We start from the raw sequence: 288,358 nt of genomic DNA on the forward strand, positions 1-288,358 counted from the left end.
GGTCTTCCATTTGATTCTATTGATACACCATTCTGTTTCTATACAGTAACATGCAGTTTTTATTAGTGTGCTATAGTTCATCTTGAGATCAGGGATGGAGATACCTCCAGATGATCTGTTATTATACAGGATTGTTTTAGCAATTCTGGTTTTTTTTCCATATGAGATTGAGAATTGTTCTTTCAAGATTTGTAAAGAATTGTGTTGGTATTTTGAAGGGAATTGCATTGACTCTGTACATTGCTCTTGGCAGGATAGTCATCTTTACCATGTTAATCCTAACAGTCCTTGAGCATGGGAAATCTTTCCATCTTCTGATATCGTCATCTATTTCTTTCTTCAAAGACTTCAAATTATTTTTTTCATGGAAGTCTTTCACACACTCTGATTCTGTAGAAATTTAGAAAAAAAAACGCAGAAATTTGTCTCATGTATGATCTTTCCTATTAATTTTTTGTATGTTCTGTTACTGTTATTATCCTAATGAAAATATTGTAAATTAACCACATTTAAGAGCATCAGCTGCTTTTCCAGAGAAGCAGTGTTCAATTCCCCACATCCACATTACAGCTCACAACCATCTGCAACTCATTTTAGGGGATTTGGCCCACTCACACAGATATACATGGACAGAAAACACCAATGTATATAAAATATATATAACAATAAATCCTTTAAAATTAACCATATAATTAGATTATTTTTTGAGCTTCATTACCTTATACTTTTATTCAGCTATTAATAGTAATTTCTTTTTTTATTTTTTTATCAGTTAAATTTTATTAACTCTGTATCCCAGCCATGTCCCGATCCCTCATTCCCTCCCAGTCCCTCCCTCCCTCCCTCATCTCCACTGTGCCCCTTTCCAAGTCCACTGATAAGGGGGGACATCCTCCCCATTCATCTGATCCTGTTTTATAAGATATCTTTAGGACTGGCTGCAAAGCCCTCCTCTGTGGCCTAACAGGACTGCTCCTCCCTTTGGGGGTGGGGAGGCCAAAGAGTCAGTCATTGAGTTCCTGTTAGAAATAGTCCTTGTTCCCCTCACTATGGGAAACCAATTGATTACTGAGCTACCACAGGCTACATCTGAGTGAAGGTTCTAGGTTATATCCATACATGGTCTTTGGTTGAATGTCAGTCTCAGAAAAGACCCTGTGCCCAGATATATTTGGTCCTTGTGGAGCTTCTATCCTTTCCCAATCAGACTAACTCCCCTTCTTTCTTGTGATTCCCTGTACTCTGCCAAAGGTTTGGTCTTGAGTCTTTGCTTTGAAAACACTGCTAGTTAGAGTCTTTCAGATGTGCTCAGTAGACTCCTGTCATACATTCAATGCACATCCCATCTGTCTTTCTAAACGAGGATTGATCATCTTGCCCCATGTCTGCTCAATTGATTATATTTTTTAGGTGTATAGATTTCATTATGTTTATCATATCTTATAGGTCTATATAAGTGAGTATATCCCATGTTGTCTTTCTCCTTCTGGGATATTTCACTCAGAATGATCTTTTCTAGATCCCACCATTTGCCTGCAAATTTCATGATTTCCTCCTTTTTGATTGCTGAGTAGTATTCCATTGTATAAAAATACCACAATTTCTGTACCCATTCCTCCATTGATGGGCATCTGGGTTGTTTCCAGGTTCTGGCTATTACAAATAGAGCTGCTATAAACATGGTTGAGCAAGTATCCCTTTTGTGTACTTGAACGAACTTTGGGTATATACCTAGCAGTGGTATAGCTGGGTCTTGAGGAAGCACTATTCCTAATTGTCTTAGAAAGCACCAGATAGCTTTCCAGAGTGGTTGTACCAGTTTACATTCCCACTAGCAGTGGAGGAGGGTTCCCCTTTCTCCACAACCTCTCCAGCATGTGTTGTCGCTTGAGTTTTTCATCTTGGCCATTCTGATGGGTGTAAGGTGATATCTCAGGGTCGTTTTGATTTGCATTTCCCTGATGGTTAATGAGGATGAGCATTTCTTTAAGTGTTTTTCTGCCATTCGATATTCCTCTGTCGAGCATTCTCTGTTTAGCTCTGTTCCCCATTTTTTAATTGGATTACTTGGATTGCTGCTTTTCAGCTTCTTTAGTTCTTTGTATATACTGGATATTAGTCCTCTGTCAGATAAAGGGTTAGTGAAGATTCTTTCCCAATCTGTAGGCAGTCGTTTTGTTTTGATGACGGTATCCTTTGCTTTACAGAAACTTTTCAGTTTCATGAGGTCCCATTTATTGATTGTTGCTCTTAGAGCCTGTGCTGTTGGTGTTCTGTTCAGGAAGTTGTCTCCTGTGCCAATGATTTCTAGGCTGTTCCCCACTTTTTTTCCAAGTGATTTAGGGTATCTGGTTTTATGTTGAGGTCCTTGATCCACTTTGACTTTAGTTTTGTGCAGGGTGATAAATATGGATCTATTTTCATTTTTCTGCATGTAGACATCCAGTTGGTCCAGCACCATTTGTTGAAGATGCTGTCTTTTTTCCATTGAATGGAATTGGCTTCTTTGTCAAATATCGAGTATTCATAGGTGTGTGGATTTATTTCTGGGTCTTCTATGCGGTTCCATTGATCCTCCTTTCTGTTTCTATGCCAATACCAAGCAGTTTTTATTACTGTTGCCCTGTAGTACAGCTTGAGATCAGGAATGGAGATACCTCCAGATGATCTGTTGTCGTACAGGATCGTTTTGGAGATTCTGGGTTTTTTGTTTCTCCATATGAAGCTGAGAATCTTTTTTTCAAGGTCTGTAAAGAATTGAGTTGGTATTTTGATGGGAATTGCATTGAATCTGTAGATTGCTTTTGGCAATATGGCCATTTTCACAATGTTAATCCTACCAATCCATGAGCATGGGAGATCTTTCCATCTTCTGATATCTTCTTCGATTTCTTTCTTCAGAGACTTGAAGATTTTCTCAAACAGGTCTTTCACTTGCTTGGTTAGAGTCACACCAAGGTACTTTATGTTATTAGTGGCTATTGTGAAGGGTGTTGTTTTCCTAATTTCTTTCTCAGCCTTTTTGTCTTTGGTATATAGGAGGGCTTCTGATTTTTTTGAGTTGATTTTGTATCTTGCCACTTTGCTGAAGATGTTTATCAGCTGAAGGAGTTCTCTGGTTGAATTTTTGGGGTCGCTCATGTATACTATCATATCATCTGCAAATAGTGACACTTTGACCTCTTCCTTTCCAATTTGTATACCCTTGATCTCCTTTAGTTGTCTTATTGCTCTGGCTAGGACTTCAAGTACTATGTTGAAGTGATATGGGGACAATGGACAGCCTTGTCTTGTCCCTGATTTCAGTGGGATTGATTTAAGTTTCTCTCCATTGAGTTTGATGTTAGCTATAGGCTTGCTATATATTGCCTTTACTATGTTTAGGTATGTGCCTTGTATCCCTGATCTCTCCAAGACTTTAAACATGAATGGGTTTTGGGCTTTGTCAAATGCTTTTTCTGCATCTAAGGAGATGATCATGTGGTTTTTCTCCTTCAGTTTGTTTATGTAGTGGATTACATTGATGGATTTCCATATGTTGAACCACCCTTGCATGCCTGGGATGAAGCCTACTTGGTCATGGTGGATGATATCTTTGATGTGTTCTTGGATTCGGTTTGCAAGTATTTTATTGAGTATTTTTGCGTCAATGTTCATAAGAGAGATAGGCCTAAAGTTCTCTTTTTTTGTTGGGTCTTTGTGTGGTTTAGGTGTTAAGGTGACTGTGGCTTCATAGAATGAGTTTGGTAGTGTTCCTTCTGTTTCTATTTTGTGGAATAGCTTGAGGAGAATTGGAGTTAGCACTTCTTTGAAGGTCTTGTAGAATTCTGTGCTGAAGCCATCTGGTCCAGGGCTTTTTTTCGAGGGGAGACTGTTAATGACTGCTTCGATTTCCTTGGGAGATATAGGGCTATTCAGTCTTTCTACCTGGTCTTGACTTAGTTTTGGTAGATGGAATCTTTCAAGAAAATCATCCATTTCATTTAGATTCTCAAGTTTTGTGGCATATAGGCTTTTGTAGTATGACCTAATAATTGTTTGGATTTCCTCAATGTCTGTGATTATGTCCCCATTTTCATTTCTGATTTTGCTGATCTGGATAGTTTCTCTCTGCTTTTTAGTTAGTTTGCCTAAGGGTTTGTCTATCTTGTTGATTTTCTCAAAGAACCAGCTTTTTGTTTCATTGATTCTTTGGATAGTTTTATTTGTTTCTAGTTGATTGATTACAGCCCTCAGTTTGATTATTTCCAGCCGTCTGCTCCTCTTGGGTGTATCTGCTTCTTTTTTTTTCTAGGGTTTTCAGTTGGGCCATTAAGTTGTTTGTATGTGATGTTACGAATTTCTTCTTGCAGGCACTTAGTGCTATAAGTTTTCCTCCGAGTACTGCTTTCAATGTGTCCCATGAATTTGGGTATGTTGTGCCTTCCTTTTCATTGAATTCTAGGAAGTCTTTAATTTCTTTCTTTATTTCTTCCTTAACCCAGCTGTCATTGAGTAGTAAGTTGTTCAGTTTCCATGTGCGTGTCGGCTTTTTGTTGTTTCTGTTGTTGATGGCTAGCGTTAGTCCATGGTGGTCAGATAGTATACAAGTGATTATTTCAATCTTTTTGTGTCTATTGAGGCTTGCTTTATTACCAACTATATGGTCTATTTTGGAGAAGGTTCCATGCGGTGCTGAAAAGATGGTATACTCTTTTGAGTTTGGGTGAAAAGATCTGTAGATGTCTATTAGGTCCATTTGATTTAGGGATTCTGTGAGTGCTTTTATTTCCCTATTTGGTGTCTGTCTAGTTGATCTGTCCCTTGGTGAGAGTGGAGTGTTGAAGTCTCCCACTATTAAGGTATTAGGATCAATGTATGATTTAAGCTTTAATAATGTTTCATTTACGAATGTCGGAACTCTTTTATTTGGGGCATAGATATTCAAGATTGTGATGTCCTCTTGGTGGATTTTTTTCTTTGATGAGAATATAGAGGCCCTCTTTATCTTTTTTTATTAACTTTGGATGAAATTCTATTTTTTTAGATATTAGGATGGCTACTCCAGCTTGTTTTTCTGGAACCATTTGCTTGAAAAACATTTTTCCAGCCCTTTACTCTGAGGTAGTGTTTATCTTTGTTGCATAGGTGTGTTTCTTGGATGCAACAGAATGTTGGATCCTGTTTCTGTAACCATTCTGTTAGCCTGTGTCTTTTTATTGGTGAGTTGAGTCCATTGATATTGATAGATAATAGTGACCAATGTATGTTAGTTCCTTTTGTAATGGAGTGGGTGATCATACCCTGTTTCATTGCTTGTTTTCTTTTCAGTTTTGTTGGGATATTATCTGTATGCCCTGTTTTCTTGGGTGAATTCATTTTTGATGGATTGGAGTTTTCCTTCTAGTATCTTCTGTAGGGTTGGTTTGCTGTGTAGATATTGCGTAAATTTAGTTTTGTCATGGAATATTTGTTTTCTCCATCCATGTTGATTGAAAGCTTTGCAGGGTATAGTAGTCTGGGTTGACATTTGTGATCTCTTAGAGTCTCCATGATACTTGCCCAGGCCCTTCTGGCTTTCATAGTTTCTGATGAGAAGTTTGGTGTGATTCTGATAGATCTACCTTCATATGTTACTTGGCCTTTTTCCCTTGCTGCTTTTAATATCTTTTCTTTGTTCTGTAGATTTAGTGTTTTGACTATGATGTGACGTGATGTGTATCTTTTCTGGTCTAGTCTATTTGGAGTTCTGTAGGCCTCTTGTATATTTATGGACATCTCTTTCTTTAAGTTGGGAAAATTTTCTTCTATGATTTTCTTGAAAATATTTTCTGGACCTTGGAGTCTGGAGTCTTCTTTCTCATGAATTCCTATTATTCTTAGATTTTGTCTTTTCATAGCATCCTTGATTTCTTGGATATTTTGTGATTGGAACTTTTCTGATTTTACTTTTTCTTTGAGAGAGAAGTATCCATTTCTGCAAGTGTATCTTCAGCTCCAGAGATTCTTTCTTCCATCTCTTGTATTCTGTTGGTGATGCTTACTTTTGTGGTCCCTGATCTTTTCTCCAAGTTCTCCAGCTCAAGGGTTTTCTCATTTTGTGTTTTCTTTATTGATTCTAATTCTGTTTTCATGCCTTGCACCATTTCTTTCATGTGTTTGAATTTGGGTTCCTGTCTCTCTACAATGGCCTCTATTTCTTTGTTCATTTCCTTTTTATATGCCACTAATTTTTCCTCTACTTGTGTATCTATTTGTTTGGCTATGTTTGCCTGTTTTTCTTTAAGGATTTTGTCTATTTCTTCTTTCTTTACCTCCAATTGACTGGCCAACTCTTTGATTTATTCATTTCCTCCTTATGAGCCTCAAATAATTGGGCAAGCATGGCTTTAAAATCATTTTCCTGTGCTTCTGCTGAATTGGAGTATCCATTGATTTTGGGGTTTGCTGGTGAAGTCATGATGTCCTGATTTATGTTGGAAGTGTTCTTTCGCCTACCCCTGGCCATTGGCTTATCTGAAACCTTCCCTGTTTGTTTTTGGATTCTGCAGATCAGACTGGTACTGTCTCTCTCTAGCGTCTGGAGAGTTCTTCAGGAAGCTGAGAAATCTCAGCATGTACTGAGGACTAGCTGTACCTGTGGGAGGAAAGTACACAGGTGCAAACGGGGCAAATCCAAGCTTGCACGCGTGGGCGTGTGTTTGTGTGTGTGTGTGTAAGTGTGCGTGGACCTGTGTCTCGAGGGACAGAGTGATGGCTAATGTTGAACCCTTGAGTGTGTGGGAGGGGCTCTGCACTGTAGATGTTGCAGGTGCTAGTGATGATCGCAGTGCAATTTCTGGCATTAACTGCCTTAACTCCTCAATTAGACCCACAGAGCAGGAACTTCACTATCCCTAGTGCCCCTCTGTTTCCCAAAGTGGGTATGTGGGTGGGAGGGGGTTTGATGCCTGGCTTCTGTTTTAGAAGGACCCAGGATCTGGAGATCTGCAGATTCTCAAGGGTGCACTCACTTACAGGCAGGTCACTTGGCAGAGATAGTGGTATCTGGGCTCTCTGCTCTCTGGTTTGGCCCTGCTTCTTTGATGTGCTCCGCCAGTTCTGTGCTGCTGTTACTGCCAGGTTCTGAGGTCTTGCTGCAGCTGGAGATTTCAGGGTGGTCACATCAGCAGGGATGGGGTACCCAGGCTCTCTGTTCTCTGGTTTGGCCCTGGTTAGTCTTAAACTGGAGGGCTGTTGTGCCCCGCCAACTCAGTGCTGCTCTGCCGCCAGGTTAGAAAGTCCCTCTGTAACTGGAGACTGGGTTGCTAGTCCCTATGCTTTCTGGGAAGTCCTGGGGTCTCTTCACTGTGCTCTCCAATCTTGGGAGGCCCAGCACCTGGTGTGTCTAGGTTGTATTACATTTCTGCCTGGTTTTGGTGAGTATATAGCGTATTCTCTGTCACTGTGGGATTGGGCGGGCCGTACCGTCAGTGATGGCGATCCTGCGGAGCTAGTATGGTGTCTAGCAGATTCGTGCCCAGGGAGGATGGTGCAGCCACCACGGGAATATGGGACTCTGAGACACATACTGCTGGCCTTTGCCTGCGCTAAAGGGCTTGGAGCTCCGCCTCAGCTGCTGTATACTCCAGGCAGTTAGGTCTTCACTGAGAAAGACCAGCCTGCTGTGCCAAGGAGGGGGATGGTCTGGGGGAGGGGAGTGCCGCGAGATCAAAGGATAGCTTCTCTCCTTCCCCAAACATGTCCCAGGTGACCCGAGACCAAAGTTTTCACCTCCTGTGATGTTCCCTGTTGTTTTCCTGGGTTAGAGGTCCTTCCATTCATCAACTCAGAAGCTTAGGTATTCCACCGCTCAGAAATTGTGTGTGCTAGTCACCATCTTGGCTCCCTGAATAACTTCTTAAGGGATAACCCATACAAAGATTAAATTCAACTACAAAACTATAGTAGTAAGTAACAGCATGGTATTGGCAGAGTAACAAACCCTTTGGTCAATGATGAGATTGAGGACCCAGCCAGAAATCCACATACTTATGGGACATGATTTTTTTGAAATAAGAATTCCAGAAATAAACACCGAAAAAAAAAAGCATCTTCAATATATTGTGGTGGTCAAACTGGATGTATGCATGTAAGATATTTCAAGTAGATCCCTATTTATCACTCTGCACAAAATTCACCACCAAAATGGATTAAAGAGCTCACTAAAATCAAGAAACAGGGAATCAGATGAATGCCAAAGTAAGGAATAGCTTTGAACTCACTTGCTGAGAAAAAAAAAAAAAAAAAGACTTGCTAAACACAGTGGCATTTCTTCTACTCTTGAGAGTTTCTTTTTCATATTTTGGACTGTGTTGGTGAGGCTTATCAATTGAGGTTATTTTTTTTACCTCTTTTATTTCTAGGTTTATCTCATCTTTAATGTTTAATTTTTTATTAATTACAGTTTATTCACTTTGTATACACCCATAAGCCCCTCCCACCTTCCCTCTTGATTCCACCTTCCCTCTCCCTTTTTCACACATGCCCCTCCCCAAGTTCACTGAGAGGGGATGTCCTACTCTCCTTCCTTCTGATCTTAGTCTATCAGATCACATCAGGTGTGGCTGCAGTGTCATATACTGTGGCCTGATAAGGCTGCTCCCCCCTTGGGGGAGGTGATCAAAGAGCAGACCAATCAGACTTTTTTTAAAAATTTATTTTATATTACACTTTATTTACTTTGTATCCACCCTCTAGTTTCCTCCCTCCTACCCTCACAACCCCTCCCTTCTTCCCCCTTTTCCACACATGCCCCTCCCCAAGTCCACTGGTAGTAGAGGGTTCCTTTTTCTTCCTTCTGATTCTAGTCTGTTAGGTCTCACCAGGAGTAGCTGTATTGTCTTTCTCTATGGCCTGGAAATGCTGCTACCCCCTCAGCGGGAGGTGATCAAAGAGCAGGCCAATCAGTTCATATCAGAAGCAGTCCTTGTTCCCATTACTATGGAACCCATTTGGACACTGAACTGCCAAGGGCTATATCTGTGCATGGGTTCCAGGTTCTCTCCACATATGGTACTTGGTTTGAGTATGAGTCGCTGGAAAGACCCCTGTGTTCAAATTTTTTGGTTCTGTTGCTCTCCTTGTGGACCTCCTGTCCTCTCCAGATCTTACTATTTCCCACTTCTTTCATAAGATACCCTGCATTCTACCCAAAGTTTTGTCATAAGTCTCAACATCTACTTTGATAGTCAGCAGGGCAGAGCCTTTCAGAGGCCCTCCATGGGAGGCTCCTAACTTGTTTCCTGTTTTCTTCTTCCTCTGATGTCCATCCTCTTTGCATTTTACAATGGGGATTGAGCAATTTAGTGAGAGTCCTCCCTCTAGATTAGTTTCTTAAGGTGTACAGATTGTAGTATGTTTATCCTATATTATATGTCTATATGAGTGAGTATATACCGAGTGTGTCTTTCTGATTCTGGGACAGATCACTCAGGATGATCCTTTCCAGTTCCCACCATTTACCTGCAAGTTTCATGATTTCCTTGTTTTTCATTGCTGAATAATATTCCATTGTGTAGATGTACCACAATTATGGTATCCATTCTTCAGTTGAGGAGCATCTGGGTTGTTTCCAGGTTCTCGCTATTACAAATAAAGCTGCTACAAACATGGTTGATCAAATGTCCTGATTGTGTACTTGAGCCTCTTTTGGATATATACCTAGGAGTGGAATAGGTGGATCTTGAGGAAGCGCTATTCCTAGTTGTCTGAGAAAGCACCAGAATGGTTTCCAGAGTGGTACAAGTTTACATTCCCACCAGCAATGGAGGACGGTTCCGCTTTTTCCACATCCTCTCCAGCATGTGTTGTCACTTGAGTTTTTGATCTTACCCATTCTGATGGGTGTAAGGTGAAATCTCAGGGTCGTTTGGATTTGCATTTCCCTAATGGCCAATGATGTTGAGCATTTCTTTAAGTGTTTCTCTGCCATTCGATATTCCTCTATAGAGAATTCTCTGTTTAGCTGTTCACCATTTTTTAATTGGATTACTTGGTTTGCTGCTTTTCAGCTTTTTTAGTTCTTTGTATATACTGGATATTAGCCCTCTGTCAGATAAAGGTTTGGAGAAGATTCTTTCCCAATCGGCAGGCAGTTGTTTTGTTTTAATGATGATGTCCTTTGCTTTACAGAAGCTTTTCCGTTTCGTGAGGTCCCATTTATTGATTGTTGCTCTTAGAGCCTCTGCTGTTAAGAGTTCTGTTTAGGAAGTTGTCTCCTGTGCCAATGAGTTCAAGGGTATTCCCTACCCTTTTTTCTAACTGATTTAATGTGTCTGGTTTTACGTTGAGGTCTTTGATCCATTTGGACTTTAGTTTTGTGCAGGGTGATAATTATGGATCTATTTGCATTTTTCTACATGTAGTCATCCAGTTAGACCAGCACCATTTGTTGAAGATGCTATCTTTTTTTTTCCATTGTATGGTTTTGGCATCTTTGTCAAAGATCGGGTGTCCATAAGTGTGTGGGTTTATTTCTGGGTCCTCTGTTCGGTTCAGTTGATCCACCATTCTGTTTCTTTGCCAGTACCATGCAGTTTTTATAACTGTTGCTCTGTAGTACAGCTTAATATCAGGGATGGAGATACCTCCAGAATATCTTTTACTGTAGAGGTTGTTTTAGCAATTCTGGGTTTCTTGTTATTCCATATGAAGTTGAGAATTTTTCTTTCCAGGTCTGTAAAAAATTGTGTTGGTAATTTGATGGGAATTATATTGAGTCTGTAGATTGCTTTTGGTAAGATGGCCATTTTTACTATGTTAATCCTGCCAAGCCATGAGCATGGGAGATCTTTCCATCTTCTGATATCTTCTTCTAATTCTTTCTTCAGAGACATGAAGTTTTTTTCATACAAGTCTTTGATTTCCTTGGTTAGGGTTACTCCGAGGTACCTTATGTCATTTGTGGCTATTGTGAAGGGTGTTGTTTCCCTAATTTCTTTCTCAGCCCTTTTGTCTTTTGTATACAGGAGGGCTACTGTTTTTTTGTGTTAATTTTGTATCTGGCCACTTTGCTGAAGGTGTTTATCAGCTGTAGGAGTTCCCTGGTAGAGTTTTTGGGGTCACTCACGTATACTATCATATCATCTGCAAATAGTGATAATTTGACTTCTTCCTTTCCAATTTGTATCCCCTTGATCTCCTTCAACTGTCCTATTGCTCTAGCAAGGACTTCCAGAACTATGTAGAAGAGATATGGAGAGAGTGGGCAGCCTTGTCTTGTCCCTGATTTCAGTGGGATTGCTTTAAGTTTCTCTCCGTTCAGTTTGATGTTGGCTATAGGTTTGCTGTATATTGCCTTTACTATGTTTAGAGATGTGCCTTGTATCCCTGATCTCTCCAATACTTTAAACATGAATGGATGTTGGATTTTGTCAAATGCTTTTTCAGCATCTAGGGAGATTATCATGTGTTTTTTTTTTCTTTCAATTTGTTAATATGGTGGATCGCATTGATGGATTTCCATATATTGAACCATCCCTGCATACCTGGGATGAATCCTACTTGGTCATGGTGGATGATATCTTTGATGTGTTCTTGTATTCGGTTTGCGAGTATTTTGTTGAGTATTTTTGCATCAATGTTCATAAGGGAGATTGGCCTGAAGTTCTCTTTTTTGGTTGGGTCTTTGTGAAGTTTTTTACCTGGTCCTGATTTAGCTTTGGTAAGTGGAATCGATCAAGAAAATTGTCCATTTCATTTAAATTTTCAAATTTTGTTGCGTATAGACTTTTGAAGTAAGTCCTAATGATTGCTTGGATTTCCTCAGTGTCTGTAGTTATGTCCCCCTTTTCATTTCTGATTTTGTTGATTTGGATGGTGTCTCGCTGCCTTTTAGTTAGCTTGGCTAAGGGTTTGTCTATCTTGTTGATTTTCTCAAAGAACCAGCTCTTGGTTTCATTGATTCTTTGAATTGTTTTATTTGTTTCTAATTGATTGATTTCATCCCTGAGTTTGATTATTTCCAGCCATCTGCTCCTTCTTGGTGTGTCTGCTTCTTCTTTTTCTAGGGTTTTTAAGTGAGCCATTAAGTTGCTTGAATGCGCTCTCTCAAATTTCTTCTTGAAGCCATTTAGTGCTATGAACTTTCCTCTTAACACTGCTTTCATTGTGTCCCACAGTTTGGGTATGTTGTGTCTTCATTTTCATTGAGTTCTAGGAAGATTTTAATTTCTTTCTTCATTTCTTCCCTGACCCAGCTGTCTTTCAGTAGCAAGTTGTTCAGTTTTCATGTATGTGTAGGCTTTTTGCTATTTCTGTTGTTACTGAGGTCCAGCTTTATTCCATGGTGATCAGACAGGATACAAGGGATTATTTCAATCTTCTCATATCTGTTGAGGCTTGCTTTGTGACCAACTATGTGGTCTATTTTGGAGAAGGTTCCATGAGGTGCTGAGAAGAAGGTAAATTCTTTTGTGTTTGGGTGTAAGGTTCTGTAAATGTCTGTTAGGTCCATTTGATTCATGACCTCTGTTAGAGATATTGTTTCTTTGTTTAATTTCTGTTTTGTTGACCTGTCCTTTGTTGAGAGTGGGGTGTTGAAGTCTCCCACTATTAGTGTGTGGGGATCTATGTGTGGTTTAAGTTTTATCAATGTTTCTTTCACAAATGTGGATGCCCTTGTATTTGAGGCATAGATGTTCAGGATTGTGATGTCTTCTTGGTGGAATTTTCCCTTGATGAGTATGAAGTGTCCTTCCCCATCTCTTTTGATTAATTTTGGTTGAAAGAGTATTTTATCAGATATTAGAATGGCTACTCCTGCTTGCTTCTTTCGTCCATTTGCTTGAAAAGCTGTCTTCCATCCCTTTACCCTCAGGTAATGTCTATCGTTGTGACTTAGGTGTGTTTCTTGTATACAACAGATTTCTGGATTTTGTTTACGCATCCATTCTGTTAGTCTGTGTCTTTTTATTGGAGAATTAAGTCCATTGATATTGAGAGAGAGTAATGACCAGTGGCTATTAGATCCTTTGAATTTGATGTTGGCTGTGGTCATACGGTTGTGTGCTTGGTTGCTTTTTGTTTTACTGTAGTGGGGTTATTTATTTCCTGTGTTTTCTTGAATGTAGCTAGCTTTCTTGGGTTGTATTTTCCCTTCCAGTGTCTTCTGTAATGCTGGATTTGTTTGTAGGTATTGTTGAAATTTGTTTTTGTCATTGAATATCTTGTTTTCTCCATCTATGAGGACTGAGAGTTTTGCTGGTATAGTAGCCTGGGCTGACATCTATGTTCTCTTAGGGTCTGCATGATATCCGTCCAGGCCCTTCTGGCTTTCATAGTCTAATGGGTTTGCCATTATATGTTACTTGGCCTTTTTCTCTTGCAGCTTTTAGTATTTTTTCTTTGTTCTGTATACTTACGGTTTTGATTATTATGTGGCGGGAGGATTTTCTTTTCTGGACAAATTTATTGGGTGTTCTATAGGCCTCTTGTATTGTTATTGGCCTCTCCTTTAAGTTGGGGAAATTTTCTTCAATGATTTTGTTGAAAATATTTTCTGGGCCTTGGTGCAGGGAATCTTCTTTTTCCTCTATTCCTATTATTCTTAGGTTTTGTCTTTTTGTTGTCTTGAATTTCTTGGACGGTCAGTGTCAGGAATTTTTTAGATTTAACATTTTCTTTGACAGATACATCTATTTCTTCCATTGTATCTTCCACACCTGAGATTCTTTCTTCCATTTCTTGTAGCCTATTGGTTATGCTAACCTCTGTAGTTCCTGCTTTCTTCCTAAGTTCTTTCTCTACACAGTTTCTTCCATTTGTGTTTTTTTTTTTCTTAATTTTTCCAATTCTATCTTCAGGTCTTGAGCTATTTTGTTGGTTTCCTTCCCCTGACTGACTGTATTTTCATGTTTTTCCATCAATTCCTTCAGCTGTTTGTTTGAGCAATCCACTGTTTCTTTTATTTCATTCAGTGATTTAAGCATTTCCTTTCTAAAGGTCACAAACTGGCTGCAGCTTCCTCTATTTCTTTTCATATTTTATTTGTTTCCTCTGTTATCTTCTTCATGAGCATAGATGTTAGGTCATCTCCTCGAATTTCTGTTATGCTCGGGTGTCTAAGGCTATTTGCTCCTGGATAACTGGGTTCTGGAGATGCCATATTGCTCTGACTTTTGGGCTATCTTAGGTGTTTGAAGTTAGTTTCTGGTTGTTCCTGGACTCCTGTAGTGGAGAGAATCCCTTTGGCAGGAAGATGGTTTTTCCTGAAGGAAGCCTTCTCAGCTTTTTGTGTATAGTCACTGGATGGCCAGTGTTTTTCAGGAGTTACTACAGCTCACTTCAGGCATAGAGACCTGGGTGGTAGCTGTGGTCCTGATTAGTCAATAGGGCTCTCCTCTTACCGGGAGAAATCCTGGAGACAGCTGCCCTCCTTCTGGGTTTCTTGCTGTAAATTTAGTGATAAGCTGCTGTAACTTGTGTGTCTCGTGGTTTGGTCGGTTTTGTTAGGAATAACTGGTTGCTCCTTGGAGCAGTATCTGGGGGTTGATCTCAGGGTTCCTGGTCTTTTGTAGGTCTGAGGTTGGGGCTCTGTGCCCCAGAACCCAAGAGGTAATCTGTGGCAGGTGAGTACTGCTCTCTTGGTAACAGCAGGCTATCTGGAGCACAGCAGTTCCCTGGGTTGGACCAGTCTGTGGGACCTTTTCCGGGGATATACTGGGTTGCCTAAGTCCGTTCTCTTTGCTTTGTTCCTTGTTCCTTGTGAGGGTTTCTCCAGACAGTGTCTCTAAGACTCTGGTGTCTTGGGGCCCACAGTTCTGTCTGTAAGGAGTAGTTGGTACAAAGCAGGCCTCTGGGCTGGCGGAGCATGTGCTCGCCTGCTACCCTGCAGGAGCTGGGTCCCCAATACTTCTGTGCTCCCTGCTTGGGCCCAGATCTGTGATGGCTGGGCGTACTCCCCTGTTTGCTATCTGTGGTCTGCTAGACTTTTCCCAGGCAATGCCTAGGTGACCCCAGCAGCACGGTTTCTTCCTTTCCTGTGGGGCCCTCTCTGGACAGGGATTCCCAATCTCTTTTGCACTGGAGCAAGCAGCTTGTCTGTACTGGTGAGCTGGGCGCGCGCAGCAGCTCTCTGCATGGCGGGAGCTCAGTTCATATAAGTTGTTTAGCCTAAATAATTTTAAACAAATGTGCAATATTATGACGTTTTTCTGTGTTGCCTTCAGACTCCTCAATCTGTTTGTGCACAAAGCTGTGGTCCAGGATTCTGGAAAGTTCTACAAGAAGAAATACCCGTCTGCTGTTTTTCTTGTGTATTTTGTCCAGAACAGCACATTACCAACCAGACAGGTAAAAAACTAATACCTTTCCTCACACTGCTTGGGAATGTACATGGGGAAAGTTAAAAAGTGAGCTTGGTGTCATAATCAGTGCTGTTCCCTATGGGTCTTTCACTCATCCATGAATTCATTAGTAACCACTGCTGATTTCACACAATATTTGAATGGGAGTTCTCATGCTATTGTGTCATATGCACTCAAAATTTAAAAACCTACCTTTGTGCTTAGAATGGCCATCTCAGCTCTTGCAATGATCCATGCTAAAGGTTGGCCATTGTAGGTGAGTTTGCCAGTTTTCCAGGATTGATTTGTATTTCTGTAATTAGAAAAACTTAATGATTCTTGCCTGAAAATAACTCCAGGAAAAGTGCATTTGTGGATGTTTCTTGAATGCACAAGAAATGGAACTGTATTTACAACACTTACAGTTACCATTTTCAGTATTTACATTAGTAGAAAAAGCATGTCTTTGTAAATTAAAATATAGTTGCCTGTTTAGGGTTGTGTTCAACCATGTGATAACATATACAAGTAACATCATATGGAACGAGCAGGTTGCATTTTGAATACAAACACACACATACACAAAGATACAAACACAATATTTATTGAAAAAAGGGCATGAATTTGAGAGAGAATGAATATAAGGTGGGTCCAGGAGCCACCAAACAAGAAAAGGCATAGTGAAGTAATTATGTTATTTTTAAAATGAAAATTTTTACAAAAAAATGAAGTCAGAAATACATTATAATGATGAGAATCTATAGTTATTTTATTCAAAATGGCCAACCCTTAGACAACTGCATAACAAACGGAAATTTTTATGTTTTATTGCAAACAAGCAAATGTGGAAAAATTAAATATTCTTTATATTCTTAGATCTATAGGTTAAATTCCTTGCAGTGTTCTTTATAACTTCAAGTCCTATGTTGAAGAGATATGGAGAGATCAGGCAGCCTTGCTTTGTCCCATCTTGATTTCAGTGGAATTGATTTGAGTTTCTGTTTAATTTTATGTTGGCTATAGGCTTGTTGTATATTGTCTTTACTATGTTTAGGTTTGTGCCTTATATCCCTGATCTCTCCAAAACGTTAAACATGAATAGGTGTTGAATTTTTAGAAATGATCATGTGATTATTTTCCTTCTTTTTATGTGGTGAATTACATTGATGGATTTCCATAGAATGAGCCACCTCTACATTCCTCGGGTAAAGTCTATGTGCTTATGGTGGATAATATATTTTATGTGTTCTTGGATTTGGTTTGAACGTATTTTACTGAGTATTTTTGCATCAATGTTCATAAGATAATTCGTCTGAAGTTAATTCTTTTTCTTGGGTCTTTGAGAAGTTTAGGTATCAAAGTGACTGTGGCTTCATAGAATGAGTTTGGTAATGTTCCTTCTGTTTCTATTTTATGTAATAGTTTGAAGAGTATTGGTATTAGCTCTTCTTTGAAGGTTTGGTAGAATTCTGAGCTGAAACCATCTGGCCCTAGACTTTTTTAAATGAGACTTTTGATGACTACTTCTGTTTCCTTGGGGGAGTTACAAATTTTCCATTTATTTACCTGTTCTTGATTTAATTTTGGTAAGGGTAATTTATCAAGAAAATTGTCCATTTCATATACATTTTGAAATTTTGTGATGTATAGGCCTTTGAAGACCTATTCCTTAGCTTCTGTCCTTATATCTTCCTTTATTGTTGTTGTTAATTTGGATAGTGTCTTTCTGCCTTTTAGTTACCTTGGCTAAACATTTGTTTATCTGTTTGATTTTCCAAAAGAATTGCCTCTTGGGTTCTTGTTTTTTTTTTTTTTTTTTTTTTTTGTCGTTATTTTTTGTTTTTTTTTTTGTTTGTTTTTTGTTTTTTTTTTTTGCTTTTTTTTTTTGTTCTTTGAATCACTTACTTTTTATTATAATGATTTTAGCACTGAATTTCATTATTTCGAGCTGTCTACTCCTCTTGGTCCTGTCAACATCTTGTGTTTTTTTGTTGTTGTTGTTTTGTTTTTGTTTTTTTCTGGGTCTTTCAGGTGTGTCATTAAATTGCTTGTATGAGACATCTCAAATTTCTATATGAAGGCACTGAGTTCTATGTACTTTCCTCTTAGAAATGCTTTCATTGTATACCACAAGTGTGGGCATGTTCTGCCTTCATTTTCATTGAATGCTATGAAGTCTTTAATTAGTTTTTTTTATTTCTTCCCTCACATACCTGTCATTGAATAGAGTTGTTTGGGTTCCATCTGTGTGTGTAGGCATTGTGCTTTCTGTCATTGTTGAAGTCCAGCTTTAGAACATGGTGGTATAATTGGATACAAGGGATTATTTCAATCATCTTATGTCTGTTTATACTTGCTTTGTGTCTGACTAAATGTTCAGTTTTGGAGAGGGTTCCGTGATGTGCAGAGAAGAAGGTATATTTGTGCCTGGGAGAAAAGTTCTGTAGACATCAATTAGGTATTTTACTCATGACCTCGGTAAGCTTCATTATTTCACTATTTAGCTTCTTTCCCAATGATCTGTCACTTGGTGAGAGTGAGGTGTTGAAGTCTCTCACTATTACTGTGCTGAGACTGATGTATGATTTAAGCTTTAATAATGTTTCTTTTACAAATGCAGGTGCCCTTGTGTTTGGGGCATAGGTGTGATATTGTTGTCCTCATGATGGAATTTTCTTTGATGCAGATTAAAAATATCTTTCACCATCTCTTTGGTGGAAGATTATTTAATTAGATATTAGGATGGTACTTCCACTTTTTCTATGGGTCCATTTGATTGGAAAACCTTCTTCCAACACTTTACTCCTAGGTGGTGTCTGTCTTTATGGCTGAAGTGTGTTTATTGTATGCAGCAGAATGTTGGATCTTGTTTCTGTAACTATTCTGCTAGCCTTAGTCTTTTTGAGTTTATTGATGTTGATAGTCATTAGTCACCAATGAATTTTAGTTCCTTTTATTTAGAAGTTGGTGCGGATAATGTGTTTGTGTGCTTTTTTCCTTTTGATTATTTTGTTCTTGAGTTATCTATATCCTGTGTTTCATGGGTGTAGTTCTCATTGGGTTGTGGTTTTCCTTCTATAAGTTTACATAGGTCCAGAATGGTGCATTAACATTGTTCAAATTTAGCTTTGTTATGGAATATCTTGTTTCCTCCATCTCTGTTGATTGTAAATTTTGTTGGGTACAGAAATCTGGGTTGGCATATGTGGTCTCTTATTGTCTGAATGACATCCTCTGAGGCTCTCCTTGCTTTCATAGACTTTGTTGGAAAGTCTTGTGTGATTCTGATAGGTCTGCCTTCATATGTTACTTGATCATTTTTCCTTACTGTTTTTAATATTTTTTCTTTGTTGTGTAGATTTATTGTTTTGATTATTATGTGGCAAGAGGATTTTTCTTTTCTGGTTTAGTCTATTTGGTGTACTGTAATCCTTTTGTATGTTTAAAATTATCTCTTTCTTAAGGTTGGGAAAATTTTTGTTTTATGGTTTTATTAAAGATATATTCTGCATCTTGGAGCCTGGAATCATGTAATATATTCCTTAGTATGCTTACATTTCATCATTTCATGGAGTCATTGAACTTTTCCTTTTAATGTTTTCTTTGAGATTTGAATCAGTTTCTTCAATTGTATCTTCAATGCCTGAGATTCTCTCCTCCATCTCTTATATTCTGTTGGTGATGCTTATCTCTGTGGTCCTTGATCTCTTCTCTTAAGTATGACATCTCTTGGTTTTTCTCTGTGTTTTCTTTCTTGATTTTCTAATTCTGTATTCTAGACTTGAACAATTTTAATCATTTCCTTCACCTTTTGATTGTGGTTTCTAGTCTAAGATGGTCTCTCTTTGTTTGCTTTGTATTTCCCTGTATTTTTTGAGAGGTTTGTTCTTTTCCTCTTAATATGCTTCTAATAACTGCATACACATTGATTTAAAGTCTTTTTTTTCTGTTTTTTAGCTGCATTAGAATATCCATTGTTTGACATCATGGTGGAGCCATGATGTCCTGGTTTTTGTTGACTCTGTTTTTAGGCTGGCCTTTAGCCATCTGGTTTTCTGTAGCCTTAGCTGTTTGTTCTTGAAACCCACACCAAAGACTGGATCCACCTGTCTTTGGAATGTAGTGTTCAGGAAAAAGTCAAATGTGCAGTAACTCAAGAATGGATGCTGGCAATTAAGATGCCAGTGTCTTGAAAGGCAGGGCAGAGGGCAGTGTGTGGGCAAACAAATATGCTGAGGCTGGTGAACCAAAAGTCAGAGGTCATGGATATACTAGAACCCTGAATTTTGGGGTGCTGGTGTTGGTCATAAGCCTTTTGGGTGTAAGTGACTCAAAAGGCTCCATGCCCAAGTGGCATCTGTGGGATTCCTCAGAAGAAAGTTGGACTGCAACTTACAGGGCTGCCCAAAACTTTACTCCCAGTACTCAGATTTCTCTGAGCTCTGCCATCTTGTATCAAGGAACCATAAGATTCTATTATTCACCTGGTGTCCACAGGGTGACCAACAGAACTGTGGCTTGGTAGCTGGGATGCTGTCCTAGGAATCATGATGCTGCCCTCAGGGTAATGGGAGGGATCTGGAGTCTGGCTGCGACAGCTGAGAGGCCATGAATCTGGGGATCCAAACTCACTGGAATATGTGGAAGGACAGGTGGCCCACAGTTTGCTACTCCTGGACCAGTGAGATGTTCAGTGGGGACCTGGATCACATAGATCCCAATTCTGAATGTCTTTTTCAGAACAGGAAGCATCAAAATTGATGCACTAGACATAGCCACCTATTCACTCACTAGTCTCAGATTCTCTGATCCTCTGCTCCTCAGGTATGGTGAACACTGTTCTCCACAATCTTGGATTCTCCTTTTTTTGATCTTTCATCCTTCCTTTCTCTTTTGTGACTTTTTGAATTTCCTCATAAGGCAGTTTAGGTCTATCTAGATTGTTGTATTATTGTTGAATTCATGTTTGAATCATGGTTGCTAAGGCAAATCTAAAACTTATCCATCTCTTTTACATTGTTGTACTTTTTATATTAATTAAAGTTTATTCATTTTGTATCCCAGCTGTAGCCCCCTCCATAATTCTCTCCCAATCCCACCCACCCTTCCTCATATCCTCCCATACCCCTCTCCAAGTCCACTGATAGGAGAGGACCTCCCCCTTTATCTAAACATAACATATCCAGTCTCATCAGGACTGGATGCACTGTTTTCCTTGGTGGCCTGATAAGGCTACTCCCACATCAGGGGGGAGGTGATCAAAGAGACAGTCCCTATTTCCCTTAAAATGTAGCCAGTCCTGATGACACCTGATAGGCTAGAGTCAGATAATAGGGGAAGAGGAACTCCCTATCAGAGGAGTTAGAGAGTGGCATGGGTGGACATAAGGGTGGGAGGGTGAGATTGACAAGCAATGAGCAAGGAGGCTACTGTTGAGATACAAAATAAATGAGCTGTAATTTAAAAAAATATGCCTAATTAAAAAAAAGACTCAGAAATAATTTTTCTGTAGAGAGAAATTGAATCATAGTGCAGAAAATACCCAGTAATGCAATACAGAGAAAAAAAGAATCCAAAAGTTAGAGACAAAAGAACAATGATTTTTAACAATCTTCTCAGTTTTGCTTGAATTGCATCAAGCAGCTGTGCTGGCTTAATGACTCTTACCAATTTCACTAAAAATGGCTGTGACAATCCCCTTTCTGATTTAATATTTTAAAGATTTATGGTACTATTGTATGACATGTAGGTCATTTTTTAGTCTTCAGAAAATGACTGGAAGAACAAGAGTGAAAATTAGAACAATTCCCAGTATTATCCTAGAATTAATAATGAAAGACAAAGAGTCCTATACTGGGTCAAAGGATGTCAAAGACTGTAAAAATTTATTTGAAACTTCTACAGCTGAGATAGGTAATGGTTGGTCTGAGCTTAAAGCTGGAGTTTGTTGATGCAAGTATTGGATATTTAACTGCCAAATCAGAATTATTCCATAAGCCATGGAGATGGGATCTATCTAACTTATAGACATAGTACTACAGAAAAATTACATAGAAGAGGGGTAACAAATATCCACTGAAAATGTGAGTAACAAGAAAAATGAGAAAAACTCATGATGATAGAAAGGAAGTGTATTTTTATACACTGATGTCATTAAAATACAATGTATACATACCTAGAAACTCAAAGTAATTTTAAAAAGCATTTGAAGGATTACTTGACAGTTTTACTTTATTTCAAAGTGAGTAAGATATATTTCACTGCCCTTAAGAAACAGTGATAAACTGTTGAACAGAAAGCTTATTGTTAATTAAACAAGATGAACAGTGGAATTGGGAATAATAAAGAGTTCATGTTCTTGGCAGTGTCAGGATGCAGATTATGCTGGGATACACACATCATTGGAAAGCATTATCATGAATTAAATGTGCAATGACCAAATGACTGTAAAAGCAGAAATGTTGAATCACTTTGTCCACACAGATGAGCACAAGTGCATCCCTTGCCTAAGTCAAGAGTACCCAAACCCTGAGAGAAACCAGTGCCTGCCCAAGGCAGTGACCTTCCTGTCCTTTGAAGATCCTCTGGGTATGGCTCTGGCTTCCACAGCTCTGTGCTTATATGTCAGCACAACCGCAGTTTTGGGGATCTTTCTCAAACACCGAGGATCAGCCATTGTTAAGGCCAATAACCAGACTCTCAGCTACATCCTGTTTATCTCCATCCTCCTCTGCTTCCTCTGTTCCTTTCTCTTCATTGGCCACCCAAACACAATCTCCTGCATACTACAACAAATAACCTTTGCAGTTGTGTTCACCTTGGCTATTTCCACTGTTTTGGCAAAAACTATAACTGTAATTCTGGCCTTTAGTCATGAAACCAGGGAGAACAATGAGAAGGTTGTTTGTCTCAGGCATCTATAATGCTGTCATCCCCATCTGTGTCCTGATTCAACTTATTCTCTGTGGAGTCTGGCTGGGAACCTCACCTCCCTATATTGACACAGATGAACACTCTGAACATACTCATATCATCATTTTATGCAACAAGGGCTCAGTCACTGCCTTCTACTGTGTGCTGGCTTACTTAGGTACCCTGGCCTTACGGAGCTTCACTGTGGCTTTCCTGGTGAGGAATCTGCCTGATACATTCAATGAGGCCAAGTTTCTGACATTCAGCATGCTGATGTTCTGCAGTGTCTGGGTCACCTTCATCCCTGTCTACCAGAGCACCAAGGGCAAAGCCATGGTGGCTGTGGAAGTCTTCTCCATTCTGGCCTCCAGTGCAGGGCTGCTGGGGTGCATCTTTTTTCCAAAGTGCTACATTATTCTCTTAAGACCTGATAAAAACTCTTTGAGATGTTTGAAAAACAAAAAAAAAATATCATACAAAAACTGATCATTTTGATGTATTGGTTTATCTAATAAAACCTATTAGTATACTAAAAATAAATTACTTACCTACTTTTCAGAAATTTTTCTGAAATGTATATTTAAACAAAAATAAGAGCCCCTCACTTTGTCTCACAATCACAGACATTTTATTTCAGAAGAGAAGCTGCTGCCAAAATTTTAGTATATTATTCATGTTACTTATGAATTCAATTCATAGACAATATAAATATTCCAAATGTAATTACATGACAGTAACTGAGATAAGTAGTAAAAGAACTAAATACTTCTTCTCTTTGTTATTTTGGGGGGTATAACAAGGCATTGGGTGGTATTTGAGAGTCTCTTTATAACAGGCAAAAAAAGTCGATCTCTGCAAAGGGGACGGACTTTTAAACAGGTTGAGTCATTCCAGATATCAGTATAGAGAATTGTGTAAAAGATATAAATAAATCTACTGAATGAAACTGTTCTCTTTTCCTTTACATATGTAAAAATGACTAGATATCTCACTTAGAAATACTTGCTAAGTCATGTTCATTATTATTCTATCCACAATAGGTAAGAAATGGAAACCCATAAATATCTTTAACACGATAAATCGATAAGAAAAATATCACACATAAATATATGTAAGAGAAAAATTATAATTAAGGTAACCCATATTCAGAAGACAAATATCTCCCATTCTATACTCTGGGGCATCTAGCTCCAAATATTCAGATGTGAGTATTCACCACGGAATAACTGTAGAAACAAGAAAACATACAATGGCAGGGTATAATTGATCTGACTTGGATAATGTGGGGGAGGGACTCTAAATATGAAGATGGATAAATATATAAAAGAAGGAAGTCAGTGCGATAATAGTAAATATTTGCGAGAGTTTTAAGCAACCATTCTCTGAATTATCTACATAAATCCCTACAATACATGTAAGTCCATTCATGAATATAAACACCATAACCTAAATATTTTTAATAATGCACACAGATAAGTAAAGTTCTCAGATAAGTAAAGTTTCATCAGTTCATGACTGATGAAAGAAGCTTTTCTTTACACCAACAATCATAACTGAAAAGCACAACCAATCATAAGGCAGAATCCTGGAGAACACTCACACATATCTACAAAACAATTACCAGATCTAAGCCTCAGAGATCATGCAGCACAGCTGATGAAAAAAGTTTATAAAAAGAAAATCAGAGTAGGTTCTTGTAGTGTGTCTCCTAATAATACCAGAAGCCACAGCCATAAGACTTACCAATATAACAAATAAAGAAAAAAAAACAACACTTACCAATATACCTGCATAAACATGGACTGAAAGTTGAAAAATATAAGACATGTGAATGTGCTCCAGAAAGAAACCACTGGCCTCAATCATATGCAAAAATCTACAGGGAACTGATAAAGGCTGAGAGTGGGATAAATATTCTTCCCAGGAAAGAGCGTACAATCAGTTATCCAACACCAAACAATCAGCCCTGAAAACATCCATGGAAGCCACATTATTAAACTGAGCAACTAATGTTAAGAGTATAATACCAATTAACGAAAAAAAAAAACATGAATTTAAGAGAGAAACAGGAGAGGTATATGGGAAAGTTTGGAGGGAAGAAAAGAGAAGGCACAAAATGATATAATTATATTATAGCCTGAAAAACGAACTAAATATTACCTCTTTAGCTCATGATTTTAAAATGAATTGCTATTGAGTAGTATAAAAATTTTGCAGGCAAAGTGATAGAACTAGAAAAAAAAATCATGTTATATGAGGTAATGTGAACACAGACAGACAAACTTCACATATTCTCTCCTCTAAGGTTCCTAGCTTTAATCTGAGTATGTATGTACTCAGATGTGAGACCATATCTGGCAGTAATTGAAATAACAAGGAATGACAAAAAGAGCATTTCCCAGATGAGAATGGAGTTGTTGTGGGAGCAGCAAAAAGTAGAGGATTTTAAGTGATTTGAAAGAGGAAAGGGGGAAAACATGAGGGGGTTATAATAATCAGGAGGTGAGAATGAGAGAAATACAAAAGGAAGGAAGGTAAAAATAACAGTAAGGATGCCTGAAAAAGTAACACAGAATCATACTAGTAACTATCTACCTAAGATATGTATAATCCATATAAGTTGTATAAAACGAAAATTTAGTTTAAATGAAACGTTGTCCCTGTGATGACAATGGTCCTTCCATCTAACAAGAACTCCAACACCAGGCATGAGAAGTCAACTTTTGAGTTTTAGGTAAGGGATTTCTAAGACAATCCTCAAAAATTATATGCTATTACCTATCTGATGTGAAAACTACAGTCCATTTCTAGCCCAAAAAGATGCTTTCTGTTCGGTCTGAAATACCTGAAAATAACAGGATACAGAATGATTCCAGAACTAGGAAATCGAAGAGGTGCCCTGCTACCTCTTGAACTTTGAATTCCCACCGACTGTCAGGTTCTTGGAATATTATAACCTTAAATTTTTCCTCATGTGCCTGCTTTTTCAACATTACATACGACATTGAAAACATGGCATGTATGCTTGTGGGTCCTCGCGTTCCACTTAACATTCTCCACAGTCCTGGTCCAATCGCCCCTGTGTTAGGAGCCTTCCAGGTCCTGAATCTATCTTCTGCATTTCAGCCCCACATCTAGCCACTCACGTTGTATTATAGGTGTCACTTAGAGAAAAATTATCTGTTTTATCTTGTACGACAGTGAACATCCTTATGACAGAGCACTGAACTACTGATGAAATGTCCCAGACATGGAGGTGAACGGTGGACCTGCAGAATTCCTATAGCAGAGCACTCCTTAGCCAGGGAACAACAAACAATCCCAGAGTGCATTGTGCAGGCCGCAAGCCTCTGTGAGAACTACAAACATGGCGGGCCTCGGGGCAAGGCCTTCTGGGATTGTTTGTAGTCACATATGCAGGTCTCATCCTGTCTTCTGGCTTACCGAGTCGCAGACGCGGAAATACAATTTCCAGAATGCTGTGCGCACTGCTCCCACGCCACCCTCGGTATCCTTGCTTTGCCAGGACCCAGAAGTACTTCCCGAAGCCCTTTACCGTCGCCACAGCGCACACAGCATTTTCCCTGGTTCCCGAGGATCTGTAAATGTCCCTCCCCTGCGGTCCTCGCCATCTTCAGTATCACAAGCCTTTTGGTGCCGATTCGTGACGTCATCGCCACGCCCCCAGGATCGGAATTAAACGTGCTGGGCTGCTAGAAGCTGCTTGCGTGCAGTGAAAATGTTCAGTTAGAATTCTCCTGATTAGACATAGTCTAGCCGGTCCCTGGTCCTTGGAGAAGGAATCCTGGGGTACCTACCCACTTTTATTAGTCATTCCGACTCTCCCAGTCAAACCAGAGCTGTTCTAAGAAAGAAGAAATGCGCTCACACAGAAAATAATTATTATTATTTTTTTTTATTTTTAAAGCTGGAGGCTGGAGAGATGTCTCAGAGGTTAACAACACTGCCTGCTCTTCCAAAGGTCCTGAGTTCAATTCCCAGCAACCCCACTGTGGCTCACGACTATCTATAATACGATCTGCTGCTCTCCTCTGGTGCACGGGCAGAATGCTGTAGAAGAGAGGGAGGGAGGGGGGAGAGAGGGAGGGAGAGACAGACGGACGGACGGACGGATGGATCTAAAAAAAGAAAAAAAAAGGTGGACTCAGTGGCTCACGCCTGTCATCCAAACTGCCAGGGCTCAGTGACACAGAAACCACATCTCTTCCAAGGTGCCTGGTTCCATCCCCAGTGACCACACGGTGGCGCTCGACCCATCTCTCAAGGGATCCTTGCCCTCTGGTGGCATACAGGTGTCACTTTATAGAGGTGATATGCTTAATTTAATACTATGTATTTATTTCAATTTAATAAGAACACACAAAGGAGTGTCTTGAGAGCCGGCCTCCTCCGAGTCCTGTGGGGTCAGGACGCGGGAGGAGTCTGTGCTAGATCAAAGCAGGGCCCAGGGCCACCCAACCTGTGTCCATCCTCTCATGCTCTCCTCAACCTGATAGTAAGATTCTGGTGCTAAGAACAACACTTCCGCAAGTCATTAGACACAGAGAATCCCAGCTGGCGCCTACCTAGAACCTTCACCCCGTATGGACTACTGTTCATGATACTGGAACATATGCTGCGTGCCACCGGAAAAGAAAAGTACACACCAGCCCAGCCATACACCCTTCACTCTCCAATGGTAACCTGCCTAAATTTTTGCTGGTGGGCTTGTGGCACAAATGTCATGAAAGTGACCAACTAATATCTGCTTGGGTTTCAGGAGGCCCACTCCATGAGAAGGAACCTTTATCCAACACTGCTTGGGTCGCCAGGAGCCTGAGTCTGCACAGGCCAGGGACATAAGAGAAATCTGAATGCTACAGCGGCCCAAGCTTTGAACCCCAGCATTCAGAAGGCTGACACAGGAGGATCACATGTTCAAGGCTGGCCTCCCCATGAAAAGGTGCAATTTACTCATCCATCCAGTTAGCTCAGGTAAGGCAGCATACAGCCTCCCTGTGGTCATGAGTAAGAAACATCCTGAAAACACAATGATAAATTTCATTCACCACATGGTGACATAAACTGTCAAGATATACTCGACAGTATTCATTCAAACTTATGTGTGACCATAGTAAAGAATCATTAAGACATTTGTTAATAATCTTTTCATTTTCTTCCTTGAAAAACAATGCCTCATTCTACAGATGTTCATAACACATTCATTTATATTTTAGAAAATTTAAGTAACATGAAGTAAAGAAAAGTGGGACCAGGGCTAGAGAGGTAGCTCAGATGTTAAGAGCATTGGCTGTTCTTGTAAAGGTCCTAAGTTTGATTCCCAGAAACCACATGGTGGCTCACAACCATCTATAGTAAGATCTCATGCCCTCGTATGGCTTGCAGTGGTACATGCAGGCAGAACACTGTAAAATAAATAAATGAATAAACCAATAAATCAATAAATTAGAATAAAGAAAGAAGGAAAGAAAAGACCACGAACAAATTAATACCTTAAATTCCTTCTTAATATTCTTGGATAAGGCTGAAGTGGTGGCTCAGAGGTTAAGGGCACTACTCGCTATCCTTCCAAAGGTTATGAGTTCAATTTCCAGCAACCACATGGTAGCTCACAACCATCTATACTGAGATCTAATGTGCAGGCAGAATGTTGTATAAATAATAAATAACAAATAATTCTTTAAAAAGTTTTGGAAACATGATCCTCCTGTATAGACTAGGATCAAAGGGAATGGGAGGAGGACCTCCTTTATCAGTGGGTTGGGGAGGGGTACTGGTAGGGGAAGAGGGAGGGACGGTGGGATTGGGAGGGAGGGTGGGAGGGAGGGCGCTACAAGGGGGATACAAAGTGAATATACTGTAATTAATAAAAATAAAAAAACATGTAGCCTTGTAAGATAAATGCTACTTAACAGACATAAAGAGGGGGAGACAAGTAAACAGATAACTGTGCTTAGCCCACCTCAGAGAAATTGTATGAACAGTTCCTAAATATAAAAACAATAGGCAAGCTAAGTGTATTTTATCATGCCTTTAATTCCAAACAACCCTCAGGAGGCAGAGGTAGGTATATCTCATAGAGCTAGATGGTAGCCTGGTCTATGCAATGAGTTCCATAATAGTCAGGGGCACAGAATACTCTGCAAAAATTAATCAAACAAACAATAGATAGAAAGAACTGACAGCTCTTTGCTCAAGTTTCTACACAGAGCTATTCATTCCCTCTAGTTATGTACATATCTTCTAGAAACTTGAAGTGCCTCACTTTAAATTGTAACATTGATATGATCTTCCTAAAATGAAATCTATATTTAAACAGTTACAAATAACAGATGAAAGCATCAGCACTGTAAATATTGGTCAAAAATAGGCAACATAGGGTGTGAGAGTTGGCTCAGCAGTGAAGCGGTTTCACTGGTCTTGCAAATAACTAGTCCTGATTGCCAGTACTTACATAAATATGGAAATCAGGAACCACGAGGAACTGGAATGAGTGGCAACAGAGCCCACGGAGAATCCTGGGAATCAAACACCAGAGACAAGACTGAAAGGAGCAGATCTAACTTTATTATCCATTGTAACAGCCTGAAAAGACTGAAAGCCCAATCAGAACCTCCTATGCTATCCTCAAGTACCAGGAACAATCAATGCAGTTGGTTCAACTATAAGGAAAAGTGGGAGTTGAGTGGAGAGACAAGGTCATTTTAGGAGACAGATTGGGAAAGAATCTTCCCCAACCCTTTATCTGACGGAGGGCTAATATCCAGTATATATAAAGAACTAAAGAAGCTGAAAAGCAGCAAACCAAGTAATCCAATTAAAAAATGGGGAACAGAGCTAAACAGAGAATTCTCTGTAGAGGAATAGCAAATGGCAGAGAAACACTTAAAAAAATGTTCAACATCATTAGCCATTAGGGAAATGCAAATAAAAATGGCCCTGAAATTTCACCTTACACCCATCATAATGGCAAAGATGAAAAACTCAAGTGACAACACATGCTGGAGAGGTTGTGGAGAAAGGGGAACCCTCCTCCACTGCTGGTGGGAATGTAAACTTGTACAACCACTCTGGAAATCAATCTGGCGCTTTCTCAGACAACTAGGAATAGGGCTTCCTCAAGATCCAGCCATACCACTCCTAGGTATATATCCAAAAGAGGCTCAAGTACACAATAAGGACATTTGCTCAACCATGTTTGTAGCAGCTTTATTTGTAATAGCCAGAAGCTGGAAACAGCCCAGATGCCTGTCAACTGAAGAATGGATGCAGAAATTGTGGTACATTTACACAATGGAGTATTACTCTACAATGAAAAATAAGGAAATCATGAAATTTGCAGGTAAAGGGTAGGACTTGGAAAGGATCATCCTGAGTGTGCTGTTCCAGAGGCAGAAAGACACACATGGTATATACTTACTCATATAGACATATAACATAGGATAAACCTATTAAAATCTGTACATCTAAAGAAACTAATGAGGAGAAAACCCTGACTAAAATCCTCAATCCCCATCCCAAAAGACAAAGAGACTGTACATCAGAAGAAGGAAACAGGAAACAACCTAGAAACCTGCCACAGAGGGCATCTGAAAGGCTCTGTCCTACAGACTATCAAAGCAGATGCTGAGACTTATGGCCAACTGTTGGGCAGAGTGCATGGTATCTTATGTAAGAAGTGGGAAATAGTAAGATCTGGAGAGGACAGGAACTCCACAAAGAGAGCAACAGAACCAGAAAATTTGAACACAGGGGTCTCCCCAGAGATTCATACTCCAACCAAGGACTATTCATGGAGATAACCTAGAACCCCTGCACAGATGTAGCCCATGGTAGTTCAGTGTCCAAATGGGTTACATAGTAATGGGAAGAGGGACTGCCTCTGATATGAACTTCTCTTTGATCACCTCCCACTGAGGGGGGAGCAGCCTTACCAGGCCACGGAAAATGACACTGCAGCCACTCCTGATGTGATCTTATAGACTAAGATCAGAAGGAAGGAGAGGAGGACCTCCTTTATCAATGGACTTGGGGAAAGGCATGTGTGAAGAAAGGGGAGGGAGGATGGGATTGGGAGGGAAGGTGGGAGGGGCTTACGGGGGGATAGAAAGTGAATAAAGTGTAAGAAAAATAAAAGAAAAAGAAAATACCCACACAAAAAATGGGAGGTCACAGGAAGGAGACTTTACAGTCTCCTCCTTATCTGTACATTGCATATAAGTAGATCATCTGTACATTCAACCAAAAAGTTCTTCAATAACTGCTTCTCTCAATGATGCCCTCAATTGGTTACATATGACACTGAAAAACATTCCTTCACTATCTATGTCCCTGGATCCTGATAACCCATCCTGTCACCTTGTACCTGTTTTGCCAGCAAGAAACTGAAAACTCAGATTTATAGTGCTTTAAACATATAATGATATAATGTTATTATTTATCAATGTTAAAAACAAAACACAACAAAGAAAAACAAAACACAAAGCAGCTATCTAGATCTGCTATGGCAACCCTACTGTCAGTCATTAGTTATCCAGGATCTTTCTAGCTCTTTGCTCTGTTACTCCCTACCCAAGATGGCTGCTACATCTCCAGTCCTTTGCTTGCTTGCTTGCTTGCTTGCTTGCTTTTGTTTGCTTGGATTGGGTTTGTCTGTGTAGGTTTCCTGGATGTCCTGGAACTAGATCTATAGACCAGGATGGCCTTTAATGCAGAGATCCAAATGCGTCTGCCTTGCCTCCCAAATTCTGGGATTAAAGGTGAGCCACCACCTCCCATCTGATCTCCAGTCTCAGCTAGAGAAAGGCTGGGAATACACACCATTACCTACTTAGAACAATTTTGAAACATTATATTCATCATTCCATTTATTTTCAACTAATGTAGACATAGTCACATGATTATATCTGTTAAAAATTTAAAGACAGCTGGAGATGATTCAGTGATTAAAGAGTACTGACTGCTCATCAAGTGGTGCAAGCCCTTAATGCCAGTGCTTGGGTGGCAGACGCAGGTGGATCTCTGTGAGTCTTAGGCAGAGTTCCAGAACAGCCTGGATACACACACAGAGATACCATGTCTTGACAATCTCTTCCCCCACAAAAAAAGAAGGAAAAAAAGAAAAAATAAATCTAAAAAAATGTTTTAATTTGAAAACAATCTCTTTTGTACAGCCATGTAACTAGACAAAAATTATGGCTCATATCACCTACAATAAAAGTAATATCTATTAGGGAGAGCTGAATATCTATTCCAAGTTCACCAAATGTATTTTCTGCTCCTCTTCTTTCATCCCCTAAGCAATGGTGTACCCCAAAGCCTGGGCCCTTGTCAATTATTCATATCTCTGCTATGCTTGTAGACAGGAGACCAACATAACTGTCATCTGAGAGGCTTCATCCAGCAAATAATGGAAACAGTTGCACAGATGCACAGTCAAAAAAAACATTAGGCAGAACTCTGGGAATCTTGTGGAAGAGTTACAGGACGGATTGGAGAGGTAGGAGACCATAAGAAAACCTACATAGTCAGCTCACCTAGGACTATGGGGCCTCAAAGAATCTGAACCACCAACAAAAGAACATGCCTGGCCTAGCCCTGGGCCTCTTACACATATGAAACTGATGGGTTGCTTGTCCTCAAGTCAGTCCCCTAGCAACTATAGCAGGAGCTGTCTCTGACTTGGACTCTGTTGCCTCCCTTTGGATCCCATATTCCTATCCAGGGCTGCCTTGTCTTGCTGCAGTGAAAGAGGAGGTACTTAATCCTGATATAACTTGATGTGCCTGGGTGGGTTGGTTGGGGGACATACAGGGAAAGTGTTTGGGAGTTTGGAACTGGCAGGAGATGAGGGAGTAGGGTTGTGAGTGGGCTGTAAAATGAACAAATAAATAAATGAAGAAAAATATAACTGACCTATAATCATCAAAGTGACAAGATCATGAAAAAGTTGAGGGAACTGTTCCATACTGAAAGAAACTAAAGAGATAAAAAAAGAAACACTTAAATATACCAGCTTCTTTTGACATTTTTGTGAGTAATAACATAGTCAATAAAACCCACATTAAATGGAATATTATGTCAGCGTGAATTTCCTATTTTGATAGCTGCATTGTCATTATGTAGGACAACATTCTTGTTTGCATAAAATTGACACTAAACCATTCAGAGTGACAGGGCATAAGGTCAACAGCTTCCTCTCAAAATGTCCAAAGTAAAACAGCACTTAACTGTGTACCATACTTGGAACTTTTTTCAAGCTTGTTATTGTTTTAAAATTGTTGTGGGGGAAGCTGGGCATGGTCTTTAACCCCAGCAATTGGAAGGAAGAGGAAGGTGGATCTCTGTAGGTTCAAGACCAGCCTCTACTACATAGGGAATCCCAGAACAGCCAGCCAGGGTTCTGTAGAGAGAATTCTCAAAAAAACCCTAAATAAAATTATTTTAGGGGGAAGAACAATGTAACTGAAAACTGAACAAGATTAAAAACAAAACTGAATCTCCACGCTAGCAGTCTGGGTAAGATTATGTCTGTAAGAAACTGACAAGAGATGGAAGAAAGAATCTCTGGAGCTGAAGACACACTTGCAGAAATGGATACTTCTCTCTCAAAGAAAAAGTAAAATCAGAAAAGTTCTAATCACAAAATATCCAAGAAATCAAGGATGCTATGAAAAGACAAAATCTAAGAATAATAGGAATTCATGAGAAAGAAGACTCCAGACTCCAAGGTCCAGAAAATATTTTCAAGAAAATCATAGAAGAAAATTTTCCCAACTTAAAGAAAGAGATGTCCATAAATATACAAGAGGCCTACAGAACTCCAAATAGACTAGACCAGAAAAGATACACATCACGTCACATCATAGTCAAAACACTAAATCTACAGAACAAAGAAAAGATATTAAAAGCAGCAAGGGAAAAAGGCCAAGTAACATATGAAGGTAGACCTATCAGAATCACGCCGGACTTCTCATCAGAAACTATGAAAGCCAGAAGGGCCTGGGCAAGTATCATGGAGACTCTAAGAGATCACAAATGTCAACCCAGACTACTATACCCTGCAAAGCTTTCAATCAACATAGATGGAGAAAACAAAATATTCCATGACAAAACTAAATTTATACAATATCTACACAGCAAACCATCCCTACAGAAGATACTAGAAGGAAAACTCCAATCCAATGAAAACAAATTCACCCAAGAAAACAGGGCATACAGATAATGTCCCAACAAAATGAAAAGAAAACAAGCAATGAAACAGGGTTAGATCATCGACTCCATTACAAAAGGAACTAACATGCATTGGTCACTATTATCTATCAATATCAATGGACTCAACTCACCAATAAAAAGACACAGGCTAACAGAATGGTTAAGGAAACAGGATCCAACATTCTGTTGCATCCAAGAAACACACCTATGCAACAAAGACAAACACTACCTCAGAGTAAAGGGCTGGAAAACTGTTTTTCAAGCAAACGGTTCCAGAAAACAAGCTGGAGTAGCCATCCTAATATCTAATAAAATAGACTTTCAACCCAAGTTAATAAAAAAAGATAAGGAGGGCCACTATATTCTCATCAAAGGAAAAATCCACCAAGAGGACATCACAATCTTGAATATCTATGCCCCAAATACAAGAGCACCGACATTCGTAAATGAAACATTATTAAAGCTTAAATCATACATTGATCCTAATACCTTAATAGTCGGAGACTTCAACACTCCACTCTCACCAAGGGACAGATCAACTAGACAGACACCAAATAGGGAAATAAAAGCACTCACAGAATCCCTAAATCAAATGGACCTAATAGACGTCTACAGATCATTTCACCCAAACTCAAAAGAGTACACCTTCTTTTCAGCACCGCATGGAACCTTTTCCAAAGTAGACCATATAGTGGGCCACAAAGCAAGCCTCAACAGATACAAAAGGATTGAAATAATCCCTTGTATACTATCTGACCACCATGGACTAAAGCTCGACCTCAACAACAACAGAAACAACAAAAAGCCGACACGCACATGGAAACTGAACAACTTACTACTCAATGACAGCTGGGTTAAGGAAGAAATAAAGAAAGAAATTAAAGACTTCCTAGAATTCAATGGAAAGGAAGGCACAACATACCCAAATTTATGGGACACATTGAAAGCAGTACTCAGAGGAAAATTTATAGCACTAAGTGCCTGCAAGAAGAAATTCGTAACATCACATACAAACAACTTAATGGCCCAACTGAAAACCCTAGAAAAAAAAGAAGCAGATACACCCAAGAGGAGCAGACGGCTGGGAATAATCAAACTAAGGGCTGAAATCAATCAACTAGAAACAAATAAAACTATCCAAAGAATCAATGAAACAAAAAGCTGGTTCTTTGAGAAAATCAACAAGATAGACAAACCCTTAGCCAAACTAACTAAAAAGCAGAGAGAAACTATCCAGATCAGCAAAATCAGAAATGAAAATGGGGACATAACCACAGACATTGAGGAAATCCAAACAATTATTAGGTCATACTACAAAAGCCTATATGCCACAAAATTTGAGAATCTGAATGAAATGGATAATTTTCTTGAAAGATTCCATCTACCAAAACTAAGTCAAGATCAGGTAGAAAGACGGAATAGCCCTATATCTCCCAAGGAAATTGAAGCAGTTATTAACAGTCTCCCCTCCAAAAAAAGCCCTGGACCAGATGGCTTCAGCACAGAATTCTACAAGACCTTCAAAGAAGTGCTAACTCCAATTCTCCTCAAGCTATTCCACAAAATAGAAACAGAAGGAACACTACCAAACTCATTCTATGAAGCCACAGTCACCTTAATACCTAAACCACACAAAGACCCAACAAAAAAAGAGAACTTTAGGCCTATCTCTCTTATGAACATTGACGCAAAAATACTTAATAAAATACTTGCAAACCGAATCCAAGAACACATCAAAGATATCATCCACCATGACCAAGTAGGCTTCATCCCAGGCATGCAAGGGTGGTTCAACATACGGAAATCCATCAATGTAATCCACCACATAAACAAACTGAAGGAGAAAAACCACATGATCATCTCCTTAGACGCCGAAAAAGCATTTGACAAAGTCCAACACCCATTCATGTTTAAAGTCTTGGAGAGATCAGGGATACAAGGCACATACCTAAACATAGTAAAGGCAATATATAGCAAGCCTATAGCTAACATCAAACTCAATGGAGAGAAACTTAAATCAATCCCACTGAAATCAGGGACAAGACAAGGCTGTCCATTGTCCCCATATCTCTTCAACATAGTACTTGAAGTCCTAGCCAGAGCAATAAGACAACTAAAGGAGATCAAGGGGATACAAATCGGAAAGGAAGAGGTCAAAGTGTCACTATTTGCAGATGATATGATAGTATACATGAGCGACCCCAAAAATTCAACCAGAGAACTCCTTCAGCTGATAAACACTTTCAGCAAAGTGGCAGGATACAAAATCAACTCAAAAAAATCAGAAGCCCTCCTATATACTAAAGACAAAAAGGCTGAGAAAGAAATTAGGGAAACAACACCCTTCACAATAGCCACTAATAACATAAAGTACCTTGGTGTGACTCTAACCAAGCAAGTGAAAGACCTGTTTGAGAAAAACTTCAAGTCTCTGAAGAAAGAAATCGAAGAAGATATCAGAAGATGGAAAGATCTCCCGTGCTCATGGATTGGTAGGATTAACATTGTGAAAATGGCCATACTGCCAAAAGCAATCTACAGATTCAATGCAATTCCCATCAAAATACCAACTCAATTCTTTACAGACCTTGAAAAAAAGATTCTCAGCTTCATATGGAGAAACAAAAAACCCAGAATCTCCAAAACGATCCTGTACAACAACAGATCATCTGGAGGTATCTCCATTCCTGATCTCAAGCTGTACTACAGGGCAACAGTAATAAAAACTGCATGGTATTGGCATAGAAACAGAAAGGAGGATCAATGGAACTGCATAGAAGACCCAGAACTAAATCCACACACCTATGAATGCTCGATATTCGACAAAGAAGCCAATTCCATTCAATGGAAAAAAGACAGCATCTTCAACAAATGGTGCTGGACCAACTGGATGTCTACATGCAGAAAAATGAAAATAGATCCATATTTATAACCCTGCACAAAACTAAAGTCAAAGTGGATCAAAGACCTCAACATAAAACCAGATACCCTAAATCAATTGGAAAAAAAAAGTGGGGAACAGCCTAGAACTCATTGGCACAGGAGACAACTTCCTGAACAGAACACCAACAGCACAGGCTCTAAGAGCAACAATCAATAAATGGGACCTCATGAAACTGAAAAGTTTCTGTAAAGCAAAGGATACCATCATCAAAACAAAACGACTGCCTACAGATTGGGAAAGAATCTTCACTAACCCTTTATCTGACAGAGGACTAATATCCAGTATATACAAAGAACTAAAGAAGCTGAAAAGCAGCAAACCAAGTAATCCAATTAAAAAATGGGGAACAGAACTAAACAGAGAATTCTTGACAGAGGAATATCGAATGGCAAAAAAACACTTAAAGAAATGCTCATCCTCATTAGCCATCAGGGAAATGCAAATCAAAACGACCCTGAGATATCACCTTACACCCATCAGAATGGCCAAGATGAAAAACTCAAGCGATAACACATGCTGGAGAGGATGTGGAGAAAGGGGAACCCTCCTCCACTGCTGGTGGGAATGTAAACTGGTACAACCACTCTGGAAAGATATCTGGCGCTTTCTAAGACAAATAGGAATAGTGCTTCCTCCAGACCCAGCTATACCACTGCTAGGTATATACCCAAAGTTTGTTCAAGTACACAAAAAGGACACTTGCTCAATCATGTTTATAGCAGCTCTATTTGTAATAGCCAGAACCTGGAAACAACCCAGATGTCCATCAACGCTGGAATGGGTACAGAAATTGTGGTATTTTTATACAATGGAATACTACTCAGCAATCAAAAAGGAGGAAATCATGAAATTTGCAGGCAAATGGTGGGATCTAGAAAAGATCATTCTGAGTGAAATATCCCAGAAGGAGAAAGACAAACATGGGATATACTCACTTATATAGATCTATAAGATATGATAAACATAATGAAATCTATACACCTAAAAAAGATAATCAATTGAGCGGACATGGGGTAAGATGATCAATCCTCATTTAGAAAGACAGATGGGATGTGCATTGAACGTATGACAGGAGTCTACTGAGCGCATCTGAAAGACTCTAACTAGCAGTGTTTTCAAAGCAAAGACTCATGACCAAACCTTTGGCAGAGTACAGGGAATCATAAGAAAGAAGGGGAGTTAGTCTGACGGGGAAAGGATAGGAGCTCCACAAGGACCAAATATATCTGGGCACAGGGTCTTTTCTGAGACTGACATTCAACCAAGGACCATGTATGGATATAACCTAGAACCTCCACTCAGATGTAGCCTGTGGTAGCTCAGTAACCAATTGGTTTCCCAAAGTGAGGGGAACAGGGACTATTTCTAACAGGAACTCAATGACTGGCTCTTTGGTCTCCCCACCCCCGAAGGGAGGAGCAGTCCTGTTAGGCCACAGAGGAGGGCTTTGCAGCCAGTCCTGAAGATACCTGATAAAATAGGATCAGATGAATGGGGAGGAGGTCCCCCCTATCAGTGGACTTGGAAAGGGGCACGGTGGAGATGAGGGAGGGAGGGAGGGACTGGGAGGGAATGAGGGATCGGGACATGGCTGGGATACAGAGTTAATAAAATGTAACTGATAAAAAAAATAAATAAATAAAAAATAAAAAAATAAAAAAAAGAAACTGACAAGTGAAATGACATGACATTTTGGAGCAGCAAGAATATTCTCTAAATAAAGCCCAATGTTGTCTTTGTGTGTGTGTGTTCATGATGCTGGTGAAGCATGCATACTAGGGAACACATAGGAAGGTTAGAAGACAACTCTGTGCAATCACTTCTTGCCTTCCACCTTTTCATAAATTCAGGCATCGAACTCAGGTCTCCAGGCTTGCCCAACAAGAGCTTTTATCTGCTGAGCCATCTCATCGACCTGCAAGCGGTTTTTTAAGTGACCTCAATTAGGCAGTAGTGAGAAAAAACTGGGAAGAATCCCTTCTCTGAAACAAATTCTTAGGAATGAATAAATAATAAACATTGGTACTCTAGTGCTACCAACGACTAACAATCAGCAAACACAACCTAAGCACCTCCAGAGACAAGGGGATGCAGGGCTGGTAGCTAAAATTCCTTGCAAGTGTAAAACTGGAATTGCCCTGAAATAAAAGAGCTTTCCCAAGTCTATAGTAACCTTGTTATTATGTCCTAGTTATCTATACATAACAACACAAAGAGATAAAAATAAGAAAATAAGCCTGCGTGAACCGTGTATACTCCTGGTTGTGCAAGTCCATTAAAGTATAAACAGCAGTGTATCTGCCAAACTGTTCCTTATGAAGAATTCTCAGACAAATAAAGGGAACAATCAAAACTCATGAAAGCCCAGTGAGAGAGACCACTGGCTCTCTTTACCCAAGAGTCTGGCTGTCTTTACTTAAGAAGAATCATTTCATTCTGGAATGTTGGCATATACATCCTGAAAAAAATAATGTTCCTAGAAATGTGCATGGATCCTTTAGCCTTTCCAAGTACCCTGATTTCTTTCAGCCCGGATGTGTAAGCTCCCCACCCCACGAGCTCCAGAGCAGCGGGGAGGCAGCACCGGACTCTCTGCTCTTACTTTCCAGGAGGACTGGTCCCAGAATCATTCTTCCTCAGGATGCAGGGCACAAGTGTATCCCTAGGAACTCCACACAGTGTGGTCCTGCCCTCCCAACCCAGGCGGCCCGAGGGCGTGGCTCCGGGTAGCAACAGCCTCCACAGAAGCTCATGGAGGAACTCGGGCAGGCTCTCCTGACCCGGCCAGCCCACCAGCCTCCAACTGCACAGCCCTGGCCTCCTCCACAACCGCCGTCCTGCGGGTCCCTCACATATGCCGACAGCCAGCCAGACTCAACCGCTCTGAGATGGCCGACACCCGTGGACCCGCCGCTCCTCCACCGCGGGACCCAACCGTCTCTCCTCCCCGCCTCCCAGCCAGGACGCCAGGCCCAGCACCATCTAGCCCAATGGATGGCTGCTAGGGGCGGAGGCCGAGCCCAGAGGCGGAGGAGGGGGAGGAGCCCAGGGCAGGGACAGAGCCCGAGGGGGCGGAGGCGGAGCCCGGGGCGGGGAAGGGGGAGGAGCCCGGAAGATGAGGGAGGCGGAGCCCGCAGTAGCAGAGGCGGAGCCTAGTGGAGGCGGAGGCGGAGCTCGGAGCGGAGACGGGGAGGGGCCTGGAAGCGGAGGAAGGCGGAGCCCTGGGAGGTGAAGGCGGAGCCCGGGGGAGGAGGGACGCGGAGCCCGGGGCGGAGGCAGAGCCTAGGAGGCACCCGCTCCACACCCTTACCTGGCTTCTCCTGGTCTCAGCCTACCACGATGAAGTAATCCACTAGCTGAGCCATGACCGCCGCCATCGTGCCAGGGAAGCGGGTTCCCGTTCACCAGCCCTCGCTGCCGCCGCCCACCCAGCCCAGGTAAGCTCAGCGTTTTCCCTTGAGGGTCTGTAGCCATAGCAACGACGTTTATGTCATTCTTGACAATGGAGGCGCGCACTGCGCCTGCGCTGCGCCTCGCGCAAGCCCCTCCCCCGCCCCATCCGAGAGGGCTCGGCCCTCGGGTTCCTCGCAGGCCGCTTGGACCCTCGGCTCAGGAAGTGGGCGGCTGCACTGAGGCGGAGCTCTTAGAGGCCGCCCTCTGCCTCAACGCCCCCCTCCCCTATTCTTTATTTTCCTTTATCAGGGGTCTTTCCTTCCGCCTTCTCTCTCCCTTTTGCAGTGGGGGAAGAAGGGCATGGAGGGTCGCGAGGTCACTGGAAAGCTTGCTCTTCTCTGCTGCCTGCTTGCCACTGGCCGCGCAGCAAAGATTCTCCCGCCCTCTGCTGGAAGCTTGGAATTTGCACCACCGAGGCTTTTTCTGCAGGTTTCCTGTTTATGTTGCGCGGATGGGAATTTTAGAAACAAGAAACCGAGTTGGCGGGGGAAGAAAAGACTTGTGCAATCTTCAGAGACACCTTTGGTTTCTGGGATTCCTGAGCTGGGAGCGTTCACCTTGGTCTTTTCCTCTGAGTGCCCAAGAGAGTTGGGTTCCTCCTAGGAACAGGGCATCAGGGCATCCCAGGGATCCTCCTAAAATGACCCTGTATCCTCCCCCCAGCCACGCCCACCTGACTTTCACTGCTTTTTTGTTTCAAGGCTCTGGTAGCTGAAGCAGGTGTTAACTTCCAAGTTGCTCTGCTGCAAAAGTGCAATCGAATAAATTCATGGGGCTCTTTGTCCAGTCAAGAGATTATCCTAGTCAATTGAGTTTAATTTTTATTTCTTTATTTTTATTTTTTTAATTTTCATTAGTTACAATTTATTCACTTTATATCCCCCCTGTAGCTCCCTCCTTCCTCCCCTCCCAATTCCACCCACCCTCCCCCTTCTCCACCCATGGCCCTCTGCCAGTCCACTGATAGGGGTGGTTTTCCTCCCCTTCCTTTTGATCCTAGTCTATCAGGTCTCATCAAGACTGGCTGCATTGATGAGAATGCAGGGGAAGGTGATCAAAGAGCAAGCCAATCAGTTCATGTCAGAGACAGTCCCTGTTTCCAAAATATCCACTACTAATGTTTTCAGATTTGGCGGTACAACACTTGGATGAGTTTAATTTCTCACTTCCTAATGATTATGAAGTTTTAGTAGTAGAATATGTATGCAAATTAAGACTGAAGTTTTTGGGACCTTTGGTATAGAAATTATTTTAGTGAAGACATCATTTGCTGAGGGGTTTTATCCTTAATATATTGTATATAGTAGATGCCAATGTGCTTAGCACAACACCTAAACCCTCTGCCAATGACTAGCAGAAAGCTAGTGACTAGAGCTGTGAACTCATGGAGTCCAAAGGGTCATCAGTTCAGCAGTGCCTTCAAATTTTTCTCAAGCAATTGGCACAGTGAATTCAGGTGGCACTAACCACTCTGGTGACTGCAGGGAATTTGATTCTCCTCCAGAACTCCTCTCATCCAGAAAGGGTTTGGATGAATTCCTCTGCAAAGGTTCCTGGGTGTGTCTGATCTTGGAGAGCATTTCTGGAGAAGAGAGGGGGTCTTCCTTTCCTCACCATTAGTGTCTCTCATGATCTAACTGTGTAGGCCTGACATGGGCGCATTTGCCATTTATAAAACCATGAGGGCGTGCAGTTGTGGCCTGTGGTCTCCGTAAATGCCATAATCACTATGACAGTATTCTCTCCTATTCTAATCTGATTATTATAATCCTAGAGAAACTTGGTTTTTTTCAGAGGTCCCGATGCAAACGTGAAGTTGTCATATGCAGCCGATATGGGGAACGGGGATGGGGTGGAATGGGTAGGGTGTGTCTATGCGTGCTCAATTCAAGATTTCTTTGCCTGATAAGAAACAGAGAATTCAAAAAAATCTCACCACTGGCTGGGGAAAGCAGTGGAAGTTGATTGCTTTGTTTTTAATGGCTGAGTATTATCTTTTGTGTAAATGTGCTATGGTTGCTTTATCCATTCCTGAGTTGTGGGACATCTAGGTGGTTTCCAGATTCTGTCTACTACAAATAAAACTGCTATGAATCTCATAGTTGATTAGGTGTCCTTCTCGTAGAGCCTCTTTTGGGTATATATCCATTAGTGTTATACCTAGGTCTGCCCAATTTTCTGAGAGAGCCCCAGATTGTTTTCCAAAGTGCTTATAAAAGTTTACACTCACACCAATAAGGAAAGCTTGTTCTCCTTTGTCCTCATCCTCACCAGGATGTGCTACAATTTGAGATTTTTCATCTTAGTCATTTAGACTGGTATGAGATGGAATCTCAGAGTCATTTTGATTTGCATTTCTCTGATGATGAGGGAAGGTGAGCATTTCTTTAAGTGCTTCTAAGGCATTCAAGATTTCCCTGTTGAAAATTCTTTGTTTAGTTCTGTGCCAATTATTTAATTGGGTCATTTTTACTTGGAGTTTGATTTTTTGAGTCCATTGTACAGTTTGGATATTAGCACTTTGTTGAAATTAGGATTGATGTGAAAATTTCCTAATATGTAGACTGACATTTAGTTCCATTGATAATATTTACTTCTTATAGATCTGTTGGTGTTCTGATCAGGAAGTTGCTCCTGTACCAATGAGTTCAAGGCTATTTCCAGCTTTCTTTTCTAACAAATTTAGTGTTTCTGCAGTTATATTGAGGTCTCTGACCCACTTGGATTTGAGAGTTTTTTTTTTCAGGAAGAAAATATATATCTATTTGCATTTGTTTACATGCAGAGATACAGTTAGACCAGCATGGTTTGTTGAAGATGCTGTCTTTTTTCCATTGTACGGTTTTGGCTTCCTTGTCAAAAATCAATTGACCAAAGGTATGTGGGTTTATTTCTGGGTCTTTGAATTAATTCCATTGATCAACCAACCAGTCTATCTCTATGCCAGTACCATGCAGTTTTTATTACTATTGCTGTGTGTTGTATCTTGAAGTCATGGATGGAGATAACTCCAGAAGTTCTTTTATTGTCTAAGGTTGTTTAAGCTGTTCTGTTTTTTGTTTTTTGCTTTTTTTTTAATTCTTCCATATGAAGTTTAGAATTGTTCTTTCAAGGTCTGAAAAGAATTGTGTTGGCATTTTGATTTGAATGCATTGAATCTGTAGATTGCCTTTGGCTAAATGGCCATTTTCACTATGTTAATCCTACAGATCCAGAAGATTAGATCTTTCCATTTTCTGACATCTTCTTCATTTTCTTTCTTCAGACCCCTGAAGTTCTTTTTATGCAGATCATTCACTTATTTGGTTAGAGTCACACCAAGATACATTCTAGCATTTGTAGATATTATGAATGGTGTAGTTTCTTTCTGAGCACATATGTCCTTTATGTACAGGAGGGCTACGGATTTTTTAAAATAATTAATCTTGTATCCAGCTACTTTGCTGAACCTGTTTATCAGCTGAAGGAGTTCTGGTGGAATGTTTGGGGATGCTTACATACCCTACCACCTCATCTGCCAGTAGCAATATTTTGACTTCTTCCTTGCTGATCATCCTTGATCTCCCTTAGTTGTCTTATTACTCTAGCTAGAACTTAAAGTACTATATTGAAGAGGAACAGAGAGAGTGGGCCTTCTTCTCCTGTCCTTGATTTTAATGGAATTGCTTTGAATTTTTCTACATTTATTTTCCACTATATTTCTACATTTATTTATTTTGATGCTTGCAATCAGCTTGGTGTATATAGCTTTTATTATGTTTAAATATAGACCTTGTATCTGTAATCTCTCTAAGACTTTCATCATGATGGGATGTTGGATTTCGTCAAGCATATTTTCTCCATCTAATGAGATGACCATGTGATTTTTTCTTCAAACTTTTTAATGTGGTTGATTACATTGATGACATTTTGTATGTTGAACCATCCTTGTATCCCCGGGATGATGTATATGATGACTCCTTGGATTAAGTTTGTATTTTATTGAGTTTTTTACATGGAAGTTCATGCATGAAATTGGTCTGGAATTATCTTTGTTGGGTCTTTATGTCGTTTAGGTGTCAGTGTGACTGTGGCCTCATAGAATGAATTTGGCAATGTTCCTTCTGTTTCTACTTTGTGGAACAATTTGAAGAGTATCTGTATTAGTTCTTTTTTGAATGTCTGACAGAATTTTGCACTAAAATCATCTGGATTCATCTGGATCTGGGCTTTTTTTTTTTTGGTTGGGATTTGTTTTTGATGATTCCTTCTATTTTCTTAGTGGTTATTGGAGTGTTTAAACTTTTTCCTGATCTTTATTTATCTTTGGTAGGTGAAATCTATGCAGAAAATCATTTGTTTACTTTAGATTTTTGAATTTTGTGGAATACAAGCTTTTGAAGTAAGTCCGAATGATTTTTATGGATTTCCTCATTGTCTGTAGTTATATCCCCATTTTTGTTTCTGATGTTGTTTATCTGGATACTCTCCCTCTGCCTCTCATTTAGTTTGGCTAAGGGTTTATTTATCTTGTTGATATTTTCAAAGAACCAGCTTTTGGTTTTATTGATTATTTGTATCAGTCTCTTTGTTTCCAATGTATTGATTCCAGCCCCAAGTTTGAATATTTCCCGTCAACTGCTCCATGTAGGTGTGTTTGCTTCCTTATGTTAGAGAGCTTTCAAGTGTTCTGCTAAATTACTAGTATGGGATCTCTCCCATTTCTTTATGAAGGCACTTCATTTATCAAAATTCTCTGAGCTTTTCTCTTAGCACTGCTTTCATTGTGTCTCATAAATTTGCATATGTTTTGCCTTCATTTTCATTGAAAACTAGAATGTTTTTTATTTCTTCCTTTGTTTCTTCCATGACCAAGTGGTGTTTCTCTTGTTGAAGTCTAGCTTTAATCCATGGATATCTGATAAGATTCACGGAGTTATTTCAGTCTTCTTATATCTTCGGAGGCTTGCTTTGTGACTGATTATAAGGTCAAATTTGGAGAAGGTTTCATGAGCCTCTGAGAAATGTTCTGTATATATCGGTTAGGCCCATTTGATTCAAGATGCCTGTTAGTTTCTTTATTTCCCCATTTACTTTCTGTCTTGATCTGTCTTTTGGAGAAAATCAGTGCTGAATTCTCTATTAATGTGTGAGATTCAATGTGTGAATTAAGCTTTAGTAATATTTTTTTATGAATGAGGCTGCCCTTGCATTTGCATCAGAGATGTTCATTATCGAATGTTTGCCATGGTGAGTTTTTCCTTCAGTGTGTATGAAGTGTTCTTCCCTATCTCTTTTGATTAATTTTGATTGAAAACTTATTTTTAAGACATGAAAATGGCTACTTCATCATTTTTTTGGGGGGGGTTTCTTGCTTTCAAAACCTTTTCCAGCCCTGAGGTAAGGGCTATCTTTATTTATCATTATTTTTTAGTGTAATCATCCACACCTAAGAACAGTCTCTCTCTAGTATCCCTAATGACTTATCAAGGCACACACTCAGAAGAATTCTCTACAGTACAATACACAGCCAACACCCTTTCCTAAGATCCAGAGAGAGAAACAGAAGTGAAGAAATTAAACACCATACACCTAAAATAGACAAGTCCAGATAGTCACAGCTAGAATCCCAATCATCCCAAACCCAGATAACTAGACACCAGAGCGAAATCAAAATCACTAACACCCAAGACACCAAATCACCACAACCCTACTAGGGGAGACCCTGAGAAATTCAATATAGCCACAGAACAAAACAATGATTTCAAAACATAGATAAATCAAGGATATAACAGAGGATATATATAAAACTTCAATGATTGTCTGTGAAAACAAAAAGTAAAGTAAAATACTGAAGATAGTTGAAGACATTTTATTACAAAAGGAATCGATAAAATTAAAAACTAAGATGTATCTAGAAATAAAAAAAATGCTGAAGAAGTCTAACAAAAACTCACCAACACTGTCTAAAACATGAAAAAGACATTCTCATGACTAGAAAAATACTATTCCTTAATTTCTCATCCATCAGATTCTCTGTTTCTTGATTTTTACTGAGCTCTTTAATCTGTTTTGTTCAGAGTGATACATAAGGATCTGTTGAATTATTTTATGTGCATACTTCTAGTTTGACCACAACAATGTGTTGAAGATGCTGTCTTTTTTCCAGTGTTTATTTCAAGATTTCTTATTTTAAAAATATTAACTGTCCATAGGTATTTGGATTTCTGCATGGGTCTTCCATCTCATCATTGACCAAAGTGTTTGTTACTCTGCCAATACCATCCTGTTACTACTATAGTTTTTAGTTCAATTCAATCTTTGGATGGGTGATCCCTCTCGCAGTTCTTATTTAGGATTGTTTTAGGTTTCATGGTTTGTTTGTGCTTCTATTTGAAGCTGAAAATTGTCCTTTCAACATCTGGTAAGAATTGTCTGGAATTTTGATGAGGATTGCACTGAATGATTGCAATGAGGATTGCATTTTTTTATGATGGAGAGTTTTACTGTATTAATCTTAGTTGTCAATGAGTAGGGGAGATCTTCCTAGCCCTTGCCCAGGCATAAAAATAAACCATCTTCAATATTACAGCAGATAACTGAAAATCTTCTTCATAACAAAGGACCGCCATCATTCTGAAAATGAAGAAGTGTACAAAAAGCTAAAATACGTTCACCAACTACACACCCAAATATATTCTAATATTCAAATGAATAAATAAGTCAAAAGAAAAATTAGATATCAAGAAAATATACAATACGAATAATACACAATATAATTCTAAATAAAGAATTCTTTATTACTTTTATTAATTACAGTTTATTCACTTTGTATCCCAGGTGTAGCACCCTCCCCATCCCCTCCCAATCCCACCCTTCCTCTTCTTCTCCTATGCCCCTCCCCCAGTCCAATGATATGGTAGGACTTCATTCTCTTCCATCTGACACAAGTCTATCAAGGCTCATCAGGACTGGCTTCGTTGTTTTCCTCTGTGGACTGGTAAGGCTGCTACCCCCTCACATGGAGGTGATCAAAGAGCCAGCCCATGAGTTCATGTCATGTCACAATTTGCAGATGATATATGGTAGTAGACCTGAGTGACCCCAAAAATTCTCCCAGGGAACACCTACAGCTGATAAATCTATTCAGCTAAGTGCCTGGATACAAAATCAACTCAAAAAAATTAGTAGCACTCCTGTATACAGAAGACAAAAGGGCTGAGAGAGAAATTGGGAAAATGTCACCCTTCACAATAGTCACAATGGACATAAAGTACCTTGGTGTAACTCTAACCAAGCAAGTGAAAGACTTGTAAGAAAAAAAAAAAAACAACAAAAAAAAAAACTTCAGTCCCTGAAGAAAGAAATAGAAAAAAATATCAGAAGAGAATTCTTAAAGAAATAATTCAAATGGCTGAGAAACATTTAAAGATATGTGCATGATCGATAGTCAACAGAGAAATGGAAACCAAAAGTAGTTTGAGGTATGGTCTAAAGAGAGTCACAATGGCTAAGAATATTCAGACATTGCTAGTAAGAGTACAAAAATGTTTAGCCACTAAGGACATACTTGTGGCTTTTCCTCAGCAATATAGAGAATGTTCTGCCACAAGAACCAGCTATACCACTCTTGGGCATATATCCAAAGCATGTTTTATCCTTCCATGGAGACATTTGTGCAAACATATTTATAATTGCTCTAAGCAACACTTCCAGAAATTGGATATAACCCTGACGTCCATTAACTGAAGAATAGATAAAGAAAATGTGGGCATTTACACAATAAAATATTACTCAGTCATTTTACAAAGTAAAACATAAAATTTGAAAGAATATGCATATCTGCAGGCAAACTAGAAAAAAAATCAGTCTGAGTATAGTAACACAAGTTAAAAAGTATAAATATGGCATGTATCTTCTTACATGTTAATATTACTTTTGAAGTGAATGATAAGCAATGTACAGTACATAAAACCATGTAGGATACACACAGAAAATGGGACTAGTGTTCAAGAATAAGTAACTAGATCTCCCTAGGATAGGTCAATAAAATAATTATTTATTTATGTAAGATGGGCTCATAAAGAAGACTTGGTTGGAAGTGGGGAAGAAAGAGGACATTATGGAAAGTAATATGAAGAAAGACAGTGAAGATGAAATGTCAATTGAATATTACTGTAGTAACCGTATACAGAAAAAGCTGCCTAAAATATATACATATCTGAAGGTGATCCAAATGAAATAAGATGAGAGAGTCGCATGCAACAGGATGTCACTTGTCATCAAATGAAGTATGAGTTATATCTACTTGAGGTGGTGGCCAAAGGAGTCTTATTAGAATGCCCAAACAATGCACACTTTTATCAAGATTATGACTTGCTCTCCATAAATTCACTGCAAGTGTCTATCACTGAATACAGCATTTACACAATTCACTGAACATAGAGAAATTAAGCTGCTGCCTACATAGAAATTTCACTATATAGGTATATTTATCTATATCTATATCTATATCTATTAATTATATATATTAATATATATAGAGAGAGATAAATAGATTTGTGTGTGTAATCTGTATATATATTTTTAAATTCCAGTAACCAAATTTTGCAAGATTATACATAGGAGGCATCAATTAATTATTTTGTTTATATATAAGAATTAACAGTACATCATTTTTTCACTTTCCTACATTCAAAGCCTCTTACAGTTTTAGCTGTTTTGAAATTTCATGGCTGTGTTTTCATAAATGGATTTTGCATAAGTTAGATATCAAATTTTGATTAGCATTATATTGTATATATCTTATAATAATAATAATATATATAATAAAAATACCATGAATTATATCAGTAGTAATTATGATAAACAGTATTACAGTAAAGTAGAGAAAGTATAGAGATGAAGCACTCTTCTTTTTGGTTGTTATTAAGAGATAATTGACTGAATCCAGCCATCTCAAGACTTCTGCTGCCAGGTTCAAAACTGAGTTCATATTCACAGGCTCCAAAACTTACTCCTATCCTGATTCTTAAGGTGATTAATGTTTGACTTTTAATCAGGAAAGAATGTAAAGAGGAAAGTGGCTGATAATCTAAGCTAAGCATACAAGTTCTAAATGTGTTGTCTGTCATGACTTAAATTGTCTGAGAGCAGGTTGCCCCATCTTTTGGTGCTGTATAATTTTGAATTTGGTGCCAGACGTCCAGGAGGAAATCTGAATGCAAAAGCTGAGTTGAGAACCCAGAATCCAGGTGTCCTGCATAAGGCTGAGTCACCAGTGTTTACTTTCTTGGTCAAAACCCCATGTCAAAGTATGAGTGAAATCTCTCCCACTCAAGCTCCCACCTTGATGTTCCTCCTTTAGTTCACTGATAAGGGACATCCTCCTCCTCTACTATCTTACTGTAGCCTATCAGGTCTCATCAAAACTTTCCAGAACCACTTGCCCTGTTACATAGTTTAGCCACTTTGACTGGTGGAAGTGATCAAAGAGGTAGCAAAGTGATCAAACAGTGACTGCCCTTGCTCCCCTTACTAGATGAAATCAAATGTTCAAACTACCTTTCACAACAGCAATCCAAAACAAACAAGCTGTTTTTTTTATGACCTATAGTTTTGCCTCAGACTATGGTGCTCTCCAAAGTCACTGTGTACCATGATGAAATCATACAAGTTGTAGAAGAAAGAAAGAACCAAACATGTTTTTCACCCACATGAAGGAACCAGGTGCAGAGCCCCAGGGCTCTGGAATTCCAAGAGTACATGGAAGAGAGAGAAATAGAACAATAAAAAGACAGAAAATTCAGAGCAAGTTTGGATACAGTGACAGAAATATCTGAGCACCGTGACCCTCAGTTGTCTAGACTTTGTGTGTGCGCTGGCCTGTCATGAACCTTTGGGTATGCACAGACTGACAGCCTGAAGCAACAGTAGGAAGCAGCTGTAGCATACAAAGTCTTCTCTGACATTGTTGAGGTCTCAGCCTGTTGCAGGACCTAAGCCAAGAATCTTCTTGGATCTGCCTCAATGCAGGATACTGTCTCTGTGTAGTGAAGAGCCTGACATGTACTTGCCTTTGCTTTGCCTCATCCTCCTCCTGCAACCTGTGTATACATCAGCAGAGATATTTCTGAGCAGTTGTGGTTATTATGGAAAGACCAACACCTACATGGAGGCAGATGTTAACCTCGCTACATTTATTCCCATTTCCATCCCACTTGATCTATCCCAAACTGACGAGATCTTTTTTGACAGAGAACCAAGTCTACTATGGAAGTTCGACCTGTGAGTACTTGCTTGAATGTGCTATGGTTGTTCTGGTTAAAGGTACATGACATGCTAAACACATGTGATTCCATTGAGAATAATGAACTAGATACAGAACAATGTGAAAAGCAGTTTCACATTTTTTTCTGCTTCATTGTGCCTCTGCAAACATTTCCACTATTCTTTGTTATGCTTCCAGTCAGAAAGAAATTAGGAATAGAAAAAAGAACAACTTTTGTGTCTCTCCATGTTGTGATTCCATGGTGAGACTTACATATTTTTAACACACTGACTCTAGTATAACAAGATAAGTTTCCATTCTTCTCAGGTCTATTTGGCCATCTAAATGTCTTATGCTTGAATATCTGTTTCTTTCCAGAGACTTGGAGAGTTTCTGCTGAAGTGAACTTGAGTATCCCTATGTGCTCAGTACAAATCTTAGAATCTCCAGTTTCATGTGTTCTGTCTTTAGTATCTTTAAAATATCTCAGAGTTTAGACACTGTGGTCATACTTATAATTTATTTATTTATCACTGATGTTGTAATGTAGTGTTCTGAAATGCAAGTCATTTATGCCCATATTCTGTTCTCTGTTTAGTTAGCTCTGCTGGAAACCCAATTTACTCAGATTTAATTGAGGTTTTATGATTTTAATTTGCAACATTTCTATGTGACTTTCTCCTCCCTCACAATCTCAGTTTTGTCTTATGATTTGTCTTTTATGCTACTCTGTCTTTCCTGTGTACAGTTGTTTATTCTTTCCTTCGTCTGAGTTCTCATGGAGACTCCTGATCCTTGTCTCGATGCCCAGTTGAATTCATTGCTTGGTTCTGTCTTCTTTTCTGTTGTTCATCTCTTTACTTTCTGAAATATTTATCTGCCACTTTATCTCTCTGAGAAACTGTATGGTAGGTTGTTGGTTATTTATGATAATGTGGAGGAATCATTAGGCTTTTTTAGTTGATGCTATAATTGGTACATATGTTCATTTGAACATCAGTGTTGGGAATAGGGTGGTCCCTTTCTGAAAAGTACCTTCTTGAAACTTCAATGCCTATTTCCTCTCAGAGTAGGAAACAAACATACTAGACTAAGGTCCTGGTACCTGTATTGTTATGGAGTACTTGAATAGAAAAAAAAAGGATGTCTAATTTATTCTGGAAGTAAAGAACTCTTAAGAATGCTTTCACAAGATAGAGAAACCATAGTTCAGTAGCCCACTGCAGCAAGAGAGAGAAGGAATCCCAACACAGGAGGAAGAAAAGAGCCCATCCTCAGTGATTGATAAAAGACAGAAAAGACTGAATCGTTAATTGACCGGTCTTAATCTAGATTCTGTTTAAGCTGTGATAGGTGGATCAAGTAGAAGTTTAAATCATAGTTGTTTAAAGTTTACACACAGATATACAAGTTTTAAATATATTAACATGACCACAATCCATAGTCTACACTGAAAGTCTCACTCTAGGAAAAGCAGTGAACAAGTGTCTGTAAACAGTTGGAGTAGACTAATGCTTTACAGACAAACTTGGGCACCAAAAAAGGATGGCTCTGGGCTAAAAAGAGAACAACCTTTCCTCTTTCTGAATATGTAATGACAGATAAGCTTTCAGCACAATGAGAAGCATTGAAGTATATCTTGAGCAGGAATGAAAGGACATTAAAATGTGGTTTTCATAGCACATCAAAACCCCACTAATTAATATTTTAAAACTCTGATATTTTAAACTCTTTATGTCTCATTTTCACGTACTTTAAACCACTTTCTCAGACATTTACAACTTGCATTTACATACCTTAAATCCGTTTCTTAGACATTCAAAATTTCCATCAGTTTTAAAGTGTTTGTTTCCCCCATCTATGCATTTACCCGGAGACAGATTTGTTTGATAACTGGGAGAAATGATTGACAAGCAAGTTTTTGTGTTTTTTTTTTTTTTTTGTTTTTTGTTTTTTTTTAATGAAAGAACCATAAAATGTAAACTGTTAGGTATTCGTAGCTTCAGTTTGAATCTCATTTAAATCTAATTTTGTGAGATTAGATTTTTCAGTGTGAAGCCAGCAAGGTAATGCCTTCTTTGGCAGGGAATCTAGTATCTGTAGAAAAGGACAAGGCCTGACTTTCATGTATGATATAGACTGACCATGCAGCTGCAGCCTTGTTCAGAGGAGCTGCCTAAAGTTTCATAACCTCTGCTAAACTTCTATAGTGACAACCTGCTGTGAACAGGAGAAGAGATCTGAGAGGGGTAAATTTGAGTAGGAAGTATAATCCAAATATCAGTATAATCCAAATATCAGTCAAATTGACAGAGACTTAATAGATACCTGGGCACCCAGTCTGGGGTTCCTCCATGGCATTCTCAAAGACTTTGTAGGGAGCAAGGCTTGACAGTCTTTGCATGACACACAAAACAACATTGTCTTCATCTGCCACACAAGGCATCATGACCCACCAAACATCAGACTCCTGAGGCCTGAGATGTTTTTTATGCAGCAGCAACTTGGAAACGTAACCTACCTTGGCCAGGCAGACCAGAGCACTTAACTCAACAGTGTCCAAAGGTTGGGCAGGGATTTATTGTTGGGTGAAGCATGTGGCAATTCATAGTTCAGTCGTCATCATCACAGTTGAAATATGATCAAAGGAAAGGCCATTTCTGCCTATCTTAGCTACGGACTCTAGATGTCTGGCAGAGAAATCGTTGTCATTACATCTTAAATCCATACTCAGCAGAACTCTCTGAGGGCTTTGAGGGAGAGCATCTAACTTATTGTCATATTTTTTCACTTGAATACTTTTTATTAATTAATTCCATTTACATCTTGGTCATAGGCCCATAGGCCCCACCCTCTTTTCCTCCCAATCCTACTCTCTCTCCCACACCCTCCTCCAGTATTCTGTCCCCTACCTACATGCCCCAGCCCCTGTAGTCTTATGATGACTGAGTTCATTTTCCTCCCTTGTGGTCTGTTAGGGCAGTTCCATCAGGGGAAAGTGATCAACAAACAGAAAATATAGTCCATGTCCACTCTACTAACTAGTGGGCCCGTGTGAAGCATAATCAGCACATCATCTACTTATATGTAGACTAGGTTGAGACCATGCATTGTCCTTGGTGGGTGCATCAGACTCTTTAGGACCCTTTGGGACTTGGTTGATTGGCAATGATGATCTTCTGGTGGCATTCCTGTCACACAAATATAAATGAATAAGTGTACAGATGTTACCAACTGAATCGATTCTTTAGTCTTTAGTATCACTTTTATGTGACTGGAAAAACATAAGCCCTCAGCACAAATGAAAAAAGAGAGAATTTCTTCTTGAATAAATTTGAGAGTCTAGGAAAAAATTAGGTTATCCCAAATTTCCTGATACAATATGGAAGCAGCTTTGTGAATGTTTATAGTAACAGAATAAATAAAGAAAACTATGAATCCAGTACAGTACTGGAAACCTCAGAGAAAACGTTAACAGCAAAATGGGGCAAGTTATCATACAGGCCCAAGATGGCTATGTGATGTCACTTGTCTTTTAGATTGGCAAAATCCAGGAGTGTCCTGGGTTACTATATTCTAAAATTATTTTATTCATCAGCTATAGGAAAAATAGATAGATAGATAGATAGATAGATAGATAGATAGACATATATAGATATAGTTATCATCTTAATCCTAGAGGTGTCCAAGAAATGGCTCCTTGGGGTGCTGCAGGTAGTCTGGGCTAAGGTAATGAGCCTCTCTAACTATAACATTGCAATATCTCCACATCAATGAAGTTTTCATAGGTAGTTTTTGCAGACACAGCTCCGTCCAGGAGTTCTCATTTATACATGCATACATTCCTGCAGTACAAGATTTACTATGGGATAATCCTTGGGGAAAAATAATTCTCTTTCTCTCAGTTGTTGCTCATTGCCTGCTTTTGTCCAATAGATTCTCTCTTAACAGAACATTCAGCCACAGATCCCAGATTAATGTAGTACAACCAAATGGAATTTCTTCCTGTTGATGGCAGGTCAGAAGGCAGAATCCTTCCTTCAGTAGAACCCAGTGGACTTTAGGCTAATGATTTCTGTTAAGCTCCTTCTATTAGGTGATCCAGATTCTTATCTACCACAGATTATGAAACAAGATTCTGAGGGCCCATCTGCAAGTGCTGAAGGCTTTGTGTGACACAGTTCAACTCACCTACCTGCAACAAATTTCCAGGTTCTCCCATTGTGAGCACTTTTGTACCGTCTTAATGTACTTGGGGTTTTCTTCTCTTTTATATGTTACTTTAACTTACTTTTTTCCCCTGCCTTACCCAGGAAACTCTACTCATTCATTTAATCTTCAAGCTTAGAGAAACACCTTTCCTTTACTACTTTTTTACTACCTTTTGAATTTTTGTAAAGATTTATTAATTTTTACATTATGTTTATGATTGTTTTGACAACATGTTTGTGTGTGTACCACTTGTGTACATAGTCACTTCAGAGGCCAGTGGAGGACATGGATCCCCTAGAACTAGTGTTACACACTATTAGAACCTAAAGCTGGCTACTGTGACTTGAATCAGGTTCCTCCACAAGAGCAGCAACTAGTCATAATATATCAATCATTTTTCAAACCCAAGAACACTATTTTGCACATGCTTATTTATTCTTATTTCATGTACTTGAGAACTCACCTTCTTATATATATGTGAATACCATAGGTAAGCCTGGTGACCAAAGATGCCAGAAGAGATCTTATGAACTGGAGCTACACATGTTTCCAAGGCCACCCTGTGGGCACTGAGAACTGATGCTAGCTTTTATTCAAAATGGTCTATCTATAGATATATGACCGGGCATCTGTCTATACCACAAAGAGACACTTTAACACTAGGAGTGCACAAAACTTGATAGAATTTTCATAAGTGAGTATGAAATTGAAACATTACAAAAGAAAAGGTTATGAAGCTCTTACTCATATTCCTAGTAAACAGCTTAGTGACTCTTCCATAACACAGTGCTTCCATGAACCCAAACATCATAAGCACCTATGTATTCAGTACCCATAAGATACAAACAAGTGATATTTTATGCACACAATGTACACCAAAAAATATTAGAAACAGTTAAACTTCCGTTTGATGATGTTCCTGGGTTGTGATGGGCTTATTCACACAAGATTTACATGTCACAGGAAAAGTCAAAGGCTAAGACCTCTAGGTACCTGTATTTGATAAAGATTTTTTGAGAAAAATGTACTGACAATACCCATCCTTCTGTTCCTCTGGTTTAGAGTGACTTGGAGAAACTATCAATATTTGCTTACCTTATACTTTGCCATTGAAGAGATCAATAAGGACTCAAACCTGCTTCCCAATATGACCTTGAGTTCCCACATCTACAATGCCTTTAATTCTAACAAAATAACCTTGGAGGGCCCTCTGATGTGGCTGTCTGGAAGGAGTGATTATATCCCTAACTACAAGTGCAACACTCAACACAAAGCTCTAGGAATCCTTTCAGGAAACAAGCCAGAATTTTCTGCTGCAATTGCAACACTTTCAGAGCTCTACAATGTCCCACAAGTAAGTTAGAAACATATTTTAAGCACAATCACATCTTAGACCTGACTGAAACAAAGAAAAAAATTAATTACAAAACAAACAAAAGAAAACAAAGAAGTGGATTATGTCTAGTGTAGGCAGATTTCAAATAGCAGTGAATGAATTATTTTGATATAGCAATAGTTAACAGATGACAGAGTGTGGTGAAAAGCATGGACAGCAAATTCTGGGAATTTCTAAGCAGATAATTTAGCACTATCTATGATTCTATCTCCAAAAAATGGATGATGTACTGTAGATATTCAGTCTGCATTTGATCATAAGTCAAATTCTACAGCAAAGATTCCTAACTACCCAATCTAGCATATAAACATCTCAAAATTCCTATCGTTGTCAATACTGGACATATGGAAAAAGAAAAATCCAGGACATATAACGTAAGTTTGGAACAATATTTAATGCCATCACTGTGAAAATCTTTCAAGGAATTAATGATCTCATTCAGGAAAGTAGATCTCAGAATAGCAGCCACAGAGACCAACCATTTAGCTGTATCGTTGCAATTGACTCATGCCAGACTACACTGAAGAAATGCATCTGTCAGCAGGCATTACTACAAACAGAGAAAATACTTCGTGAGCACAAGAGTCAGCAATAATCAAGATTAAAAAACCCACATGGTAACTGTCATTGTTATCATTCAGTTAAACAATTTGTTAATGTATTTTAACCTAATGTAATAAAAAGTAAAAGACAATAATTTACATCTGTCCAAGTTTCTTCTCTATCAAATCTATTGAGAGGGATGATACAATAAACCCTGACAATGAGACCCCAGGTCATCAAAACTTGCACCATTTTAACTAAGGAAACTGAATCTCTAAAAGCTTTGTTAGTTTCTTTTTGTATTTGCTTTACTAAAGGTGAAGGTTCTTGGAAACATGGTGTTATGTGACTAGAAAGTACCTGTTAATGCTTTCTGTAGTTTTCTCTACCTCAGATACTCTTTTTCATTGTTACTGCAACAAAGAGGTCTATAGTGCCTTTCAAAGCCAATGAACAGTTTATTGCTTTCTTCTTGGCTGCTTCAGGCACCTTAGTAACTTTGGAGCCTATGGTATTTGTAAAAGACTGTACTCCACCACATAATTTAGGGACAAGCTAATCTCACAGAAGACATCCTCCTTAACAACATTCAGTCCTTTAACCCTCATATTTGAATAATGAAGTCACTTCCTCACTCAGGGTGAAGATTCCAAATGTCTAAAACTCAGAATCACTATTTTTCTTTGCTTCCTCAGGTCACAAATGGACTGTTTGATTCCATGCTTAGTGACAAAGATTCATTCCCATCCCTTTATCTGATGTCTACTAAAGACAGAAGTCTAGTCCAAGGGCTGATCTCTTTATTGCTCCACTTTGGCTGGAAGTGGGTGGGGCTCATTGTGTCTGATGATCAGAGAGGCAGGGAGTTTCTCTCTGACCTGAAAGTAAAGATGGTACCAGAAGATATCTGTGTGGCTTTTACAGAAAAACTCCCAGATAAGTGGAACTATAGGGTAAAATATGATTATGGTTTGCTGAACTTGAAACAACACACACGAGTAAATGTGAATTTATTCTATGGTGATATAGATGACTTGCTGTTCTTCTGTGTAGACATTCATATATTTGTAACCAGAAAGAAGGTGTGGATCTTTGCAAAGCCACACTGGACATACTTAGAGTCTATAATAAATGAAAAGCATGTTATGATAAACCTATTCAGTGGAAGCTTCTCATTTTTAAAGAAGAGAACTATCCCTGGCTTCAAGCACTTTCTTGAGGCCCTTACACCCTCCCATTTTCCAGGAGATGTTTACTTCTATAAATTCTGGATTGACAATTTTATCTGTTCACCTCCTGCTTTGAAATGCAGAAATTATAAACCCTGTCCAGTGAATATTTCCCTAAATACTAAGGATAAAATAAATGAAGTAATGACTATTTCTGAGCCAAGCTATTCCATATGGAGTGCAGTATATGCAGTGGCCCATGCCCTACATAAAATGCTATTGAGCAAAACTGAAATGGGATCTAAAGACGACAGAAACACAGACTGACTTCTACCATGGCAGGTAAGCCTCACTCACAATCAGGGGAAGCTTAGAATCTTACATTATTAGTAAGTAATTTTCTGTGGTCTAGCAAATAAAAACATTTTCATCTTATAAATAAAAGTATAAGTTAAAATGGAAAAGGGTTTAAGTTTCTCTCCATTTAGCTTGATGTTGGCTATAGGCTTGCTGTATATTGTGTTTACTATGTTTATCGATGTGCCTTGTATCCCTGATCTCTCCATGATGTTAAACACGAATGGGTATTGGATTTTGTCAAATGCTTTTTCAGCATCTAAGAAGATGATCATATGGTTTTTCTCCTTCACTTTGTTTATATGATTGATTACAATGATGGATTTATGTATATTGAACCTGCATGCCTGGAATGAACCCTACTGGGTCATTGTGGATGATATCTTTTATGTATTCTGGGTTTTGGTTTGCCAGTATTTTATTGAGTATTTTTGCATTAATGTTCATAAGAGATATAGGTCTGAAGTTCTTTTCTTTGTTGGGTCTTTGTTAGGTTTAGATATCAAGGTGACTGTGGCTTCATAGAATGAGTTTGGTAATGTTCATTCTGCTTCTATTTTTGGAATATTTTTAAGAGAATTAGAAATAACTATTTTTGAAGGTCTGTAAAATTCTGTACTAAACCCTCTGGCCCTGGGCTTTTTTGTAAGTGATACTTTTGAGACTGCTTCTATTTCCTTGGGACATACAGGACTATTTTATCTATTTACCTGATCTTGATTTAATTTTGGTAAATGGAATCTATCAAGAATATTGTCCATTTCGTTTGTTTTCAAATTTTGCGGCATATAGGCTTTTGTAGTAAGACCTAATGATTGTTTGAATTTCCTCAATATCTGTCATTCTGATTTTGTTGATTTGGATAGTTTCTCTCTGCCTTTTAGTTAGTTTGCCTAAGGGTTTGTCTATCTTGTTGATTTTCTCAAAGAATCAGCTCTGGGTCTCATTGATTCTTTGAAGTGTTTTCTTTGTTTCTAATTCATTGAGTACAGCTCTGAGTTTGATTATTTCCAAATGTCTACTCCTATTGGGTGTGACTGCTTATTTTTTTTTCCCAGGGATTTTAGGTGTGTCATTAAGTTTTTTTTTATGAGATGTCTCAAACTTCTTTCTGGTGGCATGTTGTGCTATGAACTTCCTCTTAGCACTGCTTTCTTTTTATCCCATAAGATTTTATTACTATTTCTCTGTAGTTTCACTTGAAGTCAGGGATGGAGATACCTCCAGAAGTTCTTTTATTATATAAAAAGTTTTATCTATTCTGTTTTTTTGTTTTTGTCTTTGTACTCCATATGAAACTGAGAATTGTTTTTTCAAGGTCTGTGAAGAATTGTGTTGGTATTTGATAATAATTGCATTGAATCTGTAGATTGCTTTTAGTCAGATGGCCATTTTTAATATGTTAATTCTACCGATCCATGAGCATGGGTGATCTTTCCATCTTGTGATATCTTTTTCAGTTTCTTTTTTCAGAGATATAAAGTTCTTGTCATAGAGGTCTTTCTCTTACTTACACCAAGATATATTATATTATTTCTGGTTACTGTGAAGTATGTTGTTTTCCTAATTTTTTACAAGCCCATTTATTATTTACAGTCATGTGAACTACTGATTTTATAAGTTAAATTTATAACAGCCAGTTTCCTAAAGGTGGTTTATTAACTGTAGAATATCTCTGGTAAAATTTCGTGGGTCACTTATACATATATATATTATTATATCATCTGTGAATAGGGATATTTTGACTTCTTCCTTTCTAATACTTTTGACCCCTTGATCTTTTGTAGTTGTCTTATTGCTCTAGCTAGAACATAGAGTACTGAAAAGATATGAAGAGAGTGGACAGCCTTGTATTGTTCCTGACTTTAGTGTAATTGCTTCGAGTTTCTCCACATTTAATTTGAATTTGGCTATTGACTTGTTATATATTACCTTTATTATGTTTATGTAGGGCCTTCTATCCCAATCTTTACAGGGCTTTTATCATGAAGTGGTGTTCGATTTCATCAAAGGATTTTTTTCCATGTAATAAAATGAACATGTTTATTTATTTTTTCTTTCAGTGAATTACAGTGATAGATTTAAATATGTTGAACCTGGGATGATGCCTACTTGATCATGGTGGATGATATATTTCATGTGGTCTTGGACTGGGTTTACCAGTATCTTGTTGAGTATTTTTGCATCAAAGTTCATAAGGGAAATGGATTTGAACTTTTCTTTCTTTGTTGGGTCCTTGTGTGGTTTAGGTGCCTGTGTGACTGTGGATTCAAAAGATGGGTTTGGCAATGTCCCTTCTGTTTGATTTTGTAAATAGTTTCAGAAGTACTGGTATGAGCTCCTCTTTGAAAGTCTGGTAGAATTCCATGCTAAAGCCATCTGGTTGTGGATTATTATTATTATTTTTGGGTTGGGAGTCTTCTGATGACTGCTTCTATTTTCTTAGGAGTTATAGGACTGTTTATAACTGTTTAACCTGCTTAACTGATCTTGATTTAACTTTGCTAAGTGAAATCTATCAGGAAAATCTTCCATTTCATTTATATTTTCCAAACTTGTGAGATACAGGATTTTGAAATAAGATCTAATGATTCTTTGGACTTATTCCCCCTTTTCATTTCTGATTTTGTTCATTTGAATACTTTCCTTCTGACTTTTTGTTAGTTTGCCTAGAGGTGTCTATCTTGTTGATGTTCTCAAAAAAATATCACTTGGTGTCTCTGATTCTTTGTATTGTTTCCATTTTTTTCTATGATTCTAATTTCATCCATGAGTTTGATTATTTCCTGCTGTTAACTCCTCTTGTGTGTGTTTACTTCAGTCTGTTCTAGAGCTTTTACATGTGTTTAAATTGCTACTATGAGAATTCATTAATTATATTTAGGAAGACACTAAATTGCTACAAACGTTTTTCTTAGCACTGCTTTCATTGTGTCCCAGAGGTTTAGGTATGTTGTCCCTTCATTTTCATTGAATTCTAGAACAACCTTAATTTATTTCTTCCCTGTCTCAGTGGTTACCGAGTTGTTCTGTTTCCATGAGTTTTTTTTAGTTTTAGTCTTATTTCCATTGTTATGGAAATCTAGCTTTAATCCATGGTGGTATGATAAGATGCAAGGGGTTATTTCAACTTTCTTATACCTGTTGAGGCTTGCTTTCTGACCATGTCAATGGGCAATTCTGGAGAAGATGTGAGGTGCTGAAAAGAAGGTATATTCCTTTTTGTCTGGGTCAAAATCTGTGCAAATCCATTAAATCCATTTGATCTCTTCTTCCATTAATTGTTTCTCTACTTAGTTACTGTATTCATGACTTGTGCTTTGGTGAGTGTGGGGTCTTGAAGTCTCCCTCTATTACTGTGGTGGTATTAGTGTTATGATTTAAAGTTTAGTAATGTTACTTTTACAAATGTAGGTGCCCTTGTACATGGAGCAGAATATTCAGAATTGAGACATCATCTTGGTGGGTTTTTGCAATCATATGTATCCTCTTGCTATGATATGTGTCCTTTCCCATCTCTTTTGAATAAATTCAGTTAAAACATCATTTTATTAGATATTAGAATGCCTTTCATCTTGCTTCTTGGGTCAGTATCCTTGAAAAAGCTATTTCCAGCCATTCACTCTGAGGTAATGTCCTCTATTTTTTTTAAGATGTGTGGTTTTTTTTTTTGTATGCTACAGATTGATGAGTCCTGTTTATGCATCCATTCTGTTAGTCTGTCTTTTTATTGAGGAACTGAGTCCATTGATGTTGAGTGATATTAATGATTAATGATTGCTAGTGCCTGTTATTTTGATTTTTATGATTGTAACATTTTTTTGTGTTTCTATTCTTTTGGTTTTGCAGCAGTGGTGTTATTTATTTTCTGTGTTTCTTTGGGTGTTGTTTACTTCCTTTTGTTGGGCCTTTCCTTCTAGTACCTTCTGTACAGATGTGAAGCATAGACACTAGCATTTTCAGTTCCACAGCATGGCCTTTCACTTGCTGTGAAGTCACTACATTTAAAGCCTTAGTAACCATGTGCACTGGGTGCCACCATTTTGGATCTTATTCAAATCTACATCTTCTAAATTGAAACATTATTTTCTGGTGCTGGAGAAAAACACAGGACTTTTTCCAAATAAGGACATGATACACACTATACTGTCTTCCATCTCATAGAAGATATTTCTACTTGTGTTCAGTAGGTCTTACATTATTTCTATGGGGAATAATTTTAATCTCACTAAACAACTGGGAAGATGAATAAACAAATTAAGCAGTTACAAAAAGAAAGCCATGTTAGAGAGAAGGAAAATGAACTTCTCTTTAAAGTCAGCCAGTAATCTGTGTGGGCCACTCATATCATATGATGTCTCTCTTCAGCTGCATCCATTTCTGAGGAATATTAAATTTACAAATACTGCTGGAGATGAAATAAGCTTTGATGAGAATAAGAATATTATGGAAATGTATGATATACAAAACTTTATTGCATATAGTTTTCAAAATGCACTACTACTTAAAGTGGGAGAATTTGTCTTCAAGAGTGCACAAGATCAAAGTTTTTTCATTAATGAAGTTCTGATTCAATGGCCAAACAACTTCAAACAGGTCTGGAATTTTTTCAGTATTTAATATGAAGAGAAATATTCTTAAAGAATTATAAAAATTGATTGTGTAATGATTCTTTGAACTTTTAAAATATTTGTGAAATTTTAATTTCTTAGCTCTATTGTGACTGTGAGCTTGTGTGTGGGTGTTCATGCACATGAGAACATGTGCTTGTTAAGTCCACAGTCAACTGTGGTTATCTTCCTCAGTTGCTGTCAACTATATTTTTATCTCTGTGAAACATTTACTTTCTGATTTTCTGAACTTAGTGAACAGCATTACTTAGGTTCTCTCTCTGTCTTCATGACCCAAAGTTTGGATTACAGTCCTATCTTTCTGCACCCAACTTTTCTTCCATCTTTTCATCATGATCAAATTCACGTTTTACTCTTTATGTGGCATGCGTGTTAAATACTAAAACATCTCTTTAGTTCTGTTTGATAACTTTAAATCAGAAATGAACCAATATTTCAGAATTACATATATGTATACATACATACACATAAAAATATACATACAAATGCACACATAATGTCAGCTAATTCCTTAGCTAGAATTTGATAAATTGAATTTGAATGTTTGTGTTTGTTCATAATGCAGTGAATGAATATTTGAGAACCCTTGGTTATATAGAGGCATGTATGAGTGTTTCTATATGTAAACACACACGCACACAAAAATGTAAATTTTCATATATGTTAATTATACAGGCTAGCTGTTGATCAAGCATTCTTCCATTCACACAATTCATACTCAAGCATATCAATAATTTTACAAGGTTGTCAGGTAGCATATATAATTAATAAATTATGGATTTGGACACAAGACATTTCTGTAAACAATGTGTATAAGCTGCCCAATATGTGTGTCAGGAACTGAACTCATATTTCTGTGCAAGAGCTGTATGAACTCTTAACAGCTGATCCAGTTATCCAGAAACATATTCTGTTAGTCCATATGAAACTGAATCCAAACCAAGGCAGAAAAGAGGTTTAAGATAGAAATATTTCCTGTCCTACAAAATTTCTAACATATAACAAACTAAAATTGCATTAGAATTTTATTAGTTATGTGATGAAGAATGCAACTGGTGAAAGTCCGATTTGATGTTGTCACTAACATTTGAAAACAAAGGCATAGAACAATCCCTAGCATTGGGAGTCAAGGGTAAAAGTCACAGTAACAGATTATAATTCACCAATGGCCAAAACATTTTCATGAGAAAATTGAACTTCCTTTTGCAGCTGAATCAGAGTGCATGGGTGTTACTATAAGATTGGAAATATAAAGATAGAAATAAGTGTCCTTGGAGGCAAGTTTTATGATTGGACACTTGTCTTAAAATCCAACTGTCCCAAAATTCATACAATAAAATAAGTTCTGGCTTTCTGCCTCACAGAAGAGGATATCTTGATGTCCAACACATTTCACACAGGATAGGCAGTAATGAGTCATAGTTTGGTCACCATACAGGGATGTTGAACATTTAGTATTGGAAAGTGTGGTAAGTTGAAATCTCCATTCTACATTCCCACATTAAAACCTCAGAGTTCCTCATAAACAAATGCAATTTCCATAGGTTACGTGTATTTAGCCTAAACTATTTTAAAGTGATGTTTGATACCGTGACCAGTTTTTCTGTGTTGCTTTCAGACTCCGCAATTTGTATATACACAGAGCTGTGGTCCAGGATTTTGGAAAGTTCTACAAAAAGAAAGACCGGTCTGCTGTTTTTCTTGTGCATTTTGTCCAGAGCAGCACATTTCTAACCAGACAGGTAGAAAAATAATACTTTTACTCAAACTGCTTGGTAATGGAGACAGGGAAAGTTAAGAAGTGACCTTGGTGTCATAATGTAGTGCCATTCCCTATGTCTCTAACCCTCATCCCTGAATCCATTTTTAATCATTGCTGAAGCCACACAATGTGTGAACCTTAGAGTGGCAATTCTCATGCTATTGAGTCATATGCACCCTACTTTCAAAAACCTGCATTTGGGTGAACAGAATGGCCATCTCAGCTTTTGCAGTGTTCCATGCTATGAGCTCTCCATTAATTGTGAGTTCTCCAGTTGTCCATGATAGATTTGTATTTCTGTGATTAACAAACCTAATGATTCTTTCCTCAAAGTAACTCCAGGAAAACTACATGCTTCATTTTTTCTGAATGCACAAGAAACTGAACTGCATTTACAACAGAGTTGTTATTTTCAGTATCAACAATAAAAAAAGCAAGTCTTTGTAAATGAAAACATGGCTGCCTTTTTAGGGTTGTGGTCAACTGTGTGATAACATATATAAGTAAAATCATATGGAATGAGCAGGTTGCATTTTTATATACAAATACACACACACACACCAAGACACAAACACATTTAATGAGAAAAGAGCCTATGTATTTGAGAGTGAATAAATATAAGGTGGGTCCAGGAGAAGGTTTAGAGAAATGAAAAAGAAGAGGCATAGTGAGGTAATTATATTATTTTTAAATGAAAATTTTTACAAAAAAATAAAAAGTCAGAAGGAAAATACATTAATATAATGATGAGAATCTACTATTTATTCTATTATAAAGGCCAGTCCTTAGACAACCATAATACAAACAGAATTTTTTATGTATTATTGGAAATGATCAAATGTTGAAAATTAAATATTCTTTATATTCTAAGATCTAATGCTATCATAGGTTAAATTCCTTGCAGAGTGACACGCGACTTCAATTCCTATGTTAAAAAGATATGGAGAGAGCAGAGAGCCTTGGCTTGTCCCTGATTTCAGTGAAATAATAAAGCTTACAAAGGTCATGAATCAAATACCTAATAGAAGTCCTCAATTGGGATTGATTTGAGTTTCTCTCTGTTTAGGTTAATGTTGGCTATAGGGTTTGCTGTATATTGACTTTACTATGTTTAGGTATGTGCTTTGTGACCCTGATCTCTCCAAAATTTTATACATGAACAGGTATTGGATTTTTGGAATCTATGGAAATGATCATGGAATTATTTTTCTTTTGTTTGTTTATGTGGTGGATTAAATTGATGGATTTCTATAGACTGAACCACTCCTGCATGCCTGGGATAAAGCTTATTTGACAGTGGTGGATGATATCTTTTATGTATTCTTGTATTTGTTTTGCGAATATTTTACTGAGTTTTTTGTGTCATTGTTCATGACGGAAATTGGTCTGAAGTTCATGTCTTTCTTGGGTCTTGACTGTGATGTGACTGCGTCTTCATCGAATTAATTTGTTAATGTTCCTTCTGTTTCTATTTTGTAGGATTGTTTGAAGAGTATTTGTATTTACTCTTCTTTGAAGTCTGGTGGAATTCTGAGCTGAAACCATTTGGCCCTGGGCTTTTTTAGATAGGGACTTTTGATGACTTCCGCTATTTTCTTGGGGAAGATAGGATGTTTTATTTACCTGATCTTGATTTAACTTTGCTTAGTGGAATCTACCATGACAATTGTCCATTTTATATAGATATTAAGTTTTTGTGATGTATAGACTTTTGATGTAAGACCTAATGATTCCTTCGATTTCCATTATTTCTGTCCTTCTATCACCCTTTTCCTTTTTTATTTTGTTCATTTGGATAGTGTCTTTCTGCCTTTTAGTTACTTTGGCTAAGAGTTTGTCTCTCTGGTTGATATTCTCAAAGAATCAGCTCTTGGTTTCGATGATTCTTTGAATCATTTCATTTCTAGTATATTGATTTCAGCACTGAATTTGATTATTTCCAGCCCTCTACTCCTCTTGGCCCTGTCTACATATTGTTGTTTTATTCTAGGTCTTTCGGTTGTGTCATTAGATTGCTTGTATGAGATGTCTCAAATTCCTATATGAAGGCACTTAGTGCTATGAATTTTCCTCTTAGAACTGCTTTCATTGTGTCCCATAAGTTTGGGCATGTTGTGCCTTAATTTTCATTGAATTCTAGGACATCTTTAATTACTTTTTTATTTCTTCCACAACACCTGTTATTGAGTAGAATTGTTCAGGTTCCATGTGTATGTGTAGGCATTTTGCTCTTTCTGTCAGTGTTGAGGTCCAGATTTAGAACATGGTTGTGTAATTGGATCCAAGGTATTATTTCAGTCTTATTGTATCTGTTAAGACTTGCTTTTTGCCTGAATATGTGTTCAGTTTGGGAGAAAGTTCCGTGATTTGCAGAGAAGAAGACATATTTGTGTCCGGGTGACCATTTTTGAGGACCTCTATTAGGTATTTGATTCATGACCTATATAAGCTTCATTATTTCACTGTTTGGCTTCTGTGACAATGATCTGTCACTTGGTGAGAGTGAGGTGATGAAGTTTACCATTATTACTGTGTTGGGACTGAAGTTTTAATAATGTTTCTTTTACAAATGCAGGTGCCCTTCTATTTGGGGCATAGTTGTTCAAGATATTGTTGTCCTCATGGTGGATTTTTCTATGATGAGGACAAAGTATCCTTCACTTCTCTTTTGAATAATTTTGTTTGGAAGACTATTTTATTAGATGTTAAGTTGGTAGTTCCACTTACTCCTGGGTTCCATTTGATTGGAAAACCATTTTCAAGCACTTTACTCCAAGGTAGTGTGTATCTTTGGGGCTGAAGTGTATTTATTGTATGCAGCAGAAAGTAGGATTTTGTTTTCATTACTATTCTGTTAGCATGTGTCTTTTTATTGGATTGCTGACTCCATTGATGTTGAGAGATACTAGTCATCAATGAATTTCAGTTCCTTTTATTGTGGTGTTATTGCAGATAGTGTATTTATGTGCTTGTTTTCTTTTGATTTTTCTTCTGATCTTATCTATATCTTGTGTTTCGTGGATGTAGTTGATCTCATTGAGTTGGAGTTTTCCTTCTAGTAGCTTCTCAAGGTCAGGGATAGTGCACAGACATTGTTTTAACTTAGTTTTGTCATGGAATATCTTGTTTCCTCCATCTCTGTTGATTATAAGTTTTGTTGAGTACATTAGTCTGCTCTGGCATCTGTGGTCTCTTTGCTTCTGCATGACATCCCTCCAGGGCCTTCTGGATTTCATAGGTTCTGTCGGAAAGTCTGGTGTGGTCCTAATAGGTCTGCCTTTATATGTCACTTGATCTTTTTCCTTTGTGCTTTTGATATATTTTTTCTTCATTGTGTAGATTTATTATTTTGATTATTTTATGGCAAGAGAATTTTCTTTTCTGTTCTAGTCTATTTAGTGTACCATAAGCCTCTTGTATATTTAAGGTTATCTCTTTCTTAAGGTTGGAGAAATTTTCTTCTATGATTTTTATTAAAAATATATTCTGCACCTTGGAGCCTGGAATCATCTGTTTAGTCTATTCCTGTTCTTAGGTTTCACATTTTCATGGAGTCCTTGAACTTTTCTGATTGTATGTTTTCTTTGAGAGATAGATCAGTTTCTTCAATTGTATCTTCAATGCCTAAGATTCTCTCCTCCATTTCTTGTATTTTGTAGGTGATGCTTATCTCTGTGGTACTTGATCTCTTCTCTACGTATTCCATCTCTAGGGTGTTCTGTGTGTTTTCTTATTGATTCAAATTCCATTTCCAAGAATGAATAATTTTAATAATTTCCTTCACCTGTTTAATTGTGGTTTCTTGTATATGATGGTCTCTCTTTGTTTGCCCTCTATTTCCCTGTATTTCTTCGAGACATTTGTTCTTTTCTTCTTTATATGTCTCTAATAACTGCATAAACATAGATTTAACGTCCTTTTTCTGTGTTTCAGCTGTATTAGAATATCCATTGCTCTCATGGGTGGGTTCTGGTGGAGCCAGGATGTCCCAGTTTTTGTTGACTGTGTTTCTATGATGGCCTTTGGCCATCTGGTTCTCTGTGGACTTACATGTTTCTTCCTGGAAACTGTACCAAAGACTGGATCCTCCTGTCTTTGGAGTTTAGAGTAGTGTTCAGGAAGATGTCAAATGTACGGTTGCTCAGGAATGGATACTGGCAGTTCAGATGCCAGCATCTTGAAGGGTAGGGCACATGGCAGTGTATGGACACAAACATGTAGGGACTGGTGAATTGAAGGACAAGGATTTGCATGCACTGGTGGCACTGGAACCATAAATTTTGGAGTTCAGGTACTGGTGGTCATCATTAGCAAGGTGCAGGTGCCTCAGGTTGTGTCTCTGGGATTCCTCAGAATAAAGCTGGGCTGCCACTTACAGGCCTGTCCCAAACTGTGCTCCCTGTACTCAGATTCCTCTGAGCTCTGCCACCTTGGATCTGTGATCCCTGTAATTTCATTGTTCTTCTGGTGTCCACAGGTGACCAGTAGAACAGTGGCTTGGTGGCTGGGATGCTCTCCCATTGATTCTGAAGCTGCCGTACAGGCAGCAGGAGGGATCCAAAGTCTGGCTGCTATAGCAGCGAGTCCCTGATTATGGGGATCCAAATTCGCTGGAGTATGTGCAGGGGCAGGTGGCCCAAATTTTGCTACTCCTCATGCCATGAGATGGCCACAGAGGACCTGGATCAGATAGACTCCATTTCCTGGGTGACCTGTCCAGAACAGGAAGCAGCAATTTGATGCTCTGGATCTAGCCACCTGCCCATACACTGGTATCAGAGTTTCTGAATCTCTGCTCCTCAGATACAGTGCACACTGGTCTCCACCGTCTTGGAGTTTCTTTGTTTTGATCTTTCATCCTTTTCTTTTGGTGGGAGCTTGTTTTGATCTTTTAAATTTACACTTGGGTCTGTTTAGGTCTCTTTAGGTTGTTGAATTATTGTTGAATTCATCAATGAAAAATGGGTGTTTGGGCAAATCTATAACTTATTCATCTCATGACCATTTTTAAGCTGACTAGAATATAGTATGTTTTAAAAATGTTTCTTTAGAATATTGTGAATTTTGTTGAATTCTGTAGTAATGTTTATCTGTAATTTCTGATTCTGTTAATTTGAGTACTCTGGGTTTTTTTTTGTTCCTTAATTTAATTGAGATATGGATCTGTCAGTTTTCTTTATCTTCTGAAAAATCCAGATCTTCCTTTGGTTAATTTTATGTATTGTTTTCTTTGTTTCTCTTTCACTCATTTCTATTACAATGTTATTATTTCTTTTTATTATATTATTAATTAATTTGTGTACTATTACAGCATCTGCTCACACCTCTCCTATCAAACCCTCCCTCTCACCTCACCTCCCAAACCAATGTGCCTCTGCTCTCTTTCTTTCCAAAAACAGAAGTCCCCCATGGATATCAACCAGCCTTGGCATATAAAGTTGCAATAAGATTATGCACAACTTCTGTAATTGAGGCTACACAAGGCAATCCAATTAGGACAAAGGGAGCCAATGGCAGACAAAAGAATCAGAGACAGCTTTGGTCTTGCTGTTAGGTGTTCCCATAAGACCAAGCTGCAGAACTGTTACATTTGTACAGAGAGCCCAGATCTGTCCCATGCATGCTCTATTTTTTGGCAGTACATTCTCTGTGAGCTTGTGCCAGGAGCCTTTCTGTGGGGCAATCCTGAGCATGGAAAGTAGAGTTCTTTGCCTACAGGGTGCTCCAGAGAGCAGATGAGAAGTCAGCAATGAGAGGGAGTTAGTTAGCTGAGTTGGTCAGGGGACTCTAGTAGCTGACTTCTAAAATTCAGACCTTTCTTTGGCTCTGAATTATTATTGACAAGGCTCTTGTTTATACAAGTTTCACAGCACAAACACAGATTAATGATTATACAGGTGGTACAGGATGGGTGTTTTTTTTTTTTTTCATTACATATCCAGGGTTAAAAGCTCAGTTACAATTTAAAAAGTACACACAGAACATATTTGATTAGCATTAGTAGTACTATAACTCTACTTTAAGGAATCTAAATAGCTCCCTCTACTATATGTATCATCTTCTATTCTACAAGTAGAAAAGTTTATTTAAGTTAATCTATCTCATTTACTAAGTTTTATTCCATCAGGAGTGTACCCTCTGTGACTTTCTATCTTTAAACTACATTTTCAGGGAGCTTTATGCCTATAAAAAAGGATCTTAAATTTATACCTGAATCTCCAGGCCTCTCAGGGTTCACATATTGTCTTTGTTTACCCTGCATCAGTATACTGTTTAGGGACACATACCCTAAGAAAACTCCTCAAATAATGGCCTCATCTCTCTATCTGCTTACCTTTGCTTAATAATATCCAGGCATAAAGAATATTTGCGAACAGTGGACAGATACATTTAGTAATTTCATTAGACATGGGTCTCATCAGGACTGGCTGCATTGTCTTCCTCTATGGCCTGTTAAGGCTGCTCCCCATTCAGGGGAGGTTATCAAAGAACCAGCCACTGAGTTTATGTCAGAGAGAGTCCCTGTTCCCCTTTCAATGCAGGCAGTCCTGAAGAGACCTGATAGCCTATGGTTAAAGGGAAGGGAATGATGACTCCTTATCAGCAGACTTGGAGAGGGGCATGGGAGGAGATGAGGGTGGAAAGTGTGGAGGGACTGAGCAAGGGTACTACATCTGAGATACAAAGTGAATAAAACATAATTAATTTAAAAATTCCTTATTTTAAAAAAGACTCAGATGTATTTTTTCTGTAGAAAAACCAAACAAACAAACAGAAATTGAATCATAGTGTAAAAAGTCCCCAGTAATGCAACACACAGGAAAAAAAACCCAGAAGTTAGAGATAGAAGAATGATTGTAACAATCTGCTCAGCTTTGCTGGAATAGCACCAAGCAACTGTGCTGGCTTTGCAATTCTCAACAATTTCAAAGGATATGGCTGTGTCATTCTCCCTTTTTGATTTAATATTTTATAGATTTATGGTATTTATGACATGTAGGTCATTTTTTAGTCTTCAGGATATTACTGGAAGAACAAGAGTCTAAATTTGAACAATTCCCAGGATTATTCTGGAATCAATAATGACAAAGAGTCCTGTCCTGAGTCAAAGGATGTCGAAGAATATAGAAATTTATTTGCAACTTCTACAGCTGAGATAGGTAATGATTGTTCTGAGCTTATAGCTGGAGTTTGTTGATGGAAGTGTTGTATATTTACTGGCAAATGAGAACTGTTCCAGAGGCATGAAGATGGGACCTAATTTATTCCCACATTACCTTAGAAAAATTATATGAGTGGGATAACAAATATCCACTGAAACAGTGAGTAACAAGAAAAATGTGAAGAGCCCATGATGATGGCAACAGGGAACTGTATTTTTATACACTGATGTAATCAAAATACAATGTACACATACTGATAATCTCAAAGTATAAAAAAAGCATTTGAAGGCTTACTTGATAGTGTTACTTTATCTGAATATGAGTTAAATAGACTTCACTGCCCTAGAGAAACAGTGATAAGCTGCTGAGCAGAAAGCTTATTTTTAATTAAACAAGGTAAACAGTAGAAATGGGAATTATAAAGATTTCATGAGCTTGGCAGTAACAGGAAGCAGAATATACCAGGGTACACACATCATTGCAAAGCACTAACATGAATTAAATGTGCAAGGACTAAACAGTTGTAAAAGCTGAAATGTTGAATCACTTCCTCCACACAGATCATCAGGAGTGCATCCCTTGTGTAAATGAAGAGTACCCAAACCCTGAGAGAAACCAATGCCTGCCCAAGGCAGTTACCTTCCTTTCCTTAGAGGATCCTCTGGGCATGGATCTGGCCTGTACTGCTCTGTGCTTATCTATCACAACAACTGTAATTTTGGGGATCTTTCTCAAACACCGAGAATCAGCTATTGTTAAGGCCAATAACCGGACTCTCAGCTACATCCTGCTCATCTCCAAACTCCTCTGCTTCCTCTGCTCCTTTTTCTTCTTTGGGCACCCAAACACAGCTTCCTTCATACTGCAACAAATGGCATTTGCACTTGTGTTCACCTTGGCTATTTCCACTGTTTTGGCAAAAACTATAACTGTAATTCTGGCCTTTAGGGTCATGAAACCAGGGAGAACAATGAGAAGGTTGTTTGTCTCAGGTGTCTATAATGCTGTCATCTCCATCTGTGTCCTGATCCAACTTATTCTCTCTGCAGTCTGGCTGGGAACCTCTCCTCCCCATATTGACACAGATGCACACTCTGAACATGTTCATGTCATCATTTTATGCAACAAGGGCTCAGTTACTGCTTTCTACTCTGTGCTGGTTTACTTAGGGACCTTGGCCTTATGCAGCTTCACTGTGGCTTTCCTGGTAAGGAACCTGCCAGACACATTCAATGAGGCCAAGTTCCTGACATTTAGCATGCTGGTGTTTTGCATTGTCTGGGTTACCTTCATCCCGGTCTACCTGAGCACCAAGGGCAAAGCCATGGTGGCTGTGGAGGTCTTCTCCATCTTGGCCTCCAGTGCAGGGCTGCTGGGGTGCATCTTTTTCCCAAAGTGCTACATTATTCTCTTAAAACCTGATAAAAACTCATTGAGATGTTTGAAAAACAAAAAATAGCATACAAAAACTGACCATTTTGATGTATTGGTTTCTCTAATAAAACTCATTAGTATACTAAAAATAAACCATTTACCTACTTTTCAGAATTTTTTCTGAAATATATATTTAAGCAAAAATAAGAGCCCCTCACTTTGTCTCACAATCACAGACATTTTCTTTCAGAAGAAAAGCTGCTGCTAAAATTTTAGTATGTTATGCATGTTACTTATGAATTCAATTCATAGACAATATAAATATTCCAAATGTAATTACATGACAGTAACTGAGATAAATAGTACAAGAACTACATACTTCTCTTTGTTATTTTAGGGAGTATAACAGGGCATTGGGTGGCATTTGAGATTCTCTATATAACAGGCAAAAAAGTTGATCTCTGCAAAGGGGACAGACTTTTAAACAGGTTGATCCATTCCAGATTTCAGTATAGAGAATTTTGTAAAAGATAAAAATAAATCTACTGCATGACCCTGTTCTCTTTTCCTTTACATATATAAAAATGACTAGATATCCCACTTAGAAATATTTGCTCAGTCATGTTCATTATTATTCTATTCACAGTAGGTAAGAAATGGAAACTCATAAATATCTTTAACACGATAAATCAATAAGAAAAATATCACACATAAATATATGTAAGAAAAAAGTATAATTAAGGTAACCCATATTCAGAAGACAAATATCTCCCATCCTATACTCTGGGGCATCTAGCTCCAAATGTTCAGATGTGAGTATTCACCATGGAATAACTGTAGAAGCAAGAAAACATACAATGGCAGGGTATAATTGATCTGACTGGGATAATGTGGGGGAGGAACTCTAAATATGAAGGTGGATGAATATATAAAAGAAGAAAGTGGGTGAAATAATAGTAAATATTTGTGAAAGAGTTTTAAACAACCATTCTCTGAATTATCTACATAAAATCCCTATAATACATGTAAGTCCATTCATGAATATAAACATCGTAACCTAAATATTTTTAATAATGCACACAGATAAGTAAAGTTCACAGATAAGTAAAGTTTCATCAGCAGTTTATGACTGATGAAAGAAGCTTTTCTTTACACCAACCATGATAACTGAAAAGCACAACGAATCATAAGGCAGAATTCTGGAGAACACTCACACATATCTACAAAACAATTCCCAGATCTAAGTCTCAGAGATCATGCAGCACAGTTGATGAAAAATGTATATAAGGCAGAAGATCAGAGTAGGTTCTGGTAGTGTGTCTCCTAATAATACCAGAAGCCAGAGCCATAAGAGTTACCAATATAACAAATAAAGAAAAAAAAATACTTAACAATATACCTGCATAAACATGGACTGAAAGTTGAAAAATATAAGACATGCGAATGTGCTCCATAGAGAAACCACTGACCTCAATCATATGCAAAAATCTACAGGGAACTCATAAAGGCTGAGAGTGGGATAAATATTCTTCCCATGAAAGAGCGTACAATCAGTTATCCAATACCAAACAATCAGCCCTGAAAACATCCATGGAAGTCACATTATTAAACTGAGCAACTAATGTTAAGAGTATAATACCAATTAAAGAAAAAAAAACACATGAATTTAAGAGAGAAGCAGGAGAGGTATATGGGAAGGTTTGGAGGGAAGAAAAAAGAAGGCCCAAAATGATATAATTATATTATAGCCTGAAAAATGAACTAAATATTACCTCTTTAGCTCATGATTTTAAAATGAATTGCTATTGAGTAGTATAAAAATTTTGCAGGTAAAGAGATGGAACTAGAAAAAAAAATCATGCTATATGAGGTAATCCAAACACAGAAAGACAAACTTCACATATTCTCTCCTCTAAGTTTCCTAGCTCTAAACTGAGTATGTATATACTCAGATATGAGTCCATATCTGGCAGTAATTGCAATGACAAGGAGTAAAAAAAAAGGAGCATTTCCAAAATAAGAATGGAGTTGTTGTGGGAGCGGTAGGAAGTAGAAGGGTTTTAGTGATTTGAAAGAGGAAATGGGAAAAACATGGGGGGGGGGGATAATAATAATTAGGAGGTGAGACTGAAAGAAATACAAAAGGGAGGAAGGTAAAATAACAGTAAGGATGTGTGGAAAAGTAACACGAAATCATACTAGTAACAATCTACCTAAAATATGTATAATCCATATAAGTTGTATAAAACGAAAATTTAGTTTAAATGAATCTTTGCCCCTGTGATGACAATGGTCCTTCCATCTAACAAGAACTCCAATACCAGGCATGAGAAGTCCACTTTTGAGTTATTGGTAAGGGTTTTCTAAGAAAATCCTTAAAAAAATTATATGCTATTACCTATCTGACCTGAAAACTACAGTCCATTTCCAGCCCGAAAAGATGCTGTTTGTTCGGTTTAAAATACCTGAAAATAACAGGATATAGAATGAGGAACTAGGAAAATGAACAGGTGCCATGCTAACTCTTGAACTTTGAATTTCTACCGTCAAGTTCTTGAAACATAACCTTATAGTTTTCCTCAAGTGCCTGCTTTTTCAACAGTACAGAAGACATTGAAGACATGGCTTGTATGCTTGTGGATGTTCGCGTTCCACTTAACATTCACCACAGTCCTGTCCACCCCACGCCCCCATCACCCTCTGAGGAGCTGGCCAGGCTCTAAATCCATCTACCGCATTTCAGCCCCACATCTAGCCACTCACGTTGTATTATAGGTGTCTCATAGACAAAAAAAAAAAAAAAAAATCTCTTTTATCTAGTTCGACTGTGAACATCCTGACGACAGAACACTGAACTCATGATGAAATGTCCCAGACACGGATGTGAACCACGGACCTGGAGGATTCCTAAAGCCCAGCACTCCTTAACCAGATAACTACAAACAATCCCAGAGTGCATTGTGCCAGCTGCGAGCCTCGGTGAGGACTACAAATATGGCAGGCCTCGGGGCAAGGACTTCTGAGAGTGTTTGTAGTCACATAGCCAGGTCTCACCCTTTCTTCCACTTTACCGCGTCGTGGAAGTGGAAATACAATTCCCAGAATGCTGTGCGCTCTGCTTACAACCTCCCATGCCAGCCTTCTTCTCCTTCCTGTGATGGTAACTTTGCCTGGATCCAGTAGAATCCCCTGAAGACCTTTTCCGTCGCCTCAACACACACACAGTGTTTCCACTGTTCCCCGCTCTGCTCCTCTTGTCGTCTTCGGTATCAGAAACCGACCATGAACCAGTTTGTGACGTCTTCCCCCTGTCCCCTGGTACCGGAAGTAAACATGTCCTGATACTGGAAGCTGCTTGTGTGAAGGAAAAATAATGTGCAGTTTGAATTCTCCTAATCAGACGCAGTCCAACCGGTTCACGGTCCCTGGAGGAGGGATCCTGGGGTCCCTGTCCCTTTTAAAATTAATTTTGAGTTTCCTACTCAAAGCAGGACTAGTTTCATAAAGGCAGAAATCCGCTCACATGGATAATAAATCTTTTTTAAAGATTAAAAAAAAAATAAAACAAAACCAAAGAACAAAACCGGAGGCTGCAGAAATGGCTTACAGGTTAACAGTGCTGGCTGCTCTTCCAGAGGTCCTGAGTTCAATTCCCAGCAACCACATGGTGGCTCACAGACATCTGTAATGAGATCTGGTGCCCTACTTCTCATGCACAGGCAGAATGCTGTTCAATGAATGAATGAATGAAAGGATGGATGGATGGGTGGATGGACAACTAAGATCAGAAGGAAGGAGAGGGGGACCTTCCCTATCAGTGGACTTGGGGAAAAGGCATGCGTGAAGAAGGAGGAGGGAGGGTGGGATTGGGCAGGAAAGAGGGAGGGGTTTATGGGGGAAACAAAGTGAATAAAGTGTATTTAATAAAAGTTAAGAGAAAACAAACAAACAAACAAAAAAAAAACAAGCCAACCTTTGTCTTACACAAATAATCCCTCTTTTACCGATGTGCTGGGTTCCATCCCCAGTGACACGGTGGCGCTCGACCCATCTGTCAAGGAATCCAGTGCTCTCTGGTGGTGCGCATGTGTCACTTACTAACTGGCTTTATATAGATGATGTGCTTAATTTAATACTATGTATTTATTTCAATTTAATAAGAACACATAAAGGAGTGTCTCGAGAGCCAGCCTCCTCCCGAGTCCTGTGGGGTCAGAACGTAGGAAGACTCTATACTAGATCAAAGCAGGGCCTGGGGCCACCGAACCTTTGTCCATCCTCTCATGCTCTCCTCAACCTGATGGTAAGATTCTGTTGCTGAGGACAACACCTCCTCAAGACATTGGACATAGAGAATCCCAGTTGGCGCCTACCTAGAACCTTCACCACCTATGGGCTACAGTTCATGATACTGGAACATACTGTGCTTGCCACCGGAAGAGAAAAGTACACACCAACCCAGCCATACGCCCTTCACTCTCCAAAGATGACAAGACTAAAAGATTTGTTGGTGCCCTTGTGGCACAAACGTCATGGAAGTGACCAAATAATACCTGGTTGGGTTTCAGGAGGGCCACTTCATGAGAAGGAACCTGATCCAATACTTCTTGGGTGACCAGGATCCTGAGTCTACACAGGCCAGGTATTTTAAGAGAAAATCTAAATGCTACAGTTGTGCTAAAGTAGCACAGCCATACTCACAGATTTTTGCCTTGCTCAGCCATCATCGGAAACTTCCTCCTGCAGCAGATGGGAACAAATCCAGAGACACATGTCCAGTCAATACACAGACAGTGAGAGGCCTTGGACCATTCCACCCTAAATGAGATGTCTCAAGCAAACGCTTACCCCTTAAAGCTTAAGGTACTCTGTGTGCAGAGTGTAATCGCCAGAGAGGATGAAGGACACAAGGGTAACAAGGCCTTGTAAACACAGCAGGACAAACACACATATGAATGCATCCTGACACAACAGCTAGCTTTACTCACTTTCCCCTGTCTTGGATGCCTTCCCAGGCCAGAGGGGAAGAGGATGCGCTCAGTCCTGATGGTACTTGATATGTTGGCATTGGTTGTTGGGCACACGGGAGGGGGTGTGATCCTCTTCTCTAAGGAGCCATGTGAGGGGTGATAGGAGAAAGAGGAATGGTAGGACCGGGAGGAGAGCAGGGACGGGTCTATGACAGGGATGTAAAGTGAATAAATAAAAATTAAAAATAAAAACATAAATAAGGGGAGTGGAGAGACAGTACAGAGCTTAAGAGCACTTGCTGCTCTTCCAGAAGTCCTGAGTCCAATTCCCAGCACCCACACAAGGGCTCACAACCATCTATAGTGAGATCTGGTGCCCTCTTCTGACATGCAGGTTTATAGAATTCTGTGCATATAATAAATCTCCCCCCCCAAAAAAAATAACTACACCATGGATCATCAATAAAGTTCTCCTACTCATTAAAAGAACACTCACTAAATCATTAAATAATAATGAATTAAAAATTTAGTTTTCTCCAAGGGAGTCTAATTGGGGCAACAAACCAGACTAACGGGTGGGTCCCATGAGCAGCAACAGATGACAACAGAAAAACTCAAGGGTATATTTGTGGGTTGACAATGCTTTATATGTGTGTGTGTGTGTGTGTGTGTGTGTATATATATATATATATATATACCTTTAGCAAAACAATAGCATTTACTATGTATATATATATATATATATATATATATATATATATATAGTAAAACTTCATTTACAAAACAGCCATTTAATTGTCCACTAGTCTATCTAAGACCATAATAGAATAAATTTAGTCAAGAAGGTAATGCTCAATTCTAGGTTTGGAAAACAACTTTGATAAAGAAAAAGAACAAAATTAAACTGCAGGGTGGGAATGCAGTTTAGTATTAGTAGGAGGAAGAGTTATTACCTTGGGTTAATGTCAATATTTGCAAATAGAATTTAAACAATATGCATTTAAAGAGTAAATAGGGGCTGGGGAGACAACTAGACAGATGTATTCATTGTCCAACAGTGAGATATATTAAATGCCACTGGAGTGTATATTTAATTTTATGATATATAAGTTTTATCCCAGGAATAAAATAGATTATTTTTTTTTTAATTTTACGTGTTTCGATTTTGCATGTTCATGTTCCATATGCATGCCTGTTTCTGGAGGAGAGAAGAGGAGTATCCCATGTACCTGGTATTACAGATGGATGGTTGTGAACTGTCAAGAATTCTGGGAGTCAAATTTGGTCTTTGGAAGAGCAACACAGTGCTCTTAAGTGCATAGTCATCTCTCCAGTCCCTTATCCCTAAGTTCAAAAAATAAGTAAAATTTAGGGAAAAAACCCACACTAATAATTAAGAAAAAATAACACCCATGTGGTGCCCCACCCCTCTTGTAACTTCAGAGAACACGAGGGAGGTTACAGGGGGCCAACTTTGACTCATAAGGAAGGACTTTCTAACTAGGCTGCTAATGAGATTACTCTTTACTGAAAAGATGGAGGAAGAGCTCCCCAGGACATGACTGGGAAAATGTCTATATGAGTTATTTTGAAAACCACCCTACTCTTCATCACTTCAGTTCTGCTGACTCCTCTGTCTGACTAGCAGCCATTTACAAAGGAGGTCCTGAGTTAAAGCACCCCCTCAGTTTCAATTCTTCTAGGATGGCCCAGCCTAACCTGTTCAGACCCCTGCTGAAAAAGGCTGCCCTGTCACTGGGAATATAGCTTAATGGTAGAAGCCTTTCCTAGCATGTATGAAATCGTAAATTCAGTTACCAGCATTGAATCCGGAAGGGAAACGCTGGCCCATAAAAGAGAACTAGTCAATCAGAGCAGCTGAGCTGATGACTCTTTGGACTCTTTGACTTCACAGCTTTAGTCATGAGCTTCCTACTAATCATTGTCAGATGGTGTATGTGTTGCACTAAGTAAATTGCCATCTCCCATATACAATATATTAAGGATCAAACCCCTCAGCGAATGATGGTCTCACAAAGATAATTTCTAAACCACAGGTTCTGAAAACTTCAGTCTTAATTCGCATACATATTCTACTACTAAACTTCATGATCATTAAGCTGTGACAAAGGAAACTCATACAAGTGTTGTACCAGCCAAATTTGAAAACATCATTAGTGGATATTTTGTGAACAGGAACTTTCTGAAATGAACTGATTGGCCTGCTCTTTGATCAGCTCCCCTTGAGCGGGGAGCAGCCTTACCAGGCCACAGAGGAAGAAAATGCAGCCAGTCCTTATGAGACCTGATAGACAAGGATCAGAATGAAGGGGAGGAAAACCAGCCCTATCAGTGGACTGTCGGAGGAGCATGGGTGGAGAAGGGGGAGGGTGGATGGGATTGGGAGAGGAGGAGGGAGGGAGCTACAGGGGGGATACAAAGTGAATAAATTGTAACTAATGAAAATTTAAAAAAAAGAAATAAAAAATAAACTCAATTGACTAGGATGATCTCTAGACTGGACAAAGAGTCCCATGAATTTATCTGATTGCACGTTTGCAATAAAGCAACTTGGAAGTTAATACCTGCTTCAGCTACCAGAACTTTGAGACAAAAAAACAGTGAAATTCAGGTGGGCAGGTCTCCCTGGGGAGAGACAGGACCATTTCAGGAGGATCCCTGGGATGCCCTGATGCCCTGTTTCTAGGAGGAACCCAACTCTCTTGGGCACTCAGAGGAAAGCCCAAGCTGACCGCCCCCAGCCCAGGCAGCCCAGAAACCATAGGCGCCTCTGAAGATTGCACAAGTCTTTTCCACCCCCGCCAGCTCGGTGGCTTGTTTCTAAAATTCCCATCTGCACAACATAAACAGGAAACGTGCAGCCAGAAAGCCTTGGCGGTGCTAATTTCAAGCTTCCAGCCGAGGGCGGGAGAATCTCTGCTGCGCGGCCAGTGGCAAGCAGGCAGCAGAAAAGAGCAAACTTTCCACTGACCCCGCACCCCTCCATGCCCTTCTCCCCGCACTGCAAAAGGGAGAGAAGGCGGAAGGAAAGACCCTGCTCCAGGAAAATAAAGAATAGGGGAGGGGGGTGTTGAAGCAGATGCCCGGCCTCTAAGAGCTCCGCCTCCGTGGTGAGAATGCGCCCAGCCGCCCACTTTCTGAGCCGCGGGTCCGAGCGGCCTCGGAGGAACCCAAAGGCCGAGCCCGCTCGGGTGGGGCGGGGGAGGGGCTTGCGCGAGGCGCGGCGCAGTGCGCGCCTCCATTGTCCAGCGTGACGTAAGCGCCATTACTATGGCTACGGACGCTGAAGGGAAAACGCTGAGCTCCTCCGGGCCTGGTGGGCGGCAGCAGCGAGGGTTGGCGACGGGAACCCTGTTCCCGGGCGCGGTGGCGGTGGTCACGGCTTGACTAGTGGACTACTTCATCGTGGTAGGCTGAGACCAGGAGAAGCCAGGTAAGGCTGTGGGGCGGGCGCCGCCTGGGCTCCGCCTCCGCCCCCGGGCTCCACCTCCGCTCACCTAGGCTCCGCCTCCGTTCTCGGGCTCCTCCTCCTCCTCCGCCTCTGCGCTCCGCCTCAGCCCCCAGCAGCCATCCACTGGGCTTGGCGGTTTTGGGCCTGCCACTGCGGCTGGGAGGAAAGAGGGTTGGTTCCCGCGGTGGAGAAGCAGCGGGTTCACCGGTGTCATCCATCGCAGTGTAGCCGAGCCTGGCTGGCTGTGGGCGTGTGTGAGGGACCCGCAGGATGGCGGTCGCCGGGCCTAGCCGCGGTGTTGCAGCTGGGGGCTGGCGGGCCGGGCGGGTCGGAAGGGCCTGCCCGCATTCAGACAAGAGCTTCTGTGCAGGCTGTTGGTACCCAGGACAGCGCCCTCGTGCTGCCAGGGTTGGGAGGGCGGGAGCACACTGTGAGGAATTTCTAGGATACACTTGTGCTCTGCATCCTGAGTAAGAGTGATGCTGGGGCCAGTCCTGGAAGGGAAGCACAGACAGTCCTGTGCTGCCTCCTGCCTGCCCTGGGGTTTGGGGTGGAGGAGCTTGGACATCCCGCTGAAAAGAATGCCTAGTACTTGGAAAAGCCACAGGATCCTTGCACACTTCTAGGAATATTGTTTCCGGACTTATGTGCTTACATTCCAGAATAAAGACAGCCAGGCAAACACTCAAACACTGCAGGTTCTCTCTCTCTCTCTCTCTCTCTCTCTCTCTCTCTCTCTCTCTCTTAGCTTTCACATGATTTGATTGTTCTCTTTATTCATCAGAGAATTCTTCATAAGGAACATTTTGGCAGATACACTGTTGTTTATACTTTGATGGACTTGCACAACCAGGAGTGTACAGGGCTCACACAGGCTTATTTTATTATTTTTATCTCTTTTCGTTGTTATGTATAGAGAAACAGGACGTAATTACAAGGTTACTGTAGAGTTGGGAAAGTACTTTTATTTCAGGGTAATTCCAGTTTTACACTTGCAAGAAATTTTAGCTACCAGCCCTGCAGCCCTTTGGCTCTGGAGGTACTTAGGTTGTGTTTTGCTGATTGTTAGTCGTTGGTAGCACTAGCGTATTCCCTAAGAATTTGTTTAAGAGAAGGGATTCTTCCCAAATTTTTCTCACTACTGCCTAATTGAGGTCACTTAAGAGAACCGCTTGCAGGTCGATGAGATGGCTCAGCAGATAAAAGCTCTTGCTGGGCAAGCCTAGAGACCTGAGTTCGATCCCTAAATTTATGAAAAGGTAGAATGCAAGAAGTGATTGCACAGAGTTGTCTTCTGACAATTTCCTATGTGTTCCCTAGTATGCAAGCTTCTTAAGTGCTGTCATGAACACACACACACACACAAACACAAAATGAAGACATTGGACTATATTTAGAGAATCTTCTTGCTGCTTCAAAATGTCATGTCATTTCACTTGTCAGTCTCTTACAGACATAGTCTTACCCAGACTGCCAGTGTGGAGAATCAGTTTTGTTTTTAATCTTGTTCAGTTTTTAGTTACATTGTTCTTCCCCCTACAACAATTTTATTTAGTTGTTTTTGTTGTTGTTTTGAGACAAATTCTCTCTATAGAGCTCTGGCTGTCCTGGGCTTCCCTATGTAGACCAGGCTGGTCTTGAACCTACAGAGAGCATCCTCCCGCTGCCTTCCAAATGCTGGGATTAAAACCATGCCCAGCCTCCCCCACAACAATTTTGAAAAAAATAAAAAAGTTCCAAGTATGGTACACAGTTAATTGCTGTTTTACTTTGGACATTTTGAAAGGAAGCTGCTGACCTGATGCCCTGTCACTCAGAATGGTTTAGTGTCAACTTTTTACAAACAAGAACGTTATCCTAAATAATGACAGTGCAGTTATCAAAATAGTTCATGTTGACATGGTATTCCATTTAATTTGGATTTTGTTGACTATGTTATTACTCAAACATATGTCAAAGGAAGATGGTATATTTAAGTGTTACATTGTATCTTTATGTCTTTAGTCTTTTTCAATATGGAACATTTCCCTCATCTTTTTCATGATCTTGTCACTTTTGATGACTATGGTTCAGTTATATTTTTTCTTCATTAATTTATTTTGTTGTTCAATTTACATCCCACTCACAACCCCACTCCCTCCTCTTCTCCTCAGTCCCACCCTCCCACCCACTTTCCCTATAACCCCATAACCAACCCACCCTGGGAAATCAAGTTTCATCAGGAGTAAGTACCTTCTCTTTCACTAAGGCAAGACAAGGCAGCCCTGCTAGGGAAATGGAATCCAGAAGGGGTCAACAGAGTCCAAGGCAGAGACATTCCCTGCTTTTGTAGTTAAGAGACCCACTTGAGGACAAGCAGCCCATCAGTTTCATATGTATAGGGGGGCTACGACTAGTCCAGGCATGTTATATTGTTGGTGGTTCAGTCTCTATGAGGCCCCACTGTCCCAGGGGAGCTGGCTGCGTAGTTCTTGTGGTGTCCTACCCCTCCTACTCCTCAATCATTCCTCTGACTCTTCCACAAGACTCCCTGAGTTCTGCCTAATTATTTGGCTGTGGGTCTCTGCATCTGCTTTCGCTATCTACTGGATGAAGCCTCTCAGATGACAGATAATGCTGGTCTCCTGTCTACAAGTATAGCAGAGTAGTATTAATAGTCTCAGAAGTTGGGTCTCTCCCATGGGTTGGGTCTGAAGTTCTGCCAGTCCTTGGTTGGCCATTTCCTCAATTTCTCTTCCATCATTTATCCCTGCAAATCTTGTAGGGGTACAAATTTGCATCTAAGGTTTTGTGCGTTGGTTGGTGTCCCCCTCCATATTCTGGCTACAGGATGTATCTACTTCAGTTTTAATATCCCTGCTGTTAGGAGTCTCAGCCAGGGTCACCCCCATATCTTCCCAGGTGCCTCCAATTTTCCCTCTCCCCCAGCCATCTCACCCCCTGCCCCCTTTACCCAAACCTGATCCCCTCTCTTGTTCCTCTCTTCACCCCCCCTCCCACCCACTTCCTCTCTCCCTCCACTTCCCATGTCTGTGATGTCTATTTTATTTCCCCTTCTTAGTGGGATTCAAGGATCCTCTCTTCAACCCTCCATGTTACTTAGTTTATTTGGGTCTGTGGGTTGTACCATGGTTATCCTGTACTATATGGCTAATATCCCAGGTTAGTTATTTTTGTAGACTCTCTCTCAGCTCTCTGTGTTGTCATGGATAAATATATAAACTTGGACAAGGTTATCACACCAGTGTAACACACTGTGTCCTGTCAGATGTTACATACTTTAACTTTAATTACTTGTAATCAGTGTCTGTCAGGCTTTTCTACTACAGAGTTAATACCCTGGACTCACATGACACTGTCTTGGTCCTCATCAGAATGTTAATGCATTTGCCATACACTTACATCAATATGGATTTATGTGCCTTCTGTAGTGGACTGTACTGTTATTGTTTTGTTTTAGCTGTGGGGGTTTCTATGACAAATGATTTATAAACAAAGACTTTATTTCTCACAGTTGTCAACTCTGGAAAGTCTAATGTTACAATATGAAGTCTACTTGGGGGCATGCTTGTCTACAGTCCTGTTTTCACTTTAATCTAAGTGGCCTAAAGGGCCACATGATTTTATAGGTTATGAACCTATTTATCTATTTATAAGGACTTCACCCCCAAGACCTGAGTACTTCCCAAAGATATCATGCAGTTCTGTTACTTTGTGTCTTAGGACTTCAACATAGGAATTTTGGGAGGACATAGATATTCTAACCATTCATTTTGATGTTTAAATTGTTTTGTCATTTGACCAAGAGCTCAAATATCCAGCTTCTGTGTCTACTGGAAAAGATCATACTGAGTGAGTATTCTCAGAAGCAGAAAGAGACCCTGGGTATATACTCATAAGTGGATATTAGTCATATAATATAGGATAAACATATTAAAATCTGTATACCTAAGGAAGCTTATCAAGAAGGAGGACTCTGGCTAAAATGTTCAGTCTCTATTCAGAAAGGCAAAGAAGATGGATATTGGAGGAGGGAGAAAACAGGCAACAGGACAGAAGCCTACCACAGAGGGGCTCTGAAAGGCTCTACCCTACAGGGTATCAAGGCAGATGCTGAGACTCATAGCCAAACTTTGGGCAGAGTGCAAGGAATCTTATGAAAGAAGTGAGAGATAGTAAGACCTGGAGAGAACAGGAGCTCCACAACGAGAACAACAGATCCAAAAAGTCTGGAAAGAGGGGTGTTTTCTGAGACTGATACTCCAGCCAAGGACCACACATGGAGATGGCCTGGAACCCCTGCATGGAGGTAGCCCATGGCAGTTCAGTGTCCAAGTGGGTTCCATAGTAATGAGGACAGGGATTGTCTCTGACAGGAACTGACTGGCCTGCTCTTTGATCAGCTCACCCTGAGGGGCAAGCAGATTTCCCAGGCCACAGAGGAAGACAATGAAGCCACTCCTGATGAGAATTGATAGACTAGGGTCAGAGGTAAGGGGAGGAGGACCTCTCTTATCAGTGGACTGAGGGTGGGACATGGGTGGGGAAGAGGGAGAGAGGGTGTGGTTGAGAAGGGAGAAGAGAGTGAGCTACAGGGGGATACAAAATGAATAAATGGTAATTAATAAAATTAATTATTAAAAAGGAATTTTTATTATTTATACAGGGTTCTGCCTGCATGTATGCCTGCAGGCCTGAAAAGAGTAACAGATCTCATTATAGATGGTTGTAAGCCACCATGTGATTACTGGAAATTAAACTCAGGACCTTTAACCTCATAGCAATCTCTCTAGTCCTTTTTGTGTCTTTTTAATATGTCCCATTTCCATCATTCTTTGAGCATCATTACTTTTTGATCTAAGGTATTTCTGGCACACATGCACACCCATTTCTTCTCCTTTGTTGTGTTAATCCTCTGACATAGGGCTGCTTACACAATAGGCCAAGTGCAGCCCTGTAATCAACTATTCCTCTAGGGATCCCTGCTTTCTCCAAGTAGAGGCTAATTTCTCATCACTAGCATCATTATTACTGTTGGGTTACAAGTATCCCCAAGTTCTCTTCATGTGGAGCTAGAGGATATATTTATCCATATTTTCACATATATCTATATTTCTGTCTCTGACCATTGAAAACTGTGAACTATTTCAGTACTTCTAACTTCAGCCCAGAAATCTAGCGTTTGCATTTTTGATGTTGTAATGGTCTTCTCAAACATTGAGAAATCAGGCTTTGCACACATGCACACACACACACACACAAACACACACACACACACATCTTGTTTATTTTTTGCTGTTCTTTATAATGACTTGTTTTCTCTCCCTACTGAGGCTATTTCTTCATTTCATACCCTCCTCCCTTACTTCCAGCCCTGTTGGCACTAAGAACCCATGTTATGATGCCACCACACAGGGTTCCCCAACTTGCTTGTGGTCTGATGTGCTTGGGGTTAAGATGGTTTCTGTGGACACACTTCCCATTCTGCTCATCCTCTGACCTCCCACTTAGGCATCTTCACTCTCACTCCCTTTGTATCATAATGTTCCAGGCCAGTTTGTTCCTCCAGATTTGACCCACAATGTGTTTGGCTTTGGCCATTCTCTGATCACATGGACTCTTCCATTTCCCGAAGCTTGCTTGAGATTTTGTAGTTCCCACCTCTATCCTGTGGCTAATGTGACTACTTTTCTTCCACAGTGAACAAAGGGAAGATTTCTTTGTTTTTTTTTTTAATGAAACTCTGAATGTTGCATAAATTATAATCTGAAGTAGAAAATGTGTACTTTTTTTACATTTTTGTGTAATTTATGTAGTTTATTCAAGCATAATTTATGTGTGAAAAAAATAGGAAAACAGTTCAGTGGTTTTAAGCAATTGTATACACTAGTATAATCACTACCACAATCAATATATCAAACACTTTCTTCCCTATAAAAGTCCTCTTATAAAGCTGGGCATGGTAGTGCATGCCTGTAATCCCAGCACTCAGGGATGCAGAGGCAATTGAATCTCTGTGAATTCGGGGCCAGCCTGGTTTTCAAAGAGATGATAGCCAAGGCTACACAGAAAAATCCGGTCTTGAAAAACAAAACTTCTCTTATGCTCTTCTGCAATCTGTTTTCTCCTTAGCCACTGGTTGCAGGTCTGCTTTCTGTCTGTATGATTTTGTTGTTTGCAGAGTGGCATAAAAATCGAATCGGTTTTTTTTTTTTTTTAATGTTTGGCTTATTTTCCACTTAGATTCATACACTGATACCTATCCATTTTGTATAATTGTACCGTCACACTCTTCCCCTTTCCCTTTGTTGCTGAGTATTGAACTCAGGGACTCACTCATGCTAAGCATGTACTCTATCACTAAGCTATACTAATTGCTGTCCCTTCCATTCCCTTCCCTGCCCTCCCCTCCCTGCCTCTCCCTTCCCCTCCTTCAGTACTCTTAATCCCTAACCTATCTCCAGCTCTCTTTAAATTTTTAACAGATATAATCATGTGATTATGTCTGGATTAGTTGAATATGAATGAAATGAAGAATACAATGTTTCAAAAGTGTTCTAAGGAGGTAATGGTGTGTATTCCCAACTTTTCTTTAGCTGAGACTGGAGAACAGCTGGGTGGTGCTTGCTCAGGCTTTTAATCCCAGAGTTTGGGAGGCAAGGCAGTAGCATTTGGATCTCTGCATTAAAAGCCAGCATGGACTATAGATCTGGTTTCAGGACAGTCAGGAAACCGCCACAGAGAACCCCAATCAAAGAAAGCAAGCAAGCAAGAAAGCAAAGGACTGGAAATATAGCAGCCATCTTGGGTAGGAGTAACAGAGCAAAGAGCTAGAAAGATTCTGGATAACTAATGAATGACAGTAGGGTTGTCATAGGAGATCTAGATAGCTGCTTTGTGTTTTGTTTTTCTTTGTTTTTAACATGATAAATAATAACATTACATGTTTAAAGGACTATAAATCTGAGTTTTCAGTTTCATGCTGGCAAAACAAGTAGAAGGTGACAGGATGGGTTATCAGGATCCAGGGACATAGATAGTGAAGGAATGTTTTTCAGTGTCATGTGTAACCAATTGAGGGCATCATTGAGAGAAGCAGTTATTGAAGAACTTTGTGGTTGAATGTACAGATGATCTACTTATATGCAATGTACAGATAAGGAGGAGACTGTAAAGTCTCCCTCCTCCCAGTGACCTCCTATTTTTTTTTCCTTCACAGTATTTAACTCTATCATTGAATGGCAAATCATGAACTGCAAATTTACTCTAGTGCATGATGTACTCTTTGAGAATTTATACAGGGTTTTTTCCTTTTTTCTTTTTCTTTTTTTCTTTTGGTGTTTCTTTTTTTCATTAAGACAGAGTTACTTCTTGTAACCCTGACTATGGTGGAACTTTCTCTGTAAACAGAGACTGTTCTCAAACTCAAAGATCTGCCTGTCTCTGCCTCCTGAGCCTCGGATTAAAGGCATGTGCCATCGCTGCCTGGCATATAGAATCATTTTTAGCTCTGGATTTTCTTAGTTGATTGTTGTTTTATTAAACAAATTGCAGAATGTTGGTAGAAGAAATGATAAAAATTGGAGTTAAACACCCCCCCCATGTGAGAAATCTTATTGTGATAGGTATGAATATATGTTTGGAAAACTTTGAAAGTATTTTATTAAAACTTAAAAAGACCAGCTCCATGTACTAGTGTGGTCTGGCTTTTTTCTTTCTTTCCTTCCTTCCTTCCTTCCTTCCTTCCTTCCTTTCTTCCTTCCTTCCTTCCTTCCTTCCTTTTTTCTTTTGAGACAGGATCTCTGTAATTCAATAGGCAGTGCCACCAGGACTTGCAAACTTTACATTTTAAGAGGAAAATACAAATGAAGTAATTTTTTGAGACAGGGTTTCTCTGTGTAGCTTTGGCTGTCCTGGACTCACTTTGTAGACCAGGCTTGCCTAGAACTCACAGATATCTGCCTGCCTCCGCCTACCTGATTTGCTAAAATTATGGACTTGCACCAAGATGCCCAGCTTCTGATCTTTATTTTTTTTAATGTTTTATTTTCCTCTCTTCCAGTTTATTTTATTTTCACTTTTTGTATTTCCGAATTTTAGATAGGGTTTCTCTGTGTAGTCCTGATTGTCCTGGAACTCAGGTCTGCTGGCTTCTGCCTCCTGAATTCTGGAATTAAAGGCCATCACCACCAGGCTTAATTCCATTTCTTAAATAATGTATTACATAATAGTTACAAGTTAGTTTTCAAGCATTGGGGCTGCTATAACAAAGTATCATAAATTTGGGGGCTTAAAACAACAAGTGGTTATTCTCGCATAATTTTGGTGGGTGGCTCTGAAATTCAGGTGTCAGGAGATAACCTCCTTTGAAGGCTTCTTGGAAGAATATTCATCTCTTCTAGTTTCTGGTGGTCCCCAGTGTTCTGTCATTTATGCCACCATAATTCTATTTTTGATCCTCTCTTCATATGGTCTTCTTTGTTTGAATTGTTTTTTTTTCTTTCTTTCATAAAAATAATTTCTTTGTTTAGCCTGCTGGTACATGTCTATAATTCCAGATCTTTGGATGGCAGATGCCTGAAGATGGCAAGTTCCAGGCTTTTGTGAATTCCAGAATGAGTTCAAGGCCTGACTGGGCAACTTAATCTCAAAACAAAATTTAAAAATGGGAAAATGGCTGTGGCCATAGCTCAGTAGTGAAGCACCTGTCTAGTGAGGCCCCAGGTTCAATTCTCAGTTCTGGACGTTGTGGAGTATTAGGAGGCCTTGTTTTGCCCTCTTCTTTCCTTTCCTTTCTTCTTTTCCTCCTTTCTTCCCTTCTTTTTTCCCCTGTATAAGGGATTGTACCTAGAAAACACACAGTTTTTTCTTTCTTTTCCCTCCCTCTCTTTTCTCTCCTCCCTTCTTACCCTCCTACCTCACTGAGTTATATCTCCAAGCTTTGTGTTTTTTTGAATAGCTGTACACTATTATGATGGCTAACTCAGGTTGACTCACCTGAGGGGAAGGAATCTAAACTAAAGAATTGCTTCCATCAGATTGGCGGGGTGGGGGGTACAGGCATTTTTTAAAATTGCTAATTGATGTAGGAGGGCCCAGTCCATTGTGGATGTGCCATTCCTGCAGGTGGTCCTGGGCTGTATAAAAAAGGTAACTGAGCAAGCCAATGTGTGTTGTTCTTTCATGGTTTCTGCCTCAGTCCCTGCTTAGAGTTTTTGCCCTGTCTTCCCTCAATGGATTATAAGCCAGATATACCCTTTCCAAAGTTGCTTTGATCAGTGTTTATCATAGCATCATAGAAACAAACCAGGACAAATGTTAAACCATAGAAAAGCAGTGAATAAAGTTCCATAAGTAAAGCAGGTTTTAGTTTCATAAGGTGTACATTCTACCTTAGGAAAGGAAAGCACAGAACTTAATCTAATATTCAGTACTTTAAAAAATGGAATAATTTTTCTCTATATTCTGTAAGTAAAATTAGAAGAAATAGGTATCATGTCCACCAGAATTAGCTTTCAGGAAGCTGTAAACACTGTGTTTTAGTGTTGAAGTCTAGGGAATCACTGCTAAAGACTTTCAAAGCCTTGTCATTCCTTTTCAGCTACAAGTACTAATCAGGTAACACCTTGGGAAAATGTGGCTTTACTGGAAAACAGGTTAATGCCTTTGATTGCAGACTGGTGGCCTAGACTCCTTTTTTTCTCTCTTAGCAAGTTGTATGACCTGTTCACTGTTTTACTTGTGATAATGAGGTTTGAAGCTATTGAAGCTACTAGGTATTCATAATCTTTGGAGATGAATACAAATTTCACGATGCTTTTTTTACATTACTGTTTATTGTCATGTATTACAATATATTCAAATTGTACTGTGTCTGTGTCCCCCTCCCTCATATCCATCCAACCACACCCTCCTTCCCTCTTCTGCTCCTAAGCCCCTCCCTTAGCCTACTGATAGGAAAGGTCCTACTCCCTTTCTATTTGACCCTAGCCTATCACGATGTTTTATACAAGTATTCCTCCTATTGTTGCGCACATATTATTAGAGTTATCTAGCCTTCTCTCTAACATCTATCATCTGTTTATCATCTATATCATATATTTATTATACACACAGGAACACACACATAAGGTTGCAAAAATGTTATTTCTTCCAAAAACATGTGTTTCAAAAATTGATCAAAAAGAGTGATTTAAAGTCAAAAGTTTGAAGGAAATGAAATGCATGTGCCACTTTGTCAGTTATGGCCTGAGGCTTGGGATGTTGACATCACAGTGGTTTCTCCTCCTGACTACTACAGAATGTTTCCACTTCAGTGGTTTGTATACAGACTGCTGTAGCCATTTTTGGTTTGCACCAGTAAAGAAAAGGATAATTTCATGATCAATGAGAGTTTCTCTATTCCAGGCTTCACTGTGAAGCTATTTTAATATGACTATTATTATTCTCTTGATAGACTAGTGGTTTCAGGAAGTGTTCCATCTTGATTTCTCTAGAACATGTGAACTAATTCTTAACAGTTGCTTCATGACAACTACTCCTGTTAGAAATAATCAATACCAATACTCCCCAAAAAACAGAGTTTTCAGGTCAGAGAGGTATGCTCTGAGCTATACAAGAGAATGATATCTATGTATCTTCAAAACTATCAGCCTAAGTTATGAGAGATTATTTTCTGTTTCATCTAGTTGTTTTACCCACTATGCCAACAAAGATTTGTTGGAAACTGGTCAGATTTAAGTCCAAAGTCCAACAACACTCTGGTTTTAATCATTTATTTGTCAGTATTTTAACACTGATTCAGCTAGATAGAAATGACTTTACAGACATACACATTTAATTTCAAGTTCATCATAAAACCTAGTTGACAATATTTTATAAAATACCTTTATATTATTGCCTCTCTTTGACTCTTCTATTCACAGGTATCTTTAATCCTCCCCAAGTGAAAACTGTGGCTTTTCAGTACATATTCCTTGAATGGTGTAACATGATTTAAGCATAGTAATATTCACTTAATAAAATATGTACTTTAAATATTCAAACTTTTTTAAGCAGGGACAGAAAAGAGACCAGCAAAATAATAGCCATTCCATTATTACAGGGGATGTTTTTATTATGGGCTAGAGAGGGAAAATGTTCAGAGGCACCTGGAAGAGTTCAGAGCAGAGAGTAAAAGAAGCAGACTTGATATGACCAAGACTACCTAGAAGAGAATAGAGACTATTACGAGAAAAATAGAAATAGCTTACACAGAGACAAACTGTGCTAAATGCATAGGCTGAACCTAGGTCCCTCTACACATATGTAGCAGATGTGCAGGTTACTCAACATGTGGGTCCCCTAACAATTGGACTGAGAGCTTTCTTTGACTCCTTTGCTTGCCCTTACTTTTGTTTCCCTTAGCGGTGCTGCCTTGCCTGTCCTTAGTGAGATAGGATGTTCTTAGTCCTGCCTGATGTGATGTGTCAGGGTGGGTTGGTACATTTAGGGTGTCTCTCTGAAGAGAAATAAGGAATGGGAGAGGGGAGAATGATTGTGGGACTCTGAGGAGAGAAGGGACGGGCCTATGATGAAGATATAAAATTAATAAATTAATTAGTGGAAAAAAGATGGGGTATTTCTAGAATATTTAGGAGATTCAGATAGTGCAAAGAGAGATGAGGATGTTTGGGAAGGGACAGGAATCTAGATGTGCATTTTGAGATGTGTAACAAGTACATTTACTTTCACTTCAGGTAACCTGGAGGCCACCATGGGTGTTCATATCCAATAGGAGCCACAGGTCAATAGAGATCCTCAGGTCCCTTTTGTTGGAGCAAAGAAAATGGTTACTTTGATGGACAAGAAGTATTTCACAAATTTTTGCTGAATGCTGTTTTTTTGTATGTTTGCTTTTTGTGGCTTATTTGGTTCTAATCGCCAGAATTCCTTTGATAATGCATGTTGAGCAGGTCTAGGACTAGCATTTTTGCATATTTGCACTCCCTGGGACCTAACTAGTTTCAACTATTAGGAAGGCCTGATTACCTTCATCACACCTATTCATGTCCTTTTAAATAGTAATGGGTTTACTTATGACATACCATTACATAGATTTCCTTCTGATATGTTTTTGTTTCTAATATTAAAATGTTATTTTTTAAAATAATTTTTATTTTTTATATTAATTACATGTTGTTTACTTTGTATCCCCTCCCTCATTCCCTCCCAATCCTACCCTCCCTCCTTCATTTCCTCTTTGCCCCTCTCTAAGTCCACTGATTGAGGAGGTCTTTCTCCCCTTCCCTCTGACCCTATCTTATCAGGTCTCACCAGGACTGGCTGCAAGTCCTCCTCTGTGGCCTAGCAAGGCTGCTCCTCCCTCAGGGGTTGTGGGGGGAGGTCAAAGACTCTGCCACTGAGTTCATATCAGACACAGTCCCTGTTTTCCTTACTAGGGTACCCACTTGGATGCTGAGCTGCCATGGTCTATGTCTGAGCAGGGGTTCTAGGTTATATCTATGCATGGTTTTTGGTTGGAGAATCAAGTTTCAGAAAAGACCCCTGTGCCCAGATACATTTGGTCCTTGTGGCGCTCCCATTCTCTCCAGGTCTTACTAACTCCCCCTTCTTTCATATGATTCCCTACACTCTTCTCAAAGCTTGGTTATGGCCCCAATGTCCCTCATAGCATGAATGGATACAGAAACTGTTAACATTTACACGATGGAATACTACTCAGCAATTAAAAACAAGGCAATTGTGAAATTTGAAGGCAAATGGTGGAATATAGAAAAGATCATCCTGAGTGACGTATCCCAGCAGCAGAAAGACACGCACAGTAAATACTCATAAGTGGCTGCTAGACCTATAAGTTAGGATAAACATACTAAAATCTGCATACCTAAAGAAGCTAAACAGGAAGAGGTTCTGGAGTAAGATGATCAGTCCTCACTTAGCAAGACAAATGGGATGGACATGTTAAGTAGGAGAAAACAAGAAACAGGACAGGAGCCTATCAGAGAGGGCCTTGGAAAGACTCTACCCAGCAGTGTATCAAAGCAGATGCTGAGGCACATAACCAAATGTCATAATTTGAATATCACTATTTTTCAGCAGAATATATTAATGAGGAACTTTACAGTCTGGTGGAATTTTGTTATCTTAATTAGAACTGTATAATGACATGTATTAATGAAATTAAACACTTTGCAAGAGCTAAAAATTTTTACTGTTACCAAAATACAATCATTTTAAAGACAGGCATTCTAATTTTGAATAATTTGCCCATGATTATTATATGTTTAATGTATACTGCATATTTTATTATGAAATTGATAGAGTATCTCTTCAGTCAAAATTCTTTGTGGCTCTAGGATTAATATATAAAATTTACTATATATTAATAAGCATGTGCAGTCCTCTCCACTTTTCGAAACGTTCTGACTTCTCTGTGCATGAAACTTTCTGACTATATCTCAGTACAGTGCATTTATCTTTAAAATCTGCTGTGATTTTTGCATGTCTTATACTCTAAGGTTCTTAATGATTTTGAATGCTGCCTTTTTTCACATAGACCTTTAACATTTTAAAAGAATTAGGAATTAATAACCTTTGGAGATGAATATAAAATTCATGATGCTTTTTTACATTACTGTTTATTATTATCATTTATTAAAATTTATTCAAATTGGACTGTGGCTGTGCCCCCCTCCCTCATCTCCATCTGCTCACATCCTCCTTCCCTCTTCTGTGCCTAAGACCCTCCCATAGTCCACTGATAGGCAAGGTCCTATTCCCCTTCTATTTGACCCTAGCCTATCACGATGTTTTATACAAGTATCCTTCCTACTGTTGCACACATATTATTACAGTTATCTAGCCATCTATCTCACATCTATCATCTATCATCTTTGTCATATGTCTATTACACATACATATTGTTGTGAAAATCTGTCATTTCTTCCAGAGAAACGTGGTTCAAAAATTGTTCAAAAACAATGTTTTAAATCAAAAGTAATGTAATAAAAATGGGGACAGAGCTAAACAGAATTTTCTGTAGAGGAATATCTCTGAGAAACACTTAAAAATGCTCAATGCACTTAGTTATCAGACAGATGCAAATCAAAATGACCCTGAGATTTCACCTTACACCCATCAGAATGGCTAAGATCAAAAGCTCAAAAGACTATTCAGGCTTGTGGTCATCCTCAGCTACAGACCGAGATTTAGGGCAGCAAGGGTATATGAGATCCCACCTCAAGAAAGGAAAAAAAAAGAGTGAACTAGTGTGCAGTGATGAACAGAGAAAGTAGCAGAAGATTTGATGGACTTGGCAGTAGGGTTAGCAGGAGCTGAAGCAGGTAGATGTGCACAGCAGCTTGGCAGGCACAGTGAGGGGTCTTAGGCATAATAGTAGTCTCCAGTGCAGGGCAAGCTCATGCTGTGTCCACCTGTCCATCTCTCTCTGTCTTTCATTCTCAGTTTTTAAGTAGATTTATTTTATTTATCTGTGTGCATGTGGGTATACATGCCTGGCAAAGGCTAGAAGAGGGTAAGAGATGCCCAAAAGCTAGAGGTCATTGTGAGCCACCTGATATAGTGGCGGGGAGCCCAACCCAGCCCTCTGCAAGAGCAACATGTGTCTTAACTACTGAGCCATCTCTTCATCCCAATTCTCTGGGTTTTGGTGGGACAAAAAGTTGGAAACATGAAGCCCAAGTTGGTCTGGAACTCATCATCCTCCCTCAGCTTCTTGTCCTCTAATTACAAGTCTGCACCTTCATGCCTGCCAGTTTTTTCTTGAATGGTTTCAGGTCCTCATTTTGTGTTCCAGGCCACAGACTGCAGATAACAGTGAACCTGACTTTAGCCCTGTGTCCCTGAGGGTGTACAGACAGTGTTTCCCCTGTTGTTAGAGTGAGACTAGGGTAGAACTACCACCCTGCTAGAGCTTTAAGAATCATGCTGGGACTCCTTTTAAAAATTTGTCCTTCATCAGGGCCTTTCCCCTTAACAAAAGGAAAAGCGAATAATTAATTACTGTTTTGTCTAGGGCTGATCCTGTGGATCCCAGGCTTCTGTAGATCTGAGGTTGGAGCTCTATGCCCCAGTACCCAAGTGGTAATCAGCAGCAGGTGAGTGCAGCAGTCATGCATGCAGCAGGAGGCTAGATCCTGGAGCCTGTGGGAACCCATGAACTTTTCCTGAACTGGATGTCCTGAGTTTGGAACTAGTGTTTCCCCCACCATATGGCTTCCTCCCAACAGGGCGACCCAGTCTGTCCTGTTTTGGGGTCCACAGTTCAGTCTAGAATGTTGAGTAGAGCACGCAGAAGCAGGTCAGTGGATCTATGCTGGTGACTGTGTAACAGAAGGAACCCAAAAACTTTTGCTGAGAACTTTTTGGGGGAGTGTGGGAGAATTTCATTGGATGCCCTGAGGTTGAACTTGATGTTTCCTTCATAATGGGGTTTCCTTCCAACAGGAAAACCTGGTCCCTGGTGTTTTGGGGCCCACAGTTCTGTGTGGAACAATGATTTCGGTGTAGAAGGAGCTCTCTGGGATGAGCACCTTCTAGAGCCCAGACCTTTTTCAGGGGTTTTCTGGGTGACCTGAGGTCAGTTCTGATTGCTTCCTACTCCATGGGGTTTTCTCTAGACTGGAAATCCCAATCTCTGGTGTTGTGGGGCCCACTGTACAGTCTGAGATGGTGACCAGAGCACACAGTTATATGGCTCTGGGCTGGTGATCTATTGCCTGCAGGGACCCGGGAACTCTTCCATGGGTTAGCTGCGTGAGCTGAGAAAGGACCCGATTCCTTCACACTCCGTGGGTTTTTTTCTTAACTTGGAAACACAATTGCTGTTGTTTTAGGGCTCAGAGGTTGGTCTGTTGCTTGCTGTGTAGTCACTGGTGTACTGCTCTGCAGATACTGTCCTCTTGGTACCACCATCTTTGATTCTCCTTTCTTTTATTAAACATTTTTTATTTTTCTTTTCTTCTCTTTTTTATTTTATTTTATTAATTACAATTTATTCACTTTGTATCCCAGCTGTAGCCCCCTCCACCATCCCCTCTCAATCTCACCCTCCCTCCCTCTTCTTCTCCTATGTCCCTCCCAATTCCAATGATAGGGGAGGACGTTCTCCCCTTCCATCTGACCATAGCCAATCAGGTCTCATCAGGACTGGCTTCTTTGTCTTCCTCTGTGAACTGGCAGGATTGCTCCCTCCTCACATGGAGCTGATCCAAGAACTAGCCCATGAGTTCTTGTCAGAGATGTTCCCTGGTCCTATTATTGGGGAACCCTCTTGGATACAGAGCTGCCTTGGACTATTTCTGTGCAGGGGTTCTAATTTATCTCCATGAATGGTCCTTGTTTGAAGTATCAGTCTCAGAAAAGATCCCTGTGCCCAGATCTTTTGGTTCTGTTGTTCTCCTTGTGGTGCTCCTGTTCCCTCCAGATATTTCTATCTCCCCTTTCTTTCATAACATTCCCTGCACTCTGCAAAATATTTGGCTATGAATCTCAGCATATATTTTGATACCCTGCTGGGTAAAATCTTTCAGTGGACCTCTGTGATAGACTCCTGTCACATTCTCAGACAATTAGGAATAGTGCTACCTCACTATCCAGCTATATCACTCTTAGACATATATCCAAAAAATGCTCAAGTATTCAACAAGGATATTTGCTCAACCATGTTCATAGCAGCTTTATTTGTAATAGCCAGAAGCTGGAAGCAACCCAGATGTCCCTCAGTTGAGGAATGGATGCAGAAATTGTGGTACATTTACACAATGGAATACTACTCAGCAATTAAAAACAAAGAAATCATTAAATTTTCTGGCAAATGGTGGAATCTAAAAGTGATCATCCTGAGTAAGGTATCCCAGAAGCAGAAAGACACATATGGTACATACTCACATATAAGTGAATATTAGACATATAATATAGGATGATCATACTAAAATCTGTAGACCTAGGGAAGCTAATCAAGAAGTAGGACTGTAGTAAGATGCTTAACCATATATATATACATATATATATATATATGTATATATATTATTTTGAGTGAGGGCAATTACCCAGACTAGACTCCAATTTTTGCTCTCTGATTTTGTTTTTCTAATTCTTTTTTTTTTCTTTTATTAAATATTTTTAATTTTTTTCACAATTTATTCATTATATATCCTGGCTGAAGGCCACTCCCTCAACTCCTACTGGTCCCATCCTCACTCCCTCTTCCCTCTATCCTCTTCCCCTAGTCCACTCAAAATGGGAGTTCCCCTCCTCTGCCATCCACCCATGTCTTATCACAATACCACTTAGCTATTAAAACAAGGAAAGAATATTTCTGCTCTTATTTCTTCTCCATAGGCCATTCTGCTCACCTCAGAAGATTCCATACCCTGAAGTTTGCCTGCAACCTTACTGTGAAATAAACACTAAGTATAACTCATTTTACAGAGTCCCACTCACAAGACAATGTTTGATTGACCACCTCACATCCAGAAACCTGTGAAATATGAAATTCTATGAAGTCTGAAACATTTGATCACAAGCATTTCAAAGAATTTGGTTCTCCTCCTTCCTGGAGAGCTGTTCCAACCAGCCCGGGAAGGTAGGAGGGACAGAAGATGAGGTGTAAAGCTTTCAAGGCCCACAAGCATAACAATGATCAGACACTCTGGGAACCACTTCAGAAAATAAGTTCAACTTTAATACCAGAAAACAGAGGCCATATATCCCTTGGGAAATGACTGGGATGCTCCATGGTAGGTGTATATAATCACTTCAAACGAGGTATTTCAAGAATGCTTGATTTGCATTAAATAGCACATTCCTATCATATGAACAAGAACAGAGATCCTAATCATCCTATATTTAAAGGGAGGAGAGAGTTATCAGGGATCAGTGTCAAAAGCCATCTATCAATTTTGGTTGGTGGCATCTATGTCTAAAGATACTCTCCAGAGGAAGTCAGGCAGAGAAAACTCACCTTTGCCATGGTTACACAACTAGGTCAGCAACAGGGTCTCACATGGAAAAGAAAGCCTCCTCTCTCATATCTCAAAATTTAGTCTGGACTGTAATGTTTTTCAATAGTACCCCTGGAACAATAGGTATATGTGCATAAAGAAACTTCTACAGGCTACCACTGTTGTATTATTCTCAGAGAACTTCCTGACTGGTGTTAGTTCACCATTCCCCACATATTCATCCACTGGACTAAATTTTCTTGTGTAAAGAGAGGCAATTGCAAACAGTAAATTTTGATAATCAGGATTATCAGTAAGTCTTCCCTAAACACTTTATTATATAATACCTTTGCATGTAATTGATATTTACCATTCATTGTATTCTTTTTAAAAATAAGTTTATTTACTTTACATTCCAATCGTGGTCCCCCTCTCTTCTCTCCCCCAGTACTACCCTCCATTCCTATTGCCCCTATTCCCTTTCCCCTTCAGAATAGGGAGGTCATTTCCATTGAGCTGGTTTTACAGCTCTGTTGGATCTCAGTGGACCAAAGAACACAAAGGCCTTTCCACATTGCTTATACTCAAAGAATTCCTCTCTAGTAAGGATACTTTTATGATAATGATGACTTCAGATTGGTGCAAGGCCTCACAATTTTAACATTTTCTCTCCAATATGAATTCTTTCATGATGATGAACATTATACAAATGTGGAACAGCTTCACCATATTAAAAGCATTCATAGGCTTTCTGTTCACTTTCATGAGTGTGAAAATGATGGTGAAGTGCAACAGTTTTTTTTTTCACATTCAAAAATTTTTCACATTTTTCACATTTTTTTTCACATTACATTCATATAGCTTCTTTCCAGTATGTGTTCTTTTATGTATTAGGAGATGTTATGTGAAAAGGCTTTGCCACATGGTTATATTGATAGGGTTTCCCTCCAGTATGTGTTCTTGTCTTAGAAGATGACTGTTACATGCAAAGGCTTTATCACACTAATTACACTCGCAAGGTTTCTCTCCACTGTGTGTTTTTAAATGTTTTTGGAGACTAATCTGCCATGCAAAGGCTTTACCACATTGGTTATATTCATAAGGCTTCTCTCCAGTATGTGTTCTCTTATGTTTTATGAGATAACTATTATCTGCAAAAGCTTTACCACACTGTATACATTCATAAGGCTTCTCTCCAGTATGTGATCTTTTATGTTTTATGAGATAACTGTTATCTGAAAAAGCTTTACCACACTGTATACATCCATAAGGTTTCTCTCCAGTATGTGTTCTTTTATGTTTTTTGAGATCACTGTTAAATGCAAATGTTATCTACAAAAGCTTTACCACACTGTGTACATTCATAAGGTTTCTCTCCAGTATGTGTTCTTTGATATATTAGACGATGACTGTTTTGTGCAAAGGCTTTACCACATTGGTTACATTCAAAAGGCTTCTCTCCAGTGTGTGTTCTTTTAGTCCTTACGAGATCACTTGTATAGGTAAAGGCTTTAGCACATGAAGTGTATTCAGAATGTTTCTATCCAGTATGAATGATTTCATGCCTGCAAAGATAATTGGCACATGTGAAAGATTTACCATAGTCATTTCATTACACTAATAAATATATTTATCTGTATGAATTTCATAATTTGTTCTAATGGTAAAGAAGAATCAAATCTTAAAGTTTTATCACTTTATTTACATTCATGATTTTCCCCTTCATTATGGGTTGTTTTGAGCCTTTGAAGATACCTGTGATGGTAAGAGCATTTGTTGCATGGCTCACTTTCATAGCATCATTTTTCTATAAGATTTTTTTTTATTTATCAAGAGTACTTTATGAACTCAGAGTTTTACCCCAGGAATCGCATTCACAAATTTTTGTACAGTATGAATGACACTTCATGTCCATAGCGAACCAGGACAAGCAGAAAAGATTTTCAAATTCCTAGTGTTCATAAGTATTTTCTACACTGTGAGTTTGTTGATGCATTCTCAATGAAATTGCAAAACCAATTAACAGTTACATTGTATCACATTCAGAAAAATCTACTCAAAGTGGAAACTACTACAAAACTTCTAATTGTTGTTGGAGAAAGAGAGGTACATTGTATCTTTCAATATCCCTATGCTCATGTGGCTTGGAGCCTTTGTGACAGATGATATACCTATTTAAATAAAAAGAATAATAAGAGATTTCCATATTGAATTAACAGTTTGAATTTTGTTCATCATAGACATGTGATATACTGATTAAGATTTTTCCGCAACAATATTCTTGACTCTCATAAGCTGCTCCTTTCACTAAACTTTATAATGTTACTTCAAGAATATGAGTAACACTATTTGCACTATGAAATGTTTGCTTATTATAAGGGTTTAGCAATGTACTGATCACCTATTCAATGAGTATACCTCTTAAAATATCTGAGTAGAAAAAATGAGACTAAACAAATTGGCAGTTCAACTCAGTAGCTGTTATGTCCATATGACTCAAATGATATTATCTGTTAGAGCTTTATTTTATTGTATTCTTTCTTAAGAGAGTGCCTTGCAAACACAAACCAGGTACTTGACATTGAAGTACATCGAATTGTGAGATTTTAATGATCATCAGTACACGTAAAGCAGTGCTGTTTTTATACTGTTACTTTTCTTTAAAACTTCCAGGACACAGCCAGGTGTGCTGGTACATGCTTTTAATCCAAGTACTCGTGGAGGTAGAAGCAGGCAGATCAGTGTGATTTAGAGGTCAGGCTGGTCCACAAATTAAGTCTAAGATAGCCATGGGTACACACACACACAAAAATAAACTGTTTCAAAAACAAAAATAAAATGCAGCCAACAAACAAAAAAAAATCAAACTTCCAGGACAAATTTGTAACAGTGTGCACATAAAATTACCTCCTATTACTTGTAGAACTTTGAAAATGTTCTTCAATATCATGGTCTTCCCAGTTGTAGCCTAAAATATAGGACCAGAAAATATATATTATTGGAAATAACACATTATTATTAAGGCAAAACTTAAATCACTGTCTTCAGTGACCCTTAGAACCATGCCTAATTCATTCACCTCATTCCTCCTCATTCTCAATTTGAATTACAGAAGAAGATCAATAACAAAATAAGAGTTGTCTCCTTATTTTAAAAGTGAAAGGAAATCCACAGTCTTACCTATAGCAGCGAGGTTGTTGTAAGTCTCTAGCATCACATCTTTGTAGAGTTGCTTCTGGGAAGGTTCCCGCAAAGCCCATTCTTCTTTGCTGAATTCCACAAGCACATCATTGTAGGTCACTGAATTCTAAAATATACCATACATGTGTACAAAAGAAACAGTGGCAACAATATAAATTGGCAACGTATTCATATAATTCTAGTGTTTCTTCCATTTATTTTCTAACACAGAAGTGCTAATGTTAGACAGTTGGGTGCTGTGCATTAGGTCAAAGAGGGAGAAAGGAAAAGCCTAAAGATTAGATTGTAAGAAAAACAAAAGCTGTGCTTTGAAGACCTTTGTTACAGGAGTTTCATCAGTTTATAAGACTACTGAAGTAGCCAACAGTTGGGTTCTTGAGTGATCTATGAATTGTGTTCACTTATTTGGGCAAGTTGGCCAGGACACTGTCATGAGACAGGTGGAAGGCAAAAAGCACAGTCACAATATGTTCTCCTACAACAAATGAGATGTGGCAAACAGGGGACACTGACCAAATGGGTGACATCAGTCAAACATGGTACTGACTATTGTGTTTTGACTAAGCCTTAGGGATATGGCGTATCAGTATGTGAAAAGGGAAGCTCGTATATTTGTGGAAGGGAAAGAGGACGACAGTGAATAGATAGATAAAAATGATGTGAGGTGGCAAGCAACAACAATCATAGATAATAATATCATATTTCTGAGTGAAGAGACAAAAGAAGAGGCATAAAACAGATGACTCTTCTTTGATCATTGTTTGGTACACTCTCCTTTCAAAATCATGTATAGTCTATAGTTTAAAAATAAATATTAAATATTTTCTATTAAAAAAGAAGTGCTAATGTTATCACTGAGTTCTTTTAGAAGAAAACTGAATAATGAGGTTTAATTGTGTCATATCTGAACTCTTTGAATAGGATAGAGCCTTGGAATATACATGCCAATTAATGTGGACAAAATCAAACAGAGAGAAGAGAGCAAAACAAAGAGAGACACAGACTTAGAGAAACTGATGAAAAGTACTGAGTACACATCAGAGAAATTTATGAACAGTTACTAACTACAAAAAATGGACAAGCTGGGTATATTCACTCATGCCTTTAATTCCATTACCCAGGATTCAGAGGCAGGTGTATCTTATTGAGTTGGATGCCAGCATGATCTAGGCAGAGAGTTCCAGAACAGCCAGACCTATAAGACAGCCTCAATCAAAAACATAAAATACAGAAAGAAATCAGAGGTCTTTACTGAAGCTCCTACAAGGAATTATACATTCACTCCAGTGCTGTATTCATCTTCCAGTAACCCACAAAGCTTAAACTGTGATATTAATAAGATCTTACTAAAAGAGAATGCATGTTTAAACAGGTAAAAATAGAAAGATGAAAATATTAGCAATGTAAATGCTGATCATATATAAGCAACATAAGGCAGGAGAGATGGCTTAGGGGTGAGGAGCTCTTGCTGCTCGTGGGCTCAATTGTCAGTGTTTACACGGGACCCACTGCTATTGATTGCTCTAAGTTCATGAGTTCTGAGGCCATCTTCTGACTACTGTGAGGAGCAAGCACACAAGAGGTTCATGTTCATGCACATCAGCAAAATACTCATATTAAGTAAAAAAATAAAATAAAAACAGATTCCAGATGGCAGGGATAATCACACACTCTGTCTGGTTACTGGGATAGCGGAGACTGCACAGTGACTGATAGTTGGAACTGTGGGCCCCAAAACACCACTGTGTTTTCCAGGTGAGAGGAAGCCCAATGCTGAGAAAAACAATTGGGTCCAACCTCAGAGCACCCAGCTTATCCCTGGAAAAGTTCCTGGGCTGTTGCAGAAAGAACAAGGTTTTCAAGCAAATGGACCCAAGAAGCAAACAGGAGTAGCCATTCTAATATCTAATAAAACAGACTTTTCAACCAAAATTAATGGAAAGAGATGAGGAAGTATACTTCATCAAAGGAATACTCATCAAAGAAAAATTCCACCAAGATGCAATCTCAATTCTGAGCAACTATGCTGCAAATGAAAGAGCACCAACATTTGTAAAAAAAATTAATAAACCTTAAAGAACATATCATTCACCACACATTAATAGTGAGAGACCTCAAAACCTCACTATCATCAAAGCACAGATCAATGAAACAGAACCTAAACTGAGAGATAATGACACTAATGGATTTCATGAATCAAATGGACCTAACAGATTCATAGAGAAATTTTCACCCAAACAGAAAAGAATATATCTTCTTTTCAGCACATCAAGGACCCTTCTCCAAAACTGACTATACAGGTCACAAACCAGGCCTCAACATATACAACAAGATTGAAATAATATCTTGCATCCTATCAGAGCATGATGGACTAAAGATGGACCTAAACAATAACAGAAATTTAAAAAAAAAGGCCTGCACACACATGGAAACTGAATAACTACCTACTCAATGAAATCTGGATCAGGGAGGAAAGAAAGAGAAAAAGAAAGAAAGAAAGAAAGAAAGAAAGAAAGAAAGAAAGAAAGAAAGAAAGAAAAAAGAAAGATATTAAGGACTTCCTAAATTCAATGAAAATGAAGACACATAATACCCAAACTTATGGGACACAATGAAAGCAGTCCTAAGAGGAGATTTAATAGCACTAAGTACCTTCATAAGCAATTGGGGACATCCCATACAGGCAACTTAATTTCACACCTGAAAGCCCTAGAAAAAAGAAGCAGACACACCCAACAGGAGTAGACCACTAAAAATAACCAAATTCAGGGTTGTAATCAATACATTAGAAACAAAGGGAACAATTAAAAAAAAAAAAACAATGAAAGCAAAAGCTAGTTTTTTTGGGAAAATAAAAAAATATAGACAAATTCCTAGCCAAACTAAATAAATGACAGTGAGAAACTATCCAAACCAACAAAGTCTTTAAGGAAGAGGGTGATATAACAGACACTAAGAAAACCCCAGTTCAGAGAGGGCCCCACAGGGAACGAAGGAAACCGTGCTGCTTGAGTCACCTAGGCATTGCCTGGGGAAAGTCTCGCAGACCGCAGACCACAGACCAGCCATCATGGATCTGGACCCAAGTGGGGAGCACAGAGTTATTGGGAACCCAGCTCTCTCAGACTAGCAGATGGGTGCATGCACCACCAGCGCAGAGACCTGCTTTGTACCAACTACTCCTTACAGACAGAACTGTGTGCCCCAGGACACCAGAGTCTTAGAGTCACTGTCTGGAGAAACCCTCACAAAGAACAAGGAACAAAGCAAAGGGGACAGATTTAGGCCATCCAGTATATCGCTGGAAAAGGTCCCACAGACTGGCCCAACCCAGAAACCTGCTGTGCCCCAGATAGCCTGCTGTTACCAGGAAATCACTACTCTCCTGCCACAGATTACCTCTTGGGTTCTGGAGCACAGAGCCCCAACATCAGACGTACAAAAAACCGGGAACCCCGAGATCAACCCCCAGATACTGCTCCAAGGGGCAACCAATTATCACTAACAAAACCGACCAAACCACGGGACACACAGGTTACAGCAGCTGAAAACTAAATTTACAGCAAGAAACCCAGAAGCAGAGCAGCTGTCTCCAGGACTTCTCCAGGTGAGAGGAGAGCCCTCTCGACTAATAAGGTCCACAGATACCACCCAGGTCACTATGCCTGAGGTGAGCTGTAGCAACTCCTGAAAAACACCGGCCATCCAGTGACTATAACCAAAAAGCTGAGAAGGCTTCCTTCAGGAAAAAACATCTTCCTGCCAAAGGGATTCTCTCCACCACAGGAGTCCAGGAACCACCAGAAACTCGCTTCAAACACCTGAGATAGCCCAATGGATAGAGGACAGCATAAAAGTTCAACCAACAAAAGGCAGAGCAATATGGCATCTCCAGAACCAAGTTATCCAGGGGCAAACAACCCTAGATACCGCAACATAATTGAAATTTAAGAAGATGACCTAACATCTATGCTCCTGAAGAAGATAACAGAGGAAACAAATAAAATATGAAAAGAAATAGAGGAAGCAGCAGCCAAACAGCTTGTGGCCTTTAGAGAGGAAATGCTTAAATCACTGAATGAAATGAAAAGAAACTGAGGATTGTTCAAACAAACAGCTGAATGAATTGATGGAAAAACAGGAAATACAGACAGACAGATGAAGGAAATCAACAAAACAGCTCAAGATCTGAAGATAGAATTGGAAAAAAAACAGAAATGGAAGAAATTGTGGAGGGAAAGAACTTAGGGAAGAAAGCAGGAACTACAGAGGTTAGCATAACCAATAAGGTACAAGAAATGGAAGAAAGAATCTCAGGTGTGGAAGATACAATGGAAGAAATAGATGTATCTGTCAAAAAAAATGTTAAATCTAAAAAATTCCTGACACAGATATTACAAGAAATTCAAGACAACATAAAAAGACAAAACAAAAGAATAATAGGAATAGAGGAAAAAGAAGATTCCCTGCACCAAGGCCCAGAAAATTTTTTCAACAAAATAATTGAAGAAAATTTCCCCAACTTAAAGGAGAGGCCAATAAGATTACAAGACACCTACAGAACACCCAATAAATTAGGCCAGAAAAGAAAATCCTCCCACCACATAGAAATCAAAACAGTAAGTATACAGAACAAAGAAAAAGAAAACTTAAAAGCTGCAAGGGAAAAAGGCCAAGTAACATATAATGGCAAACCCATTAGAATCACACCTGACTTTTCAACAGAGACTATGAAAACCAGAAGGTCTTAGACAGATATCATGCAGACCCTAAGAGAACACAGGTGTCAGCCCAGGCTACTATACTCTGGCAAAACCCTCAGTCCTCATGGACAGAGAAAACAAGATATTCAATGACAAAAACAAATTTCAACAATACTTACAAACAAATCCAACATTACAGAAGACACTAGAAGGGAAAATACAACCCAGAAAACTAGCGACATTCAAGAAAACACAGGAAATAAATAACCTCACTACAGTAAAACAAAAAGCAACCAAGCACACAACCGTATGACCACAGCCAACATCAAATTCAAAGGATCAAACAGACACTGGTCATTAATCTCTCACACCATCAATGGACTTAATTCACCAATAAAAAGACACAGACTAACAGAATGGCTTCATAAACAAAACCCAGCAATCTGTTGCATACAAGAAACACACATAAGGCACAAATATAGACATTACCTGAGGATAAAAGGATGGAAGATGGTTTTCCAAGCAAATGGATGCAAGAAGCAAGCAGGAGTAGCCATTCTAATATCTGATAAAATACACTTTCAACAAAAATTAATCAAAAGAGATGGGGAAGGACACTTCATACTCATCAAGGGAAAATTCCACCAAGAAGACATCACAATCCGGAACATCTATGCCCCAAATACAAGGGCACCCACATTTGTGAAAGAAACATTGATAAAACTTAAACCACACATAGATCACCACACAATAATAGGGGGAGACTTCAGCACCCCACTCTCAACAAAGGACAGGTCAACTAAACAGAAATTAAACAAAGAAACAATATTTCTAACAGAGGTCATGAATCAAATGGACATAACAAACATTTACAGAACCTTACACCCAAACACAAAAGAATTTACCTTCTTCTCAGCATGTCATGGAACCTTTTCCAAAGTAGACCATATACTTGGTCACAAAGCAAGCCTCAACAGATACAAGTAGATTGAAATAATCCCTTGTATCCTGTCTGATCACCCTGGAATAAAGCTGAACCTCAACAACAACGGAAATAGCAATAAGCCTACATAGAAACGGAATAACTTGTTACTAAATGACAGCTGGGTCAGGGAAGAAATAAAGAAAGAAATTAAAGTCTTCCTAGAACTCGATGTAAAGGAAGACACAACATACCCAAACTTGTGGGACACAATAAAAGCAATGTTAAGAGTAAAGTTCATAGCACTAAGTGCCTTCACAAAGAAATTCATGACAACTCATTCAAGCAACTTAATGGCTCATTTAGAAACGCTAGAAAAAGAAGAAACAGACACACCAAAAAGGAGTAGACAGCTGAAAATAATCAAACTCAGGGCTGAAATCAATCAATTAGAAACAAATAAAACAATTCAAAGAATCAATGAAACCAAGAGCTGATTCTTTGAGAAAATCAACAAGATCAACAAACCATTAGCCAAACTAACTAAAAGGCAGAAAGACACCCCCCAAATCAATAAAATCAGAAATGAAAAGGGGGACATAACTACAGACACTGAGGAAATCCAAACAATAATTAGAACTTACTTCAAAAGTATATACGCAACAAACTTTGAAAATCTAAATGAAATGGACAATTTTCTTGGTGGATTCCACTTACCAAAGCTAAATCAGGACCAGGTTAATCAATTAAATAGTCCTATATCCCCCAAGGAAATAGAAGCAGTCATCGAAAGTCTCCCATCCAAAAAAAGCCCAGGACCTGATGGTTTCGGTGCAGAATTCTACCAGACATTCAAAAAAGAGCTAAATCAAGTTCTCTTCAAAATATTCCACAAAATAGAAAGAGAAGGAACATTACCAAAATCATTCTATGAAGCCACAGTCACCCTGGTACCTAAACATCACAAAGACCCAACCAAAAAAGAGAAGTTCAGGCCAATCTCCCCTATGAACATTGATGCAAAAATACTCAACAAAATACTCGCAAACCGAATACAAGATCACATCAAAGATATCATCCACCATGATCAAGTAGGCTTCATCCCAGGTATGCAGGGGTGGTTCAATACATGGAAATCCATCAATGTGATCCACCATATTAACAAACTGAAAGAAAAAAAAACACATGATGATCTCCCTAGAGGCTGAAAAAGCATTTGACAAAATCCAACATCCATTCATGTTTAAAGTATTGGAGAGATCAGGGATACAAGGCACATATCTAAACATAGTAAAGGTGATATACAGCAAGCCTATAGCCAACATCAAATTGAACGGAGAGAAACTTAAAGCAATCCCACTGAAATCAGGGACAAGACAAGGCTGCCCACTCTCTCCATATCTCTTCAACATAGTTCTGGAAGTCCTGATAGAGCAATAAAACAGTTGAAGGAGATCAAAGTGATACAAATTAGAAAGGAAGAAGTCAAATTATCACTATTTGCAGATGATATGATAGTATACGTGAGTGACCCCAAAAACTCTACCAGGGAACTCCTACAGCTGATAAACACCTTCAGCAAAGTGGCCAGATACAAAATTAACTCAAAAACATCAGTAGCCCTCCTGTATACAAAATACAAAAGGGCTGAGAAAGAAATTAGGGAAACAACACCCTTCACAATAGCCACAAATGACATAAGGTACCTCGGAGTAACCCTAACCAAGGAAGTCAAAGACTTGTATGAAAAAAATTTCAAATCTCTGAAGAAAGAATTAGAAGAAGATATGAGAAGATGGAAAGATCTCCCATGCTCATGGCTTGCCATGATTAACATAGTAAAAATGGCCATCTTACCAGAAGCAATCTACAGATTCAATGCAATGCCCATCAAATTACCAACACAATTCTTTACAGACCTGGAAAGAAAAATTCTCAACTTCATATGGAATCACAAGAAAACCAGAATTGCTAAAACAATCCTCTACAATAAAAGATCTTCTGGAGGTATCTCCATCCCTGATCTTAAGTTGTACTATAGAGCAACAGTTTTAAAAACTGCATGGTACTGGCATAATAAAAGAATAGTGGATCAATGGAACCAAACAGAGGACCCAGAAATAAACCCACACACTTATGGACACCTGATCTTTGACAAAGATGCCAAAACCATACAATGGAAAAAAGATAGCATCTTCAACAAATGGTGCTGCTCCAACTGGATGTCTACATGTAGAAAAATGAAAATAGATCCATACTTATCACCCTGCACAAAACTGAAGTCCAAGTGGTTCAAAGACCTCAACATAAAACCAGACACATTAAATCGGCTTGAAAAAAAAGTGGGGAATACCCTAGAACTCATTGGTACAGGGGAAAACTTCCTGAACAGAACAACAACAGCACAGGCTCTAAGAGCAACAATCAATAAATGGGACCTCATGAAACTGAAAAGCTTCTGCAAAGCAAAGGACACCGTCATCAAAACAAAGCGACCGCCTACAGATTGGGAGTGAATCTTCACCAACCCTTTATCTGACAGAGGACTCATATCAAGTATATATAATGAACTAAAGAAGCTGAAAAGCAGCAAACCAAGTAACCCACTTAAAAAATGGCGAACAGAGCTAAACAGAGAATTCTCTGTAGAGGAATACCGAATGGCAGAGAAGCACTTAAAGAAATGCTCAACCTCACTAGCCATTAGGGAAATGCAAATCAAAACAACTCTGAGATTTCACCTTACACCCACGAGAATGGCCAAGATCAAAACCTCAAGTGACAACACATGCTGGAGAGGTTGTGGAGAAAGGGGAACCCTTCTCCACTGCTGGTGGGAATGTAAACTTGTACAACCACTCTGGAAATCAATCTGGCGCTTTCTCAGACAACTAGGAATAGTGCTTCCCCAAGATCCAGCCATACCACTCCTAGGCATATATCCAAAAGAGGCTCAAGCACACAAAAAGGAAATTTTCTCAACCATGTTTGTAACAGCTTTATTTGTAATAGCCAGAAGCTGGAAACAACCCAGATGCCCCTCAAATGAAGAATGGATGCAGAAAATGTGGTACATCTACACAATGGAATATTACTCAGCAATGAAAAGTAAGGAAATCATGAAATTTGCAGGTAAATGGTGGGATCTGGAAAGGATCATCCTGTGTGAGTTGTCCCAGAAGCAAAAAGACACACATGGTATATACTCACTCATATAGACATACAACATAGGACAAACCCACTAAAGCCTGTGCATCTAAAGAAACTAAGCAAGAGAGAGGACCCTAACTAAAATGTCCAATCCCCATCCAGAAAGGCAAAGAGGATGGACATCAGAAGTAGAAGAAAACAGGAAACAACCTAGGAACCTACCACAGAGGGCCTCTGAAAGCCTCTGCCCTACAGACTATCAAGGCAGGTGCTGAGCCTGATGGGCAACTGTTGGGCAGGGTGAATGGAATTTTATGTAAGAACTGGGAAATAGTAAAAGCTGGAAAGGACAGGGTCTCCACAAGGAGAGCAACAGAAGAAGAAAATTTGAACACAGGGAACTTCCCAGAGACTCATACTCCAACCAAAGTCTATTCTTGGAGATAACCCAGAACCCCTGCACAGATGTAGCCCAGGGCAGTTCAGAGTCCAATTGGGTTACATAGTAATGTGAAGAGGGACTGCCTGTGACATAATGTGATTGGCCTGCTCTTTGATCACCTCCCCCTGGGGGGAAGCAGCCTTGCCAGGCCATAGCAGAGGACAATGCAGCCACTTTTGATGTGAACTGACAGACTAAGATCAGAAAGGAGAGGAGAACCTCCCCTATCAGTGGACTTGGGGAGTGGCATGCATGCAGAGGGAGGAGGGAGGGTGGGATTGGGAGGGGAGGAGTGAGGGGCTTATGGGGGATGTAGAATGAATAAAGTGTAATTGAGGAAAAATTAAAATAAATAAATAAATAAATAAATAAAAGATAGAAAAAGAATCAAGATTGCCAAATTAATTCTAAGAAGCCACAGTCACCCTGTTACCTAAACCACACAGATTCAACAAATAATGAAATTTTTAGACCAACATCATGCATGAATATCGATGCAAAAATACTCACTAAAATACTCACAAACTGATCCCAAGAACACATTATATACATCATCCAACATGAACCAAGTAGGCATCATCCGAGTGATGCAGGGATGGTTCAATATCCAAACCTCATCAATGTAATATACCATGTAAACAAACTCAAAGAAAAAAAATCACATGAACATCTCATTAGATGCAGAAAATGCCTTTAACAAAAATCCAAGATCCCTTCATGATGAAAGTTATAGAGAGATCAGGGACACAAGGTCCGTATTTAAACTTAATAAAGGCTATATACAGCAAACTGATTGCAAGCATCAAACTAAATGCAGAAAAACTCAAAGCAATTTTACTAAAATCAAGGACAAGAGAAGGATATCCACTCTTTCCATACCTCTTCAAAATAGTAGTTGAATTTCTAGCTAGGGCAACAAGACAACTAATGGAGGTCAAGGGCATACAAATAAGTAAGAAATAGTAAAAATATTGCTATTTGCAGATGAGATGTTAATGTATATAAGTGACCTCAAACATTCCACCAGAGAAATTCTACAACTGATAAACAGCTTGAGCAAAGCAGCTGGATACAGGATTAATTAAAAAACTTCAGTAGCCCTCCTATACACAAGTGAGAAATGATTTGAGGAAGAAATTAGGGAAACTACACCATTCACAATAGAAACAAATACTATAAAGTATCTTGATATGACTGCAACCAAACAAGTAAAATACCTGTTTGAAAAGAACTTCAAGTGTATGAAGAAAGTGAATAAGATATCAGAAAATAGAAAGATCTCCCATGCTCCTGGATCCAGAGGATTAACACAGTAAAAATGGCCATCTTACCAAAGGCAATTTACAGATTCAATGCAATCACCATCAAAATGCCAACACAGATCTTTACTGACATTGAAAGAACAATTCTAAACTTCATATGGAAGAAAAAAAAACATAATAGCTTAAACAACCCTATGCAATAATAGAACGTCTGGAGTTATCTCCTCCCCTGACTTCAACCGATACTGCAAAGGAATAGTAATAAAAACTTCGTGGTACTGGCATAGAGATAGAGTGGTTGATAAATGGTATTGAATCAAAGACCCAGAAATAAACACATAAACATATTTTTGACAGAAGCCAAAACCACACAATTAATAAACAACAACAACAAAAAAAAACCACCATCTTCAACAAATGGTGCTGGTCTAACTGTTTCTCTGCATGTAGAAAAATGAAATACTTCATATTTATTTCCCTGTAAAATAACTGAAAGCCAAGTAGATCAAAGACCTCACTATAACAGCAGATTATGTTAGATATGTTAGATTATTTTAGTCTAAATATGTTAGAAGAGAAAGTGGGGAACAACCTTGAATTCATTGGCAGAGGAGACAACTTCCTAAACATAATATCAACTGCTCAGGCTCTAAAATCTACAATTATTAAATGGGACCTCAAAACTAAAGGAGGTCAACTAAAGGAGATCAAGGGCATACAAATCAGCAAGGAATAAGTTAAATATTGCTATTTGGGGATTTATAAAGAGTTCATGATATTGGCACTATCATGAAGCTACACATATCATTGGAAAGCACTCTGATGAATTAAATGTTCAATTAGTAAATAATAGTGCAAGCTGAAATTTTGATTGTTTTCCTCCTCAGAAATCAGCAGGAGTGCGTCAAACCTAACCCTAACCCTAACCAACCCTAACCCTAACCCTAAATCTGGCCCAAGTCAAGAGTACTCAAACCCTGAGAGAAACCACTGCCTGCCCATGTCAGTGACTTTCCTGTCATTTGAGGATCTCCTGAGTATGGCTCTTTTATTTATTTATATATTAATTCTATATTAAATTATAAATAAATCCTTTTTCTTTCACTTTCCTCTCTTCAAAGACCACAGTTTTTGGTCTTCTAAAAATTGATGTCCACTTTTTCATAAACTGTTTTTACATATATAACATTTAAAAATTTTGTTTGTATTATGCTCTCTCTATATATTTCATTGTAGTAACAGTAATGCATAATAGTACCATGAAATTATAACAAGCATATTTATGATAAACAGTATTAAAGAAAAGCATAAAATGTATAGAGGTAAAGTATTATTCTTTTTAGTTGTTAGGAGACAGTTGCCAGAGTCAAGCCATCTAAGGAAAACCTTCCTTCTTGATGGTAGGGTCAAAACTGAGTTCATGTTATCCAGGCCACAGAAACAAACTCATAAACTTCTTCTTCAGGTGCTTCATGTTTGTCTGTTAACAAGTAAAGAATGTAAAGAGGGAAGTTGATGATCACCTAATCTGAGGCACACACGTTGTAAATGTGTTGCATGTCATGACTTAAATTGATTATGAGGATCTCTTTCCCTCTTCGGTTTCTGTAGAATTCTGAATTTTGGGCCAGTAGTCCAGGAGGGGATTTGACTGCAAAAGTTGAGTCACGGACCCAGGAACGATATATCCTGTTTAAGGCTCACTCAACAATGTTTCCTTACTTGCTCAAAGCTCTGTGCCAAAATTTGACTGCAAAATGCTATGGCCCACCCTATTACCTTTTTTTTTTTTGTATTTCCATCCTATAAAAATACTGTACAATTTTATTTTAGCTTCGCATTTCAGCTCCAAAGTCTGTTTTGAGGCCCTGATTGATCAGTCACAGACTGAATGCAATAGGATTTTGTCCTTTTCTTAAATATTTACTCTGAGAAATGTTCAGAGAATCAATCAGTACCTAAATCTGTGCTTTTGTCCATGACTGGACAGTTTTTGGTGCCTAACTCAAATAAAGATCATGTTTTCCTGGACTTTTTGACTTCTGGTAATTGTTTTGGTGTTTCAGAACTCAACATTGGATTTATTACAAAATGTAATTGTGGAGTAGCTGGTATGATAGTGTGCTAATAGCAGAGCACAAATTGTGAGGTTAAGACTTGATAATCTTTGTACTATGAAAGGGTGACATAGGTAATAATCATGTGTACTGAACTGTAATATCTTTACTATTTTTTTACAACTTTATAATTATTGGTGTAGAAAGAAGAGAACAGATATGGGAGACAAGATAGATACAAGGATAATGTGATTCTGAATGGCAGACAGAAGAGTCTGATACCACCAGTTGCCCATCTTGAAATATTTAAGTGCAGCTTTGTGGAATACAGAGTTTTTATTAAATTTCTATTTTTTATATTATTTACACTTTATTCACTTTGAATCCCAGCTGTAGCCCTTTCCATATTTCCCTCACAATCCCACCCTCCTTCCCTCATCTCTCATGGCACTCTCCAATTCCACAGATAGGAGTGGCCCTTCTCCCTTTCCATCTGACCTTAGCTTATCAGGTCTCATCAGAAATGGATGCATTGTCTCCCTCTATGGCCTGGCAAGGCTGCTTCTCCATAAGGGGATGTGATGAAAGACCCAACAACTGATTTCTTGTCAGAGACAGTACTTGTTCTACTTTCAAGGGAACCCACTTGGATACTGAGATCCCATGGGCGACATCTGGGTAGAGGTTCTAGGTTATATTTATGAATGGTCCTTGGTTGGATTATCAGTCACAGAAAAGACCCCTGAGCCCAGATATTTTGGTTCTGTTGCTCTCCTTGTGGAGCTCCTTTTCTTTCCAGGTCTTACTATCTCCCCTTTTTCTACACTCTGCCCAAAGGTTGGTTATGAGTCTCAGCATCTTCGTTGATACACTGATGGATAGAGTCTTCCAAAGACCCTCTGTGGGAAGTTCCTATCATGTTTTATGATTTCTCCTTCTAGTTTCCATCCTGTTTGTCTTTCTGAGTGAATATTGATCATCTTAACCAGGGACCTCCTTCTTGCTTAGCTTCTTTAGGTGTACAAATTTCAGCATGTATATCCTATATTATATGTGTAACATCCACTTATAAGTAAGTATATACCTTGTGTGTCTTTCTGCTTCTGGGATGCAGGATCCTTCTGCTCAGGATGATCTTTTCTAGATGCCAGCATTTGCCTGCAAATTTCATGATTTCCTTGTTTTAATTGCTAAGTAGTATTCCATTATGTAAAAGTACCACAATTTCTGTATTCACTCCTCCATTGAGTGACATCTGGGTTGTTTCCAGGTTCTGGATATTACTAATAAAGCTGCTATGAACATGGTTTAGCAAATTTCCATGCTGTGTACTTGAGCATATTTTGGATATATGCCTAGGAGTGGTATAGCTGGATCTTGAGGAAGGAATATTCCCAATTGTCTGAGAAATCACCAGATTGATTTCCAAAGTGGTTATACAAGTTTACATTCCCACCAGCAATGCAGGAGGGTTCCCCTTTCATCACATCCTCTCCATCATGTATTGTCACTTGAGTTTTTTTATCTTAACCATTCTGATGGGTGTTAGGTGAAATCTCAGGGTAGTTTTGATTTGCATTTCCCTAATGACTAAGGACACTGAGCATTTCTTTAAGTGTTTCTCTGCCTTCTATATTTCTCTATTGAGAATGCTTTGTTTAGCTTTGTACCCCATTTTTAATTGGATTACTTGATTTGTTGCTGTTTAACTTCTTGAGTTCTTTATTTATTCTGGATATTAGCCCTCTGTCAGATACAGGGTTGAGGAAGAACCTTTCCCAGTCTACAGGCTGTAGTTTTGTTCTGACAACAGTGTCATCTGCTTTACAGAAGCAGAAGCCCTCTTGTATAAGAAAGAGAAAATGGCTGAGAAAGAAATTAGGAAAACAACACCTATCACAATAACCACTAATAACATAAAGTACCTTGGTGTGACTTTAACCAAGCAAGTTAAAGACCTGTTTGGAAAAAAAAATCATCTCTAAAGAAAGAAATTGAAGGTGATATCAAAAGATTGAAAGATCTCCCATGCTCATGGATCAGTAGGATTAACATAGTAAAAATGGCCATCCTGCCAAAAGCAATCTACAGATTCAATACATTTCTACAAAATATCAACACAATTCTTTACAGATATTGAAAGAAAAATTCTCCACTTCATATGGAAAAAAAAAAAAAACAGAATTGCCAAAATGTTCCTGTACTACAACAGATTGTCTGGAGGTCTCTCCATCCCTGATGTCAAGCTGTTCTACAGAGCAATATTAATAAAAACTGCCTAATATTGGCATAGAAAAAGAGAGGGGGATCAATGAAATTGCATAGACTATCCAGAAATAAACCCACACACCTATGGATATTTGATTTTTGACAAACAAACCAAAACCGGGAAATGGAAATGGACAGCATCTTCAACAAATGGTGCTGGTCTAACTGGATATCTACATGTAGAAAAATGCAAATAGATCCACATTTATGACCGTGCACTAAACTAAAGTCCAAGGGGATCAAATAACTCAGCATAAATCTAGACACTAAATCCCTTAAAAGAAAAAGTGGGGAAGAGCGTAGAACTCATTGGCGCAGGAGACAACTTCCTGAAAAGAACGTCAACATCGCAGGCTCTAAGATCAATAATCAATAAATGGGACCTCCTGAAAATGAATATAGCTATATTTAAAATTACCTCTCCAATCTACTTTTCACAACAGCAATCCAAACAAAAAGAAAAGTTGTTTTTTGATGACCTACAATTCTGTTTCCGACTGTGGGGCTCTCCAAAGTCACTGTGGACCATGATGAAATCATACAGGTTGGGGAAGAAAGAGAGAACCAAACATGTTTTTCACCCACTTTGAGGATGCAGGTGCAAAGCCCCAGGGTTATGGGATCCTCAGGGCACAGGGATGAGAGGAAAATAGAACAATGAAAAACCAGGAAATTCAGAGTGATTCTGGTTACAGTTATAGAAATATCTCAACACTGTGACCCTCAGCTCTCTGGACTTTGCTGCATAGTGTGTGATGGCCTGTCATGAGAACAATTGGGTATGTCCAGACTGAGAACCTGAAGCAACAGTAGGAAGCAGCTGTAGCATTCAAAGTCTTCTCTGACAAATTCGAGGTCTGAGCCTGCTGCATGCCCTAAGCCAATAATCTCCTTGGATCAATCAAGATGCAGGTCATTGTCTCTGGGTAGTGAAGAACCTGACATGTCTTTTCCTTTGCTTTGTCTCTTCCTACTCTTGCGATCTTCATTTACATCAATGGAGGTGACACACCACAACTGTTTTGAGAACTGGAAGCAGCCCAACACCTACATGAAGGCAGATATAATCCTAGGTGCATTCACCCCCATTTACATCACAATAGAAGCACCCTTCAAATCCATGAATATTTTTAACAGTGAACCAAGGCCACTATGGGAATTTTTTCTGTGAGTACTTGTTTGAATGTGGTATGGGTGTTCTGGCTACAAGATAGTACCTGCTCTTCTGTGCACATGTAATTTCTTTGAGAATATTGAGGTAGATACAGAGATATGTAAAAGACAGTTTCAACCTCTCCTCCTTCATTACACATCTTCCTTATATGTCCAGTGGGGAAGAAATCAGAGAGAGAAAACACCACCTTTTGTGTCTGCTGCATAGTGGAATTCCATGCTCTGGTTTATATATTTTTTAACACATTGCCTCTAATATGTCCAGGAAATTTTCCACTCTGCTCACCTTTATTTGAGCATCTAATTGTCTTTTGTGTGAATGTTTCTTTCCAAAGATTTGAAGTTTTTCAATTAAAATGATCTTGAGTATCCCTATGTCCTTAGCACAAATCTGAGCCTCTTCTGTTCCACATGCTTTGGCTTTAGTTTCCTTAAAGTGTCTCAGAGTTTGGACACTGTGGTCACAGTTATGGCTTTTTATTTCTCACTGATACTTTAATGCAGTGTTCTGAAAGTCATATTCTACTTGTCTGTATTCTGTTGCCTACTTCATTCTGCTAGAAACACAGAGCCTTGTGGTATGATTGGAGGCTTAGTGGTTTTAATTTACAACATTTCTATTTGTCCTTCTCCTCCTCCAGAATCTGAATTTAGTCTTAGGATTTGTCCTTTTTGGAATTGAGTGTTTTATTTTATTCCTTGTTTTGATCCCTCATCAAGTTCTCCTATGCACTGTTGATTCTTGTCTCAATGCTCAGTCAAATTCACTGGTTGATTCCATTTTCCTTTGGGTTATTCATTTCTTTTCTTTCTGAAGTATTCATTGGTCACTTTATCTCTGGGTATATTTGTGTTCATTTGTTGGTTATGTATGATATTGTGGAGAAGTCATATGGCTTTTCTATATTTCCTGATTTTCTGTTCATGCTATACTTGGCATATTTAACTTGAGCAACAATTATGCCTTAGGATAATAGTTTATTGACAAATATTTTCTGGAAGTCTCATTCTATGCATAGGTCTGTGAGCAGAAAACAGACATATAAGTCTGTCATCCTGGTTTTGTGGTGTTATGGATTATTTGAAGAAAAAAATCCCAGAATGCCTGATTTATTTTGCAAGTAAAGTACTCTTAGGAAAGCTCTCAGAAGATGGAGAAATTATAGTTCGGTAGCCCCGTACAGCAGGTAGTGGAAGGAGTCCCAAGATCAGATAAAGAAAAGAATCCATCCTCAAAGAGAGGCAAGAGGCAGAAAAGACTGAATTATTAATTGACAGAAGTTTTAATTTGAGTCTGTTTGACCTGTATAAGGTGGATCATGACTCAATCCCTTGATGCTTAAAAAATATTTTAAAAACCTTACTAAAGGAGAGGAAAGTTTTAAATATATTAACATAAACACGATCTGGAATACACACTGCAGTCTTCACTGTAGGAAAAACAGGTAACAAATGTCTGTGAACAGCTGGTTTAAACTAATGCTTTATAGCTATACCTAAAACTTGGGGAGCAAAAAAGATGGTTATGGGCTAAAGTACAGAAAAATGAATAACCTTTCCTCTGTCTGTATATATAATAACAGATAAGATTTCAGCACAATGAGAAGGACTGAAGTATGTCTTTAACAACAATGATAGGATATTAAAAATTTGATTCTGTAACTATGAGAAGATGAACCAGGGCTTTCACCAGGTGGTTTCCATAGCATATAAGAACTCCACTGATGAATATTTTAAAATTCTGACATTTTGAACTCATTAAGTCTCATTTTGACAAACCTAAAACCACTGTCTCAGATATTTACAACTTGCATTTAGGTACAATAATTCATTGTCTTAGACAGTCAAAATTTATATCACTTGTAAAGCCTTTGTTTTCCCCATCCAGCCTTTTACCAGGAGACTGTTAATTGAGCAGTGATTGAAAAGCAAGTTGTTTTAAGTGAAAAATGCAAACAATTAAATTGATACATATTGATAACTTGATAGCTTTAATATGGCTTTCATATATATATTATTGTGAGATTATCTTGTTCAGTGTGATTCTTGTCAGCAAGGCAACCTGTCTGTGATAATGCCTCCTTCAGCAGGTGACCTATCAGGTGTAGAAAGAACAAGGCTTGACTTTTGATATGGACTGACCGTGCAGCTGCAGCCTTGTTTTGAAGAGCTGTATAAGGTTTCCCAGTTGCTGCTCAACTTCTATAGTGCAACTTGCAGTCAATATCACCAGAGACCTAGAGGGTTTCATGTGAGTAATGAGTATATACCAAATGTCCTCTGTATCAGTCAAAACGACTGATACTTGGGCACCCAGTCTGGGCTCCTCCATGGCAACTACAAAGACTTTGTGGTGAGCAGATATTGACTGGCTTTGGCTGTCACCCAAAACAACATTAAGGCTTTAGCCACCAACCAGAGAATCAAGAGTTTTCAAGCATCAGACCTGTGAGTTCTGAGAGATGTTTTGATGGAGGAGGAATTTGGGAAAATTAACATACTTTGGCTACGGAGAGTAGAGTATTCAATGCACCTGTATCCATAGGTTGGGCAGGAACATAATGGTGAGTTATGTCAGTTCTTGATTCAGTTGTCAGCCACTATAGTTCAAAAATGATCAAGAAAAAGGACATTTTTAATTGCCTTAGCTTCTGATTCTGGAAGTGTATATTTTTGTCTATCAGAGGGAGCCTTTTTCTTTAGGTTACTTAAATCCATATTCAGAAGAACTCTCTAAACTGTTTTGGGAACAACATCTAATTTATTTACCATATTTAAATAAAGTTCACTGAGATTTAGTTACTTGTTTCAGGTTTGTTCTTGATAGCATATACAGAAACTTGTCTCTTTGTATAGGAATTATGTTTGTATTGCGCATGATGATAAGCCTACCTCTGAACACGTTAGAGAATTTGGTCATTTGTAGGGTGTCTGAACATTAACCAGAATGTTATTTATCTTTCATATTTTTCAATAATTTCATAGATCTTTGTAAGATTAGACTTTTACATGTTTACCCATTTTAACTTTGAGCCTTAAAATTTTGATTTGAAGATTTAGGTGAAGATCTTTTACAACAAAATAAAACCTTAAAACATAAATACAGTTCATAGAAAGACTAGGAATGTCATTTTCCAGATCCATTTGTAGTGTATCTTACAGAATATTAGTTTCTTATATGGCTCAGTTTATCCAGTTAGTTAAGCCTTAACAAACTAAACAAAGACAGAGAGGTTATATTTACATCTTCAAGTAAGATTATTGTAGCCTGGATAGACCTTAGGAATTTATAGAGACTTTTGTTGCAAGAAATAAAAAAAAAACTGAGTGTTGAGCTATATACAACTTATTTATTATGTGCCCTAAGATAAGCACTGTGGTATTATTTAGCCCACTATCACAAATAAGACACAGTTACTGTTTAGATTTTATAATTGCCTTATTTATTTGAAGCCAGACAGATATTTCACATATGCTGGCTCAATAACCTCACCATTCATCTCTGAGCTCTCATCCATTACCATCTACCTTAATCATCCTCATCTGATCCACCTTCTACCCATAATCCCATGGTAAAAACTAGTATTCTTCATCTGAGACTTTTCATACTGGTATTGGAGTCCTTCCTTTCAGCCCACATGGTCCATTCTCCACACTAACACATCATGGCATCCTTCTTCCTCTCTTCCTGGCCATCTGTCTCCTGTGAGTCTCCTGTTCCAGAAGCCCAGGAACCTTTGCCACATTCTGCCCTGCCCAGGTATAGGGCATTTAATCAAACAATCAGGTGTGTTTTAGGAGGTTTTCAAAACAAAGATAGGTGTAACCAGATCTTGAGGGCCAGTAACACAGATCAGAACAACCTCCAACAGACCTAATTTATAAAACATACCTTAGTCATTAAACAATCATTGTTCCTTACCTAGGGTTTTCAAGAAGCTTAGATGGTACACAGTTAGAAGAGATATATGTGAATTTTTAGACACTTATAAACGTAGACATATATCTCTAAGAAAGCTTCTGTTAAAGTGAATAGACATTTATGAACTTAAGAATTTATAAACCTTGGTCAAATGTTTGATGTTAGTAATTTCTATTTTCCAGGAACAGAAATAATATCCACATAAAATATACACTATCCTTTGACAGCTTTAGTTTTCTAAATGTGAATTGAATGCACGTCACACAAAAGCACGCTGTAATTTTTAGCCATCAATCATTTTTCATCAAATTTTAACCTGACATTTTTGTTGACAATTTTACAAATTTTAAACCAAACCCAAAGCTTTTTACAAATTCTGAGATATAGAAAATATAAAAAATATTCGTGGAAATCTTGAAATAAATTTTATACATAAGCCAAAAGTTTTTTTCTCCATTAATTTATATATTTATTCATTTTTTATTTTGAAAGAAGCCTTCCCATTATCCTCCAGTCTCTCCCCTCACACACTTTTTCTCCCATTTTCCACTCTCACCCTCACAGCAGGGGAAGGTTCCACAGGATCATCAACCAGCCCTGGCATATTAATTCTGTAGAGGACCAGAATCATCCTCTCCCACTGAGTCCAGACAATGCAACCAGTTATGGGAATAGGATCCAAAGTCGGACCTCAGGTAGCCAAAGTTTTAAAACTTTAAATGTAGGAAGTATTTAGAGAGTTAAATAATACTGAGAAGAGGAGCATAAGATTAGCAGCCATATCCTAATGGAAATAGTTTAACTTTTTGCCTTTTTCTCAAACTGTGTGTGTTTTATATGCTTTTATGTTTTGCTCTCCTTTCCCTTATTATAGATTACATTGGCCCACCTGACACAGGAAAGATTTATAAAGAAAGACAAAAATGTTTAAACAGCATGTTTAGGTTTGCAAGTGGAAAGCCAAACCCAATACTTGTATCACCTAATATAGTACTACAGCAGAAAAATTACTTTAATTCTCTAATATATTGCCTCTTGATGGCAAATTTCCTTTACTCCTCTCCTCCAAATCTTTCACACTCACCATCCACCCTTGATCTCTGGTCTCTGTTCCTCGACTCAGAAAAGAGCACTTCTCTTAAGGGCATCATCAAACACTGCATAAGAAGCTCCATTAAGACCAGGAATATACCATGACATAAGGGCTGAAAAAGGCAACCCAGTAGGAAGAAAAATTTCCTAAATATAGTAAAAAAATTCAGAGACCTCCCCAGCACTCACTTTAGAAAAATCACAGGAACACCAAGTTACTCAGCCATAATATACATGCAGAAGTCCTAGGTCAGAGCCCTAGAAGCTCCCTGATCTCAGAGAGTCCACATAAGTCCTAGTCAAGTGATTGTGTTGGCAGTGTTCTCATAGTGTCACTGATACCTCTGTTTCATCAGATCCTCCCCCATTCTCCACAAAGGATTTTACAATTGTGCCTCATGTTTACCTATGGGAATCTGCATCTGCTCTCATCAGTTGGAATGTGAAGTCTTTATGATCTATGTTGAGCATTCTGCTAGGCTCCCTTTGCAGACCACACTGAACAAAGGACAAACTGAAGTTCAAGTGTTTGTTTCTGGGTTGCTATCCCAACCCTCCATTTGAGAACTTGACTGTGTATAGATATAGTATGTTCTAGCTATGTGTCTGGCATTTCTAGAAGAATATGTGATAGTTACTCTAGTAGAGTTCATGGAGTTTACAGAGCATGAGATTTTATATGTATTTCAATGATTAAATGGTAATAATTACATATAAGATTTTCCTTTGGTTTGTTTATATGGTGGATTACATTGATGGATTTCCATATATTGAACCTTGCATGCCTGGGATAAAGCCTAATTGGTAATGGTAGATGCTATTTTTTATGTATTCTTGGATTTTGTTTCCCAGTATTTTATTGAGTATTTTGCATCAATGTTCATAAAAGAGATAGGTCTGAAGTTCTCTTTTTTTTGTTGGGTCTTTGTGTGGTTTAGGTATCAAGGTGACTGTGGCTTCATAGAATGAATTTGGTAATTTTCCTTCTGTTTCTATTTTGTGGAATAGTTTGAGGAGAATTGGAGTTAGCACTTCTTTGAAGGTCTAGTAGGATTCTGTGCTGAAACCATCTGGCCCAGGACTTTTTTTTGGAGGGGAGACTATTGATGACTGCTTCAATTTCCTTGTGGGATATAGGACTATTCAATCTTTCTGCCTCATCTTGACTTTATTTGGTAGAGGGCATCTATCAAGAAAATTGTCCATTTCAGTTAGATTTTCAAATTTTGTGGCATATAGCTTTTGTAGTACCACCTAATGATTGTTTGGATTTCCTCAGTGTCTGTAGTTATGTCCCCCTTTTCATTTCCGATTTTGGATTGTTTTTGGATTTGGATTTGGATTGTTTTTCTCTGCCTTTTAGTTAGTTTGGCAAAGGTTTGTCTATCTTGTTGATTTTCTTAAAGAATCAACTCTTGGTTTCAGTGATTCTTTGAATTGTTTTATTTTATTCTAATTTATTGATTTCAGCCCTGAGTTTGATTATTTCCAGCTGTCTGCTCCTCTTGTGTGTATCTGCTTCTTTTTTTCTAGTATTTTTAGTTGGGCCATTAAGTTACTTATATGTAAACTTACAAATTTCTTCTTGAAGGCAATTAGTGCTATGAATCTGAGCACTGCTTTAAATGTGTCGCATAAATTTGGGTATGTTGTGCCTTCCTTTTCATTGAATTCTAGGAAGTCTTTTATGTCTTCATTTCTTCCTTAACCTAGCTGTCATTGAGTAGCAAGTTGTTCAGTTTCCATGGGAGTGTATGCTTTTTTCTATTTCAGTTGTTGTTGAGGTCCAGCTTTAGTCCATGGTGGTCAGATAGAATACAGAGGATTATTTCAATCTTCTTGTATCTTAGGCTTTCTTTGTGACCAACTATATGGTCTATTTTGGAGAAGGTTCCATGAGGTGCTGAAAAGAAGGTATACTCTTTTGAATTTGGTGAATGTTCTACAGACATCTTTTAGGTCCATTTGATTTAGGGCCTCTGTAAGTGCCTTTATTTCACTATTTGGCTTCTGTCTATATGAACTTTCCCTTGGTGGGAGTGGGGTGTTGAAGTTTCCCACTATTAAGGTGTTGGGATCAATGTGTGATTTAAGCTTTAATAATGTTTCATTTATGAATGTAGGCGCTCTTGTATTTGGGGCATAAATATCAGAATTGTGATGTCCTCTTGGTGGATTTTTCCTTTGATGAGAATGTAGTGCCCCTCCTCACCTTTTTTGCTTAATTTTGATTGAAAGTCTTATTTTATTAGATATTAGGATTGCTACTCCAGCTTCTTTTCTGGGTCCATTGCTTGAAAAACTTTTTCCAGCCCTTTACTCAGAGGTAGTGTTTATCTTTGCTGCACAGATGTGTTTCTTGGATGCAATAGAATGTTGGATCTTGTTTCTGCACCCATTCTGTTATTCTGTGTCTTTTTATTGGAGAGTTGAGTCCATTGATGTTTACAGACACTAGTGACCATCGAATGTTACTTTCTTTTGTTGTGAGGTTGGTGGTATTGCTGTGTTTTATTGCTTGCATTGTAGTTTTCTATGTCCTATGTTTCCTTGAACATATTTGTATTCATTGGGTTGAAATTTTCCTTCTAGTAATTTCTGTAGGGCTGGATTCCTGGGTAGATACTGTTTAAATTTCGTTTTGTCATAGAATATTTTGTTTTCTTTGTTTATGTTGATAGAAAGTTTTGCTGGGTATAGTAGTCTGGGTTGGCATCTGTGGTCTCTTAAGGTCTTCATGACATCTGTCCAGGCTCTTCTGGCTCTCAGAGTTTCTGTTGAGAAATCTGGTGTGATTCTGGTAGATCTACCTTTATATGTTACTTGGCCTTTTACCCTTGCTGCTTTTAATATTTTTTCTTTGTTCTGTAGGTTCAGTGTTTTGACTATGATGTGATGTGAAGAGGTTCTTTTCTGGTCTAGTCCATTTGTTGTTCTGTAGGCCTCTTGTATATTTATGGATATCTCATTCTTTTTTTATTTTCAATGCAGTTTTTTCAGGAACCTTGAACAATCATCTGACCCTGGGGAAAGCCAGCCCACAGCTTAAATAGCCTCTGGGTAGCCAACCCCAGCGTGCCACGTGGACAATGCAGATAGGTCCACATACATGGAAGCAAGCCAGATCCTCAGCCTTAGCCAAATGTGGAGTTGTTCATGACAGAGAGCACTCACCATCGGGAAGGTGGAAGGCAGAAACCAGCTCCATCTTTAAGGCGTAGCATTACGCAGCTCTCTACAGTTCCCCCTTTTTTGTTTTAGACGTATCAGGCAAGAGTAGAGGTCTGATCTCTGATAATAGAAATAAATTGGGACTTTGTACCGATGTTCATTTAGGTGTCATCCACCCAAAGAGCGTCAGACCCGTCCGATACCTTTTTCTCAGAAGCGGGACCTGCGGCATCAACCCGCATGCAATCAGACATGCTCTTCTCTGGGTCGAAAGCGGCTGACCCTGAGTGCAGTGCTTAGCCTCACATCCTGAGCGTAACATTTTAGCTCCCATGCTTGTGGAGACTGTCCTGCTTCAATGGCTGTAAAGGCCTGAATGGTCATGGCTGCATTACGCTGTTGTGAGACATCTTGCATATATACCACAGGCAAACCAAGGAGACCAACACCCAGAAGGCTTGCTAACGCTCCCACGGGCATGGGACATCTCATTCTTTAAGTTGGGAAAATTTTCTTCCATGATTTTCTTGAAAATATTTTCTGGACCCTGGTATCTTCTATTTCATCTGCTCCTGTTATTCTTAGATTTTGTCATTTCATGGTGTCCTTGATTTCTTGGACGTTTTGTGTTTGGAACTTTTCTGATTTTATTTTTTTCTTTGAGAGATGTATCAATTTCTGCACTGTATTTTCAGCCCCCAGGATTCTCTCTTCCATCTCGTGTATTCTGTTGGTGATGCTTAACTTTGTTTTTCTTGCTCTTTTCTCTATGTTCTCCAGCTCCAGGTTTTCCTCTGTTTATGTGTCCTTTATTGATTCTAATTCTGTTTTCATGTCTTGCAGCATTTCCTTCATTTATTTAAATGTGGAGTCCTGCTTTTCAATGATAGCATCTATTTTTTTGTTTGTTTGTTTTCTCTCTATATGCTGCTAATTGTGCCTCTACTTGCTTGGCTATATTTGCCTGCATTTCTTTGAGAGATTTGTTCATTTCTTCTTTATTTGCCACAATTTGTATGGCTATTTCTCTGAGAGATTTTTTGTTTTCTCTTATGAGCCTCTAATAACTGGAAAGCATAGTTTTAAAATAATTTTCTTGTATTTGCAATGAATTTAAGTGTCCATTGAATTGGGGGTTGCTGGTGAAGCCATGCTGTCCTGATTTTTGTTGGGTGTGTTCTTACATCAGCCTCTGGCCATCTGCTTATCTGTAACCCTCACTGTTTGTTCCTGGATTCGGTACTTCAGACTAGGTCCGTCTTTTGCTGTTTTCTGGAATGTTTTCCAGAAAGAAAAGAGAGGTTCAGTGGTTTGAGAGTGTGTTGTGGTTTCAGCTGTACATAAGTGAGGAATGTGACTCTGGTGCTATTTGCAGGCACTTTTAGTGGACTCAGTGTGCTGGTGAATATTTCCTGACTATCACAGTGGACTACAGGCCACTGGTATGTAGATCTGTCTGGGTTCCAGGAATTGTTTGCCTGGAATTCACTGGTGGACCCTCAGAGCAGGGGGATTCAGTGTTGGGAACATTGTCCCAAGAATCCCTGTGTTGCCCCCACTAGGGGTGTGGGTCATAGGGATCTTTTGTCTGGTTGCTTATGTAGAAGGGCCCTGGATCTGGCCCTTCAACACTCACTTGAAGGCACACTCACTCTCTTGTAGCACCAGTTGAAAAGCACAAGGGTTCTCCTTGTTCTCTACTCTCCGATTTGATCCTGCTGGGACAAATGTGGGTGTAGGCTAACAGTCATCTCAGTGGTGATGTAGTAGCAGGTCTTGGTGTCCACCAGCACTGTGTGCTGTGCTGGGTGCCTCCAATGCTGGAGCTTGGGCAGTGTTAGGGTGAACTCTGTGGCGAACTCTGCATGACCCTTCTGTATCCTTCACCTCCACCAGGGAATAATAACGGTGGCTGGTCCTGGGGCAGTGCCAGAGTGGAGGTGGGCAGGTGTGGGTGGGAACTGAGTATCCTCTGTCCCAGATCCTGAGGCAAAGGCTCAGGCATTGTGGTCTGTGGTAAAATCCACAGGCTGCTTCTCTGTCCTTCCCCTCTACCAGAGAAGGCTTATGGTGGCTGTTCTTGGGGTAGTGCAGGAAGGGCTGAGTTGAGCGTCCCCAGTCCCAGATCCCTAGCAGGATTTCTTTGCCAGGAGCCTTCAGCCCTGGAGCTTATGGAGGCCAGTCTTGGGAGCAGTGCTGGGAAGGGTTGAGTGTGCTCAGCCTCAGATCCCAAGCCAGGGTTTCTTTGCTAGGAGCCACCAGCTGCACTGGAGCCCAGGCAATGTGGTCTGTGGAAGAACCTGCAGGGTGCCTCTCTATCTTTCTTTTCTTCCAGGGCAGGCTTATGGCAGCCGGTCTCGGGTGCCAGGAAGGGTTGGGAATTCTCAGACCCAGATCCTGAGATGGAGTTTCTTTACTTGGAACCTCCCCCAATGCTGGAGCCTGGGCATTGTGGTCTGTGGCAGATTCTGCTGGCTTCCTCCTCTGCCTCCTCTAAAGATGTAGTAGGAAGGTGTACACATGGAAGTGCCTCAGGATCGAGCCTCCAGGAAAGGACCATGGAGGATTCTACAGGTGACCTTATTCTAAATGAACTCAGTTCATGGTTAGTCTCTTTCTCCCAAGAAGCCTAGATATCTCTGTTCTGGGCTCAGCAGCTCCTTCACATACCACTTTCAGAGTTTTAGATCCTTTGCCACTCAAATAAGGTGAACGCTGGTTGCAGCCCTCTTGGATCCCTCAAGTAGGCTTCATTCCAGGTATGCAGGGTTGGTTCACTATACGGAAATCCATCAATGTGATCTACCATATAAAAAACTGAAACAGAAAAAAAACACATGATAATCTCCTTACTTGCTGAAAAAGCAGTTGCCAAGATCCAACATCCATTAATGTTTAAAGTCTTGGAGAGATCAGGGATAAAAGGCACATACTGTACCTAAGCATAGTAAAGGCAATATACAGCATGCCTATAGCCAACATTAAACTAAACAGAGAGAAAATCAAATCAATCCCACTGAAATCAGGGACAAGTCAAGGTTGACCACTCTCTCCATATCTCTTCAATTTAGTACTTAAATTCCTAGCTTGAGCCATAAGAAAACTAAAGGAGATCAAGGGGATACAAATCGGAAAGGAAGAAGTCAAAGTTTCACTGTTCGCAGATGATATGGTAGTATACATAAGAAGCTCCAAAAATTCAACCAGAGAATTCTTTCAGCTGATAAATACCTTCAGCAAAGTGGCTGGATACAAATTTAACTCAAAAAAAAAATCAGAAGCCCTCCTGTATACCAAAGACAAAGGGCTGAGAAAGAAATTAGGGAAACAACAACCTTCACAATAGCCACTAATAACATAAAGTACCTTGGTGTGACTCTAACCAAACAAGTGAAAGACCTGTTTGAAAAAATCTTCAAGTCTCTGAAGAAAGAAATTGAAGAAGATATCAGAAGATGGAAAGATCTACCATGTTCATGGAATGAATCATGGATCGGTAGGATTAACATAATGAAAATGGCTATTCTGCCAAAAGCAGTCTACAGATTCAATGCAATTCCCATCAAAATACCAACACAATTCTTTTTACAGACCTTGAGAGAAAAATTCTCAGCTTCATATGGAGAAACAAAACACCAGAATTTCCAAAACAATCCTGTACAACAACAGATTGTCTGGAGGCACCTCCATCCCTGATCTCAAGCTGTACTACAGAACAATAGTAATAAAAACTGCATGTTATTGGCATAGGAACAGAATGGTGGATCAATGGAACTGAATAGAAGACACAGGAATAAACCCACACACCTATGAGTACTTGATTTTTGACAAAGTAGCCAAAACAATTCAATGAAAAAAAGACAGCATCTACAGCAAATGGTGCTGGTCCAACTGGATGTCTACATGCAGAAAAATGAAAATAGATCCATATTTACCACCCTGCACAAAACTAAAGTCCAAGTGGATCAAAGACCTCAAAAGAAAACCAGACACATTGTTAGAAGAAAAACTAGGAAGAGCCTCGAACTCATTGGCACAAGAAGCAACTTCATGAACATAACACCAACAGCACAGGCTCTAAGTTCAACAATCAACAAATGGGACCTCATGAAATTGAAAATCTTTTGTAAAGCAAAAGATACTGTCCTCAGAACAAAATGACTGCCTACAGACTGGGAAAGGATCTTCCTCAACCCTGTATCTGACAGAGGGCTGATATCCAGAATATATAAAAAAAACTAAAGAAGTTAAAAAGCAACAAATCAAGCAGTCCAATTAAAAATGGGGTACAGTTCTAAACAGAGAATTCTTTGTAGAGGAATATAGAGTGGCAGAGAAACACTTGAGGAAATGCTCAACAACTTTAGCCATCAGAAAGAGGCAAATCAAAACGACCCTGAGATTTCACCTTACAACCATCAGAATGATTAAGATAAAAAACTCAAGTGACAACACATGCAGGACAGGTTGTGGAGAAAGGGGAATCCTCCTCCATTTCTGGTGGGAATGTAAACTTATACAACCACTTTGGAAATCAATGTGGCACTTTCTCAATTAGAATAGTGTTTTCCCCAGATCCAGCTATACCATTCCTAGGCATTTATCCAAAATATGCTCAAGTACACAACAAGGACATTTGCTCAACTGTGTTCATAGCAGCTTTATTAGTAATATCCAGAATCTGAAAACAACCCAGATGTCACTCAATGGAGGAATGGAATACAGAAATTGTGGTACTTTTACACAATTGGATACTACTCAGCAATTCAAAACAATGAAATCATCAACTTTGCAGGTAAACTGTAGGATCTTGAAAAGATCATCCTGACTGAGGTATCCCAGAAGCAAAAAGACACACATTGTATATATTATATGTGAATATATCCACTATAAGTGGATACTAGACCTATAAGATAGTATAAAATACTAAAATCTGTACACCTAAAGAAGCTAAACAATAAGGAGGTACCAGGGTAAAATGTCAATCTTCACTTAGAAAGACAAATGGGATGGACATTTGAAATAGGAGAAAACAAGAAACAAGACAGGAGCCTACCACAGAAGGATCCTGAATGATTGTACCTAGCAGTGTTTCAAAACAGATGCTGTGACTCATAACCAAACCTTGGGAAGAGTTCAGGGAATCATATGAAAGAAGGGGGAGCTATTATAACCTGGAGAGAACAGGAGCCCTACAAGGACCAAATATATCTGTGCCCAGGGGTCTTTTCTGAGACTGTTTCTCTAACCAAGGACTATGAATGGATATAACATAGAACTCCTGCCCAGATGTAGTCCATGGTAGCTCAGTATCCAAGTGGGTTCCCTAGTTAGGGAAACAGGGAATGTCTCTGACATGAACTCAACTGCTGTCTCTTTGACCCCTCCCCCTGAAGGGAGGAGAAGCCTTGCTAGGCTACAGAGGAGGACATTTTACCCAGTCCTGAAGAGACCTGATAAGATATGGTCAGATGGAAGCGGAGGAGGCCCTCCCCCATCAGTGGACTTAAAGAGGGGAAGGACGGAGATGAGGGAGGCAGGATGAGACTGGGAGGGAATGATGGAGGGGGCTACAGCTGGGATATAAAGCAAATAATCTGTAATTAATATAAAAATAGTAAAAATTTAATTTAAAAAATTTTCATGGATGTTCTATAAGTTCTACAGTAGGATATGCCATCCTTTGGGTAGATATATAAAGGAATGATAAATACCCAAGATACTGGAGATATCTTTCTTTATTTGAGAGAGCTTCCACGCTAATTTTCATAGGGACTACACCAGTTTGTGGTCTCCATTACTTACATATATGCCAACATTTGTTGTCATTTATGTTATTGCATAGGATGAAATCTTAACAATCTTTTAATTACACAAGAGGATTGGGGGCAGCTTTGGTTAGGAACAGGGTTAGGATGGGTGTGTGTTAAGAAGAAGAAAATATTGAAAGAAACATCTTGAATTGGGTTATATATCTGAGGCAATTAAGTAACCTCTTGCAATAATTGCTAAGAAGATTGAATACCTTTAAAATCTTTCTCAGTCACTTGTTTTTCATCTTCTCTAAACTTTGAGTTTACTTTTGTGTGTTTTTATATTGGGTTGCTGTTTTATCTAGAATCAACTCATCCTTTCTTATTAAGGGGTTCAGATATCTATTTCCTGTTATCAAAACATGTCTGGGTTTGGATCAGGTGGAAATACTTGTGATATAGTCTTGAGGCTACTCACTATTGATGTGTGAATGGGTTAGTTCCATTATTTTGTATGGTTTGGTATGGCCTCTAAAGACAAGAATAAACACTTTCAGGAGTTGGATGGTTCTCATTGCCCACCCTCAGAAAACTTTCTGACTTCAGAAGTTTGTGGAATGAGGCACACTTTTGTGTGAATATAGATGGCAAATGATGGTGCTAAAATAAGGTGGGGTACTGCTACATGTGAGATGTCATCAGTGCTCCATAGGTTCATCAGTTGTTGCAAACTGTGTCAGAGTATGATTGATGGTCTTGCCCTGGGCAGGTGAGTAGAAATAGCTTGGTTCTTCATAGGATGGAAGGATCTTAGGCTAGTAACTGAATACAACAACTGAAATCTCTAGATCAAAAAGAAGCAAAAGAACAAAGAGAAATAGATCAAAGGAACAATAGAAAAATGAAACAATTAAACAGAAACAAACGGAACAATACAAAGAATCAATGAAACAAAAAGTTGGTTTTGGAGAATATCAGCATGATAAACAAAATTTTATCAAAACTGACTAAAAGACAGAGAGAATATCTAAATTAACAAAATAAAAAAATAAGAAGGGGCATGTAACAACAGAACCTAGTATAACAGACACCAAAGTATCTTTAGGTCATACTTTAAGTGTGGTATTCCAAAAATAAATAACTAAAATCAAAACAAAATAGACAATTTAATTTATAGATGTCATTTATCAACCTTAAATCAATATTGTGTAAACAATTTAAATAAATCTATAACACAAAATGAAATAGAAGCAGCCAGTAAAAGTCTCCCAACCAGAAATAGCTCAAAGAAGATGGTTTTGGAAGACAATTTTACAATACTTAAAAGAAGAGCTTGGTTTCACAGCTTTGCCTCTTTTTTAATATATTTGTACCGGACTTTTCTGTCACTTAGCACGTGTATAATCAGACTGGAAATGGGGACAGTGTTGTAAATTGTATTGAAAATGAGATGTGAATAAAAATCAACAAGTGTGAAAGCCCAGGAAAATATATCCATATTTCTGGTTTTTCTTGATCTTTTACATTTTTTATAAAATAAAAATGTTTTTTGTGAAATAAAGATTATGTGGACTCAAATGGAATATAAAACAAAGAATAGCTAATACCAATACCTCTCAAAATATTCCACAAAACAGAAACTGAAGGAAAACTGCTAATTTCATTTTATGAATGCAGTCACACTGATATCTAAGCCACACAAAACTGCAACAAAGAAAAAGTATCACAGACCAATTTCCTTCATGTACACTGATGGGACAATACTCAATAAAATACTTGCAAACAGATCATCCATCATGGTCATGTAAGCTGCATCTCATACATAATTCAACATCTGAATATGTCATGCATTTTTTACATTTTATTGGTATTGCTATGAAAAATCAGGCACACATATATAAATGAATAAGTATACAAATATATCCAACTAAATTCATTGCTTAGATGTTAGTATTTCTTTTATATGATTGGGAAAACCTCAGCATTCAGCTCAAAGGAAAAAAGAGAATTTATTCCAGAAGTAAATTTAAGAGTCTGTGGCCTATGAACACAATTTAGTTTATCCAAAATTCCAATTTCCAATGTGGAAGCAGCTTTATGAATGTTACATAGTAAATAAAAAAAAGTGAGGGTAGGGAAACTATACATCAAATAAATTTCTGGAAACATCAGAGAGGAGGTTACATACAGCAAGATGGGGAAACTCATCATACAGGCCCAAGATACTATGTGATGTCATTTTTAGCTTTTGCATTGGCAGAAGCCAGTGGTGTGCTGGATTGCTACATTACAAAATGATTTTATCCATTAGCTATAGGAGATCATCTCAACTGCAGAGGTGTCCAAGAAATGAAGATGCAGTGTCCTGCAGGTAGCCTGGACTATGGGACTGAGCCCGTAGAACTACAACATTCCAATCTCTCCATATCAATGCAGTTTTTATAGCCAGTCTTTGCAGACATACCTCTTTACAGTAGTTCTCATTTATACATGTATGCATTCACAAAGCTGAATATTTGGTATTCAGTAATTCATGGGGAAGATTAATGCTCTCTCTGTCAATAGTTGCTAATTGTCTGGTTTTAACCAATAGAGTCTTTCCTAACACAGCATCTAGCCATAAACCTCAGATTAATATAACTCAACCAAATGGAATTTCTTCTTGGTGATGGCAGGTCTTAAGGCAGAATCCTTCCTCCAGTAGAACCCAGTGGACTTCAGGCTAATGATTTCTGTTACTCTGCCTCTAGTGGGTCCAGGCAGGCTCTTATCTACCATGAGCTTGCAAAGTAGCTTATGAGGACCCATCACCAAACATGAAAGGGCATGAGTGAGACAGTTCAGCCCAACTACCTGCACCACAGTTTCATTTTTCTCCCATAAAGAGCAATTATTACTGCCTTATGGGACTTGTGTTTTCCTCTTTTCATATGCTAGTTTAGCTTACTTTTTATTTCACTGCCTTACCTTACTCAGGAAACTACTCAATCATTTAGTCTGAAAACTTATAGAAACACATGTCTTTTATTTACTGCTTTTTAGATTTTCATAAAAGAATTATGTATTTTTATTTTGTGTTTATAAGTATTTTGCCTACATGTTTGGGTGTATACCACAGGCATGATTAGTGTTTACAGAGAGGAGAAGAGGCCATGGAACCCCTAGATCTGGTGTTAAATACTATGGTAACCCAAAAAGTGGCTCCTGTGACTGAATCAGAGTCCTCCATAAGATCAGCAAGCAGTCATAACATCTCAGTCATTTCTCAAGCCCCCAAACACTATTTTACACAGGTTTATTTATTTTTTATTTCAGGTACTTGAGTGCTTACATTCTTGTGTGTATGCAGCATGTGTGCCTGGTGTCCAAAGATGCAAAAAGGAAATCTCATGACAGAGATACAGATAATTCCAGGCCACCATATGGGCACTGAGAACTGATGCTATCCTTTGTTCAAAAGGGGTCAGTGTGCCTAGATGCCTGGACATTTGTCTACGTTTCAATGCAACACTTTAACGCTAGGAGTGCACACAAAGTTGTTACGAGTTTTGTAAATGAGTACAAAAAAGAATCATTACAAAATAAAAGGACATGAAACTCTTATCACATTCCTAGTGAACCTTAGTGAGTCTTCTGTATCCCAATGCTTCCATGATGAGAAACATCATAAGGACCTATATAATCAGCAGTAAAAGGACATAAAAGTGACACTATCCAAAAAATCCACAGCAAGAAAACAGTTATTGGATACAGTTCAATTTCTGAGAGTTTAGGAGCCATTCCATGATGTTCCTGATTTTTCAGGGACTTATTCACACAAACTTTACATGTCACAGTAAAGGTCAAGGCTTAAAACCTCCAGGTTCCTGAATTTGATAAAGAATTTCTGACAAAAATGGACTGACTATACTCATCCTCTATTCCTCTGGTTTAGACCGAAATGGAGAAACTATCAATATTTGCTGACCTTATACTTTGCCATTGATCACATCAATAAGGACTCACAACTGCTTCCCAATGTGACCTTGGGTTTCCATGTCTACAATGCCTTTAACTCTAACAAAAGAACCCTGGAGGGCACTCTGATATTGTTGTCTGGAAGGAGTGAGTATGTCCCTAACTACAAATGCAAAACACAATACAAAGCTCTAGGAATCATTTCAGGAACCAGGCCAGAATTTTCTGCTGCAATTGGAACACTTTCAGAGCTCTACAAAGTCCCACAAGTAAGTTAGGAAAGTATTTTGTGTACAATCACATGTCAAACCTGACCAAAACAAAACAAATATAAAAACGAAACAAACAAAAGAAAACAGAGAAGTGATTTATGTTTACTGTAGGCAGATTTAAAAGAGCAGTGAAGGAATTACTTAGATATGACAATGATTAACAGTGGAAAGAGTGTGGTAAAAAGCATGAACAGTAAATTTCTGAGAATTACATAGCTGATCACTTAGTAGTATCCATGATTCTATCTCCAAACAATGAAAGATGTACTGTAGATATTCTGCATTTGATCATAAGTCAAAATCTACAACACAGATACCTAACTACCCAAGAAACAGCTCAGAATTCCTACAGAAAAAAAAGTCCAGAACATGTCACGAAATTTGGAACAATCTTCAAGGCATTCCCCAATGAAAATCTTTCAAGGAATTAATTATCTCATTGAGGAAAGTAGAACTCAGAATAGCACCCACAAAGATCAACCACTTATATAGATAACCACAAGTGACTCTTGTCAGGCTACACTGAAGAAAAACATGCATCAGCAGATATTACTACAAATACACAAAACATTGAATGAACACAATGGTCAACAATAATCGAGATTATAAACCTATTGTGTAATTTTCACTGTTATCTTTCAGTTAAACAATTCAAAAATGTATTTTACCCTAAGGTAACAAAAAATGAAACAGAATAATTTACATCTGTCTCAGAGTTTTGTCTCAGTCAAATCTATTATTACAGAGGGATGATGCAATAATCCTTGGCAATGTGACTTCAGATCTTCACAACTTACAACATTTTAACTTAGGAAAGTGAATCTCTAAAAACTTTGTTAGTCTCTTTGCATGCCTGCTTTTCTAAAGCTGAAGATGATAGGAAATATGGTGTTACATGATAAGAAAGTACTTGGTAATGTTTTCTACAGTCTTTCTCTACATCAGATACTCTGATGTACTGTAATTGCAACCAGAGAGATCTATCATGCCTTTCAAAGACAGAGAACAGAATATTATTTACTTCAGATGCCTTGGTAACTTTTGAGTCCATGATACTTGAAAAAGAACATATTCCATCACATGATCAGAGAGACAAGCTAATTTACAGATGATGTCCTCCTCACCTTGACCCTCATATGAGAAGAATGGACTCACTTCCTATCTCAGGGTGATGATTCTAAATATCTGAAACTCAGAATAGTTTTTTTTACTTTGCTTCTTCAGGTAACATATGGATCCTTTGATTCCATGCTAAGGGACAAAGATACCTTCCCAACACTTTATCAGGTGTCTACTAAAGACAGAGCTCTAACCCAAGGGTTGATCTCTTTATTGCTCCACTTTGGCTGGAGGTGGGTGGGGCTCATTGTGTCTGATGATAGGAGTGGAAGGGAGTTTCTCTCTGACCTGACAGGAAAGATTGTATCAGAAGATATCTGTGTGGCTTTTACAGAAAAACTGCCTGTTAACTCGAAATTTAGAACAATATATGATTATGGATTGCTGAATTTGAAGCAACATATACGAGTAAATGTGACTTTATTCTATGGTAATATAGATGACTTGGTGATCTACTTCCCATACATTAAAATCTTTTTAACCAGAAAGGTGTGGATCATGACAAAACAACACTTGACATACTTGGAGTCTATATTCCATGACAGGAATTTTTGGACATACTTTTTCAGAGGAAGCTTTTCATTTTCAAAAAGGAGAACTATCCCTGGCTTCAAGAACTTTCTTGAGGCACTTACACCCTCCCAGTACCCAGGAGATTCTTACTTCTCTAAATTCTGGGTTGACAATTTTGATTGTTCACCTCTTGGTTTTCTATGTGAAAAATTTAAACCCTGTCCAGCGAATATTTCCCTAAAGACTGGGGATGAAATAAATGATGTGATGACTACTTCTGAGCCCAGCTATTCCATATGGAATGCACTATATGCAGTGGCCCATGCCCTGCATAAAATGCTGTTGACCAAAACTGAAATGGGACCTATGGATGACAGAAACAAGGGTGAGATTCTACCATGGCAGGTAAGCCTCATTCACAAGCAAGGGAATCACCAGGATCACATATTATTGGTAAGCAATTTACTGTGGTTAACCAAGAAAGCATTTTCTTCTTATAATTAAAAGAATATTTTAAAATGCAAAAGGGTTTGTCATAGAATATCTATATATGTCTATAATTATCTGACATGATTTTGGAACTGAAAGCACAGATTTGAAGACATTAAATTAAAATGTGTTTCAACAAATTTTTCCTAACCTAACATGAAATTCTGAAATATAAATATGTGATTAATGTCAAAATATAGCAAGTTCAATAATCAAAATTTATATTTTCTTGGAATATATCCATTGAAATAAGCTTTAGACATAATGACCATATCCAAAGCTGCTATTTCACATAAAATTCAATCTATATTTAATGACAAAAGACCATAAAATTAATAACCTGTGCAAGTATCTGAAAAGTAATGGCTTTTATAATTTCTTCATTCTTAATTACTTAAAATGAAGGAAAAATCAAGACTGTGCTTCTATTATTAAATATTAGAACACAGTGCTCATAAGCCTAGGCACTATCTCTGTGTATTAGTGATAAATGGATGTATTTGGGTTTTAAACCAACAAGATATAAATATGGTATTTATTTATATATAGGAACCTTGATGGTGACATTCAAATAGGGTGCCATGAAGATTGTTGAACAAGTCAATTGAACTTTAAATCCATTCAAAAATAAATAAAAATGAATTCTGAACATAGAGTGCACTGCGTAATTTAGAGTATCATGTAAAACAATAATATTTGACATCGATACTGACACAATTTGTGAACACAGCTTTCTAAGGATGTGATATTATCTAAGTTAGTATGTCCTGTGTACAAATAACTTAGCACCTAAGCAACCTTTATAACACACACTGTTACTTAGGTAACACAATATTGTGTCTCAGTAGTTGAACTGTGTTAAGTTAGATATGTAATTGAATCATGCTAGAGGATGACTCAGTGTTACATGTACTCGCTGCCCATGCAGAGGACCCAAGTGTGATTGTTATCACATACATGGTTGCTCACAACTTATTAAGGTACAACTGCTGAACTTACTAAGGTACTGACATGAAGATCCAACAACCCATCATTTACCTATATGTATTGGACCTAGTTCCACTCCATGTATGAAGCCCCCATGGATCTAGGTCAGTTTACTCTGTATTCTTGCAGCATTCTAGTCCACTTGGGCTCCTTATATCCTTCCCAAACACTCTTCGATGAGACTCTTCAAGCTCTGTGTGTTGCCAGGCTGTGAGTCTTATCATGTGATTCGACTAACTGCTGAGGGTGAGCGGCTCTAAGAGAAAGGTTAAGTTAGGCTCCTGTTGGTAAACACAGAACATATCATTAATGGTGTCAAAAATTGGCTCTCTCCCATGGGGTGGGTGTCAGGTTGGGACAGGTATTGATTGTTCATTCCATCAGACCTACTGTATCTTTGTCTTTGTCCATCATGTAGTTAGGATAAATTTTGTTTGGAAGGTTTTTTAGGTAGATTGGTGTTTCCCTCCTACCACTATAGGTCCTTCCTGGCTAGAAGGGGGCTTTCTACACTCTCCTCTTCCCCACTGCTGGCAGGCTCAGCTAGAGACATCCCCATATCCTCCCTGTACTATAGCCTGTCCCATCTCTACAGGTTGTCTCAGTGATTTCCCCAACTTTCTTTCACCCTTTGTCTCCAGGCCCTTAAACCTCGCCTCCCAATTCTCCTCATATCTGCTTTTTCTCATCTCGCTCCACACAACCTCTCCTGTCCAGTTCCCTTGATATTTCCTCTTCCACTGTCTATTTAATTGCCCCAACTGAGTGGGGTTTAAAAAAGCTCTACCTTGAGCCCTTCTTACTACTTAGTTTCTTTGGGTGCATGATTAGTAGTGTCATTATACGGTGATATATGGCTAATATCCACTTATAAGGGAAAGACCATATGTGTCTTTCTGGCCATGGGTTACCTCACTCAGGATGATCATTCCTATTTCCATCCAGTTGCCTACAAATTTCATGATTTATTTGATTTTAATAGCTGAGTAGTATTCCATTGTGTAAATGTACCATATTTTCTTTACCCATTCTTTGGTAGAGGAACACCTAGGTTGTTCCCAGATTCTTTCTATTACAAATAAAGCTTAATGTACACAGTTGAGCAAATGTCTGTCTATGGTGAAGTAACTTTGTTATATGTCCAGGAGGATTATAGATGGTTCTTGAGGTAGAACTGTTCCCAATTTTCTGAGAAAACACCAGACTGATTTGCAAAATAGTGTTCCAAATTTGTACTCCCATGAAAAATGGAGGAGGATTATTTTTCTCCACATCCTTGTCAGCATGTGTTATCAAATAAGTTTTTGATCCTAGCCTTTCTGGTAGGTGTAAGATGGAATCACAGAGTCATTTTGATTTGAGATTTCCTGAAGACTAATGACATTAGTGTTTCCTTAAGTGCTACTCTGCTATCTGAGATTCCTCTGTTGAGAATTCTCCTTAGTTCCATACTGCATTTATTAAATTGGACTATTTGGGTTGTTGGAGTCTAATTTCTTGAATTCTTTATATATTTTGGAAATTAGCCCTCTGTCTGATGTATGGTTGATGAAGATCTGTTTCTCATCTGTAGTCTGCCATTTTGTTGTGTTGACAGGGTCTTTTGCTTTAATGAATCTTCTCAGTTTCATGAGGTCCCATGTATTAATTGTAAATCTTACTGCCTGGGTTGTTGGTGTTCTGTTCAGGAAGTTGTCTTTTGTGCCAGTGAATTCAAGGATCTCCCCTATTTTCTCCTCTAATAGATTTAGTATTTGCTTTTATGTTAACGTCATTCCTCCTCTTTGAATTGAGTTTTGTGTAGGTTGATAAATTGGGGCTATTGGTATTTTTCTACATGAAGTCCTCAGCTGGATCAGAGATATTTGTTAAAGATGCTCTCTTCTTTTTTTTCCATTAGAGGTTTTGAATTCTTTGTAAAAAATGAAGTGTCCATAGGTGCCTGGGTTTATTTCTGTGTCTTCAATTCAATTCCATTGATCAAACAATCTGTTTCTTTGTGTGTGTGTGGGGGAACAAGTTTGTTAATTTATTTATTTTTAAATCAATTACAGTTTATTCACTTTGTATGCCAGCTGTAGCCCCCTCCCTTATCCCCTCACAATCCCACCCTCCCTCCCTCATCTCCTCTTATGTCCCTCCTCAAGCCCGCTGATGGGGGGTCATTCTTCCCTTCCTTCTGTCCCTAGCATATCAGGTCTCATCGAGACTGACTGCATTGTCTTCCTTTGTGGCCTGAAGTTCTTTTATTGCACAGAAATGCTGGGTTATTATTATTATTATTATTATTTTTGGTGTTCAATACAATATTGAGAATTGTTCTTTCAAGGTCTGTGATGAATTGTGTTGTTATCTGGATACAAATTATATTAAATATGTACATTGCTTTTGCTAATATGGTCATTTTTACTATGTTAATTTTATGGAGCCATGAGCATGGGAGCTCTTTCCATCTTTTGATATCTTTTCAGTTTCTTTTTTTCAGAAACTTGAAGCTCCTGTAACAGAAGTCTTTCTCTTGCTTGGGGGGAGTTCCACCAAGATATTATTTCTGGCTGTTCTGAAGGATGCTATTTCCCCAATTTTCTTATCAGCCCATTTCTCATTTGTATTCAGGCCACTACTTATTTTTTGAGTTAATTTTATAGCAACGACTTTTCTGAAGTGGTTTATCAGTTGTATAAATTTTCTGGTAGAATTTTTGGGGTCACTTATATATAATAGTATATCATCTGTAAATAGGGATGTTTTTACTTCTTCCTTTCCAATTTGGACCCCCTGATCTCCTTTAGTTGTACTATTGTTCTAGCTAGAACTTCAAGTACTACATTGAAGATGTATATATAGAGAGAGTGGGCAGCCTTGTCTTGTCCGTGATTTTAGTGTAATTGCTTTGAATTTTTCCCCATTTAATTTGATTTTGGCTATCTGCTTGCTGTATATTACCTTTATTATGTCTATGTCTGGGCCTTGTAGCCCTGATCTTTAAAGAACTTTTATCATGAAGTGGTGCTTGATTTTATCAAAGGCCTTTTTTGCGTCTAATGAGATAAACATGTTTATTTTTTTCTTTCAATGAATTACAGAGATGTATTTAAATATGTTGAACCATCCCCACATTCCTGGCATGATGCCTACTTGATCACGGTGGATGATGTATTTGATGTGTTCTTGGATTGGTTTGCCAGTATTTTATTGAGTATTTTTTTCATTAATATCTTTTTTCTTTTTTTATTTTTATTTTATTTTTTTATCAGTTACATTTTATTAACTCTGTATCCCAGCCGTGTCCCGATACCTCATTCCCTCCCAGTCCCTCCCTCCCTCCCTCATCTCCCCCGTGCCCCTTTCCAAGTCCACTGATAGGGGGGACCTCCTCCCCATTCATCTGATCCTGTTTTATCAGGTATCTTCAGGACTGGCTGCAAAGCCCTCCTCTGTGGCCTAACAGGACTGCTCCTCCCTTCGGGGGTGGGGAGACCAAAAAGCCAGTCATTGAGTTCCTGTTAGAAATAGTCCTTGTTCCCCTCACTTTGGGAAACCAATTGGTTACTGAGCTACCACAGGCTACATCTGAGTGGAGGTTCTAGGTTATATCCATACATGGTCCTTGGTTGAATGTCAGTCTCAGAAAAGACCCTGTGCCCAGATATATTTGGTCCTTGTGGAGCTTCTATCCTTTCCCCGTCAGACTAACTCCCCTTCTTTCTGATGATTCCCTGTACTCTGCCAAAGGTTTGGTCATGAGTCTTTGCTTTGAAAACACTGCTAGTTAGAGTCTTTCAGATGCGCTCAGTAGACTCCTGTCATACGTTCAATGCACATCCCATCTGTCTTTCTAAACGAGGATTGATCATCTTACCCCATGTCTGCTCAATTGATTATCTTTTTAGGTGTATATATTTCATTATGTTTATCATATCTTATAGGTCTGTATAAGTGAGTATATCCCATGTTTGTCTTTCTCCTTCTGGGATATTTCACTGAGAATGATCTTTTCTAGATCCCACCATTTGCCTGCAAATTTCATGATTTTCTCCTTTTTGATTGCTGAGTAGTATTCCATTGTATAAAAATACCACAAATTCTGTACCCATTCCACCGTTGATGGACATCTGGGTTGTTTCCAGGTTCTGGCTATAACAAATAGAGCTGCTATAAACATGGTTGAGCAAGTGTCCTTAAGAACTAAAGAAGCTGAAAAGCAGCAATCCAAGCAATCCAATTAAAAAATGGGGAACAGAGCTAAACAGAGAATTCTCGACAGAGGAATATCGAATGGCAGAAAAACACTTAAAGAAATGCTTATCCTCATTAGCCATCAGGGAAATGCAAATCAAAACGACCCTGAGATATCACCTTACACCCATCAGAATGGCCAAGATGAAAAACTCAAGCGATAACACATGCTGGAGAGGTTGTGGATAAAGGGGAACCCTCCTCCACTGCTGGTGGGAATGTAAACTGGTACAACCACTCTGGAAAGCTATCTGGAGCTTTCTAAGACAAATAGGAATAGTGCTTCCTCCAGACCCAGCTATACCACTGCTAGGTATATACCCAAAGTTTGTTCAAATACACAAAAAGGACATTTATTGAGTATTTTTGCATCTAAGTAAGTCCATAAGGGAAATGGCTCTGAAATTTTCTTTCTTTGTTGGGTCTTTGTGTGGTTTAGGTATTAGAGTGACTGTGGCCTCATAGAATGAATTTGGCAATGTTCCTTCTGCTCTATTTTGTAGAATAGTTTCAGGAGTGTTGGTATAATGTCCTCTTTCGAAGTCTGCTAGAATTCCATGCTAAAACCATCTGGTTCTGGGATTTTTTTTGGTTGGGAGAATTCTGATGACAGCTTCTATTTTCTTAGACATTATAGGACTGTTTAACCTGCTTACCTGATCTCAATTTAACTTTAGTAAGTGAAATCTTTCCAGAAAATATTCCATTTCTTTTAGATTTTCCAAACTTGTGGAATACAGTCTTTTGAAATAAGATCTAATGATTCTTTGGTGTTACTCCCCCTTTTCATATCTGATTTTGTTTATTTGGATAATATCTCTCTTCCTTTTTGTTAGATTCTCTAGAGGTTTGTCTCTCTTGTTGATGTTTTAAAAATCAGCTCTTGGTTTCACTGATTCTTTGTATTGTTCCCATTTTTTTCTATGACACTGACTTCAGCTATGAGTTTGATTATTTCCTCCTGCTTACTCCTCTTATGTATGTTTACTTCAGTCTTTTCTAGAGCTTTTACATGTGTTTTTAAATTGCTACTATGAGAATTCCTTAATTTTTTTAGAAAGGCACTTAATGCTATGAAACTTCTCCTTAGCACTGATTTCATTGTGTCCTAGAAGTTTAAGTATGTTGTCCCTTCATTGTCATTGAATTCTAGAAAATCTATATTTTCTTTATTTCTTCCCTGACCCAATGATCACTGAGTCGGTCAGTTTCCATTGGTTTTATAGGTTTTCTATTGTTATCAAAATCTAGCTTTAATCCATGGTGGTCTGATAAGATACAAGGGGTTATTACAAATTTCTTATACTTGTTGAGGCATGCTTTCTGACCAAGTCAATGGGCAATCTTGAAGAAGTTTCTGTGAGGTGCTGAGAAGATGGTATATCCTTTTTTGTCTGGGTGAAAATTCTGTAGATATCTATTGGATGCATTTGATTTGAGCATCAGTTAGTTTAATTGTTTCTCTATCTAGCTTCTGTTTTCATAACTTGTCCTTTGGTTAGTGTGGGGTTTTGAAGTCTCCCACTATTACTGTGGACATATTAGTGTATTATTTAAGCTTTAGTAATGCTTCTTTTACAAATGTAGGTGCCCTTGTATTTGAAGCAAAATATTCAGAATTGAGACATCATCTTGAGATGAGATATCATCATTTTGTATGATATGTATCCTTTTACTATATGTATCATTTCCCATATCTTTTGAATAAATTCAGTTAAAAGTTTATTTTATTAGATATTAGGATGGCTTCTTTCAATTTGCTTCTTGGGTCCATTTCCTTGAAAAAGCTATTTCCGGCGCTTCAATCTGAGGTAATGTCCTCCTTTTTTGTTAAGATTTGTTTCTTGTATGCAGCAATCCTATTCATGCATCCATTCTCTTAGTCTGTGTTTTTTTATTGAGGAATTGAATCCATTGATGTTGAGTGATATTAATAACTAATGTTTGCTAGTGCTGGTAATTTTGATTTTTATGGTTGTAGTGAGTTTCTGTGTTTCTCTCCTTTTGGTTTTGCAGCAATAGTGTTTTTTTAAATATCTTATTTGTTTTCTTGGGTGTGGTTAACTTTCTTTGCTTGGGGTTTTCCTTCTAGTGTACCTTAAAGCTGAGAAGCATAGACACTGGTGTTTTGAGGTCCACAGCATAGCCTCTTACTTGCTGTGGAGTCACTAGAGTCCTAGCACTCAGTAACCATGTGCACTGGGCACCACTATTTTGAATCCTCTTCAAAGCTCCATCTTTTAAATGGAAATTTTTTTTCTGGTACTAGAGAAAGACACAGGACCTTTTTCCAACTAAGGACACGCTGCACACTATACTATCTTCTATCTCATAGATGATATTTCTACTTGTGTTTAGTAGCTCTAGCATTACCTCCAAGGGGAATAATTTTAATCTCGCTACATAACAGGGGAGACACCTAAACAAACTAAGCACCTTCAAAAAGAAGCCCATATCAGAGGGAGGGAAAATGAATTTCTCTTAAAGGTCAACCAGTAATCTGTGTGGGCAACTCCTATAAAATTTTGTCTCTTTTCAGCTGCATCCATTTTTGAGGAAAATTAAAGTGACAAATGCTGCTGAAGAGGAAATAAGCTTTGATGAGAATAAGAATATTATGGAAACATATGATATACAAAACTTTATTGCATATAGTAAGCAAAATTCATTAATACTTAAAGTGGGAGAATTTGTCTTCAAGAGTCCACAAGACCAAGGCTTTTTCATCAATGAAGTTCTGATTCAATGGCCAAGCAACTTTAATCAGGTTGGGAAATTTTTCAACATTTAATATAAAGGGAATTATTTGTAAAGAATTATAAACTTGATTGTGTAATATTTATTGTGAAATTTTAAGCTCTTAGCTCTATTGTGACTGTGATCTTGTGTGTGGGTATTCATGCATATGAACACATGTGCTGGTTAAGGCCACAGTTAACTGTGATTATCTTCCTCGGTTGCTGTCCACTTTCTTCTTAAATAGGACATCTCTCTGAAACCCTTACTTTTTGCTGTGCTCAGTGGACAGCATTACCTATGTACTCTCTCTGTCTTCATGATAGTAAAGCTTGGATTACAGGCATATATTCTGTACCCAAACTTTCTTTACATCCCTTCATCATGATTAAATTCAGGCTTTCATACTTATGTGGCAAGAGCATTAAATACTAAGTAATCTCTTTATTTCTGTATGACTTTAAATCTGAAATAAACCAGTATTTCAGAAATATATATATGTCTACATACACAAATAAATGCACCTACAAATGCACACATAATGTCAGCTAATTCCTTAGCTAGAATTAGATGAATTGAACTTGAATGCTTGTGTTCATTGATGACACAATGAATGAATGAATGAATGAATGAATGAATGAATGAATGAGTGTTCATGGTTATATATAGGCATGTTTGTGTGTGGTACCACGTGTAAACACACACACATGATAACACACACATGGATACAAACTTATGTATATATTCACATATGTTAATTATACAGGCAAGCTGATGCTAAATGCATCCTTCCATTCACACAACTCCAACTCAAGCATATCAATAATTTTACAAGTTTTTGAGGTAGCATAAACAAAAAAATGTGGATTTTGATACAAGACATTTCTGGAACCAATGTATATGAGCTTCCCAATAAGTATGTTTGGAACTGAACTCATATTTCTATGCAAGAGCAGTATGCACTCTTAACTACTGAGTCAGTTATCCACAAGCATACTACTGTTAATATAGACATATTCATGAGACATAAACTGCCAAATGAAGGCAGAAAAGAGGTCTAAGGAAAGATAGAAATATTTCTTGTTCTACAAAATTCCTAAAATATAATGAACCAAAACTGTGTTAGTTTAGTTTTTGTGATTAACTAAGAATGCAATTGGTGAAAATCCTATATTATGATGTCTCTAACTTTTGAAAGGAAAGGCACAGAATAATTCAAAGGTAATAATAATTTACCCTTGACTGGGAGTCAAGGGTAAATATTGCAGTCATAGATTATAATTCACCAATAGCCAAACAATCTTTCATGAGAAAATTGAGCTTCCTTTTTCAGCTGAATCAGAGTGTGTGGGTTTTAATACATGAGTGGAAATGTAAAGGTAAAAACATAAGAGGCAAGAGTGATGGGGTTTCTGTCTGACAATCCAACCTTTCCATAATTCATACAATAAATGAGTTCTGACTTGCTGCCTTCAGAGGTGAGAATATGCGGATGCCTTATACATTTCACATAGGTAAGGCAGAAGTGAGTCACAGTTTGGTCACCATAAATGGTTGTTGAATACTTAATAATGGGAAGTGTGCTAACTTCAAATCTCCATTCTACACTCACATATAATAAGCTCAGAGTTTCCCATAAACTCATACATTTTACTTTGTATCACAGTTGTAGCCCCTCCCTCATTCCCTCTCAATCCCACCCTTCCTCATTTCCTCCTTGCACCTTTCCAAGTCTACTGATAAGAGAGGTCCTCCTCCCCTTCCATCTGACCTTAGCTTATCAGCTCTCTTCAGGACTGGCTGCAATGTCCTCGTCTGTGGCCTAGCAAGGCTACTCCTCCTTCAGAGGGAAGGGGGAGGACAAAGAGCCAGTCATTGAGTTTATGTAGGAAATAGTCCCTGTTCCCCTTATTAGGGTAACCAACTTGTATACTGAGCCTGTGATTAATATAAAAGAATAAAAATTTTACAAAATTAAACACACAAAAAATACATGCAATTTACATAGGGTATGTTCATTTAAGTTATTTAGCCTAAAGTATTTTAAATTAATGTTCAATATTATGACCAGTTTTTCTGTGTTGCCTTCAGACTCCTCAATCTGTATGTACACAGAGCTGTGGTCCAGGATTCTGGAAAGTTCTACAAGAAGAAAGACCCATTTGCTGTTTTTCTTGTGTATTTTGTCCAGAGAATCATATTTCCAATCAGACAGGTAGAAAAATAATACCTGTCCTCAACTGCTTAGGAATGTAGAAGCTGAAAGTTTCGAAGTGACTATGATGTCATAATACAATGCTGCTCTCCATGTCTCTTTCCTTCATTCCTGAATCCATTAGTAATCATTTTGATGCCACATGATGTATGAAGATTTGAGTGGCAATTCTCATGCTATTATGTCATATGCAAACTACTAAAAAACCCTGCCTTTTGGTGCATGACATGGCTATCTCCGTGGTATAGGTTCCCCATTAAATGTGAGATCTCCATTTGTCCAGAATTTATTTGTATTTCTGCAATAAACAAACCTAAGGATTTTTGCCTGAAGATAACTCCAGGAAAAGTTCATGTGTGATTGTTTCTTGTAAGCACAAGAAATGGAACTGCATTTACAACACTTACAGTTGTCATCTTCAGTATCAACAATAATAGAAAAAGCAAGTTGTTGTAAATAAAAATATGATTGCCTGTTTAGGGTTATGGTCAAATGTCTGATAACATATACAAGTAACTTCATATGGCATGTACAGGTAGTATTTTTGAATACAAACAAACACAGACACAAATAAACATTAATTAATAAGAGGTCATGAATTTGAGAGAGAATAGATATAAGGTGGCTCCAGAAGTTGTTTTGGGCAAAGAACAGGTATAGTGAGATAATTATGCTCATTTTAAAATGAAAATTTTTATAAGAAAATAAAAAGTCAAAATGAAAATACATTAATATAATGATGAAAACTGACTATTTTTTATCATATTAAAAAAAGGCCAAACCTTAGACAACTGGCTAACAAACAAAACTTTTTATGTTTTATTGAAAACAATAAAATGTTGAAAGATTAAATAAATATTCTTCATATTCTGAGATCTAGTGCTACCATAGTTTAAATTCCTTGCAGTGTCGTATATGACTTCACATACTATGTTGAAGAGACATAGAGAGAGCAGGCAGTCATGCCTTATGCCTGATTTCAGTGGAATAGATTTAAGTTTCTCTCTGTTTAGTTTGATGTTGGTGATAGGCTTGCTGTACATTGTTTTTACTATGTTTAGGTATGTGCCTTCTATTCCTGATCTCCCCAAAACTTTAAACGTGAATGGGTGTTGGATTTTGTCAAACACTTTTTGGCATGTAAGGAAATGATCATGTGGGGTTTTTTTGTTGTTGTTTTGTTTTGTTTTTCCACTTCAGTTTGTTTATGTGGTGGATTACATTGATGGATTTCTGTAGACTGAACCAACACAGCATTCCTGGAATGAAGCCTCTTTGGTCATGCTGGATGATATCTTTGTTGTGTTCTTGGATTCAGTTTGCAAGTATTTTACTGAGTACTTTTGCACCAATGTTCATAAGCGAGATTGGTCTGAGGTTCATTTCTTTGTGTTCTTTAGGTATCAATGTGACTATGGCCTCATAAAATGAGGTTGGTAATGTTCTTTCTGTTTCTATTTTGTGGAATAGTTTGAACAATATTGATATTTCCTCTTATTTGAAGATCTGGTAGAATTCTGCCTGAAATCATCTGGACCTGAGCTTCTTTTTTTTTATGGGGATTTTTGATTACAGCTTCTATTCCCTTAGGGGAGATAGGATTATTTAATTTATTTAGCTGATCTTGATTTAACTTTTAAGTGGAATATATCAAAAAAATTCTTCATTCCACATAGATTTAAAAATTTTGTGACATATAGGCTTTTGAACTAAGATTTAATTATTCTTTTGATTTTCTCGGTGTGTGTCACTATGTATTTGTATGTATATGTATATATATTGTTCATTTGGATAGTGTCTTTTTGCCTTTTAGATACTTTAGCTAAGAGATTGTCTATTTTGTTGATTTTCTCTAAGAACCAGCTCTTGGTTTTGTTGATTCTTTGAATCATTTTGTTTTTAGTATATTGACTTCAGCACTGTGTTTGATTATTTAACGCCATCTACTCCTCTTGGGTGTGTCTGCATCTATTTGTTTATTTTCTGGGTCTTTCAGGTGTGTTGTTAGATTGCTTCATGAGATGTCTTAAATGTCTTTACAAAGGCACTGAGCACTATGAACTTTCCTCTTAGCACTGCTTTCATTGTGTCTTAGAAGTTCAGGTATGTTATGCCTTCATTTTCATTTAATTCTTGAACATCTTTAATTTCTTTCTTTTTTTCTTCCATGACACACTGTCGTTGAATACAGAGTTATCCTGATTTGATGAGTGTGCAGGCATTTTGCTCTTTTTGTCATAGCTGAGGTCCAGCCCTAGAACATGGTGGTGAAATTGGATACAAGGGGTTATTTCAGTCTTCGTGTATCTGTTCAGACTTGCTTTTTTTCTGACTTTGTGGTCAATTTTGGAAAAGGTTCCATGATGTGCAGAGAGGAAAGTATAGTTGTTTGTATCTGGGTGAAAATTTCTGTATACATCTCGTAGGTTCATTTGATTCATGACCTCCGTAACCTTCATTATTTCACTATTTAGCTTCTCTCTCAATGATATGTCATTTGGTGAGAGTGTGGTAGTGAAGTCTTCCACTATTACTAAGTTGAGACTAATGTGTTATTTCAGCTTGAATGTTTCTTTTACTAATGCAGGTGTCCTTGTCTATAGGGCATAGTTTTTCAAGATATTGATGTCCTCCTGATGGATTTTTCTTTGATGAGGATGAAGTATCCTTTCCCATCTTTTTGATTAACATTGGTTAGAAGTCTGTTTGATTGGATATTAGGATGCTACTGCCGCTTGCTCCTTCAGTGTATTTTATTGGAAAACCATTTTCTAGCATTTACCCCAAGGTAGTGTCTATCTTTGTGGCTGAAATGTTACTTGTATGCAGCAGAATGTTGGATCCTGTTTCTGTAACCATTATGTTAGAATGTGTCTTTTTATTGTACTGTTGAGTCCATTGATGTTGATAGATATTAAAGACCAATGAATGTTAGTTCTTGTTATTGTGGAGTTGGTGCTGATAGTGTGCCTGTGTGCTTGTTTTCTTTTGATTTTTTTGTTGTTGTGATGTCATCTATATCCTATACTTCTTGGGTTTAGTTGATCTCATTGGTTGGAGTTTTCCTTTTAGTAGCTTCTCTAGGTCTGGGATGCTGCAATGATATTGTTTAATTTTAGTTTTCTCACGGAATATCTTGTTTCTCCATTTGTGTTGACTGTAACTTTTTCTGGGTAACTTTTACTGGCATCTGTGGTCTCTTAGGGTCTGCATGACATCCTCTGAGGCCCTTCTGGCTTTCATAATCTCTGTTGGGAAGTCTGGTGTGATTCTGATAGGTCTGTCTTTATATGTTATTTGGCCTTTTTCCTTGGTGCTTTTAATTTTTTTTTCATGGGTAGATTTAGTGTTTTGATTATTATGTTGCATAAGTATTTTCTTGTCTGGTCTAGAATATGTGGTGTTCTGTAAGTCTCTTTCGTGTTAAAGGCTATCTCTTTCTTACGGTTGGTGAAACTTTCTCTTATGGTTTTATTGAAACTACATTCTGGACTTTGGAGCCTGGCATCATCTGTTTATTTTATTGCTATTATTCTTAGGTTTCATCTTTTCATGGTATCCTGGATGTCTTGAATGTTTTGCATCAGAAACTATCCTTTCTCTTTCCTTTGAGAGATTTGCCAGTTACTTCAACTATATCCTCAATGCCTGAGATTCTCTCCCCAATTTCTTGTATTTTGTTGGTGATGCTTACCTCTGTGGTACTTGATCACTTTTCTAAGTGTTCCATCTCCAGTTTTCTTTGTTTGTGGTTTCTTTATTAACTCTAATTTTCTAAGGTCCTGAATAACTTTATTTCCTTCACCTGTATGATTGTGATTTTCTGTCTATGATGCCCTCTCTTTGGTTGTATTTGCCTGTATTTCTTTGAGAGATTAGTTGTTTTCCTTTTCATATGCCACAAATAATTGAATAAGCATAGATTTAAGGAAATTTTCTTGTGTTTCAGGTACATTGGTATATCCATTGTTTTGGGGGTTTTTGGTGGAGCCTGAGGGTTTTTGGTGGAGCCTGGGGGTTTTTGGTGGAGCCTGGGGGTTTTTTGGTGGAGCCTGGGGGTTTTTGGTGGAGCCTGGGGGTTTTTGGTGGAGCCTGGGTGTTTTTGGTGGAGCCTGGGAGTTTTTGGTGGAGCCTGGGGGTTTTTGGTGGAGCCTGGGGGTTATTGGTGGTTTCTTGGTTTTTGTTGACTGTTATTTTATGCTAGACTTTAGCCATGTGGTTGTTTGTAACCTTAGCTGTTTGTTCCTGGAACCTGCACCAAGGACTGGACCAGCCTGTCTTTGCAGTCTAGAGTATTGTTCAGGAAGACAAGGAATGTTCAGTGGCTCAAGAATGGGTGCTGGCAATTCAGATGCTAGTGTCTTGAAGGGCAGTGAACAGGCCAGGTAGTGAGCACAAAAACAGATGGGGGCAGTTAAATTGAAGGTCAGGGAGTGTGCATGCATGGAAGCCCTGATGTTTGGGGTGCAAGTGCTGCTGCTGATCATGAACAGAGCATATGAAGGTGCCCCAAAGGGCTCCAGGCCAAGGTGATAACCATGGGAGTTAATCAGAAGAAAGCTGGGGTGCAGCTTATAGGCCTTCCCAAACCTGTATTCCTTGTATTCAGATTCCTCTGTGCTGTGCCATATTGGATCTTGGATCCCTGTGTTTTTCTTGTTCCCCTGGTGTCCACAGGGTGACCAGAGGACTGTGGTTTGGTGTCTGGGATGATGTCCCAGTAATCCTGATGTTGACCTCAGGGGAGCAGGAGGGATCTGAGGTCTGGCTGTTACAGCAGAGAGACCCTGGTGGGCCAAACTCACTGGAGAATGTGAAAGGGCAGGTGGCCCATGGTTTCCTACTCCTGGACCTGCTCAATGGACTTGGGGACATGGATCAGGAAGCACCAAAGCCATTTCTCCAGATCTAGCCACTTGTCTACTCACTGGACTCAGAATCTCTGATCCTCTACTCTTCAGATATGGTGCACTCTGGTTTCCAACATCTTGGAGTCTCCTTTTGTAATCTTTCAGCCTTCCATTCTTTCTTTTTTGATGAGATGCTTTTGTGAGCTTTTTAATTTCCTCACAGTTCTGTTTAGGTCTACTTAGGCTGTTGAATTCATTTTTGAATTATGGTTGATTGGGGAAATCTAAAACTTACCCATTTCATGTGCATTTTTAAACACTCTGGTATAGAATATATATTTTTAAATGTTCCCTTAAAATATTCTGAATTTCTTTGGATTCTGTAGTAATGTTGTTTTTCTGTCACTTCTGATTTTGCTAAACTCTACCTTCAATTTACTTAAACCAAGGGTCTGTCAATTTTGTTTCTCTTCAGAAAGAACCAGCTCTCCCTTTGGTTAATCTATGTGTTGTTTTCTTTGTTTCTATTTCATTCATTTCTATTACAATCTTACTATTTCTTTTTAATGGATTAATAATTAATTTGATTATGTACTACTACAGCATCTTCTCCTCCCAGTCCCTCTCTGTCACCTCACTTGCCAACCCATGTGCCCTTCCTCCCTTTCTTTTCAGAAAAAAAGAAGCCTCCCTTGGATATCAACCAGCCTTGGCATATAAAGTTGAAATAAGTCTATAAAAAACTTCTGCTATTGAGGCTATACAAGGTAGTCTAACTAGGGAAAAGGAATGCAATGGCAGGCAAAAGAGACAGAGACAGCTTTGATCTTGTTGACAGGTGACCCACATGAAGATCAAGCTGCACAATTGTTACAAATGTGCTGTTAGAAGTCCCACATGAGGGCCAAGCTGCACAACTATTACATATGTGCAGAGAGCACATATTTGTCCATGCATGCTTTCTTGTTGGCAGTTCATTCTCTGTGAACCTGTACCAGGAACCTTTCTGTGGGGCCATCCTCAGCATGGAAAAGAGAGTTGGAGTATGTTTGCAGACAGGGTGCTCCACAGAGTAGATGAGGGGTCAATAAGGGAAGGGAGTGAGTCAGGTGCAGTGGTCAGGGGAATCTCTCAGTTGACATTTAAAATTCAGACATTTCTGTAGCTCTGATTTACTATCAACAAGGTGCTTCTGTATTTATACAAGTTTCACAGTTCAAACACAGACTAATGATTATACAAGTGGTACAGAGTGGGTGGTTGATTTTTTTTTCATTACTTATCCAGGATTACAAGTTCAGCAACAATTAAAAAATACAAACAGAAAAGATATTATTATTAGCCCTATGACTCTACTTTAAGGAATCTAAAAATGTCTCCTGCAAAGAAAACATATTTAATGTATGACAGTTTGCTTTTAGGCTGGCAGTGTTTGTAGTATGAGTGCAGTCCAGAAAAACAGAAAATACTTAAATAGTTCTTTGTATGAATAGCAAATACTAATAAATAACTCCTTTTACTATATGCATCATCATCTATGCTATTACATAGAAAAAGTTTATTTTAGTCAATCTATTCTATTTACTGAGTTTTGTTCTATCAGGAGTGTATCCTCTATCACCTCCTATCTTTAAACTACATTTTCAGGGATCTCTAAACCTATAATGAAAGGAAGTCTTAAATCTACAACTGAATCTCCTGGCCTCTCAGGGTTTGCATAATGCCTTGTTTACCCTGCACCAAAATACTGTTTAGGGGAAGATACCCCAAGAAAACTTCTGAAATAATGGCCTCATATCTAATATGCTTATCTGTGCTTAATGATGTTCCAGGCAGAAAGAAAATTTACAAACAGTGTACACATAAACTTAAGTTTTGGATTTTCATAAAAAGACTCAGACATAAATTTTTGTAGAAAAAAACAAGTGGAATCATAGTGCAGAAATCCCCTAGTAAGGAAACATAAATAAAAAATATCCGAAAAGAACAGTGATTTTAACAATCTGCTCAGCTTTGCTGGAATTCCATCAAGCAAAGTAAATGACTTTCACCAACTCTAGTGAATATTACTTTGCCAATTTCTCCTTTCTGATGTAATGATTTAAAGATTTATAGAACTCTTGTGTGACATATAGGGCTTTTTTTGAGTCTTCAGAGGATGACCAGAAAAACAAGTGTGGAAATTAGAACAATTCCTAGGATTACTCTGGAATTATAATGAAAAGACAAAGAGTCCTGTACTGAGTCAAAGAATGCCAAAGAATGTAGAAATGTATTTGCAACTTCTACAGCTGAGATAGGTACTGGTTGGTCTGAGCTTAGAGCTGCAATTTGTTGATGCAAGTGTTGTATGCTTACCACCAAATCAGAATAGTTTCATAGGCCATGGATGAGGGATCTAACTTCTTTGCATATTACCTTGGAAAAATATATAGAAGCAGGGTACTAAATATCTACTGAAACTGTGAGTAAGAAGAAAAATTAGAAGAACCCATGATGGTGGAATCATGAAGTGCATTTGGATACACTGATGTGGTCAAAATACTATACTTAGTAATTTAAATCACTTAATTTAAAAAAGCCCTTGAAGGATTACTTGACAGTTTTACTTTCTCTGAATATGAGTCATATAAATTTCACTTTAATTGCCTTAGAGAAACAGTAATAAACTCTTTAAACCAAACTTATTATTAAATATCAAGGAAAACAATAGAATTGGGATTTATAAAGAGTTCATGATCTTGGCACTATCATGAAGCAGAATATGCCATGGTATGCAAATCATTGAAAAGAACTCTTATGAATTAAATGTGCAATGTGCAAATACATGTATAAGCTGAAATCTTGATTCACTTCCTCCACACAGATCAGCAGGAGTGCATTCCTTGCCTAAGTCAAGACTACCCAAACCCTGAGAGAAACCAGTGTTTACCCAAGGCAGTGACCTTCCTATCCTTTGAGGATCCTCTGGGCATGGCTCTAGCTTGCACAGCTCTGTTCTTCTCTGTCAGCACAATTATAGTTTTGGGTATCTTCCTCAAACACCAAGAATCTGCCATTGTTAAGGCCAATAACAAGACTCTCAGCTATATCCTGCTCATCTCCATCCTCCTCTGCTTCCTCTGCTCCTTTCTCTTCATTGGCCACCCAAACACATCCTCTTGCATACTGCAACAAATAACATTTGAGCTTGTGTTCACCTTGGCTATTTCCACTGTTTTGGCAAAAACTATAACTGTAATTCTGGCCTTTAAGTTCATGAAACCAGGGAGAACAATGAGAAGGTTGTTTGTCTCAGGTGTCTATAATGCTGTCATCCCCATCTGTGTCCTGATCCAACTTATTCTCTCTGGAGTCTGGCTGGGAACCTCGCCTCCCTATATTGACACAGATGTACACTCTGAACATGCTCAAGTCATCATTTTATGCAACAAGGGCTCAGTTACTTTTTTCTATTCTGTGCTGGCATACTTAGGGACCCTGGCCCTAGGGAGCTTCACTGTGGCTTTCCTGGTAAGGAACCTGCCTGACTCATTCAATGAGGCCAAGTTCCTGACATTCAGCATGCTGGTGTTCTGCAGTGTCTGGGTCACCTTCATCCCTGTCTACCAGAGCACCAAGGGAAAAGCCATGGTGGCTGTGGAAGTCTTCTCCATTTTGACCTCCAGTGCAGGACTTCTGGGATGCATCTTTTTCCCTAAGTGCTACATTATTCTCTTAAGACCTGATAAGAACTCTTTGAGATGTATTAAAAAAATAGCAAATAAAAATTGATCCTTTTGATGTATTAATTTTCTAATAAAACCCATTAGTATACTAAAATTAAATTATTTACATACTTTTAAGTAACTTTTTTCTGAAATGTATATTTAAACAAAAATAAGAGCTCCTCACTTTGTCTCACAATCACAGACATTCTATTTTAGAATAGAAGCTGCTGCTGAAATAATTTTAGTATGTTATGCATGTTACTTATTAATTTGTGGACAATATTCAAAATATAATTACATGATAGTAATTTAGATAAACAGTGCATGAACTAAATACTTGTTTTATTTCTTATTTTGGGGAGTATAACAGGGCTTTTGGTGGTATTTGAGATTCTTCTATAGAACAGGCATGAAAATAGATCTCTGGAAAGGGGGAGGGTCTTTTAAACAGTTCAGCCATTCCATAAATCAGAGTAGAGAATTTTCTAAAAGAAAAAAATATAAATCTACTACCTGGCCCTGCTCTCCTTTCTTAGACATACGTAAAAGTAACTCAGCACCCCACTGTAGAAATACTTGTTCAGTCACCTTCATTGCTATTGTGTTCACAATACGTAGGAAATAGAAAATCATAAATATGTTTAACATGATAAATATCATACACATAATTAGTTGTAAGTAGAAAAATTATAATTTAGGTAACCCATATCCAGAAGACAAATATCTCTCATTCTCTACACTGGGGCATCTAGATCCCAAGTTTCAGATCTTAGTATCACCATGGAATAACTGTAGAAACAAGAAAAAATGTTGGGCAAGCAATAAAATGGCATGTACAATTGATCTGATTGGGATAATGTGAGGAAGGTCCCCTAATTATCAAGGTGGATAAATATGAAAGAAGAAAGCAGAACAAATAACAGTAAATATTTGTGAAAGGGTTTTAAGCAATCATACTGGGAATTTATTTACATAAAATCCCTATAATACATGTAAGTCCATGCATGAATATGTTACATGTTACAACCTAAATATTTTTAATAATGCACACAGATAAGTATAGTTCACCACCGTCAGAAGAAGCTTTTCTTTGCAACAGCAATCATGACTGAAAAACACAACCAATCACAAGGCAGAATTCTGGAGAACACTCACACCTGATAAATCTACAAAACAATTCCCAGTTCTAAGGCTCAGAGATCATGCAGAACAGATGATGAAAAATTATATAAGGCAGAGGATCAGAGTATGTTCTGGTAGTGTGTCTCCTAATAATACCGGAAGCTACACCCATAAGATGAACCAATATTAAAAAAAAAGAAAAGAAAAAAAGGATTACCAATATACTTGCACAAACATGAAGTGAAAAATGGAAAACGCCAATAGGCATGCAAAAGTGGTCCAGGAAGAAACCGATGTCTTTAATCCTATGTAAAAAATATGCAGGGAACTAATAAAAGCTGAGAGTGTAAAAAAAATTCTTTCCAGGAAAGAGCATAAAATCAGTTAGTTATTCAACACCAAACAATCAACCCTGAAAACATACAGGGGACCCAGAAATATCCTGCAAAGCCCTTTCCAGTTGCCACATTGCACACAGAGTTTCCCCTGGTTCCCGGTGTCATGTAAATGTCCCCATCCTTCATCACTGGCTGTCTTCAGGATCCAGAGCTTTCAGGGATTCGGGATTCCTGATGCCATCGCCCCGCCTATCTGCTTCCGGATGTAAAGACGCCCGGATGCTGGAAGTCTCATTTGTGCGAAGGAAAAATGTGCCCTTTGATTTCTCCTGATCTGACATAGTCCGGCTGATCCCTCGTCCCTGGAGAAGGGATTCTTGGGTATCTGCCCCCCTTTTTTAGTCATTTTGACTCTCCCAGTCAAAGCAGAGCTGGTCTCTGGAAGGCAAAAATGCACTAACACAGATAATAACTCTGTTTTAAAGATTTATAAAAAAAGCTGGAGGCTGGAGAGATGGCTCAAAGGTTAACAATGCTGGCTGCTCTTCCAAAGGTCCTGAGTTTAATTCCCAGCAACCACATGGTGGCTCACAACCATCTATAATGAGATTTGATACCCTTTTATAGTGCACAGGCATAATGCTGTAGAATGAATGAACGAACGAATGAATGAATGAATGGATTTTAAAAAATAAAGAAACAAATGCCGGACTCAGTGTCTCACGCCTGTCATCCCAACAGCCAGGGGGCTCTGTGAAGTAGAGAATCCCTCTCTCTTCCCGAGGTGCCTGGTTCCATCCCCACCGACCACAGGGTCATCTGTCAAGGTATGTGGTGTCCTCTCGTGGCAAGCATGTGTCACTTAATAATGCTTTACATAGATGCTGTACTTAATTTAATACTATGTATTTATTTCAATTTAATAAGAATAGAGCAAGGAGTGTCTCGAGAGCCAGCCTCCTCCTCGAATCCTGTGGGGTTGGAACTCTGGAAGACTCTGTGCTAGATCAAAGCAGGGCCTGGGACCAACTAACTTGTGTCCACCCTCTTGGGCTCTCACCAACCTGATGGTAAGATTCTATTGCTGAGAACAACAACTCCACAAGTCATTGGACACAGAGAATCTCACCTGGTGCCTATTTAGAACCTTCACCCCCTATGGACTACTGTTCATGATACTGGAACATATGCTGCATGTCATCAGAAGAGAAAGGTATACACCAACCCAGCCATACATCCTTTGCTCTCTAATGGTGGCATGCGTACAAGATTTGCTGGTGGGCTTGTGGCACAAACATCATGGAAGTAACCAACTAATATATGGTTGGGTTTCAGGAGGTCCACTCCATGAGAAGGAACCTTGATCCAACACTGCTTGGGTACCCAGGAGCCTGAGTCTACACACGCCAGGAATATAAGAGAAATATAAATGCTACAGTTACTCTAAAGGTAACAGCCATAGTCACAGATCTGTGCCTTGCTTGGACATCATTGGAAACTTCCTCCTGCATCAGATGGGAACAAATAAAGAGGCCCATGTCCAGTCGACCTGCAGAGAAAGAGAGAGGCCTTGGACCATTCCACCCTAAATGAGATGTCTCCAGCAAACTCTCACCCCTAAGGGCTCAAGGTACTCTGTGTGCAGAGTGTAAGTGCCAGAGGGGATGAAGGACAGGAGGGTAACAATGCCTTGTAAACACTTCAGGACCAACACACATAAGAATGCACCCTGACCCACAAGCTGTCTTTTCTATCACTTTCCCCTTTCAGGGTTACCTCGCCAGGCCACAGGAGAAGAGGATGCTTTCAGTCCTGATGTGACTTGATATGCTGACATGGGTGGACATGGGGTTGGCAGATCCCATTCTCTGAGGAGCCAGGTGAGGGGTGATAGGGGAAACAGGGAGGGTAGGCCTGGGAAGAGAGAAGGAAGGGGTCTATGACAGGGATGTAAAATGAATAAATAAAAATAAAAATTAAGGGAGCTGGAGTGATGGCACAAAGCTTAAGAGCACCAGCTGTTCTTTCAAAGGTTTTGAGTTCGATTCCCAGCATCCACGTGGCAGCTCATAATCATCTATAGTAAGACTTGGCGACTTCCTCTGGCATGCAGAAAGAATACTATACAAATAATAAACAAATCTTCTATAATAAAAAGTACTACACCACGAATCATAAATAAAGTTTCACTCCAAAAAGAACACTCTCTACCTCTTTAAATACTACTACTACTAATAATAATAATTGAAAAACTTAGTTTTCTCCAAGGGAGTCTCATTGGGGCAACAAACCAGACTAACATCTAGGTCCCATGAGCAGCAACAGATGGCAACAGAAAAGCTCAAGGGTATAGTTGTGGTTTGTCAATGCTTTATATATATAAACAAACACACACACACACATATATAAACATATATATATATATATATACACACACTTCTGCCTACACACACACACACACACACACACACACACATATTTATATACTGTTCCTTTGTGTACATTATGGCTTCTGGTTTCATGCTTTTATGGTATTTCTTTGTGAATGGACATCTGTATCACTGCACCCACATGTATCCCACATGTTCTTTCTTTGCTGTTTTATTAATTACAATAGACATGTAATTCATTTTAATGATTTCTGGAAAACTGGAGCCTAACAATTTCCTCTTCATGAAAAAGGAAAGTGAGTGTCCATGAGATAAAGCCACTTCCCCAAACAAGTGATCTGCCCCACCTTTTAGGGTCCTCTGGTTATCGCTTTGGCACAGCTCTGTCGGTCTTTGTTATCACTGCTGTGGGTTCCAGTCATTGTGTAGATTACTAAGCCTTGACCCTTTGTTGAGGGTCCCAGAATTCTAAGACATATCTTGATTATCTGGTGCTGCTGCTGCTTCATCTGCAGTGATGTGATGATGTTGGTATATCCAGAGCCTAATAACGATTTGTGTTGGGCCATCATTATCCCTTATTGGCCATTCTTTGCCAGCCTCTTTGGTGGACCTACTCTACTAGGACTGAGGAATGCCTGTACGGTTGTGCTAACTGTAACACGAACTTCTACCAGACCCGGTGTTAAGAATTTTACCTGATGGCACTGGAGGCCCATAGCTGAGTTTTCTATGCTCTGCCATAACCCAATTTGTAAGGTATAACTGTGAGAATTTATGGCTGTTCTTATAGTAGAAATACTTCGTGTGACTACCTCAGATGTGCTCAGTTCACGAGACCACAAAAGACCACCAGGAGTTGAATCCATTGCAGAACACATGAGGATATTTTTATTACAAGCTATAGGGCCCACACTCTCACTGACTCAGCGGTTGAGAGTATAGAACCTTGTGCTTAGGGTAGGCGGACTTGACTCATTTCTGTTACAGAGTGCCAACTCTCCTAGTCAAAACAGGGCTGGTCTCAAAAAAGCAGACACATACACAGAGATTATAAATCATTTTTAATGATTATAACAAGAAGCCAGGTGTGGTGTCACACACCTGTGACCATCAGTGGGGCAAGCAGAGGCAGGTGTCAGTTCCAGGACATCCAGGTTTGTAAAGCAAGTCCAGGACATGAAAGACCACACAGAGAAACCCTGTCTCCGAAAACAAGGGCTTGCATCCCCTGCCAGCTCATCACACTCACATGTCTAGACATGTTTTAAGTTACATAGTATGACATTAACCAGGCTATAAGAGCATGCTGCCAAGCATGGTGGCACAGAACTTTAATCCCAGCACTGGAGAGGCAGAGGCAAGAAGATGTCTATGAGTTTGAGGCCAGCCTGGCCTACAGAGCAAGTCCAAGACAGCCAGGGAAACAGAGATTAACCTTGTCCAAATAATTCAAAATAATAATAATAATAATAATAATATTAAACCAAACATCAGAGCCATGCCTGCAGGCAGTTTGCAGGGTTCCTTTCACAAGGAAGGCACACAGTAGAGTTAATAGAAAAAATGGCAGATGGAAGAAAGATTTAAATCTTGATTTTATTTCAATATTTAAATCTCCATTATAAGAAATTCTTAATGGGTTGAAAACAAAAGAAGTCAAAGATGGCAGGAGAAACTACAGAAGACCCATGGGGCAAGGGCTAGGGGGAGACACAGGGTTCTATTTTTATTTTGTATAGAGAACATGTGAACACCTTCTACTGAAGAAGAATGGTATGAAACACTTGAGGAAATATTCTGCACATCAAGGTCACATCACGGTGCTTCTCAGCTGCATCTCTTCAAAATGTGCTTTTCTGATTGTGATGCCGATTACACATTTACTTTTTAAAAGACACATTTGTTCATGTGTGTGTGTGTGTGTCCCTGGATGATAGAAGAGGACAGTGGATTCCCTGGAATTGGAATTTCAGTTGGTTAGGGGTTGCCTGACATGGCAGAGTGATACATTTTAATATCTTATTAAATGTGTGAGATATATTAAACATATCAAGTTTGGAAATCTTAAAAGGTGATAATCATCTCAAACAGATAAATATACCATCTGCTTCAGTATTCTTACTTTTGCGGCCCAAGCTTTGAACCCCAGCATTCAGAAGGCTGAGACAGGAGGATCCAAGTTCAAGGTTGGCCTCCCCACTTCCTGATGAAAAGGCGCAATTTACTCATCCATCCAATTAGCTCAGCTAAGGCAGCATACAGCCTCCTAGTGGTCATGAGTAAGAAACACCATCCTGAAAACACAATGATAAATTTGATTCACCACATGGTGACATAAACTGTTGAGATATACTCGACAGTATTCAAACTTATGTGTGACCATAGTAATGAATCATTAAGACATTTGTTAATCATCTTTTCATTTTCTTCCTTGAAAAAAAATGCCTCCTTCTACATATGTTCGTAACACATCATTTATGTTTTAGAAAATTACTTAAACATGAAGTAAAGAAAAGTGAGACCAGGGCTAGAGAGGTAGCTCAGATGTTAAGAGCATTGGCTGCTCTTGTAAAGGTCCTGACTTCAATTCCCAGCAACCACATGGTGGCTCACAACCATCTATAGTGAGATCTCATGCCCTCGTATGGCTTGCAGTGGTACATGCAGGCAGAACCCTGTAAAATAAATAAATAGATAGATAAATAAATAAACTAATAAATCAGAAGAAAGAAAGTAGGAAAGAAAGAAAGCACCATGAACAAATTAATACCATAAATTCCTTCTTAATATTTTTGGATGATGCTGGAGAGATGGCTCAGAGGTTAAGAGCACTACTCGATATTCTTCCAAAGGCCATGAGTTCAATTCCCAGCAACCACATGGTGGCTCACAACCAACTATACAGAGATCTAGTGTGCAGGCAGATGTTGTATAAATAGTAAATAAATCTTTTAAAAGTTTTGGAAATGTGATCCTCCTGCCTCTGCCTCCTGAGTGCTTACCTTGCAGGTGTGTTCCCCACACCTAACCTTAACATGCCACAGAGGAATACAATGCAGCCACTCCTAACGAGTCCTTATAGACTAGAATCAGAGGGAAGGGGAGGTGGACCTCCCTTATCAGTGGACTGGGGAAGGGGCACTGCTGGGAGAGATGGAGGGAGGGTGGGATTAGGAGGAGAGGTGGGAGGGAACTACAAGGGGGATACAAAATGAATAAACTGTAATTAATAAAAATAAATTTAAAAATTAAAAAACATGATGTAGCCTTGTAAGAGAAATGCTAATTAATAAACATAAAGAAGGGGAGACAAATAAACAGATCAACTGTGCTTAGCCCATCTCAGAGAAATTGTATGAACAGTTCCTAAGTATAAAACAATGGTATTTTGTCATGCCTTTAATTCCAACAACCCTCAGGAGGCAGAGACAGGTATATCTCATAGAGTTGGATGGTAGCCTGGTCTATGCAATGAGTTCCAGAATAGTCAGGGGCACAGAATACTCTGCAAAAATTAATCAAACAAACAATAGATAGAAAGAACTGACAGCTCTTTGCTCAATTTTCTACAAAAGCTATTCGTTCCCTCTAGTTATGTATATATCTTCTAGAAACTTGAAGTGCCTCACTTTAAATTGTAACATTGATATGATCTTCCTAAAATGAAATCTATGTTTAAACAGTTACAAAAACAGATGAAAGCATCAGCAATGTAAATGTTGGTAAGAAATAGGCAACATAGGGTGTGAGAGTTGGCTCAGCAGTGAAGAGGTTTCACTGGTCTTGTAAATAACTAGTCCTGATTGCCAGTACTTACATAAATGTGGGAATCAGGAACCATCCGGAATTGGAGTGAGTGGCAACAGAGCCCACACAGAATCCTGGGAATCAAACACCACAGACGAGACTAAAAGGGGCAGATCTAACTTTATTATCCATTGTAACAGCCTGTAAATGACTGAAAGCCCAATCAGAACCTCCAAAGGTATCCTCAAGTACCAGAAACAATCAATGCAGTTGGTTCAACTATAAGGAAAAGTGGGAGTTGAGTGGAGAGGCAAGGTCATGTTAGGAGACAGATTGGGAAAGAATCTTCACCAACCCTTTATCTGACAGAGGGCTAATATCCAGTGTAAATAAAGAACTAAAGAAGCTGAAAAGTAACAAACCAAGTAATCCACTTAAAAAATGGGGAACAGAGCTAAACAGAGAACTCTCTGTAGAGGAATATCGAATGGCAGAGAAACACAGAAATGCTCAACGTCATTAGCCTTTAGGGAAATGCAAATCAAAACAACCCTGAGATTTCACCTTACACACAGCAGAATGGCGAGGATGAAAAACTCAAGTGACAACACATGCTGGAGAGGTTGTGGAGAAAGGGGAACCCTCCTCCATTGCTGGCAGGAATGTAAACTTGTACAACCACTCTGGAAATCAATCTGGCATTTTCTCAGACAACTAGGAATAGTGCTTCCCCAAGATCCAGCCATACCACTCCTAGGCATATATCCAAAAGAAGCTCAAGTACACAAAAAGGACATTTGCTCAACCATGTTTGTAGCAGCTTTATTTGTAATAGCCAGAAGCTGGAAACAACCCATATGGCCCTCAACTGAAGAATGGATGCAGACATTGTGGTACATCTACACAATGGAATATTACTCAGCAAGGAAAAATAAGGAAATCATGAAATTTGCAGGTAAATGGTGGGACCTGGAAAGGATCATCCTGAGTGAGTTGTCCCAGAAGCAAAAAGACACACATGATATATACTCACTCATATAGACATACAACATAGGACAAACCCACTAAAACCTGTGCATCTAAAGAAACTAAGCAAGAGAGAGGACCCTAACTAAAATGTCCAATCCCCATCTGGAAAGGCAAAGAGGATAGACATTAGAAGAAGAAGAAAATAGGAAACAACCTAGGAACCTACCACAGAGGGCATCTGAAACCCTCTGCCCTACAGACTATCAAAGCAGATGCTGAGCCTGATGGTCAACTGTTGGGCAGAGTGAATGGAATTTTATGTAAGAAGTGGGAAATAATAAGAGCTGGAGAGGACAGGGACTCAACAAGGAGAGCAACACAACAAGGAAATTTGAACACAGGGAACTTTTCAGCGACTCATACTCCAACCAAGGACTATTCATGGAGATAACCTAGAACCCGTGCACAGATGTAGCCCATGGCAGTTCAGTGTCCAAGTGGGTTACATAGTAATGGGAAGAGGGACTGCCTCTGACATAATCTGATTTGTCTGATCTTTGATCACTTCCCCCTGTAGGGGGAGCAGCCTTACCAGGCCACAGTAGAGGCCAATGCAGCCACTTTTGATGTGAACTGATAGACTAAGATCAGAAAGGAGAGGAGAACCGCCCCTATCAGTGGACTTGGGGAGTGGAATGCATGCAGAAAGGGGAGGGAGGGTGGGATCAGGAGGGGAGGAGGGAGGGGCTTATGGGGGATACAAAATGAATAAAGTGTAATTAAAAAATATTTTTCTTCCACTCTATTCTTGCTAAAGCTTTTTAATAATCTATCAAAGATATGTTTCCTTGAATAGTTAATTGTGCTGTTCCAAGAATCACAGAGAAAGAACAAAAAGCCCATTAATCCATCCCCACAACCGAGGAAATGTAGGAATCTTGGAGTACGTCTTTTTGGCTTAAGTGGCCAGGGGAGACACATTGCCAGTGACTTCCAGGGAGCCTATTTCTGAAGGAAGCTTATCTCCCGTCTAGTAACACAATCTATTGATATGCTACATTGATGACACTGGAGTGGGTGTAGCAATATTTATTTAATTAACCTAGAGCACAATTCTGGGCAATATTTACTCCATACTAAACCTCCAAGACCACAGAGTTTCCTACCATTCAGATTTCACCCATTATACTTGCTTTTAGTCATATCTTAGGTCTGGTTCTTAGCTCCAGCTCCACGTGGTTCTAAGACCTCTCCTCTGGGTTCTCCTCCTCTCCATTCCTGCTTCTTTCTTCTTCCTCCCACTCTGGACCAGGATGTCCCAACCTATCTTCTCCATTGCTCAGCATTGTGGCTGGTTGTTTTATAGAATATATAAAGAATAAGTGGTGCCATATTTACACAATCTTGAGACAGGTAGTGCTTAGAATTAACAATGTCCAGATTGAAACCAGGTAGTAGAGGAAATAAATCAGCTTTTGAATGAACAAGGGTAAATTGTATACATTCCAAAAGAACATTGTACCAACTATTTATTTATTTATCTATTTATCTATTTATTTATTTATTTAATGCTGTGTTCTGCCTGCACACCAGAAAAGGGTACCAGATCTTATTATAGATGTTTGGGAGTAACCATTTGGTTGCTGGGAATTGAAGTCAGAATCTCTGTAAGATCAACCAATGCTCTTAACCTCTGAGCCACCTCTCCAGCCCTGATCCCATTGTTCTTTAGTTCATGTTCCTTAAATTTTCTAAAACATAAATGAATGTGTAACAAACATCTGTAGAAGGAGGCATTGATTTTCAAGGAAGAAAATGAAAAAATGATTCACAAATGCCTTAATGATTCTTTACTATGATCACACATAAATTTGAATGAATACTGCTGACTTCATCTCAATGGCTCATGTCACCATGCAGTGAATTAAATTTATCATTCTGTTTTCAGGATGTTGTTTCTTACTCAAGGCCACTAGGAGGCTATATGCTGCCTTAGATGATCTAACTGGATGGATGAGTAAACAGCAGCTTTTCAGGAGGAGGTAGGGAGGCCAGCCTTGAACTTGTGATCCTCTTGTCTCAGCCTCCTCATTGCTGGGGTTCCAGGTTTGGGCCACTAAAGTGAGAACATTGAAGCACATGGTACATTGATCTGTTTGGCGGGATTATCACATTTTGAGATTTTCAGAGTTTTTATGCATAACATATTTTACACATTTAATAAGTTATTAAAATGTATGCCTTTGCCATGTCAGCAAACCCCTAACCAACTGTAATTCCAACTTCATGGGATCCAGTGTCCTCTTCTACCCTCCATGGACATACAGACACACACACACACACACACACACACACACACACACACACTAAGCACACTAAGCACACATGGACATATGTCTTTTAAAAAGTAAATGTACAATCATCCTCACAACTAGAAAAGCACATTTTTAAGAGGTGCAGCTGAGAGGCACCATGATAATGTGGCCTTGACATGCAGAATATTTCCTTACGTGTTTTATACCTTGCTTCTTAAGTAAAAGTTTTTCACATGTTCTCTATACAAAATAAAAATAGAACCCTGTGTCTCCCCACAACACCTGCCCTGTGGATCTTCTGTAGTTACTTCTACCTTCTTTGATTTCTTTTGTTTCAAACCCATTAAGAATTTCTTGTGATGGAGATTTAAAAAAATGAAATAAAATGAAGTTTCACAACTTTCTCCCATCTCTATTTTTTTTAATAAACAGTACTGCATGCCTTCCTTTTGAATGGAACTCAGCAATGGATTACAGGCATGTGCCAGCAGGTGTGGTTCTTATTTTTTGTTTTATTATTATTATTTATTATTATTATTATTATTATTATTATTATTACCATCAGCATCATTATTATTATCTTTTACTTTTTTTGAGAAAGGGTTTCTCTGTGTAACCCTGGCTGTACAGTACTTTCATTGTAGATCAGGCCTGCCTGGAACTCACAGAGATCCACCTGCCTCTACTTCCTGACTGTTAGGATTAAAAGTGTGTGCCACCATGCTTGTCATGATTTTTCTATAGCCTGGGTGAAGTCACACTGTGTGACTTAGGACATGTCCAGAGTTGTGAGTGAAGAGCCGGGAAGGGGTGCAAGCCCTTGTTTTTGGAGACAGGATTTCTCTGTGTGTCCTTGCGTGTCCTGTAATCACTTTGCAAACCCAGATGACCTGGAACTGACACCTGCCTCTGTTTGCCCCACTGACAGTGACAGGTGTGTGACACCATACTTGGCTTTTTGTTATAATCTTTAAAAATGATTTATAATCTCTGATTATGTGTCTGCCTTCCTGAGACCATCCTTGTTTTGACTGGGAGAGTCAGCACTCACTAAAAAAAAAGGGGGCAGGGACCCCAGGATTTCTTCTCCAGTGAGCAGGGACTGGCTAGGCTTTGGCTGAGCAGGAGAATTTAAACTGGACACATTTAAACTGGGATTAAGCTGAGGCTGAGTGTGCAATAAACTAGCTTTACTTACTAATGGAGGGTTGTGCTTTTTTCCCTCTCTTAAAAATTATAAATCCTATCTATTTGTTTGTTTTTATATGTCTGAGTGTTTTGCCTGCATGGGTAGGTGTGCCTGTGGACCAGGAGAATGCCTGGTGCCTGAAGAGGCCAGAAGAGGGAGCTGAATGCCTTGGAACTGGAGTTACAGATAGGATGAGCTACTAGGTGGAGAACAGACCTGGTCCTTTGCAAGAACAAGTGCTTTTAACTCCCGAGACATCTCTATGGCCCCTGATCTATAAAAGGCATCCATGATCTTGTTCTCAGTGTTGTGGCATATTGGTAGATACCCTCTCATGATATTGACCCTAAGTCTAGAAGGCGGTCATTGAAATTTCTGGGATCTTGCGACACTCTGCAGCCAGCATGACCTTGCCCCCGGTGTTATGGGGGTCAGTCAGAAAATTGACGAACACACTGCAGAACACCAGCATGCTGGGTGTTGATAGGCTGGCTTCTGTAAATCAGTCAGGAAAGTTCTAGCCAGGAATGTCACGGTGGATGCTCTTCAGGGACGGGGCAGCTGGGTGTCCCAGAACACAGTAGAAAGCAGTAGTTTTGTCTTTGTTGAATATGATAATTGCCATGGCCTAGAAACATAGATTTGGGTCAATCCAAATTCCACGTTCCAATGTGCAGCAGTCCCATGAAATATTTATACTATTAGAACAGCCATAAATGCTCTTCAGTTAGACCTTAGAAAAGTGGGTTATGGCAAAGCATAGAAAACTCAGCTATGGGACTCCAATGCCATCAGGTTAAATTCTTAACACCGGGCCTGCCAGACGGTTGTGTTCTAGTTAGCACACTGCTTTGTTATTCATCAGGCCTAGGACAGTAGGTCCAAAAAAGAGGCTGATGAGGAATGGCTAACAGGAGCTAAAGATGGCCCAAGACAAATTGTTATTAGGCTCTGGACACACTAACATCTCCACATCACTCTAGGTCTGCTCTGTCAGTCAGACTCTGTAGACATGGCTCCTCTGTGGGAATTCTCATTCCAATGATGAGGTGGGCAGTCAGGTCCAGGGTGTGCAACTCTGTCAACATAGGGGAGACATTCCCACAAAACTCCACAGATGACAAGTCAAATCCCAGAGCAGATGAAGAGGATAGACAGGTGACTGATACCAGCAACCACCTCAGTGTTCCTGAATTAAAGTAATATTCACACACACATAGCAACATTCTCTCTGTCTCTGTCTCTGTCTCTCTTTCTCTCACACACACCCCAAATGAATCATGAAGAGAGCATCAGAGTCGCTTGCTGGGTGATGCAGATGACTGTGCTGTGGTGGCCAGTGAAGAATAAATGGCAGAGGAAGCAACAGCAGAAGATGATCAAGAGATGGCTTAGGATTCTAGGATTGTTCTCGAAAATGGGGCAATGCTTAGTACTTCAGGAAATGACCTAAATGAACAGCAGTGATAACAGAGAAGCACAGAGGTAAGCCAAAGCCATGACCAGGGGACCTTAAAAGGTGGGGCAGATCACTTGTTTGGGGAAGTGGGCTTATGTCACAGGCACACATTTTCATATTTTGTAGAGAAGAAATTGTCAGGCTCCAATTTTCCAGAAATCAATGAAATTATTGACATGTTTATTGTTATTAATAAAAGAGTGAAGAAAAAAACATGAGGGATACACGTCGGTGCAAAGATGTTCACTCACACAGAAATACCATAAAAGCATGAAACCAGAAGCCATAATGTACATAAAGGAGCTGTATATATATAATAAAAAGCCTTGAAAACCCACAAACGTCCTTGAGTTTTTCTGTTGCTGCTCAAGGGGCCAATCTATTAGCCTGATAGTCTGGTTTGTTGCCCCAATAAGCCTCCCTTGGAGAAACTTAAGTTTTATATGTATTGTTATTATTATTATTATTTAAAGAGATATTAAGTGTTCTTTCTGGAGGGAGAGAAACTTTATTGATGATCCATGGTGTAGTTCTTGGTTTTTTTTTTTTTTGAAAGATTTATTATTTGTGGAGTATTCTGCCTGCATGCCAGATGAGGGCGCCAGATCTTACTACACATACTTACGAGCTCCCATGTGGGTGCTGGGAATCGAACTCAGGACGTTTGGAAGAGCAGCCGGCACCCTTAAGTTCTGTGCCATCTCTCCAGCCCCCTTATTTCTTATTTTTATTTTTAATTGTTATTTATTCATTTTACATCCTTGTCGTAGACCCGCCCCTACTCTCCTCCCAGTCCTACCCTCCCTGTTTCCCCTATTACCCTTTACCTGGCTCCTCAGAGAACAGGATAACCCCCCTCCCCTGTGCCCACCAACCCACGCCAGTATATGAATTAGCATCAAGACTGAGTTCATCCTCTTCTCCTCTGGCCTGGGGAGGCAGCCCCGACAGGGTTAAATGATAGAAAAGCTAGCTTATGGGTCAGGGTGCATTTCATATGTGTGTTGGACCTGCTTTGTTTACAAGGCCTTGTTACCCTCATGCACTTCATCCCCTCTGGCTCTTACACTCAGCACACAGTGTTACTTGAGCTGTTAGGGGAGGGATTTGCTGGAAACATCTCATTTAGGGTGGTAAGGTCCAAGGCCTCTCACTGTCTGCGAATCAACTGGATGTGGGTCTCTGTATTTGTTCCCATCTAATGCAGGAAGTTTTCTATGATGGCCGAGCAAGGCACCGATCTGTGAATACGGCTGTGCTCCTTTAGCACAACTGTAGCATTTACGTTTCTCTGATGTCCCTGGCCTGTGCAGACTCAGGCTCCTGGCCAACCAAGCCATGTTGGATCAAGGTTCCTTTTTGTGAAGTGGGCCTCCTGAAACTCAACCAGATATTAATTGGTCACCTCCATGAAATTTGTGCCACAAGCACACCAGCAACTCTTGTAGGCAGGTTACCACTGGAGAGTGAAAGGTGTATGGCTGGATTGGTGTGTACTTTCCTCTTTATGGTGAATGTTAAGGGGAACACGAGCACCCACAAGCATGCATGCCATGTCTTCAATTTCTTATGTATTGTTGAAAAAGCAGGCACTTGAGAATAACTATAAAGTTATGCTCCAAGAATCTGACACTTGGTGGAAATTAAACTTTCAGGAGTTAGCATGGCTCCTCTTCATTTTCCTAGTTCCTCCTGTACCCTGTTATTTTCAGGTATTTCAGACCGAACAAAAAGCAACTTTTCAGGCTGGAAATGGACTGTAGTTTTCAGGTTAGATATAGCAATAGCATAAAATTTGGTCAGTGGTGAACTATACTTATCTGTGTGCATTATTATAAATATCTAGATTGCAACATGTTTATATTCAAGAATGGACTAACATGTAGTACAGGGATTTTATGTAGATAATTCACAGTATGATTGCTTAAAACTCTTCAAAAATTTACTGTTATTTCATTCACTTCCTTCTTTTATATTTATCCTCCTTCATAATTAGTGTACCTCCCCTGGTTTATACAATCAGATCAATTGTACCTGCCATTGTATTGGTTACCCACCATGCCTTCTTGTTTTTACAGTTATTCCATGATGAATACTCACAAACCAACATTTGGAGCTAGACGCCCCAAAGTAGAGAATAAAAGATATTTGCCTTCTGGATATGGGTTACCTAAATTATGTTTTTTTTACATCTATTTATATGTATGATATTTATCATGTTAAACATATTTATGACTTTCCGTTTCCTACCTATTGTGAACAGAATAGCAATGAAGGTTACTGAGCAAGTATTGTAGAGTGGGATGTCAAGTCATTTTTAAGTATGTCAAGGAAAAGAAAGCAGAGTCAGGTAGCAAATTTATAATTTCTGTTGAGAAAATTCTCTACTCTGATTTCTGGAATGGCTCAACTGTTTAAAAGACACACCACCAACCCCTTTCCAGAAACTGATTTTCATGCTTGGTCTATAGAAGAATCTCAGATATCACCTAAAGCCCTGTATATAACAGGGCTAAAAACTCCCTAAAATAACAAAGAAAACAAGTATTTGTTCATGTACTATTTATCTCAATTACTTTCATGTAATTACATTTTGAATATATATATTGTCCAAAAATTAATAAATAACATGCATAACTTACTAAAATGTGTTTTCAGCAGCAGCTTCTATTCTAAAATAGATTGTGGTTGTTCGACAAAGTGAGGGGATCTTATTTTTGTTTAAATATACATTTAAGAAAAAAGTTACTTAAAAGTGGGTAAATAATTTAATTTTAGTATACTAATGGGTTTTATTAGAAAAAAGAAAACTAATACATCAAAATGATCAATTTTTATTTGCTATTTTTTTGTTTTTAATACATCTCAAACAGTTTTTATCAGGTCTTAAGAGAATAATGTAGCACTTAGGGAAGAAGATGCACCCCAGCAGCCCTGCACTAGAGGCCAATATGGAGAAGACCTCCACAGCCATGACGGCTTTGCCCTTGGTGCTCTGGTAGACAGGGATGAAGATGACCCAGACACTGAGGAAGACCAGCATGCTGAATGTCAGAAACTTGGCCTCATTGAATGTGTCAGGCAGGTTCCTTACCAGGAAAGCCACAGTGAAGCTGCCTAAGGCCAGGGTCCCTAAGTAAGCCAGCACACAGTAGAAGGCAGTGACTGAGCCCTTGTTGCATAAAATGATGACTTGAGCATGTTCAGAGTATTCATCTGTGTCAATATAAGGAGGTGAGGTTCCCAGCCAGACTGCAGAAAGAATAAGTTGGATCAGGACACAGATAGGGATGATAGCATTATAGATGCCTGAGACAAACAACCTTCTCATTGTTCTCCCTGGTTTCATGACCCTAAAGGCCAGAATTACAGTTATAGTTTTTGCCAAAACGGTGGAAATAGCCAAGGTGAACACAAGTGCAAATGTTATTTGTTGCAGTATGCAGGAGGTTGTGTTTGGGCGTCCAATGAAGAGAAAGGGACAGAGGAAGCAGAGGAGGATGGAGATGAGCAGGGTGTAGCTGAGAGTCCTGTTATTGGCCTTAGCAATGGCTAATTCTCGGTGTTTGAGAAAGACTTCCAAAACTGCAATTGTGCTGACAGAGAAGCACATAGCTGTGCATGCCAGCGCCATGCCCAGAGGATCCTCAAATGAAAGGAAGGTCACTGCCTTGGGCAGACAGTTGTTTCTCTCAGGGTTTGGGTACTCATGACTTGGGCAAGTGATGCACTCCTGCTGGTCTGTATGGAGAAATTGGATCAACATTTCACCTTATATAAATATCTATTTGTTGCACATTTAAAGTGTTTTCCAGTGATGTGTGTATTCTGGTATATTCTGCTTCCTGTTAATGCCAAGTACATGAAATCTTTATAATTCACATTTTTTACTATTTATCTTGTTTAATCAAAAATAAGCTTTCTTCTCAGCAGCTTATCACTGTTTCTCAAGGACAGTAAAATCTATTTTACTTGTATTCAGATAAAGTAATACTGTCAAGTGAGCCTTCAAATCTTTTTTTTACACGTTGAGTTTCTAAGTATGTGTACATTGTATTTTGGTGACATCAATGTATAAATATACTTCATTGTTTCCACCATCATGGATTCTTCTCATTTTTCTTGTTACTCACTGTTTCAGTGGATATTTGTTATCCCACTCCTATAATTTTTCTAAGGTAACATGGGAATATGTTAGGTCTCACCTCCATGACCTATGAAACAGTTCTGATTTGGTGGTAAATATACAGCCCTTGCATCAACAAACTCCAGGTATAATCTCAGACCAATAATTACCTATCTCAGCTGTGGAAGTTTCAAATAAATTTCTATAGTCTTTGACATCCTTTGACTCAGGACAGGACTCTTTGTCTTTCATTATTAATTCCAGAATAATCCTGGGAATTGTTCTAATTTTCACTCTTGTTCTTCCAGTAATATTCTGAAGACTGAAAAATGGCCTGCATGTCATAAATACCATAAATCTACCAAAATGTTTTATCACAAAGGGAGAATGACAGAGCCATATTCACTGAAATTGTTGAGAGTCATTTGCCAGTATAGTTGCTTGATGCTATTCCAGCAAAGCTGAGATTGTTACAATTGTTCTATGACTAACTTCTGTTTTTTTTTAATTGTTTGCTGCATTACTGGGGACTTTCTGGACTTTGATTCAATTTCTGTCCTTTTTTTCTACATAAAAATTATGTCTGAGTCTTTTTTTAATTAGGTATTTTTAATTATTTATAGTTTATTCACTTTGTATCTTAACTGTAGCACCCTTGCTCATGCCCTCCACATCTTCCCACACTCATATCCTCCCATACCCCTCTCCAAGTCTGCTGATAGGGAGGTCTTCCTTCCCTTCCCTCTAACCCTAGCCTATCAGGTCTCATCAGAGCTGGCTGCATTGTAAGGAGAACAGGGACTGCCTCTGAATTTAACTCAGTGGCTGGCTCTTTGATCACCTTCCCCTAACAGGGAGCAACTTTACTAGGTCATAGAAGAAGACGTTGCAGCCAGCCCTAATGAGACCTGAGCCTTATGAAAATACTAAACTTAAATTTATCTGTCCACTGTTTGAAAATCTTCTTTATGCCCTGGAAATTGTTAAGCAGAGTTAAGCAGATAGAGAGATGAGACCATTATTTCAGGAGTTTTCTTGGGGTATGTGCCCCTAAATAGTATATTGGTGCAGGGTAAACAAATGTAATATGCATACCCTGTGAGGCCTGGAGATTCATGTATAGGTTTAAGATATTTTATTATAGGCTTAGAGCTCCCTGAAAATGTAGTTTAAAGATAGAAGTTCACAGAGGATACACTCCTGATGGAATAAAACTTAGTAAATAAGATTGACTTAAATAAACTTTTTCTAGTTTGTAGCATAGATAATGATACATATAGTAAAAGGAGATATTTCTTTGTATTTGCTATGCATAAAAAGACCAGTTAAAGTGTTTTTTGTTTCTCTGGACTACACTCATAGTGCAAACAATACCAGCCTAAAAGCAGGCTTTCACATATTAAATGTGTTTTCTGTGAAGGAGACATTCTTTAGATTCTTTAAAGTAGAGTTATAGGGCTAATAATGATAATCAAATATGTTTTGTGTGTACTTTTTAAATTGTAACTGAACTTTTATCCCTGGATAATGAAAAAAAAAATCAAACACCCATTCTGTACCATTTGTATAATCATTAATCTGTTTTTGTACTGTGAAACTTGTACAAACAAGAAGAGCCTTGTCAACAATAAGTCAGAGCCAAAGAAAGGTCTTAATGTTATAAGTCAGCTGCTAGATTCCACTGACCACATCAGCTGACTAACTCCCTCTCATCGTTGACACCTCATCAGCTCTCTGGAGCACCCTGTAGGCAAAAACCTCTCCTTTCCATGCTCAGGATTGCCCCACAGAAAGGCTCCTGGCACAAGCTCACAGAAAATGAACTGCCAACAGTAAAGCATGCAAGGGACAGATATGAGATTTCTGCACATATATAACACTTGTGCAGCTTTGTCTTTATGGGGACACCTAAGAGCAAGACCAAAGCTTTTTCTGACTCTTTTGTCGCCTAATTTGACTGCCTTGTGTAGCCTCAATAACAAAAGTTGTGCTTATTCTTATTGCAACTTTATATGCCAAGGTTGGTTGATATCCATGGGGGACTTCTTTTTTTGGAAAGAAAGGGAGGAGTGACACATTGGGTTGGGAGGGTCTGAGAGGGGAGGTGTGAGCAGATGCTGTGATAGTACACGAATTGATTAATAATATAATAAAAAGAAATAATAACTTTTTAATAGAAACGAGTGAAACAGAAACAAAGAACACAATACATAGAATTAACCAAAGGAAGAGCTGTCTCTTTCTGAAGATAAAGAAAATTGACAGACCTATATCTCAAGTAAATTAAGGAAAAAATAGAGTACTCAAATTAACAGAATCAGAAATTACAGGAAAAAACTTTACTACAGAATTCAACGAAATTCATAATATTCTAAGGAAGTATTTTTAAAACATACTATATTCTAGTCAGCTTAAAAGTGGTCATGAGATGGTTAAGTTTTAGATTTGTTCAAGCAACCATTAGTCAAAGTTAAATTCAACAACAATTCAGCAACCTAATTAGACCTAAATAGACCCAAGTGTAAATTCAAAAAATTACAAAAGGCTCCCACCAAAAAAGAAAAGGATGGAAATTCAAACAAGGAGAATCCAAGATGGTGGAGACCAGTGTGCACCTTATCTGAGGGGCAGAGATGCAGAGACTCTGAGACCAGTGTATGGACAGGGGGCCAGATCCATAGAATCAACTTTGCTGCTTCCTGTTCTGAACAGGTCATCCAAGAAATGGAGTCCATCTGATACAGGCCCTCTGTGGCCAACTCACAGAATCAGGAGTAACAAAATTTGGGCCACCTGCCCCTTCATATACTCCAGTGAGTTTGGATCCCCATATCCAGGAACTGTTTGCTCTAGAAGTCAGAATTTGGATCTCTTCTGCTCCCTGTAGGGCAGCTTCAGGTTTACTGGGAGAGCATCTAAGCCACCAAGCTACTGTTTACTGGTTACCCTGTGGACACCATGTAAACAATAAAATTACAGGGATGGCAGATCCAAGAAGGCAGAGCTCAGAGGAATCTGAGTACAGGGAGCACAGTTTGGGGCAGGCCTGTAAGCAGCAGCCCAGCTTTATTCTGAGGAATCCCCCGGATACAACCTGAGGCACCTGCACCTTGCAGATGACCACCAGTACCTGAACTCTAAAATTCATGGTTCCAGTGCATGCAAACCCTTGCCCTTCAGTTCACCAGTCCCTACATGTTTATGTGTCTATACACTGCCATGTGCCCTGCCCTTCAAGATGCTGGCATCTGAACTGCCAGTATCCATTCCTGAGCAACTGTACATTTGACATCTTCCTGAATACTACTCTAAACTCCAAAAGCAGGAGGATCCAGTTTTTGGTACAGTTTCCAGGAAGAAACAGGTAAGTCTACAGAGAACCAGATGGCCAAAGGCCAGTATAGAAACACAGTCAACAAAAACTGGGACATCCTGGCTCCACCAGAACCCACCCCTGAGAGCAATGGATATTCTAATACAGCTGAAACACAGAAAAGGGACACTAATCTATGTTTATGAAGTTATTAGAGACGTATAAAGAAAAAAGAACAAATGTCTCAAAGAAATTCAGGGAAATAGAGGGCAAACAAAGAGAGGCCATCATACATAAGAAACCATAATTAAACAGGTGAAAGAAATTATTAAAATTATTCAATTATTGAAATGGAGTTTGAATCAATAAGAAAACACACAGAAAATCCTGGAGATGGAATACGTAGAGAAGAGATCAAGTACCATAGAGATAAGCATCACCTACAAAATACAAGAAATGGAGGAGAGAATCTCAGGCATTGAAAATACAATTGAAGAAACTGATCCATCTCTCAAAGAAAACATATACTCAGAAAAGTTCAAGGACTCCATGAAAATGTAAAGCCTAAGAACAATAGGAATAGACTAAACAGATGATTCCAGGCTCCAAGGTGCAGAATATATTTTTAATAAAAAATCATAGACGAAAATTTCTCCAACCTTAAGAAATAATATCCTTAAACATACAAGAGGCTTACAGTACACTAAATAGACTAGAACAGAAAAGAAAATTATCTTGCCATAAGATAATCAAAACAATAAATCTACACAATGAAGAAAAAATATATCAAAAGCACAAAGGAAAAAGATCAAGTGACATATAAAGGCAGACCTATTAGGACCACACCAGACGTTCCAACAGAGCCTATGAAACCCAGAAGGGCCTGGGGAGATGTCATGCAGACGTGAAGTGACCACAGATTCTAGAGCAGACTACTGTACTCAGCAAAACTTATAATCAACAGAGATGGAGGAAACAAGATATTCCATGACAAAACTAAGTTAAAACAATGTCTGTGCACTATCCCTGACCTTGAGAAGCTACTAGAAGGAAAACTCCAACCCAATGAGATCACCTACACCCATGCAATACACGATATAGATGACATCAGAAGTTGGGCTGGAGAGATGACACTGGCTGTTCTTCCTGAGTTCAATTCCCAGCAACCATATGGTGGCTCACAGCCATCTATAATGAGATCTGGTGCCCTCTTCTGGCATGCAGGTGTACATGCTGGTAGAACACTGTATACATAATAAATAAATCCTTTAAAAAAAGAAAAAGAAAAATCAAAACAAGCACATAAATACACTATCTGCAATAACACCACAATAAAAGGAACCAAAATTCATTGATGACCAGTATCTCTCAACATCAATTGAGTCAGCAATCCAATAAAAAGACACATGCTAACAGAATAGTTATAGAAACAAGATCCTACATTCTGCTGCATACAATAAACACACTTCAGCCCCAAAGATAGACACTACCTTGGAGTAAAGTGCTAAAAAAAGGTTTTCCAATCAAATGGAACCCGGGAGTAAGTGGCACTACCATCTTATCTAATGGTAATAGTCTTCCAAATGAAATTATTCAAAAGAGAAGTGAAGGATATGTTGTCCTCATCATACAAAAATCCACCATGAGGACAATATCTTGAACAACTATGCCCCAAATAAAAGGGCACCTGCATTTGTAAAAGAAACATTAAAACTTCAATCACATATCAGTCCCAACACAGTAATAATGGTAAACTTCATCACCTCACTCTCACCAAGTGACAGATCATTGTCACAGAAGCTAAACAGTGAAATAATGAAGCTTACATAGGTCATGCATCAAATACCTAATAGAAGTCCTAAAAAATTGTCACCCAGACACAAATATGTCTTGATGTGACTCTGCAAATCAAGGAACTTTCTCCAAAATTGAACATATATTCAGGCAAAAAGCAAGTCTTAACACATACAATAAGACTGAAATAATCCCTTGGATCCAATTACACAACCATGTTCTAAATCTGGCCCTCAACAATGACAGAAAGAGCAAAATGCCTACACATACACATGGAACCTGAACAATTGTACTCAATGAAAGGTGTCATGGAAGAAATAAAAAAGTAATTAAAGATGTCCTAGAATTCAATGAAAATTAAGGAACTACATGCGCAAACTTATGGGACACAATGAAAGCAGTGCTTAGAGGAAAATTCATAGCACTAAATGCCTTCATATAGGCATTTGAGACATCTCATACAGCAATCTAATAACACAACTGAAAGACCTTGAATAATACAACAAGATGTAGACAGGGCCAAGAGGAGTAGAGGGCTGGAAATAATCAAATTCAGTGCTGAAATCAACATACTAGAAATGAAATGATTCAAAGAATCATCGAAACCAAGAGCTGATTCTTTGAGAATATCAACCAGAAAGACAAACTCTTAGCCAAAGTAACCAAAAGGCAGAAAGACACTATCCAAATGAACAAAATAAAAAAGGAAAAGGGCAGATAGAAGGACAGAATAAAAGGACAGAAATCATGGAAATCGAAGGAATCATTAGGTCTCACTTCAAAAGTCTATACATCGCAAAAACTTAATATCTATATAAAATGGACAACTGTCATGGTAGATTCCACTTAGCAAAGTTAAATCAAGATCAGGTAAATAAAACATCCTATCTTCCCCCAAAAAATAGTGGAAGTCATCAAAAGTCCCTATCCAAAAAAGCCCAGGGCCAGATGGTTTCAGCTCAGAATTCCACCAGACTTCAAAGAAGAGTAAATACAAATACTCTTCAAACAATCCTACAAAATAGAAACAGAAGGAACATTAACAAATTAATTCGATGAAGACGCAGTCACATCACAGTCAAGACCCAAGAAAGACATGAACTTCAGACCAATTTCTGTCATGAACAATGACACAAAAAACTCAGTAAAATATTCGAAAAACAGATACAAGAACACATAAAAGATATCATCCACCACTGTCAAATAAGCTTTATCCCAGGCATGCAGGAGTGGTTCAGTCTATAGAAATCCATCAATTTAATCCACCACATAAACAAACAAAAGGAAAATAATTCCATAATCATTTCCATAGATTCCAAAAATCCAATACCTGTTCATGTATAAAATTTTGGAGAGATCAGGGTCACAAAGCACATACCTAAACATAGTAAAGTCAATATACAGCAAACCCTATAGCCAACATTAACCTAAACAGAGAGAAACTCAAATCAATCCCAATTGAGGACTTCTATTAGGTATTTGATTCATGACCTTTGTAAGCTTTATTATTTCACTGAAATCAGGGACAAGCCAAGGCTCTGTGCTCTCTCCATATCTTTTTAACATAGGAATTGAAGTCACGTGTCACTCTGCAAGGAATTTAACCTATGATAGCATTAGATCTTAGAATATAAAGAATATTTAATTTTCAACATTTGATCATTTCCAATAATACATTAAAATTCTGTTTGTATTATGGTTGTCTAAGGACTGGCCTTTATAATAGAATAAATAGTAGATTCTCATCATTATATTAATGTATTTTCCTTCTGACTTTTTATTTTTTTGTAAAAAATTTCATTTAAAAATAATATAATTACCTCACTATGCCTCTTCTTTTTCATTTCTCTAAACCTTCTCCTGGACCCACCTTATATTTCTTCACTCTCAAATACATAGGCTCTTTTCTCATTAAATGTGTTTGTGTCTTGGTGTGTGTGTTTTTGTATATAAAAATGCAACCTGCTCATTCCATATGATTTTACTTATATATGTTATCACACAGTTGACCACAACCCTAAAAAGGCAGCCATGTTTTCATTTACAAAGACTTGCTTTTTTTTTATTGTTGATACTGAAAATAACAACTGTGTTGTAAATGCAGTTCAGTTTCTTGTGCATTCAGAAAAAATGAAGCATGTAGTTTTCCTGGAGTTACTTTGAGGAAAGAATCATTAGGTTTGTTAATCACAGAAATACAAATCTATCATGGACAACTGGAGAACTCACAATTAATGGAGAGCTCATAGCAAGGAACACTGCAAAAGCTGAGATGGCTATTCTGTGCACCGAAAGGCAGGTTTTTGAAAGTAGGGTGCATATGACTCAATAGCATGAGAATTGCCACTCTAAGTTCACACATTGTTTGTCTTCAGCAATGATTAAAAATGGATTCAGGGATGAGGGTTAGAGACATAGGGAACAGCACTACGTTATGACACCAAGGTCACTTCTTAACTTTCCCTGCTTCCATTACCATGCAGTTTGAGTAAAAGTATTATTTTTCTACCTGTCTGGTTAGAAATGTGCTGCTCTGGACAAAATGCACAAGAAAAACAGCAGACTGGTCTTTCTTTTTGTAGCACTTTCCAGAATGCTGGACCACAGCTCTGTGTACATACAGATTGTGGAGTCTGAAAGCAACACAGAAAAACTGGTCACAGTATCGAACATCACTTTAAAATAGTTTAGGCTAAATACACGTAACCTATGGAAATTGCATTTGTTTATGAGGAACTCTGAGGTTTTAATGTGGGGATGTAGAATGGAGATTTCAACTTACCACACTTTCCAATACTAAATGTTCAACATCCCTTTATGGTGACCAAACTATGACTCACTACTGCCTATCCTGTGTGAAATGTGTTGGACATCAAGATATCCTCTTCTGTGAGGCAGAAAGCCAGAACTTATTTTATTGTATGAATTTTGAGACAGTTGGATTTTAAGACAAGTATCCAATCATACTTGCCTCCAAGCACACTTGTTTCTACCTTTATATTTCCAATCTTATAGTAACACCCATGCACTCTGATTCAGCTGCAAAAAGAAGTTCAATTTTCTCATGAAAATATTTTGGCCATTGGTGAATTATAATCTGTTACTGTGACTCTTACCCTTGACTCCCAAAGCTAGGGGTTGTTTTAGGCCTTTCTTTTCAAACATTAGTGACTTAATCAAATGGGACTTTCACCAGTTGCATTCTTAATAACATAACTAATAAAATCCTAGTGCAATTTTAGTTTGTTATATTTTAGAAATTTTGTAGGACAGGAAATATTTCTATCTTGACCTCTTTTCTGCCCTGGTTTGGCAGTTTCTGTCTAATGAATATGTACATATTAACAGGAATGTGTTTCTGGATAACTGGATCAGCTGTTAAGAGTGCACATAGCTCTTGAAATGAAATATAAGTTCAGTTCCTGACACACATATTGGGCAGCTCATATACATTGCTTAGAGAAATGTCTTGTGTCCAAATCCATAATTTATTAATTATTTATGCTAGCTCACATCCTTGTAAAATTATTGATATGCTTGAGTATGAGTTATGTGAATGGAAGGATGCTTGAGCATCAGCTAGCCTTTATAATTAAGATGTGAAAATTTACAGAACTTTGTGTGGATGTGTGTGTTTACATATAGAAACACACATACATGCCTTTATATAACCATGAGCACTCAATAATTCATTCACTGCATTATGAATGAACACAAACATTCAAATTCAATTCATCTAATTGTAGCTAAGGAATTAGCTGACATTATGTGTGCATTTGTATGTATATTTATATGTGTATGTATATACATATATGTAATTCTGAAATATTAGTTCATTTCTGATTTAATGTTATCAAACAGAACTAAAGAGATGTTTTAGTATTTAACATGCATGCCACATAAGCAGGAAAACATGAATTTGATCATGATGAAAGGATGGAAGTAAAGTTGGGTACAGAAAAATAGGCCTGTAATCTAAACTTTATGATCATGAAGACAGAGAACCTAGGTAATTCTGTCCACTGAGTTCAGCAAAATCAGAAAGTAAGGGTTTCACAGATAAAAATAAAGTTGACAGCAATTGAAGAAGATAACCACAGTTGATTGGGATTTAAGAAGCACACGTGTTCAGGTGCATGAACACCCACACACAAGCTAATATTCACAATAGACATAAGAAATTAAAATTTCACAATCATTTTAAAAGTTCAAAGAATCATTACACAATCAATTTTTACAATTCTTTACAAATAATTCCCTTCATATTAAATACTGAAAATTTTCCAGACCTGTTTTAATTTGCTTGGCCATTGAATCAGAACTTCATTGATGAAAAAGCCTTGATCTTGTGCACTCTTGAAGACAAACTTTCCCACTTTAAGTAACAATGCATTTCGTAAACTATATGCAATAAAGTTTTGTATATCATATGTTTCCCTAATATTCTTGTTCTCATCAAAGCTTATTTCATCTCCAGCAGCATTTATAAATTTAATTTTCCTCAGAAATGGATGCAGCTGAAGAGAGACATCGTATGATATGAGTGGCCCACACAGATTACTGGCTGACTTTAAAGAGAAGTTAATTTTCCCTCTCTCTAACATTGCTTATTTTTGTAAGTGCTTAATTTGTTTATTCATCTTCCCAGTTGTTTAGTGAAATTAAAATTATTTCCCTTAGAAATAATGCAAGAGCTACTGAACACAAGTAGAAATATTGTCTATGAGATGCAAGATAGTATAGTGTGTAGCATGTCCTTAGTTGAAAAACGGTCCTGTGTCTTTCTCCAGGACCAGAAAATAATATTTCCATTTAGAAGATGTAGATTTGAAGAGGATCCAAAATAGCGGCACCCAGTGGACATGGTTACTAAGGATTCGACTGTAGTGACTTCACAGCAAGTGAGAGATAATGCTGTGGACTTGAAAATTCCAGTGTCTATGCTTCACAACAGTACAGAAGATACTAGAGGGAAAACCCCAACCAAAGGAAGTAAACAACACCCAGAGAACCACAGAAAATAAAAAGCATCGCTGCTGCAAAACCAAAAGAACAGAAACACAAAAACTTGCTGCAATCATAAAAATCAAAATAACAGGTACTAGCAACCATTAATCATTACTATCACTCAACATCTATGGACACAATTCCTCAATTTAAAAAAAAAAAAAACACAGACTAACACAGTGGATGTGTAAACAGGACTTATCAATCTGCTGCCTACAAAAATTTTTAAAAACAAAGGAGGACATTACCTCAGAGTGAAGAGATGGAAATATATTTTTCAAGGAAACTGACCTAAGAAGCAAGTTGAAAGAAGCCATCCTAATATCTAATAAAATAATCTTTTAACTGAACTTATTCAAAACAGATAAGAGAGGACACATATTATAGCAAAAAGCTACATATGATGGAAAAAAAATCCACCAAGATGATATCTCAATTTTGAATGTTTTGCTCCAAATACAAGGGCACCTACATTTGTAAAAGTAACATTACTGAAGCTTAAATTATACACTAATACAGCCACAGTAATACTGCAAAACCCCACACTCACCAAAGTACAGGTCATGAAGACTGAAAATAGAGAAACAATTAAACTAACATATGCACAGATCAAATAGATTTACAGAATTTTCACCCAGACAAAAAGAATATACCTTCTTTTCAGCACCTTATAGAAGCTTCTTCAAAATTGCCCTTTAACTTTGACAGAGAGTGAGCCTCAAAAAATACAATAAGGTTGAAATAACCTTTTTATCTTATCAGACCACCATGGATTAAAGCTAGATATCAATAACAATGGAAACAAGAGAAAACCTAAAAAAATATCTCATGGAAAATGAACAACTCAGTGACCACTGAGTCAGGGAAGAAATAAAGATTTTTTAGAATTCAGTGAAAATGAAGGGACAACATGCCTAAACTTCTGGGGCACAATGAAAGCAGTGCTAAGGAGAAGTTTCATAACATTAAATGTCTTCCTAAAAAGGATTAAGGCATTCTCATAGTAGCAACTTAAAAACACCTGTAAAAGCTCTAGAACAGACAGAAGTAAACACACCGAAGATGAGTTGACAGCAGGAAATAATCAAACTCATGGATGAAATCAGTATCATAGTAAAAACCAAGAGCTGTTTCTTTTGAGAACATCAACAAGATAGACATACCTCTAGACAAACTAACAAAAAGTCAGAGAGACTGTATCCAAATAAACAAAATCAGAAATGAAAAGGGGGAATAACTCCAAAGAATCATTAGATATTATTTCAAAAGACTGAATTCCACAAGTTTTTAGATTTTTCAAAAATCTAAAGGAAATCGAAAATTTTCCTGATAGGTTTCACTTACCAAAGTTAAATCTAGATCAGGTAAGCAGGTTAAAGAGTTCTATAACCCCTAAGAAAATAGAAGCAGTCATCAGAAGTCTACCAAACAAAAAAAAAATCCCAGAACCAGATGGTTTTAGCATGGAATTCTACTAGAGTTTCAAAGAGGAGCTCACACCAATATTTCAGAAACTATTGTACAAAATGAAACAGAAGGAATATTGCCAAACTCAGTCCCATGAATCCACAGTCACACTGGTACCTAAACCACAAAAGGACCCAACAAAGAAAGAAAAGTTCAAACCCATTTCCATTAAGGACTTTAATGCAAAAATACTCAGTAAGATACTGGTAAAACCAGTCCAAGACCACATCAAATACATCATCCACTATGATCAAGTAAGCATCATCACAGGGATGCAGGGATGGTTCAACATATTTAAATCCATCACTGTAATTCACTGAAAGAAAAAAAATTAAATAAACATGTTCATCTCATTGTATGCAAAAAAAAGCCTTTGATAAAATTGTGCACCACTTCATGATAAAAGCCCTGTAAGGATCAGGGAAACAAGGCACTACATAAACATAATAAAGGTAATATACAACAATCTGATAACCAAAATCAAATTATATGGGGAGAAACTCAAAGCAATTACACTAAAGTCACAGAAAAATACAAAGCTGCCCACTCTCTTCATAGCTTTTCAGTGCAGTACATTAAGTTCTAGCTAGAGTTATAAGACAACTACAAAACATAGGGATCCAAATTGGAAAGGAAGAAGTCAAAATTTCCCTATTCACAGATGATACACTATTATATATAAGTTTTACCAGAGATGTTCTACCGTAGGCAAACCCCTTCACCTCTTCAGTAAATTGGCTGTTATAAAATTAACTTATAAAATCAGTAGTCCACATAACTAAAAATGATAAATGGGCTTATAAAAAATTAGGAAAACAGGATACATCACAATAACCAGAAAGAATATAATATATCTTGGTGTAACTACCCAAGCAAGAGAAAGACCTCTATGACAAGAACTTCACATCTCTGAAAAAAGAAACTGAAAAAGACATCAGAAGATGGAAATATCACCCATGCTCATGGATTGGTCAAATTAACATACTAAAAATGACAATCTTACTAAAAGCAATCAACAGATTCAATGCAATTATTATCAAAATACCAGAACAATTCTTCACAGACCTTGAAAGAACAATTCTCAACTTCATATGGAACACACACACACAAACACACACACACACACAAAACAAACAGAATAGCTAAAACTTTCTGTATAATAAAAGAACTTCTGGAGGTATCTCCATCCATGACTTCAAGTTGTACTACAGTGCAATAGTAATAAAATCTTATGGGACAAAATGAAAGCAGTGCTGAAAGGAAGTACATAGCACAAAGTGCCACCAGAAAGAAGTTTGAGACATTTCATACAAGCAACTTAATGACACACCTAAAATCCCTCGGGGGGGAAAAACACGCAGACACACTAGAGGAGTAGACAATTAGAAATAATCAAACTCAGAGCTGTGATCAATGAATTAGAAACAAAGAAAACAATTCAAAGAATCAGTGAGAGCTAGTTCTTTGAGAAAATCAACAAGATAGGCAAACCCTTAGATAAACTAAATAAAAGGCAGAGAGAAATTATCCAAATTAGCAAAATCAGAAACAATAAAGGGGACATAACAACAGATACTGAGAAAATCCAAACAATCATACCAAAGCCTGTATGCCACAAAATTTTAAAATCTAAACGAAATGGACAATTTTCTTAATTGTTTAGAAACAAATGGAATTGTGGAAATTCCATTTACCAAAATTACCTCAAGATTGGGTAGATAGATTAAATAGTCCTATATGCCCCAAGGAAAAAGAAGCAATGTCAAAAGTATCCCTTACAAAAAAGCCCAGGGCCAGAGGGCTTCAGTGCAGAATTTTACAGTCCTTAAAAAGAGCTAACTCCAATTCTTTTCAAACTGTTCCACAAAATAGAAGAATAATGAACATTACCAAACTAATTCTATGAGGCCACAGTCACCTTGATACCTAAATCTCACAACGACCCAACAACAACAACAAAAAGACCTTAGACCTATCTCTCTTATGAACATTGATGGAAAAATACTCAATAAAATACTTGCAAACCAAAACCCTGAATACATAAATACATCCACCATGACCATGTAGGCTTCATCCTAGGCATGCAGGTTCAATATACAGAAATCCCTCATTGTAATCAATCATATAAACAAACTGAAGGAGGAAAAAACCACATGGTCATCTCCTTAGATGCTAAAAAAGCATCTGACAAAAGCCAGTACCCATTCATGTTTAACTAAGTCTTGGAGGCATCAGGGATACAAGTCACATCCATAAACATAGTAAAGACAATATACAGCAAGCCTATAGCCAACAAGGAACTAAATGGAGAAAAACTTAAACCCTTTTCTATTTTAACTTATACTTTTAATTATAAGATGAAAATATTCTATTGGATTGACCACAGCAAATTACTTAGTAATAACATAAGATTCTAAGCTTCACCCGCATATGAGTGAGGCTTACCTGCCATGGTAGAAGTCAGTCTGTGTTTCTGTCTTCTTTAGATCCCATTTCAGTATTTCTCAATAGCATTTTATGTAGGGCATGGGCCACTGCATACACTGCATTCGATATGGAGTAGCTGGGCTCAGAAATAGTTACCATATCATTTATTTTATCCTTAGTCTTTAGGGAAATATTCACTGGACAGGGTTTATGATTTCCACATCGAGAAGCAGGAGGTGAACAATTAAAATTATCATTCCAGAATTTAGAGAAGTAAACATCTCCTGGGTAATGGGAGGGTGTAAGGGCCCCAAGAAAGTGCTTGAAGTCAGGGATAGTTCTCTTTTTTTAAAAATGATGAGCTTCCGCTGAATAGGTTTATTAAAACATGCTTTTCACTTGTTATAGACTCTAAGTATGTTGAGTGTGGCTTTGCAAATATTCACACCTTCCTTTTGGTTACAAAGATATTATGAATGTCTACACAGAAGAACAGCAAGTCATCTATATCACCATAGAATAAATTCACATTTACTCGTGTATGTTGTTTCAAGTTCTGCAAACCATAACCATATTTTACGTTTTCCTTAAAATTATCTAGGAGTTTTTCTGTAAAGGCCACACAGATATCTTCTGATACCATCTTTACTTTCAGGTCAGAGAGAAACTCCCTTCCTCTCTGATCATCAGACACAATGAGCCCCACCCACTTCCAGCCAAAGTGGAACAATAAAGAGATCAGCCCTTGGGCTAGACCTCTGTCTTTAGTAGACATCTTATAAAGGGATGGGGATGTATCTTTGTCACTAAGCATGGAATCAAGTGGTCCATATGTGAAGAAGCAAAGAAAAAAGTGATTCTGAGTTTCATGTATTTGGAATCATCACCCTGAGTGAGGAAGTGACTTCATAATTCAAATATGAGGGTTAAAGGACTGAATATTGTTAAGGAGGATGTTTTCTGTGAGATTAGCTTGTCCCTAAATTATGTGGTGGAATACAGTCTTTTACAAATACCATAGACTCCAAAGTTATTAAGGTGTCTTAAGCAGCCAATAAGCTGTTCACTGGCTTTGAAAGGCAAGATAGATCTCTCTTGTTGCATTAATAATGCAAAATAGTATCTGATGTAGAGAAAACTGGAGAAAGCATTAACAGGTACTTTCTAGTCACATAACACCATATTTCCAAGAACCTCATCTTTAGGAAAGCAAATACGAAAAGAGACTAACAAAGTTTTTAGAGATTCAGTTTCTTAAGTTAAAATGGTTAAAGTTGTGATGACGTGGGGCCTCATTTCCAAGGTTTAGTATATCATCCCTCTCGATAGAGTTGATAAAGACAAAAATCAGACAAAATGTAAATTATTGTCTTTTATTTTTTATTACACTAGATTAAAACACATTTATGAATTGTTTAACTCAGTGATAACAATGGGAGTTACCATGTGGGTTTTTTAAATCTTAAATATTGCTGACTCTTGTGCTCACCAAGTATGTTCTCTGTTTTTAGTAATGTCTGCTCACAGATGAATTTCTTCAGTGTAGCCAGGCAAGAGTCAATTGTATGATACAGCTAAGTGGTTGGTCTCTGTAGGTGCTATACTGAAATCTACTTTTCTGAATGAGATCTTTAATTCGTTGAAAGTTTTTCATCGGTAATGGCATTAAACATTTTTCCAAACTTAGTTACATGTGCTGGACTTTCTTTTTCCATATGTGAGGTATTGACAACTGTAGGGATTTTGAAATGTTTATATGCTAGATTGGGTACTTAGGTATCTTTGCTGTAGAATTTGACTTATGATCAAATACAGAATGAGTATCTGCAGTAAATAATCCATTGTTTGGAGAGAGAATCATTGATACTACTAAGTGATCTGCTTAGAAATTCCCAGAATTTGATGTCCATGCTTTTCACCACACTCTGTCATCTGTTAAATATTGCTATATCAAAATATTTCGTTCACTGAGATTTGAAATCAACCTACACTAAACATAATCCACTTCTCTGTTTTCTTTTGTTTGTTCTGTTATTGTTTTTGTTGGTTTGTTTGTTTTGGTCAGGTCTAAGATGTGATTATGCTTAAAAATATGTTTCTAACTTACTTGTGGGACATTGTAGAGCTCTAACAGTGTTGCAATTGCAGCAGAAAATCCCGGCTTGTTTCCTGAAAGGATTCCTAGAGCTTTGTGTTGAATGTTGCACTTGTAGTTAGGGATATAATCACTCCTTCCAGACAGCCACATCAGAGGGCCCTCCAAAGTTTTTTTTTTTTTGTTATACTTAAAGGCATTGTGGATGTGGGGACCCAAAGTTATATTGGGAAGCAGGTTTGAGTCCTTATTGATCTCTTCAATGGCAAAGTATAAGGTCAGCAAATATTGATAGTTTTTCCAATTGTATCTAAACCAGAGGAACAGAATTATGGGTATTGTCAGTACATTTTTCTCAAAAAGTCTTTTATCAAATACAGGAATCTAGAGGTCCTAGCCTTTGACTTTTGTTGTGACATGTAAATCTTGTGTGAATAAGCCCATGACAACCCAGGAACATCATCAAACGGCTCCTAAACTCTCAGAAGTTTAACTGTTTCTAACATTTTTTGGTGTACATTGTGTGCATAAAATATTACTTGTTTGTATCATATGAGTACTGAATACATAGGTGCTTATGATGTTTCAGCTCATGCAAGCACAGGATTATGGAAGATTCACTAAGGTGTTCACTAGGAATATAAGTAAGAGCTTCATGTCCATGTATATGGAAATTATTCTATTTCATACTCACTTGCAAAAATTCCAACAAGTTTATATGCATTATTAGTGTTAAAGTGTCTCTTTGTGGTATATAGATGGACCACTTTGAATAAAAGCTAGCATCAATTCTCAGTGCCCACAGGGTGGCCTTGAAAACATGTTTAGCTGCAGTTCATAAGAGCCCTTCTGGCATCTTGGGCACCAGGCACACCTGTGGTATTCACACATATATAAGAAGGTGAGCTCTCAAGTACATGAAATAAGAATAAATAAGCATGTGCAAATAGGATTCTTGGGTTTGAAAAATGATATGTTATGACTAGTTTCTGCTCTTGTGGAGAACCCTGAAAACAGTATCCAGGTTTAGGCTCCAATAGTGTGTAACCCCATTTCTAGGGGATCCATGTCCTCCACTGGCCTCTGCAGGGAGCAAGCACACAAGTGGGACACACACAAACATGTAGGTAAAACACTCATAAACATAATGTAAAAATAATAATAAATATTTACAAAAATTCAAAAAGTAGTAAAAAAAAAGTAGTAAAGGAAAGGTGTTTCTCTAAGCTTGCAGATTAAATGAATGAGTAGAGTTTCCTGGGTAAGGCAGGGGGAAAAGTAAGTTAAAGTAGCATATAAAAGAGAGAAAAACCTCCAAATACATTAAGACAGTACAAAAGTGTTCTCAATGGGAGAAAGTGGAACTTTGTTACAGGTAAATGCGTTGAACTGTGTCACACATAGCCTTCAGTGCTTGGGGATGGGTCCTCAGAAACTTGTTTCAAAATCTGTGATAGATAAGAGTCTGAGTGACTCTTACAGAGGGAGCTTAACAGAAATCATTAGCCTGAAGTCCACTGGGTTCTACTGAAGAAAGGATTCTACCTTCTGACCTGCCATCACCAGGAAGAAATTCCATTTGGTTGTACTACATTAATCTGGGCTCGGTGGCTGAATGTTCTGTTAAGAGAGAATCTATTGGGCAAAAGCAGGCAATTAGCAACAACCAAGAGAAAGAGAATTTGTCTTCCTTATGGATTATCCCATACTAAATATTGAACTGTAGGAATGTATACATGTATCAATGAAAACTCCTGGAAAGAGCTGTGTCTGCAAAGACTGGCTATACAAACCTCATTGATGTTGAGAGATTGCAATGTTGTAGTTTGAGAGGCTCATTACTATAGTGTGGACTACCTACAGCACCCTGAGTAGCCATATTTTGGACACCTCTGTGGTTAAGATGATAGCTATATTTATATCTGTATCTGTATCTATATTTATACATATATCTCCTATAGTGGAATGAATAAAATCATTTTAGAATGTAGTAACCCAGCACTCTACTGGCTTTTGCCAATCTAAAAGACGAGAATGACATCACATAGCCAACTTGGGCCTGTATGATATCTTGCCCCGTTTTGCTTTTTAATGACCTCTCTGAGGTTTCCAGTGCTGTATTGGATTTATAGTTTTCTTTATTTATTCTGTTACTATGAAAATTCATGAAGCTGCATCCACATTGTATCATGGAATTTGGGATAACCTAAATCGTGTTCACAGATTCTCAAATTTATTCAAATTTATAGAAGAAATTCCATCTTTTTTTCCATTTGAGCTGAGGGCTTATGTTTTTCCAAACACATAAAAGCGATAGTAAAATCCTAAAGAATCAATTCAGATGGTTATATCTGTATTCTTTTTCATTTATATTCATGTGACAGTGACACCACGAGAAGTTCACCAGGGCCAATCAACCAAGGCCCAGAGTGTCCTCAGGAGTCTGATGCACCCACCAAGGACAATGCACGGTCTCAACCTAGCTCCTATACGTATAAGTAGCTGATGTGCTGACATAGGCTTCATGCTGGCATACTAGTTAGTGGACTGGACATGGACTATATTTTATGTTTGTTGATCACTTTACCTTGATGGAACTGACCTAACTGACCTCAGGGCAGTAACACAAATTCAGTCATCATAAGACTACAGGGGCTGGGGTGTGTAGGTAGGGGGCAGAAGAGTGGAGGAGGATATATATGGGAGAGAGAGGAGGATTGGAGGACAAGAGGGTGGGACCTATGACCAAGATGTAAAATGAATTAATTAATAAAAAGTATTCAAGTGAAAAAATATGGCAATAAGTTAGATGCTCTCCCTCAAAGTCCTCAGAGAGTTCTTCTGAGTATGGATTTAAGGAATGTAATGGAAAAATTATGTCTCTGCCAGACATCTTTAGTTGGTAGCTAAGATAGGAAGAAATGGCCTTTCCTTTGATCATATTTCAACTGTGATGATGATGACAACTGAACCATGAATTGCCACATGCTTCACCCAACAATAAATACCTGCCCAACATTTGGACATTGTTGAGTTAAATGCTGTACTGTGCCTGGCCAAGGTAGGTTACTTTTCTAAGTTCCTGCTCCACTAGTCTGATGTTTCGTGAGTCATGATGCCTTGTGTGGCAGCTGAAGACAATGTTAACTTGTGTATTATCCAAGGACTGTCAACCTCTGCTCCCTACAAAGTCTTTGAGAATACCATGGAGGATCCCAGACTGGGTTCCCAGGTATCCAGTAAGTCTCTGTCATTTTGACTGATATAGAGGCCATTTGGATTTTACTTCCTTTTTAAATTTAGCCCTCTCAGATCTCTTGTCATGTTTACAGCAGGTTGTCACTATAGAACTTTATCAGAGGTTATGAACCTTTAGGCAGCTCCTCTGAACAAGGCTGTAGCTGCATGGTCAGTCCATATTATGCATGAAAGCCAGGCCTTGTTCTTTTCTACAGATATCTGGATTCCCTGCTGAAAAAGGCATTCCCTTGCTGGCTTCACAATGAAAATTCTAATCTCACAAAATTAGATTTAAATGAGGTTCAAACTGAAGCTACTAACACTTAACAGTTTACATTTTATGGTTCTTTCACTTAAAAGAACTTGCTTGTCAATCATTTCTCCCAGATATCAAACAAATCTGTCTCCTGGTAAATGCATGGGTGGGGGAAACAAACACTTCAAAGTTGTTCAAAATTTTGAATGTCTAAGAAAGGGATTTAAGGTTTATAAATGCAAGTTGTAAATGTCCGAAAAAGTGGATTAAAGTATGTAAAAATGAGATTCAAAGCATTTAAAATTTCAGAGTTTTAAAATATTAATCAGTGGAGTTTTGATATACTATGAAAACCACCAGGTGAAAGCACTGCTAGTTTTCTCATAGTTACAGGATCAAAGTTTTTAATGTCCTTTCATTCCTGCTGAAGATATACTTCAATGCTTCTCATTGTGCTGAAATCTTATCTGTCATTACATATTCAGAGAGAAGAAAGGCTGTTCATTTTTTAGCCCAGAACTATCCTTTTTTGGTGTCCTAGCTGATCTGTAAAGCATCAGTCTACCCCAACTGTTTACAGACACTTGTTACCTGCTTTTCCTACAGTGAAAATTTCAGTGTAGATTATAGAATGTGGTCATGTTAATATATTCAGAACTTGTATAACAGTGCATAAACTTTATACAACTCTGATTTAAACTTTAAGGAGTTGAGACTTGATACACCTATCACAGGTCAAACAGAATCTAGATTAAGACTAGTCAATTAACAATTCAGTCCTTTCTGTCTTTTATCTATTTCTAAGGATAGGCCCTTTTTTTCCTCCTATGTTGGGGCTCCTTTTCTCTCTGGCTGCACTGGTCTACTGAACTATGCTTTCTCTATCTTGTGAAAGCATTCCTAAGTGTTCTTTACTTCCCCCCAAAAAATAGGAATCCAGGTGTGTGTCTGTGTGTGTGTGTGTTTCTATACAAATACTCCATAACTATACAACTACCAGGAACAGAGGTTTTTATGTTTATTTCCTGCTCAGAGAGGAAATATGTACTTAAGTTTCAAGAAGGAACTTTTCTACAAAGGACCATCCTAATCCCAAAATTGATCTTCAGATGAACATATGTATCAATTATAGCATCAACTGAAAAACAGGAATTTGAAAAAGCCTAATGAGTCCTCCACAGTATCAAATAACCAAAACCCAACTCAAAGTTTCTCAGAGAGATAAAGTGGCAGATGAATACTTCAGAAAGTAAAGAGATGAACAACAGAAAAGAAGACAGAGCCAAACAATGACTTCAATTGGGCTTTGAGGCAAGAATCAGCAGTCTCCACCAGAACTTGGATGAGGGATAGAATAAACAGTTGTACACAGCAAATACTGAGTGCCATAAAAGACAAACCATAAGAGAAAATTGAGATTGTGAGGGAGGAGAAAGACAGATAAAAAGGTTGCAAATGAAAATCATAAAACCTCTAATCAAATCAGAGAACACTGGGATTCCAGCAGAGCTAACTAAGCAGAGAACAGAATATGGGCATGAATGACATGAATTTCAGAACACTCCATTACAATATCAGTGATAAATAAATAAGTTATAAGTATGACCACAGTATCTAAACTCTGAGATACTTTAAAGATACTAAAGGCAGAACACGTGAAACCGGAGATTCTAAGATTTGTACTGAGCACATAGAGATATTCAAGTTCACTTTAACAGAAACTCTCCAAGTCTCTGGAAAGAAACAGATATTCAAACATAAGACATTTAGATGACCAGATAGACCTGAGAAGAATGGAAACTTAACTTGATATATTACAGCCAGTGTGTTAAAAATATGTAAGTCTCACCATGGAATCACACCATGGAGCAGACACAAAAGTTGTTCTTTTTTCTATCCCTGATGTCTTTCTGACCTGGTACACAACAAAAAGAAGTGGAAATGTTTGCAGAGGCACAATGAAGGAGAAAAAATGTGAAACTGTTTTTCACATTGTTCTGTATCTAGTTCATTATTCTCAATGGAATTACATGTATTAAGCAGGTCATGTACTATCTTTTAACCAGAACGACCAAGTACTCACAGGTCAAACTTCCATAGTAGAGTTGGTTTTCTGTCAAAAAGGATCTGGAGGTATTGGGATAGATCAAGTGGGATGGAAATGGGGATAAATGTAGCGAGGTTAACATCTGCCTCCATGTAGGTGTTGGTCTCTCCTTTATAACCACAAGTGAACAGAGGCAACTCCATTGATGTATACACAGGTTGCAGGAGGAGGCTGAGGCAAAGCAAAGGAAGGGACATGTCAGGCTCTTCACTACACAGAGACAGACCCCTGCATCAAGGCGGATCAGGCTCAGACTTAACAATGTCAGAGAAGACTTTGAATGCTACAGCTGCTTCCTACTGTTGCTTCAGGCTCTCAGTCTGTGCACACCCAATGGTTCTCATGATGGGCCAGCACGCACACTGCAGCAAATTCCAGACATCTGAGGGTCACAGAACTGAGATATTCCTGTCACTGTAGCCAAACTTGCTCTGAATTTGCTGTCTTTTTATTGTTCTATTTCCCTCTCATCCATGCATTCTTGGAATCCTGTAGCCCTAGGGCTCTGCACCTGGTTCTTCTATGTGGGTGAAAAACATGTTTGGTTCTTTCTTTCTTCCACAACCTGTATGATTTCATCATGGTCCACAGTGACTTTGGAGAACACCATAGTCTGAGACAAAATTGTAGGTCATCAAAAAACAGCTTGTTTGTTTTGGATTGCTACTGTGAGAGGTAGTTTGAACATTTGAATTCTCCTAGTAAAGAAAGCAGGGGCAGTCATGCTTTGATCATATTGCTGGCTCTTTGATCACTTTCACCAGTCAAGGTGTCAAAACTAGGCTACATGGAAAGTGCATCCAGTTTTAATGAGACCTGATAGGCTACAGCAAGATAGTAGTAGAGGAGTGGATTAGATAGATTAGATCCATCTATCAGTGGATTAGAGGAAGGACATGGGGTGGGAGGAGCTGGAGAGGGAGAGATTCCAATTATACTTGTGAACATGAAAGTAAAAATTGGTGACCCAGCCTTATGCAGGACACCAAGGTTCAGGGTTCTCAACTCAGCTTTTGCATTCAGATCTCCTCCTGGACATCTGGCACCAAATTCAGAATTATACAAGACCAAAAGAGGGGGCAAGCTGCTCATAGTCAATTTAAGTCATAACAGGTAACATATTTACGACTTGTGTACTTAGTTTAGATTACCAGCCACTTTCCTCTTTACGTTCTTTCCTGATTAAAAGACAAACATGAACCACCTGAAGAATCAGGATATTAGTAAGTTTTGGATCCTGTGAATATGAACTCAGTTTTGAACCTGGCAGAAGAAGGCTTGAGATGGCTGGACTCAGTCAACTGTCTTATAACAACAATCAAAAAGAAAAATATTTCATCTCTGTACTTTTTTCTAATTTACTGTAATACTATTTATCATAATTACTATTGATATTCTTTCATGGTATTATTAGATATTATTGTTATAATATGATATAAACAATATAATGCAAATCAAATTGTTATATCTACCTTAGGTAAAATTCATTCATTAAAACACTGCCATGAAATGTCAAAAGAGCTAAAACTGCAAGAGGCATTGAAGGTAAGAAAGTGAAAAAAATGATGTAATGTTAATTCTTATATATAAACAAACAAAATAACTAATGTCTCCTATGTATAATGTTACAAAATTTTGGTTACTGAAATTTTTAAAAATATATACAGATTACACACACACAAACACACAAACCTATCTGTCTATCTATCTATCTATCTATCTATCTATCTATCTATCTATCTATAAATATACCTATATAGTGAAATTTCTATGTAGGCACCAGCTTAATTTCTCTGTTTTCAGTGAGTTCTATAAGTGATGTATTCAGCGATAGAGACTTCCAGTTAATTTATGGAAAGAAAATTATAATTTTGACAAAAGTGTGGCTTCTTTGGGCATTCAAATAAGACTCCTTTGGCCACCACCTCAAGTAAATATAGCCCAGTCTTCATTTAATGACAAGTGACATCCTGTTGGGACTCTCTCATATTATTTCATTTGGATCACCTTCAAATATGTATATATTTTTGGAAGCTTCTACTGTATTAGGTTACTACAGTAACATTCAAATGACATTTCATTTTTGCTGTCTTTCTTCATATTACTTTACTTAATGTCCTCTTTCTTTCCCACTTCCAACCAATTCTCCTTTATAAGCCCATCTTCCATCTATAAATAACTATTTTATTGCCCTATCCTAGGGAGATCTAGTTACTTGTTTTCAAACACTAATCATTTACTTTGTGTGTATCCTACTTGGTTTTATATACTGTAGGTTGCTTATCATTCACTTTACAAATAATATTAACATGTAAGTAGATACATGCCATATTTGTATTTTTGACCTGTGTTACTATACTCAGACTGACTTTTTTCTAGTTTACCTGTAGATATGCATTTAATTTCAAATTTCATAATTTACTTTATAAAATGACTGAGTAATATCTTGTTGTGTAAATATCTACACTTTATTTATCTATTATTCTGTTGATGGACATCTGGGTTATATCAAATTTCTGGAAATGTTGGTTAGACATGTTTGCACAAATATCTCCATTTTAGGATGAAACATTCTTGGGATATATGTCCAAGAATGATAGAGCTGGTTCTTGAGGCAGAGAAATTCCCATCTTGCTAAGGAACAGCCATAAGAATGTCCTTAGTAGTTAAACATGTTTGTACTCCTACTAGCAATGTCTGAATATTCTTAGCCATTGTGACTCTCTTTAGACTATATCTCAAACCAATTTTGGTTTCCATTTCCCTGATGACTATGGATCTTGAACATATTTTTAAAAGTTTCTCAGCCATTTGAATTTCTTTTTTTAAGAATTCTCTATTTAGAACTGTATATGTGTATTCTTTTGATTATATAGTTTCTTGATATTTATTTTTTTTACTTATTTATACATCTGAAAATTAGCTTTATTTTGGTGTGTAGTTGGCAAAAGTATTTTCGCTTTCTGTATGCAGCTACATTGTCAGAATGATGGTGTCCTTTGTCATACAGAAGACTTTCAGTTTTCTGCTGTATTTTTGAGGATTGTTTATCTTTATGTCTGGGAAGGGCTAGGAAGATCTCCACTGCTCTTAGGTAACTAGGATTAATAGACTAAATCTCTCCATCCTAAGAAAGACAATCAACACATTCAGTGCAATTCCTATCAAAATTTCAGACAATTCTTGACAGATGTTGAAATGACAATTTTTAGCTTCAAACAAACCATGACAGCTAAAACAATCCTAAATAAGAACTGGGAGAGGGATCACCTATCCAAAGATTAAATTGAACTGCAAAACTACAGTAGTATATAACAACATGGTATTGGCAGAGTTAACAAACAGTTTGGTCAATGATGACATCGAACCTCCAGGCAGAAATCCACATACCTATGAACACCTGAAATTTTTAAATTCATAAATCTTAAAATAAACATTGAGAAAAAGAAAGCATGTTCAAAATATTGTGGTGCTACAGCGTATGTATGCATGCAAAATAATTCAAGTAGATCCCTAATTATCACTCTGCACAAAACTCAAAATTAGATTAAAGACCTCAGTAAAATTAAGAATACCTGATGGATGAGAAGTTAAGGAATAGCCTTGAACTCACTTGCTGAGAAAAAAAAAAGACTTGCTAAACATAGGTGCATTTATTCTAATCTTGAGAGAGTTGTTTTCATGTTTTAGACTGTGTTGGTGAGGCTTATCATTTGAATTTTTGTTTGACCTTTCCATTTTTTTTATTTCTAGGTCTATTTCAGTTTTTAATTTTATTGATTAGTTTTCTAATATGATGTCTTCAACTGCCTTCAGCATTTTATTTCACTGTTTGTGTTCATAGCCATCATTGAGGATTTATCCATATCCGCTGTAAGATCCTTGATTTATTTATGTTTTGAGGTCATTGTGTTGGTATGTGGCTATATTGAATTTCTCAGGGTCTGCTCTGGTAGAGTTGTTGTGATTTGGTGTCTTGATTGTTAATGATTTTGGTTTCTTACTGGTGTCTAGGTAACTGGGTTTGAGATGATTATGATTCTAGCTTTTGCTCTCTGTACTTGTTAATTTTAGGTTTGTGATGTTGAACTTCTTCACTTCTGTTTCCCTCTCTTGATCTTAGGAAACATTGCTCGCCGTGTATTGTCTTGTAGAGAGTATTTCTGATTGGGTGTCTTGATAGGTCATTAGGGATACTAGACAAAGACTGTTTTTAGGTGTTGGTCATTACATTAAAAATAATGTTGAAACCCAAGAAGCAAGATGGAGTGGCCATTTTGTATCTCATAAAACAGGCTTTCAAACAAAAGTAATCAAAAGAGAACACTTCATACTCATCAAAGGAAAAATCCACTCCAACAACCACTCAATTATGAACATCTATGACCCAAATGCAAGGTGAGCCTCATTCATAAAATAAATATTATGAAAGCTTACATCACACATTGAATCCCGCACATGAATAGTAGGAGAATTCAACACCCACTTTCTCCAAGAGACAGTTTATCAAGACAGAGACTAAATAAGGAGATAAAGAAACTAACAGACATCTTGAATTAAATGGGCCTAACAGATATCTACAGAACACTTCTCTGCAGCTCATGGAACCTTCTCCAAAACTGACCATATATTCAGTCATAAAGCAAGCCTCGGCAGATATAAGAAAGTCAAAATAACCCCCTAAATCTTATCAGACAACCGTGGATTAAAGTTGGACTTCAACAACAAGAAAAACAACAAAATGCCTAAAATCTCTTAGAAACTGAACAACTCTACTCATCTACCACAGGGTCAGGAAAGAAACAAAAAACAAATTAAATACTTTCTAGTTGTCAATGAAATGAAGGTACAACATCCCCCAAATTATCGGACACAAAGAGATGCTAAGAGAAAAGCTCTTAGTATTTTTAGAAAATAAAATGCTTACCTAAAACAATTGGAGAGATCCTGTACTAGTAATGTAGCAGCACACTTGAAAGCTCTCAAACAGAAGGTAGCAAACACAGCAACTAGGTGTAGATGACAGGAAATATTCAAACTCAGGGCTGAAATCACTAAATTGGAAACAAAGAGACTGATACAAAGAATCAATAAAACCAACAACTGGTTCTTGAAGAAAATCAACAAGATAGACAAACACTTATCCAAACTAACTGCAAGGCAGAGGGAGAGTTCCAAAACAACATCAAAAACAAAAGTGGGGACATAACAAGAGACAAAGAGGAAATCACCCCCCAAAAAAATCATTAGGTCATAATTCAAAAGCCTTCATTCCACAAAATTAAAAAAATCTAAAGTAAAAGAACAATTTTCTAGATAGATTTCACTGACCAAAACAACATAAAGATCAGGAAAAAGTTTAAACAGTACAATAACTGCTAAGGAAATACGAGTCAATGAAAATCTCCCAACCAAAAAAGCCTAGGTCTAGATGGCTGTAGTGCAGAATTCTACAAGACATTCAAAGAAGAGCTAATACCAATGATGATCAACTACTCCACAAAATAGAAACAGAAGGAATATTGCCAAATTCAGTCTATGATGCCACAGTCACCCTGATACCTAAAACACACAAATACCCAACCAAGAAAGAGAATTTCAGACAAATTTTAGGCATGAACATCAATGCAAAATTATTCAAGAAAATACAAAGTGAATTCAGAAACACATAATATATATGATCCCACCGATGCATGTACAGTTCAAGATACAAAATCTTCATCAATCTAATCCACCATATTAACAAGCTCAAAGAAAAACAATCATATGATCATCTCATTAGATGCAGAAAATGACTTTGACCAAATCCAACATCCCAGCATGATGAAAGTCTTATAGAGATCAAGAATATAAAGTCGATATTTAAACATAATAAAAGCTATAAACACCAAGTTCATTGCAAGCATCAAACTAAATGTAGAAAAATTCAAAGCAATTCCACTAAAATCAGGGACAAGAGAAGGATACCCATTCTCTCCATACCTCTTCAATATAGTACTTGAAGTTCTAGCTAGAGCAATAAGAAAAGTAAGGGAGGTCAAGAACATGCAAATCAACAAGGAAGAAGTCAAAATAACGCTTTTTGCAGATGGGATGTTAGTGTGTGTATATGACCCCAAACATTCCACCAGAGAACTCTTACAACTGATAAACAGCTTTAGCAAAGTAGCTGGGTACAGGATTAATTAAAAAAAATCAGTAGCGCTCCTGTACATAGGGGACATATGTGCAAAGAAAGAAATTAGGGAAACTACACCATTCATAATAGCCAGTAATATGATAATGTATCTTGGTGTGACTCTAACCAAGTAAGTGAAAGACATGTATGAAAAGAACTTCAAGTGTCTGATGAAAGAAACTGAAGATGATCAGAAAATGGAAAGATCTCCCAATCTCCTGGATCTGTAGGATTAACATAGTGAAAATGACCATCTAACTAAAGGCAATCTACAGATTCAGTGCATCACCATCAAAATACCAACACAGTTCTTTTCAGACCTTGAAAGAACAATTCTAAACTTCATATGGAAGAACAAAACACCCAGAACAGCTTAAATAATTCTATACAATAAAAGAACTTTTGGAGTTATCTCCATCCCTGACTTCAAGTTATACTACACAGCAATAGTAATAAAAACTACATGGTACTGTAATAGAGATAGACTGGTTGGTTGATCAATGGAATTGAATCAAAGACCCTGAAATAAACCCATATACCTTTGGTCAATTGAATTTTGACAAATAAGCCAAACGGTACAATGGAAAAAAATACAGCATCTTCAACATATAATGCTGGTCTAACTGTATCTCTGCATGTAGAAAAATGCAAAAAGATATATATTTATCTCCCTGCAAAACAAACAAACAAACAACCCTTAAATCCAAGTGGGTCAAAAAACTTCAATATAACAGCAGATAAACTAAATCTGTTAGAAAAGAAAGTTGGGAAGAGCCTTAAACTCATTGGTACAGGAGACAACTTCCTGAACAAAATACCAACAAATCAATCCTTAAGATCAACAATTAATAAACTGAAAACTTCTATAAGGAAAAACACACTATCAATGGAACTAAATGTCAGTCTACACACTAGGAAACAAAAAACCTCATCAATCCTATTTTCAACAAAGTGCTAATATCCAAACGATACAATGGACCCAAGAAATCAAACACCAATAAAAAAGGATCCAATTAAATAATTGGCATTGAATTAAACAAAGAAGTTTCAATAGGGAAATTTTGAATGCCTTAGAAGCACTTTAAAATGCTCACCTTCCCTCATCATCAGAGAAATGCATATCAAAATGACTCTGAGATTCCATCTCATACCAGTCTGAATGGCTAAGATCAAAATGTCAAGTTACAGAATATTCTGGCTAGGATGGAGACAAAGGGGAACATGCCTTCCTTGCTGGTGTGAGTGTAAACTTTTACAAGCACTGGTTCTTTCTCAGAAAATTGGGAAGAGCTTTATCTCAAGATCCAGCTACACCACTACTGGATATATACCTAAAAGATGCTCAACAAGAAGGATACATAATCAAACTACATTAACTGAAGTTTTATTTGTAGTAGCCAGAACCTGGAAACAACTTAGATGTCCCACAACTGAAGAATGGATAAAGAAACCGTGGCACATTTACACAATGGAATACTACTCAGCCATTAAAAACAAAGCAATCACGAAATTTCTAGGAAAATGAGTGGAACTGGAAAAAATCATCCTGAATGAGGTAACAGAGATCCAGAATGACACACATGGTGTGTACTCACTTACATGTGGATTTTAGCCACATCATACAGGATAAGTATACTATGAGGCACAGACCCATAGGAGATAAGCAACATAGAGGATCCAAGGGAGGATGCATAAATCTCACTTCGTTGTAGAGTCAGCATGGACACAAGTAGTGGTTGAAGAGGGGGAACAAAGCAGGAGAGGGGGGTGTAGAGAGTTAAGAGAGTGGAGATCAAAAATGGGGAGAGAGGACAGAAGGCTTTTAGGGAAATGGCCTGAGGGTGTTGTATCTCTAGGACAACCTGGGGATCTAACTCAGAATAGACTCCTGAGAGGATATGAGGGAAATTCAAGCAGAGACTCCTAATAGCAGAGGCCATAGAGACTGAAGAGTGCACCCTCTAACTAGAGTAGTCTCCTAGTACAGGGAGAGAAACACCAGCACACCCTCAGTGAATTCAATCCCAAATTTACCCTGCCTTCAAGATGTGTAGGGAAAATGATAGAGGAGTTAGAGCCAAGAGTGAAGGAATACCCAACCAAAGCCTGACCCAACTAAATACCTATATTATGGGAGAGTGGCCACCTCTGTTACTGTAAATGATACTCTGCTAAGGTTACTGACAGGAGCCTGTGACATGTACTTTGGAAGACGCTATGTAATAGTGCTTCAAAACATATCTTGAAACTCACAGGCCAACAAATGACGATGAGTAGGAAGTCTTGTGGAAAAGAGGGAAGAAAGAGAGAAGGACCTGGAGGTGACAGGAGCTCCACAGGAATACCAACAGAGCCAACTAACCAGGCCCCAGGGAAGCTTGCTGAGACTGAAGCATCAACCAAGTTCTATGCAGCAACTGTACCTAGGCCCCTACTAAGATGTAGCCGATGGGTGGCTTAGAGGCTTCATGTGTGTCCTCTAGTAAGGGAAGTGGAGTCTGCATTGGAAATGGATTCACTAGCTTTTTGATTACTTCCACCACTTCCTTGACAGGCCACAGATGAAGATGACATGCTATTTCCTGATGCAACTTGATGATCTGGTGTGTATGGGAATTGGAGCTTCCCTTTGTTGAAGAACAGGCAAGGGTTGGGAGTGAGGGAGGAAAGTAGAATAGGAGGGACTGAAAGTAGAGGAGGGATGGGACTCCAATCATGACATAAAATGAATAAAAAATAAGCTTAAAAAACAGAAATAACTGTGCCCCATAAATTTGGGTAAGTTGTGCCTTCATTTTCATTAAATTTTAGGAAGTCTCTAATTTATTTTTTTTTTAATTTCTTCCGTGAACTAGCTGTCATTGAGTAGAGAGTTGTTTAGTTTCCATGCATGTGAAGCCTTTTTTGTTATTTCTGTTGTTGCTGAGGTCTTATTGTAGTCTGTAGTGGTCAGATAGGATACAAAGGATTATTTCAATCTTCTTGTATCTGTTGAGGCAATTGCTTTGTGTCAGACTATATGGTAAATTTTGTAGAAGGTTCCATAGGGTGCTGAGAAGAAGATATACTTTTTTGAGTTTGGGTGAAGCTTCTGTAGACATGCATTAGGTCCATTTGATTTAAGACCTTTGTAAATACCTTTATTCTCCTATTTAGCTTCTGTTTAGGTGATTTTTCCCTTGTTGAGAGTGGGGTGTTGAAGTCTTCCACAATGAAGGTGTTGGGATCAATGTGTGATTTGAACTTTAATAATGTTTCATTTACAAATTTAGGTGCTCTTGTATTTGGGGCATAGATGTTCAGAATTGTGCTGTCCTCCTGGTGTATTTTTCCTTTATTGAGAATGAAGTTTCCCTCCTTATGCTGTTATTAATTTTGTTTAAAAGTCTAATTTATTAGTTGTTAAGATAGCTACTCCAGCTTGTTTTCTGTGTTTGTTTGCTTGAAACACCTTTTCCAGCCCTTTATTCAGAGGTAGTGTCTGTTTTTGTTGCAGAGGTATGTTTTTGGACAATTTCAACAAACAGTAGATTACACAGAGAAGGGGCTGTCCATCTCAGGCAAAAGTAAAACTAAATACAATAAATCACAGCTTGTACCCAGGCTAATTTCCCAGGACCAAAACTGAAATCAAAGAAGTTAAAAGAACCATGGCTTCAAAGAAATATAGAACCAAGCATTTTCAGACATACATGAAACCACAATTAGTCACAGAAGTGAAGCAGTAGTTTTTGGCACAAAATTAAGTAATGAACAATTTATCACACAGAGAGATGAAGTGGAACCAAAACCTGGCTTTTCCTGGGCTTTTCTCTGCCAAAGCAGCTCCAGAGAGGCCAAAATTGATTCCTACTCTCTGGTAGGCTCCAGAAGGCTAAACTGATCCCTACAATGGCTTCCCTGTCACAGAAGTTCCAGAGGGACGAAAAACTCACTATGTAGCAGAGAATTCAAGCTATGAACTGGTGGATACCCATCTAGCTCAGACCCCATGAGCTCAGGTGGACCTCTGAACAAGCAGTCCTGGCATTAACACCACTTTTAGAGCGTTTGTCTGGAGGACCACAGCAGGAATCCCAGATTCTCTTGTGTCCTAGGCCTTTAATATGGACCTGTTTCACTGTCCTGAAGGCCCAGTTTTAAAAGTAAAACCCAGGATCAGGAAGGTTGCTCACTGACCACTGAGTAGGCCACAGCTGCCAATCCATCCAGGTCAGCCAAGGCAACTGTGCTCATAGAGGGTTGGCAACACTAGTGTGGAACAACAACTGCTGTCAGAAAGTAACTTGTCCCTCAGTTCTACTTTTCCTACACTGCTCTCTCTCTCTCTCTCTCTCTCTCTCTCTCTCTCTCTGTTTCAGCCAAAATAGTCTCAGCAATTCTCTGGTTTCCATCTCTTTTACCTGCTCTTACTCAATATCCCAGGGAACACTAGATCCTGCCAGCCTAGTATATCAAAAAGAATGTGAAGGTACATTTAGTGAGTATGTTAGTAACTGCTCAGTCGAAAGTCACAAAACTAGAAAATCTCAGATCCCAGACCACAGTAGGAGACCATCTTGTCATTTGGTACATTCCCCTTAATCCCACATCATTTTGAAACTTCTCTGTTTAGGAAGCTTTCCTGCTTATTTAATTAAATAAACATTAAAGTTTCATTTCCTACCTGACATTGTCACAGAGGTAAAGATATAGGATCTGGATAAAGGAATGAGATAAAGGCTTGTTGGAAAAAGTCACTGGATACTGAGGAAAGCCTGTTTACTCATCTCCATGGAAACCTCAAGATTCCATCAGTTGCTGATTGGCTGAGAGGGAGAATGATGTCATGAAACAGGTGATAGCCCGTAATAGTTTCAGTAGCGATGTTTTAAAATGGACAAGTTGACACCCTGCTTGAGAGAAAGGCTCAGCATCCCTACATGCCTCAATCTGAGTAGCTGAAAGCATACAACCCAGAGATGACAGTTCCTGTGTCCAGGACTCTTAGTTCAGGGAAAGTGTCACATATTTTTTTCAAGTGGTCATTAATAAATTCATATGTCCTTGACATGTTACTTTCACATTATCACAGATTTCATTCATATTTGTTAAATGCTCAAATATGCCCTTAATCAGTGAATTACTTACTGTTAAAATGCCCCCAAGGTAACTCTTTGAACAAAGTGTTTAATTGAGACTTTGCTTAAAGTTTTACAGAGTTCATCTATGATGTCATGTCAGCAAGCAGTAATCTTGTCATTGTCCTTCAGCAGAGCTGAGAACTTTTTATACTGAACCACAAGAGGCAGACAGAGCAAGCCAGAGAGACACACAGATAGACAGAGAGACAGACAGACAGACAGACAGAGACCCATAGAAACAAAGACATAATCTGACAGAGACTCCATTCTGTCTGGTCACATTCATTGGCTTATCAACTTCAAAGCACACCCTCCTATAATATAACTCTAAAAGAAATTATATTATCTAACAAGGCCATACCTCCTAAACCTTTCCAGACAGTTCCTCATTGGGGACTAAACATGTAAATATATGAGCTTATTGGAGACATTGCAATTCAAATCACTAGGAAGTAATAAAAGATGGAGGAAATTCTAGGCTAAATGAAGATAGACATCCTGATAGTCTGTCATTCAATACAATGATTAAAGTCACAGAAATTTTCAAGGACCAAAGGACAGGATTGACAATCTCCTTTGGGGAAAATGTAGAATATTTACATAAAGGAGTGTTACTCAGTTAAGAAAATGACATCATGATATTTTCAGGCAAATGAATGAAACCAGTAAAAATCATCCTGGATGAAGTAACTAAAATGCAGAAAGAGAAATATGGTACATATTTTTTGTGGATATTATTCATTAATTAATTAATAACCAACCTACAATCCATACACCAAGTGAGGGTAGCTATAGAGGAATGAGCTAGTAGGTGACACTTGGATCTCCTGAGTTGGGGAAATAAAATGTATTTTACAGGTGGACTGGGGCCTGTGAAGAAAGAGAATAGGTGGGTGAGGTGAGGAGTGGCAAGAGAGATATGATAGAGGAAGTTAATCCTCGAAGATACAGCCTGAATAGAGGGCCATCTGAGAGATGATATGGAAACCCACTGAGGTGGAAACTTCCTGGAATATAAGAAGGAGATCCAAAGGTGGTCTCCTAATAAGGGGGGATAAAGTTCCAATAAGCCATCTATTGTGACCAAACCAGTCTTTCACTAGTGGGACTGGGTTGCAGTTAATTGAGTTGTTGGGCCAGGGAGTCCTACAGAAATTTCCAAACAACCTAGGCTGTTGTTATTAAAATATGTTGCTCTCTGCCAACTGATAGATCAGCATCATATTCTTTCATCCACAGAGATGTTTCCTTCTGCAGCAAATGAGATTGCATACAGAGATCCACAGTCAGATATTATGAGGTGCAAGACCTTAAAACACACAGCTCTAAATGGGTTTTCCCCATGAAATTCTGCCTCCCCTCAGATCTCTGGGAAGCCTGCAGAAGAGGAGGCAGAAACAGTTTCAGAAGTAGAGGGAATGGAGGATATGAGAAGAACAAAACATTCTAAATCAGGCAGGAGAAGGAAGATGATGTAACACTCCTTTATGAGACCTGATAATCTAGGGTCAGATATAAGGGGGGAGTCCTTTCCTATCAGGGGACTAGAAAAAGGGCATAGGAGTACAAGAGGGAGCATGGATAGGACTGGGAGGAAAAAAGGGAGGGAGCAGCAGAGGAGATACAAAGTGAACAAATTGTAATAAATGAAGAAAAATTGTGATCTAGTTGATGAAGTATAGAGCTCTTCAGTAGCAATGGTTTCTACTTGGGAGTAAGTCCAGTGTTGGGCAAGGATGAACTCAGTTATCTTTATGGGCATGGGCACTGAGACATTGACCATGGTCCAATGAGTATATAAACAACACATATTGGAACTGATGTATCTTTTTAATTTATTTTGAATGTGACCCATGGGTAGGAATGTGAACCTGGAATCAATGGAAAAGGAGTGTAGTGTATATTATAGGAAATTCCCACATAATCAATAAAAATAATATGTTGACATTTTTTCCAATGTCTTTTAACATGGAGAAAAGATTCAGCTAAAGGAGTGCAGAGTTTTACTTTGTAAGTCATGCTTTCCAGGAATTCGTTATTTAGTAGAGAATTCTAGCCATGAACTAGTGGTTACCCAGCTAACTCAGACCCAATGTATCAGGTGGAACCTCTGAACAAGCAGTCCTGGCACTAAGACTAATTTTAGAGAGTGTGTCTGGAGGACCACAGCAGGAAACACAGATGCTCTTATGTCCTAGATGGGAAGCATGGACCTATTTCTCTGTCCAGAAGGCCCAGGTTTAACTGTAAATACCAAGTGGAGGGATGCTTACTGACTATACAGTAGGACACAGCCTCCAACCCAGCCAGATCAGCCAAGGCAACCCTGCTCATAGAGGGTTGGCAACACTAGTGTGGAACAGCACCATCTGTCAAAAAATATCTTGCTCCTCAGTTCTTCATTACCATACCCCCCCTCTGTTTCAGCCAAACCAGTCCCAGGAATTCTCTGGTTTCCTTCTCTTTTACAGGCTCTTATCTGATACCCCAGGGAGCCCTGGACCTTGCCAGCCTATAAGGTATATTTAGTGAGTATGTGAGTAATTGCTCAGTTGAGTCTTCCCTCCCCCCCCCCTGAGGGAGGAGTACCCTTGCTAGGCCACAGATAAGAACATTTTAGCCAGTCCTGAAGATACCTGAAAAGCTAGGGTCAGATGGAAAGGGAGGAGGACCTCCCCTACAGTGTACTTGGAAAGGGGCAGGGAGAAGATAAGGGAGGGAGGGAGGGTCAAATTGGGAGGGAAAGAGAGAGGGGGGCTACGGTTGGGATACAAGTGAATGACCTGTGATTAACTTAAAAAAAAACTTAAAAAAAGAAAGTCACAACCCTAGGAAATTTCAGATCCAAGACCACAGCAAGAGACCATCTTGTCATTCTGTACATTCCCCTTAATCCCATATCATTTTGAAGCTGCCCTACCTAGGAAGCTGTCCAATTAAATAAACATTAAAGTTTCATTTCCTACCTGATATTGTCACAGAGGAAAATTGGAGTAAAAGTATGGGATCTGGATAAAGGAATGACACAAAGGCTTGTTGGGTTTCACAAGAAAAAGTCACATGTGCACAGGATCAAGAGATATTGGACACTGAGGAAAGCTTGTTTACTCATCTCCATAGAAATCTCAAGATTCCATCAGGTGCTGATTGGCTGAGAGGGAGAATGATGTCATAAAACAAGTGATAGCCAGTAATAGTTTCAGTAGCCATGTTTTAAAAGGGCCAAGGAAAGCGTCATATATTGTGGTCATTAATAAAGTCACATGTCATTGATATGTGACTTTTACATTATCACAGATTTGTATTTGTATTTGTATTAATTTGTATTTGTTAAATGCACAGCTATGTCCTTAATCAGTAAATTGCTTACTGTTAAAATGCCCCTGACCAAGGCACATCTTTGAACAAAAAGTGTTTAATTGGGACCTTGCTTATAGTTTTATAAAGTTCATCCATGATGTCATGTCAACAAGCACTCATCTTATTGTCATCCTTCAGCAGAACTGAGAGCTTTTCATACTGAACCACAAGAGGCAACAGAGAAAGAGAGAGAGAAAGACACAGAGACAGAGGTTGAGAGAGAGATGGAGACTGAGAGAAAGAGAGACACAGAGACAAAGAGACAAACAGACAAAGACCAACAGAAACAAAGACAAAAAGTGAAGGAGACAGAAAGTCAGAGACTACATTCTGTCTGGTCACTTCTATTGGCCTATCAACCTCAAAGCACACCCTCCTATAATATAACTCCAACAGGAATTATATTTTCTAACAAGGCCATACCTCCTAACCCTTCCCAGACAGTTCCTCATTGGGGACTAAACATGTAAATATATGAGCTTCTTGGGGACATTACAATTTAAATCACCAGCAAGTAAAAGAAGATAGAGGGAGACCTCTAGTCTGAATGAAGCTAGTCACCCTGATAGTTTGTCTTTCAATATAATGATTAAAGTCACAGCAACTTTCAAGGACCAATGGACAGGATTAACAATCTCCTTTGTGGAAAATGTGGAATATTTCCATAAAGGAGTATTATTCTGCTATGGAAATTAAATCATATTTTCAGGCAAATGGATGGAACCAGTAAAAATCATCCTGGGAACTTACAGTTCGTTTTTGCTAGACTTATAAATAGAATCTTAAGCTTTTCAGTGACCCTCTCTCTCTGAAGCTCTAGTAATCTGAATGCTGTCATTAGAATATGCAGGCACCTAGATTTATGGCCCGCAGTTATTTCAGTAAATACTTTTGATTGCCATGGTCAGCTACAGGCTTCTAATTAATTCTAAGTATTAGAAAGGTTCAAGTAGTATTAGGGTGACACATGCTGTTAGAAACATAAGAGAAACACATAGTAGCTTGAAAATCAGTGAGTAAATTAGAGTCAACAATATTCAATAGCAATTAGACTTGAATTTTAAAATGTTTATTGTTTGAGAATGTTATAGTTTACATACTGTGTTTTGATTAAATCATCATTATTTCATCCTATCCAGCTCCTCTTATATACCAACCTCCACTTCCAATTTTCCCCAACTACATGTGGCCTTTTAAACCCACTGTGTCCACTTATTGCTACCTCTATGTACATGAGACCATGCCTGGGGCATGGGCAATCTATTAGGGGTAGCATCCCTAGGGTTGCATTTCCTCCTCCAGCTGCCAATAGTTCTTCAGCTAGGTGTGGGACTTTGTGAACCACTCCCACCCCCATGCTAGGATCTTTGCCTGGCTTTATCTTCTTCCAGTCTTACACATGTAGTCGCAGCTGCTGAGAATTCATGTGTACCAAGACCCTGTCATGTCCAGGAAATACTATTTTATAGTAGTACTCCACTACCTCTGACTCTCTCAAGCACTCTGCCTTACTCTGTGTGATGCTCCCCAAGCCTCGGGAGGAGTGGGTGTGACATATACATCCTACCTCCAGCAGAGCATTTCACAGTCTCTAGATTTCTATACTAGACTAGGAATTCTAACACTTAACTTAAATTCTTGCCACTGTTACGGAAAAAGGTCTCTTCCTGTCTCATTATTAGTAGAAAGAGTAAATTTTCAGTCAGGGGCAAAACCATACCTTTGTGAAGTGCTTATCTCTAGGCTAAGAAGCTGAGGCCAAGAAAACAAGGTTTGAAGTCTAACTGTGGCTACTTGGATTTCTGGGTACAGGTTGTTATTGGAATGCTTTTAGCTACAAATGAGAGGAACTTGATTCAGCCCAGCTTAGTTCCTGAGGGCATTTGTTATCTTGGAACAGAAAGTCTGAAGGCATCGTGACCCATGTTGTGACCAGGGCTGGCTCAGGTGCTTTAATTTTCCCCTCTGGTTTCCTGCATGTGTGGGCTGGTCTTTAGATGGCTTTCCCCATGTTAGAGAGATGGATTCTAGTTGCTTGTGTGTCTCACAATTCCTGGCTTGCATTCAGTGAGGAGGGAGCTGTCTCAACCCACGGACTCCTTTGGTGGGACAAGGTTAAGTTTTTGTTGACCTGAGTCAATAGTGACTGTGAAGCACAGTCACACACTGTTAGATTTAAGCTTGGATTCTGAGCCACTCCCCAAAGAGGGAGCTGGATTACCTTTATCGATCAAGATTAATCAGAAGTTACCCTTGGAGCTGAAATACAATCAATCTCCACTAAATCACATGGCCTTGGTGGGGAAAAACTAAGTGTGTATCTCAATAGACATAAAGACAGGAAAATTTATGTAGACAAGCTGGATAGTTAGTTTTTGTCAACTTGACACAAGTGAGCGTCACCTGGGAATAGGGAACATCAACTGAGAAATGTACCAGAAGGGCGCTACAGATTTTGAAACCTTTTTCCTGCCCTTTGCTGCTGTCTGCCAGCCTTTGTCCTCTCATAAATTACTCCCACCCAAGATGACTACTAGATCTCTAGTCCTTTGCTTGCTTGCTTGCTTGCTTGCTTGCTTGCTTAGTTTGGGTTTCTCTGTGTAGGTTTCCTGGCTGTCCTGTAACTCTATCTGTAGACCAGGATGTTCTTTAATGCAGAGATCCAAATGCCTCTGCCTCCCCTCCCAATCTCTGGGATTAAAAGCCTGAACCACCACCACACAGTCCATCTTCAGTCTCAGCTAAAGAAGGTCTGGGAATACACATGATTTCCTCCTTAGAACACTTCTGAAACATTATATTCTTCATTCCACTTATAGTCAACTAATCCAGACATAGTCACATGATTATATCTGTTAAAAATTTAAAGAGAGCTGGAGATGGCTCAGTGATTAAGAGTAGTGAATGTTCACCAGGTGGTGCATACCTTTAATTCCAGTGCTTGGGAAGCAGACATAAGCAGATCTCTATGGGTCTGAGGCCAGGCTGGTCTACAGAATTCCAGAACAGCCAGGGCTACACAAAAAGAGAAGCCCTGTCTTGATGACCCCCAACAAAAAAAGAAATCTAAAAAGTTTGTTTCAATTTGAAAACAATCTTTCTCTTCTGCACAGCCATGTAACTAGACAAAAATTAAAGCTCATATCACCTATAAGAAAAATAATGTCTATTAGTGAGAATTGAGTTTCCCTTCCAAATTCACCAAATCTATTTGCTGCTCCTCTTCTTTCATCCCCTAAGCAATGGTGTACCCCAAAGCCTGGGGCCTGGTAATTTATTCTTATCTCTGTGACAACATTCTGAAGACATCTATGGAAATGTCACAGCTCTCTCTGTGCTAATGATTCCCAGATATTAATGATTAGTCTCTATTTGCCCTATCTTTTTACACTTTACCTGGATGGTGATGATCACAATTCAGGGCATGATGGGTCTGTTAGCATCTTAATGAAAGTAGCTATAATTACCCACAAAAGAGTCAGGGGGGGCATCATTAGATCCTCAACTAAAATTACAACCACTTCCCTGCACCCTGCATGCAATTCTGCTAAGTTACGCATACCTTTCTTGCTGCCTGACCAAAAAAAAAAAAAAAAACAAAAAACAAAAAAAAAAACTTACTATTGATAACTACTAAATAAATCTCTAATCTTCACCTCTTCACCTGTCTTTACTCCTGGCTCATGTATCTGAACACCCAAATAACAGTTCCATCTTGATTAAAAACAATCATATTTAACACGTCCAAAATCAAACTCAGTTACTTCTCCCCTTTCTCCCCTTGCTTGAATTTATATACCAGTTACCGAGGTTAGAATTTTTGTTACTTTCAACCATTTTTCCTACTTCATCCCTCATAGTAATTTAGCATGAAGCTTTACTAATTTCAGGTTTCTAACTCTAGCGTCCACACCATTATTTCCACAGCAAGTACTCCTGAGTTTCCTCACACAGGTCCTTCTGTGTGCAGCTCACTGCCACTTGAGTCACAGTTTTGTTAATTCTTGGTTCTTAAGAACTCTCATTTTCAAAGCCAGAGAAACAGCTCAGCAGGTGCTTGCAGCCATGCCTGATGATCTCCAGAACGTGTTTTGTAGGAGAGAACACATTCCAGCAAGTCGTCCTCTCACATCTAGACATACGCTGCGGTGTACACACACACACACACACACACACACAAATTCAGTCTCAAAATACAGTATTTTGCTTATGGAAGAACATACTTTTGCTTATGTCACCTGCAATATACTGCTTAATAGTTGCAAACCATTTCAAATACTTTTCTAATATACTGAAGCCAACTGATTTTTAGAATATACAGGACTTCAAGTGAATATTAATGAAAATTAATATAGTTTAATAATATATATATAATTTTATATCTATATAATCTATAATTTTGCCAGCAAATAATTTTTTGCCTGTGCCATTTCTTAAGACTTAGGACCTTGCACATGTTAGAGAAGAGCTCTGTTACTAAAATACATCCCTAGTTAGATGGGTTATTTCTAAAACAGTAGAACAAAAAATAAACATGAAGGACAAATCTCAATAAAACTAAAACAAAGTAACAGAGTAAGAAAAGTAAAGGTAATTAAATAAGTAACTTTGTATTTTAGAGACAAATTACACTTCCACCATCATCCAAATATAAAGTTAAATGAGGTTTTTTTTGGGGGGGGGATAATGTATGTGGGTATATGAGTAAAGAGAACAGAGGTAGATATGGTGTCTTCTTCCATTACTGTCAACCTTATGTCCTCACAGAACTTGAAGCACACTGATGCGGCTAAACTATGTGGCCAGGAAGCTCCAGGAGTCTCTGCCTCCCCAGCCCTTGGGTTACAGATGCTGTGAATCACTGAGCCTTGATATTTTTATATGGGTGCTAGGGATTAGGCCCTCATTACACAACAACCACTTATTTTACCAAATGAACCATCTCACCATGCCCTCCAAAAATATAGTTTTAAATAATGAATTATCAAGCTGTCATAAAAATCAGTGATTTTAAAGCTTTGTCCTTGTAAATAATAACATTAGCATAAAAAGCACAAAACTGAAAGCAGTAAGTATTCAATAGTAATAAAGTCAATGAAGCTGATCTTCAGATATATGATTCTATCATTAAAAAGTATGTTTTTCCAAAATTGTATAGACAAAGAACTTCCTTATCTCATCAATGTCAAGGAAAAATCAAGATGCTTAAAGTACATTTTATCTTCTTTATGGTTCCTGGACTCTTTGTTTTTCAAGAGAACATTTGTGTGTGTGTGTGTGTGTGTGTGTGTGTGTGTGTGTGTGTGACCTTGGCTGTCCTAGACTCGCTTTGTAGGTCAGGCTGGCCTTGAACTCTCAGAGATGCACTTGCCTCTACCTTTCTGAGTGCTGGGATTAATGGTGGGTTTCTGGAGTTTTTATGTTGATAAAGTGGTAGATTTACCAACATTTAAAGGAATAAGAGACACCATGGATCCCTTTACCACGTTATCTTCAGCAGACAAGCTGCATCCTTACAGTGCAGTAGCACTGTTAGGATGCTGGTATCATATAAGAAGCCACCATTCTTATTCAGATTTCCCCATTTCATGTGTGTACACACAAGCCCACACCTTTAATTGCAGCACTTGGAAAGCAGAAACAAGTGGGTCTGTATGAGTGTCACTGTCATCTATATAGATAATTCAAGTACATCTAGGACTACATAGTAAGACCTTGTCTCAGAAAAAGGAAAGAAAAAAAAAAAGGAAAAAATATGTAACTGAAAATATGTAACAGCAAGATAGTTCCACAGAAAAAGGCACTTGCTGTCAGGCCTCATGACTTAAGTTTAATTGCAGGAACCCACATGCAGGCTGTGGCAGCACTGGACTCCCTGTGCCTCCTTTCCTGGAGGACTGGCCGCAGCATCACCCTTCCTCAGGATGCAGCGCGCAAGTATATCCCTAGGGCCACTGCAGAATGCGCCCCCGCCTCCCAACCCCGGAGGCAGGAGGGCAGAGTCCCGGGTACCAGCAGCCTCCAGAGAAGCTCTTGGCAGAACCTGCGCAGGCTCTCCCGATCCGCCCAGCCCCCGGCTGCATCGCCCAGGCCTAGACCCACGACCACGGTCCTGTGGGTCCTTCACACACGCCCACAGCCAGCCAAGCTAGGCTGCACCTGGATGGCTGATACCCGTGGACCCGCCGCTCCTCCACCTCGGGACCCAACCCTCTCTCCTCCCCGTCTCCCAGCCGCGATCCCAGGCCCAGCACCACCTAGCACACTGGATAGCTGCTGGGGGCTGAGGCGGAGCGCAGAGGTGGAAGAGGGGGAGGAGCCCGCAGGTGGGAGCGGAGCCTGGGGCGGAGACGGGGGAGGAGCCCGGGGGCGGAAGCGGAGTCAAGGTTGTAGGCGGAGCCCGGTGGCGGAGGCGGAGCCTGGGTGGGCAGAAACGGTGCCGGGGATGGAGGCGGAGGCAGAGGGCGGAGGCGGAGCCCAGGCGGCGCCCCCCCCACATTCTTACCAGTCGAGCCATAACCGCCGCCATCGCGCCCCAGAAGCGGGTTCCAGTAGCCAACCCTTGTCGCCGCAGCAACCCAAAGGGAAGAGCTCAGCCTTTTCCCTTTGGAGGTTGTTGCCATAGCAATGGCGCTTACATCACGCTTGACAATGGAGGCGCGCACTGCGCCTGCACTGCGCCTCGCGCCTGCCCCTTCTCCGCCCCATCCGAGAGGGCTCGGCCTTCAGGTTCCTCCCAGGCCGCTCAGACACACTGCTAGGGAAGTGGGCGGCAGGGTGCTTTCTTGCCACCGAGGCGGAGCTCTTAGAGGCCGAGCCTCTGCTTCAACGCCCCCCTCCCCTATTCTCTATTTTCCTGGAGCGGGGTCTTTCCATCCACCCTCTCTCCCTTTAGCAGCGGAGGGAGAAGTGCATGGAGGGGTGCGGGGTCTGCCACTGGCAGCGCGGATGGGATTCTCCCGTCCTGGGCTGGAAGCTTGGAATTTGCACCGCCGAGGCTTTTTGCTGTAAGTTTCCTGTTTATGTTGTGCAGATGGGGATTTTAGAAATATGCCACCGAGCTGGCGGGGGGAGGAAAAGACTTGCGCAATCTTCAGAGGCGCCAATGGTTTCTGGGCTGTGACTTGTTAGTGCAAGCTGAAATAAACCCATCTCTTCCTTAAGTTGCTTTTGGTCAGAGTGTTTTATCACAGCAACAAAATAAAATTATGACAAAGCTGTTTGGAAAAGTCAACCCTATAATTCATGACAACAACTGACCTAATTTTGCCAAGCAAAAATGTCAGGTTCTTAGAGCCAAGTTATTAGAACTTCCTCATTCTGAATTAAGGTTTCATTTACTTATTATTTTTTTTTTTGCTTGTTTTTATTTTCTTATGGCTAGAGCTGGAGCATGGCCAGTACAGTGTTGTCCTGGCATGAACAAAGCTCTGGGTTCAGCCCACAGCAGGAAAAGCATGAAGTATGGGTTAGTTCATAGCTGTAATTCCAACATTTGGGAAGTAGAAGCAGGAAGGTTAGGAGTTCATGGCTTGTCACTATCTTTGTCTTTAAAAATCAAAACATAGCAGAGCATGGTGGTGTTATGGTTTTAATGCCTGAGCTCAGAAGATAGAGGCAAGTGGAGCTCTGTGAATTCAAGGCCAGGCTGGTCTACAAAGCAAGCTCCAGGCCAACCAGAACTACATTATGAGACCCTGTCTGGACTTTTTGGTTTGGATGGCGGATACATGCATAAAATGAATTTCATGCTAAAAGTGTAAAATATACTGAGAACATTCACAGCTTTTACTTTTAAAAAAAGATTTATGTATTTATTCGTATGTTCACAATGTTCTGCATGCATGTATCTCTGCATGCCAGAAGAGGGCACCAGATCTCATTATAGATGGTTGTAAGCCACCATATGGTTGCCTGGAATTGAACTTAGAGCCTTTGGAAGAGCAACCAGTGCTCTTAACCTCTGAGCCATCTCTTCAGCCCCCAGAGCTTCTACTTTTTTGTTTAGTTTTTTTAATGATTCTTTATTAATTACATTTTATTCACTTTGTATCCCCCCTGTGGTCCCCTCCCTCCTCCTGTTCCAGTCCCTCCCCTCCTCCACCCTCTGCATGCATGCCCCTCCCCAAGTCCACCTGATAGGGGAGGTCTTCTTTTCCTTCCTTCTGATCTTAGTCAATTAGGTCTCATAAGGAGTGGCTGCATTGTCTTCTTCTGTGGCCTGGTAATGCTGCTTCCCCCTCAGGGGGAGGTAATTAAAGAGCAGGCCAATCAGTTCATGTCAGAGACAGTCCCTGTTCTATTATAATGGAACCCACTTGGATACTGAACTGCCATGGGCTACATTTTTGCAGGGGTCTTAGGTTATCTCCATGAATGATCCTTGGTTGGAATATGAGTCTCTGGAAAGACACCTATGCTCAGATTTTTTTTTGTTCTGTTACTCTACTTATGGAGTTCCTGTCATCTCCAGATCTTACTGTTTCCCACTTCCTTCCTAAGATTCCCTGCACTCTGCCCAAAGGTTGCCCATAAGTCTCAGCATTTGCATTGATTGTCTGCAGGGAAGAGCCTTTCTGAGGTCCTCTGTGTCAGGCTCCTGACTTGTTCCCTCTTTTCACCTTCTTTTGATGTCCATTCTCTTTGCCTTTCTGAATAGGGATTGAGCATTTTAGCAAGAGTACTCCCTATTGATTAGTTTCTTTAGGTGTAGAGATTTTAGTAGGTTAAACCAGCTTCTACTTTTAATGCCAGTCCTAACTGTGTATAAGTTCATTAAGTTGTTTAGACTTTGGGTCTGATTAATTTGATATGTAATTCTTTTTTTTTTTTTTTTTTTGACTCATAGAAGAAACAGTTTATTTTGGTTTACCATTACAAAGGGAAAGTTCATATCGGGCAGGAAGGTATGGCAGCAGGTAGGAAGGGCAGGAAGCTGAGGGGGCAAAGCTTTATCACACACAGAAAGCACACAGCAAACAACAAATACAATGAGGCTACAAAGCCACAAAGCTCACCCAAATTGAGTACTTTCTCCTAAAGGTAATATAATCGCTTCAAATAGCACCACCAATTGGGTATCCAGTGTTTAAGAACACAAGCCTATTGATAGCATTTTTCATTCAAACTGCAACAATGGTCTTAGTCTTTTATTAGATACAATCCCATTAGGAATACATAGGGTTAAGGAGATGACTCTAGCGAGAAAGTGTTTACAGCTCAAGTATTTCACACTAAAGCATGGACCCCTGGTACCCTTGAAGAAGTAATTCAGGCCTAGTGCCCATCTGTGACACTATCACTCAGAGCCAAAGAAATGGGTCATAGGGGTAGGGTGAGTAGCTAGATTAGCTGGCACTGGTGAATTCTGGGTAGATGTAGAGACTCCAATTCAATAAATAAAGTGAAGAGTGATTGACAAACACACCCAACCTAAACTTTGGGCTGTGCATACAGTCTCATAGGTGCACATGGTCCTGTATACACATACATGTCGACATACATGAGAAGCACACACACATACTCCAAAGAGAGAGAGAGAAAGAAGGAAAGAAAGAAAGAAACAAAGAAAGAAAGAGAAAAGAAAAAAGAAAGAAAGGAAAGGAAGAAAGGAAAGGAAGGAAGAGATAAGGCTGTACACTGTATAGAATCAGTGGCAATGAATAGCCAGCCACCAATATTGTTGCAGACAGAAATGTCAAGACATAGTAACCTTCATGGATTGGCCTCACTGGAAGGCAGCACAGGTTAAGGGTCTGGAAGAACAGAAACTGTGTAGGTACATTAGCAACAGAACATGAAGAACAACTGGAGTGATGCACATTAGTGAATGAAATAGTGTTTTTGCACAGTCGTATGAAGTTCTGTTAAATGCACCTAGATAACTGAAATCACTGCCCACAAAGCTAAGCTATTTGAGGTTTCATTCCTGGAATGAAACCTTGGTCGATGTATGAGTGTATATATATATATATATATGTATACACACACACACATGGAAAAGAGTGTGATCACGAACAATATATCCTGTTTCATCTTTTAAAAGGCTTTAAAAATATAAACTTATTTTATTTTGTTTCACATTCTCCATAAAGGTGATCCTAAACCTTATTTTTTTTTTCAATGCAGTTTATTCAGGAACATTGAACAATCCTCGGACCCCGGGGAAAGCCAGCCCACAGCTTAAATAGCCTCTGGGTAGCCATCCCAGGCGTGCCACGGGGGCAATGCAGATAGGTCCACATACATGGAAGCAAGCCAGATCCTCGGCCTTAGCCAAATGTGGAGTTGTTCGTGACAGAGAGCACTCACCATCGGGAAGGTGGAAGGCGGAAACCAGCTCCATCTTTAAGGCATAGCATTCCGCAGCTCTCTACAGTTCCCCCTTTTTGTTTTAGACGCATCAGGCAAGAGTAGAGGTCTGATCTCTGATATTAGAAATAAATTGGGACTTTGTACAGATGTTCATTTAGGTGTCATCCACCCAAAGAGCATCAGACCAGTCCGATACCTTTTTCTCAGAGGCGGGACCTGGGGCATCAACCCGCATGCAATCAGACATGCTCTTCTCTGGGTCCAAAGCGGCTGACCCTGAGTGCAGTGCTTAGCCTCGCATCCTGAGCGTAACATTTTAGCTTTTTATGGTATCCAACCATGCTTGGGGAGAATGTCCTTCTTCAATGGCTGTAAAGGCCTGAATGATCATGGCTGCATCACACTGTTGTGAGACTCTAATCTTGCATATATACCACAGGCAAACCAAGGAGACCAACACCAGAAGGCCTGCTAACACTCCCATGCCCGCCCATTCCTTCAGATGATTCATGGCTGCAGCAATCCATGTTGATAATCCTGTGGCTAGTCCTGCGTCCACTCTGGTAGAATTTACTGTGACAATGGCCACTCTCAGCTGCTCCATCGTAGTATCGAATTCTCCAGTCCAATTACCTAAAATATAGCTCGACAATTGTTTAGACAGATTTGCAGCGCAGGAAAAATTCTCATGTTGTATGCTAGTGACACAAAGTCCAGCATACTTTCATTGACAGCCAGGTTGAGCGATTTGCCATAGGGTATCAATTTGCTCCTAAAGAGGTCAATCCTCTGATTGAACACCATCCTTTTAGTTGAGCATTAATTCCTTTATGTACAACTAAGGCATGAGCTACATTGGCTAAATGATTATTCAGGGTCTGAGCAGTCTGCCCAGTATGACTCATGGCTAATTCCCTGGTGGTAGCTCCAACAGCCGTCAATGAGATGGTAGTAACAATGGTGGCTGTAGTTCCAAGATCCCTTTTCTGTCTGAAGAGAGTCATAGCGTGAGGGGCATCAATGGGCACAGGCACCCAGTGAGGCATGCGAGTAACCAGGGCATACCTAAATTTACTAGCATTCCAGCATTGGGCAAAAAAGCAAGTATCATTACCACAATTACTTGGCTCTATCTGGCTAATAATGAATAAAAATGGGGGATATAGACTAACAGTTGCGGGCTTATAGGAAATATTATGAGAAGCCTTAACCCCTCGTTGGAACATCCTGTGTCAGTTCTAGAACTAGCAGTGGTGGTGTCCGAGGTCTGAGTAGGTTCAGGAGACCATTGCCCCCAGGGGCAAGACGTGCTCCATGCCAATTGACTAACTCCATGTTTTCCTCCAATTTTGAAAGTCATTTAAGGTTCTTAAATTATTTTTCCCTTTTTTCTTAAATTTTTCATCAATTACACTTTATTCATTCTGCATCCCCCCATAAGCCCCTCCCTCCTCTCCTCCCAATCCCACCCTCCCTCCTCCCTCTGCTTGCATGCCACTCCCCAAGTCCACTAATAGGGGAGGTTCTCCTCTCCTTTCTGATCTTAGTCTGTCAGTTCACATCAAAAGTGGCTGTATTGTCCTCTACTGTGGCCTGGTAAGGCTGCTCCCCCCCCCCAGAGGGAGGTGATCAAAGAGCAGGCCAATCAGAGGCAGTCCCTCTTCACATTACTATGTAACCCAATTGGACTCTGAACTGCCCTGGGCTACATCTGTGCAGGGGTTCTAGGTTATCTCCATGAATAGTCCTTGGTTGGAGTATGAGTCTCTGGGAAGTTCCCTATGTTCAAATTTTCTTGTTCTGTTGCTCTCCTTGTGGAGACCCTGTCCTCTCCAGCTCTTACTATTTCCCAGTTCTTACCTAAAATTCCGTTCACCTGCCCAACAGTTGCCCATCCGGTTCAGCATCTGCTTTGATAGTCTGAAGGGCAGAGGCTTTCAGAGGCCCTCTGTGGTAGGTTCCTAGGTTGTTTCCTGTTTTCTTCTTCTTCTGATGTCCATCCTCTTTGCCTTTCTGGATGGGGATTGGACGTTTTAGTTAGGGTCCTCTCTCTTGCTTAGTTTCTTTAGATGCACAGGTTTTAGTGGGTTTGTCCTATGTTGTATGTCTATATGAGTGAGTATATACCATGTGTGTCTTTTTGCTTCTGGGACAACTCACTCAGGATGATCCTTTCCAGATCCCACCATTTACCTGCAAATTTCATGATTTCCTTATTTTTCATTGCTGAGTAATATTCCATTGTGTAGATGTACCACAATTTCTGCATCCATTCTTCAGTTGAGGGGCATCTGGGTTGTTTCCAGCTTCTGGCTATTACAAATAAAGCTGCTACAAACATGGTTGAGCAAATGTCCTTTTTGTGTACTTGAGCCTCTTTTGGATATATGCCCAGTAGTGGTATGGCTGGATCTTGAGGAAGTGCTATTCCTAGTTGTCTAAGAAAGCATCAGATTGATTTCCAGAGTGGTTGTACAAGTTTACATTCCCACCAGCAGTGGAGAAGGGTTCCCCTTTCTCCACAACCTCTCCAGCATGTGTTGTCACTTGAGTTTTTGATCTTGGCCATTCTCATGGGTGTAAGGTGAAATCTCAGGGTTGTTTTGATTTGCATTTCACTAATGGCTAGTGAGGTTGAGCATTTCTTTAAGTGCTTCTCTGCCATTCGGTATTCCTCTACAGAGAATTCTCTGTTTAGCTCTGTTCCCCATTTTTAAGTGGATTACTTGGTTTGCTGCTTTTCAGCTTCTTTAGTTCTTTATATATACTGGATATGAGTCCTCTGTCAGATAAAGGGTTGGTGAAGATTCTTTCCCAATCTGTAGGTGGTCGCTTTGTTTTGATGACGGTGTCCTTTGCTTTACAGAAGCTTTTCAGTTTCATGAGGTCCCATTTATTGGTTGTTGCTCTTAGAGCCTGTGCTGTTGGTGTTCTGTTCAGGAAGTTTTCCCCTGTACCAATGAGTTCTAAGGTATTTCCCACTTTTTTTTCAAGCCGATTTAATGTGTCTGGTTTTATGTTGAGGTCTTTGATCCACTTGGACTTCAGTTTTGTGCAGGGTGACAAGTATGGATCTATTTTTATTTTTCTACATGTAGACATCCAGTTGGAGCAGCACCATTTGTTGAAGATGCTATCTTTTTTCCATTGTATGGTTTTGGCGTCTTTGTCAAAGATCAGGTGTCCATAAGTGTGTGGGTTTATTTCTGGGTCCTCTGTTCGGTTCCATTGATCCACCATTCTGTTTCTATGCCAGTACCATGCAGTTTTTAAAACTGTTGCTCTATAGTACAACTTAAGATCAGGGATGGAGATACCTCCAGAAGATCTTTTATTGTAGAGGATAGTTTTAGCAATTCTGGGTTTCTTGTTATTCCATACGAAGTTGAGAATTTTCCTTTCCAGGTCTGTAAAGAATTGTGTTGGCAATTTGATGGGCATTGCATTGAATCTGTAGATTGCTTTTGGTAAGATGGCCATTTTTACTATGTTAATCCTACCAAGCCATGAGCATGGGAGATCTTTCCATCTTCTCATATCTTCTTCTAATTCTTTCTTCAGAAATTTGAAATTTTTTTCATACAAGTCTTTGACTTCCTTGGTTAGGGTTACTCCGAGGTACCTTATGTCATTTGTGGCTATTGTGAAGGGTGTTGTTTCCTTAATTTCTTTCTCAGCCCTTTTGTCTTTTGTATACAGGAGGGCTACTGATTTTTTTGAGTTAATTTTGTATCCTGCCACTTTGCTGAAGGTGTTTATCAGCTGTAGGAGTTCCCTGGTAGAGTTTTTGGGGTCACTCACATATACTATCATATCATTTGCAAATAGTGATAATTTGACTTCTTCCTTTCCAATTTGTATCCCCTTGATCTCCTTCAACTGTCTTATTGCTCTAGCAAGGACTTCCAACACTATGTTGAAGAGATATGGAGAGAGTGGGCAGCCTTGTCTTGTCCCTGATTTCAGTGGGATTGCTTTAAGTTTCTCTCCATTCAGTTTGATGTTGGCTATAGGCTTGCTGTATATCGCCTTTACTATGTTTAGATATGTGCCTTGTATCCCTGATCTCTCCAATACTTTGAACATGAATGGATGTTGGATTTTGTCGAAGGCTTTTTCAGCATCTAGGGAGATTATCATGTGGTTTTTTTCTTTCAGTTTGTTATTATGGTGGATCACATTGATGGATTTCCGTATATTGAACCACCCCTGCATACCTGGGATGAAGCCTACTTGGTCATAGTGGATAATATCTTTGATGTGTTCTTGGATTCGGTTTGCAAGTATTTTATTAAGTATTTTTGCATAAATGTTCATAAGGAAGATTGGCCGGAAATTCTCTTTCTTTTTTGAGTCTTTGTGAGGTTTAGGTAGAAAGGTGACTGTGGCTTCATAGAATGAATTTGGTAATATTCCTTCTGTTTCTATTTTGTGGAATAGTTTGAAGAGAATTGGTGTTAGCTCTTCTTTGAAGGTCTGGTAGAATTCTGCACTGAAGCCATCTGGTCCTGGGCTTTTTTTGGATGGGAGACTTTTGATGACCACTTCTATTTCTTTGGGGGATATAGGTCTATTTAGTTGATTTACCTGGTCCTGGTTCAGCTTTGGTAAGTCAAATCGATCAAGAAAATTGTCCATTTCATTTAGATTTTCAAATTTTGTGGCATATAGACTTTTGAAGTAAGTCCTAATGATTGTTTGGATTTCCTCAGTGTCTGTAGTTATATCCCCCTTTTCATTTCTGATTTTGTTGATTTGGGTGGTGTCTCTCTGCCTTTTAGTTAGCCTGGCTAAGGGTTTGTCGATCTTGTTGATTTTCTCAAAGAACCAGCTCTTGGTTTCATTGATTCTTTGAATTGTTTTATTTGTTTCCAATTGATTGATTTCAGCCCTGAGTTTGATTATTTCCAGCCGTCTACTCCTTCTTGGTGTGTCTGCTTCTTCTTTTTCTAGGGTTTTTAAGTGAGCCATTAGGGTGCTTGAATGAGCTGTCTCGAATTTCTTCTTGAAGGCACTTAGTGCTATGAACTTTCCTCTTAGCACTGCTTTCATTGTGTCCCACAAGTTCGGGTATGTTGTATCTTCATTTTCATTGATTTCTAGAAAGACTTTAATTTCTTTCTTTATTTCTTCCCTGACCCAACTGTCATTTAGTAACAAGTTGTTCAGTTTCCACGTGTGTGTAGGCTTTTTGTTATTTCTGTTATTGTTGAGGTCCAGCTTTATTCCATGGTGATCAGACAAGATACATGGGATTATTTCAATCTTCTTGTATCTGTTAAGGCTTGCTTTGTGACCCACTATGTAGTCTATTTTGGAGAAGGTTCCATGAGGTGCTGAGAAGAAGGTAAATTATTTTGTGCTTGGGTGTAAAGTTCTGTAAATGTCTGTTAGGTCCATTTGATTCATGACCTCTGTCAGAGACATTGTTTCTTTGTTTAATTTCTGTTTGTTTGACCTGTCCTTTGTTGAGAGTGGGGTGTTGAAGTCTCCCACTATTAATGTGTGTGGATCTATATGTGCTTTAATTTTTATCAATGTTTCTTTCACAAATGTTGGTGCCCTTGTATTTGGGGCATAGATGTTCAGGATTGTGATGTCTTCCTGGTGGAATTTTCCCTTGATGAGTATGAAGTGTCCTTCCCCATCTCTTTTGATTAATTTTGGTTGAAAGTCTATTTTATCAGATATTAGAATGGCTACTCCTGCTTGCTTCTTGGGTCCGTTTGCTTGGAAAGTCGTCTTCCAACCCTTTACCCTCAGGTAATGTCTATCTTTGTGTCTTAGGTGTGTTTCTTGTATGCAACAGATTGCTGGGTTTTGTTTACGTATCCATTCTGTTAATCTGTGTCTTTTTATTGGAGAGTTGAGTCCATTGATGTTGAGAGAGATTAATGACCAGTGGCTGTTAGATCTCTTGATTCTGATGTTGGCTGTTTTCATCAGGTTGTGTGCTTGGTTGCTTTTTGTTTTACTGAAGTGAGGTTATTTATTTCCTGTGTTTTCTTGAATGTAGCTAGCTTTCTTGGGTTGTATTTTCCCTTCCAGTGTCTTCTGTAATGCTGGATTTGTGTGTAGGTATTGTTGAAATTTGTATTTGTCATTGAATATCTTGTTTTCTCCATCTATGAGGACTGAGAGTTTTGCTGGGTATAGTAGCCTGGGCTGACATCTGTGTTCTCTTAGGGTCTGCATGATATCCGTCCAGGCCCTTCTGGCTTTCATAGTCTCCGTTGAAAAGTCAGGTGTGATTCTAATGGGTTTGCCATTATATGTTACTTGCCCTTTTTCCCTTGCAGCTTTTAGTATTTTTTTCTTTGTTCTGTATTCTTACTGTTTTGATTATTATGTGGCGGGAGGATTTTCTTTTCTGTTCAAATTTGTTGGGTGTTTTGTAGGCCTCATGTATTCTAATTGGCCTCTCCTTTAGCTTGGGGAAATTTTCTTCAATGATTTTGTTGAAAATATTTTCTGGGCCTTGGAGAAGGGAGTCTTCTTTTTCCTCTATACCTATTATTCTTAGGTTTTGTCTTTTCATATTGTCTTGCATTTCTTGGACGGTCTGTGTCAGGAATTTTTCTGATTTAACATTTTCTTTGACAGATACATCGATTTCCTCCATTGTATCTTCTACACCTGAGATTCTTTCTTCCATCTCTTGTAGTCTGTTGGTTATACTTACCTCTGCAGTTCCTGTTTTCTTCCTTAGATTCTTCCTTTCCATTATTTCTTCCATTTGTGTTTTCTTTAATTTTTCCAATTCTATCTTCAGGTCTTGAGTTGTTTTGTTTACTTCCTTCACCTGTCTGATTGTACTTTCCTGTTTTTCTTTTAGTTCCTTCAACTCTGTTTCTATCATTTCATTCAGTGTTTTAAGCATTTCCTTTCTAAAGGCCATAAACTGTTTGGCTGCAGCTTCCTCTATTTCTTTACGGATGGCAATATTCTGTTTGAGTTTATCTTCCTCTATGTCTTTACGAATCTTATTTGTTTCCTCTGTTATCATCTTCATGAGCATACTTGTTAGGTCATCTTCTTGGATTTCAGTTATGGTGGGGTGTCCAGGGCTACTTGCCCCTGGGTAACTGGGTTCTGGAGATGCCATATTGCTCTGTCTTTTGTTGCTTGAGCTTTTACGCTGGCCTTTACCCATTGTGTTATCTTAGGTGTTTGGGGTTATTTTCTGGTGGTTCCTGGGGATCCTGTGGTGGAGAGAATCCCCTTTGCAGAAAGCTGGTTTTTCCTGAAGGATGTCTTCTCAGCTTTTTGGGTATAGTCCCTGGATGGCTGGTGTTTTTTCAGGAGTTGCTCACCTCAGGGATATAGACCTGAGTGGTAACTGTGGTCTTTGTTAGTCGAGAGGGTTCTCCTCTCACCCAGGGAAGTCCTGAGGGCAGCTGCCCTGTTTCTGGGTTTCTTGTTGCAAATTTAATGATCAGCTGCTGTGACCCAGTTGGACATCAGGCGTGCCTCAACTGTTTGTGCTTGTGTCTGGAGCACAGCTGAGTGCTGGCGCCTCGGCCCCACTAGACTGCTAGACTTTTTCTAGGGAAGAATTGGGTGATTTAGATCAGTACAGTTTCCTTCCTTCCCTGTGGATTCTCTGGAGACACGGACTCCTAGTGTCTTTTTTTTTGCCCTGGTGCACACTGCTCAGTGTCCGCCAGCTGGCTGGCCGCAGAAATTGCCTGTGCCTGGAGCACAGCTGTGTGATGGCGGCTCAGTCTCTGCCAACTGTCTGGTGCACAGAAACTGCCTGTGTCTGCCTTTGCGGCTTTTGGGAGCCTGAGTGGCTCCCTGAGCTGGATAATTTTCCAGGGACCTTTTCAGGTCGGGGGTGAGCTGAGTGCTTTGAGATCAGACCCGCCGTTTCTATCTCTGTCGGCGAATCAGGTGCGCAGGCAGGCAGGGCTCTGTGCCGGAACCTGGGTCCCCAGCTCTGGCTCCGGGCTGGCTCCTGGGGTGCCCGTGGAACCCACCCGAGTCTTTTCCAGGGGATGTCTGGGTGACCTAAGGCCGGTCCCAATTGTTTCCTGTACCCTGGGGTTATCTCTCGACCGAAAATTCCAGTCTCTGATAGTGTGGTGCCCATGGTTCAGTCTGGGACCGTGACCAGAGACACTGGCTTGTGGCTCTGGGCTGGGGCTGGGGCTGGCGGCCGGCAGCCAAGCGTCTGGCGGAACCGGGATCTCTTCCGCGGTTTAGCCGGGTGAGTTAAAAGCTGATTGAATCCCCCACCGTGGGGTATCCTCTCACCTGGGAAACACAATGACTGTGTTTTATGGCCGAGAGTTCTGATTGCTGGTCACTGTGCTGATCCTGCTGTGCTGCTGCTCAGAATGAGAGTCCTCCCAGCTCTGCCATCTTGCCCCTCCTCCCAATGGTCAAAATTATTAACACTGAATAAATATGTTAATATGTTTCCAGTTTTCACTAATAATTTGTGTTTTAACCATTATGTTCTCTATTTTCTTTAGCCCCCTATCAGAGGACTAGGGAAGGTGCACATGTAGAAATGGGGAGGGTGGGTGGGAATGGGTGGAGATGGAAAGGGATACAGCCAGGATACAAAATGAATAAATTGTGATAAATAAATACTTAAAAATATTTTTTTTTAATTTTATTTTTTTTATCAGTTACATTTTATTAACTCTGTATCCCAGCCGTGTCCCGATCCCTCATTCCCTCTCAGTCCCTCCCTCCCTCCCTCCCTCATCTCCACCGTGCCCCTTTCCAAGTCCACTGATGGGGGGGGACCTCCTCCCCATTCATCTGATCCTGTTTTATCAGGTATCTTCAGGACTGGCTGCAAAGCCCTCCTCTGTGGCCTAACAGGACTGCTCCTCCCTTCGGGGGTGGGGAGACCAAAGAGCCAGTCATCGAGTTCCTGTTAGAAATAGTCCCTGTTCCCCTCACTTTGGGAAACCAATTGGTTACTGAGCTACCACAGGCTACATCTGAGTGGAGGTTCTAGGTTATATCCATACATGGTCCTTGGTTGAATGTCAGTCTCAGAAAAGACCCTGTGCCCAGATATATTTGGTCCTTGTGGAGCTCCTATCCTTTCCCCATCAGACTAACTCCCCTTCTTTCTTATGATTCCCTGTACTCTGCCAAAGGTTTGGTCATGAGTCTTTGCTTTGAAAACACTGCTATTTAGAGTCTTTCAGATGCGCTCAGTAGACTCCTGTCATACGTTCAATGCACATCCCGTCTGTCTTTCTAAATGAGGATTGATCATCTTACCCCATGTCCGCTCAATTGATTATCTTTTTTAGGTGTATAGATTTCATTATGTTTATCATATCTTATAGGTCTATATAAGTGAGTATATCCCATGTTTGTCTTTCTCCTTCTGGGATATTTCACTCAGAATGATCTTTTCTAGATCCCACCATTTGCCTGCAAATTTCATGATTTCCTCCTTTTTGATTGCTGAGTAGTATTCCATTGTATAAAAATACCACAATTTCTGTACCCATTCCACCATTGATGGACATCTGGGTTGTTTCCAGGTTCTGGCTATTACAAATAGAGCTGCTATAAACATGGTTGAGCAAGTGTCCTTTTTGTGTACTTGAACAAACTTTGGGTATATACCTAGCAGTGGTATAGCTGGGTCTGGAGGAAGCACTATTCCTATTTGTCTTAGAAAGCGCCAGATAGCTTTCCAGAGTGGTTGTACCAGTTTACATTCCCACCAGCAGTGGAGCAGGGTTCCCCTTTCTCCACAACCTCTCGAGCATGTGTTATCGCTTGAGTTTTTCATCTTGGCCATTCTGATGGGTGTAAGGTGATATCTCAGGGTCGTTTTGATTTGCATTTCCCTGATGGCTAATGAGGATGAGCATTTCTTTAAGTGTTTTTCTGCCATTCGATATTCCTCTGTCGAGAATTCTCTGTTTAGCTCTGTTCCCCATTTTTTAATTGGATTACTTGGATTGCTGCTTTTCAGCTTCTTTAGTTCTTTGTATATACTGGATATTAGTCCTCTGTCAGATAAAGGGTTAGTGAAGATTCTTTCCCAATCTGTAGGCAGTCGTTTTGTTTTGATGACGGTATCCTTTGCTTTACAGAAACTTTTCAGTTTCATGAGGTCCCATTTATTGATTGTTGCTCTTAGAGCCTGTGCTGTTGGTGTTCTGTTCAGGAAGTTGTCTCCTGTGCCAATGAGTTCTAGGCTGTTCCCCACTTTTTTTTCCAATTGATTTAGGGTATCTGGTTTTATGTTGAGGTCCTTGATCCACTTTGACTTTAGTTTTGTGCAGGGTGATAAATATGGATCTATTTTCATTTTTCTGCATGTAGATATCCAGTTGGTCCAGCACCATTTGTTGAAGATGCAGTCTTTTTTCCATTGAATGGAATTGGCTTCTTTGTCGAATATCGAGTATTCATAGGTGTGTGGATTTATTTCTGGGTCTTCTATGCGGTTCCATTGATCCTCCTTTCTGTTTCTATGCCAGTACCATGCAGTTTTTATTACTGTTGCCCTGTAGTACAGCTTGAGATCAGGAATGGAGATACCTCCAGATGATCTGTTGTTGTACAGGATCGTTTTGGAGATTCTGGGTTTTTTTGAAGAGAAACATTTTCAATGTAATCAAGGTGGTAAAGCCTTTTCACAATTCAGTAGTCTTCAAGTACATAAAAGAACACATACTGGAGAAAACCTCTAAGAATGTAATCAGTGTGGTTAAGCCTCTGCACATTGATATGATATCCGAAGGCATGAAAGATTTCGTACTAAAAATAAACCCTATGACTATAACTACTAAAGCCTTTGCATGTCACAAATTATCAAAGCCATAAACAAATCATACTCGAGAGAAAAATATTATGAATATATTCACTATGATGAAGCCTTTGTAAATTTCTATAGACTTCACTTTCATGAATGAAACATACTGAAGAGAAACCCTATGAATGTGTTCATTTTGTTAACTCAAAGCTTTGTGTTTTCAAGTATCCTAGAGATATAATGAAGTGGTCTAATCAGCCATCAACTGCATCTCACTACATAGCTTGATGTGATATGAATATATACATAAGATTGGATTCTGTGAATCCATATGTTCTCCCGAATTATCCATATGTCATTTCATCTTAAAGTACTGCATTCTATAGGAAATATGTAATATAAAGGTTATAGATAAAGTAACAGCAAGGATATTTACTTAAAAAGAAACATTTCTGGTGTGTGTGTAAGGTCATTATGGGCTTTTAGGCCATGACTGATATGTACAGAGTGGGAGACAAGTTTGTTGGAACTCCTTTGGCCTTCTTAATATGATGATTGAGGACTGATTGCCAGCTTTGGACACCAAAAGGCTTTCCTACAGCTCTGTTTCCCTGATGCTCAAATTAGATTAGTTGAGATATTACATCAATAAAATACTGTCTTCTTTTTATATTGTAAACATACTGTCATGTAATAATTGAGGGATCCAGGGCAATTTGAAGGATAAAATTCCTTTGAAAATGATAGTGTGCAGCCAGTTCTCCTAGGTGCTGAGCCATGTATTTGGCCCCATAAACGTGTCATGAATAGCCTTTTGAGGTGTGAAAGGTTAATCCTAAATTCAGCTTTAACTCATCCCTGATGACCCAGAAGAAAGAGCAGATGGAGAGCATAAAAAGTAACTTAAGCTTGGTGCTGAAAGAATTTTCAAATCCAATATCTTCACAAAAATATGGAAGTATCCAAAATTATCAGGATAGATACTGGGACTACAAGTGTTTAAAAAGTGCATGACCACTTGACCAAAACCACCAGACTGAGTTTATCCCATACGTCGTAAATAGGCAGCAATGAGAGCCCACAAGGACACCTGCTTGAGATGATACCTAGTGTAAAAAGTGAAGAAGAATTTGAAGGCATGAAGACCAACTTTTCTGAAGTGGATTGTATTCTGCTTCCCTGATGCACACAAACATTCTGTTAGGAGCCCTAAGTGGTGAAGACTGCAGGTGCTGTGAAGGTTGTTGTCAGGGGAGCCTGAGGTTCAAACAGATGTCAATAGAAGGCTGGAGAAATCAGGCATTTAAAGAGACCTAAGAGGCATGGAGAAGGAGATTTGAGTGTTAAAGAAAGGGAAGTAGATTTGGATGTTAAAGAAAGGATAAAATTCCCAGAGAGCGATTAATTCTAGGTCTTTACCTAAGCACAAGCTGCCTCCTACTGTAGTCTCTGTATCTACTCAGCTATGGTAGGTCAACTCTCCAGTTCTTTCACTCTTTCCTTGTCTTCTCAGATACATGTATATGTATGTCAGTCAGAATACCACGTAGGCTGCCAGTTGGTGGTCTCAATTTGATTTTAAATCTCTCTCCCCCATCTGTCATCACTGCAACCTCTCTGTGTGGCAGGAATAGGGATATTCTGAATGAACATTCCTATATCTCCCTTAGGACATGTAATAAATCAATGGACTCCTTGAATTTCTAATCTGGTCTGGACTGTCATTGATGAAAAGACCTATTCCCCTAGATGAGATATTTTCTGTCAATAGCATTATGTAATTCTTTGAATATTTTGTAGGAGAGAAATAAGCTGAGAATGAGAAAGCAACTTATAGGCAGGAAGATTTTAATGTATGGCTTGGAGAGATTACTTACTTGTGTATCTCTGCTCTCTAAACCTATTAAATCTAAAGGATGAACGTTTAACCATATTTTGTACTTCACACATAAGACAAGCTGCTGAGGTGCCTTTTTGACAGAAGGTTTTCTGGCTTCCAGGTTCTCCCAGGATACTTCAGTCCCTACCTTCTAAAGGGTAAGATTGGCGTTCCCCACCTCCACCCTTAAATTTTCAGTCCAGTGGAATGGGACTACCCTCTCCCAGAAGTACCGAGATATTTTATTTTCTTCTATATGCTTTTCTTCTCTTTCTCTTTTTCTGTTTATTCTCTCTCTCTCTCTCTCTCTCTCTCTCTCTCTCTCTCTCTCTCTCTCTCTCTCCACCCTTCTCTTTGCCCACATTTAGGATTCCTCCATGGTAACTTCCATGGCCTTATTCCTTGGGAACTGGGAACCCTCTGAGAACTGTTTGCATAAGCTTGCAAGTAAATATTTACCATGTCTTCAATTAGCAAATATTACCTGTGGGAAGAAAGAAACAGCATAACATTATATATTCATCACTGGTCAAAATTTGTCACACTGAATAAATATGTGAATATGTTTCCAGTTTTTATTTATAATTTGTGTTTTAACCATTGTTTTTTATTTTTCCCTCGTCCCCTATATGAGGACTAGGGAAGGTGCAAGGGGGAGATTGGGAGGGTGGCTAGAAATGGTCAGAATTGTAAGTGGATACAGTCCTGATACAAAGAAAATAAACTGTAATAAACAAATAGCTTAATTAAATGTATTTTCATTTTCAAACATTGTTTTCTCTCTTTTTTATTTGAAATAATAGTCTCACTATAAATTCTAGGCTGACCTTGAACTTAGTGTACATAATAGATCTGCTTACCTTGCCTCCCTAGTACCTGCAGGATAGTTGGGCATGGTCTACCTCAATAATTCAGTTTTTTCTGTGGGCTTATTGAGAGTAAATTGCTGAATCCAAATGGTCATGGTAGGCAGGACACAGACTCTGTTCCTTAGTCCAGTAATGGAAAAAAAAAACATTGATCAGTTGCCGTTGTTTGGCTTAAAATCCTCTCCTTTACGTATAAAGAAAATTATTGTTTTTTTCTTTAACATTGAGATTTTATGACACAACAAAATAGATTGGAGTTCTGTTCTTAATTCAACAGATAGTGAAAAGTAGCCTCACAGACATAAGGAGATTCTCAACATAGTTAAGTGTAACAACTCATTACACTTGCCCCAACATTCTAGCAAATCACTGAGGTTAAAACCATCCAAGCCTGGCATGGTAACACAGTCCTGTAGTCATGGTGTTCAGAAAGAGAATGCAGAAAGTTCAAGATGACAAAGTAATCCACGGAAATATCCCAGGTCAATGGTATAATGGGAGGTCCACAGAACAAAGGGGACTGATTGGCTAAGATCAATGTCCATAGTCGTCCCCACAGCTCCCGAACATCAGGGCCATTCCAGCACCATGTGTTATCTAAGGAATTTGTCACCCTGTGCTTTCTAATGTTTCCTGTCCAAGACAGCTAAGGTCACTTCAGGGTTAGACTCCTGTGGGCATTGAAGACTAGAACTCCCTCCAAGTTGGGGGATTAGCCTCAGGCAGAGATGCATTCTTTAATTATATATCCTATACAAGGGGTTCAGCACAGAAATCTTATTCACACAATCAATAGGAATAGACTTAGTAATATATATATATATAAACAGGTTCAAACTTATTCACACATTCTTTTTTAAGCCATTGGAAGGAAATAATTTAAAAAGACATGGAGTAAGCAGAAGGCAAGGGGAAATGTTGTAATATATTTTAACTAATATCTGTAGAAAAAGTTAAATACATCGCTGGAGATAGCATGGAAGTTAGTTAACACTTTAGTTCACTTCCGGATTACACTCCTGTGGGCATTGAAGCCTAGAACACCCTCCAAGTTGGAGGATTAACCTCAGGCAGGGATGCACTCCTGAATTATATATCCTATACAAAGTATTCAGCACAGAAACCTTATCTACACAACCAATAGGAATAGACTTAGTAGGTTTTATATATATACAGGTCCATATATATTCACACATTATTTTTTAAGACATTGGAAGGAGGGAATTCAGAAAGGCATGGAGAAAGCAGAAGGAAAGGGGAAATGGTGTAATATATTTTAATTAACATCTGTAGAAAAAGTTAAATAAATGGTGGCTGGATTAGCATGGAAGTTAACAGCACTGGGTGTTGTTACAGAAGACAAGTTCCATTTCAGATATCACTTACTAGCCAGCAAGTTCCATGTAAATGCGTTTCCATGGGATCTGGTGCCCACTTTGGCCATTGCAAGTAGGGTACACAGACACTTGAACATAAAACGTGCATATATCTGAAAGACATGGAAAGCTTAACTCTGTGGCTTTCTCAGGGTTGGAGTGCTCAGTGATTTGAAGCAGTGACTGGTCTTCCAGATGACCTGGATTTTATCCCAACAACCACATGGCATCTTACAGCTGCCTAGAACTCCAGGGTCCAACAATTTCACAATACATCAATGCACATGATATAAAAAGTAACACATTTTACAAACAGAATTCTCTATATTGATGTCACAGTTCTGAGAAAGATGCAGACTTGGGTAGCTGCAATGAACTCCTCTTCCTTCATTGAGCCAACCTGCCTAGAAGCAAAACAGCCTTATTATAAGGTTGAACTAGCTCACCATAGCTGTTCATCTAAGAATTGCAAATACAATCCTGATTGGTGACATTTCCTTGATGTTTTCTGTATTTGTGATCTCTCCCCTTGGTATGTGAGAGACTTGTGGCATTGATGAATCTTGTAAATGTATCTTTTATATCACACATGAGGATCTAGAAGATAGATTTGCTGGGAAAATCTTCGTCTGCTTCAGGAACTTGACTTGCAGTCTTCATTTACTGTTGGAATTATTCGAAGTGTGGGAGGTTCCCAAGATGGCGGTGACCAGTGTGCCCTGTATTAGAGGGGCAGAGGATCTGAGACTCTGAAACTGGTAAGGGGCTAGGACGCTGGATCCAGAGCATCAACCTTGAATTTTCCCTGATTACAGGGGACATCCTGTGAGTTGAGGCCTATTGGACCCAGCCCCACCATGGTCATTTCTAATGTTTGAGAGTCAAAGTGCTAAGCTCCTGCACTTTCTGCCCATCCCTGCCAGTGTGCATCCCCAGGTCCAGGAACCTCCACTCAAACAGCCAGACATCAGATGGCCCATGCTCCCCTCAAGAGAGCTTCAGTATTCCTTGGAAAGTTAGGCTCAATTGCATCCAGTCCCCCCATGGCTGTCTGCCAGGTCTGAGAGTCATGAACCATGGGGGCTCTACACTTTATGCTGATGCCAGCGACTGAAGACCCCCAGGTCTATTGAACCTCTGTTCTTGCAGCCCGACATCTAATCTCATTTAATCCCCATCAAGCATCTTCAGGATTCTTGGGACATTTTGGGGTCAATAGATCTGGTACCCCCAGAGCTGTTTCTCAGGTCTGACAGTCAGGAAACATGGACCCCCAGCACTTGACAGATATGCCAGTGAATGGAGATCATCAGGTCCAGGGACTTTCCTCTCCAGCACCCAGACATTGGATCCCTCCTGGTCCCCTGAAAGCAGTATTGGGGTTCCTGGGGATGAGTACCCAACATTGAAGCCACAGTTCACTGGTCACCCAGACCACACAAACAGTGGAAGCACCTGGAACATGGATTCAGGATGGCCCAGCCCAAATGAGTCTGAGTGACAGAGATGCAAAATCTGGAACAAATTCCCTTGTATATCCCCCCTAAACCCCTCATTTGGCCTCCTGTATTCTCTGTCTGCCCTGCACCCTCACTCTCTCCAAGGATACCAAGACAGATCCTTGTACTCTTTCCTTCTCCAGAAACTAGTGCCTTGCCTCTTAAGTGTGAAAAATACCAACTGAACCCACAGACATCAGCTCAACCTGCTCCTTGGCATCCCTTCTGGTCAAGGACACCACCAAACACATCACTTACACTCTTCTGAGGAGATCACACACTGTTGCTGATCTTGATCCATGTAGATCCCAGCTTCCAGAAGAAATGACATTCAGGACTTCCCAAAAGTTGATGCTGAATCCCATGCCCCATAGACCAACCCTCCCCATTCATCTTAGTGGTATATACACACAGACTAGGGTCACTTTCATACCCTTAACACATACATCATCCTACGGCTGGACACAGACCCAGTCACATGGAGTGCTAGTGTGTTCTCTTTTTTAATGTTCCTTTGAAATATATACACCTTACCCTTGTTCATTCCAATGCTGATTTCTCTTCTCCCCTCCCCCAACTCTCTGGCTTCAATTCGGATATTGCATTGTGATATTTATTCTAAGTATCCTGTCTCAACTTTGTGTAAATAGGCCAAAATAAAGCAACTAGACACAATGTTTAGCAATGGGAGGAGCCAGAGGGCAGGAAAGTGGGGAGGAGCTAGAGGACAGTAAATGAGTGGGAGGAAAAAGGGTGAGAGGAGAGCTAAGGGAGGAGAGAGCTATGGGAGAGATTTTGAAACTATGTGGAGATGGAATGGACGTAAGTTATCACTAAAAGCAAGTATAATGTGGGAAATCTAAATGTTAAGAAACTATGAATGCATGGAGGTTTAGGATGGAGTAAATATTGCCCAGCACTGTGTTCTAGGTTAACTAAAGAAATCCCCGTGTCTGTGTGGTGATTTTCTTGCACAGCTGTTTAAGATTAACAGCCAGCCTGACTAAAAGATAATTAATAGTACATTTTAACAGCAACTTGCAACAAATGATGCCCAACTAATCTAAGTATCCACACCCTTTAAATCACACTTTATCATAACTTGATGGGGGTAATAAGCTCCCAGTGATAAAACCCAAACTTAAAACCTAAAAACTCCCAGGTTAATTACTGTCTCTTTAAGAGACACTCTTTACCCCTCAGAGGAGCAAAGAATAGCCTCCTGTGGGCAGACCTGAGGCTTCCATAACAAAACTGACTGCTGCAGCAGTTTAACTGAGGGGTAAACATGCATGGCTTCCTTACAATGTGGCTGGCTCAGCTCAGCTCAGCTCAGCAGCCATGGTGGGAAGGAGAGGAATTGGAGGCAGAAAATCCTCTAGACAGAGTTTGGCCTAAACTGCATCTTAAATTTTAAAAAATGCCATTGCAGAGGGTGTTTCAATCCCTTTTGGCTTCATTTTGGCTGCCATAGTCATGGATCTAGTTGCAATATGTTTAATTATGATGGTTCTTCTCCATGCCTTCTCCAAGAAAGTTCAAGGAGAAAAATGGGGAAAAAAAACAAGGATTGGAATACTAAGTTACAGACAAGAAAAAGGGCCCTCTTCCTAATAATTAGATTAATAACAGCTAAAATTCAAAGCTCTCTGGCTACAAGATGCTTGTCAGCTCTTTCTGGTAAGGGTCCTCCAATTCACCAAAACATCAACTAAAATAACCAACTGAGCTTTGTTTGTTACAGCGTAAACTGGAACAACTGAACCTAAACTTAAAATTTTCTTGTCTCTTTGTTTGATTTTTATTTAAGGGCTTTGAGTTACAATGATAATGATTTGAACAAGCTAGTGAAGGCACGTCCCTTTCTTCCCAACACAAAATAAAAAGAAACAGGCAAGTCTCTGAGTTCAGGATCGAGCTAATTTACATAATAAAAGCCAAGATGGCAACTTCTGCTGTTTGGCCACTTGCAGAGATACTCTAAGTTTAAAAAATGACAAAATTTTCCTTAAGGTTACCATGTAAATTCTTTTTTCTTAATAATAGATGTTACGTCCTTACTGATCTAAAGGTTGGATTCACATATATTTTAGGTTTATGTAAAGAGACATAATGTCACACTGCTCTGGAAACTGCCTTGTCCTTTTAAACATGAGACATTTTCACAGGGGAAAAATGCTGGCCATGCCTATGTAAAAAAGACACAAGAGTCATAAAGATGGCAAAGTACATGCCAACCTGGTTTGGTCAAAACACTCAAAAATTATATTCATATGTTCAAAAATCAAAACTGTCCATCCTATATCAAAAAGATGGCAAGCCAAAGAATAGCCCAAACCACTGTAAAAACCCAGGTACACGATGCTTAGGATATACTTAAATGCTAAGGGTAAGAGAGTTTATATGCTTAATCCTGAGAGTTTATATAAAGTTTGGCTGTAAAGGCATAACTGTCCACTCTGCATGAAAAAGGGGCAAGCCAAAAAATAGCCATAATCAATGTAAAGCCCAGGTAGAAGATGACTAGGGTATGCTTAAATGCTAAAGGTAAGAGGGAGTTTATATAAAGTTTGGCTATAAAGGCATAACTACCGATTCTATATAAAAAGGGGATAGGGCACATAGCTACAACATCTATAAAAAAATCTAGGGCTAAACTTCTAAACAGGTACAAGACACTTACGGTATGCTTATATTCTAAATTAAAAAGGAGTTTATATAAATTTTACTTAAAACATGTGTTTTCTATTGCTTAAGACAACCAGCTTGTCTCTCTAATGGGAGGCTTCTCTAGGGAAATAGGTAGCAACCTGGCCACATACAACAGGCACGCAAGAGACCAAAAAGATATTTTAACTTATCCAACCTTCTTTTGATTTCAACAGGATAATGACTCTATGTTCAATAATAATGGTAATTTATATTGCTCTGATCCCTTTACACAGGAACAACTCTAAAACTAACTGAGAGACAAAAAAAAATTGTCTCTACCCAGAACTTCAACAATACTTGGCCAATAAATCCTTGGCTAAAATGTCCTTAAAATATATTATGCTAATCTTTTAATTTGCATAGATAGAATCGGCTTACAGTTTAGTTGCATCCTACACATCTCATACATTTATAATTTTAGAACTCTATAATGCTTGTGAGAAATTATATGTTTGCACAATAAAAGAACTGGACACCAGAGATGCTAGATCAAACCTAACAGAATCATTCTTCAGCATGCTGAGACATTGACACATCTATTCCAGCATCTTGCATGTTCCAGCATTCTGCTTGTTCCTGCCTCAACTGCTTCAACTGCTGTATCTCATCAAAGCCTGCTCCCAAAAGAAAGTTGAAGAAAGCTACTAATCTTAATTGGTCCAGTATTTTAGACTGTTCCAAAGAGGACTTTATTAAGCCTGAAATTTCTCAACATTCAAAGACTGGACCTCAAATGTTATTGTTTGCTTAATTAACCATTTTTTCCCAATTTTACTTGGGCTGCTTACAGGATTTCTACATGTCCAAAATGTCAGCTAGAAGAAATCCATGAGAACAACATGCAACTTTCCTTAAAGGGGGTTGGGTATGTTTTTGGTTGTTTGCTATGGCTATAAATTTTATTGTAATTGGGAGATGTTTATCATTATTAATGGTCATATTCAGAGTGAAACAAGGTTATACTCAGGGATGTCTGTCTTTTCCTTTTTCTATCTTTCTTTCTTATATAAGGAGAAAGGGGGTTAAAAAGAAAATAGTATACAGGGATATCATATAGGAGTAAGACAAAAGGACGATTATTGAATCTACTCAACTTAGGGTTTTATTTGTTATTCTCAAGCAAGGTTAATTTTAACTCTGGTATAGGAATTTGCATACTGATACAAAAATAAGTATTTTTGATACATTGGTATAAGCTTTAGTATATTGATACAAATTCAAAGTAACTTCCAATACTTTTAAACTGCTATGAAAAACTGGTTAGGATACTGGGCAGTGCAAGTTAATTGCTAGTCATTTAACTCATAGTCATGTCAGACACTAGCCTAATTTATCACATGAGCATACATCTGAGCTTTAACAGATATGATTTTGTAGACAGATCGATTTTATAAAGATAGGTAGCCTTCAAAAACTTCAGAGACCTACAGAATATGGCATTTTAAAATGTCTTTATTATTTTAAAGATTCTTTGACAATGAGACAGATCATCTCCTGGCAGCACCCCACATACCTGAAAGAATCTAATGAGCATCGAAGAACCTCCATATGGAGATGGCTTTAAATGTGGCAAACAAGCCACTCGGGTAAAGAAAATACCCTTGCTTCACGACAGACAAATTCTGCCAAAAAAATGAGCAAGATAATGCAGGACAAGTTGACTGCGGAACTCTGCCAAGACAGGGTAAGCAAGTCCTAAATAGTTCCTGTTGCACATATATGTCTGTCAAATATTCTGAGCCAGAAGGCTGAAGATGATGCTCCAACCTTACAGAAAGTTATGGATGACTGTTCAGGCAGCAAACTGTATCTGTCAATTTTTAATTTTTGAAAGTTGCTAACATGAACTTCCTATGTACTCTAATACCTAATTTTATTCCTTCTCAAGTCTCTGATGTGGTTGAAGACCAAAGAGTTATACTGTCACAATTAAGCTTAAGTTGTTCAGAAGTTACGAAATGCTTTCATATAGGTAATACCAATAGGGATAAAAGTTAATTTAGGTATAGGACTTTAAACATGTCAAGATAGATAAGATGATCAGATACTTTCTCCTAAGTTGCTAAATACGCATGCACTGGACATTGCACATGTAGATTTTACCTAACAGTTTTCATAATTTCATAATTATTATTGTATTGAAAGAAAAGGAGCCTTTTATTGGACTTAAAGTGGGAAACATTGGTATAATGTTCTTTTGAAATGTAATACACTTTACCCTTGTTCATTCAAATGCTGATTTCTCTCCCCCACTCTCTGGTTTCAATCCAGACATTGCATTGTGATACTTATTCTAAACATCACCTGTCTCAACTTTCTGCAAACATCCAAAATAAAGTAACTAGGCACAATGTTGAGCAGGGAAAGGAAGCAGGAAGAGAGGGAGGAGCCAGAGGACAGGAAGATGGGAATAGAGCTGGGAGAGCAAGGCTGGACGAGAGCTATGAGAGAGACCTGGAGGAGAGATCTTGGAACAGCATGGAAAGAATGAACCAGACCTGAGATTTCACAAAAAGCATGTATAATGGGTAAAATCTAAATGTTAAGAAACTATGAGGGTTTGGAGGTTTAGGAGAGCGTAACTATTGCCCAGCATTGTGTTCTAGGTTACCTAAATAAAAGAGGTCTCTGTGTGGAGATTTGGTTATACACCTGTTTAGGATTAACAGCAAGCTTTAATAAAAGGTAAACCAATAGTAAATATTAATCACCGCTTACAACACAGGGGCCACAGGGAAGACCGTCGGGAGACACGGCTCAACTAGTACTAAGATTTTCAGAGGAAACACCCTACACAGGAGAGGAAAGGAAAGCCAAGAACCTTGTTGGTAAAAAGAAAGATGATTCAACCAAGGGAAGGCATCTGTGTGTGGGTCGGCCAAAAGGGAGGATACCTCCTTTTCCCAGGGAAATGAAAAGATACCCATCAGTCTCTCAGATAAAGGGAAACATTTATGCTGAACATGGAAAGGAAAGCTTCAATCAACTGGTATTTGATGTGTGGATATAGCAACTGGGTAGCCATGAAAGAGGAGTTCCAAAACCAGGGAAGGTAGAGGGAAGAATCCCTCCTTTTGAGATAGACAATAAGTGCAGTACTTATCTGGAGCCTAATTGATCTGAGAGGTGGTTTCAGGTGGCTTTTCTGCAGCTTACGAGGATCCCTTTTAGGTTTTATAAAGGAGATAAAACCTAGCACATGGCAGCATCACCATTATAACATGCATTGAAATACACATTGTAGAAATGGTGGTAGACATACACCTTTGTGTTAACAACATCAACATTTTCAATTGTGGAAAGGCAGAAGCCTTTCATGAAGTAGAAGGGACAAAAGCTCACTTGGTCTTGACTTTTACTATGATTATACCTTATGGTAAAGAGGCTTAACAAATTTTTAAGTTTGCATTAATGAACCTTAAAATGCTATCGTAGACCCTTAAACATTTTTGTAGAAACTTTATAACTTAAACTTCTTCTCCTTAGCCCTTTATATCGAGTTATATACCATGAGACAGATGTCAGACTGCTGTGAACATTTATTGTACTTTAGCAAAAGAGATGGCAAAAGGTACATCCGTGGCCCATTTTTTGGATCTGATAGCAAACTAGACAACCTAGACCTTAAAACTCTACCAGTGAGGCTTAAGGCCTGGTCTGCTGCATATAAAGAGAACTGAGAAGGCATCTCAAGTCTCCCAACACAGAAATTGACAATATGACCAAGGGACCCTAGTTTGAGGCCAAAACAGATCCGCAAAACAGACCTGTTACCCTGGGCTGGGCGATGGTGTTGGAGGTTGCTTAATCTAGGAGCCATTTGTCCTCTGCCAGGCCAATGATCAGGAAGGCTGAAAGCATCTGTGGCTCTTGTAATGGTTGAGCCTCCATGCCTGGGCATAGAGAAAAAGCCTGCATGGGAGCATTTTGACTTCCAGAAGCCAGTCTGCCAGCAGGTAGTCATGGCTTGTTGAGGCAGCCATGGGACCAGTGACCCCTTTGGCTGCATTTCAAGCAGTCACCTGGCAGAGTTGACTTTTGGCTATACCCCCACAAGATGGGGCACTGAAGACCTCTTGTTTTCTGTGTGGGAATGCCAACAGTCTCAGAGCATCAGCCAAGGTCTGGAATAGTTTAAGCCAGAGATGAGCCTGTTGGGAAGGCACCTCTCTAATTCTTTTTACCAGATCCTATATGGTGACTCAGGGACCATCCTTACATGTTTAATTAAGATAGTAATGAGACCTTGTTTGCATCTGTAGGACTATAAATATAATTTTAGACATGTTTGAAGACTTGATCATGTGTGAGATGACTGACTGTCAACTTGCATTTGTTAACTGTCAAATATTAGGGCTTTAGGTTTTGTCCCTGTCAAGGTAGAGCCTTAAAAGTCATAAACATAGTCTATAACTTATAAGAGTGTAAGGCTGTATTGTAGATCAATAATGTTTTTATATTTAGAAAATAAGAAAAAAATATTTTAACCTTGATAGTGAAGATATAGCATAATGACCAAGTTTTAACATGAATAAATAAATGACTCTAAAATTAACAGATCTTAATTAATAGTATTCTTGGAATTATATCATAGTTTTAAGGTATTTAGGCCAAAACATTTACTTACTAACCATAGAGTTGTGAGATATAGAATAAACAACAATTTAGTAGAACAGTATAAAGCAATATTTTTTTTATAAAGCAACTTTAAAATTACATTTGAATTTATTTTACCAAATGCATTACCCAGAAAGTCTGGTGGTAAATCTGTATCACAGGCAGCTCATGGAAGGAAAAATGTAATTTATTCGTTAATTTAGGAATAGATAGTGACACAGGCAGTTAGACATACATTTTAAATTAGCTTAATTTAAATAGGCTTATATAATAATGAAATTTTAGCATCTTATAAAAATTATGTTGAACCAGGGTTGAAGCATATTGCATAGCATGTTGTAAAATATAACTTGGAATTTTTATAAAAATCCATTCCAATTTAAAATGAGAGTTGTTCCTGTCCTTATCTAAAAGGGGATAAAATAAACAGAGAATTAATTATGATTAAAAGGGTTCATACCATGTGGTCACGTTAAAGTTTACAGTTTAATCTTAAGATTTCTTTTGAGAGTATGAAAAGCAACCAGGGAGTATTTTTATTTAGTGGGATAGCAGACAAAGAGAAAGAGACAGGACGTTGAGAAACGAAATACAGGGAATCGCTTTATCTTCTCTGATCACTTTTAGTGTTAATAGATATTCAACATTTGACTAGGATAAATATCAGTGTAGAAGCTACATGATTCCCAAAGGGAAGAAAATATGAAGAAGCCATTCCTGTGCATGAGAAAGGGGAAATGGAACTGGACCATGTGGCTAGTGGTTCTTCAACCAAATAGGACTGTAGATCAGGGGTTAGCCCAGCTAAGACCAAGAACCTTCTTACTTAGTACTGGGTCGTTATCAGCAGTAAGGCTGAGTTCTCCTAGAGGGAATCTCATCTGTGGGAAAGGATAGGGGCAGATAGGAAGCTTTAAATGGGGATAGGAAGGGGTTCAACAGCATTTTAGTACCTATAAGAGATGGTTGTTTTGTACCTGTGTAAACAATGAGACAGAAACAAAGTAGTAAGAACAGCTGGTTGCTAGGGAAACCACATTTGTTATAACCAAGATGGCTGCCAATCATGTGACTTTCCTTGATTGACCTGGATTAACAAGGCAGTGAAGCCATGCCCTTAGTGAAGATGGCAGTGAAGCCGTGGCTCCACCCTCTTTATCCCAGAATCAACATGGTGGCTAGCCATGAGTCGAGGGCAGCTACAAATGAGGCTGGAAATTTAAACCCTAATTCTTGAGTCCTGAGGCAGCAGCAATATTTAAAGCCATTGGAGGGCAGTTTAAAAGCCGTCCATACTATATGGTGGAGTCCTGAGGCCTGGATTACCTAATAGTGAAGCCCAGCACAAGCTAGCAAGCTAAAAGACCAGAGCAGAGGAGGGGGTTGGTGAGAAAAGTTTCCCAGCAGCCGCCAGAAGAGAGACAGTCGCATGTGGCTGTAGCAGCAGCAGTAGGCACACAGGTGAAGCCATCAAGAAAAAAAAAAAAAAACAGGAGATGAGGGTGTGAGAGAAAGATCTGTAGTGAGTGGGCATGAGGAGAGGATTCCAGCATGTCTTAACGTTGTCGGAAAAGCCCACATGGGTTTCAACACTAAATGTTAGTATTTAGATAAAAGGACCATGCATAGAAACATTCTGAAATCCAAAGAGGTCTATTGGGTGGAGATGGAGATGGAAAGAGAGAGGGAAGGAGAGAGACAAGGTAGGAGGAGGGGGCGCTGTACAGAGTGATTGGAGAGCAAGAGAGTCTCAAAGTGGCAGGTTGGTCCCTTTATGGAGCCATTGAACCATGCTAGCCCGGTGGGACTAACTAGCAGGTGACGCATGATGACATCAGAGGTTGCTAAGCAACCCAGAAGCAGGCCACCTAAATACTAACACTCCCAGAATACAGGCCAGTATTCTAGCGCTTTGTAGCTTGCCTGCTGAATTCTCTCTGTTATTCTTTCCTGAACCTCTCCTGCGGCTGACTCCCCTGGCTGAATTTTCTAATTCCTCTTCTAACTCCTCCTCTCTTGACCTGAGGCAGGAAGTCTAGCTGTGCTCTCTCCCCTGTTCAGCATCTGGCTGTAAGCCTCTTTGTTGACTAATCAGGGGAACCCTGAAGGGCAGAGTTTTTACACAAAGACAGGAGATTCTCAGAACAAGGCTTGCCACCAGATGTGGGGGATACAGAAATCAGCATTTGAATTACACAGTAACCTTGTTCCTACATATCCCCCCTTTTAGCCTAATGAAGTGCTTTTTCTTATAACAACAATCTATATCTAATAATAACAATTATAAAAAGTATTATGTACGACTGATGTTTGTATGTTTTCAGAACCCTCGGAGAAAGTATTTTACTATCAATTCCTATCACCCTAAACAATTTCAGTTTAACTGTGAGACTATAATATCTACTCTTCAACCCTGTCAGAGACTTACTTAAGAAGAAATAAATATTACCCAATATGTAGAAGTGCAGGCAAGTAGCCTCTAAACATATAGAAATGATGTAGATATTTGGCTGCCTGGACACTTCCTCAGAATCCTTCCAAATTGTTTGCTGCAACACCTTTAGCCTTCTGGCTCAGAACATTTGACAGATTTTTCATTGAAGCAAGTAATAGACTTGCCTACCTTGTCCTTATAAAGACTGGCAGTCGAATTTCCAGTGTGCCATTTGTCCTGTTTGGACAGCATTGAGGCTCTTATAGATGGGAAGGGATTTTCTCACCCAGTGGGTGGGATACTGTCCAGTCTTAAGAAAGCTAGCTGTTAACATTGGCTGTCCAGTCTCTGCATGCTAACACAAGTTCAGGGCTTATCTGAAGTCCTGACTGGATCAGTTTGCAATGCTGGACAATCTAGCTAGGCATTTTAAGTGGCCCTGGAAACAGATTTTTGAAGAAGCATTGTCAGTAAGGCCATCTGTGAGGCAGGATCACCTGGGCTAGTTGTCTTCTCTGTTTTGGTGTCTGGTTCTCTTGATCTGCAAAAGAATAACTTCCAAGGGCATCATATATGTTTTATATTCAAGATAAATGTACGGTCTGTATACTGAGCACAGTTCAGTCTCAGAGATATTGCCCTGGGCAGGATCAGCAAACTAGGTTACCTGGCCTGTTTGGCCTTTCGATTTCCCTTTTATCTGTCTGCAGCCAGGATCTTTAGGAGGTCTTCCCCATCAAATCTGATTTCTTTCAGTTTAGACGGAATATATAGCGTTTTGTGTCATGTTGAACCAAGAGCGTATTCTCCAGCCCAACACATTATATTTCCTGACATACATTTTAGAATTGGGACGTTTATGTGCTGATCTGATTAAGCAGTCCTTTGTAAACTCCAATGTATGTTAGCCTGTGTGTGCGACTTTTCTCATTTAGACAATTTTAAAGTGAAAAATCATTTTTAATCTATTTTGTGGAGATATTATTTTGCCTATCTGTTTTATGACCACCCGTTTAAAATGGTTAAATCTTTTCATAACTGTTTGACCTACAGAATTATATTTTATATTTTGGAAAGCTTTCATGTCATAATGTCTAGAATATCGTTGCATTCCAAAAGATAAACATGCTGAAGCACCATTGACCTGAATGTGCAAAGGTTTCTCGAAGACAGTTGCCATCTCTAACAATTGCATAACCTTAGAATGACGCTTTCCAGAATTTAAGGCAATAGGACATTGGAATTCTGTATATGAACCTATGGCATGGTACATATGTTTCAGTTCCCCAAACTCTGCAAAATGGAGCACACAAGTCACTGCATGAGCTCGTTCTGAGGCAATGCCAAGTAGGATCTGCATTTCAACTTTAGCATATCATTTTTCTTAACCTTGATAATACACATACAATGCCCAGTCTGACCAACTTGGCCTCTTGCCTTAGCCTTTCTATCCAGCATGTCAATGAAACCCATCTCTGCAATTTCTTTAAGCCTTTGTGGATTTGCCTCATCTGGAGCTACCTCGTTTGATGTTACTTTTAGTTCCAGATTGGATTTCTATGAAGGTTTCCTATTTTGTTTCAAACATTTCTCCAACCTATGTTTTTTGTCTTTAATTTAGCATATAATTTCTCAGTCTCTCCTTCTCCAAGTTTGGCTATTCCTGATCTCTCTCAAAGTGGATATACAAAACTGTAATCATCAGTGGAATAAATTATTTGTATGCTTAGAGAAACAAAGTCAAATGGAATCCAGAAGCACTGTGTCACTGTGTCACTGTGCCTTCCTCCATTTTCAACACAGAAATTAATTTTCTTTAATCTCAAAATCTCTTCCCAAGGACCTTATTTCTTAGACCCAGCTTCCCTTCTAGACCTCACCAGTTCAGGTGCTTGAAGCTTCTCCATTTGTGTTTGGCTCCTGCTTCCAAGGAGAGGCTTTTATCTACTTTCTTTACTGGATTCTCACCCCTCACCAACTCTGGTTAGTTACTGGATCCACAAGTGTTTGCTCCCCTTAGCTTGCCTCTGTCATGTCTGCAGAAGACCTTTCTCAAAGAGATTGATCATTTTTTTTGGCTAGAAAGTTCTGGCTTTGAGAACTTTGCATGTGTTAAACAGCCACTTTCTTTTTATTTGTAAGTGCTAAGTTCCTGAAGGGACCCCCTCTGTTTTCTCTCTCTGGGTTTTATAACAGTGTTTATCTTTCTGCAGCAGGCTGGAGGTCTGGCTGCTTCTTCTGAACAGGAAGCTGTAAGCTGCTGCCTTAGAAACTGGGGTTCCTCTCTTTTTGTATAGAACTAAGAAATTGCACTGTGCTTCTGTTTTCTACATAAACTATTGCTAGAATACTGTAAATTCTGCCCCATGGTGGTACGCCATTTGTTATGCTTATTCTTATACAGCTGTGTTAATTTATTGGTTTCTCTTTTAACCCAGCTAACATACAAATAACTGAGACTCTATAATATTTGTTTAATAATAAGCTTCACAACAACAGAACTGAGTAGTTATTACTTGACTCTTAACCCTCTGAGCTAATCTTCTTTCCTCCCAGCATACATCCAGGATAATTGCTCTTTGTAGCTTTCCTGCTAAGCTTTCTCTACTGGTCTGTTTCCTGGTCTTCTCCTGTGGCTGAATCTCCTAGCCTAATTCCCTAATTCTTCTTCTAAATCCTTCTCCTCTGTCTGTCAGGAAGTCCAGCCCTATTCTCTGTCCTGCTCAGCAACTGGTTGTAGCTGCTTTATTGATGTATCAGGGGATCACTGGAGAGCAAAGTTTATACAACATTAAGACAGGATATTCTCAGAACAAGGCTTCCAACCACAAAAGAGGATAGTGAAATAGGCGTTTTAATTACACAATAACCTTATCCCTACCGAAAACATTGGTAAGAAACCTGTGAGCTTCACATAAGAATTTTTATATTTTCATATATAATGCAGGGAATAATTATAATTTTACTCAGATCATACACTGTTAAACAGCTAGTTTGTTCACCAAGTGATGAATACTTTTTAAACAGTTTTGCCTGGTATTACAGATTGCTTTTTACACATACACTTAATATTCACCATTATCCCAATTATATTGCATTGGATTCTACTTTAATGACAATCTCTTTTAAACATAGTCATAATATTCATGGTTCTTGATCCTAACATTAGAGTTGATTTTTATGTCTTGCATAAATTATAGAATTTTACATTTTATAGTTACATATGACATATTTATAAATAATGCTATATTTATGTTCATCTTTATATGTATATATTTGTGGAGAGCCGAGACTCAGACGCCACTAGGTGGCACTGACATCTCGCCCTCAAAACTGTAAACCTCCAGTGTGCATGTGCAGATTGCGTAAGCACGCTAAGGATTGGGTAAGCATGCCCGGTAAGAGTGAGCAGCCAATCAGGGTATTGACACATCGCAAGCCCGTTAAGCATGAAGGGCCCAAGTCATCAGGCGGGGTAAAAGTGAGCAGCCAGTCAGGGTATTCACACGTCACTCAGGTGTGACCCGGGCTTATATAAACAGCACCACATCGGGGGCTCCCTCTCCCCTCCCGTCTCCTCTTCCCTCTCCTCCTTCCCCATTTCCCCTCCTGGGGCCTTGGCCCGCGGGCGTCGCCTGCGCCTGCGAGGTGGCCAGGTGGCCTCTCTCCTCTCCGTTTTCATCGCGTGACTAATAAAGATTTTGTTGTGGAAGAATTCCTGTGGTCGCGTGCCTTTCTGCCGGCGAAACGCTCACGGGGCTCCCAACATATATTTAGAGAGAGAGCCTGGTTATTGTGCAATAAGTTGTTATGGCATTTCAACTAATTTTCATGTGTCAATGATTTTCTATGAGGAAGGCAATGGATACAGAGAAGTAGATAGAAGTGTATGGATTAGAATTAGGTCAATAGTTGTGGTTTATTAAGTTGAATGCTGTAGGTTCTTTTCCTAAGATCCATGACTTCCCTCTCCTGGAGTACTGGGCTAGGTTTCTTATACCAGACATGTTTTCCATTTTCTTTGTTGGGCCTTCAGTTCAACTGAACAAGTGTTAGTTACCATCAAGATATGAGTGCTGCTGTGGAAACCATAGGGATATCTTACCATGGTAATTACTGTTGTAATTACCAACTTGTGTTGGAAGCTCACAAGTTTATAGGTACAGCTGTGTAACACTGTTGGTTGCTTGCCTACACTATCAACCTAAATAAAACCATCCAGTGCTGTGAAATCTAGTCTTCATGCAGGAGGCTTAAGGTCAAATCTAACTTGACTTCTTTGAGGCCTGTTTCTGAAGTTCATGTTGGCTTCAGAAATGGGGGCTTGCTTTCAAACTCTGGAATAGAACCAAAGGTAACAGCAGCAACCTAAGGGTTTTTCACGTGTGTTGGACACTGTTCATGTGAAAGAGCATATTTTCCATGCATGGCACTAGTGCTTTTATTACATAGTAGTCTATGTCCTCTGTGGAGAACATTGGCGGCCCATGTGTCATAACTTTTTACAAACTATATGTATGTTTACATAGACACATACACATGTCTCAGAGATGTCTTATTAACAACATTCTATCTACCAGGGAATGGCCTGAACTTCTCAAGGTCACTATAGCTATGCATTTTTCAGCTTTATTGTCTTTTCAAAAATGCAACTCTTGGTTTCTCTCTTTAAATTGCATTTTCTTTAAATGCATCATAGCTCTAATCTCTTATTATTATTTTGTCCCTAGTGTTTCTTAGTACTTACAATGTTATTTTTTATTTTCTCAAGTGCTCTGTATTATTTACTTCCATATAGAACATTGTCTCCTATAGCCCAGGCTTGTCTCATGCTATGTAATTGCAAATTGCCTTGAGTACCGAGACCTGTGTCTGCTTCGTAGTGCTGAGAAGACAGTCCTGAAACTCCTTCCAGGCTGGGCCTAACTGGTCAATGAGAAGAAAAAGTAGGCCAGTGAATGAGAGTACTCCAACCTCTCTGGCCTTTATTGGAGACTTGCAAATGAAGAAGTAACTGTGTAAGAAGTGAGATAACTGGCCAGTATTGGAGCTTTTGTAGTCACAGCACTGAAAAGGATGGGCAAGAAGAGGGAGGAAGCTTTCTTGCTTTGACAGTACTTGACATTAACAATATGAATTGAGGTAGTCAGTTATAGCTAATCAATAAATGTCCTGATTGGCCATTTGTGTGTTCTAGAGCACAGGCATTCAAGAATCAGAATAAAAAACTAACCTTCTCAAGAGGAAGACATGCCTGCTCTAAATTGTATATCACCAGGAATTTTTTGTTATTGTTGTTGTTTTGGTTTTTTGTTTGTTTTTGCTTTTCTTCCAGGGTTGACTGATACCTAGCAGGTGAAAAGTAGCTGTAGTTTCACTGACTCCACTGTAAGGTCACACAATAACAATGCCATTTGGTTTCCTAAAATCTCTCTTTAATTGTCAGCATTTTTGGCAGCCTTCCTCCTGTGGACAGATGGTTCACTCCACTGCAAGTTGAGTAATGGGTTGTTCAAGCTATCGCACTTGATTCCAGGAGGAGGAGGGGAAGTGCCTGCTGAGTGCTGGAAGACAGAAGGGTAGGCTATTAGACAACAGGCACAAATCTACTGACAAAGTAATCTCCGCAGATCTGGAAAAGGTGTGGCCCTGATTCTGCACATATGGACCCAAAGTTCAAGTCATGGATTCAAGATGGCTGCGCAGAGGATAGGCTTCTCCCGAGTCAGCTTCTTCCCTAAGCCAGGTCCTCATTGCTTTTGCAATTAGCCAACATGCATTCATTCCTCCTGGGTGAGGAAGCACCATGCTTTGTCTCTTCAGTACACTGTGAGCCTAGGGTAGTTGCTCATGTCGCTCTAGACCAATCAGGACTTTCAGGCAAGGCCTGTAATCAGAGGAAGGGGAGGGTTTTTCCTGGCGGTTTGTTGCAGGTTCGCTTTGGAAGCTGAGCTTTCCGGGGTGTTTGGCATCCACTGGTCTGAGCTCAGTTGCTGGGTCCTCTGAGGGGATTTCAGGCGATTTCAAAGCAGCGACATGGTGAGTGTGCGGCTGCCGCCCCCAACGTGGTGATGGGGTAGGAGGCTGAAGAGCCAGAGCTGGTGTGGTTTGTCTTTCCTGGACTGGATGGAAACCTGGCAGCCAGCAGCTGCTTGTGAGGTCCTTTGTCCTGGCCTTAGGAATGCTGAGCTGACTGAGTCCCACGTGTTAGAAGTGGGATGAACTGTGACCAGACTGGATGTGGGGACCTGGGCACTGTTAAGAATGAAATCCTGGGACAAATGGCTGAGGGGCCTATTTAACAGTTCAGAGCAGAATTAGCTACCAGGTTTCCCAGCATCGCTGAGTCCCTTCCTGTTTACAGGGTATGGCTGGCATATACTGTCCTCTAGCCCAGGGCTCAGGCCCTTAACCCAGCTGCCCTTCTTTCTGTTATCTACCCAATTTGGTTACCTGCTCTATTTCATCTATTATTTACTGTCATAGTCTCATAGTTTGGCGTGCCCCTCTCCTCTCCTCCCTGTCCTCCCATGGCTCAGGAATGTGTTCACCTTGGGCTCTCCCAGAAGTACTTGCCGGTGTGTGTGCCTTTCTAGGGATAATAAATTTCCTCCCCAACATACCTAGGAAGAATCATGTCATTTAATTTTTAGTTTTTCATTCATCCCTTATTTGCTACTCTTTTCTTTCAAATTCAAGGCTCCTTTAGGCTTCAGTTTTTGTTACTGTTTGCATTTGACTGAGGGATGATGCAGGAATTCTCAGCTGTGAGGTAGAGATGGCTGCATTGGACAGTGAGAGGGTAATGAAATGTGTACATGCAGCACCCTGTGACTTGTAAAATAAACATGTACCCTGGGGGAGTGGAAACATTTATTAAACTAATAATTTACTAGGCGGAGGCTCTGTGTGCCCTAGGGCAGAGCTGAGATGGTTTGTGCTGTCTGAGAACCCATTATCTCTAATCCTACAGTAGAGGATCTGCCAGAGCCCTGAGGCCCAAATGCTTGGTTTAAGCAAATGATGATGGACTCTGGGGAAGCTACACAACCAGGAAGGAGGACCAGCACAAAGTACCTTGCAGAGTCTTTCCAAGATTCTTCTCTGGTGCTTCTAAAGTGATCAATATCCAGGACCACAAGCTATGCCATGGAGACCATGGGGTTCATTGATGCCAGTCCCAGAAAAGCTGGTCTGCTGAGCTAGGAGAGTTCCACGTGTTAGAAGTGGGATGGATTGTGAGCCAGTATGTATGTGGTGCCCTGGGCAGAGGCCCTTGCCCTGTCAGCTTTTCTGAGTGTGGATTCCATGGTGAGGAGGAGTCTCTAAGGCTGTGTCCTCTAAAAGGGACTCTCATTGTCCTGTGTATGTTGTCCCTGAGGCTTACTACTGTCTTTTCTGTGTGTCTTTCTGGGTCTATGTCATGTCACTTAGGAAGATCTTTTCTAGTTGCATCCATTTGCCTGAAAATTTCATGATTTCCTTGTTTTTAATGGCTGGGTAGTATTCTATTGTGTAAATATCAGTTTCTTTATCCATTCTTCGATTGAGAGGCATAGAGATTGTTTCCAGTTTCTCGTTAGTAGAAATGATGCTGCTATGAGCATGGTTGAGGAAATAACCTTTTTGGATGGTGGAGCAACTTTCAGGTGTGTGCCCAGGAGTGGTATAGCTGGGTCTTTAGGTGTGTCTTTTCCCAGTTTTCTGAGAAAGTGCCAGATTGATATCCAAAGTGGTTATATAAATTTGCTCCCCCACCAGCAATGGAGGAGTGTTCCCCTTTCTGTACATCTTTGCCAGCATGTGTTGCTACTTGAGGTTTTGGCCATAGTCATTCTGACAAATGTAAGATGGAGTCTCACAGACAGTTCTGATTTGCGTTTCCCTGATGAGTAAGGATGTTGAGCCTTTTTTAAGTGTTTATGCACTGTTGAGAATTCTCTATGCCTGTGTCCCATTTTTAATTGGATTATTTTGTCTGTTGATGTTTAATTTCTTGATTTCTTTAATATAATTCTGGATATTAGCCCTTTGTCAGATGGAGGGTTGTGAAGACCTTTTCTCAATCTGTAGATGGCCATTTCCTCTTGTTCAGAGTGTCAATTGCTTTACAAAAGCTTTTGTTACATTTTTTAATTGTACCTTTTAGAGCCTGAGCTGCAGGTGTTCTATTCAGGAAGTTGTCTCTTGGACCAGTGAGTTCAAGGGAGTTACACAATTTCTCCTCTGGCAGTTTTCGTGAATCTGACTTTATGTTTAAGTTTTTGTTCCATTTGGAATTGAGTTTTGTGCAGGGTAGAAATATGGATCTGTTTGCATTTTTCTACTGTGGACATGTATTTTGAGTAGCACTATTTGTTGAAGATGCTGTCTTTTTCCATTGTATGGTTTTGGCTCCTTTGTCCAAAAGTAATTGTGCATAGGTATGTGGGTTTATTTTAGGGTCTTTGATTTGTTTCCATTGATCACCCAGCCTACTTCTATGCCAGTACCATGCAGTTTTTATTCCTATTACTCCTAGTATATCTTGAAGTCAGGTATGGAGATGCCTCCAGTAGTTCATCTCCAGACTTTGGAACAGTCTTACATCTGATGAAATATATCCAGGAGAACCCAAATGGGTTCTGGCTTTCAGATGTAGCCTCACAGTAGTGGGTATTTCGATGTAAGGGCACAGACACAGGTGACCTGAAGGTTGAGGCATGGGATTTTTTTGGTAGCAAAAGTATTGCTTTGGAATGAAATGAGCAGGAATGCCACAATTTAAGCAATGGAAAGAACACAAAATGTGACATGAGGTTTTTTTTTTTTTTTTCAACTAGGAATTATATTTGATATTACTGAGAGCAAAACTGTAAGCTTTCCTTTTTCAAATACCTACTTTATTCTTGGTTCTTAAATACCTCTACCTCCCTTTCACTCGCCACCCCTTGTTAGGAGAGAAAACAGTTAGTACAGACAAGGAATGCAGATTTCCAGCTACTTAATGCTGATTAGGGTTCATTAGGTTCTTTAGTGCAATAACTGTCTTACTTGTGTGGATTCCAGAACCCCACTGAAACAGCAAACAACAAATGGCACTGTTTGTTTAAATCTCATTGATTTGGGTTTTTTGGAAGAGCAGCCAGTGCTCCTAACCTAAGCCATCTCTTCAGCCCTTTATTTGGATTCTTAAACCTATACCTCCCTTACAACCCTTATTCCTTCCAAAACCCCCAATTGGTAAAGGAGAGAGAATGCTAGAGGGGAAAGAAACAGAGGTCTCTTTAACTACTTCCTGTGGATTAGGGTGGTCAGGATCTTTGGGGCAATACCTCTTAGTCACCAGGATATCCAGCAGCCCACAAACCAGCAATGGCAAACAGAGTAGCAGTGTGGGTGAACAGCATCAGGAAGAGCAGCAGCTTCTTTGTTCTTCCAAGACCCAGTGTCCTCTCATGGCTCTGCATGTGTACCCTCTCCAGAAGACTCAGAACTAAACTATGTGCAGGTGGCAAAACCACAGCCCTGCTAGAGCACGAGACAATCATAAGGAACAGCTGTGGACAAACTGAAGCAGCTTCTTGCTCCACACCTGGGGATAATAGAAAAAAAATTCACATAACATGAGTCGGATTTTAAAGAAACAAAAATATTTAATACAATTGCTCATGCTATTAATTTGGATATTTCCTCTCTGTCTTTTATTTAGTTTAGGTAAGGGTTTATCTTGTTTGTTTTTCGCAAAGAACCAACCCTTTGTTTCATTGTTTCTTCATCTTCTCCTTCTACTTTATTGATTATAGGTGCAAGTGCTCTTTTCTTGTGTGGGGATTTTGTTCTTAGTTTTCTGTTAGTTATCTCAAATTTCAGAAAGTGTGTTGGCGGAGTGTTACTTTTTTAATGATCTGCTTGGCTAGTGTATTCACGGTGTTAGGCTTGCTGCGATGGTATGGAGTGGATGGTGCCATATGTGTTCTGTTGGAACACTCGGGAAGATCCTGAGAATTGAGAGTGATGTAACAAAGGTAGTGGAGAAGATCCCTGGTACACTGCCTTGGTCTCTATGCAAGCGTGGCCTATGGTTTACCTGAAGACTTGGGAGTGGGATCCCGGAAGCAGAACAGAGAGTGGAAGTGTGTAATCCACGGGAGACTTGGACACAGGAAAGGGGAGCTGCCACTGCTGTTCTTTTGGAGTGCTAGGGGCATTGAGAATTGAGTCTTCAGTAACAGAGAGTGGAAAAGGTCCACAGAATCAAGTAGGAGAATACCATTGAACATTTATTTTTTCTTTGTGTGCTTCTTTGGAGGAAGGTATAAAAGGTTTTCTAGAAGGAAATTGTCTAGATTCCTTACTGGAGATTAGATTTGAGTGTCTATGATCTCAAACCATTTCCTTTTGTTTCTGTCTACTGTCTTATGATTGAAACTGATCATTCTGTTTCCTTCAGTGCTCACATGGTCTTCATTGTTATCCAGTCTATCTCTAAATCACAAGAAAGAGTCAAAGAAATTGCTATTCATTGCTAATCTATTTTGGTATCCTGAGGGTTTTACATTTTTAATTTTATTGTTTTTGAAGACCAAGTTTTTTTGTGTTGATTTAGCTGTCCTAGATGTAGGAATGCAATCTATCCCAGCCTCAAACTTAGAAGTCCACCTCATATTGGCTCCAGAGGGCTAGGATTCAATGTGGCCCAATATGCCTGGCAGTTTTTCTTTTGCTATGTTGGCTGATGTGGTATGTAGCTTTTTGTACATGTCAAGCGTATGCTACCATCCTGATTGATCTTCATCCATATCCACTCTTGAATTCTTTAATTTATTTTTATTTTATTTATTTAGTTTTTTATTAATATTTTTTATTTTTAAATAATTTTATACATTCACTTGTATCCCAGCTGCATCCCACTACCTCTTTCCCTCCCAATCCTCCCCTCCCTCCCTCATCTCCTCCCTGCCCCCTTCTGAGTCTACTGAAGTCTTATATTTGGCAGAGAGTACATTCTGTTTCTCAGGATGTCTTGTATTCATAACATTAATACTGACTGAGATTTGTGAGTCAGTGGAGTGCAGGTGTGTCTCATTCTTCTTGTCTCATGTGTTTGTTTTGTTTTAACTGAGTGAATATGAGTAGTATTTTGTCTGTATGTGTTACTATGCACCTCATATGTACGTGATCCTAACAATAGTCAGCAGGTGGCCTCAGAACTTCAGAATTTGGAATAATGGGTAGTTGTGAGCCTCCATATAAGCACTGGCAATTGAGCCCAGTTGTTGGCAAGACCAACAAGAGCTTTTCATTGCTGATCCACCTCAACTGCCTTATGTTGCTCATTTATGACCAACTATTCCAGGGCTAATGTTTTCATCCGTCCATTTATACCTGTTTGAACAAGCATTCCCTTTTAGTAAGCTCTCATTAATATTACAGTTTAGCCTGGGACACTTCAGGTTTCTGGAAGATAGATACAGAAATATATTGAATATAAAATTCTTTGTAGGAACTTCAGATATATCACCGAGTTTGCAGTATTTTTTTTTTATTTGAATGATTTTTGTGGTGGATTCAGGTCTTAAATGTACCTCTGCATGTCATGAAACTTGTTTCAGAGACTAGGTTGGCCTTTGACTCAATGAGATACACATACCTCTGCCTCTTGAATGCTGGAATTAAAGTTATGAACCAGTACTTCCTGTTTGCCCCTGTTTTTAGGTAGTAATTTTGCATACAATGTCTGTGATCTGTGTTCCGTACTTTTCATCTATTTGCATGTCTTGCTTTCTTTACTTCTGTTAATTTTCATTTCTCTTGAAAGGCTGAATTCTATTCAAAAGTTGCTGAAATGAGGTGAACCTCCTCATTTAGTTTCCTTCTAAAATGATTTGGTGAGTACATTGAAATTTCTGTGTCAGTAGATGTCAGAGAAGCACCAGAATTATATGAATATATTGTCAATGAAGTATACATTTACACTGTTGTCACCATTGTGCTTTCTGTTCTACTCATGTATGGGATCATTTAGAATTCAATTACCTATGCTGATGTGGATGTGAACTTCACTCGGGAAGAGTGGGCCTTGCTGAATCCTTCCCAGAAGAATCTCTACAAAGATGTGATGCTGGAGACCTTCAAGCACCTTACAGCTATAGGTAAGACAGTGAATTTTCTTTCTCTATTCAGGTAAATGGGACAACTGTTGTTACTGTTGACTTTTCTTATTGATGTTCTTATATAAGTTCACTTGGAATGAGGAAGAAAAAATCAGGCATGTTTCTAAGGTTCACTGAATATAGAAACTTAAATTTTGCCTAATTTTTAATCCTCTCTCATTCACCTTTTGGTCCATATTTCAGGCTACAATTGGGAAGAACATAATACTGAAGAACATTATCGATTATGTACTAAATATGGAAGGTAATTAATCACGGAAGCTTATATAAATATGCCTATGAAGAAATGTTTAAAGATGATTTATTTATTCATTATTTATATATTATTCTGCCTGCACATGTGCCTGCCCACCAGAAGAGGGCATAGGATCTCATTATAGATGCTTGTGAGCCACCGTGTTGTTTCAGGGAATTGAATTCAGGACCTCTGTAGGAACAGCCAGTGCTCTTAACCTCTGAATCATCTCGCCAGCTCTGTGAAAAAATTTTAATGTGTCCCAGAAGTTTTAAAGAAAAGCAACAGTGGAAAAACAAACACCAATTTAAGAGTAGTAAGGAACATTAAATTCTCCCAAACCCATGTTCCTCACTGTTAGGTATATTATATTATTTATGTTTGCCAGGAATTTCAATGCAAAGGAAGACAGTGAAATCCTTGCTAAATAGATATTGCTGTACAAATGACATTTACTCAATCTAGAAATTATGATCTCTGAAAATTACTGCCACTCTTTCTGCTACCCTAGGCCTGGGCAGGGCAGCTTCTAGGTTCCATACACTCTTTGTCCTAGAAGATTTTCTGTCCTTGAGAATTACTGCTCAATCTGGCTTGTGTCCTGACCTCTAAATTGCTTTGGTTAGTCTCAAACTAACTCCATCAGTCTTTTCTAATCTTCAGCTCTTTTTTATTCTCTGCTTCACTTGATCTTCACCTTAGTTTTCTCTCTCCAACCTGCCTATTACTGCACAGTAAAACTTACTTCTCTCTCCTGCTAGCGCCACATTTGGGAGACTCATTTCCTCTCTCTTCTCATGAGAGATACATGTATCTTATGCAGTCAATTATTTCTCTGAATTTGTCACCTTTCCTGAAACAGAATGAGATAGCATTTTCAAATATGGGTGCTTCCTTCTACCTGCTATTTTTACACCCATAGTTTGGGATTAAAAGCATGTACCACCATGCCTGAATCCAAGCTTTTCTTTACTGGACATTGCTCTATACCAGGTTGGCATTTAAGTCAGATCTGCTTGCTTCTGTCTCCTGGATTAAAGGAGTGTATGTATTCTAGCCAGATCACGTTGACATAGAAGGTATTTGAATGGAGTCTTTTGACAGAGCAGCCATGTTCTAAATTAAAATTCCTCTGTAAATGATAAATCATTAATCATATCCACATTGCAGATGTTCTGTAGAAATCCCTATCTGTTGATCATCTCTCGCCACTCATATTGTAAACAGCATACTCATAAAATAGGTGATAATTTTGTGTACAAAACCTACTGATGAGCAAATATTCCATAACAAAGGTTATGTTACTCAAATACTTGAAGCAAAGTTGTGAAGTTTAATCAGATGGAAATTATGAGGGTCAATAATACTGTTGTGGAGGAACCATAATAACCATGCCTTTGAAGAACAAAAAGCAAAATTGTGTGTATGTGGAAATGTTTCATTTGTTGTTCTTCAGTTTTTATTTATATTTTAATATTAATTACTGTTTATTCACATTGTATCCCAGCTGTACCCCATTACCTCCCAATTCTCCCTCCCTTCTTCATATCCTCTCAATCCCCTCCTCAAGTTCACTGATATATGAGTCGCTCCTCCTTTTCAGTCTGACCCTAGCTTCCCAGGTTTCATCAGGACAGGCTACATAGTCCTCCTTTGTGGCCTGCCAAGGCTGTTGCGCCTGCAGCAACGGTTAGTCAAAGAGCTAGTGACTGAGTTCATATCAGAGACAGTTCCTGTTCCTATTACTAGCGAATTTCACTTGGACACTGAGCTGCCATGGGCTATATCTGAGCAGGGGTTCTAAGTTATATTTGTGAATTGTCCTTGGTTGGGGTATTGGTCTTAGAAAAGAACCCTGTGCCCAAGTATATTGATTCAATTGTTCTCCTTGTGGAGCTCCTGTCCTCCCCTTGCTATCTTCCCTTCATTCATAAAATTCCCTCCACTCTGCAGAGAATTGTTAAAGAGTATTTATTGTCTCCTCAATAGAAGTGATGATCTTGTAGATCTCCATCATTACCTCTGTGTAGAGATGCTTTTGGGAAGGATCCAGCAATGCCCACTTTTCCTGGTTGGGTTTTTCCAGATGCACATAATCATACACTATTGCATTCTAAACTATCCTGTACATGTGTACAGTAGAAAGCATGATAGTGACAACACTATAAATTTATATTTGTTCATGTGTTCATTCATGCATTCATGATTAATAACGAATGAATTATGAACTCCTATCACCTTCGGAAAGTCTGCTCAAAAGAGAGGACTGTAAAAATTAAACTAATATATTTAATTAGATTTCCAAGCTCAATGAAAATATAGCCAAAGAAATCACATTACAGAAAATCCCTATGATTACTAGCCCTGTGGAAATTGTTGTGTTTATTTTGGTTCCCTTTATGAATGCAGTGTGATTACAATTATAGGAAAATTTATGAATGCAGTCCCTGTGTTAAAGCTGGCTCCTTCTAGTTCTTTTTAAATATGAAAAACCACTCATAGAAACGTGGTGCTGTCAGTGAGCCATGTATTGAAGTTTCTTACCTTCAAAGGTATCTTGTAAGGTACAGAAACCCACAATCAAGGGGGAAACTATGAATGTAAAGAAAGTGATAAGAGGTTAAGATGTAACTTCAGTTTATGATTAAACCAAATTGCAAACATAGTTTGTACTGACATAAAGATTCATCAGTGGCTGGAGAGATGGCTCAGAGGTTAAGAGCACTGGCTGTTATTCCAAAGGTCCTGAATTCATTTTCCAGCCAACCACATGGTGGCTTGTAACCCTCTATACTAAGATCTGGTGTCCTCATCTAGCATGCAGTCAGAACACAGTATAAATATTAAGTAAATAAATCTTCAAAAAAAGATTCATGAGGGTAACGAATATGGTAAAGCTTACACATATCTGAATTATTTTTGCAGAAAGAAAAGAATACATATTTATGACAAACCCTATGAATGTAAACAGTGTGGGAAAGCCTTTTCCCAACCTAGTAGTCTCCAACTGCATAAAAGAACACATACTGGAGAGAAACCCTACAAATGTAATCACTGTGGGAAAGCCTTTTCACGACACGGAAATCTCCAGAGGCATAAAAGAACACATACTGGAGAGAAACCCTACAAATGTAATCAGTGTGGTAAAGTTTTTTCAGAAAACGGTACTCTCAAACTACATAAAAGAACACATACTGGAGAGAAACCCTACGAATGTAATCAGTGTGGGAAAGCCTTTTCAGAAATCAGTAATCTCAAACTACATAAAAGAACACATACTGGAGAGAAACCCTACAAATGTAATCAGTGTGGTAAAGCCTTTTCAAGAAAAGGAAATCTCCAAGTGCATAAAAGAATACATACTAGAGTGAAACCCTACAAATGTAATCAGTGTGGGAAAGACTTTTCACAACACAGAAATCTCCAAAGGCATAAAAGAATTCATCCTTGAGAGAAACCCCATTAATGTCATCTATGTGGTAAAGCCTTGGCACAAGGGTGCAACCTTTACAAACATGAAACAATTCATACTGGAGCCAAACCCTACGAATGTAATCGGTGTGAGAAAGCTTTTTTACAACTCAGAAATCTCAAGAAGCATAAAAGAATACATCCTGGGGAGCAATCCTATGAATATAATCAATGTGATAAAGCCTTTTCAAGTTGGTGCAACCTCCAAAGACATGAAAGTATTCATACTGGAGCCAAACCCTATCAATGTAATCAGTGTGAGAAAGCCTTTTCACAACACAGAAATCTCAAAAAGCATAAAAGAACACCTACTGAGGAGAAAACCTATGAAGGTAATCAATGATTTAAAGCCTTTCCAATTTGCTGCTACCTCCAGAGGCATGAAAGGATTCATACTGGAGAGAAACATTTTCAATGTAATCAAGGTGGTAAAGCCTTTTCACAATTCAGTAGTCTTCAAGTACATAAAAGAACACATACTGGAGAGAACCTCTAAGAATGTAATCAGTGTGGTAAAGCCTCTGCACATTGATATGATATCCCAAGGCATGAAAGATTTCATACTAGAAATAAACCCTATGACTATAACTAGTAAAGCCTTTGCATGTCACAAATTTTCAAAGCCATAAAAGAAATCATACTCAAGAGAAAAAAATTATGAATATATTCACTGTGATGAACCCTTTGTAAATTTCTATAGACTTCACTTTCATGAATGAAACATACTGAAGAGAAACCCTATGAATGTATTCATTTTGTTAACTCAAAGCTTTGTGTTTTGAACTATCCTGGAGATGTAATGAAGTGGTCTAATCATCCATCAACTGCATCTCACTACATAGCTTGATGTGATATGAATATATACATAAGATTGGATTCTGTGAATCCATACGTTCCTCCGAATTATCCATATGTCATTTCATCTTAAAGTACTGCATTCTATAGGAAATATGTAATATAAAGGTTATAGATAAAGTAACAGCAAAGATATTTACTTAAAAAGAAATATTTCTGGTGTGTGTGTAAGGTGATTATGGGCTTTTAGGCCATGACTGATATGTACAGAGTGGGAGACAAATTTGTTGGAACTCCTTTGGCCTTCTTAATATGATGATTGAGGACTGATTGTCATCTTTGGACACCAAAATCCTTTCCTACAGCTCTGTTTCCCTGATACTCAGATTAGTTAGGATATTACATCAATAAAATACTGTCTTCTTTTTACATTGTAAACATACTGTCATGTAATAATTGAGGGATTCAGGGCAATTTGAAGGATAAAATTTGTTTGAAAATGATAGTGTGCAGCCAGTTCTCCTAGGTGCTGAGCCATGTATTTGGCCCCATAAACATGTCATGAATAGCCTTTTGAGGTATGAAAGGTTAATCCTAAATTCATCTTTAACTCATCCTTGATGACCCAGGAGAAAGAGAAGATTGAGAGCATAAAAAGTAACTTAGGCTTGGGGCTGAAAGAAGTTTCTAATCCAATATCTTCACAAAAATATGGAAGTATACAAAATTATCAGGATAGAAACTGAGACTACAAGTGTTTAAAAAGTGCATTACCACTTGAGCAAAATCACCAGACTGAGTTTATCCCACACGTCGTAAATAGGCAGCAATGAGAGCCCACAAGGACACCTGCTTGAGATGATACCTAGTGTAAAAAGTGAAGAATTTGAAGGCATGAAGACCAACTTTTCTGAAGTGGATTGTATTCTGCTTCCCTGATGCACACAAACATTCTCTTAGGAGCCCTGAGTGCTGAAGACTTCAGGTGCTGTGAAGGTTGTTCTTAGGGGAGCCTGAGGTTCAAACAGATGTCAATAGAAGGCTGGAGAAATCAGGCATTTACAGAGACCGAAGAGACATGCAGAAGGAGATTTGGGTGTTAAAGAAAGGGAAGTAGATTTGGATGTTAAAGAAAGGATAAAATTCCCAGAGAGCAATTAATTCTAGGTCTGTACCTGAGCACAAGCTGCCTCCTACTGTAGTCTCTGTATCTACTCAGCTATGGTAGGTCAACTCTACAGTTCTTTCACTCTTTCCTTGTCTTCTCAAATACATGTATATGTATGTCAGTCAGAATACCATGTAGGCTGCCAGTTGGTGGTCTCAATTTGATTTTAAATCTCTCTCCCCCATCTGTCATCACTGCAACCTCTCTGCCTGGCAGGAATATGGATATTCTGAATAAACATTCCTATATCTCCCTTAGGTGAACATCTAATAAATCAATGGACTCCTTGAAATTCTAATCTGGTCTGGATTGTCATTGATGAAAAGACCTATTCCCCTAGATGAGATATTTTCTGCTCAATAGCATTGTGTCATTCTTTGAATACCTTACAGGAGAGAAATAAGCTGAGAATGAGAAAGCAACTTATAGGCAGGAAGTTTTTAATGTATGGCTTGGAGAGATTACTTAGTTGTGTATCTCTGCTCTCTAAACCTATTACATCTAAAAGATGAACGTTTAACCATATGTTGTACTTCACACATAAGACAAGCTGCTGAGTTGCCTTTTTTTACAGAAGGTTTTCTGGCTTCCAGGTTCTCCCAGGATACTTCAGTCCCTACCTTCTAAAGGGTAAGATTGGCATTCCCCACCTCCGCCCTTAAATTTTCAGTCCAATAGAATGGGCTGCCCTCTCCTAGAGGTACCCAGATATTTTATTTTCTTCTATATGCTTTTCTTCTCTTTCTCTGTTTTCTGTTTGTTCTCTCTCTCTCTCTCTCTCTCTCTCTCTCTCTTTCTCTCTCTCCACCCTTCTCTTTGCCCACATTTAGGATTCCTCTAGGGTACCTTCCATGGCCTTATTCCTTGGGAACTGGGAACCCCCTGAGAACTGTTTGCATAAGCTTGCAATTAAATACTTTACCATGTCTTCAATTAGCAAATATTACCTGTGGGATGAAAGAAACAGCATAACATTATATATTCAACACTGATCAAAATTTGTCACACTGAATAAATATGTGAATATGTTTCCAGTTTTTATTAATAATTTGTGTTTTAACCATTGTTTTTTATTTTTCCCTAGCCCCCTATATGAGGACTAGGGATGGTGCATGGGGGAGATTGGGAGGCTGGCTGGAAATGGTCAGAATTGTAAGTGGATACAGCCATGATACAAAGGGTATAAACTGTAATAAACAAATAGCTTAATTAAATGTATTTCCATTTTCAAATATTGTTTTCTCTCTTTTTTATTTGAAATAATAGCCTCAATATAAATTCCAGGCTGACCTTGAACTTAGTGTACATAATAGATCTGCTTACCTTAACTCCCTAGTATCTGCATTATAGTTGGGCATGGTCTACCTCAATAATTCAGTTTTTTCTGTGGGCTTATTGAGAGTAAATTGCTGAATCCAAATGGTCATGGTAGACAGGACACAGACTCTGTTCCTTAGTCCAGTAATGGAAAAAAGCATTGATCAGTTGCCGTTGTTTGGCTTAAAATCCTCTCCTTTAAGTATAAAGAAAATTATTGTTTTTTTCTTTAACAATGGGATTTTATGACACAACAAAGTAGATTGGAGTTCTGTTCTTAATTCAACAGATAGTGAAAAGTAGCCTCACAGACATAAGGAGATTCTCAACATAGTTAAGTGTAACAACTCATTACACTTGCCCCAACATTCTAGCAAATCACTGAGGTTAAAACCATCCAAGCCTGGCATGGTAACACAGTCCTGTAGTCATGGTATTCAGAAAGAGAATGCAGAAAGTTCAAGATGACAAAGTAATCCACGGAAATATCCCAGGTCAATGGTATAATGGGAGGTCCACAGAACAAAGGGGACTGATTGGCTAAGATCAATGTCCATAGTCCTCCCCACAGCTCCAGAACATCAGGGCCATTCCAGCACCATGTGTTATCTAAGGAATTTGTCACCCTGTGCTTTCTAATGTTTCCTATCCAAGACAGCTAAGGTCACTTCAGGGTTAGACTCCTGTGGGCATTGAAGACTAGAACTCCCTCCAAGTTGGGGGATTAGCCTCAGGCAGAGATGCATTCTTTAATTATATATCCTATACAAGGGGTTCAGCACAGAAACCTTATTCACACAATCAATAGGAATAGACTTAGTAATATATATATATATATATATATATATATATATATATATATATACAGGTTCAAACTTATTCACACATTCTTTTTTAAGCCATTGGAAGGAAATAATTTAAAAAGACATGGAGTAAGCAGAAGGCAAGGGGAAATGTAATATATTTTAATTAATATCTGTAGAAAAAGTTAAATAAATGGCTGGAGATAGCATGGAAGTTAGTTAACAGTTTAGTTCACTTCAGGATTACACTCCTGTGGGCATTGAAGCCTAGAACACCCTCCAAGTTGGAGGATTAACCTCAGGCAGGGATGCACTCCTGAATTATATATCCTATACAAAGGATTCAGCACAGAAACCTTATCTACACAACCAATAGGAATAGACTTGGTAGGTTTTATATATATACAGGTCCATATATATTCACACATTATTTTTTAAAACATTGGAAGGAGGGAATTCAGAAAGGCATGGAGAAAGCAGAAGGAAAGGGGAAATGGTGTAATATATTTTAATTAACATCTGTAGAAAAAGTTAAATAAATGGGTGGAGATAGCATGGAAGTTAACAGCACTGGGTGTTGTTACAGAAGACAAGTTCCATTTCAGATATCACTTGCTAGCCAGCAAGTTCCCTGTAAATGCGTTTCCATGGGATCTGGTGCCCACTTTGGCCATTGCAAGTAGGGTACACAGACACTTGAACATAAAACGTGCATATATCTGAAAGACATGGAAAGCTTAACAATGTGGCTTTCTCAGGGTTGGAGTGCTCAGTGATTTGAAGCAGTGACTGGTCTTCCAGATGACCTGGGTTTTATCCCAACAACCACATGGCATCTTACAGCTGCCTAGAACTCCAGGGTCCATCACTTTTACAATACATCAATGAACATGAAATAATTAAAAAAAATTACAAACAGAATTCTCTATATTGATGTCACAGTTCTGAGAAAGATAGCAGTCTTGGGTAGCTGCACTGAACTCCTCTTTCTTTATTGAGCCAACCTGACTAGAAGCAAAACAGCCTTATTCTAAGCTTGAACTAGCTCAACATAGCTGTTCATCTAAGAACTGCAAACACAGTCCTGATTGGTGACATTTCCTTGATGTTTTCTGTATTTGTGATCTCTCCCCTTGGTATGTGAGAGACTTGTGGCATTGATGAATCATGTAAATGTATCTTTTATATCTCACATGAGGATCTAGAAGATAGATTTGCTGGGGAAATCTTCATCTGCTTCAGTAACTTGACTTGCAGTCTTCATTTCCTGTTGGAATTATTCAAAGTGTGGGAGGTTTCCAAGATGTCTGTGACCAGTGTGCCCTGTATTAGAGGGGCAGAGGATCTGAGACTCTGAAACCGGTGAAGGGATAGGAAGCTGGATCCAGAGCATCAACCTTGAATTTTCCCTGGTGGGAGGGGACATCATGTGAGTTGAGGCCTATTGGACCCAGCCCTTCCATGGTCATCTCTCATGTTTGAGAGTCAAAGTGTGGAGCTCCTGCACTTTCTGCCCATCCCAGCCAGTGAGGAACCCCAGGTCCAGGAACCCCCACTCCAGCAACCAGACATCAGATGGTCCATGCTCCCCTCAAGGGAGCTTCAGTATTCCTGGGACAGGCTCAATTGCACCAAGCCCCCCCCCCCATGGTGTTCTACCAGGTCTGAGAGTCTTGAACCATGGGGGCTCTACACTTTATGCTTATGCCAGCAAGTGAAGACCCCCAGGTCTAGGGAACCTCTGTTCTTGCAGCAGGATATCTAATCTCTCTTAATCCCCTTCAAGCATCTTCATGAGTCTTGGGACATTTGGGGGTCAATAGATCCGGTACCCCCCAGAGCTGTTTCCCAGGTCTGACAGTTAGGAAACATAGACCCCCAGCACTTGACAGATATGCCAGTGAATGGATATCACCAGGTCCAGGGACTTTCCTTTCCAGCACCCAGACATTGGATCCCTCCTGGTCCACTGAAAGCAGTATTGGGGTTCATGGGGATGAGTTCCCAACATTGAAGCCACAGTTTGCTGGTCACCCAGACCACGCAAACAGTGGAAGCACCTGGATCATGGATCCAGGATGGCCCAGCCCAAATGAGTCTGAGTGACAGAGACACAAAGTCTGGCACACAATCCCTTGTAATCCCCCCTAAACCCCTTACTTAACCTCCTGTTGTCTGTGTCTGCCCTGTACCCTCAACTCTCTCCAAGGACACCAATACAGAGCCCTGTACTCTTTCCTTCTCCAGAAACTAGTGCCTTGCAACTTAAGTGTGATACCTGGAGGAGAGATCTTGTAACAGCATGGAGAGATTGAACCAGACCTAAGATTTCACAAAAAGCAATTATAATGGGTAAAATCTAAATGTTAAGAAAATATGAGGGTTTGGACATTTAGGAGAGTGTAACTATTGCCCAGAATTGTCTTCTAGGTTAACTAAATAAACCAGGTCTCTTTGTGGTGATTTGTTTATACAGCTGTTTAGGATTAACAGCAAGCTTTAATAAAAGATAAACCAATAGTAAATATTAAACACCACTTACAACACAGGCGCCACAGGGAAGAGTGTCGGGAGACACGGCTCAACTAGTACTAAGATTTTCAGAGGAAACACCCTACACAGGAGAGGAAAGGAAAGCCAAGAAACCTTGTTGATAAAAAGAAAAAGATGATTCAACTAAGGGAAGGCATCTGTGTGGGGGTCGGCCAAAAGGGAGGATACCTCCTTTTCCCAGGGAAATGGAAAGATACCCATCAGTCTCTCAGACAAAGGGAAACATTTATGTGGAACATGGAAAGGAAAGCATCAGTCAACTGTTGTTGGATGTGTGGATATAGCAACTGGGTAGCCAAGAAAGAGGAGTTCCAAAACCAGGGAAGGGAGAGGGAGGAATCCCACCTTTTGAGATAGACGATAGGTGCAGTACTTATCTAGAGCCTCATTGATCTGAGCAGTGGGTTCAGGTGGCTTTTCTGCAGCGTACAAGGATCCCTTTTAAGTTTTATAAAGGGGATAAACTTTTAGAGATGGCAGCATCACCATTGTAACATGCATTGAAATACACATTGTAGAAAAGGTGGTAGACATACACCTTTGTGTTAACAGCATCAACATTCTCAAAGGTGAACTGTGGAAAGGCAGAAGCCTTTCATGAAGTAGATGGGACAAAAGCTCACTTGGTCTTAACTTTTACCAAGCTTATACATTGTGGAAAACAGGCTTCACCCATTTTTAAGTTTATATTTATCTTTCTTAAACACTTTCTTAGACTTTTAAACATTTTGTAGAAGCTCTATAATTTCTCTATAGGCCTTTGTATCTAGTTCCTTAGCATGAGACTTATGTGAGACTGCTGTGAACATTTACTGTTCTTTAGCCAAAGGGATGACAAAAGGTTACAACTGAGGCTTATTTTTTTTTCAGTCTGAAACAAACTAGACCACCTAGACCTTACAACTCTACCAGTGAGGCTTAAGGTCTGGTCTCCTGCATATGAAGAGAACTGAGAAGGCATCTGAAGTCTCCCAACACAGAAATTGACAATATGACCAAGGAACCCTAGTTTGAGGTCAAAACAGACCTGAAGTGTTACCGTGGGCTGTGCAAGGATGGTGGGGGTCGCTGAATCTAGGAGCCACTTGTTCTCTACCAGGCTAAGGAGCAGGAAGGCTGGAAGAATCTATGGCTCTTGTACTGTTTGACCCTCCATGCCTGGCATAGAGAAAAAGCTTGCATGGGAGCATTCTCACTACCAGAAACCAGTCTGCTGGCAGGTAGTCATGGCTTCTTGAGGGCTGCATTTCAAGCAGTCACCTGACAGAGTTGACTTTTGGCTTTACCCCCATTGGATGGGCCACTGAAGACCTCTTGTTTTCTGTGTGGGAATGCCAACAGTCTCAGAACATCAGCCAAGGTCTGGAATAGTTTAAGCCAGAGATGAGCCTGTCGGGAAGGCACCTCTCTAATTCTTTTTACCAGATCCTATATGGTGACTCAGGGACCATCCTTACATGTTTAATTAAGGTAGTAGTGAGACCATGTTTGCATCTGTAGGACTATAAATATAATTTTGGACATGTTTGAAGACTTGATCATGTGTGAGATGACTGACTGTCAACTTGCATTTGTTAACCGTCAAATATTGTGCCTTTAGGTTTTGTCCCTGTCAAGGTACAGCCTTAAAAGTCATAAACATAGTCTGTAACTTATAAAAGGCTAAGGCTGTATTGTAGATCAATAATGTTTTTATATTTAGAAAATAAGAAAAAGAATATTTTAACCTTGATAGTGAAGATATAGCATAATGCCCAAGTTTTAACATGAATAAATAAATGAGTCTAAAATTAACAGATCTTAATTTATTGTATTCTTGGCATTATATCATATAGTTTTAGGGTATTTAGGTCAAACTTTTACTTACTAACCCTCAAGCTGTGAGATATAGAATAAACAACAATATAGTAGAATATTATAAAGCAATTTTTTTATAAAGCAACTTTAAAATTACATGTGAATTTATTTTACCAAATGCATTAGCCAGAAAACCTAGTGGTAAATCTGGATCACAGGCAGCTCATGGCAGGAAAAAAGGCATTTATTTATTAATTTAGGAATAGATAAAGTCACAGGCAATTAGACAGGCATTTTACGTTATCTTAATTTGAATAGACTTTTATAATCTTAAAATTTGAGCATCTTATAAAAATTATGTTGAACCATGGTTGAAGCATATTACATAGCATGTTGTAAAATATAACTTGGAATTTTCATAAAGTTCCATTCCAATTTAAAATGAGAGTTGTTACTGTCTTTATCTAAAAGGAGATAAAATAAACAGAGAATTAGTTATGATTAAAATTGTTCATACCATGTGGTCCCCTTACGGTTTACAGTTTAATCTTCACATTTCTTTTGAGAGTATAAAAAGAAACCAGAGAGTGTTTTTATTTAGTGGGATAGCAGGAAGAGAGAAAGAGACAGGACTTTGAGAAAAGAAACACAGGGAATCGCTTTTACATTCTGATCACTCTTAGTGTTCCTTGGTATGAGACATTTGAGTAGGGCAAATATCAGTGGAGAAACTAGATGTTTCCCAAAGAGAAGAGAATACGAAGAAGCCATTCCTGTGCATGAGAAAGGGGAAATGGAACTGGACCATGTGGCTAGTGGTTCATCAACCAAATAGTACTGCAGGTCAGGGGCTTAGCCCAGCTAAAACTAGGAACCACCTTGCCTAGTACCAGGGCTTTATCAGTAGAAAGGCTGAGTTCTCATAGGGAGAATCTCATCTGTGGGAAAGAAAGCGGTAGAAGGGCAGGTTTAGAGTGGAGATAAGAAGGGGTTCAGTGGTCTTTTAGGACCTATAAGGGACTGCAGTTTTTCCAACCTCTCTGGCTTTAATTGGTGCCTTACAAATAAAGGAGGAACTGTGTATGAAGTGAGATAACTGACAAGTATTGGAGCTTTTATAGTCACAGCACAAAAGGGAATGGGCAAGAAAAAGGGAGAGAGCTTTCTTACTGTGACAGTAGTTGACAGTAACAATGTGAAGTGAGGTAATCAGTTGTACATGATCAATAAATGTCCTGTGTGGCCTATAGAGGACCAAATCAGGAGTGAGAACAAAGAACTAACCTTATCATGAGGATGATACACATGCTCCAAATTATGTATCATCTGTTTCCTGTTTTTCTCCCAAGGTTATCTCATACCTACCAGGTGAAAAGTAGTAGTTAACCTGAACCAGTGTGAAGTCACAAAACAACCATCTCCTTTTGTTTCCTAAAATCGCTCTTTAATTGTTAATATTCGTGATAGCCTTCTGCCTGTGGACAGATGGTTCACTCCGCTGCAAGTTGAATAACTGGCTATTCAAGCTATTCATCTTGATTCCAGGAGGAGGAAGAGCTTACAGAGAGCTGAAAGATGGAAGGGTAGGTTATTAGACAATAGGAACAAATCTACTTAAAAATCTCTGCCAATTTGGGAAACGTGTGGTCCTGATTCTCCACATATGCACCCGAAGGTCAAATCATAGATCCAAAGTCCCTGCCCAGAGCATAGGATTCTACTGAGCTCCCTCCCTAAGCCAGGCCCTAACTGCTCTTTGTAATTAGCAAACATACATTCATTCCTCCTGGGCCAGGAAGCACTATGCTTTGTCTCTTCAGTACACTGTGACCCTAGGGGAGGTGCTCATGTCGCTCAAGACTCACTGGCCAATCAGGACTTCCAGACGAATCCTGTACTCAGAGGAAGAGGAAGGTTCTTCCGGGTGCCAAGTTCGAGGTTTGGTTTGGAAGCCGAGCTGTCTGGAATGGTCGACGTGCTGTGGTCTGAGCTCAACTGCTGGGTCCTGTGAACGGATTTCAGGCGACTTCCAAAGAGGCAACATGGTGAGTGTGTGGCCGCCGCTCTGAATGTGGTAGAACAGGAGGCTTAACAGGAGGAGCTGGTGTGGTTGGTCCTTCGGGGGCTGGGCAGGAACCCGCAGCCATCAGCTGCTTTTGAGGTCCTTTGTCCTAGCCTTAGTATTGCTGAGCTATCTGAGTCCCACTTGTGAGAACTGGGATGGACTGTGACCAGACTGGATGTGGCGACCTGGGCACTGTTAAGACTCAGATCCTGGGACAAATGGCTGAGGGGCCTATGGAACAGTTCAGAGCAGAATTAGCTACCAGGTTTGCGCAGCATCCCCCAGTCCCTACCTGTTTATAGGACATGGCTGGCATACACTGCCCTCTAGCCCAGGATTCGGGCCCTTAACCCAGCTGCCTTGTGATAGTCTCATGGTTTGGCGTGCCCCTCTCCTCTCCTCCCTGTCCTCTCATGGCTCAAGGTTGTGTTCACCTTGGGCTCTCCCGGATGTTCCGGCCTGTGGGTGTGCCTTTCTATCTATAATAAACTTTCTCCCCACCATACCTAGGAAGAGTCATGTTACTTAATTTTTATTTTTTCATTCCCCTCCCATTTGCCACTCCTTTCTTTCAAATTCATAGCTCCTTTTAGCTTCAGTTGTTGTTACTCTTTGCGTTTGACCGAGGCTTGCAACAAGAATTATCAGCTGTGAGGTAAAAATGGCTGCATTGGGCAGTGATAGGGTAATGAAATGTATACATGCAGGACTCTGTGACTTGTAAAATAAACATGTACCCATGGAGAGTGGAAAATTTTACTAAACTACTTCTTTACCAGGCTCTGTCTGTTCCTAGAATGGAAGGGCAGAGCTGAGATGGTTTGTGCTGTCTGAGTCCCCTGATCTCTCATCCTCCCCCAGTAGAAGCAAAAGTGTTGCTTTGGAATGAAATGAGCAGGGATGCCACAATTTAAGCTATGGCAAGAAAACACAAAATGTGACATGAGGTTGTTTTTTTCAATAAGGATTTATATTTTATATTGCTGAGAGCAAAACTGTAGTCTTTCCTTTTTCAAAAACCTACTTTATTTATGGTTCTTAAATGCCTCTATCTTCCTTCAACCCCACTGCCCTAGACAGGAGAGAAACAGGTTAGTACAGACAAGGAGCTTGTATCTCTACAGCTTCTAACTAAATGCTGGTTAGGGTCATTGACTTCTTTAGGGCATTGCCAGTCTCTGTCCTCTGGATTCCAGAAGTCCACTCAAACAGCAAATGGAACTATTTTATTAAAACTGTTTTATTTATTCATTTCTAAAACTCTACCTCTCTTCCAAACCTTATTCCTTCCAACACCCTAGCTAGGTAAAAGAGAATAATAGCTAGAAGGAAAACAGTTATAAGTCCCTTTAAGCTGCTCTGTGAGGTTTAGGGTAGCCAGGTTCTTTGGGGCAATACCTGTTGATCACCAGGATATCCAGCAGTCCAACAAAACAGCAGTGACAAACAGAGCAGCATCGTGGGTAAACAGCATCAGGAAGAGCAGCAGCTTCTTCTTTCTTCAAAGACCCCGGGCCCTCTCATGGCTCTGCATGTGTACCATTTCCAGAAGACTCAGAATTAAACTATGTGCAGGTGCACAACCACAAGCCTCCTAGAGACAATCATAAGTAACAGCTGTGGACAAACTGAAGCAGCCTCATGCTCCACACCTGGGGTTAAAAGAAAAACAAATTCACATAATATGAGTCGGATTTTAAAGAAAGAAAAAATTCTTTTTTTTTCTTTATTAATTAAACTTTATTCAATTTGTATCCCCCCATGCTTACCTCCCTCTTCCTGTCACAATCCCTCCCTTCCTCCACCCTCTGCACCCATGCCCCTCCCCAAGTCCACTGATAGGGGAGGTCTTCTTTTCCTTCCTTCTGATTGGCCTGCTCTTTGATCACCTCTCCCTGAGGGGGCAGCAGCATTACCAGGCCACAGAAGAAGACAATGCAGCCACTCCTGATGAAACCTAATTGACTAAGATCAGAAGGAAGGAAAAGAAGACAAAAATTCTTAATACAATTTCTGATTTTGTGATTTGATATATTCTCTCTCTCTTTCAGTTAGTTTTGACTAGAGTTTGTCCTTCTTGTTGATTTTTCTCAAAAACCCAAACCTTTATTTCATGGATTCTTTATCTTCTCTTTATTTTTTTTTATTTCTGCTCTCAATTTGATAATTTCTTGATCTCTACTCCTTTTGTGTGCTAACATATTTTTGTTCTAGACTGTTCAGGTCTGCTGTTACCCTGATGGCATGAATCCTTTCCAATATCTTTATGTAGGCACTTTGTGCTATTAAGTTTCCTCTTAGCATCACTTTTCATTCCTCATTATTTTCCATGAGTTTGCATGTGATATGTATTTATTTTCTATGAATATTATGCTTTTCAAAATTTTTATTTCTGTTTGAAAACATTGTTTTCACTTGGTTGAAGGTTATTCACTTTCCATGGGTTTGTAAGCTTTGTGTTCTTTTTGATGCTATGTATATCCATCCTGAAGCAATGGTGGACTGATAGGATACAGGATGTTATTTCCATTTGCTCTAAAGACCTACATTGTTTCAGAGTATGTGGTAAATTATAGAGAATGTTTCAGGAAATGATGGGAAGATATATTCCTTTATGTTTCTTTAAAAAGTTTTGTAATAATCAGATAGTTAGTTCCTGCTGTGGTAATCTTGCTGAGCTCAGGTGGTGACATATTACCTGACTATTCTTGAATCTATTCCTAAACTGGGGTCTAGGCATCTGGGTTTGGGGCAATTATAGGACTAAGTGCTTATTTGATGTGTGGGAGTTTTGTTCTTGGGGTTCTGTTAGCACTCTGAAGTTTCAGAAAGTGTGTTGGATGAGTGTTGCTATTTTAATGGTCTGCTTGGCTACTGAATTCATGGTATTATGTTTGCTGGATAGTATTGAGGGGAAGGAGCCACATGTGTTCAGTTGGAGCACTAGGGAAGATTCTTAGAATTGGGTTTGTGGTAACAAAGATATTGGGGAAGATCCCCAGTATACCACCTTAGTCTCCATACAAGCATGGCCTAGCATATGCTATTGTGCAGATCCACGTCCACCTTTATGTTTTAATATTTGCCTGAGCATATATTCTTAGTCTCAGGATGTCATATGTTCATAATATTAACACTGCCTGAGACTTCTGAGTCATTATATTGCAGGTGTGTGACATTCTTCCTGCCTATTGTGCTTGTTTTGTGTTTTTAAATGAGGTAATATCAGTAGCATTTTGCCTTTATGTGTGACTATGCACCTCTTGTGTACCTGGTCCTCACAATAGTCAGAAGATGGCCTCAGAACTTCAGAATTTCAAGTAATGGGGAGTTGTGATCCTCCAAATAAGCACTGGCAATTGAGCCCACTTATATCGAGACCAACAAGAGCTTCTCATTGCTGATCCACCTCAACTGCCTTATGTTGCTCATTAATGAACAACTATTCCAGTACTAATGTTTTCACCTGTGCATTTGTACCTGTTTGAAGACTCATTCCATTTTAGTAAGTTCTCATTTATATTGGAGTTTAAACTGGGACACTTCAGGTTTCTGGAAGATAGATACAGAACTGTATTGAGTATATAATTCTTTGTAGGAACTTCAGAAATACCATGGAGTTCTTTGAATCTTTCTTAATTGAATGATTTTTGCAGCAATAAAGGCCTTAACTCTACCTCAACTGGATGTCATGAAATTTGTTTTGGTGCCAGACAGGCTTACAGCTAAATGAGATACACAAACCTCTGCTTCCTGACTACTGGAATTAAAGTCATGAGGCAATACATCCTGCTTGTCCATAATTATTGTAGTTAGTAATTGTGCATACAATTTCTGTGATCTGCGATCTGTACTGTTCATCAACATCCTTGACTTGCTTACTTTTTGTCTGTTAATTGACATTTCCCTTGGAAGGCTATATTCTATTCGAAAGGTGCAGAAATGAGATGAACCTCCTCATTTAGTTTACTTCTAAAATGACCAGGTGAGTACATCAGAACTTCTCTGTCAGGAGATAATTCAGGGAAGATCCAGAATTATATGAATATATTGTCGATGAAGTAGACTTTTACATTGTTGCCACTATTGTGCTTTCTCTTATACCCATGTTTGGGATAATTTAGAATTCTCTCACCTATGATGATGTAAATGTGTACTTCACTCGGGAAGAGTGGGCTTTGCTGGATCCTTCCCAGAAGTGTCTCTACAAAGATGTGATGATAGAGACCTGCAAGCACCTTACAGCCATAGGTAAGACACTGAATTTTCTTTCACTATTAAGGTAAAGGGGACATCTGTTGTTGCCTTTTCTCAATGATGCTCTTATGTAATTTCAGTTGGAATGAGGAAGAATAAATCAATCATGTTTCTAAGGTCACTGAAGAGAGAAAGTTAAATTTTCCCTAATTTTCAATAAAATATCAACTCTTTCTGGTATATATTTTAGGCTACAATTGGGAAGACCATAATATTGAAGAACAGTGTCAACGTTCTAGAAGATATGGAAGGTAATTATCTCATGGAAGCTGATATAAATATGCCTGTGAAAAATTTTCAATGTGTCCCAGGAGTTTTAAAGAAAAGCAATAGTGTAAAGAATCCAATATTCTAGAGTATTAAGGAATATTCTCCCAAACCCATGTTCCTCAATGTAAGCTATCTTACTTATGTTTTCATGAGTAAGAAAGTTTATGAATGAAGACAGTGAAACCTTTGCTAAACAGATCTTACTGTAAAAATGACTTTTATTCAATCTAGAAATCATGATGTCCAAAGATTACTGCCCCTCTGTCTGCTACCCTAGGCCTGGGCAGGGCAGATTCTAGGTTCCATACAACCTACCTTAGGCCTAGGAGTTTTTTGGCCTCTGAGAATTACTGCTCAATAGACACACCCTATCTTGTTCTTTCTGAGCTCATAGATGGCTGATTCAATTCAGCTTTTCTGGCTCAAACTCCTCTCCTAGCTTCCTTATTAAATCTGGCTTTTCTACTGTCACCTACTTCCTTTGTATAGTCTCAAACTAACTCCATCTGTCTTTTCCAATCTTCAGGCTCTTTTTTATTCTCTGGCTCATTTGATCTTAACCTCAGTTCTCTCCTTCCAACCTGTCTTTCTATTACTGTCCCAGTAAAACTCCCTCCATCTCCATGTAGTACCCCTTAAGAAGCTCATTTCCATTCTTGTCTCGTGAGAGATGCATGTATCATATTCTGCCAAATATTTTCCTGATTCTGTCAGCTTTTCTGCCACTACTTTTTCTTCTGATTTAGTGTGTCTGGTTTTATGTTGAGGTCTTTGATATACTTGGACTTTCCTTTTGTGCAGACTGAGTAGTATGGATCTATTTGCATTTTCCTGCAGGTAGATATCCAGTTAGACCAGCACCATTTGGTGAAGGTGCTGGTCTTTTTTACATTGTATGGTTTTGGATTCTTTGTCAAACATCAAGTGATCATAGGTGTGTGGGTTTTTTTCTGAGTCTTCTATTTGGTTCCATTGATCCACCATTCTGTTCTTATGCCAGTACCATGTAGTTTTTATTACTATGGCGGTGTAGTATAGCTTGAGATCAGGGATGCAGATACTTACAGACAAACTGTTGTTGTACAGGATCATTTGGGCAATTTGGGTTTTTTCTTTTTCCATATGTAGTTGAGATTTGTTCTTTGCAGGTATACAAAGATTTATATTGCTATTTTGAAGGGAATTGCATTGAATCTGTAGATTGCTTTTGGCAGGGTGGCCATTTTCACTGTGTTAATCCCATGGATCCATGAGCATGGGAGATCTTTCCATCTTCTGTCATCTTCTTCAATTTCTTTCTTCGGGAACTTGAAGTTGTTTTTTTTTTTTTGTTTTGTTTTCTGTTTTTTGTTGTTTTTTTTTTTTTTTCAAACAGGTCTTTCACTTGCTTGTTTAGAGTCACACCAAGGTACTTCATGTTATTAGTGGCCATTATGAAGGGTGTTGTTTCACTAATTTCTTTCTCAACCCTTTTGTCTTTGGTATACAGGAGGGCTTCTGATTATTTTGAATTAATTTTCTATCCAGCCACTTTGTTGAAGGGGTTTATCAGCTGAAGGGGTTCTCTGGTTGAAATTTTTGGGATCAGTCATGTATACTATCATATTGTCTGTGAATAGTGATACTTTGACTTCTTCCTTTCTTATTTGTATCCTCTTGATCTCCCTTAATTGTCTTATTGCTCTAACTAGGACCTCAAGTACTATGTTGAAGACATATGAAATGAGTGGGCAGCCTTGCCTGGTCCCTGAGTTCAGCGGGATTGATTTAAATTTCTTTCCATTGAGTTTGATGTTGGCTATTGGCTTGTTGTATATTGCCTTTACTATGTTTCGGTAAGTGCCTTTTATCTCTGATCTCTCCAACACTTTAAACATGAATGGATTTTGTCAAATGCTTTTTCTTCAACTAAAGAGATGATCATGTGGTTTTTCTCTTTCACTTTGTTTATATGGTGGATTACATTGATGGGTTTCCCTCTTTTGAACCACCCTTGCATACCTAGGGTGAAGCCTACTCTGTCTTAGTGGATGATATCTTTTATGTGTTCTTGGATTCAGTTTGCAAGTATATTATTTAGTATTTTTGCTTTTAATTTCATAAAAGAGATAGGACTGAGGTTCTCTTTTTTGGTGGGTCCTTGTGTAGTTTAGGTATCAATGTGACTCTGGCGTCACAGAATGAGTTTGGTAATGTTCCTTCTTTTTCTATTTTATGGGATAGTTTGAAGAGAACTGGAGTTACCTCTTCTTTGAAGGTCTGCTAGAATTCTGCACTGAAACCATCAGACCCTGGGCTCTTTTTGGAAGGGAGACTTTTGATGACTACTTCTTTTTGGGGTGGGGTTGAATATAAGACTATTCAGTCTATTTACCCGATCTTGATTTAATTTTGGCAAATGGAGTCTATCAAGAAAAGTGTACATTTCATTTAGATTTTCAAATTTTCTGGCATATACGCTTTTGTACTCAGATGTAATGATAGTTTGGATTTCCTCTGTGTTTGTTATGTGTCCATTTTTGTACTAAGACGTAATGATAGTTTGGATTTCCTCTGTGTTTGTTGTTATGTCTCCATTTTTGTTTCTGATTTTGCTGATTTGGATAGTTTTTCTCTGCCTTTCAGTTAATTTGGCTAAGAGTTTGTTTATCTTGTTGATTTTCACAAAAAAACAAAAAACAGCTCTTGGTTTTATTGATTATTTGAATTGTTTTATTTGTTTCTAATTTATTGACTTCAGCCCTGAGCTTGTATATTTCCATTCATCTACTCTTCTTGGGTGTGTCTGCCCCATTTTTTCCTAGGGCATTCTAAACTATACTATACTTCTGTATGACAGAATGCATGATAGTGATTACCATATGAATTAATATATTTTCATGTGTTCATTCATTCGTTACTAATAACAACTGGATCATAAACTCTCATCATTTTCAGAAAGTCTAGTCAAAACAGGAGACTATTAATAAATTAAACTAATATACTTAATTACTTGATCAAACTCATTGAGAATATAGTCAAAGAAATCACACTACAGAATATCCCTATGATTACTGGAACTGTCGAAATTGTTGTGTACGTTCTGGTTCACTTTACAAATGCAGTGTTAAAATTCCTCTATAAAAATGATAAATCATTACTCATATCCCTTTTTAGATACTCTAAATTTCCTATCTGTTGAGTATCATACCACTTATACTGCAAAAGGCATATTCATTGAATAGGTGATAATTTAATGTTCAAAACCTCCTTGTGAGAAAATATTCCATAGCAAAGGTGATTTTACTCAAATCCTGGAAGTTGCTAAGCTAATTTACACAGAAGGTAGGAGAGTCAAGAATATTGTTGTGGAGGAACCATAATCACAATAGCACATGTCTTTGACAAGCAAAGAGTCAAACTCTGTGGATTTGGTAATCTTTCATTTGTTATTCTTCTTTTAATAGGTATATTCTTTGCCATAATTCATACAAGTCATGTGAGGGTAAGGATATGGAAAGAAGAAACATAACTCACTCTCCCAGAACAATTAGAATATATGTACTAGTCCTTACTTTGAGTAGACTTTCTGAATGTAGTGCAAGTTTATATTAATTTATTAATACTTATTAATAATAAAATTATTAGTTAATTGTTAAAGAATATTCAGTGTGTCCTCCATAGCTTTGATGTTCTTGTACATCTCCAACATTACATCTTTGTTGATATACATTTTGGGAGGATCCAGCAAAGCCTGCTTTTCCTGAGTAGGCATTTTCCAGAAGCATATCACCATGTGCTTCTAAATTATCCTATTGCATTCTAAACTATCCTATACATGTATACAACAGAAAGCATGATGGTGACAACACTATATGTTTATATTTGTTCATGTGTTCATTCATTCATTATTAATAAAAAAATGAATCTTAAACTTGTATCACATTGAGAAAGTCTGGGCAAAGAAGGGGACTATTAATAAATTATACTAATATACTTAAATAGTTTTCCAAACTCATTGGGAATACAGCCAAAAAAACCTCTCAGTACAGAAAATCCGTATAATTTCTGGCCCTGTGGAAACTGTTGCATCTATTATGGTTCATTTGCAAATGTAGTATGACTTGAACTACAGAAAATTTTATGAATTCAGTCACTGTGGTAAAGCTGAATCCTAGGTCTTTTTTAAATATGTGAAAACCCACTTACATAAAAATGATGCTATAAGTGAGACATGTAATAAAGTTTCTTACCACCAAAGATATCTTGGAAGGTACAAAACACCCACAGTCAAGGGGGTAACTATCAATGTAAGCAAAGTGATAAAAGGTTAAGAGTCAACTTCATTTTACAATTAGACGAAATTGCAAACTTAATTTATACCAACAAATAAATTCATCAGTGTAATGACTATGGTAAATCTTACAGATACCCAATTATCTTTACAGGAATGAAAGCGGACATATTTTTGAGAAGCATGAACGTAAGCAGTATGGTAAAGCCTTTTCCCAACCCAGTGGTATCCTAATGCGCAAAAGAACACAAACTGGAAAAAACCCTATGAATGTAATCAGTGTGGGAAAGCCTTTTCACAACGCGGAAATCTCAAAAAGCATGAAAGAACACATACTGGAGAGAAGCCCTACGAATGTTATCAGTGTGGGAAAGCCTTTTCACAATTGATTAATCTCCACATTCATAAAAGAACACATACTGGAGATAAACCCTATGAATGTATTCAGTGCGGCAAAGCCTTTTCTCAACACGGAAATCTCCAAGTGCATAAAAGAACGCATAGTGGAGAGAAACCCTATAAATGTAATCAGTGTGGTAAATCCTTTGCATGTTGTAGTGGTCTACAGAGACATGAAAGAATTCATACTGGAGAGAAACCCTATGAATGTAATCAGTGTGGGAAAGCCTTTACACAGTCAAATGTTCTCCAAGCACACAAAAGGACACATACTGGAGAGAAACCCTACAAATGTAATCACTGTGATAAAGCCTTTTCACAATCCAGTAGTCTCCGAGTGCACAAAAGGACACATACTGGAGAGAAACCCTAGGAATATAATCAATGTGGAAAAGCCTTTTCAAAACCCAGTGGTCTTCAAAGGCATAAAGGAACACATAATGGAGAGATATCCTACGAATGTAATCAAAACGGTAAAGCCATTGCATTTTGTAGTGGTCGTTAGAGACATGAAAGAATTCACACTGCAAAGAAACCTTTTGAATGTAATCAGTGTGTTAAATGCTTTTCACAACCCAGTTGTCTCAAATTGCATAAAAGAACACATACTGGAGGGAAATCCATAAAAATGTAATCTGTGTGGGAAAGCCTTTTCATGAAATGGAAATCTCCAAAATAATAAAAGAACACATATGGGGAGAAATCCTGTGAATGTAATCATGGTGGCAAAGCCTTCAAACATTGCAGTGATGTCGAAAGGCATGAAAGATTTTATACTGGAGTGAAACCCAATGAATATACTCAATGTTGTAAGTCCTTTGCACATTGCTGTGATCTCCATATGGATGAAAGATTTCATACTGGAGTGAAACCCTATGAATATAACCAGTAAACCCTTTGCATGTCACATTTTTTTCAAAGCCTTGAAAGAAAGTATACTAGAGAGAAAACCTTGTGAATGTTTTTAGTATAACGGAACCTTTGTACATTTTTATATGCTTCCCATTCATGAATGAATCAGACGGAAGAGAAGCCCTATGAATGTGTTTAACATGGGAATTCAAGGCTTTGTGTTTCCGTGTTTCATAGAGATGTAATGAAGTGATCTAATCAGTAATCAACTGCAACTCACTACATAGCTTGATGTGATATGAACATGTAAATATGATTGGACGTTCTGTGATTATGTATGTTCCTCCTACTCATCCATTTGTCATTTCATCTTGAAGTACTGCATTCTTTAGGAAATATATAATATAAAGGTTCTAAATAATGTAACAACAAGGATTTCTCTTAAAAATAAAAACACTTCTGGGGTGTGCGTGTAAAGTGTTTATGGGGTTTTAGGCCATGACAGATATGTTCAGAGTGGGAGATAACTTTATTGCATCTCATTTGTCCGTCTTAATATGAGGATTGAGGTCTGCTTTCCCGCTTTAGAATATGTGTGAAGAGAATATGAAGAAGCCATTCCTGTGCATGAGAAAGGGGAAATGGAACTGGACCATGTGGCTAGTGGTTCATCAACCAAATAGGACTGCAGGTCAGGGACTTAGCCCAGCTAAAACCAGGAACCTCCTTGCCTAGTACCAGGGCTTTATGGGCAGAAAGGCCAAGTTCTCATAGGGAGAATGTCATCTGTGGGAAAGGCTGGGGTAGATGGGCAGCTTTACAGTAGAGATAAGAAGGGGTTCAGTGGTCTTATAGGACCTATAAGGGACTGAAGTTTTTCCAACCTCTCTGGCTTTAATTGGTGCCTTACAAATAAAGGAGGAATTGTGTATGAAGTGAGATAACTGACAAATATTGGAGCTTTTATAGTCACAGCACCAAAGGGAATGGGCAAGAAAGAGGGAGAAAGCATTCTTGCTGTGAGAGGAGTTGACAGTAACAATGTGAAGTGAGGTAATCAGTTGTACATGATCAATAAATGTCTTGTGTGGCCTATAGAGGACCAAATCAGGAGTGAGAACAAAGAACTAACCTTATCATGAGGATGATACACATGCTCCAAATTATGTATCATCTGTTTCCTGCTTTTCTCCCAAGGTTATCTCATACCAACCACGTGAAAAGTAGCTGTAGTTAACCTGTACCAGTGTGAAGTCACAAAAAATCTTTTTTTTTCTAAAATCGCTCTTTAATTGTTAATATTCGTGATAGCCTTCTGCCTGTGGACAGATTGTTCACTCTGCTGCAAGTTGAATAATGGGCTGTTCAAGCTATCCCAATTGATTCCAGGAGGAGGAAGAGCTTACAGAGAGCTGAAAGATGGAAGGGTAGGTTATTAGACAACAGGAACAAATCTACTTAAAAAATCTCTGCCGATTTGGGAAAGGTGTGACCCTGATTCTCCACATATGAAACCAAAGGTCGAATCATGGATCCAAAGTCCCTGCCTGGAGCATAGGATTCTCCTGAGCTTCCTCACTAAGCCAGGCCCTCACTACTCTTCGTAATTAGCAAACATGCATTCATTCCGCCTGGGCCAGGAAGCACTTTGCTTTGTCTCTTCAGTACACTGTGACCCTATGGAAGGTGCTCCTGTCGCTCAAGACTCACTGGCCAGTAAGGACTTCCAGACGAATCCTGTACTCAGAGGAAGAGGAGGGTTCTTCCGGGTGCCAGGTTTCAGGTTCCATTTGGAAGCTGAGCTCTCAGGAGTGTTTGGCATCCAGTGGTCTGAGCTCAGCTGCTGGGTCCTGTGAGGGGTTTCAGGCGACTTCCAAAACGGCACCATGGTGAGTGTGTGTCAGAAGCCCCCAACATGGTGGTGGAGTAGGAGGCTGAGGGCTGAGCAGCAGGAGCTGGTGTTGTTGGTCCTTCCCTGGCTGGATGGAACCTGGCAGCCAGCAGCTGCTTGTGAGGTCGTTTGTCCTGGCCTTAGGAATGCTGAGCTGACTGAGTCCCACATGTTAGAAGTGGGATGGACTGTGAGCAGACTGGATGTGGCGACCTGGGCACTGTTAAGACTGAAATCCTGGGACAAATGGCTGAGGTGCCTATTTAACAGTTCAGAGCAGAATTACCTACCAAATTTGCCCAGCATCGCCGAGTCCCTCCCTGTTTACAGGCTGTGGCTGGAATACACTGCCCTCGAGCCCAGGGCTCGGGCCCTTAACCCAGCTGCCTTTCTTTCTGTTATTTATGCAATTTGGTTCCCTGATCTGTTTCATCTATTTACTGTCATAGTCTCATAGTTTGGCGTGCCCCTCTCCTCTCCTCCCTGTCCTCCCATGGCTCAGGGATGTGTTCACCTTGGGCTCTCCCAGAAGTACTTGCCGGTGTGTGTGCCTTTCTAGGGATAATAAATTTTCTCCCCACCATACCTAGGAAAAATCATGTCATTCAATTTTTAGTTTTTCATTCATCTCTTATTTGCTACTCTTTTCTTTCAAATTCAAGGCTCCTTTAGGCTTCAGTTTGTGTTACTGTTTGCATTTGACTGAGGGGTGATGCAGGAATTCTCAGCTGTGAGGTAGAGATGGCTGCATTGGACAGTGAGAGGGTAATGAAATGTGTACATGCAGCACCCTGTGACTTGTAAAATAAACATGTACCCTGGGAGAGTGGAAACATTTATTAAACTATTAATTTACTAGGCTGAGGCTCTGTCTGCCCTAGGGAAGAGCTGAGATGGTTTGTGCTGTCTGAGTCCCCTCATCTCTAATCCTCCAGTAGAGGATCTGCCAGAGCCCTGAGGCCCAAATGCTTGGTTTAAGCAAATGATGATGGACTCTGGGGAAGCTACACAACCAGGAAGGAGGACCAGTACAAAGTACCTTGCAGAGTCTTTCCAAGATTCTTCTCCGGTGCTTCTAAAGTGATCAATATCCAGGACCACAAGCTATGTCATGGAGACAATGGGGTTCATTGATGCCAGTCCCAGAAAAGCTGGTCTGCTGAGCTAGGAGAGTTCCACGAGTTAGAAGTGGGATGGATTGTGAGCCAGTATGTATGTGGTGCCCTGGGCAGAGGCCCTTGCCCTGTCAGCTTTTCTGAGTGTGGATTCCCTGGTGAGGAGGAGACTATGCAACTCTGTCCTCTAAAAGGGACTCTCATTGTCCTGTTTATGTTGTCCTTGAGGCTTACTACTGTCTTCTCTGTGTGTCTTTCCGGGTCTATGTCTTGTCACTCAGGAAGATCTTTTCTAGTTGCATTCATTTGACTGAAAATTTCATGATTTCCTTGTTTTTAATGGCTGGGTAGTATTCTATTGTGTAAATATCAGTTTTTTTACCCATTCTTCGGTTGAGAGGCATAGAGATTGTTTCCAGTGCTCAGTGATTTGAAGCAGTGACTGGTCTTCCAGATGACCTGGATTTTATCCCAACAACCACATGGCATCTTACAGCTGCCTAGAACTCCAGGGTCCAACAATTTCACAATACATCAATGCACATGATATAAAAAGTAACACATTTTACAAACAGAATTCTCTATATTGATGTCACAGTTCTGAGAAAGATGCAGACTTGGGTAGCTGCAATGAACTCCTCTTCCTTTATTGAGCCAACCTGCCTAGAGGCAAAACAGCCTTATTATAAGGTTGAACTAGCTCACCATAGCTGTTCATTTAAGAATTGCAAATACAGTCCTGATTGGTGACTTTTCCTTGATGTTTTCTGTATTTGTGATCTCTCCCCTTGGTATGTGAGAGACTTTTGGCATTGATGAATCTTGCAATTGTATCTTTTATATCACACATGTGGATCTAGAAGATAGTTTTGCTGGGAAATCTTCATCTGCTTCAGGAACTAGACTTGCAGTCTTCATTTCCTGTTGGAATTATTCAAAGTGTGGGAGGTTTCCAAGATGGTGGTGAACAGTGTGCCCTGTATTAGATGGGCAGAGGATCTGAGACTCTGAAACTGGTGAGGGGATAGGAAGCTGGATCCAGAGCATCAACCTTGAATTTTCCCTGATTAGAGGGGACATTCTGTGAGTTGAGGCCTATTGGACCCAGCCCCACCATGGTCATCTCTAATGTTTGAGAGTCAAAGTGCGGAGCTCCTGCA

At 39.0% G+C, this 288,358-nt stretch overlaps 1 long non-coding RNA gene across 1 annotated transcript; it reads left to right on the plus strand.

Moving 5' to 3' along the window:
• Positions 1 to 39,756: 39,756 nt before the first annotated feature.
• Positions 39,757 to 217,287, plus strand: LOC132650825 (uncharacterized). Its single transcript, XR_009588900.1, has 3 exons — positions 39,757 to 39,833; positions 205,413 to 205,461; positions 217,182 to 217,287. It is a non-coding gene; the product is annotated as an uncharacterized LOC132650825 (long non-coding RNA).
• The last annotated feature ends 71,071 nt before the right edge of the window (positions 217,288 to 288,358 follow it).

The sequence above is a fragment of the Meriones unguiculatus genome (genome assembly GCF_030254825.1).
Source record: "Meriones unguiculatus strain TT.TT164.6M chromosome 13 unlocalized genomic scaffold, Bangor_MerUng_6.1 Chr13_unordered_Scaffold_33, whole genome shotgun sequence".
Classification (NCBI taxonomy): domain Eukaryota; kingdom Metazoa; phylum Chordata; class Mammalia; order Rodentia; family Muridae; genus Meriones; species Meriones unguiculatus.